The sequence below is a fragment of the Bombina bombina genome, chromosome 3, assembly GCF_027579735.1.
Source record: "Bombina bombina isolate aBomBom1 chromosome 3, aBomBom1.pri, whole genome shotgun sequence".
In the NCBI taxonomy this organism is placed as follows: Eukaryota; Metazoa; Chordata; class Amphibia; order Anura; family Bombinatoridae; genus Bombina; species Bombina bombina.
The window spans coordinates 1,198,669,173-1,198,957,530 of NC_069501.1; the positions used below are offsets into that span (position 1 = coordinate 1,198,669,173).

The following is a 288,358-nucleotide window of genomic DNA, read 5'->3' on the forward strand; positions in this document are numbered from 1 at the left end:
TGATATAATTTATTTGTAGTCCTCCAACAGATTCCATAGCGCTATGGACATAGATATAGTATGAAAAGATAAAATATATGAGAAGCAAATGGGTATGGGGCTCTAGCAAGAGCTACCAACAAGTGTAGATCACCTTATGCTAAGGGGATCACAAAAGAAGGGGAGGAACAGTAATGTCTTGAATCTTTGAAACCTAGGGAAGAGACTGGGGCTATTGTATGGAAGTCCTGTAGATGGAATGTGAGGAGGTCATGAGCAGAGCAAAAAGGGGACAAGAGAGAGATGAGGTCAGAGATATTTGGATGAGCTGTGTTATTGGGGGGTTTGAATGTCAGGATTTTGTGTTTTATTCTGAAGGCTAGAGGAAGCCAGTGAAGGGATTGGCAGATGAAGAGCGACGTGTAAGGAAGATCAGCCTGGTAGAGGCATGTACAGATCAAAGCTGAATAACTATAACTAAAGGCCCTTATTTATTTGAGAATAGCCCTTTCTTTTTAATATAGTTTAGAATAAGACAAAAAACACACTGGTTTATAACATTGTTTATAAAATGTTAATAACAATATGCAATTTGTTTACACATTTTTTGTAGTAGAGTTCTTGTGTCATAATATTTAAATAAAATAATGGAATAGTTTGAATTTGTTGGGTCTGCTGAATAAAATCCAGGATATAATATGTGGGTTTCTCACTGAAAATGAACTACAGTAGGGTTTAAATCTAAGCAGCATCTAAAACTGCTCCCCACAGGGGTGGAAATGGCTCAACAGTCAAGGGGTGAAGTACTATGACATATCCAAAAAAGAAAACCTGAAAACAGTTTAAAAAAATTAAATAAAATGAAAAATATGACCTATTTTGTTTTGAAATAGGGATGATCATGAGAAAAGATACTTCACAAGGGCAATAGTTTTTTTTTAAAATTCTGTATGCTGAGTCTAACTTTAGATGAAACATCTGGCCTGCACCTCGAGAGTGCCCCAGTACATCCCAGAACACTTATTGTCACCCCCCTGTGAGATAGCACAGAAAATGTGTTCTATCCAGCAAGACTACTTTACCATAACAAAATAAACACATGAATATTTAAAGGACCATTCAATTTGTCGACTCATAAAGGGCTAGATTACAAGTGGAGAGCTAATTTATTGCACGCCCACTAACAGGCAAATGTGCAAGCTCACGGTAGCAATTAGCGCGTATAAATTTAACCAGAGATCAGATCTCTGGTTAAATTTATAAATGAGCCCCAAATGCCCTGAAAATACAGTGTAGTATATTTTATTAAAAAATAAAAATGGTCGCTTTTTTATTTTTTTAATACAAAAACTGTACTAGGCAGTATTTTAGGGGTAAATTTGGCGGGTGTTGAAAAAAAATGGCACTGAAAAGTGCCTTTACATTGTGGTCTATGGGAACTGTGTGTTCCCAGTAAATATATTTGTATATGCTTTTATATATATATATATATATATATATGTATGTATGTGTTAATATGTGTATATACACATATTAACACATAAATATATATGTATATAATCATAAACATATATATTTAATATTGCTGTCATCGCTGTGCTACTTACCCCCTTTGCTGCGCTTAGGTTCTGTGCCATGTATGACGACATCAGAACGAGGCTTCTATTGGAGCCTATGGAAGCGTGCTCTCGTGAGCGCAATGCTTCCGTGCAATGCAAACGCAAGGTCGCATTTGCATTGCACCTAACTTGAAATACCAGCACACATTAGCGTATGCTGGTATTACAAAGTGGAGCTCAAATATTGCTTTTGCGAAATCGATATTTTGCGCTCCACTTATAATCTGGCCCAAAATGTTTCATTATTGAAAGTGAAACAGTATTGCAATATATATTCATTATTTATTTTGCTTCCTTTTGCTGTAAATTACTAGACATGTGCATTTATTTTTAGACAAATGTAAATTCATACTGAAAATCAATTTGTTTTCATAATCAAAAATTAATATCTAAATGAATGCACCAACAAAGGCCTCGCTTCCATTGAGTCGTAATTCAGTTTGCGTGCACTCGCAAACCGTTAAATATGCTGTCAAAAGCAATAGCGTTTAACGACTGTTTCCAATGGCGCGTTATACCTCAATATCGGCTGCCGGACTTCGGCTGCCGAAAAGATTTTCACGTCCCATAGAAAGTAATAGAAGCCGTTAATCGATAAATTATACCAGGTTTCCATTGAAAGCGCTAACCGTTAATACACTGTCGGAGGCTGTCGATACATTGAGAAATATTACCCCCAGCTCAACTAGGTGTAAAGGAGGAAAAAAGAGCTTTGTGTTTCAATGTACAAATAACATTATATATGCTACATTTATTGGTCCTATGTATAGGAATATTTGCACCCATGTTGTCATAGAAATTTCAATATGTATGTGCATATAAAAATATATGCAAGCACCACAATTATGGAACGACCTCCCGCACACTTTTAAACCTTCCCCATGCCTAATATCCTTTAAGAGATCCCTCTCTACATATCTCAAAACAGAATGCACCTGTCATTGTTGATTATATATTTCCTACCGGTTCTATGTTAAATTTTTGTGCATATATCGTGTATTATTATTGTTTTTTATTTTATTGTACCCATTGTATCAATGCAATGTTTTGTGGACCCAGGACATACTTGAAAACTATAGAAATCTCAATGTATCTTTCCTGGTAAAATATTATAAAAATAAATAAAATATCTACCTATTCAAAATGAAACCTTTGCCCAGGGATGCTATATATAATCTCAATACATATAGAAAAATAATTCAAAGGAAATAAGTTGTTTATCATGAAGATGAGTTTTATTATTACAGATTTACCCTCATTCAAATGTAATTTTCAATGTGAAAATCATATTTATTCAATACAAAACGATGACACATTAAAGTTATGTGTCATAGTACTAATATTTATAAAATATATGTAATGTCATGTCTGCTAAAGCAGATAATACATTTGCAATATTTAGACTATTAACCAAAATACATAAGTGCTTAATATTACATACTTCAAGAGATATGAAGTATTGTCTTTAACATGGAGTTATTGAAACATTTTAAAAGTGCATTGTGCATTGGTCCCAGGGAGAGTCTGTGTCTGTTCATATGATGTCAATTAATTATTATGTATTAATCACCTCTATATCATGGCAATCACATATATGTTGTGTATACATCAGTGCTTAAATATCATAAAGATACATTTATCTAATTATTCTAAATATTGAATAATAATCTTGACAAAAAGGAGTGCATTAGTCATGATAGGTATATATTTCAGATATTACATTCCACATAGGACTATAAGAATGAATGCAAGGTATTTGGCCATATCAACAGGAAGGAGTATTTACTTTTCAACTCTTCTATAACTGTATAACCCTTATTAGCTTCATCTGAAGGAGCAAACAACATATGCTTGTGGAATATAAATCATAACATTTACACATGTCACGTTGACTAATGTTAGAGAGCATATACTGTATAAATTTCAGACACGTATCCCCAAGTATTCTTAAACGGCATAATATCCTCAATAAAAGGACACATAAATTTATCAACAATGTACACCTGCATATTAATTGACATCATGTGAAATAAAAATGAATAAAGCTGTTCATTTTTAGCAGATAAACAGCTATTAGAATAATATTAAGATATATGTTCAAATTTGGATTAGAAAAATGGATGCATATTTATGAGATGAAAATCGCACTTAAAAAAGTGCTTTAGTGCAAAAATTAGATATGATATATCTTGGGTGGAAAAAAAAGAATATTAATTAATTCTTGCGGCGGGATTGACTTTGGAGGAGAGGTACTTAGGGGGGCAGTGTGGCGTCTTGTGCGACGCCCACCAGCTGAATGTGAGGCTAATAACCGGGATTCAGGGTCCTGCAGGGAGATGACAGAGGATGCAAGGGAGGATGGAGTTTGGGGCCTATCCGCGAGCCTCTCCACTGCCTCTGCCAGGCGGATGAGTGAGGCATTATGGATGTCCATTTGGCTCTGTATCCTTCTCAAATCCTGCTGCTGCTGGAGCCTGGACAGCCTAAGCTCTCTATGTATGAGCCTCAGTAGATCATCCTGCTGGGACTGTGCCGGACCCTGTTGTACAGTTGGTGTCTCAGGAACTAATAATTGGCTGGTTCCAGGGCTGTCTCTCCGTATTGGTGACTGTGAGGTTGTCTGTGATGGCACTGTTGGCAATACATTGGTGGGTACAGTGGGTGGTGGTGTGGATTCCTGTTGTGCCATAGGAGTGGGAGGCATATAGTACAGATGATGCAGATCTGTATGCTGTTGTGGTGGGTGCATCATCTGCTGCTGAGGATAATGATGTCGTGGTGGGTGCATCATCTGCTGCTGAGGAGGATGTTGTGGGGGGTGCATCATCTGCTGCTGAGGAGGATGGTGTGGGGGGTGCATCATCTGCTGCGGTGGGTGCAGCTGTCGGGGCTGTGCCATTTGTTGCTGCGAAGTATGCATGAACTGCCATTGTTGAGGAGGATGAGTCTGCTGGGGTTCAGAACCCAAAACATGAAATGTTGTCTCCGAGGTAGATGGAGAAGGGCATGATACATCCTCCACCTCATATGCCCTAGGCTGCTGCATATCATCTTCTAAGAGGCTGATATAGGAGGTAGTGTCACCATAGATATCCTCATCCTCCTCAGTGAATGTAGGAACATCCTGCTGTGGTGTTGGTGCAGCTTCATACTCCTCCTGTTCGTAACCTACAAATAAATATACGGTATGTTTACATTATCTATCTAATAGAATATATTACTTTGTAGCATAACAATACAGACTATTATATTCCATATTTATGTGTATATATGTACACACACACATACACACACACACACACATACACACATACACACACACACACACATACACACACACACACACATACACACACACACATACACACACACACATATACACACACACACATACACACACACACACATATAGTGTGTTTGGGATAAAATCCAAGCATATATGACCATAACTGAGGAATCTTTATAGACTGTGTCTTAAAGGAACATTGTTAAAGGGACACTGTACCCAAATATTTTCTTTTGTGCTTCAGATAGAGCATGCAATTTTAATCAACTTTCGGATTTACTCCTATTTTCAAATGTTCTTTATTCTCTTGGTATTTTTTTTTGAAATGCAAGAATGTAAGTTTAGATGGTGGCCCATTTTTGGTGAACAACCTAGGTTGATCTTGCTGATTGGTGGATAAATGCATCCACCAATCAAAAACTGCTGTCCAGAGTTCTGAACTTAGAAAAAAGCTTAGATGCCTTCTTTTTCATATAAAGATATCAAGAGAACAAAGAGAAATTGATTATAGTAGTAAATTAGAAAGTTGCTTAAAATTGCATGCTGCATCTGATTCACAAAATAATAAATTTGGGTACAGTGTCCCTTTAAGGACAATGACACATGATTTATATGAAATGCTTAATATTCTTGGATATTATATTATCAATATTCTTGCTTGTCGGAGCAGATATACAATACAGAGTGCTTGCTGAACATATTAAATACAACTATGTAAATTTAGATTCATAGCTAAACACAGATGGGTATTTATGATATACAACATATATACATCACATATATGGTTATATTTAATATTGAATATTCACCTTCATATACCTCTTCAGGTGGCACAGAGGTGTCCATTGTCCCCTTACATCCGTGAACAGATTCATCCGAGATGACATTGGACAGCATCTCCTCCCATGACCTTAGGTGTATTCTCTTGCTAGGACCACCACCTGTCCCACGTGCATATTTGGCCTGCTGTGCCAGCTTAGCTTTGGTTTCCCTCCTGCAGTCATGATAGCGGTGTTTAAAGCTGACAGTAGAACGATTACGTCCTAAGCAGCTGACTGCCACTCGAATCTCCTCCCACAGCTTATTCCGGACAGCTGGCCTCAGGTTAGGGTTCACCAGCTGAGCTGCCCTCTCCAAGTAGGCCTCAACAAGAGCCTCCTTCTCCTCCTCAGAGTACCTCTCCTCTCTTAGCCTGCCCTTCACACCTGAAGGGCCAGCAGACACAGACTCTCCCTCCTGTGACTGGGGACCAGCCCTCTCTACCTCCTCTGTCCCTGCAGGCTGTGACAGGCTACCACCAGCCCCACCCCCACTTGTCACAGTCTGCCCCACTTTCCCTTTTCTTTTTGTGCCTAGCTGAGGCTGACTCCTCCTCACTCCTCCCACCTCCACTCCTCTTCCACCCTCTCTCCTTCCCTCCTCTGCCAGGGTTTGAGGAAGGACAAATCCTCCACCCAAACCTCAGCCCCTATTCCTGCCCATACTACTCCCTACTTCCCCCCTCCCCCTCCCTCTATCCACCCTCTCCACTGCCCTCCCCCTAGCCACCCCCTTCCCAACTCCACTAGGCCTATCCATCCCTTACTCCTTCCTCCCTAACTCTAACCTAACACTAAAGTCCCTAGCTTACCTAACTACACTAATTCACCTAACTAAACCCTAAATTAAATAGCCCCAAAACTAACTACCTAACCTATCTAGACCCTAACTATCTCTATTCTATATCCCTCAAAATAAAAATAAAATGTGGGGGTGAAAATAAACAAAGGGATGTAAATGAAAAAGGAAAAACTAAGGAGGATTAGAACAAAATTATAGAAAAATAATAAGGGATTCAAATGAAGAAAGGGGTGGGCTATATAGTCAAATGAAACAAAAAATATGGGATGTAAAAAAAAAAAATAGGATGGGCAAAATGTATATATAAAAAAAAAAGTTATATAGTGAGGAAGGGAAGGGTAGTCAAAGGGGGGATGGGAAGTGGAATAAGGGGATTAATGAAAGGAGTAATAAAGGAAGATGGGGATATGGGGGTTAATGAAATAAAAAAAAATGTGAATGTGTTTGTATCAAATAAAAGTGTGTATGTGTGTATTTGTGTGTATAAACTAATGTGTGTTAATTAACTAATGTATGGATGTGTGTGTGTGTTCCTAATATTATATGAGGCCTACAATAAGAATATATGAAAATAAAATATCAAACTCTCCACTAACTCTCAAACAACTCTCAAAAACCCAAAACTCCTACCAACGCAACTAGCTCCCGTGTCTTTCTCTCTAGAGGCGATCACAGGTAAAGAGCGCATGCGCAAACCGTTATTCTTATAGACAGAGGTCGGGTTACCATGGCAATGCACTTGTTATGGCGCGCCCTTACCCCCCTCCACTGCCCAGGCTCTCTTTTGCGGCCTACTGCCTTCTGTCGCCCCTTTCCTAAATATATCAAATCTCGCTGGCTCACTATAACCCCCCTTCCATACCCTACCTCTCTGTTCCCCGTATGCTCTCTCCTGGGCCCTTGCCCTCCTACCAACCATGTGCTATCCCCCCACCCCCCTGACCCTCCCTGCCTATGATGCCATGCTCCACTCAGCCCACCGGGGCCGAAGCGCTCCCAATCCATCCATCTCCCCTCCCAGCCATATCGCCGCTGTTCTGCACCCAGCTGCGTGGGCTCCCTCTCCCACCCCCTGGCATTACACATTTGCTGTCTCCCATAGCCGTCATCCCTTTCCCAATATGGCCGCCCCCATGCTGGCACACCCTCGTTTGACTCATACATTGCGCGTGCATGCGCAGTGCTACCTGTGCCGCCTCTCCCCCTTAGGTCAACGGAGCGCCTTCGCACCACTGTGATGTCACGTGGGCCTACATTAATAGCCCTGGGCCCTCCACCAAGAAAACAGCCGTCCGCACTCCTAGAACCCAAATTGAGGCCAATTACAGGGGACTGTTGTGGCGCTAGTGCCCCCTGCCTGGGCGGGAATCCCCCCCCCCCCTGCTGGATGTGGGACTTAACGCAAAGATGTCGGGTACCCCTATGCTGCCCACTGGAGAAGGAATGGACCGCTCTTCCCCCCTCGCTATCTACGTTCAGGATCTTACCTGTCTGCCTGGCCCCTCGACCTGGGGGATCCCTTGGAGGAGAGCTTACCTGTTGCACCACCACCGGACCAACCTCTGCGGGAGCAGCGCCGGATACCACCACTTCCTGGAGCGCTTGCTGATCCTTCTTCGATTTCTCCAGCTGTTTGATCTTCCCCTGTGCCTGGATCACCCTCGTCCTCCAGACCGTCTCTCCGTTGTCAAGATATCGCCTTGGGATTATTCTGTTCCTGGACGTCATTCTTCCCGAAGCTGATCTTCTTACCTGAAACAAAGAAAACACTTCCTGTTGGTCCCTTCCCTATGTACCCTCTGCTCGGCCCCTCCCCGCACCCACTCCTGTCCAATAGCCTCTCGCTGGCCAAGCCCACCTTCCAGCTACCCCCACACAGCACACCTAACCCCCTATTGTCTTCCCAGAAGCACCTCCCTTAGTCCGCACCCCTCACATTCGTTCCCTCCACTTATTTTCTTTTACTTATCACAGAGTGCTGAGGTTTAAGGGCTCTCATCGCTTTCTTGATGTGGCAGTTTGAAGAGGCAAAACTATTTTTCACGGCACAGAGTGGTGCACTATTAGCCTCCATCCTTTTCCAGTACAGCGGCATTAGGAGTGTCGGATCGAGTTGCAGCTCCCTTTGCACTGTCAGGAGTGGGTGAGAAGAATACACCAGAGCAGAGAGGTGCATTAAATATTTAGATAAATATATACTATTCTTTATATTGGGCACATACTTCCTTTGTTATTACTTGTGCATACAATTTTTGAGACATTGTCACTTCACGTGACAGCACATTATTTTCTCTTCCTTGAAGGGGTTGATTTATTCTACAATGTAGTTTATCTTTCTCTTATTGTGGGGGATGGATCAAAGAGGGACTGAAAACATTGAGGAAAGGCCCTCTGAGGGTTGTTCCTCAGGTATAATTTTGCCAATGGATAATTGCTTGCTGTGTAAGTCAGTCATAGTATGCCCTCTGACACAATGTTGTGGCTCATGCTTGGCATCAGTTCTACAGAACCACTCTCAGGATCCAGGCTCATCCCCTAAGGCAGATCTGCCACCGGTATATATTACTCAAGGTGGTGTAACAGAATTTGCACAACAGTTTAAAGCTCAATTGCAGTCAGTGGTTACTGAGGCTATTGTGGCTATGCCGTCTGCATGTAAGCACAAGTGTAAACTAAAACATACTTCTGCCTAAACATCATGGGAAATGTAGTTTCATCTGGGGTGCCAAGGATAGCCATCACTGCTGTATATGAATCTATCTGGATCTTTTAGGGGGATATACAAATGTTAAAATGCTTCACTGCATGATTATTTACAGGATGCAATGTGCATCCTGGATTTAGTTTATGAAGAAGTAGTTATGGTGTCAGATGTAATATATTTTGTTATTCTTTATATTCATAACACTGAATGCTGGGTGGGCCATACATTGGGTAGGGCTTACAATGGGAGGGAAATAAAGGCACTGAGAGCCCCACAAACTTGTTTTGCCCAGGGCCGGTTCTCTTGCTTTTGACCCAATGACAAGAGACTTATGTGCAGCCACCTATCACCAGCTAGCTCCTAGTAATGCATTGCTGATCCTGAACCTACCTAGGTTCACTTTTCAACAAAGGATACCCGTAGCACAAAGTAAACCTTCTGGGTTCTATTTTGTTTAGCATATTTATCAGTGATATCAGCAAAGGGCTACAGGGGAAGGTATGCTTGTTTGTAGATGATACTAAAATTAGTTGATGTTCTATGGAGGTTGATCGAATAAGAAGTGATATAAAAAATGTAGAATTAGACAAATGACTGGGATCTAATAATCTACATTACAAAGTATAAAATCATGCATATAGGAAAGAAAAATGTAAAAATTTAGCTCTGTGAAATCTGTTGGTGCTCTACAAATAATAAGTTAATTACAGACTCAATGACACTTTACTGATTGTTACAAAAGAGGAACAGAACTTAAAATTATTGGTTATATTGGTAGAAGCATTTGAAGCGGAAATAGTATAGTTATTTTGCCACTTTGCACATAACTAGTTATTATGAATATTGTGTATATTTCTGGAGGTCATATCTCCAGAAGAAAATAAATAAACTAGAATCTTTTCAAAGGAGGCTTACTAAAATGATAACCTAAATATGTATACTAAAACGAGAGAAGGAAGAGAGGCAATATGATAGAAACTTACAAGTATATTAAGAGGCTTAATAAAGTTGAGTTTGTAAGTATTTTTCACAGACAGCAACAGTAGAACAAGGGATATGATCTCAAGATGAAGGGTAGTAGGTTAGGGAGTAATTTGCAGATGCACTTCTTCAAAGAAAGGGTCCATTTTGTGGAATAAACTTCCAATAGAGGTGGTATAGACAAGTGTTGTGGGGACTTTAAGAATGATGGGGGATAAACATAAGGCTACTTTACAAACTCCTTTAACTTATGGTTCTTATCTGCCGTCACAATCTATGTTTCTTTGTTTAATAGAAGAAAACGGAAAAGTCTCTTGAAATTGTATTCTCTTTCTGGTCCATGAGAGTTTAATTTTGATTTCTATGCCCTTTTTAATTAACATGAGAAGCAAATATCTTCTAATATGCAAGACTGGTAATTAAGCATGAATTATTTACTGATAAAAAAAATATGCTAAGTAAAAGCTGTTTTTTATTAAATTAAGCAAAAAATCCTTGTGAACATCTGATACTGCAGTATTAATGATCACCGATCAACCAATCAAGACAACTCCCACAACTGTATAAATGGACATGGACCTTAAAATTACATAGGAGTAATTATCATCCTTACAAAATGTCTGAATATGTATATATTATTCAAATATAGCATACAATTTTAATCTACTTTCTGATTTACTTCTATTATCTAATTTGCTTAGTTCCCTTGATATCTTTTACTCTAAAGCATACCTTAGTAGGCTTAGGAGCAGGGAGCTAGCTGCTTATTGGTCCCTGCACATATATGCCTCTTGTCATTGGCTTATCTATGTGTACTGCTAGCTCCCAGTAGAACGTTGCTCCTCCTTCAACAAAGGATACAAAGAGAATGAAGTAAATTGAAAAGTTGTTCAACCCCTTAATGACAGCGGTAACTATGCTAGTGATGCATGCATCACTTCTGGAGGTATGCAGATATAGCACGGTCTTGCCATCATCAGCAAGACCTGCGCGATTTCTGTCGCATGTTTCTGGGTATGTGTATGACAACTGACTACAAGGTACATGAGTAGTAAAACACGTATGCGCTATCTGAATAATGAAAGAAAAAATTGGGGTTTCTTGTCCCTTTAATAGATAAACAGATATTCATTGCTAAATGCCAATATATATATTTTTAAGGTAATTGCAAAATACCATTCATATATACAGGGATCCCTTTAAAAAGTCTGGATATATATTTCTATAGTAGAAGGGGAATTTAATAGTTTAGATCTGATTTTCTGCAAAACAAAAACCCCAAAAAAAAAAAATTTACAAAAATCAATGTATTATTTCTTGAATAAAACAAAATGAAAAGGAGAGTGTTTTAATCACAATATTTAGAAATCTGCCTTAAACATACTTAAGTCACATTTATGTAATCCCTTGGCATTCTCTAATTCATGTGACTTATCACACAGATGGGGGTCAAATGTTAAGTGTCACGTGAATCTTTTACGGCCAGAGAAACTAAAGCCCATTCAAAAGTGCATTTTTTTATAATAATAAAAAAAAGTCTAAATATTTTATTTTTTTAATATATTATATCTGGCTGAAAACAAATTGCTTCTATAGGGCATTAATGGAAGAAAAACATATAAATATAAACAGGTATCAGATGTCTGAATGTTTCTAGGAATATTTAAATAAATCAAAATATTTTGCATTGATAAATATATATGTAAGCAGAAAATTTATACCGGTTAAATTGTATTTTTATTTTAGGTCTGTATATATTTTCTGTGAAATAAAACAAATTGAAAACAAATGACATAATATAAATATCCTTCTACACATATTTAAAATAAAGCTAAGGAATATAATTTGCTGTGTAATAATTGCTTAATCCCATTATATTGACAAATGATCTATAACATTGTTGATAATAAAATAATCTGTTTAGATAATTTGCAGTGCACTATGGTATTCACCAGTAATACATAATAGATACATTCCTTAAAGGATTTCAAATTAGCTGATACTTCATACTAATTAAAGCTGACCAGCGTATGAAAAGGAACTGTTCAGGGGACTTGTGGTTGTGTAGAATATATCAGATAACAAGACTCTGATTTTAATGTAATTAAATCAATATAGTAGGCAAACATACTTCTTTTTAAACTATTTTATTGTTTGCAAGATGTCTTAAAATTGTACTATAAATATCATAAACACTTATTCTAACAAGCAGTATTCAACAACAAGATGTGCAGACTGTGTGAAACTAAATTCATGTCTATTTGCTGCTGTGCATACAATTATATGCTTATACCTTACAGTTTTAAAGTACTTTCTAAACACAAATATTGCTGAGAGGCAGTTTAACAGAGAACGATTCCTCAGAGGTGTTTATCTTTTAAAGGGACAGTAAACATAAAAAAGAATGTTAATATATGCAGAATTATGTAACATTATCTTAGCGAGATTTGAGAGATTTACAACCCCTAAGGTGTTCTTACCTTCCTTTTTTGCCAGTCTCTTATGATTTTTTTTTTCCTCAAAATCACGTCACAGTCCACTGTCTAATCACAGCAAGCCAGATCACGCCATTGGACTAAATGTAGAGCGCTCCTGCGCTGGGTAAAGCAGGTTTAAGCAGTGCAGGAGCTCTCAGGTGCACTGTGATTAGACTTTGTGGCCGTGATGCGATTTAAAAAAAATAAATCATAAGAGACTGGAGAGGAATGGAAGGTAAGTATACCTTTGGTGGGTACATCTCTCAAATCTCTTTTTGTTTTTGAAGGCGTTGCTAGGATAATGTTACATAATTCTGCATATAGTTATATTTTTTATGGTTTCTGACCCTTTAAGCAATTAGACAAAAACCTTAATGGGACATTAAATGGCTGGGTATAATTACAAAATCATGGTAAACTTTCTTGATTCAGATTGCTCATGCAGTTTTTAAATACTTTGTCATTTTCTTTCATTATGACATTGTGTACAATCTTTTAATATGCACACTTTGTGAGGCTATTACTGAGCATGTGCAAGCGTTCACAGTGTATATCTTTATGAGTCTGTGATTGGCTGATGGGCAAATTGAAGTAATCTTTGAAATGTGTCAAAAAAATTCTACTGCTTATTTAAAATGCAGAGTAAGTGCTATTGCATTGCCTTTTTTATTATGCAATTCTATGATATGTAATGGTCTTTTAATAGAGAAACATACAAACATTTTGTTTATTCATTTTTGTTTTCAGGTGGGCCATGAAACCAAAATGGCGTACCTAATCACCTAAATAGAAGTATCCTCACACAGTTTTAAAATACGATAAAATAGCACAGGACCTCATGAAAGGAACATAAATATAACATTTTTGGATACCCATGTAAAACCCAAAGCATAGGTTTGAGTACCATCTTCTATAACATATATCTCCATTTATGCAGCAAGACCTGAATAAAAGATAAAATGTGTTCTTCAGCAATTCATCCTTGTATTTTGCAGATATAAAACAAAAAATAAATATGGATTTTAAATAAAATCTTTTGTAACAGGCAATGTTATTAGATTAAAAGAAGCTTTCTACTGATCTCAAGCAATCCTGAACACAACTGAGGGAAGCTAAACTGATTTTGTTTATCTTCTTAAGCATTAAAGGGACATGGATGTCAAAATTAGTTTCCAGTTTAATTCAATCCTCAGATTTACCTTTTTCTTGGTATCTTTTGTTGAAACGTATCTCCTTTCTATGTTAAGGTAAGCTCAAGGCTTCCATTTATGAAGCTTCGATATCAGCGCACAAGTGAGCCTGCAGCTGAGAGTTTATAAGCAAAAATCATCAGATTAACCCATTGCACCAACTGTTTAATGGTGTATCTCAATCCCCCCCAGACTTTACTAACCAGGGAGATTGACAGCCCCTGCTTGCGGGTGATTGGCTGCGCTAGCAGGGGACGGCATTGCACACTTTGTGTAGTGTGCAATGCTAAATGTGGACAGCATATTGCTGCCTACTAGATGTGATGTCGGGCGGAAAGGGGCAAAGATATACTCCCCTGTCTGCCTGGTCTTTGATAAATCTGGGCCTAAAAGCATGCACGTACCTTGAGTACTATTATTATTATTATTATACTTTATTTATTAAGCGGCAACATATTCCGCAGCGCTGTCCATGGATACAATTCATTTAAATAAAACAATACAAGACTTATAAGCTACAGGACAAAATTTACAAACACATACAGGAGGGATTGAGGGCCTTATTCCCATGGGAACTTACAATCTAGAAGGGTAGGAGGTTGAGAAACAGGAGGTGAGGACTGCAAGATTGGGAAAGATGTTAATACAGAGTTAGATGAGGGAAATGTTAGGTAAGTGAAATTAATTTATTATTGAGTTGGGTGGTAGGCTTCCCTGAAAAGAAAAGTCTGCAGGGAACATTTAAAGGAAGACAGATTAGGGCAAAGCCTGACAGCACGAGGGAGAGTGTTCCAGAGGGTAGGTGCTGCACGACAGAAGTTCTGCAGTCTAGCATGAGAGGAGGTGATAGTTGCGGATGCAAGGAGCAGGTCATTGTTGGATCTTAGTGGACGGGCTGGAGTATACTTATGTAAACGTTGATACAAATAATATTGCAAACAATGCTAGCATATAGTACTCAAGACACGTGCACGCTTCTGAGCCTATCACAGTATGCTATCATTGAAAGGAGCTAGGTTTCAGACCAAGAAAAATAGGTAAATTTGAGAACAGAAATACATTAGAAAGTTGTATTTAATTATACCCTATTTGAAACATAGATGTTTAATGTTGGCCCCATGTGCTTTAATTCTACGTGTGGTGTTTTATACTGTACTGTATTATAGAATTATTCAAGACTGAAAAAACAGGCTATTGACAATACGAAAATGTACCTCACAAACGAATTATTTTTAATGGACATTAAAATCTCTGAGGTTGTTGCGTTATCAGTTTACAACTGTCCCTATTTGTAACCAGTACGTTTTTTATTTAAACCTAGCTGCACCCATTACTAAAATGAAACTAAAACTTTACACTTACTATATATATATATATATATTTTCTAACTATAAATTTTTACTACTCATATAATTAAAAGAACACATATGGATAGTATTCCTAAACTAATCTTTGCTTTGAATGAATCATTAATTTAGATTGTTTTAGGATTTAATTTCTCTTTAAGTAAAGCTGCACGTCTTCAATGCAATTACGATTTTGAACAGTTTTAAAGGTCATTCAGTCATTTGGAAAATATTCTTTTTAAGTCATGCATACATTCCTAAAGTTGACTTAAAGACTTAAAAACTTTACTGTGACATTGATTATATATTTGTTTTGTTAACAGATTAAGAATGATATGTTGAGGAGTCTAAATTCTTGTGTAATATATTGTCAAAATTTAGCTATAGACTTTTTTTTAATATTGAAATGTATTTAAAGGGACATTAAATGCTAAATAAATGCTAGGTAGAATGATGCATTCAAATACAAGATTAGTCTGAGAATAACGAAGATGTATTTTTTAAAGTTTCATTAGTTGTTTAACCCTTTGAGTGCTAATGATGGCTCTGAGCCGTCACAGAGTTTCCCACTCTGGTGCTAAAGACGGCTCAGAGCCATCACTAGCACTCTCCCACCTTGAGGGAGATCTGGGGGCTCCCACTTGCTCCTACCCCGGCGATCGTGCCTGTAGAGTGACAGGCATCGCCGGGGGCTTCCGTTTTGCGTGGTGACGTCACGCGCAGTAACGTGATGACGTCACCGCGCAACTTTATACTTAAAGGGACATTATACACTCATTTTTTCTTTGCATAAATGTTTTGTAGATGATCTATTTATATAGCCCATAAAGTTTTTTTTTTTACAAAAAATGTATAGTTTTGCTTATTTTTAAATAACATTGCTCTGATTTTCAGACTCCTAACCAAGCCCCAAAGTTTTATGTGAATACCGTCAGCTACCTTCTCCAGCTTGCTCCTGTTTGTGTAAAGGGTCTTTTCATATGCAAAAGAAGGGGGAGGGGGGAGTTTCTTATTTGCCACTTGCAGTGGGCTTTCCAGCTACCTTTTCAAAAGAGTTAAACTGGAAGCTTCTAAGTAAGTTTTTAAACAGTTTTATACTGGATTTTTATATCAGTATCTGTGCATCTTATTCTTTATAGTTGTGTCTATTACATGCAGTTATATGAAAATGAGTGTATACTGTCCCTTTAACAATGTTAAGTATAGGCACAGGGGGCATGCTGCTTAGAAGCCTGTATCTCAGGCATCTAAGCAGCTACAAACCCCCAAGACCCAACAGTGTAAGTCTTGAGGGTCTGAAAAAAATAAATATAAAAAGTTAGAAAATAAATTGTTCAAAAAATAAAAAAATAAAAAAACATTAAAAAATCTAAGCACCCAGGTGGTGGTAAAGTGCTTAGCACTCAAAGGGTTAAATATTGAAAAAAATAAGTGTAAAGTTTTAGTGTCTATAAAACAATGGGAACTTTCATGCTGTAACTTAGGTTACCTTCTCTGCTGTAGCCAATTAGGGACAGTTATAAATAGGTCACTAGAGTGTGCAGCCAATGGCTGTGTGGAATATAACAGTTTTCTGCACTTCCATCTCTAACAGGAACTGAAATGCTCACAATTTCAGAATGGAATTACAGGAAAAGGAGACAAAATAAATAATGAGTATATTGTAGAGTGTTTTTTATAGATATGATTTATCATTTTATATTACACTCTTTATGAGTTTAATGTCCCTTTAATGTTTATAAAGTACAAGTTGTTGTAAACAGAAATTATTAGAACATGGTTATACATATACAAATCCCCAAATTCAGAATTATTCTGAAATACAGACTTTCATTATTATTATTTTTTTAAATAAAATTATTAAAAAATACATTTCTCATTGCCAGTAAGTCAAAATCTTCCCGCATAGAGCTCTACAGAATATGATGTTTATTAACAATAACTTATATTATTATTGTTATTCTTAATAATAAAAATTTGACTTCCAATCGAAGTATGTGCATATTTGAAAGCATGTCTCATTATCATGCAGAAAGCACTCATCTAAAAATCATAAAACACAATTTATGCTTACCTGATAAATTTATTTCTCTTGTGGTGTATCCAGTCCACGGATCATCCATTACTTGTGGGATATTCTCATTCCCAACAGGAAGTTGCAAGAGGACACCCACAGCAGAGCTGTAATATAGCTCCTCCCCTAACTGTCATAGCCAGTCATTCGACCGAAAACAAGCCGAGAAAGGAGGAACCATAGGGTGCAGTGGTTACTGTAGTTTAAATTTAAAAATTACCTGCCTTAAAATGACAGGGCGGGCCGTGGACTGGATACACCACAAGAGAAATAAATTTATCAGGTAAGCATAAATTGTGTTTTCTCTTGTAAGGTGTATCCAGTCCACGGATCATCCATTACTTGTGGGATACCAATACCAAAGCTAAAGTACACGGATGAAGGGAGGGAGAAGGCAGGAACTTAAATGGAAGGAACCACTGCCCGTAAAACCATTCTCCCAAATATAGCCTCCGAAGAAGCAAAAGTATCAAATTTGTAAAATTTTGAAAAAATATGAAGCGAAGACCAAGTCGTCGCCTTGCAAATCTGATCAAAAGAAGCCTCATTTTTAATGGCCCAAGTGGAAGCCACAGCTCTAGTGGAATGAGCTGTAATCCTTTCAGGAGGTTGCTGTCCAGCAGTCTCATAGGCTAAGTGGATTAAGCTTCTTAGTCAAAAAGAAAAAGAGGTTGCCGAAGCCTTTTGACCTCTCCTCTGTCCAGAGTAGACAACAAACAAAGCAGATGTTTGACGAAAATCTTTAGTAGCTTGTAAGTAAAACTTTAAAGCACGGACTACGTCCAAATTGTGTAACACAAGGATGGAACAACAATCTCTTGATTGATATTCTTGTTAGATACCACCTTAGGTAAGAACCCAGGTTTGGTACGAAGGACTACCTTATCTGTATGAAAAATCAGATAAGGAGAATCACATTGTAAGGCAGATAGCTCAGAGACTCTACGAGCCGAGGAAATAGCTACCAAAAAACAAGAACTTTCCAAGCTAAAAGCTTGATATCTATGGAATGAAGTGGTTCAAACGGAACTCCTTGAAGAACCTTAAGAACCAAGTTTAAGCTCCATGGTGGAGCAGCAGGTTTAAACACAGGCTTGATTCTAACTAAAGCCTGACAAAATGCCTGAACGTCTGGAACATCTGCCAGACGCTTAACTAGCTGACAATCCTTTTTCCAAACCTTCTTGGAGAAAAGATAATATCCTAGCAATCCTGACCTTACTCCATGAGTAACCCTTGGATTCACACCAATAAAGATATCTACGCCATACCTTATGGTAAATTTTCCTGGTGACAGGCTTTCGTGCCTGTCTTAAGGTATCAATAACTGACTCGGAGAAGCCACGCTTTGATAAAATCAAGCGTTCAATCTCCAGGCAGTCAGCCTCAGAGAAATTAGATTTGGATGGTTGAAAGGACCCTGAAGTAGAAGGTCCTGTTTCAGAGGCAGAGACCATGGTGGAAAGGATGACATGTCCACTAGATCTGCATACCAGGTCCTGCGTGGCCACGCAGGTGCTATCAGAATCACCGATGCTCTCTCCAGCTTGATCTTGGCAATCAGTCGAGGGAGCAGAGGAAATGGTGGAAACACATAAGACAGGTTGAAAGACCAGGGCGCTGCTAGAGCATCTATCAGTGTCGCCTTGGGATCCCTGGACCTGGATCCGTAACACGGAAGCTTGGCGTTCTGGCGAGACGCCATGAGATCCAGTTCTGGTTTGCCCCAACGATGAATCAGTTGTGCAAATGCCTCCGGATGGAGTTCCCACTCTCCCGGATGAAAAGTCTGACGACTTAGAAATTCTGCTCTACACCTGGGATATGGATAGCTGATAGGTGACAAGAGTGAATCTCTGCCCAGCGAATTATTTTTGAAACTTCTAACATCTCTAGGGAACTTCTCGTTCCCCCTTGATGGTTGATGTAAGCTACAGTCGTGATGTTGTCCGACTGAAATCTGATGTACCTCAAGAGTTGCTAACTGAGGCCAAGCCTGAAGAGCCTTGAATTTCGCTCTTAGTTCCAGAATATTTAATGGAAGGAGAGACTCCTCCTGAGTCCACGATCCCTGAGCCTTCAGGGAGTTCCAGACTGCACCCCAACCTAGAAGGCTGGCATCTGTCGTAACAATTGTCCAATCTGGCCTGCGAAAGGTCATACCTTTGGACAGATGGACCCGAGATAGCCACCAGAGAAGAGAATCCCTGGTCTCTTGGTCCAGATTTAGTTGAGGGGACAAATCTGTGTAATCCCCGCTCCACTGACTGAGCATGCATAGTTGCAGCGGTCTGAGATGTAAGCGTGCAAACGGCACTATGTCCATTGCCGCTACCATTAAGCCGATTACTTCCATAAACTGAACCACCGAAGGGCGCGGAATGGAATGAAGAACCCGGCAGGATTTTAGAAGCTTTGATAACCTGGACTCCGTCAAGGTAAATTTTCATTTCTACAGAATCTATCAGAGTCCCTAGAAAGGAAACTCTTGTGAGTGGGGATAGAGAACTCTTTTCCTCGTTCACTTTCCACCCATGCGACCACAGAAATGCCAGTACTACGTCCGTATGAGACTTGGCAATTTGGAAGTTTGACGCCTGTATCAGGATGTCGTCTAAATAAGGGGCTACTGCTATGCCCCGCGGCCTTAGGACCGCCATAAGTGACCTTAGAACCTTTGTAAAGATTCTTGGGGCTGTAGCTAATCCCAAGGGAAGAGCTACAACTGGTAATGCCTGTCTTAAAAGGCAAACCTGAGAAACCGATGATGATCTTTGTGTATCGGAATGTGAAGATAAGCATCCTTTAGATCCACTGTAGTCATATATTGACCCTCCTGGATCAGTGCTAGGATGGTACGAATAGTTTCCATCTTGAACGACGGAACTTTGAGGAATTTGTTTAAGATCTTTAGATCCAAAATTGGTCTGAAGGTTCCCTCTTTTTTGGGAACCACAAACAGATTTGAGTAAAAACCCTGTCCCTGTTCCTCCTTTGGAACTGGATGGATCACTCCCATAACTAGGAGAACTCGTACACAGTGTAAGAATGCCTCTCTCTTTATCTGGTGTGCATATAATTGTGAAAGGTGAAATCTCCCTTTTGGGGGGGAAGCTTTGAAGTCCAGAAGATATCCCTGGGATATAATTTCCAACGCCCAGGGATCCTGAACATCTCTTGCCCACGCCTGGGCAAAGAGTGAAAGTCTGCCCCCTACTAGATCCGTTCCCGGATAGGGGACCGTTCCTTCATGCTGTCTTAGAGGCAGCAGCAGGCTTTTTTACCTGCTTACCTTTTTTCCATGTCAGGTTTGGTCTCCAGACCGTCTTGGATTGAGCAAAAGTTCCCTCTTGTTTATTATTAGAGGAAGTTGATGCCGCACCTGCCTTGAAGTTTTGAAAGGCACGAAAATTAGACTGTTTGGCCCTAGATTTGGACCTGTCCTGAGGAAGGGCATGACCTTTTCCTCCAGTGATATCAGCAATAATCTCCTTCAACCAGGCCCAATAGGGTCTGCCCCTTGAAGGGAATGTTAAGTAGCTTAGATTTTGAATTCACGTCAGCTGACGATGATCTAAGCCATAGCGCTCTGCGTGCCTGTATAGCAAAACCAGAATTCTTAGCCGTTAGTTTAGTCAAATGAACAATGGCATCAGAATAAAATAATTGGCTAGCTTAAGTGCTCTAAGTTTGTCAAGTATGTCATCCAATGGAGTCGCTACCTGTAAAGCCTCTTCCAGAGACTCAAACCAGTACGCCGCAGCAGCAGTGACAGGGGCAATGCATGCAAGGGGCTGTAGGATAAAACCTTGTTGAATAAATATTTTCTTAAGGTAACCTCTAATATTTTATCCATTGGATCTAAAAAAAAAAAGCACAACTGTCCTCGACAGGGATAGTAGTACGCTTTACTAGAGTAGAAACTGCTCCCTCCACCTTAGGGACTGTCTGCCATAAATCCCATGTCGTGGCGTCTATTGGAAACATTTTTCTAAAAATAGGAGGGGAAGAGAACGGCACACCTGGTCTATCCCATTCCTTATTAATAATTTCTGTAAACCTTTTAGGTATTTGGAAAAACATCAGTACACACCGGCACTGCAAAGTATTTATCCAGTCTACACAATTTCTCTGGCACTGCAATGGTATCACAGTCATTCAGAGCAGCTAAAACCTCCCTAAGCAACACGCGGAGGTGTTCAAGCTTAAATTTAAATGTAGAAATATTAGAATCAGGTATCTTTCCTGAGTCATTAACATCACCCACTGACTGAAGCTCTCTTTCCTCAGCTTCTGCATATTGTGAGGCAGTATCAGACATGGTTCTTAAAGCGTCAGTATGCTCTGCATTTTGTCTCACCTCAGAGCTATCTCGCTTACCTCTAAGTTAAGGTAGTCTGGCTAATACCGCTGACAGTGTATTATCCATGACTGCCGCCATGTCTTGTAAAGTAAACGCTATGGGCGCCCTATATGTACTTGGCGCCATTTGAGCGTCAGTCCCTTAAGCGGGAGTCAAAGGGTCTGACACGTGGGGAAAGTTAGTCGGCATAACTTCCCCCTTGTCAGATTCCTCTGGTTATACATTTTTTAAAGACAGAAAATGATCTTTATTGCATAAAATGAAATCAGTACATTTGGTACACATTCTAAGAGGGAGTTCCACCATGGCTTTTAAACATAATAAACAAGGAGTTTCTTCTATGTCAGACATGTTTATACAGAATAGCAATGAGACTAGCAAGCTTGGAAAACACTTTAAATCAAGTTAACAAGCAAATATAAAAAACGGTACTGTGCCTTTAAGAGAAACAAATTTTGTCAGAATTTGAAAAACAGTGAAAAAATGCAGTAAATCAAACGAAATTTTTACAGTGTGTATAATAGGCTAACAGAGCATTGCACCCACTTGCAAATGGATGATTAACCCCTTAGTTCAAAAAACGGATCAAAAAAATGAAATAGACGTTTTTTTAACAGTCACAACCAACTGCCACAGCAAGCTGTGGCCCTACCTTCCCCAATAAACAACTTTGGAAAGCCTTTGGGCCCTTTAGAGATGTCCTATAGCATTCAGAGGGCCTTTGAGGGAAGCTGGATGTCACAGTTTGTAATTTTAACTGCACCAACTGTAACTTTTATACTACAACAGTGGAAATTGTTTCTAGTCAAAATTTAAGCCAGCCATGTGGAAAAAACTAGGCCCCAATAAAGTTTTATCACCAAAGCATATATAAAAACGATTAAACATGCCAGCAAACGTTTTATATTGTAAATATTATAAGGGTATTACCCCTGGGAGTAAGCATGATACCAGTCGTTATTAAATCACTGTATTGAGGCTTAACTTACATTAATCCGGTATCAGCAGCATTTTCTAGTGTTTTCCATCCTAGAAAAAATTATAACTGCACATACCTGATAGCAGAATAAATTGCACGCCATTCTCTCGCTGAAGTTACCTCATCTGTGTAATCCCCTCAGACATATGTGAGAATAGCAATGGATCTTAGTTACAACCTGCTAAGATCATAGAAACCTCAGGCAGATTCTTCTTCTATTTACTGTCCTGAGATAAAATAGCACAACTCCGGTACTATTTAAAAATAACAAACTTTTGATTGAAGAAAATAAACTAGCTATATTTAACCACTCTCTCCTACAAAGTCCTAGCTTGTTGAGAGTTGCAAGAGAATGACTGGGTATGACAGTTAGGGGAGGAGCTATATTACAGCTCTGCTGTGGGTGTCCTCTTGCAACTTCCTGTTGGGAATGAGAATATCCCACAAGTAATGGATGATCCGTGGACTGGATACACCTTACAAGAGAAAAATAGTTATTTCTAATTTGCATTTATCTGTAATTATGATAATACAGTAAGCACCTAGATATTTAAAGCAAAACTTTAAAACTCAAAGCTGACAAGCAAAACAGGTTCTTATTTTCGGCACACACCATCTGTGTAAAGCAACTTAGCAAGTGAAAGATTCATTCAGACAAACTATGCTACTTTTATTAGCCAATTTTCAATTACTGGCTTTTCCATATTGATTCATGAAACTAATAAATTAATCACCTCAGCCATCTGTTTTCATCTGATAAATTTTCCCCAATGACTAAAGAGAAGAGAAGGAAATATGTTTATTAAAATTAAAGGGAAAATAATGAAGAAAATACACTTTATTCTTCTTTTAATTTATTTTTTATTTGTTCCATAATTAGAAAATATACAAAGAGACAGGACAAGAAAAAACACGCACAGCACCGCTCCAGACTCGGACCTGATCCTCCTTCTGTAGCCTAATCGCGAGTGAGTGCAGAGGTGAGATACTACGGATGGCTGAGGACTCCAAAAACCGTAAGGCCCGGTGCACGCTCAACGACTGAGCAAGCTGTAAATGCAAAAAGAAAAAAGCTGGTTGCACCCAGCTGGCTCAGTTATAAAAAGTACAAACTTTATTGGAAATAAATTAAAAATTGGCAAAGTGTGGAGGAATGGAGACCCAATCCTTAAAGTTGTCATTTTTCTGTGTGATAACTTCAAAGATTATAAAATCTGCACACAAAAGGATGCAATTATTCTTACTGTTTATGTGTTTATTTATGTTTTACATATTTTGTATAATAGCTTCCCATTATGATAACATAAACTGCTAATATAAAAAGTTTTACAGTTGTTGTTTGAAATAAATGGTAAACATATTGACAGGGGTAGATTTAACAAGCAGAGGATGCTACTTTCTACGCCCATCAGTTGTGGTTTCGCCAGAAACGTAAGTTAAGAAGCAACGGTCTTAAGACCACTGCTCCTTAACTTCTCCGCCACATAAAAGGTGGCGGACTGAAATAATCCTGATTTATTCTGATCGGAATGATTGACACCCTCTGCTAGCAGCCGATTGGCTGCCAGTGAGCAGAGGACAGCATTGCACAAGCATTTCGCCAGAAATGCTTGTGCAATGATAAATGCCGACAGCGTATGCATTTAGTGATGTCGAGTCGTTATAGCGAATCATGTCCGCTCGCCATTTAATAAATTTACCCCATAAAGTTACCAGTGAGACATCTTGCTTAAAGAGATATCAAAGTAAAGAAAAAGCTCTAATATGTTATAGAATTTTATTATTGCTTGAATATAATTATGTGTTTAACCCCTGCAAAAGGAATTTAAACACATAGTTAAAGTCAGCTCTAGAGCAGCAATGCATTACTAGGATCTAGCTGAACAGATTTGGTTAGTCAATGATAACAGATACATTTGTAAAGCTACCAATCACCACTCAACTTCTACTAGTACTTTGCTGCTGCTGAGCATAGGTACTGCACATATGTCTTTCAATAAAGTTATACCAGGGATACAAATTTAAAAATGGTTTACAATTACTTGCATACTTTTGGCTTTCACGTCCCTTTTAAAATTATATTTTGTTATTTAAAACATTAGTAGAGTAGTTGTATGTGAGCAAATAATATGTATGCTCTTTCCTCTTTGAAAGGACTTTCATAGTCCTACATAATTTTACTGCCGCAAAGTCCATAGAAATATTTTTCAGCATTCTTTTATACCATGGGTATTTAAAGGGACAGTTCGCTGTAAAATTGTTTTCCCTGAATGTGTTCCCCATGACTTAATCAAAAAAGTGAAAAAGTTCTGGCTTAATGCTGTGGCCATATACCGTGTGTATGAAGAAGCAGTCTGTGGCTCTGATAACGCAACTTGAATGTCGGGTCAAAGCAAATAAGCAAGCAGATAAGCAAGTCAGCAGTTGATACTGTATACGATACTCTGTGTTAAGTGAACACTCACCCTGTTAGCCTCGTTGCCACCTCGAACATCCACTGTGTGCGGAAACAGAGTAACTCACTCTGACTGCTCGATCAGTGGTGTATCACGAAACAGGATCTGTATTGTGGCCGCAGTCCAATTCCACTCACTCCTGTGAGGATATAGACTCTGCGGCACTCTTGATCCTTTGCTAGTTCTGGAACTCCTTTGAGGCAATAGCGTAGAGGGCTTCTCTCCAATCACATCGGAGACAGGTGAGTCACGTGAAAGCTTCAACCAATCCGGTGCAGAGTTTGACTTGCAACAAAATTCAACCCGAAAACTTGCACAGAGCTGTCAATATAAACAAACCACCGAGGGTACCTGTAATATTGCTGTTGGAATCGGGATACAAAAAAGAATTCCTTGTAATCCAAGTTAATGATAAAGCAAAAGAGAGAAGAATGTCCCGAACCTCAGAATTAGTAAATAAAAATTGGCTTTATTGTAACAAATTTAAAATGGACATGGTAAGCACACAGACAAGAAAGGATTTACGCGTTTCAGCCTGAGCCGTAGTCATAATCCTGATCAGACACAGGTGTGTGCCGTTTAAAAAGGGTTAGTATGTATTGGTTATTGGTTAGTGCTAAACACACCCCTATTAACCATTAGTATGTCAGAACCTGCACAACAAACAATATCTACAAATAGGCAAATATCACAGGAAATGGGGTTAGACCAAATTAAATTAAATTACAAGTGATGATAATTCATTGTTTTCACAAGAAATGGGTGGTTGTTCATAGAGCATATAAAAAAACAAGTAAAATATGCAGATTTACGTATACACATACAAATATGCTATTAATTCAGGGATCCAAGATGAGGTGTTTCAGTGGAACACAGCAAATATATACAAACAAAAGCACATATCATCACATTATGTGGTTGCACTTAGTAAGGAGCGGATGATAACAAGATAAAATAACAATTGAAAAACACATCCAAATAAAAATCATTACATATCTTAGAATCTGTTGTATGGCATAATTATGCATACTGAAAAGATAAGTTAAGAAAAGAATGTGTATTATGCTTGGTGATTTGAGCAACTAACAACCCATAAAGAGTGGATGAGTAATCAAGTGATCCTCCAAATATAATGAGATAGATGATATTATTATTGTTTCATCACCTATATTTATAGTAAAGACACAAGAATACTACATTTGTTGTCTAAACTAACCCCCTCTTGTGGCACTAGAATATGTGAAGCAAAGAAGAGTATATGGCTAGTGTAGTATATATATAATTTATTTGCTGTGATGCTGTGGGATACTGGACCATGAAGCTGCTCTTTCCAATGGTTAATAATATCAAACTCGGAATTGAAACCATATGGTACCTGAGTATGCAGCTTCATGATCCAGTAAATTTCTTGCCTGGCTAGGATTTGGTCTTTGTTGCCTCCTCTGGGGGGTAAGCGTATAGTTTCAATACCTCTCCACTTAAAAGATTTAACAAATTTTCTGTGTACCTCAATAAAGTGCCTTGAGAGGGCGGAGCAAGGTTTTTCATATTTGATGTATCCTAAATGTTCTCGTATTCGAGTCCTAACTTCTCTGCTCGTCATACCCACATATTGTTGGGAATGTTCAAGGCACTCAATGAGGTACACCACATAGTTACACATAATATGCAACCACATCATGTGATGATATGTGCTTTTGTTTGTATATATTTGCTGTGTTCCACTGAAACACCTCATCTTGGATCCCTGAATTAATAGCATATTTGTATGTGTATACATAAATCTGCATATTTTACTTGTTTTTTGATATGCTCTATGAACAACCACCCATTTCTTATGAAAACAATGAATTATCATCCCTTGTAATTTAATTTAATTTGGTCTAACCCCATTTCCTGTGATATTTGCCTATTTGTAGATATTGTTTGTTGTGCAGGTTCTGACATACTTATGGTTAATAGGGGTGTGTTTAGCACTAACCAATAACCAACACATGCTAACCCTTTTTAAACGGCACACACCTGTGTCTGATAAGGTTTATGACTACGGCTCAGGCCGAAACGCGTAAAACTTTTCTTGTCTGTGTGCTTACCATGTCCGTTTTAAATTTGTTACAATAAAGCCAATTTTTATTTACTAATTCGGAGGTTCGGGACATTCTTCTCTCTTTTGCTTCCCCATGACTTGTTATACCAGCTGCAGCATATAAAATTAATGAGAAATTGCTCATTTATGCTTCTTTTTGCAAAATAAATTGCTGGATTTGCTATTTGAATCCACAGCCTATCAAAATAGGCCTGACAGATCAGATCTCATTATCTTATCACTCAAATGCTTCCATTTCTTATCTCTGTCTCTGTACAATACTTAGGAAGAACAATTGAAAGTGAACATTTAAGAGCTTTATCTCTTCCACTGTGTGTGTAATTTCTTCTGCTGGCTGTGTTTGCATAGTTTCTCGATAGCATATACCAAGGTATATAAACTTTCAGTATAGGTAGGGATACTACAGGCTAAATCAGATTTTTCAAATGACAATATAAAGGCTAAGGAGCTATTTCTAAACAATTTAATACAATCCATCATGTAAAGTCGATCTTTGCAACAAATTAAAGGAGGGAAAGTTTTTGGGTAAACTGTCCATTTAATCTTTTCTTAGATTGTTTAGATATGCCTCTTAAAACAATTACAACTTTATAAGACTTCTTATTCAAACAGCTTTATATACTCTCAGATCCTTAATAATTATTTGGGGCATGTTGGCTAGAGATGTGCACCCGCAAAAAATGTGTCTCGTCCAAATCTTTTGTAACGAAAATTTGTGGAAATTGTTTGCCCGAATATTCGTTGACTGCACTATTCTGTATTCGTTTTGTTTAAAACTAAACAAATCCTGAATATTCGTTAAACTTTTACAAATGTAAATGCTTAAAAGATACAGATGAAGGGGCGGAGCCAGGCGTGCATCTGAGCAGACGTGTATCACCACAGCTCCGGTTCTAAGCTGACAAATTTAATAATTTTAGTTGCTCAGGGCTGTCTAAATTATGCTTTGGCTGCAGCTACGACTGTGAGAAGACAAAATGGAAAACCCTACTCCTAAGGAAACAGCCTTAATTGAGCAGATCGACATCTACTTCCACAGTGCAGGCAGCCTTGGGAATATTGAGCAGCGACCATTTTAACATCCAAGTAGCACCCCGACTGCTGTCTAGTGACCACCTGTAACGGACGGAATCAGACGAAGGCTTCTGATACACATGGAATCAGCTGATATCCTCCGAGCTATGGAGGGGCTTCTATGCGATCACTTTCGCAAAATGGAGAAGCACATGGCAGCGGCATTCAGCTCAAGCCTGGGACCCGTTTTGAAAGCCCACTTGGAGCCCGGTGCTGACGATGGGGATCCTTGTGTTGGTCTCTTATACCCCACCGGCCAGAAAAAAACCCGAGTCCATCCAGGGCACAGCAGCAGAAGATTCTCAGATAAACGCCCTGGCAATACTGTGCACTCACCTTAAGGGAGAAATTAGGGGACCACACTCAACTGAACAAGCTCACATTACTGATACACATGGGCTGACTAAGAGGGACTATACAGAAGCAACCAAGGATAGATTGGGGAGACGGAAATATATGAATACCCATTATGTTTTAGCTAGTTGGTGGCATGGACATGGTTGCATTCATACTGTACAATATTATCTGCCTGCCACGCATCTGGAAGTGACTTCTAATCTACCCATTGTTTCACCCAGAAGCATCGCCCAAGTAGAGGAAGAAGTGCAACTGCCACTGCCACCCGTTCAGCAACCCAGCTGCCACTGCCGCTATTTCCATTTTTTGGATTTGCAGTGGGACCCTGGAGGCATACTTTTCATGGATATCCCGAGGGGCTTTCAAGAATTTGGACTATAATTTTAGAGTAGCCACCTACTTGTAAGAGCCCCATTTAATGCACCGTTTTGGCTCTAGATCTCACCCAGTATATTCAGAAGGCATCTGTTGATGGATTATGCCCCAAGTGTGTGATAAAATTGTGGCAGACAAGCATCAGTTAGAGCACCTTACAGGGACAGACCTCACACTCCGTGTAACGGGTGAAGTTACATTTCTTTTCAAGGGCAAAATGACAGTCTTATTACACGGACTTGAAGTGGCTGGTAAAAGTTGTTTTACTCTCATTGCAGACTCATGCTGTTATTTATTTGGGACATTTGCTAACCTTCAATATTCTTAAGTAGTCAACTACATTAATGCTCTGTGTTACAAGTGCCAGATATTTTTTCATATGGCAGACCTAACCGCTACCCCAGCTGGGGAATATCTTCGTGTTTATTTCTAACTGATAAGCATGTTTCTAAAGTTGCAGTTTGCTGGAACCATTGATAGAGTAACCCTAGCACTGTCTTACTTTTATTGTTTTATGTCTAACATTGTCTGTTTAGTCACGCTGGTTTATTAAACAATTGTCGGTCATATACACATGATGAACACTGCCTACCAACTCCTCTTGGCACCGGGTAATGTGACAGTTGTTTATGCTATGAATTAATGGTTCATGCTTGTTTTACACTATGTTTCTGGTGACTTGGTTCATTTTTGTGTATCTTTCTCTATAGATCCTTTATACGTCATGGTTGGGAAAGCTTTATGTTACCTCCTTTAGTGATTTTGAATTTACTGTTTCCAGCATATATACCCCCTAAATGTAGAGCTGTTTAATTTTAGCGTTAGTGTTATCTGAGTTACTAATGATTCAGACTATCCATAGTCTTTTCATATAGTTTGTAACCCTTAATCTACTAGAGAAGTATATAAGTGTATTACATAAGTATCTAGGTCTATTGTTCATTAGGAAAGCCACTCCACATATGGATCTACGTAATTAGCATTATTCTTTTGTATATTATATCTGCTAGATGTCTCCACAAAAGTGTATTCTTCTGAATATTCTGCTACTTTTACATTTTAAAAGTTTCCTATGTCTCCATATACCTCTGTTGAAAGCTTGCTGCAAAAGTTTAATTTTTCATTTTATTCCTTTGGTACACCTTTAGGCTAGCACCAATAATCTTCTCTTAACAAATGGAGGTCGGGCTGCCGACGGCCGAGGCAGCAAGAATCTCTTCCTCATTACATTAGCAAGGTTCAAGTCCTAATTTACACTTAAGAGCTCTGAGAAAGGTTACTGCACATACATAAAGCTAGCTTTCAATCAGTGCTCTCATTGTAACCATCGAATATACAGATGCCATTATATGGAACATACTTGATATATTTTGCTTATCATACTCAAAATGCCACCTCCCCCCATAATAAACCTCCCAACTCAGGAGGGTTAACTATACAGTTTATCTTGCCTATACCGCACCCTAACTACTGTCTTTACAAGTAACCCTTGCAGTACAATATAATATTGACCTTATTTTCCCTTCCTAGCTTAGCAAGATTGCTTAGGAATCCAGCACAACATACCTACATATCTCACCATATTATTTATACATAGGAATGATACTTTCATTGTTGATATTATTTAAAATATCAATTGCTAACCTATTTTAAGTTTATAGGTCCACTCAAATTACTCATTTTCCTCTCCTAGAGTTTGTTGCAAGTTTCAAGAGCTACAAGAGTTGCTCCAGTGTCAAGTGAGGAAACACATTGTGTTCAGATTATGTAAAAAAGAAAAAGAGGTTCCAATCTTCTGCATAGTATTATCTATAATGTGAATTTTATTTATCTATATGGAAGCCGTCAAATTGAAATGTACCATTTATGTTTGTCTTATGATATGATATTTCATATAAGTTGTATTGTTTTCGCACAACCTCAATAAAAATCAATATGTAAAAAAAAAAAAAAAGCTACATGCGAAAAAGTTAAATTGTAGTTTTATACTTACCTTTTATTCATTAGTTCTCCTAAAGTGTCCTGGGAGCCTCTGCGCTAAGCCTTCTGTACCCATGTCTAGGGCTCTGTGAATAAGAGGAATGGCTTAGTGTGGCTCTCCAGGGCACAAAAGGTAAGTAGTAATTTTCATCAGTATTTTTTATTTCTTTAAATTTTGTTGGTGCATTCATTCAGATAATCCTTTTGTTAAAACAAAACGAATATCTGATTTTTGTTACGAATTTAGATTCGTAAGGAAACACCTGCACATCTCTAATATTGGCCTAGATTACAAGTGGAGCACAAAAATATTAGAACTATTGACACCTTTAATACTTTATTTTAATGTTTTACATGTGTTTTCTTATACTTTTCTTGTAGCCCTAACACACACTTTACTTCAGGTATCCAGTTGCACTCGTTTTTTAAGGGTTTATGTGTTGCATTTGAGTCATCCATTGAAACTATAAGACACAGCATGAGAACTAGCGCAGCAAAAGGGGTAAGTCGCACAGCAATAGGCTGCAAATTTAAATATATATGTATATAAATACTTACTGTATATATTTATGTGTAAGAATACCAAGAGAACAAAGCAAATTTGATGATAAAAGTAAATTAGAATGTTGTTTAAAATTACATGCCCTATTTTCATCATGAAAGTTTAATTTTTACTTGACTTTCCCTTGAAAGGGACAGTCTAGTCAAAATTAATCTTTCGTGATTCAGATAGGGCATGCAAATTTAAACAACTTTCCAATTTACTTTTATTATCAAATTTGCTTTGTTCCCTTGGTGGTATTTTTGAAAAGTTAAACCAAGACAGGCTCAAACTGATGTCTAAAACTGTTGAAAACTGCCTCTTAGCTCAGAGCATTTTGAAAGTTTTTCACAGTTAGACAGCGCTAGTTCATGTGTGTCATATAGATACCATTGTGCTCACTCCCGTGGAGTTATTTAGGTGTCTGCCCTGATTGGCTAACCTGCATGTCTGTCAAAAGCACTAAGATTAGGGGGCACTCTGCAGAGGTAATACAAGGTAATCACAGAGGTAATACGTGTATTAATATAACTGTGTTAGTTATGCAAAACTGGGGAATGGGTAATAAAGGTATTATATATCTTTTTAAACTATAAAAATTCTGTAATAGGCTGTCCCTTTAAGTACTATGTCCGTTTAACTCTCCGTTAACACAGTTGTTTAACACATATTTACAACCAACAGTTTGTGCAAAATCTGATCTGCAATCTAAACTGATTTACAAACTTGTTAAGTCTGTACGTCTACAAAGAGATGACAGATATTTTATTATGCATGAGAATAATTCACTGCATTATGGTTGTTTCTCTCAGTTTCCTGGAGGTGTCCCACTATTTTTTTTATTTTTCAATGTTAATTCTTGTGTGTCTATCTTTGGTATTCCCTTTCCCTCCTCCTTTTCCTCCTCCTGACCCTGGCAAGATTCCACCACTGAGCATGAGATTAGTTTGCAAGAAGTTCGGGAACCAAGATGCAGAACATTCAGACTGAACACCTTTACAAAATCTTAGTAATTGGGGACCTGGGAGTCGGAAAAACCAGTATCATCAAACGTTATGTTCACCAGAATTTCTCTCCGCACTACAGGGCAACAATTGGGGTCGATTTTGCATTAAAAGTGATAAATTGGGACACAGACACTGTGGTGCGATTACAGTTATGGGATATTGCTGGTAAGTGAGAAAAGCAAAAATATCAGCTAATTTTACTATCATATGTAAAAAAAAAGCACAGTTACCTTTTTTAAAATGATTTTCATGTGTGGCTGTGTCAGTAAAGTAGTAAGGATTCATATTGATGCCTACATATTTATATTTTTGCACAATTATTCCCTAAAATTACAAGCTTTTCTGAGTTTGTTCTCTTGCTTTAATTTTTTTACAATGTTAAATAATATATGTACTTATTGTAAATGTTTTGTTCAGACCATGTTTTATCATGTTGAACTTGTTAGAAATTGTCAGAATTATATAACTGTATTTTAAAGGATAAAAAAATAAAAAAAATCAATTAGACCTTTAGGAATCGAGAATATCATTTTTAATAACCCCAGCTGTTTTATGTACCTTTAAAAAAAAATAGAGAAATGTGTCAAATTGCTATGTTTATTTGTATAATAATTATATATATATATATATATATATATATATATATATTTATTTATTTACTTTTTATATATACTGTTATACTGACATGTTTCATGTTTGTTTGATTTGATACATAAGGGATAATTAGCAAGAGTCTGGACATGTAGTGGATAAATTAAATTATAAAGGAGCTGTTAAAAGTCACAGTTCAAAAGTAAATTCCTCTCTCTCTGCTTAACCACAATGTTAAAAATGTTGACAGTGTACTATCAGTGTAATTTGACTATATATTGTATTTCTTCTGTATTTACCAGTTATTCATCAGTTAATATAACTGTGCATTATTTTAATCTATCCATCCATCTATCAATCTATCTATCTATCTATCTATCTATCTATCTATCTATCTATCTATCTTATCTATCTTTCTACAATATATATAGATAAATAATATATAATTGAGAAAAGTATGTATTAAAGGGACATGAAACCCACATTTTTTCTTTCATGATTTAGAAAGAGAATGCAATTCTAAACATCTTTCTAATTTACTTCTATTATCTAATTTGTTTTATTTTCTTGATATTCTTTGCTGAAAAGCATATCTAGATATGCTCAGTAGCTGCTGATTGGTTGCTGCACATAGAAGCCTTGTGTGATTGGCTCACCATGTGCATTGCTTTTTCTTCAACTAAGGATATCTAAAAAATTAAGCAAAATAAATAATAGAAGTAAATTGTAATGTTGCTTAAATTTGTATTCTCTATCTGAATCATGAAAGAAAGATTTTGGGTTTAGTGGCCCTTTAAATTGTAGATTATACTAAATAGTTTTCTCAAAAGATTAATAATTCTTCCTTTTGCATTTGATTGGATATGCTTAATGCTGTTCTGTGCAGATGGATTCAAATGTATACAACTTAGAAAACCTTACATTCAATTATAGGTTAAACACAACAAAAGCTATTAAAATTCACAACTTTAAAAATGTAATTTTCTTTAATTTAAACTTAAAGATATATAAAGAAATAAAAAAGTTATATTTTACTAATCAAATAAAATACAGATACTTTATGGAAACTATTATTTAATACATCATAATTGTTTTAAATGACTTGTTCGTAGACAATATATTTACTGCAGTTATTTGGGAACAAATAATACATGTCTTTTAACTACATTTTTTATATTTATGACAGTCAATGTCAGATTATACTGGGGTAAAAAAAGACGATTTCCTTTCACACAATGCAGACTTGTTTGAGTTGGTTCAAGTCATGTGTTGTCAGATCAGATGATACAAATCTATGGTCAACTGTAGAGTTTAAAAAACAGCAAATGTCAAACTCAGCAGACAAATTAAATCCTTTCTGTATTTGCCATAAAGAACGCTACAAAAAACATGAAAAATATGTAATTTTATTTTTTTTAATAAAATTAGTTTAAGCTTGTGATGTATTAACATAGCTACAATTTTTTTAAAGTTTGATAATATAAGACATTGAATATATCTTTGCATACAATAAGTCACACAGCTTCTGTTTATATGGATAGTAAAGTCCAAATTAAACATTCATGATTCAGATAGGGCATGTCATTTTAAACAACTTTCTATACTTTTATCATCAAATTTGCTTTTATCTCTTTGGTATTCTTAGTTGAAAGCTAAACCTAAGTAGGCTCATATGCTAATTTCTAAGCCATTGAAGGCTGTCTCTTATCTGAATGCATTTGACAGTTTTTCACAGCTAGAGGGCATTAGTTCACGTGTTCCATATAAATAGCATTGTGCTCATGCACGTGGAGTTATAGTATTCAAGTCTGTCAAAAGATCTGAGATAAGGAGGCAGTCTGCAGAAGCTTAGATACAAGGTAATTACTGAGGTAAAAAGTATATTTTCTATAATAGTGCTGGTTATGCAAAACTAGGGAATAGTAAATAAAGGGATTATTTACTAACCCTTTAAATTGAAAATATCTTAGGTTGCAAATGATGTAGTTGTAAAATTTATGAATGAAAGTTAATGCCCACTGTCTTGATTAGCACATCACGTTCACAAGCTGTATGGAATTTTTTGTAGGATTATATTAGTTAAAGCAAATCATTTCAAGTATGTTACACATGTATTTTGCTAAAATGTGACACAGTTAATCCTCATTACTTATTGTAAATTAACTTTAGTTAATTCCAAGGTTTGTTCTCATACAAAGAAAGGAAATTCCCAGGTTGAATGGATCAATTTTTGGATTATATTAAACTTCCATAAACTTTATAATAACAAATTCTCTAGTTATTAAGTTAAAGCTCATAAATAACATTGTTTAGTATCATTACAATTGTACAGTGTTAGGTTACTTTTCCCAAAAGGATGCTGAATTTCATTCTAAAATTTGCATTTTAATAAAAAAAATAATACTGCTGAGTTTTTATTTTTATTGAAAGGGCCTCTCTGTAAAGGTGAGATCGGCGCTGCAGAATTTTGTGGAGCTATACAAATAAATAATAATAATATTATTATTATTATTATTATTATTATTAATAATAATAATAATAATAATAATAATAATAATGTTGGAAATTCATTGAGCATAGCTTCATACAAAACTTTTCCAGCTTAACCCTTTCACTTTTCAGAGAAAAACTTGACCAAAATACTGGATATATTTTTATTTTTTTTTCATTTTTGCTATCACTCTTTAAACAGAAATAGATCTTTTGTTTTTTGATTTACCTATGAAAACTGTATATATTTTTTTAAAAGACAACCCAATGTATTGATCTAGGCCCATTTTGATATATTTGATGCCACTATTTTTCCACCAAATACAATCATATATATATAAAAAAAATGTTAAATGTTTTTTTGCAAACTTTTGGTTTCTCACTGAAATTATTTACACACAGCTACTGCAGTCATAAGACAAATTGTTTTAAAAGCTTCTCTGTGGTCTTCTATGTTCAGAAACAGCAGGCATGCTTGGCTTTGCCATTGCTTTTTTGGCAATTAGAAGGCGCACCACACTTCTAAAATTCCCAGCAGTGAAGGGGTTAATCAGCTAGTAAGGTTAATATTTGCTCATGTGTAAGGATTACCCTTCCACCTGACACCTCCCAACCCACTGATCCCTCCCAAACAGCTTACTTTCCCCCCAATACACACACTGGTCACCATCATCTTAGGTACTGGCAGACTGTCTGCTAGTATGCAGTTTAGGGCTTATTTTTTAAATACATATTTAATTATTTATAATTTCTGTAGTGTAGGGATCCCTCCTTATCTTCCCTTCTCCCTGATACAACCAAACAGCTCTGTATACCCTCTCACTGTCCCGGCCATATTGGTCAATCTGGCAAACAGTCTGCCAGTATCAAATTATAATTTTATTAAAATGCTAATTTATTTGATATTTTTTCTGTAGTGTAGGTATCCCCCTCACCCTCCTGCCCTCCCCTCTGTTGTGTGTAGTCTTTGCCCACCCGCCTCCCTCTCATCACTCCCACTCTGCACTAACAGAGGATCATTACAGAAAGTAACACAGACAGTGTCAATCTCTAACAATCGGCGGCCTGGCTTCATATGGTAGCCAAACCAGGAGCACAATCTTTCCTCAGTTACCATATGAAGGCAGATGACTTCTGCCCCCTGGTTGCAGTTACCAGCTTTTTAAGTTGACAGCAGGGACCTCAACATGTGCCTCTGAGCCCCCTGAGAGAAACTTCACAAGAGAGATTGTCTTGAGAAAGGCTCACTGAAGTAGCCGAAATGTTGACTTTCAGATGATCTTATATGCTTAATAAAGATATTGTTTCAATGTTATAAAGACCTGTGAGTGCCCTCCTTTGTGTCTGTGAGATATATATATATATAGATATATATATATAGATATATATATATATATATATAAGCACAAGAAGCTTTTGTAATTATAAGACTGTTACCAAATTGTTGCATAAGAAAAGATTTACTTTGTGACATTAAATATAGAACCCATTAAAAAGCAAATGGTCTACACATTCAGCTTGGTAGTCCAAATAAAAATTGCTATAAAGAGAGAGAGCACAGATTATTTTATATCTAATTGCTGTTAAATAATTTGTTTTAGTTAAAACCTAAATAAATTTAAATGTTTAATACGTACTACATTGCAAGGAATTGCATAAACACCATATTATAAGTGGAGTGGTTTTTAATGCTCCTGCTCAAGTGCTAAATCCAATAGAAGTAAGCTTTTTGTGCGCATTGGGTAGCTATTACAAGTTGAAAGTAAACTGTTTTCGCTCGCCCGCTAACCTGATGCGCATAAAAAGCGAACTTAGAATAACATATTACCCCATATAAGTCAATGGAGCAAAATAGTGAAAAAAAAAACTTACTTACACCCTACTCGTGTGCAAACCCGAGCACATATTCTCAAGTGCGCTAACCTGACATGAAAATATTAATATTAAAAAAAAATTAACGAACTGCCCGCACAAAATATTAAAAAAAATAACCACCTACACAAAGTATTAAGAAAAAAAAAATAAACATAACCGCCCGTACTAAGTATTAACAAAAAGAAACTAAACATTAAAATCGCTAAACACCCACAACGTCAAGTACATAAATTATAATATTAACTCCTAAACCGCCAAACCCTACAACGCCAAGTAACTAATTATACTATTAACCTCTAAACCGACAAACCCCCACATCGCAATAAACCTAATTAACCTATTAACCCCTAAACCGCCAACCCCCCACATCGCAATAAACCTAATTAACCTATTAATACCTAAACCCGCCAACCCCACACAATGGAAATAACTAATTACTAAGCCCCCTAACCTAACACCCCCTAAATTAACCTCAATTACTACTAAATTACAATTAAAATAAAAAATCCTAACATTAAATTACAAAAAATAAAAAAGTCTAACATTACAGAAAAAAATAAAGAAAATTATCAAAAATAAAAAAAATTAAACCCCATCCCTATGAAAATAAAAAAGCCCCCCCAATAAAAACACCCCTAATCTAAACTAAACTACCAATAGCCCTTAAAAGGACCTTTTGTATGGCATTGCCCTAAGCTAAGTTAACCAAACCCCCAAAATAAAAAAAACTAAAACTAAAAAAAACTAAACTACCCATTTCCCCTAAAGGGGCATTTATATGGGTAATCAGTAGAAACAGAGCCTCACCTAGCAGGCTAGGAGTAAGGCAAATAGCCGATACCGGTCAGCCTTTGTTTCTACTGATTATCTCTGTTATTTTATCCACGGGGTCATTATAGCCTTTCAAATTTAAATAAAGCATATGATATTTGCCCACTTTCTTGGTGCTCCTGTAGTTTTTAGTAAATTGGAGTATATTTTTGGCTATCAGCGAGCACATTGATAGTGGGTGTAACTGTGGAGGGGAGGTGCTTTTTACTGCAGATGACGAGTCCTAACTAAGGGGATGGAGAGGACAGTACAGAGCATCTAGAAGTGTTGTCAGCAAAGAGGTGAGCATACCTGCAAAGGGATCATGCTGAACTTACTAATTTGCAAAAGGAAAGTCCTTGACATTTCGGGCACAGAATCCAGGAGTGGTGAGTCACTTTGACTTTGTTTCTAATATACATATCCACATATGTGTTTGAACTTTCCCTTGGAATTGAATAGAGAGGGGGAGAAGGGAAATACTCTTTCTATTGGACAGTCAGTCTGATGCAGTTTCCTAATGGGATTTTTCTGAATATTTATTTAAATAATACAAGTGCACACACCATACATTTTCCCAGAGCATCTCTTGATTGCATTTATATGGGCATTGCCCTTAAAAGGGCATTCAGCTATTTTAAAAGCCCATTAAATCCCTAATCTTAAAAATAAAACCCCAAAAAATAAAAATAAATCCTAAATCTAACCCCTAAATAGGTACTTACCATTCCTGAAGTCTGGCAGAGAAGGTCTTCTTCCAGGTGGCTCCATCATCTTCTATCTTTATCTGGAGCGAAGACAGAGTGGAGGTGCAGAGTTGGCTTCCTTGATGCACGGATCCTCAGTGGTGGTTCTCATCGGCAGTCCTCAACTGCAGTCTTCAGCGGCAGCGGTCCAAAGCGGCGTGGAGCTCCTCTTCATGCGATCTTTCGCCGCACACTGAAGGTTAAATGCAAGGTACCCCATATTTATTGGGGTATCTTGCATCCCTATTGGCTGAAATTTTGAAATCAGTCAATAGGATGAGAGCTACTGAAATCTTATTTGCTGATTTGAACAGCCAATAGGATTTCAGTAGCTCTTATCCTATTGTCTGATTTCAAAATTTCAGCCAATAGGAATGCAAGGTACCCCAAATCGAATGCGGTACTTTTCTGATTTCAATCTTCAGTGAACGATGGACATCGGATAAAGAGGAGCCTCTACTCCGCCGTTAAGGACCGCCGCTGAGGATTCACGCATCTGGGAAGACAGCTCCACACCTCCGCTCTGCGCCGACCTTTGTTCCGGATGAAAATAGAAGATGGAGCCACCTGGAAGAAGACCTTCTCTGCCGGACTTCAGGAACAGCGAGTACCTATTTGGGGCTTAGTCTTAGGCTTTTTTTTTTAGATTAGGGTTTTTTAGGCTGGAAAAGAGCTAAATGCGCTTTTAAGGGCAGTAAAAGAGCTGAATGCCATTTAAGGGCAATGCCCATACAAATGCCCCTTTAGGGGCAATGGGTAGTGTAGGTTTTTTGTGTTAGGTTTTTTATTTTGGGGGGCATGATGGGTGGAAGTTTTACTGTTAGGGGGTAATTGGTAATTTGATTAGGTAAAAGAGCTATTTAACTTAGGGCAATGCCCTACAAAAGCCCTTTTAAATGGCTATTGGTAGTTTAGTATTAGATTTGGGGGTATTTTTATTTTTAGGGGGGATTTTTTTTAGGAGTATTAGTTTAGGTTTAAATTATTAATTTTGGATAGTTTTGTTTATTTTTTTCTGTAATTTTACATTTTTTATTTTATTTTATGTAATTTTAGCTTTGGGGTTTGTAGTTTGTTTTAAAATAGACTGCCCTCTGGGCAGGCTTATTGACTAGTATATATATATATATATATATATATATATATATATATATATATATATATATATGTCTAAATATTTATAGTATGTATTTATGTGTTTATATGTATTTATATGTGTAAATACATAAATGCACATATAAATACTGCAAGGGGTTAGGGTGCGTAAAACTCAGAATGCAGGAACAGATACACAGAACAATGAAAGTCTTTTTGAAAGCTTTACTGATTGATAAACAAAGGAACAGTTCAAATTGAAGATCACAGAAACAGCACGTTTGAAAATAGGCCTTATGCAAAACACTAAAGTCCAAAATAAGGTTCATTCTGTTTGCAGTAACTAAGTCCAATAGACACTGGTGCTAATATTAAACATAAAAGGATGAGGTTGTCACAGAATACCTGGCAGGTACAGCAGACACAGCTAGTGAGAGGAAAGTAGACACAGGTTTCTCAGCAGGCACAGAATACCCAGTGGGTACTGTTGATGAGACTGTCACAGGATACCAGATAGGTGCAGCTGGTACAGCTGGTTTGAGGAATACTGTCACTGGTAAAGTAGACACATGTTTCTAAGCAGACACAGGATAATTACCCAGCAGGTATTGTTGGAGAGACTGTGATGAGATACCAGATGGCTACAGCATGCACAGCTGGTTTGAAGAAGGCTGTCACTGGTAAAGTAGACACAGAATACTCATCAGGCACAGGATCCCCTAGCCGGTACTGTTGGTGAGACAGTTACGGGATACCAGATAGGTACAGCAGGCACAGCTGGTTTGAAGAAGACTGTCACTGGTATGGTAGACACATGTTTCTCAGCAGGCTTAGGGGACCCAGCGGGCAGCGGGTACTGTTGGTGAGACTGACAGGATACCAGATAGGTACAGCTTCAGGACAAGGTGAGCATACACAGGTATCAGGTTAGTCTACTTGGGTTTCAGGAACCAGGTGAGCATACGCAGGTGCAAGGTAAGTATGCTTGGTCTCTGGAATAAGGTGAGCATAAGTAGATACCAGTTAAGTATGCTTGGTCTCAGGAGCAAGGTGAGCATAAGTTGATACAAGTTAAGTATGCTTGGTCTCAGGAGCAAGGTGAGCATAAGTAGATACAAGTTAAGTATGCTTGGTCTCTGAGCAAGGAGAGCATACACAGGTATTAGGTAAGTATGCTTGGTATCAGGAGCAAGGAGAGCATACACAGGTATTAGGTAAGTATGCTTGGGTCTTCCTGATTAACCTAAGATACTGTAGACACAAAATTTCACAGAAAAGATTCGTATTACAACAAAATTTCAGTACTTATCTTTTGCTAAAATGCTATAAGACTATTTTAAGTTGATAAAAATAAATGGGAAAATAAAATCGATATACATTTTTTATGATCTATTGAAAGGGTGGCCAACCCACACATTTATTATTTTTTGTGTTTAATATCTGTAGATTTATTGGTGGTATTTTAGATAACTTTTAATACATTTCTCAGATTATTTCTGTTTGTTACATATTAATTGACATTTTGAAATTTAAAAATATATAGAGAGATCTAGTTGTTCTTTATTATCTGTTATAAGATATTAGCTACACAGCACATCTTTAAAAAATAAATAAAAATCTGATTTTTTAGAATTATTTTGTCTGTCTTGTGGGGGAGACCATTATTTTTTAAAAGTAGCCAGCCTATCTCTTGGGGCATAGTGGCCCCATTCACTATATAAATATATATATATATATATATATATATATATATATATATATATATATATATATATATATATATATATGTATATATATATATACACACTGCCTTGCAAAAGTATTCACCCCCCTTGGCATTTTTCGTGTTTTGTTGCCTCACAACCTGGAATTAACATGGATTGTTTGAGGATTTGAATCATTTAATTTACAGAACATGCCCACAACTTTGAAGATTTTTTTATTTTTTTTATTGTGAAGCAAACAACAAATAGGACAAAATAACAGAAAAAGTCAATGTGCATAACTATTCACCCCCCTAAAGTCAATACTTTATAGAGCCACCTTTTGCGGCAATCATACCTCCAAGTCGCTTTGGATAAGTCTCTATGAGCTTGCCACATCTTACCACTGGGATTTTTGCCCATTCCTCCTTGCAAAACTGCTCCAGCTCTTTCAAGTTGGATGGTTTGCGCTTGTGAACAGCAATCTTTAAGTCTGACCACAGAATTTCTATTGGATTGAGGTCTGGGCTTTGACTAGGCCATTCCAACACATTTACATGTTTCTCCTTAAACCACTCAAGGTGTTGCTTTAGCAGTGTGTTTGGGGTCATTGTCCTGCTGGAAGGTGAACCTCCATCCTAGCCTCAAATCACGCACAGAGTGGTACAGGTTTTGCTCAAGAATATCCCTGTATTTAGCACCATCCATCTTACCCTCAACTCTGACCAGTTTCCCAATCCTGGCTGCTGAAAACCATCCCCACAGCATGATGCTGCCACCACCATGTTTCACTGTGGGGATGGTGTTCTTTGGGTGATTTGATGTGTTGGGTTTGTGCCAGACATAGCGTTTTCTTTGATGGCCGAAAAGTTAAATTTTAGTCTCATCAGACCAGAGCACCTTCCTCCATACATTTTGGGAGTCTCCCACATGCCTTTTCGCAAACTCAAAACGTGCCATTTAGTTTTTTTGCTAAAAGTAATGGCTTTTTTCTGGTCACTCTGCCATAAAGCCCAACTCTATGGAGCGTACGGCTTATTGTCGTCCTATGTACAGATACTCCAGTCTCTGCTGTGGAACTCTGCAGCTCCTCCAGAGTTACCCTAGGTCTCTGTGCCACCTCTCTGATTAATGCCCTCCTTGCCCGGTCCGTGAGTTTTGGTGGGCGGCCGTCTCTTGGCAGGTTTGCTGTTGTGCCATGTTCTTTCCATTTGGTTATGATAGATTTGATGGTGCTCCTGGGGATCATCAAAGATTTGGATATTTCTTTATAACCTAACCCTGACTTGTACTTCTCAACAACATTGTCCCTTACTTGTTTGAAGAGTTCCTTGGTCTTCATTGCAGTGTTTGGTTAGTGGTGCCTCTTGCTTAGGTGTTGCAGCCTCTGGGGCCTTTCAAAAAAGGTGTGTATATGTAACGACAGATCATGTGACACTTAGATTGCACACAGTTGGACATCATTTCACTAATTATGTGACTTCTGAAGGTAATTGGTTGCACCAGAGCTTTTTATGGGCTTCATAACAAAGGGGGTGAATACATACGCACATGCCAATTTTCTGTTTTCTACTTCTAAAAAATTATTTTATGTATATATTTTTCTCATTTCACTTCACCAACTTAGACTATTATGTTCTGATCCATCACATACAATTCAGATTAATAAAACATTGAATTTAAGACTGTAATGTAAAAAAATAGGTAAAAAGTCAAGGGGGGTGAATACGTTTGCAAGGCATTGTATATATATATATATATATATATATATATATATATATATATATATATATATATATATATATTCCCAGCTGGCCAGCACTCACAAATCAAAGCAGCAACAACCCATGGTGCTTCCAAGCACACAAATAATCAGTAAAGAAATGGATGCACTCTCCGGGATTTTGTAATATCATCACCTTTTAGTGTAATGTTTAAGGGTTTTACCCTCTTATCAGACACTTCAAAAAGACTAACAACCAGTAAGTCTTTTTGAAGTGTCTGAGGAATGGAGTTAAAACCCCCAAACGTTACATTTAAGGGTGACGATATTACAAAATCCCGGAGAGTGCATCAGTTTCTTTACTGATTATATATTTATATACTGTATATGTATCTATGTATTTATATATATATATATATATATATATATATATATATATATATAGTAAGGTATAAGTTCGTGGGTGCATGCACTCTCACCATCTATCCTCAGCTGCCAGGGTGCTGTAGAAATATCCAAAGATTCAATAGTAAATAAGCACTCACTGGACTTTGGTCATCTGTGCAAACAAAAAGTATTTATTTGTGACGTTTCGGGACACCAAACAGTCCCTTCCTCTGACAAGCAACAATACAAAAATGGCAAACTTTTAAAGGTGAAAAGAACCCTCCCCTGTTCATTAAACCAATCAGTGCAAGTGTTTGTGTAAAGACAGGAGAAACAAACCCCCTGATAGGATCATCTAAGGTAGAAACAGCCTGATAGGCTGAAGCCTATGTGTCTACTGTGTATAATGAGTGAAAATTAAGAAATGAAGAAATGAGTAAATGAAATTGATCCCCTTGGACCGCAGAGACTATTGACCAATAAAACACAAGGTCTGAATATATATAGCAAGATACCACGCTCAAACACAAATGCGTGTAGTGACAAGTAATGGCTATGGGTTTCCACCAATCAGATTGCCCTAACCAGCACACTCCCTCTAGTCAGCCTATCACATTAGAGAACCTGTCAGCCTATCGCAAACACCACTTCGCAATGTAAACACCGTGTCACCTATCGTTGGGATAAGTACATAAAACCGTGTGTGAAAAAACATGTGCAAGGAACTTATAAAAATTAATATAGTTACTAATATATGGAGTCCAGCCTTACTATAAAAAACAGACAACAGCCTTACTTGGAAACAGCGGAGCGGTATGTGATTATAAACCTTACCAATCAATCGCGCATAACAATTCACCTGTGTCAATAACATCACCCTTATTGAAGGGGTGACAACCGTAAGGAATAGTTCAAAAGCGCTCACGAACTAGCCGAAAGGAAAAAAACTAGCCGAAAGGGATAAAAAGAAATGAGAAACTGTAAGCCATACCCGTGGCGGTACTTGCGCCAATCATCAAAGGCTAATATCTGACACACCTCCGTGCTGTCAAGCCGCACCAATGGAGGGGAGAATCAGGTCCAAACTATCCGCCCATAATCGTGACGGCCCTCCTATTTGTTTACACTATTTATAATCAGCAGCCCCCAGTTGAGCTATGAAAAAACATCAAACCTGATGGAGGTGCGAATAGATAACTACTGCCCAAGACGTGCTTGACAAAGCAAAATAGCAAAATGGCACTAAGCCAAAACAATTGTGTAAGTAGGATCACGTTCAATATCGCATGCATACAATGCCTCTAAAAGACTCGCTGCTGGAAGCATCTGTACCCACCACACAACCGTATAAGTGTTTAAGTGGTGGCTGGCAGCTAAATCATATAACACTGTGTATGTTTAAATTGCATGTAGTCACCAGGAATATCTGTCACCGCAAGCTCCGCCCTAGAAGGCATACCGTACATATCATCAAACGCTCTATAAAAAAAGGTGTGAGCCGCCCCACCAAAAATTAATCTCTTGGGAAAATAATACAGAAATATAAAACAATCTATCTGATCATAAACACAAAACATGAGGGGGTAACAAAGTAAAGTACTTCCTCCAATCAACAAACTCAAACTAAAAATACAACCTGTGGATCTATCAAATAGAGATAGATTAACAAAACAATCCATCTAACCTAATCAAAAATCACCAAGTACAATATAGGAGTGTAGGTATCACTCAAACAGTATGTGTGGCTGGCAAATAAAACACAATAACACCATAATCTAGCACTCTCTGCAACGTCCCCAGCGGGCCAAGGGAAAGATATATATTAAAAACATGATAAAAACAAAGTATGGGTCAAACTGATGGAATGGTGTATAGAGGAACAATGAGTAAATATATATAGAGGAACATATATTATCCCCAAATAAGGGCAACTAAGATGTACATATAATCATTGGATCATTACAAAAAGACAGCTCCATCGTCATATGCCCCGCTGATATTGCGGGGGTATAGTCGTAATGGACACCTCCAAATATAAGGCAGAGATTTTGAAACAGCTGTCAGACAACAAGACCTATCTCCCTCTTCCAGGTGATCCTACTATACGACTCAAAAAGAAGATTGATGCCACCCTGAAACGTTGGCTGGATTATGGTCAAATCACTCTAAATCATTACAACTTCTTGAAAAGAGATTTTCCGGTGGTACCGATATTGTTCACACTACCCAAGGTACATAAGGATATACAAAACCCGCCTGGGAGGCTGATTGTATCCGCCAGAGGTTCACTACTCCAGCCGTTAGCAGAATTTGTTGATTTCTTCTTGCAACCATGGGTGAAGCAACAGAAGTCATACATACGTGACTCCACAGAGTTTATAACTCAGATTTTGCAACTCACAGATAGTAAACCATCGGACATTCTGGCCACACTTGACGTTTCAAGTTTGTACACCGTTATTCCACATACAACAGGCATAGCAGCAGTGGCCAAATGTCTAAGAAAGATACCATATATTGGTCCCTCTGAGGAGGTACTAATAGAGTTGTTGGACTTGTGTCTGTCTGAAAATTATTTCAGATTCGATAAAACTTACTATCTACAAGTTTCATGCACGGCGATGGGGTCAAATGTGGCCCCTTCGCTAGCCAATCTCTTTATGGCTGATTATGAAGTAAACTCTATCCGGATATTTGAGAAACCAGAAATTAAGTATTGCTGTCGTTATATCGACAATCTGTTTATAATATGGCAAGATGGTCCTGACACACTAGACACCTGGATTAGGAGTCTAAATGAAATGAATAGTACAATCAGATTCAGTGCCACCACGAGCCAGGATATGGTTGATTATCTTGATGTGAGAGTTTTTAAGAAAGACACCCTGCTGGGAACGACTCTCTATAGGAAGATGACTGACAGGAATTCCATTCTGCATGCTCGCAGCTGTCATCAACCGGATCTGGTCAGAAATATCCCAAAAGCCCAATATCAAAGGGTTATGAGAAACAACACGGATGAAGAGAAGTGCTTAATCCAAATGGAAGATATGACACAGCGATTCATTGAGAGAGGCTACAAACGTAAAACACTAACCAAAATGCGTATGCTGGCGAACACTCATGGAAATACAAAGACATCAGAAGATCCTACATCACGACAAATGACTTTTGTCACTTCCTATACACCAGATAAGAATTTGATTACTAGAACACTGAAGGATGTATGGAAGTTACTTGAGGCTGATCACACTCTACGCTTTAAAACTTGGAAGACGCCACGAGTTGGATACAGAAGGGGTCGGAATCTTAGAGATCTTCTGATGAAGACCGACCCAACGGATAGTGTACCAACTACCTGGCTTGGGAGAAAAGCCGGAAATTATCGGTGCCTTGGATGTGTTAATTGTAATGCAATGATCACTGGCACTTATTTCCAACAACCTGAACGCAGGAAGAAGTACAAGATCAAACATGCAGTGACTTGCACAACCACACACATAGTGTACCTCTTAAATTGCCCATGTGGTAAATATTATACCGGAAAGACCACGGATGACGCCAGGATGAGGATGGCTAATCACCGGAGCAGCATTAGATTCGCTATCAACAATGGGAAAACGGACCAACCAGTGGCCCGTCACTTCCTCGAGTCTGGACATTCAGTCACTGATATGAGATTCAGAATAACTGACCACGTTCCAAAATTGAGAAGAGGAGGAGACAGAGCTACTATCCTGTTACGTAAAGAAGCAAGATGGATCTATGAACTGGGAACGTTACAACCCAGAGGTCTCAATGTTCACACAGGGTGGCAGTGTTATCTGTAATTGAGAGTCCATTGATCTGTTATTGAGAGTCCATTGATTTATTGTGAGAGTCCATGGACCTTGCTGCTTGAGAGTCCTGAGACTTGAAGAGAGCCCATGATCCATTCGGGGAGGGATTACATTCTACTATTCTTACTATTTAATCTTGATTAAAGGACAAGTATGTCTTATGATTATATGTACATCTTAGTTGCCCTTATTTGGGGATAATATATGTTCCTCTATATATATTTACTCATTGTTGCTCTATACACCATTCCATCAGTTTGACCCATACTTTGTTTTTATCATGTTTTTAATATATTTCTTTCCCTTGGCCCGCTGGGGACGTTGCAGAGAGTGCTAGATTATGGTGTTATTGTGTTTTATTTGCCAGCCACACATACTGTTTGAGTGATACCTACACTCCTATATTGTACTTGGTGATTTTTGATTAGGTTAGAGGGATTGTTTTGTTAATCTATCTCTATTTGATAGATCCACAGGTTGTATTTTTAGTTTGAGTTTGTTGATTGGAGGAAATACTTTACTTTGTTACCCCCTCATGTTTTGTGTTTATGATCAGATAGATTGTTTTATATTTCTGTATTATTTTCCCAAGAGATTAATTTTTGGTGGGGCGGCTCACACCTTTTTTTATGGAGTGTTTGATGATATGTAAGGTATGCCTTCTAGGGCGGAGCTTGCGGTGACAGATATTCCTGGTGACTATATGCAATTTAAACATACACAGTGTTATATGATTTCGCGGCCAGCCACCACTTAAACACTTATACGGTTGCGTGGTGGGTACAGATGCTTCCAGCAGCGAGTCTTTTAGAGGCATTGTATGCATGCGATATTGAACGTGATCCCACTTACACAGTTGTTTTGGCTTAGTGCCATTTTGCTATTTTGCTTTGTCAAGCACGTCTTGGGCAGTAGTTATCTATTCGCACCTCCATCAGGTTTGATGTTTTTTCATAGCTCAACTGGGGGCTGCTGATTATAAATAGTGTAAACAAATAGGAGGGCCGTCACGATTATGGGCGGTTAGTTTGGACCTGATTCTCCCCTCCATTGGTGCGGCTTGACAGCACGGAGGTGTGTCAGACATTAGCCTTTGATGATTGGCGCAAGTACCGCCACGGGTATGGCTTACAGTTTCTCATTTCTTTTTATCCCTTTCGGCTAGTTTTTTTCCTTTCGGCTAGTTCGTGAGCGCTTTTGAGCTATTCCTTACGGTTGTCACCCCTTCAATAGGGGAGATGTTATTAACACCAGTGAATTGTTATGCGCGATTGATTGGTAAGGTTTATAATCACATACCGCTCCGCTGTTTCCAAGTAAGGCTGTTGTCTGTTTTTTATAGTAAGGCTGGACTCCATATATTAGTAACTATATTAATTTTTATAAGTTCCTTGCACATGTTTTTTCACACACGGTTTTGTGTACTTATCCCAACGATAGGTGACACGGTGTTTACATTGCGAAGTGGTGTTTGCGATAGGCTGACAGGTTCTCTAATGTGATAGGCTGACTAGAGGGAGTGTGCTGGTTAGGGCAATCTGATTGGTGGAAACCCATAGCCATTACTTGTCACTACACACATTTGTGTTTGTGTTTGAGCGTGGTATCTAGCTATATATATTCAGACCTTGTGTTTTATTTGTCATTAGTCTCTGCGGTCCAAGGGGATCAATTTCATTCACTCATTTCTTCATTTCTTAATTTTCACTCATTATACACAGTAGACACATAGGCTTCAGCCTATCAGGCTGTTTCTACCTTAGATGATCCTATCAGGGGGTTTGTTTCTCCTGTCTTTACACAAACACTTGCACTGATTGGTTTAATGAACAGGGGAGGGTTCTTTTCACCTTTAAAAGTTTGCCATTTTTGTATTGTTGCTTGTCAGAGGAAGGGACTGTTTGGTGTCCCGAAACGTCACAAATAAATACTTTTTGTTTGCACAGATGACCAAAGTCCAGTGAGTGCTTATTTACTATTGAATCTTTATATATATATAAAAATAAACTATTCTCTCTCTTTAAAGTGATTTGTAAATTAAATATGTTCACTGAATGTGTAATCTATTTGCTTTTTAAATGTGTTCAACATATTATGTTACAATACATTGCACAAAATCAGTCTTTTTTATGTAACAGTCTGGTAACAGTCTTATAATTACAAAAGCTTCTTGTGCAAACAATTATTTGTAAAAAATTTAGAGGCAGATTAGCCATTAATGTCAAATAGGAGAGGAATTAGCCAGTAATGCCACAAGAAGCTGGAAAAAGTTTCTATTTCAGAATATTTGTACATTTGCCTTTGTAAAGGGACCCAGCTTGGAGAGGGGAAGGGGCCAAGTGTAGACAGAAATATCTTATGTCATTTACATATTTACATGTCTTACTACAGCTCATACATGCAACCTAAAATAGTTTTTATGTCATTTTTGTATTTGTAGTATAATCAGAAAGGTAATAAATAGACAAGAATTTGCATCAGAAGCAAACCAAAGACTTGAAATATGTTTTAAAAAGCAAAACTCCATTGGAATGTTGTCTGTAAATGGAAGAAAAGTCATTTACATGTATGTATGTATGAATATACCACTAATTATTTGTTTTCCAATGACATCATGGGATGTACAATAAAGTGCTGGTTAAAATGCAGCACCTTGTTTTATTAACATCATGCTACCTTCCTACTGTTCCCAGCAATCCATTCTTGGTACATAACACAACCTAACATGCAATTGGAGTGTTACTTCTCCTACTGATTGGACAGTAAAGGCTGTCTTTGGATTGGCTGATCCGGCCTTTCTGTTTATTAGACAGTTATGCTTACCTCTCAGTTGTCTTAAACAACAGGCTGTCACTTTACTATAGAAAGGTATGTGTGATACATTTTTTTTATGCATAAAAAATAAACAAATTGTAACAGGCATCATACAGATTAATGTAATACCATATCATAAAAATACCTTAATATATTTTTCTTAAAGGAATGGTAAGGTCAGACATTTTCTATGGCCTAGATTTAGAGTTGGGCGGTAGCCGTGAAAACCAGCGTTAGAGGGTCCTAACGCTGGTTTTTACCGCCCTCTGGTATTTGGAGCAGGAAAGGGTCTAACGCTCACTTTCCAGCCGCGACTTTTCCATACCGCAGATCCCCTTACGTCAATTGCGTATCCTATCTTTTCAATGGGATCTTTCTAACGCCGGTATTTAGAGTCGTGGCTGAAGTGAGTGTTAGAAATCTAACGACAAAACTCCAGCCGCAGAAAAAAGTCAATAGCTAAGAGCTTTCTGGGCTAACGCCGGTTTATAAAGCTCTTAACTACTGTGCTCTAAAGTACACTAACACCCATAAACTACCTATGCCACTCGATTAAAAATTTTTAACCCCTAATCTGCCGTCCGCACGCCGCCGCAAGGTACGTTATACTTATGTACCCCTAATCTGCTGCCCCTAACACTGCCGACCCCTATATTTATTAATCCCTAATCTGCCCCCCTCAACGTCGCCTCCACCTGCCTACACTTATTAACCCCTAATCTGCCGACCGGACCGCGCCGCTATTATAATAAAGTTATTAACCCCTAATCCGCCTCACTCCCGCCTCAATAACCCTATAATAAATAGTATTAACCCCTAATCTGCCCTCCCTAACATCGGCGACACCTAACTTCAAGTATTAACCCCTTATCTGCCGACTGGAGCTCACCGCTATTATAATACATTTTTTAACCCCTAAAGCTAATTCTAACCCTAACCCTAACACCCCCCTAAGTTAAATATAATTTAAATCTAACGAAATAAATTAACTCTTATTAAATAAATTATTTAAATCTAAATACTTACCTGTAAAATAAACCCTAATATAGCTACAATATAAATTATAATTATATTGTAGCTATTTTAGGATTAATATTTATTTTACAGGCAACTTTGTATTTATTTTAACCAGGTACAAAAGCTATTAAATAGTTAAGAACTATTTAATAGCTATCTAGTTAAAATAATTACAAAATTACCTGTAAAATAAATCCTAACCTAAGTTACAATTAAACCTAACACTACACTATCAATAAATTAATTAAATAAACTACCTACAATTATCTTCAATTAAACCTAACACTACACTATCAATAAATTAATTAAATACAATACCTACAAATAAATACATTTAAATAAACTAACTAAAGTACAAAAAATAAAAAAGAACTGTTACAAAAAATAAAAAAATATTTACAAACATAAGAAAAATATTACAACAATTTTAAACTAATTACACCTACTCTAAGCCCCCTAATAAAATAACAAAGACCCCCAAAATAAAAAAATGCCCTACCCTATTCTAAATTACAAAAGTTCAAAGCTCTTTTACCTTACCAGCCCTTAAAAGAGCCATTTGCGGGGTATGCCCCAAAGAATTCAGCTCTTTTGCCTGTAAAAAAAAACATACAATACCCCCCCAACATTACAACCCACCACCCACATACCCCTAATCTAACCCAAACCCCCCTTAAATAAACCTAACACTAAGCCCCTGAAGATCTTCCTACCTTGTCTTCACCATGCCAGGTATCACCGATCGTTCCAGGCTCCAAAATCTTCATCCAAGCCCAAGCGGTGGCTGGCGATCCATAATCCGGCGGCTGAAGAGGTCCAGAAGAGGCTCCAAAGTCTTCATCCTATCCGGGAAGAAGATGCGATCCGGACCGGCAACCATCTTGATCCAAGCGGCATCTTCTATCTTCATCCGATGACGACCGGCTCCATCTTGAAGACCTCCACCGTGGACCCATCTTCTTCTTCCGACGACTTCCTGACGAATGACGGTTCCTTTAAGGGACGTCATCCAAGATGGCGTCCCTCGAATTCCGATTGGCTGATAGGATTCTATCAGCCAATCGGAATTAAGGTAGGAAAATTCTGATTGGCTGATGGAATCAGCCAATCAGAATCAAGTTCAATCCGATTGGCTGATCCGATCAGCCAATCAGATTGAGCTTGCATTCTATTGGCTGATTGGAAAAACAGCCAATAGAATGCGAGCTCAATCTGATTGGCTGATTGAATCAGCCAATCGGATTGAACTTGATTCTGATTGGCTGATTCCATCAGCCAATCAGAATTTTCCTACCTTAATTCCGATTGGCTGATAGAATCCTATCAGCCAATCGGAATTCGAGGGGACGCCATCTTGGATGACGTCCCTTAAAGGAACCGTCATTCATCGGGAAGTCGTCGGAAGAAGAAGATGGGTCCGCGGTAAAGGTCTTCAAGATGGAGCCGGTCGTCATCGGATGAAGATAGAAGATGCCGCTTGGATCAAGATAGTTGCCGGTCCGGATCGCCTCTTCTTCCCGGATAGGATGAAGACTTTGGAGCCTCTTCTGGACCTCTTCAGCCGCCGGATTATGGATCGCCAGCCCCCGCTTGGGCTTGGATGAAGATTTTGGAGCCTGGAATGATCGGTGATACCTGGCATGGTGAAGACAAGGTAGGAAGATCTTCAGGGGCTTAGTGTTAGGTTTATTTAAGGGGGGTTTGGGTTAGATTAGGGGTATGTGGGTAGTGGGTTGTAATGTTGGGGGGGGTATTGTATGTTTTTTTTTACAGGGAAAAGAGCTGAATTCTTTGGGGCATGCCCCGCAAATGGCCCTTTTAAGGGCTGGTAAGGTAAAAGAGCTTTGAACTTTTGTAATTTAGAATAGGGTAGGGCATTTTTTTATTTTGGGGGTCTTTGTTATTTTATTAGGGGGCTTAGAGTAGGTGTAATTAGTTTAACATTGTTGTAATATTTTTCTTATGTTTGTAAATATTTTTTTATTTTTTGTAACTCAGTTCTTTTTTATTTTTTGTACTTTAGTTAGTTTATTTAAATGTATTTATTTGTAGGTATTGTATTTAATTAATTTATTGATAGTGTAGTGTTAGGTTTAAGTGTAGGTAATTGGAGGTATTTTATTTAATTTATTTATTGATAGTGTAGTGTTAGGTGTAATGGTACCTTAGGTTAGGATTTATTTTACAGGTAATTTTGTAATTATTTTAACTAGGTAGCTATTAAATAGTTCTTAACTATTTAATAGCTATTGTACCTGGTTAAAATAAATACAAAGTTGCCTGTAAAATAAATATTAATCCTAAAATAGCTACAATATAATTATAATTTATATTGTAGCTATATTAGCGTTTATTTTACAGGTAAGTATTTAGCTTTAAATAGGAATAATTTATTTAATAAGAGTTAATTTATTTCGTTAGATTTAAATTATATTTAATTTAGGGGGGTGTTAGTGTTAGGGTTAGACTTAGCTTTAGGGGTTAATACATTTATTATAGTAGCGGTAAGCTCCAATAGGCAGATTAGGGGTTAATTATTGTAGGTAGCTGGCGGCGACGTTGTGGGGGGCAGATTAGGGGTTAATAAATATAATATAGGGGTCGGCGGTGTTAGGGGCAGCATATTAGGGGTACATAGGTATAATGTAGGTAGCGGCGGTGTAGGGAGCGGCAGATTAGGGGTTAATAATAATATGCAGGTGTCAGCGATAGCGGGAGCGGCAGATTAGGGGTTAATTAGTGTAAGGTTAGGGGTGTTTAGACTCGGGGTTCATGTTAGAGTGTTAGGTGCAGACGTAGGAAGTGTTTCCCCATAGGAAACAATGGGGCTGCGTTAGGAGCTGAACGCTGCTTTTTTGCAGGTGTTAGGTTTTTTTCAGCTCAAACAGCCCTATTGTTTTCTATGGGGGAATCGTGCACAAGCACGTTTTTGAAGCTGGCCGCGTCCGTAAGCACCGCTGGTATCGAGAGTTGCAGTGGCGTTAAATTATGCTCTACTCTCCCTTTTTGGAGCCTAACGCACTGAAAAGCCAGCCATTCTGTGAACTCTAAATACCAGCAGTATTTAAAAGGTGCGGGGGGGGGAAAAGCATGCGTAGCTAACGCACCCCTTTGGCTGCCAAACTCTAAATCTAGCCGTATGCTTTTTTAAACAGTATTAATAGATTTAAGAAGTTCACCAAATACCTTCTGCTGCATTTTTTCATCCGTTATTGTGCTATTGTGGTAAAAAAGAAAAATGTAGATTTCCAAACCCACCGTGAGGCTAATTTGCATTAGCCAATCACTGTGGGCAGAGTTCTAGTTTCACTGCAGTTCTGGGTACTTGGAAGAAGACAACGTATGCAATCTGTGCCAAATTTTAACGCATATGCATTGTATTTTGCAATTCCATCTCCGAAGTCAGTTGTCTAGCAGTAATTCCCGACTCGGAGCAGACAGAAAGAGATTGTAAATGCACAATTGTCGGTATATGCAAATCAAGCCAGATAATATATGCGTGTATTAGAGCTTTCAAGAAATGAAATATTTTAGAACATGATCAGAGCTTTGTTTTGAAAAAAAATATTAGTACAATTATAAATAAAATGTAAATGTTTGTATTTAAAAAAGTTATACTTTTATATTGACTTTACTTATCTTTTAATATTCTTCCCCACTAATAAGAAGACAGAATTGTTCAACCAATCATTAGCAGGCAGAGCAGATTGTGACTTACTGGTGGGAAAAACTGTAATTATTAATATTTTTTATAAATAAAATATTAATGAAAAAGTTTGGATTTCTAAATATTTCAAGATTTTGGAATTCCGGATTTCGGGATTTGTTCCTGTGTAGCCAGTACCACAGACTGGAAGAGTTAAAGGGGCCGAATTATCAATGTCTGGCGGACATGATACGCTGTAGCATATCATGTCTGCCAGACATCGCTGAATGCCGATAGCATACGCTATCGGCATTTAGCATTACACAAGCAGTTCTAGTGAACTGCTTGTGCAATGCCACCCCCTGCAGATTCGCGGCCAATCGTCCACTAGCAGGGGATGTCAATCAGCCCGATCGTATGAGGTCAGGTGGATTGATGTCCGCAGCCTCAGAGGCAGTGTACCAGTTAAGGAGCAATGGTCTTAAGACCGCTGCTTCTTAACTGCTGTTTCCAGTGAGCCTGAAGGCTCGCGCGGAAACAGCTGCATTGGGGCCGATTCACCGCTTGGTAATCGGCCCCATAGCCTCTAATCACACAAATCATAGGAGGTTTAGCCAAAGTAATTTTATTTATGCATTGCTATAATTTTATTTATTTCCCCTCCTTTCTTTCTATCCTTCTATTATATTATTATAAATGTCGAGGGCACAAACTTACCACCACAATGTACTATAACATCTATGCTGACCCTCAGGGAAATTGGTTTAAAAGGACACAGAGTTTATTAACAATTTATAGCATACAGAAACAGTTTATACCATGCAAATCATGGCTTGCTATATCCAAGTCTTTCCTAAGACTTAAAGGGAAAGGAAATCCCACATTTTTCTTTTGTGATTCAGATAGAACATACAGTTTTAAGAGAGACTCCCCGATCTTCTACCTAATGGTTGGCTCCTCTAACCGGCTCTGTCATTTTAGATCTGTCCAGGATGGACAGGACTAAATTCTTCTTCTCTTCCCTACTTTTTGGCTAGCTGGTGAGGTTGCTGTTTAAGGGCAATCTGGGGGCTCCCACCTACTCTCACCCCAGCGATCTGGCCTTAATAGTGAGAGGCATAGTTTCATGAGGTGACGTCATGCGCAATGACGTGATGACAGTACCGTGCAACTTTATTTAAAAATGTACAATGGACAATATAGAACATCTAAGCAGCTACAGACCCCCAAGACCATCAATCGCCAGTCTTGGGGATCTAGAGAAAAAAGTAAAAGTTTAAAAAATAAATATATTTAAAAAAGTAAAAAAAAAAAAAAAAGAAAATCAAAACCAGCTTAGCACCCAGGTGGGAAATGGCTTAGCAGCCAAATATAGCAGTGTTGGTTATGCAAAACTGGGAAATGGGTAATACATGGATTATCTATCTTTTTAATCAGTAAAAATTCTGGAGTAGACTGCCCCTTTCATTCCTGTCTGCTAAATGTTAAAAGTGTGCAACAGCTAGATTAGATTCCCAGCTACGAAAACTTAAACTTAATTCCAAGCAAAGAGGAAATACATAGAATTTGACGGTAGATAAAAACCAAAAAGGCAAATTAAGTCTCTCATATTAAATGTTAAAATTTCTTAGGATAGCCTTATGTATGTCCCAGGCATTTTTAAATTATGTTAGTCTTTGTGTTTACAACCTCAATTGGAAGTGTATTCCATGAATCCACCACCCTTCTTTCTGTAATAAAATGCTTCCTTAAATTTATCCTGAATCTGCTACACTCTAACTTAAAGGGATAGGAAAGTCAAAATTAAAGTTGCATGATTCCGATAGAGCATGTCATTTTAAGACACTTTTAAATTCACTTCTATTTTCAAATGTGCTTCATTCTCTTAGTATCCCTTGTTAAAAAAATGAATATGCACTACATTAGTGGGAGCTGCTGCTCATTGGTGCCTGCACACATTTGTTTCTTGTGATTGGCTAAATAGATATTTTCAGCTTCCTGTCAGTAGTGCAATACTGTCCCTTCAGCAGTGGATAACAAGAGAATGAAGACAATTTGATAATAGAATTAAATTGAAAAGTTGTTTAAATTTGTATGTTCTATCTGAATCATAAAAGAACATTTTGGGGTTTAATATCCCTTTAAGATTGTGACCCCTTGTTTTGGCATTTATTTTTTTGTGGAAAATGCTCTCAGCTTCTACCTTATCAAGTCCTTTCATATATTTAGAGGTTTCTATCATGTCACCTCTTTCCCTTTTTCTCCTCTAAACTATACATATTTGGATAATAAAGTCTTTGTACATTTTATATTTTAGACTGTGTACCTTTTTAGTAGCCCTTCTTTTGGACAGTTTCTTGACATCTATTATCTAACTGATCCCATATTCTTAAGTGCGCTAACCTGACATGAAAATATTAATATTTCACATTCCATTGGTCTTCACATAGAAGAATATGTTCTATTTATTCATAAGTACATATTTCTACATATCTGATGGTATTTTAGTACAATATATCTATACCAATGTATATACATGATTATAGATATAGATGTATACAGATATATATATATATATATATATATATATATATATATACAGAGTAATAGAATACTCCCAGCACTGTTTCTTTTTAGGAAAACATCCTTTATTAAAGTTTCAGAGAATAAAACAACAGCTACGTTTCGGGCCTACATAGCCCTTATTCATGCATGAATAAGTGATATGTAGGCCCGAAATGTAGCTGTTGTTTTATTCTCCGATACTTTAATAAAGGATGTTTTCCTAAAAAGAAACAGTGCTGGGAGTATTCTATTACTCTATCTATACCTTTGGGGACTGCAGGACCCTTTTTTCTCCCATGCACTTCACACAGTAGGATTGGATTTGGCGATATTGTCCTGTTCCTATACTCATTTGTGGTTATATATATACACACACATATACACACACACACACACTATATATATATATATATATATATGTGTGTGTGTGTGTGTGTGTGTGTGTGTGTGTGTGTGTGTGCATTGGAGCCCTTTGTAGTTAATTAGATGAAAACATTCTTTTTATTTATGCAATATTCATTTTTAATAATGGTTTTAACTACGTATTTACTGTAAATATTTCACATTCCAATGTTCTGCACATAGCAGCATGTTCTAAATATTTATAAATATAAATATATATATATATATATATATATAGATGTATATGTGTTTGTGTGTGTATATATATATATATATATATATATATATATTTACACATACACACATATACATATACACAGTGGCGTAGCGTGGGTTGTCAGTGCCCAGGGCAAGGCAAGTATTGCGCCCCCCCCCCCCCCAATCCCCATTTTAGATATGCTGCTTCTTCTTACATTTGGGACAAACCAAGCAAAGACCCAAGCCTGGTAGATCACATAAAGCAAGGGACACTGTCTCCTCTCCCACAAAATGCCCCCTTAACCATCTTTACTGGATAACTAACAGTTATTGCTGATACCCATATCCCCAAAATATGTCCCTTGTCATAAGCAGCTACTAATCAGTAGTGCCTTACAAACAAAGCCATGAAAATAATATATTGGCAATACAAGAGGCAGTGGGTGAAGCCTGCAAGCATTATGTGCTATCCCCCTGTGATCAAACCCTGTCTGCAGCTCTCCAGAGCTGGGCAAATATATACAATATTAAATGTTAAGATTTATTCTCGTTTTACACATGGGGGAAAGCCCCCCTTAACCCCCATCTGGTGGTGACATGTCCTGATCTGTAAAACTTCATGGTACAAATACTGCAGACCACAGGGTGCACCCACCCCCACATTGCAGCAACCCATATTGTATATGTGGTGCAATAGGTTTTTGGTAAGTCGTTAAAAAGAGGAAAAGGGGACACACAGGTTGGCAGCTGTTACATAAGGTTGTAAAAGTCCACACCTCAGGAGTCCAGCAAGAAATAGATTCAAGATGGTGAATTCATAGGACTTCTTTGATAGGAGACAAACACAGTGAAATGCCTGGTGAGCAGCACAATCCTGGTGCCAGACAGCACACAAATCCCTAAATCTACTTCTGCCCTAGGAAGATCATGGAGGGGAAAAATCAAATACAGGAAACAAGGTCTAATTTTTGTCAACTGTCACAAATATACTTTTTTGTGCAAGGACAAGATGGCGTAAGTTGTAATCAGAATCCGGTCAAACATGAAAGTATGGTCTCTGATCACCCCACCATCCCACTAACTAGGTAACTGGGGTTAATAGAAAGGCAGAGCCCAGCCATGCGGCCACCAGTGCCACGGGTTTGAAAGAGATTTATCGCACTTTTTAAGGATTCCTCCCCCCCCCACCTCTGCTTAGAGATCCTTAAAAAGTACCCCAGGAAATGCATGGCATTCTGGCTCTGGGTCCTTTGTTGGAAGGGAACTTACTTGTTGGGTAATAATAGAACCGTAATTAAGCTGCATTTTACGTGTTGCTAGTATCAGGCAAAAACAGGGCTATAATTAAGTCTGGTCCTGACACCTTACCTTAGTTGCGGCATCACCACATTCTTGACGGGTCGCAGAACAGAGCTGGGGGCCTGTCAGAATTTTTAGCCTCCCTTCTTCCCTTTGCTAAGTTGAGGCTGAAAGCGCCCCTCAGAATTATGCGCCCGGGGCAAGGGCCCCTGTTGCCCCCCCCACGCTACGCCACTGCATATACACACACATATATTTTCACTCACACAAACACACACTCACACAAACACGTACATATGCACATACTCACACATATACATATGCACACACGCAAACATATTTACAGACACACACATACTCACATATATACATATACACACACACACACTATGAGGCCTATTTATCAAGCTCCGAACGGAGCTTGAAGAGCCGTGTTTCTGACGAGTCTAAAGACCGCTGTTCCATAACCCTGTTCGCCTGCTCTGATGAGGTGGACAGGAATCATCGGAAATCAACCCGATCGAGTACGATCGGGTTGATTCAGCGAGGTCTTGCGGACCTGATCGGATCAGGTCCGCAAGACCTTTGAAAAATAAGCCCCTATGTCTTTTGAAATTGTGGTTTATAATAACAAATTAACACATTATTTAACCCATTCAGAGATGCTGCCAAGCTTTGTATATTCATCCTCGTAGCACAGAGAATATAAAATTAAATGTGATCCATTTTTGCCATTAAACTTCTGGACCACTGTAGAGTATTACTTCCCTGTACATACTACACTGTAGAGTATTACTTCCCTGTACACAACTACACTGTGGAGTGCAAGCTGTGCAGTTCAGGACAATACCTATAACAGCGTAGGCTGTGTAAATATACTGCTGGGTTATCGCTGCTTCTAATTCTAGGCATCAGGCCAAAAGTCTGCTCTGCCCCTGACACACTATGTTTAACGCTAGCACAGGCACTAATAATCAAGACGACCATCCCATGCTGCATGAAGCGCTATGAGGGATAAATCACAGCGTTACACTCAATCTTCCCTATTAGGGGCACACGTGGGAGCGGAGTGGGACACTGTGCAGCACCGTCACAACTCATACTGCCAAACACAGACTGAGGCTGCTAAAATATACCGTGCACAGTAAAGCCCCCCACCAGCAGGTAAAGCAATACCCTCCACTAGTGTAGCGTCCCACAGCGTAACACCACAACGGCCTCTTAAACTCACCTAAAGCTGAGAGCGTCTACCACAGCTCTGTGTTCGGTGTATATGGTGTGGGGACACAGCAACGGAATTGACTCTGTCTTTTAGCCAACCGGCTGTTGAATTACTTCAAGTAATATAAAGAACACAATACTCACATTAGAGATACAAAAAAAAGAAAAGAAACGGTGTCTAATGTTTTTTGTGGTGGTGACCGTGGTGTCACCCCTTGGAGGGTATCACCCGGGTGCAGTCCGCATCCCCCGCTCCCCCTAGTGAAGCCACTGGAAATAAAGATATTGAATTATCCCTAGCAAGGAATGAAGCTCCTTCCATTGCAGCCTAGAGACTGCTAGCATTTAAGCTTTCATAGCATAAAGATCAAGGATGTTGTCCATAATAATTATACAGTTTGTGATGATGGCAATTTTTCTAGGTAAGAACCCAGAGGCTGTATATTGAAATGTAAACACTACCCAACCCACTGGATAAAGCCTAGGACAAGACTAGTAAGGTAGACTCTCACTAGGTTCTTGAGTAGAAGGTACAAAAGAGAAGACTTCTCAGAGGAAGACAATGTTGGCATGCAGTACAGGCAGAGGAGATACAAACTAAGCAGACTGTAGAGTAACAGAAACAAGCCAAGGTGAGTACATAACTAGACTTGTGCAGCACTTTCTGACAAATCATTTAGAATGAATATTCTGAAAACAAATTTGTTTTTCAGAATAATTTGCACTATTCGGTATTTGATTAATTTAAAACAAACGGTATACTAAATATTCATTAACATTTACATTCCTTTTGGTTAAAAAAAGTAAATGTTTTCTACTCCTGTCACTTTTGATACTTGTCTGTAGCACATTAGGGATCAGTGCTAATCTCTTCCTTTTCAAGGGCCGCACTAATGCTCCTATTGCCATGGCTCCTCAGCTCGCCACAGGTACATTAGCATGGCGTTTCCCTTCTCCTTTAGCGCAGGCAGGGGGTGCACTAATCTGACCCTTTTTCACAGAGTCGAGGGACTATTTCTCCTTTTACAATAGTACATTAGCATAGTGGAGAGTCATGTTAATAGGACCATTAGCTCGGCTCTGGAGCTATGATGAACATGAGGATTAGCGCGGCTCCCCAGCATGCTAACTAAAGCACCATTACCTCAACATAGGAAAATATACTACCGACAAAAGCAGCGCCGAAACATAACGTGAAAGACACCAAAACCTAGAAATGTGGCATTAAAAAAATGACGCAACAACAAAAACAACCAATCTCTATGAGACGAGGACACAGACTCTAGGGAAACCGTGACACACTCTTTTTTTTCTAAAATGATACAACTTCTTTCTCTATGGTTAATTAAAGGGACATAAAACCAAAATTTTTCTTTCATCACTCAGAGTTTCTAATTTACTTCTATTAAAAATCTTAGTTCTATTGGTATACTTTGTTGAAAAGCCGGGACATAAGCCAATTTCTGGAGCACTATATGGCAGCAGTTTTACAAGAATGTTATCCATTTACAAGAGCACTAGAGGGAAGCACTTTTTCCTGCCATGTAGTGCTCCAGATGCCTACCTAGGTATCTCTTCAACACAGAATATCATGGGAACTAAGTAAATTTGATAATAGAAGTAAATTAGAAACTTTTTTAAAATATGGCACACTTGGTGTAATCATTATCCTGATAACCTAGAAACCTCACCTTTTCCCTGGACTTTCATTCTTCTTTTGTCTGCTGATTTCATACTGTGCCTTATTGTCTGAAAAAAAACTGGCCTTTGCTTGGGCTTAATTAGATTTCCTTAAATGACGCAACTTCATTTGTCTATGGTCAATTTAGTGAGATTTTAAATTGCCAACTTAAAGGGACACTGAACCTAATTTTTTTCTTTCATGATTCAGATAGAGCATGCACATTTAAGCAACTTTCTAATTTACTCCTATTATCAAAAAAATTTGAAAAAGAAGGCATCTAAGCTAATTTTTTTTGGTTCAGGACCATGGAAAGCACTTGTTTATTGGTGGGTGAATTTATCCACCAATAAGCAAGAACAACACAGTGTGTTCACCAAAAATGGGCCGGCATTTCAACTTACATTCTTGCATTTCAAATAAAGATACCAAGAGAATAAAGAAAGTTTGATAATAGGAGTAAATTAGAAAGTTGCATGCTCTATCTGAATCACGAAAGAAAAAAGTTTGGGTTCAGTGTCCCTTTAATGTAATTGTTATCCTAAAAACATCTTTTTCCTGGATTTCGATATTCTTTTGCTTGCTGATTTTGTGCCTCGTCTTATTGTCTGGAAAAACTGGCCTTTGCTTGGACTTGGAGTACTTTTGCTGGAAGCATGGAACCATATCCTTCTTAAACTCAGATTACTCCTTTCCCCATTGACATTGTATTTGCCTGAGACGCAGCTATCTGAGCCTTATTTGGATTTTGACCATTCTTCCGTATTGATTTGTAAATGCTTTAATGTTGCTGGCCTTGTGCTGCTTGCTATCTCTGCTTTCTCTGTGCTAATCATCTGTGTATGATTATACCACCTACCTGAGATTACTTCTCTTTAATATTATGACAGGTATCAATACTGGTTGTCATGTCCAAGGAATATCCAAGAAGTAAGGGTCAGCTGTAGTCAAATTCCACCTGAGCCCCTAGGTTCTATTTTGGACTAACATTACACACTACCTTTCTTCAGCTTTGATTTCACTGTTAGGAAAGGGCTGTTTTGTCACCAGACTCTCAGTTCTGTAATGTCTAATAAGAATGCCAAGCTCAATGGCTCTTTCCAAATGGCAGCCAACAAGCCTGCACAAACTGTTCACTTCAATAGGTCATTAAATGAAGTTCATTAATGTAGTGCATCACCAAGATGCCTTCAGTCTGTTCCAATACTGCTGATTCAACAAATAAACTAAACCAGTAAAAATAAATGTGAGATTCAACAAACCATGTTAAACAAAACAATATTATACAGGGGGTTGCTACTGATAGATGTAGATAATCCCAGAAAATAGTAGCTGAACTCCCAAAATTTAACAACAATTTCCACTCCAATAAATCCACCTTCAGCAGCACTCGCCGAAAAACTAGCTGAATAGAAAAATTTAATTCTGCAAAGAAAGAAAAGGTTCCTCATTGTGTAGTATTTAGGATAATATAAGTATAAGAAATATAGAGTTAGGAATTTTCTTAAAAAAAGTTGTAAATGCTCTAAAAAATTATTTTGAAACTAAGATGGCAAATTATTCACTATCTATATTATAAAAACAATGCCCAGTAATCTTGTGTTGGACAAGGATATATATATATATATATATATACATATACACATATACATATACACATATACATATACACATATACATATACACATATACATATACACATATACATATACACATATACATATACACATATACATATATACATATACATATACACATATACATATACATATACATATATACATATACATATACATATACATATACATATACATATATATATACAGTATATATATGTATATATATATATATATATATATATATATACACACACACACACAATAACACAAACTTTTGCTGCTTATCACATCACTAGTAATCACATATCCTTTTATATTTTAGCAATGATAGACTTAGCCCAATCTATATATATATATATATATATATATATATATATATAAACTATTAATATAAGTTTTCATGTCAGGTTAGCGCACTTAAGAATATGGGATCAGTTAGATAATAGATGTCAAGAAACTGTCCAAAAGAAGGGCTACTAAAAAGGTACACGGTCTAAAATATAAAATGTACAAAGACTTTATTATCCAAATATGTATAGTTTAGAGGAGAAAAAGGGAAAGAGGTGACATGATAGAAACCTCTAAATATATGAAAGGACTTGATAAGGTCGAAGCTGAGAGCATTTTCCACAAAAAAATAAATTTTCATACCAAAAATATTAGGGATATTAGAACAATAAATGTGCCAAAGTACCACCAATAGAAAAAAGAGCAGTTAAGCTCAGTTTTATTCTTTGTTAATGAATTAGGGTATGGTGCAGGGTGTGGGGTAGGGCTTTTTATTATTTTGGGGGGCTTTTTTATTTTATTAGGGGGATTAGATTAGGTGTAATTATTTTATTATTTTCTGTAATTTAGTGTTTTTTTTTCCGTACTTTAGAAAATTGTATTTAATTGTATTCAATTGTAGTTAATTTAGGGATTTAATTTAATTGTAGTGTAGTGTTAGGTGTAATTGTAGTGTAGTGTTAGGTGTAATTGTAGTGTATTGTTAGGTGTAATTAAAAGTTAATGTTATAGGAGGCTAATGATGGAAATTAATATTGTTATAAAATGATATGATATTTATTAAAAAACAAAAAATAGATTATATAAGGTTTAAAACTATACATAAAATGATTGGCTACAATGCAAAAATGAATACATCCGTTAATTCATAAGTTTACAAACATACAGAATTTCAGACAGACATTCACATATAAAATGCAATATAAATACAAATGTAAATGCAAATAGAAATACAAACGTTAATGTGTATCATACAAATACACAGAGCCAAGGATATGTAAGGGAGCTTCAGAGACAGTGTAGTACACGGGAGAAAAAAGTAACGCTCCTCAAACAATTGCTCTAGCTAGCTTAGGGTTTATTTTATAGGTAAGTATTTAGTTTTAAATAGGAATAATTTATTTAATGCTAGGAATATTTATTTAGATTTATTTAAATTATATTTAAGTTAGGGTGTGTTAGGGTTAGACTTAGGTTTAGGGGTTAATATGTTTAATATAGTGGCGGCGACGTTGGGGGCGGCAGATTAGGGGTTAATAAGTGTAGGTAGGTTGCGGCTACATTGAGGGCGGCAGATTAGGGGTTAATAAATATAATGTAGGTGGCGGCGATGTTGGGAGCAGCAGATTAGGGGTTCATAAATATAATGTAGGTGGCGGCGGTGTCCGGAGCGGCAGATTAGGGGTTAATAATATAATGTAGGTGTCGGCGATGTCGGGGGCGGCAGATTAGGGGTTAATAAGTGTAAGATTAGGGGTGTTTAGACTCGGGGTTCATGTTAGGGTGTTAGGTGTAGACATAAAATGTATTTCCCCATAGGAATCAATGGGGCTGTGTTAGGAGCTTTATGCTGCTTTTTTGCAGGTGTTAGGTTTTTTTCAGCCGGCTCTCCCCCATTGATTACTATGGGGAAATCGTGCACAAGCATGTTTAGCCAGCTCACCGCTAATGTAAGCAGCGCTGGTATTGAGGTGAGATGTGGAGCAAAATTTTGCTCTCTGCTCACTTTTCTGCGGCTAACGCCGGGTTTGTAAAACCTGTAATACCAGCGTTGTCTGTAGGTGAGCGGTGAGCATTAACTGCTCGTTAGCACCGCACACCATTACCGACAAAACTCTTAATCTAGCCGCATGTTTTGAGTGCTGAAATCCCTTGCTTAACTGATCTTTAAAATATAAGGCCAGGCTTCCTTTTGACAAATATAGTGTGTGTATATATATATATATATATATATATATATATATATATATATATATATATATATATATATATACACATAATATACAAGGCTATATTCTAATCTACCTATTTTAAACTAATGTCTGTGGGTGCATGTTTGAAAAGGATGCTGAAGTCTCTCTTTTACCTTTGTGTTATTTGTCCTTTCTTTTCCTTCTTCCATGTTGCTTCTCAAAATATATTTATAGCCAAACAGGCGCACCATAAAGACAGTCCCAGCCAATCAAATCCATTCATCATCTGGTTTATAACAATCCCTCTGTGAAGTTAACTGCCTGTAGATGTTGCTGTTGTCCAAGAAATTAATTTTTCCTAAGTCCATCTGATCTGACCTCTGTGGCCTAGCCCAGGACAGACCTTATCTGAATCTTTTATAAGATTTATGACTCCTTTTCCTTGTCCTGTGTCCTTTAAAGCTTTATGACATTTGGTTTTCTGTCCTCAGGAAGGAGAGCAGGTCTCACCTGGCTGATCTACATGGGATGGTAGCCTTTGATCTTTGTGTACAGGCCTTGTTATTACACACACACATATACAGGTATATATATATATATATATATATATATATACTGTATATATACTGTATATATACAGTGTATATATATATATATATATATATATATATGTATATATATATATATATATATATATATACTGTATATATATACTGTATATATATATATATTAATATATTAATAAAGTCTCTGCACCTTTAAGCCTTTGAGCTTTGTGTACAGGCCTTGGTGTTTGAGTTGCTTGATATCATCTCTTGGAAACTAATTTTATCAGAAGGGTTCAGCTTTCCTAACTATTGAAAAATTTGATGTACTACTTTTACAGCTGTCACTAGAAGTTCCCCAGAACTTTTAAAGGGCCATAATACCCAAATGTTTAAACACTTGAAAGTGATGCAGCATAGCTGTAAAAAGCTGACTAGAAAATATCTCCTGAACATCTCTATGTAAAAAAGAAAGATATTTTACCTCAAAAGTTCCTCAGTAGCCACCTCCCATTGTAAAGGATTTTTGAAGCAGCATTTTAGTGTGTCTGTCCTAGGACAGCTGAAAGGATGAGCATCGTGCACTCTCATATTATTTCATCAATCAGGTAAAGGAAGCTTACTATGAAATCTCATGAGAGTTAAGTCAAATCTCATGAGATCACAGTAAGAGTTCATGACCTCAGCACTGCTGATGCTGATTGGCTGCTGTTCATTTCTTCATTTTTTTTTATTTTTACCTGCAGCTGGGAGCAGGTGAAGTATAACTTTTTACACAGAACTAACTCTGCTGAGCTGAGGAGATTGTGAGGTAAAATATCTTCCTTTTTTACATAGAGATGCTCAGGTGATATTTTCCTGTCAGCTTTTTACAGTTATACTGCATTAGTTTCAAGTGATTTAGCATATGAGTATTATGTCCCTTTAAGTTAAAACTCAGAAAGATATGTCATATTTAACAGGAGAGCATATCCCAATTATGAACTTAGATATACCTTGGGATTATAAACAGAGATATATATATATACTGCAAAGCTTTTCTAAAGATGGTTCTCCTACTGAGGCGCATATTTAATAATTCCCTCGTATGTCTATGTTATAATTATTTAACTTGGCGTATACCATGTGCAATAGTTAATTCCTTACATTCTATACTAAAATAGAAAGAATATTATATATAATCTAGATATGTGGCTATTCAAGTAAAATCACATAACAATTTATGTCTTCTTTTAATCAATGCTTGTTTTTAATTAAATGCTACCTGTCACCTGTTTGTTCAGATATGAAGTGGTTAATAGGCATAAAATAGTACATCAGTTGTGTGTTTGCTTAGTCTATGAGTAAGCGCCACTAGGGGGCATGAAGCGCGTCAGGCTTGTCTGCCTCTGTATTTTGTACTATGTCCATGTTCTTGGCCGTATGATTTTTTTTAATTTTGGATTTATTAAAGTGTTTTTTTACTTTTTCATCACACTCTGAGTAGTGCCTGCTACTTTCTTTGATTTTTATGTAATATTTAACCTTATTTGTAATTCATTTATGATTGAGTTTAAATGTAAAAAATAATGTTACATATTTCTGCACATAGTGCAGAATTATGTAACATTAAGTTAGTGACAGTTTTAAAAAATCAAAAGATTTGATAGATTTTAACCATCAAAGTTGCACTTACCTGGTCTCTCTAGGCTCTTCTGATGATGACTTTTTTTCAAAAGCGGTTCATGCTATTGAACTGAATGTAGCTCACTCCCACTCTGGTCTGGTAGAGGGAGCAAGCTAGATTTAGTTCACAAAGTGATTGGGCGCTCTGTGGTAGCGCGCCCTCAAAGGCTTTTGAAAAAGAAGATATGATCAGAAGCGCCTGGAGAGGAGACCAGGTAAGTGCAACTTTGAGGGCTAAAATCTATCAAATCTTTTTATGTAATGTGCAGAATTATGTAACATTATGGGCTCCATGTACAAAGCAGTGAGAGCTACTCAGGAGCCCTTGCGGGGCAGGTTCGCATATGCAAGCATGCTTCCCGCAATGTAAAAATCAGCGGTCATTAGACCGCTGCTTCTTAAACTCTCCACCATCTCTGAGGTGGCAGAGAGAAATCACAGAGAGCTTGCTCGCTCTTGGTGATTGACAGTCCCTTCACTCGCACGATTGGTCACTCGAATGAAGGAGTGGGTATTACACACTCATTGGAGTGTGTAATAATACATACGGGCCAGCAGATCGAGAAGCTGTCCGCCCACCTTTTAAAACATTGGGCCCTATATTTTACATTTACTGTCCTTTTAAAGGGACAGTCTACAATAGAATTGCTATTGTTTTAAAAGATAGATAATCCCTTTATTACCCATTCCACAGTTTTGCACAACACAGTTATATTAATATACGTTTTACCTCTGTGATTACCTTGTATCTAAGCATCTTCTGACAGCCCCTGATCGCATGACTTTGTATTTATTATCTATTGACTTGCATTTAATATTGTGTTGTGCTAACTCTTAAAGGGACAGTATACACTCATTTTCATATAACTGCATGTAAAAGACACTACTATAAAGTATAAGATGCACAGATACTGATATAAAAATCCAGTATAAAATTGTTTAAAAACTTACTTAGAAGCTGTCAATTTAGCTCTGTTGAAAAGCCAGTTGGAAAGCCCACTGCAAGTGGGAAATAAGACACCCCCTCCCCTCCCCCTTCTTTTGCATATGAAAAGACCCTTTACACAAACAGGAGCAAGCTGGAGAAGGTAGCTGACGGTATTCACATAAAACTTTGGGGCTTGGTTAGGAGTCTGAAAATCAGAGCAATGTTATTTAAAAATAAGCAAAACTATACATTTATTTTTTTTTTAAAACTTTATGGGCTTTATAAATAGATCATTTACAAAACATTTATGCAAAGAAAAAATGAGTGTATAATGTCCCTTTAACTAACTCCCTGGGCATGAACACATTATCTATATGGCCCACATGAATTAGCAGTCTCCTGTTGTGAAAAGCAAATACAAAAACATGATTAAGAGACTGTCAATTAGAGCCTTTGAAACAGGCAGAAATTTATAGGTTTAAATGTTATAAAGTATATTAATATAACAATGTTGGTTTTGCAAAGCTGGGGAATGGGTAGTAAAGGCATTATCTATCTTTTAAATAATAATTTTCGTGTTTACTGTCTCTTTAAGTGTACTTCACATTACTTGCACTGGCATGAATAACTTTATTTATAGCAAATCTTAGCAGCAAAATGATGAAGCATTTATAATATTTTTACTAAACATAACAAACTGAAACACAACTAAATGAATGGCCCAGTATGAATACTACTGTATTTTAGAGAAATGCCTTATTTTTACAGCCTATTTTTAGGTCTCACAAATAACTTTCTCAGGTCATATCACTGAAGTATTTTAAGAGGGGTCAGTGTTCTTATGTTGTTATGAAACTTGAGAAAAAATCATTCCTTGGCATGGGACAAACTTTAAAACTATTTCATATGGGGGAAAAAATAATTTCTGTTATATGTAAATGTTAGTTTTCTTTGAAGTAATGTCACAGGAAATTAGAATGATAGCACTAATACTTATCCATTTTTATCAGACAGAGATCACAGATAAAGTGACTGTGCTGCTTTAACATGAAACAGAACAGTAAACATAGCCAAAACTAAATTCACACATTTAAATTTTGAAAGTAATATTTGTAAGAATTTTTTTTGCTATGATGATAAATGCCAAAGTAGGAAACAAACCTTGCAGAACCAGTAGTAGTGTAGTTCATATTTATCTACCATAATGTTTCATTTTTTGAACATGGTCATAGTTAATGTTTTGTTTAGAAGAACTTTGGGGAAAATTATATTATACTGGTATCATTATATTATATTCCTACAGTCAGTTGCAATTTGAGGAATTCATTTTTTGGGGGGTGAGTAATGTGGACTGTCTCGTCAGTGTGCCATAAATGGTCCAAAGTTGGAACTAGGAGATATTGGACATGACTAAGGGGCATGGTTAGGTGATTTATTTTTTTCTTTTGTGTACACTCACATAGAACTGCCACTGCCTATATTGTAAATTCAATGGACATTTTAGTATGGCAATAATATTCTCTAATTCAAAAGGACATGTTATTGTTAAATGAAAGTTAATTTCTAACTTTCTGTTTAATCTGCCTGCGTTGTTGCTTCTAGTAAGTACTCAGCTGATTAGCCAATCAGCAGTGGCATACTTACATATCTGCCAGTCACAGAATATGTTCTGTTCCAGGATGAAGCAAAAGGTTGTCTTGTGGGTGGCTTTTATATGTAGTGAGAAAAGAAAGACGATGAGTCTCAAAGTGTGTATCCATTCGTTTATTGGATCCGTAGTGCATTAAGGTGCTCCCTTTGGCTTTTACTAGGCATGGCATTCATCATTATTCATTAGAGAAACAAGTGCCAAATATGCTTGCGATCTGCAGCATTCAGATATTTATTCGTTTTAAAGTGCAATACACTAATATCTGTGCAAATCTAGATATTTGTGTGTGGCAATTTTGCACTAATAAATCCAGCACAAAAAATAGCCAAATGCTACAGTCTGCAGCTATATTCAATGCCTAGTTTTTACTATGTGTTTAACTCCTTTGCAGGGGTTAAGTTCATTAAGAAACAAACATTTATTATATAAAATAATGAAAATAACATTTTATTATGACACATGAATGTCCCTTTTACTGTGCAGTCTTACAAAATGAGTTAGGCTATTAGTCTGTATTTTACAAAGGTTACAAAAGCATTACGTTATTTAGGATCAGGAACAAATCATATGTGGCCTTTGATCAAAAAGGAGTCATTATCTCCTTTTAATGAAAGCCAACTATTTTCCACATTTCAACAAAATAGAGTACATTATATAGATATTGCTATTAGGCAAATTAAATATAATGTGGAAATAATGAACTAATCTGTTTGATAGAGATTGCAGTTATCCTGTCTCTTTACCATCTTTTCATTTTTGTTTTTCACTTCTTTTTCTCTCTCATATATGTGCAACCAGCAATCAGCAGCTAGCATTCAATAGTGCACTTCATCTCTTGTGCTCACCTTTCTATGCTTTTCAAAAAATGGTAACAAGAAAACAAATCAGATTTGATCATAAAAGTAAATTGGAAAGTTGCTTAGCATCATGCTCTGTTTGAATCAGGAAAGTTTAATTTTTACTTTACTGTCCTTTTTAAATTACAATTATATATATGTTTGTTTGAATATATATATATATATATATATATATATACATGTGTGTGTGTGGAGATATATATATATATATATTTATATTTATTTATTTACTGCTTTGAGCCCCTTCCACTCATATACCTTAAAATATGAAATATTTTTTTATTAATTTTTAATATTTGTATTGTGTTTTACTGTGTATTTAATGGTAAATATTTCACATTCCAATGTTCTTCTCATAGAATAAAATGTTCTTTTCATTTTAATTTTTATTTTATTTCTATCTCGACAGAGATACAGAGATATATAGATAGATACAGAGAGATATAGATAGATATAGAGGCCTATTTATCAATCATATGTCTGTCGGACCTGATCCGACAGTGCGGATCAGGTCCGACAGACATCGCTGAATGCGGAGAGCAATACGCTCTCCGTATTCAGCATTGCACCAGCAGCTCTTGTGAGCTGCTGGCGCAATGGCCGCCCCCTGCAGACTCGCGGCCAATTGGCCACCAGCAGGGGGGTGTCAATCAACCCGATTGTACTCGATCAGGTTGAATTGTGGCGATTCCTGTCCGCCTCATCAGAGCAGAGTCTTTAGACCGCTGCTTCATAACTGTTGTTTCTGGCGAGCCTGCAGGCTCGCCAGAAACACTGGGCGTCAAGCTCCATTCAGAGCTTTATAGATAGGCACCATAGATAGATACAGAGATATATTTGACAAAAGAAATAATCAGATATATTTAAAAATTAAAATTAAATTATCTTCTATGTGAAAAACATTGGAATGTGTCAGGTTAGCGCATGAACGATAAGTGTTAGTTTTCTTTTAATAACGCGCTCTATTGAAGTTCTGGTATCCGAATTCCTGAAGTTTGCTTGCATCGAGTTTCTCTCGCGCAAACATTTTACTTTCAATTTGTAATACACATCCTTACCCGCCTGAATTAAAAGTTTAGAAACTCGATGCAAAATTAATAAATTACGCTCCACTTGTAAACTAGTCCATAGAGTATACAGATGCATTAAAGTGTAATCATGTATACATGGATTTCTTTTATTTCTGTCTCTTTAACATCCTTTGAAATTTGTGGGACATTATGTACGAAGGATACTTGGATGTTTATTAACAGTTAATTTCTGTATTACCGATTTTAGTAATTTTATTGCACAAACACTTACACAATAAAACAAGAGAATTCCCAAATGGGCGACTAAACTGAGATAACTGTTTATTTTTCGCTGATATTCGCAATTGGGATGATATTATTAGTTTCTACTCTGCAATGTTTGCTTGTTTAATTATTAACATTATATAGCAGAATGGAATATGAACCAAAATAAATGTTAAAGATTTAGGCCTAGAATATGAGTGTAGCGCAAAATTGCGTATTAATGAGCGTGATATTTGTGATCCACTGAGTAATAACCACGCACGCAAATGTGCACTGGTATTACAAGTTAAGGGCAATGCAAACGCGACCTCGTGTTCACATTGCCTGGAAGCCTTGCGCTCACGAGAGCGAGCTTCAATAGGCTCCGATGGGAGCTTCGTTTTCATGCCATGAGATATGGCTAAGAACCTAGTGCAGTGCATGACGTAAGTCGTGCAACGTCTGGCAGCAAATTAAAAAAATATATGTATATGAATATATATAAGCATATACATACTGTATATACATAAAGTAAAAAAAACAGTCCCCATAGACTTCAATGTAAAGGCACTTTTCAGTGCCATTTTTTTTTTTTAACCCCAGATCTCCTCACTTTAACCTCTTATAACTGCTTTGTGCAGTTTTTATTTAAAAAAACTAAAGATGCTATTTTTTTTTTTTAATAAAAGGAACTGTCCACTTTATCTTGGGGGCAATTGTGGCACATTTTTTTAATTAACCAGAGGTCTGACCTCTGGTTAACTGCACTAAGTGCAAAGTGCTCCCGTTAGCTGACGGGAGCATTAATCATTCTGTTGTAATGGCTGGTTATTTTTATGTGCGCCCGTAAACGTGCATATTTGCCCCTTTACGAGCGCACATTAAAATATCGCTCCACTTGTAATCTAGCCCATAAAGGCATATTAAACACTAAGGGGCCGATTTATCATGGCCTGAATGGGGCCATATACCCATGTTTCCGCGCGAGCCTTCAGACTCGCCAGAAACAGGAGTTAAGAAGCAGCGGTCTGCCTCTGAGGTGGCGGACATCAATCGGCCCGATCGAATATAATCGGGTTGATTGACACCCACTGCTAGCGACCACGAATCTGCAGGGAGCGGCATTGAACAAGCATTTCACCAGAACTGCTTGTGCAATGATGAATGCCGACAGCATATGCTGTCGGCATTTATCGATGTCTGGCGGACATGATCGCTAGAGAGAAGGTAGGACAGATGTGCTGCCCCTCCCAAATCTGCTGCCCTAGGCACAGGCATTGTTGACCTAGGCTATAATACGCCCCTGAAATTAGGGTTCCCTTCTCTTCTGAGGCAGCTACAAATAAGTCACTAGTGTAACCAATGAGTGCATAGAAAATAGCAGTGTTATGTCTCAAGTCTGCACTCAAGGGGCCAGATTACAAGTGGTGCGTTAATGAAAGTGCAGGATACGATAAGCAATGTTACTGGACAGTGCTAACATTAGTCCGTAGCTTGATATTACATGTCCATGGCAATTCTTATTTACCAGAGCAGGATGAGCTTGGCCAACAACGCTCTAGCGCAACCTATACTTTCAATAGATATTGCGACTGCGCTAAATAGTCGTGCATATTATAAGTTAAAAGATATACTTTGCGTTCAATCAAAAGCAGGAATTGCACTAGAATATTTAGCTTCATTTAAAACCTGAAGTAAACTGTAAGGATTAAAAAAATTGTTCACAAAACACATCAAAAACATATTAAAATAAACTATTATACTCATATATACACTTTTTAATATATATATATATGTTTGTGTGTATTGTGTGTATACATGTGTATTAATGTGTTTATTTGGGCACATATACATATAAAGACATACAGTATATACACATGTATACACACACTTATTTATATATACTGTATATATATATATATATGTGCAAATCCAGCAGTGCTAAAATTTTGACTTGAATGCAGCTAGTGTGCAAATGGGGGGAAAAGTAGTGTGCCACTTGTTATCTGTCCCTATGTATTTAATGCCCATTTAACAAAGTAACATTCACTACTAAATACTTATGAACATGTTTTTAGCATTTGAAATATTACTTATGGTTCATTTTTAATCTAGGTATCTGTAATGTCATCTTTTCCTTTTACTCAGCTTGACTATTGCAATATTAGGTATTTTGAGAAACAATGACAGTTCACATACCCATAATATCAAGATATTAGGCCAAAAATCTATGGTGATGATTACTCTTATGTTATAGCAAAAAGTGCAAATTGAACATATTGAAAGGGTCTCAGTATATTTTATTTTTTTGCTACAGAAACTCAAGCTGGATAAAAGCAGATTTTGCTATATTCACCACAGATTTTTAGATCATGGACTTAAATAGTAATATGTGTCCTTGTATGACAAAATTAAAGGGACAGTCTAGTCAGAATTTAACTTTCATGATTCAGATAGGGCATGTCATTTTAAACAACTATCCAATTAACTTTTATTGTCAAATTTGCTTTGTTCTCTTGGTATTCTTAGTTCAAAGCTAAACCTAGGTAGGCTCATATGCTAATTATCTGAATGCATTTTAACAGATTTTCACAGCTAGAGGGCATTTATTCACATGTGCCATTTAGATAACATTGTGCTCACGCCCGTGGAGTTAGCTAGGAGTCAGTATTGATTGGCTAAAATGCAAGTCTGTCAAAAGAACTGAGATAAGGGGGCAATCTGCAGAAACTTAGATACAAGTTAATCACAGAGGTAAAAAGTATATTAATATAACAGTGTTGATTATACAGAACTGGGGAATGAGTAATAAAGGGATTATCTATCTTTTTAAACAATAACAATTCTGGAGTAGTCTGTCCCTTTAATAAGTTTACAGTAAACAGCCATATATTCAAAATGGTCTGTGGTAAAATAATCCTGTGTTTTCTGTATAAATAATGCCGACAGTCATCAAATATTTTGGTACTTCCTTGCTATAACTTTATTATTTATATGTTGGAGGTAAAAGAGACAGTCAAATTCAAAAATGACATATTTGCCTGAGCATGTTATTTTTTTTGTATTTCTGACCTTAGATAACCACGGAGTTGATCAAAATCTACAAGATTTACATAAAACATTTTTAAAAAAAGAACAAAAACAAAAAGAGAACCACTCTATGCAACACACCTGGGGGCTGATTTAACAAGGGCTGAATGGCCCGAGTTCCCCTTCAGGCTCACCGGAAACAGGAATTAAGAAGCAGCGGTCTTAAGACTGCTGCTCCTTAACTCGTCCGCCTGCTCTGAGCGGTGGACAGCAATCAACCCGATCAGATACGATCGGGTTGATTGACACCCCTGCTAGCAAATCTGCAGGGGTGGCATTGCACAAGCACTTCACCAGAACTGCTTGTACAATGTTAAATCACTGTCGGCATTCAGCGATGTCTGTCGGACATGAGCAGATGAGCGGATCATGTCAGACAGACATTTGTTAAATCGGCCCCATGGACTCCATTTACCCCGTTAACCCACAATAAAAGGAAACACTCAGTGATAAGGGACAGGGGACTTGTAAGTAGTGGATATGCAGAGAAAGAAAAATGATAGAAATGAATAAAATGCTGGACCAGCAGAATGAGAATGAGTGTTCTGGTTGGTTGGGGAGAGCAGTTGACCAGGGAAGAGTGCATCGGATGAGGACAGCTGGGCAGGTTGAAGACCATGGAAGGCAAGACCAGTTAATAAGAGTGGCTGGGCAACCTGGAGTGCAGGAGAGAATGGGAGCCCCCAGACACCAGAGGTAGACCCAGAGGGATCAGAGGGTTTTACTTCATGCATAAATAATTGAGAGGTATTGCTTAACAGTAACAAGTCTCCTTGATCTATTTCACCTGATCAAGGATGACTTGGAATCATTGTCTAAGGCTAATAGGGCAGTAACTAGGTTAGTATCCATGTTAAGTTGCATACATTCTTTGGCCTTTGGCATTTTTCTTAGGATGGAGGGCATTGTCAGTACAAAAGTGCAGTCCACCTTTTCAAAGGTGCTGTCACTTTTCCTGACTGTCACTGCACTCGCTGTCAGTGGTTTATTTCTTTCCCTTAACATCTGAGGCCTGGCATAGCATCAAGAGGGTTTCTATCTATGGACAGAATTGCCAAATGTCCTGGGTGACATAAATTCCACCCACAAGGAACTCAAGCAACCCCAATATCAAGACGAGCTATACAAGAACCACATACACTCCGACTCTCATAATGTTGCAAGTTGGACAAGTTTGTGTTTGTATGTGAAATTGATAAGCATATGATGTCATGTAAAAATGTGCAAATCCACCATGTTGGATTTTGATTTTTGTTGCACAAATAAAATAATTTTTTTGTTTATTCAATCAGTTTTCAGAGATTGACATTATTGTTCATTATCAGTGCAATAGAGGGAAATGGAAAATGCTTTTGCTGCGTTGAACTCAAAAAGATTGTGATTGTTTTGATAAAATAAAAAATTAAACTGATCCTGTTTTTGTAACATGAATATTGGAAAGAATGGCATTGACCACAACATAAGATAGAAGTAAATTTGATAAGTATTTTTTTTTTACGCTGTATTTTATGTCCGAATCATGTGCCCAAATTCTGTTTACTTGATATAGTAATGGGGCAATTTTTCACTAATCAAATTCTACAGCTAAAATGATTTTATGAACCACAGACAACACTTTTTGAGTAATTAACACATTGCTGAATGTATGATTGGTTTTGAACATAGGCAAAATACAATACCATCACCATATTGGATAACATAAGGAAGCAATGTCATCAGATATAAATTCTACATGTTCTCAGTCAATTAAGTTAAAAAAAATAGTAATTAACACTTTTACACTAATAAAACTTAGCCAAATCAATAACCCAACAAATACATGTATCCGCTTTACCAATAAGGCCCACAAAAGTTTTTCACATGTAGCAAAGGAACATTTATATAGTAAATGTTCCCTGAATATTCAGTATTCAGTTCGTTAAACTAAACATATACTGAACAGTGCAGCAAACTAATATATTGAGAAACTAATTTTTGAAAATGTATTTTACGAAAGATTTGTACGAAACAAAATTTTGGCAGCTGCACATGTCAAGTGATTGCACCACAGGTTGAATGTCCTCTGTATTGATTGATTCATCTAATAGCATGTAGTGATGTGAATAAGTGATGATCATGTTAGCCCTTAAACTGTTGTGTTCCCAAACCATACAGGCATGTGTGCATGTCTCACTAAATGATTTAATAGTGTCATTATTAGTATAGTGTGCATGTTTGTTCGTCAGATTATAGAACTGGCTATTTTTTTTTTTATATATATATAACTGATTAAGCAGGGAGTTTCTGTGTCTGTCACATTAGAAAAGTTTTTGGGTACTTGTAATTAAGTTGAAAAGTGTTATCTGGTTCTTTTAGTTGTATAATTTTGCTAAAAAAACAGGACTGGTACTTGTTAAATATAGAAACATTTTTCACCAAAATGATAATGAAAAAAGTACAGAAAATGAATGAAATCGGTTGATTGTGATCTAATTGACATTGAAAATAGCTCATCGGAAGCCATTCATTTTCCAATACCTATCAAATGATAGATTGTGATCAAACCCAATAGTTGTCTAACAATTTAGAAAATGTATTTTTTGAATTAGAATGTTTCTTTAAAGGGACATGGTACTCAAAAAATTATCCTATGTAAAAGAGAATGTTTCAAAATTTATTACATGGTTTTTTTTGTTTTTTTTTATTATTATAAATTTCCTATGTTGAATAAACCAACTTTTTTGTGAGTAAGTTGTCCTTCAGTGAGTGAGTAGCAGAATCCTGGGATTCAGTTCTACACAGTGATGCATTTCCTGTTAGTTTTAACTTCAAGTTTAAACAACTTTTATTCAACATTTTACTGCAAAAATAGCACTTTAAATATATTTAAACATGATAGAAAAAATATGAGTATTATATCTTTTTAAGTCCAAAATATTATGGAACTTTTTAAATATGATTACACCTTATTTTCTTGTTTAGTTGTTGTTCATTATTTTCTGATGATAAACTACTATCTTGGTTTATTTCTATTATAGTCACAAGCCCTTTTAAAACATTAAGGTCTAGATTATGAGTGGAGCGGAATATTGCGTTTACGCGAGTACAATATTTGTGCTTCACTCAGTAATACCAGTGCATGTATTGCCCGGAAGCCAAGCGTTTACAAGAGTGTGCTTCCATAGGCTTCAATCAGAGCCTCGTTCTGATGCCGATAGACATTGCAAACCACCTTGCACAGCAGGCAAATCTTGCAGTGTTGGGCAGAAATAAATAAATATATATGTATATGAATTTATACATATAGATGTATGTGTATATGCATATATTAACACATAAATATATATGTTTATAAGCATATACTGTATATTTATAGTCAAAACGCGGACCCCATTCACCTCCATGTAAAGGCATTTTCACATTAACCCCTTATAACTGCTTTGTGCGTATTTTGTTATTAAAAAATAAAGATGCTCATATGTTGATTTAATGATACTCTACTGTCCTCTTTTTTGAGGGCAATTGGGGCAACTTTTCTTCATTAACCAGAGATCGGATCCCACTATGTAATGAAGGTCAGTTATGAAACTGTGTAATTATTCTTCCTGAATTAACACAACATTTATATTGGTAGTCAGATCCTAATGTGTTGTCTGTACTTGCTAAGTGCTTGAGGTGTTAATTTATGAGCAGCAACATGTCTATATAATATCTTTTTATTTATTTTATAAAGACAAATTTACTCTTGTTTTATTATTCATTAGATATATGATGGCCAACTTTTTAACAGGGTCTGCTAAGCAAACTTTTAGAAGCTTTAAAGGGGCAGTTTACTAAAAAATTGTTTTTCCCTTATTGTATTTTCAATGACTTGTTATACCAGCTGCAGAGTATAAAATGTATATCAAGTATCGGGTTGATCACAATCTATCCTTTGATGGGTATTGCACTTAATTGCAGCCATCTTGTTTGCCTGGTCATCTTAGGTCACAAAGCATAAAGCCCTAGTTCTGCTTTTTTCAAGGAACCACAAAAATATACCTAGAGGCCACCAGTTGGCCAGTCCTGCATTTGTTAATAATAATATAAAAATAATATATTCAAGTAAAGGAAATAGTAAGAGACTGCCTTTTTGTGACACCAGCTGAAGTGCACACTGAAATATTAATTAAAACAGGCAGGTCTGAACAGATAATGCTGCATCTTAGGCCAATTATATAATTAAGGAGTTCTTCTGACATCACGGAGTCACTTTAAAAAAAACATTGAAATGTATTTTACAGACAGTGCAATATCTTTAAAATTGTGTTCTGTATCCTTTCTTGTCTCTTAGGTTTTGAGATTTCTGCCTGTCAAATACAAGGGTTGCCCAGTCTTAGACCTAGGTTGCAGTTCAGTTCTGTAGTATTACCAAACGGCATAATGTTTGTACTGTATTATCCAACAGGGGACAACGTCAATGCAACTTTATTTGTTAGCAGATTTATGTATTCAAAAAATACTCGTTTATATCACCATGTTTTGCAACACTGTCTTCCCTGCAGCTATTTCTTTCCTAAGATATGGTGAATCCACGGCTTGAGTAATTACTGTTGGGAATATCACTCCTGGCCAGCAGGAGGAGACAAAGAGCACCACAGGAAAACTGCTAAGCATCACTCCCTTACCCACAACCCCCAGTCATTCTCTTTGCCTTCATTGCATGGAGGAGGTGGAGTTTAGGTGCCTGAAGAAAAAAATTTGATTTTATCTACAAGCAAGTTTTGGGGTATAGCCGTATTCCACGTCATTCCTTGCAGTCGGGTAGTGGTGGCTTTAAAGCAGTTAAGAACTTGTAAAGAGGTACTTACTGTATTGTCCTAACAATTGCTGCCCTAGTTTAGAAAGCCAGAGTTGGCTACTTTGTTCTTTCTTTTTCAAAGGTGTCTGTGATGTTTACATGCCGGAGAGCAGAGCAGGTAAGTGCTTTTTCTTCCAGGTGGGGAGACCATGCACTTAACAAATTAAGACACTGTATTTTTATTGGGACATAGATAATCCTGTTGTATGGTTTACACTGGGGCACTGTAGCATGTGTGAGACTAGCATTTAAACTCTTTTTTTTAAAAAAAGAAAGGGTAAAATGTTTTTATTAGACTTTATTTTCTGACGCATATTTACTTGATAATTCAATACAAGTTTAAACTGAAAGTAAGGCTGAATTTTCTATTTCAGCAGCTAACTTATTTCCCATTTGCTTTAAAATAAAATGATGCAACATTTAAAAAAAAAAAAAAAAAAAGATGCAACATTTTAAACTGTCCGGTTTGAAAAAACTGATATTTTTGGTACTCAGTCTACCAGGAAGTAGTGCCTCTCTGTGTTGCAGCAGTAATTTGAGCTCGGCAGTTGCGGTCACATGACTGGCTTTACTTCATAACGTTTCTGATTAAAAAGTTATTTTTCCGGGGCGTGTCCAGGAGGTGGCCATGCTAAAAATAGAAGCTTCTTAATTTACTTGGATAGTTCGCTGATTAATCATAGCATTGTGAGCCTTCATATAATCTATAAGCTTCAGCAGTTCCTACCACACTGGTCAGTGCTTATATTGTATAAGTGAATTTATGTGGAGTCGTTTTCTGGACAGTTGAAGACATTGGCGGCAGCCTTCATCCAGTATCCTAACCCCCCTGATAACCGGGGTATAGCAGTCATAATAACACTGCTGTGTCAAGCTTATAAGCATGGAGGAGGATCATCAATCACTAATCCAGGCACTCCTTAGAGAACTGGACCTAAAGATGGATAGTAACTTTAAGGAACTTATAAACATAGCTAGGACTCAAGAAGAAACTTGGACACTTAAGATGGTGGAACGTGCAGAGGCTGCAATACAGTATGGGGAACCTCAAACAGATGAATATTCCTTGACCTATGGATCGGATAATAACTGGAGATGGTTGCTGGGGACCAGAATGACAAATGGTGTTCAGAAATTTACCTCTTCCACAGAAGGAACTGGAGCTATCTGTGTAACTGAGGGATTAGATACTGCTACGCAGCAGAATGGCTCTCGGGCAAAGTCCTCTATGATTGACATCTGAGATGGTGCGGCCGGCCTACCGGTAAGAGACAGTGTAGCAATCAATCCACAGAGTGATGAAGACCAGACACGAGCAGCACAGCGGGGGAGAAGAGATTTTCAACGTTGCATAGGAAATGGTGGGGAGAAACTAACCACACGATATGGGACTTTTATCAGTATGGACCCCTTGTTCCTTTATGGCCTTAGTTAGCTGAGCGTGTACAGCTTATGGTGGTTATTTACCTATTAGTCTCTCCTGAATTATTGGCCTGGACTTTTTATTATGCAGAGAAGAGGTGTGGGATAATCAATATGTGATCAGAGATTTTTACACAACAGGGTACTTAGTTGCCAAGCTCAGGTGAAAGTGTTTTAGTCTTTAACAATTGCTAAGCTGAAATACCCCTCAGTGACCTGAGAACATGAGCCCATTTGTTTTTGTTAGTAACTGTAGTTTTTAACATGTATATATCCCCAAAAATACCTATACCTGCCTAGAAAGTGCACAGATAGTAAGCATAAAATAGGTACACGTGTGTTTGCTAGCAGAGGCTTGATCGTTAATTAAACATTGATCACACATATCCAACCTGTCATACTTTGAATATTCATAAGGCAGGCTTCTATGTTCCTATATGTCCTATTGACAGATCAAACTATGATTCATGAGACTCTAACAAGGTCTGTTTATATCAAGTTATACAAATTATAAGAGTTAGAGCTAGTGGCATATTATTCCACCCCACATTCCTTGCATAACCATAGAGCACATGTACAAGTGGCAGATCGCAAATATATGTTGCCCACCAATATATCAATTCAGATCCTTTTGTCTAACTCAATTTTAGAATGTTGTAGCCATTATTGCTGCCTACCTTCCACTGTGACTTTTAACTCACATAGCTTCCAGCTACTCGCTACATGCTATGTATGAGCACCTAGTTCTATAGTCTCCTTGCTCCACATATAAATAAGTATGGTTATAGATCCTCCGTCAGGATTCACAAATTTGTATTGCACTTTGGTTTACGCCTGCAGATTAATGCCTCTAATCATATTACAGTAATGTACACTACAATCTCACACTATTGTTAAGTACTTACATGCTACCCAAGCAATATACTATCTGGGTCCAAAAGTGACTCTAGCAACTTTAACATTATTATATTTACTAAAGCTTGCTTGCTCTCCTTACACCATATATGAATATTGGGGCCATGGAGTGACCCTTACATCAGGGAGAGCTTTTATATTTGTATTTAACCTACCATTGAGGATATCTATAGCCTTAGCCTAAGGTGAGGGATCTCTACACTACCTGTCATCCTAGGTATAGGGCCTGTACCAGGGTGACAGGGTACAAATTCCCAAGCTTTCAGTGAATTACGTTTTTATACGGCGAGTTCACTAATTAATTGTCTGCCCTCCTATTCTATTCTACTTTATCTTACTATCCGTCTGTCTGATGATGAGCCCAAGAGTGACCTTCTTGATAGCGAGCCTCATGATAATAATAATACCACACCAATAATTCCCTGGACACGACCCCCCCGCCCAACATCCTAACATTTATATCCCTATAGAGCCAAATATGAAGGCGCTATAGAGGTGCCACATATACTGGCTTGCTTACTTCATTCTAATACGTGGAGAAGATATTCCTAGGCGCCAAACTGGAGGCTAAGGTATATGAGAATTTATTACAACATAGAGTACAGGGTATTAAAATCGATACAATGTGTAAAGTACGATAATAAAATACAATGTTTTAAAAAATAGGCATGGATCCACGCTATTACAATAGTAATAAAAAACGAATTCTAAAATATAAAATGTACTATAACAATATGACAATATACACAGTTCAATTCTGGAGAGACAGCAGTGTCAAGGTATGTTATAGAGTGAAATTGTGCAATACTCCGGTGTGCTAAAAATTGTGTTGGTAGCAATCAATAAAAATCAATAATCAATTTAACCCCTCTCTTGAAAAAACCCCTCACATAGGTCAAACAAATAAACAAAAATAAAAATACTCTAATTTTTTTTTTTAGATTATCTCACAGGAATGGGAGAAACCAGGGGTGTCATTTTCCCTGTCTCATTGGTTCGACACCTTGTTTGATTCTCTTCAAGTAGAGACTTCCTTGGATGAAATTCAAGATAGGATTAAAGCTCTTAAGTTGGTCAATTCCTTTATTGCAGATGCCATTTTACAGGTTGTTAGACTAGGAGCTAAAACATCTTGTTTTGCTGTCCTAGCTCGCAGGGCATTATGATGGAAATCCTGGTTTGCGGACGTTTTCTCTAAATCCAAGCTTCTGGCGATTCCTTACAAGGGCAAAACCTTGTTTGGACCCGGTTTGGCAGAAATTATCTCTGATATTACGGGTGAAAAAGGGTCTTTTTACCTCAAGATAAGAAGAATAGGCCTAAAGAATGTCAGAGTAATTTTTGTTCCTTTCGTAACTTGAGAGGAATCCCTTCCCCTTCTTCTTCCAAGCAGAAACAATCCAAGTCTTCTTGGAAACCCAATCATCCTTGGAGCAAGGGGAAACAATCAAAGAAACCCACAGCTGATACCAAATCAGCATGAAGGGTTTACCCCCGATCTGGGATCGGGTCTAGTGGGGGCAGATTTTCTCAGTTCTCTCAAGCCTGGATATGAGATATCCCTGGACTGTGTACATAGTATCCCAGAGTTACAAATTGGAATTCAAGACTTTTCCTCCCAGAGGCATATTCCATCTCTCAAGATTATCTGCACACCAGATAAAGAGAGAGGTGTTCTTGGAATGTATACAACATGTTTCCTCCCTGGGAGTGATAGTTTCAGTTCCAGTGCAGGACCAGGGTCTCGGGATCTACTCCAACCTATTTGTGGTTCTCAAGAAAGAGGGAACTTTCCGTCCCATTCTAGACTTGAAGTGTCTAAACAAGTTTCTCAAAGTTCCATCCTTCAAGATGGAGACTATAGGCTCAATTCTTCCTTGAGTACAAGAGGGTCAGTTTATGACAGCCATAGACCTAAAGGATGCATATCTTCATGTTCCTTTTCACAGGGACCATCACAGATTCCTGAGATTTGCCTTTCTGGACAAACATTTGCAGTTTGTGGCTCTTCCATTTGGTCTAGCCACAGCTCCCATAATTTTTAAAGGTTCTGGGGGCTCTTTTGGCAGTGATCTGTTCTTGTGGAATTGCTGTGGCACCCTACCTGGATGGCATATTGGTTCAGGTGCCGTCTTTTCAACAAGCAAAATCTCACACAGAGATATTGTTGTCTTTTCTTCGTTCCCACGGATGGAATGTGAATCAGGAAAAAAGCTCCCTTTCCCCTGCTACAAGAGTAGTGTTCTTAGGGACCATAAAAGATTCTCTATTGATGAAGAGTTTTCTGACAGAGGTCAGGAAAAAAAAAATGTTCCTCTTGCCTCTCTCTTCAGGCTACTGCTCATCCTTCAGTGGCTCAATGTATGGAGGTAATCGGTCTGATGGACCTCATTTCTTTTGCTCAATTCCATTTGAGAGCTCTCCAGATGTGCATGCTCAGACATTGAAATGGCGACCATGTGGATCTATCTCAGAGAATAGAGTTAGATCAGTCGTTAAGGGACTCTCTCCCATGGTGGATTTCGCAGGAACATCTGTCTCAGGGGCACATGCTTTCGGAGACCTTCCTGGGTGATTGTGCCCACGGACATCAGCCTGCTGGGCTGGGGAGCAGTCTGGAACTCGTTAAAAGTCTGCTCTTCCCATCAATATCTTGGAGTTTAGGGCAATTTATAATGCTCTATTGGCTTGGCCTCAGTTGTCCTCAGGCCAGTTTATCAGGTTCCAGTCAGACAACATAACATCTGTGGCTTACATCAATCACCAGGGAGGAACTTGGAGTTCCTTAGCCATGAAGGAAGTTACTTGGATTCTTCAGTGGGCAGAGACCCACAATTGCTGTCTATCTGCCATCCACATTCCAGGAGTAGACAACTGGGAAGCGGATTTTCTGAGCAGACAGACTTTTCATCCTGGAGAGTGGGAACTCCATCCGGAGGTGTTTTCCAGCTTAGCCGTCATATGGGGGTGCCAGAGTAAGATCTTATGTTATCCCGTCAGAACGCCAAGCTTCCAAGGTACGGTTCAAGGTCAAGAGATCCGCAGGCTGTTCTGATAGATGCTCTGGCGGTTCCTTGGGTTTTCAGGTTGGCATAGCTGTTTCCTCCATTTGCTCTCCTTCCATGAGTCATTGCTCGTATCAAACAGGAGAGGGCGTCAGTGATTCTAATTGCCCCTGCATGGCCTTGCTGGATCTGGTTTGCAGACCTAGTGGAGATGTCATCTCTCCCACCTTGGAGACTACCTCTGAGGAAGGACCTCCTGATTCAGGGTCCCTTCCTTCATCCAAATCTAGTTTCTCTGAAGCTGACTGCTTGGAGATTGAACGCTTAATTCTGTCTAAGCGTGGTTTTTCTAAGTCAGTCATTGAGACCATGATTTAGGCTTGCAAGCTTGTTACTAGAAAGATTTACCATAAGATATGGTAGGTAGAAGGGCTACTCTTGGAGGATAATTAGAATTCCTTGAATTTTATTTTTTTATCAGGAAGGCCTGGAGAAGGGATTGTCAGTCAGTACCCTGAAGGGTTAGATTTCTGCTTTATCAGTTTTACTACATAAACGTTTGGCGGATGTGCAATCTTTTTGTCAGGCCTTGGTCAAAATCAGCCCTGTTTTTAAGCCTGTTGCTCCTTCTTGGAGCCTTAACCTTGTTCTTAAAGTTTTACAGCTGGCTCCGTTTGAGCTGTTGCATTCCATAGACATTAAGTTGTTATCTTGGAAGGTATTGTTTCTTGTTGCTATCTCTTCTGCTATAAGAGTCTCGGAACTCTCAGCTCTGCAATGTGATTCCCCTTATCTTATGTTTCATGCCGATAAGGCGGTTCTTCGTACTATGTTAGGTTTCCTTCCTAAGGTTGTCTCTAATAGAAATATCAATCAGGAAGTTGTTGTTCCCTCTCTGTGTCCTAATCCTTCTTCTTTCAATCAATGTTTTGTTACACAATTTGGATGTTGTACGTGCTCTTAAATTCTACTTACAGGCGACTAAGGATTTTTGCCAGTCCTCTGCCCTTTTTGTCTGTTTCTCTGAGAAACGTAAAGGTCAGAAAGCTACTGCTACTACTCTTTCTTTTTGGTTACAAGGTATAATTCTTTTGGACAGCAGCCTCCTGAGAGAATTATGGCTCATTTCACAAGAGCTGTTTCCTCTTCTTGGGCTTTTAAAAATGAAGCTTCTGTGGAACAAATTTGCAAGGCTGCAACTTGGTCTTCTCTGCATACTTTTCCAAATTTATATTTTTGCCACGGCTGAGGCTTCTTTAGGAGAAAGGTTCTTCAAGCGGTGGTGCCTTCTGTTTAGGACTGTCTGCCTTGTCCCTCCCTATTTATCCATGTCCTCTAGCTTGGGTATTGGTTCCCAACAGTTATTACTTAAGCCATGGACTCACCATATCTTAGGAAAGAAAAAAAATGATATGCTTACCTGATAAATTTATTTCCAGATATGGTGAATCCACAGCCCCACCCTTTATTTTAAGACAGTTGTTCTTTTGACTATAACCTCAGGCACCTCTAAACCTTGTGTTACTCCTTTTTCTCCATCTCCCTTCAGTCGAATGACTGGGGGTTGTGGGTAAGGGAGTGATACTTAGCAGTTTAACTGTGATGCTCTTTGCCTCCTCCTGCTGGCCAGGAGTGATATTCCCAACAGTAATTACTCAAGCCGTGAACTCACTATATCCAGAAAGAAATACATTTATAAGGTAAGCATACATTTTGTTTTTTATTGGGGATTCTTTGTATTTGTTTCGGGGTGCTTTCTGTCTTTACATCTCAACATGTCTTGTCTTTCTCTCTCAGTATTTTTATTTGGCTTTCTCAATATCTGTTCTTGTATATATCTGCAAAATAGATTTTTGGTCTTTAGCATATGTTTGTCATTAACAGCAATTCATACAAAAGGTGATTAATAATATCCACAAAATGGTTCCGGCATTCCCATCTTAAAGGGACCTTGAACAACTCCTGCACTCCCTACAGAGGCAACAAAAGCAAATAACCTAGATTGTCAAAATGCTGCAGCTCAAATAGCTGGTTTAGGCAGTCTGGAGCATTTTAAAAAGAAAGTGAAACTGAAGAACACCACACTGCATTAGGGGTACCAGACCACACCCATGCCACACCCTATAAGCGCCAACCTACCATGTAACACCCTTAGTTAGACCAACCCATCCAGACTCCGCCCTGTTTGCTGCTATTAGTACATAGGCTGACATCTTTCCCACTCTCCAAGCTCTCAGTACTAGCCAAAACAAATTGCAAGTATGATATATAAATTCCTTAAAGGGACAGTAAATTAATCAAAATTAATATTTCATTATTTAGATAGACCATGTAATTTTAAACAACTTTGCAATTTACTTCTATTACCAAATTTGCTTTGATGTTTTGGTAATGTTTGTTAAAGACTAAACTTAGGTAGGCTGATAGGAGCTTAGGAGTGAGCATGTGTCTATAGCAGTCTATGGCAGTAGTGTGTGTAACTGTGTATAACATTGCTATAATATGTATAACATTTGCACTGCTGCCAGATGGCTTAAGACACGTGCAGACTCCTGAGTTAACCAAGGATTACTCTTTAGCAATGGATACCAAGAGAATGAAGCAAATTGTTAATAGAAGTAAATTGGAAAGCTGTTTAACTTTTCATGCTCTAGCCCAGTGTTTTTCAACCAGTGTGCCGTGAGAGATCCTCAGGTGTGCCACGGCAGACTGACAACAGTGCAGGGGTGTCCCTCTTTCAAATTTGAAATATTGGGATGTATGTGACAGGCTCATCAGGCATCATTTACAACCATGACATTGACATTCATTCACAGACAATCATTATGATTGTTTGTGAATGAATGTCAATATGCCATGTATAGTTTGTAGTAGGCATGGCATGACAGCACAGTACAGTGTGTATGTGTGTATATACAGTATGTGTGTGTGTATATATATATATATATATATATATATATATACACATACTGTATATATATATCCTGTATTAGGCTACAATGTGTCATTTTGTAAAATTTTGGGATTATGGTGTGCCGCAGGATTTTTTAATGTAAAAAAGTGTGCCACGGCAAAAAATGGTTGCAAATCACTGCTTTAGCCAATCCATTTAGGTTTAATTCTGACTTTACTGTCCCTTTAACTCAAATTAAACAAATGCTTTTGTCAGTTAGTTCAGGGTTTGATCTTAAAATTACCTATTTCCCTGACAATGCCTTAGTATGCTCCATACTTAGTTCCCAATATTCAAAACCTCATATTTTCTAAATATGTGGGCTGAACCTTGTTGTACTGACGAGTGGTGATGTGTCTGCCATAGAATTTAATAGGGATAGCAACTTCAGCAAAAGTCAGCTGACATCGCAACTGAGCTGTGATGTAGGCAGCGTGGGGGGGGGGAGGTTGTTTTTAAAGTGTAAATACACTAAATAAATGTGCGTTCGTGAAAATCTAATATATTTTCTGTATAGTAACACAATAGCGATCTCAAAATTCATATTTCACAATATTATGATTATGACGTTGCATTTATAATATTCATATTTCAAAATATTGCAATTGCACAATAGTATTTAACTTATAATATTGCGCACTGTAGCAAACGTGTTCTATATTAACCCTTTTTATGACATAGGCAATTGTCCAATTTCTGAACGTAAACAAAACCTAGATTTTAAGCTATATGTCTGTTCAACAATAATTTAACTGTTTCACATTAAGTGCACCCACACTAATTATATATTGTTTTTTAGAGGACAAATGGGGCTTTCTTTTAGAATCAAATATTTATTTCTAAATTATAATTTTATATAAAAAAAAAATTAAGTGTGAGAAATTAAGAAATGTTCTTCTGGGGGAAACCTGTGCAATTTTTTTTCTGCGTTGGGCCACAGGCCACGGTTTCAAAATAAAATAAAAATTTTAATAGCTCTGTAATGGTGTAAAATGTATCGAGCCACAAATGGTACCCTTTGTTTAGCAGGGGTTACAGGAGATCCCACACAATTTTCCCACTTGTGCCAACTGAATCTGGGCAGCCAAGTGGATCTAAGTGGCTATCTTTACCCTGGTAGATGCGAAATGCCCAAGTATACCCAGCACTGCATTCACAGTTTATAAAATTTCACACCATAGCGGGACCTCTTGGATGGTATATATTGCTTGAAAAGCAATCTCCGCCTTAAATTCCATGAGGGACTCATCTATACAAATGTCATGATCAGGGATGGAAACTTCTTAACATTTTTGGGACAGGTGGTTTATCAGGGGCCTTATTTTAAATAACCTCTCATGCAGGGGGTCATTTCTGGGGGGGCACTGGGCATTATCATTAAAATGGAGAAACCGCAGCAACTGTTCATATTTATCCCTCTTCATAATCCCTGGAAAAAAAGGGGTAGCCAGGATGGGGTTCTGGCTCCAGTATGAACGTATGCTGGGTTTCTTCACAATCACCATTACTAAAGTCAGGGCCCAAAACTTTTTAATCTCAGATATGTCAGTGGGGTGCCAGATATTTTTTCTGACATACTGAGATTGTGGATTCTCTGACAGATACTGGCTGGCATATATAAATTTGAGCAACTATATGCTCAAACATGGCATCTGTCAGAATCAGGGAAAGATCAGTTGTGATGCCAGAAGTCTCTGTAAATTCGGGCATTTCTGGGGCTGTTAAATTTGGGGGTAGCCAGTTTTGGTCATGGAGGGCAGGGAGCACCAGCATTAGATGCATCGCTCAGGGGCTCTTTATCTGATGCTGTAAGGGTTGCGCTGTCAGACAGAGCAGAGAGGATTTCACTCCCTGAAATAAGCCTCTTTTGCTGAATAGTGTGCCATAGGGGATTTTTTTCTACCAATTCCCACTTCCCCACCACCAATTCCCACTTCACCTCCCCCAAAATCCCACTAAACCACCCCAATTACCACCTCCCAATTACTACCCACCTATTCCCACCCACCCTATTCCCTCAGATTTTTTTTTTGTTTTTTTTTTATAAACTAAAAAAAAAAAAAATAGGAAAGCACTGGGAAGGAATGTGATTGGGAACAGCAGCAAAGGGGTTAATAGAAATAAACTTTTGGTCACTGATCAAAGCCCTAACAAGCTGATGATCACAGTGATATTAGGCTGATCACAGTAGCAGCTCAGTGTGGGATCAGCAGCAAAAAAATATTATATATATATATATATATATATATATATATATATATATATATATATATATATATTTATATTGGTAACCCCACAAATAATAATAAACCCCAATGTTTTTGATCACCACTGATCAAAGCCCTAAAAGGCTGATCACAGTGATATTAGGCTGATAACAGTAGCAGCTCTGTAATCAGCAGCAAATATAATAATAAAAATATATATTTATTTTTTTATTGTTATTTTTTTTCTCTTTTCACACACAGACAAACAAGCTAATCTGCCTTCCTCTCTCCCTCAGATAGCAGTGAGGGAAGAGAGGAAGCAGAAACACTTGTAACAGCCAATGATCCCACTCATTGGTTGTTACAGTGTTGCAGGGGACGATCGTTACACTTCCTGCATGCTAATTGGATCCTAAGAAACAAAAAATAGAGGGCACCACTTAGTGTAGATCAAACAATAGGGATCCAACAGAATATATATAGATAGCCAAATTGCTACTCACGTGGTGTAATGTACAGTCGTGCAGTATAAGCAGACCGGAACCAAAAGTCGTCCGGCAGACACTCAGGCAGTGTACAGGGAAATCCCAAAGGAGAAGATGGAGGTCCTTAAGCGTTCATAACGCACCTTGTCCCACCAGGGGGAGTCCAGGAGAATGCAGTCTTCAAGTGGTCACAATGCACCTTGACCCACCAGGGGGAATCCAGGGGTGGATGGATAGGAGAATGAGGTCCTTAGGTAGTCAGGACACACTTGATCCCACCAGGGGGAGTCCAAGAATAAAGATGTTACTTAGAAAATGACCGGATCTCCAAGAAGTAACAGTGTAGCAGCAGTAGAATTAATAAAAAGTTTTATTTAAAAACAATTTAAAAATAAACGCGTTTATCCGTGTCACAGCACGGTTTCATCAGGCTGTATGTATGTATGTATACAGCCTGATGAAACCGTGCTGTGACACGGAGAAACGCGTTGCTTTTTAAATTGTTTTTAAATAAAACTTTTTATTAATTCTACTGCTGCTACACTGTTACTTCTTGGAGATCCGGTCATTTTCTAAGTAACATCTTTATTCTTGGACTCCCCCTGGTGGGATCAAGTGTGTCCTGACTACCTAAGGACCTCATTCTCCTATCCATCCACCCCTGGATTCCGCCTGGTGGGTCAAGGTGAATTGTGACCACTTGAAGACTGCATTCTTCTGGACTCCCCCTGGTGGGACAAGTTGCATCGTGAACACTTAAGGACCTCCATCTTCTCCTTTGGGATTTCCCTGTACACTGCCTGAGTGTCTGCCAGACGACTTTTGGTTCCGGTCTGCTTATACTGCACGACTGTGCATTACACCACGTGAGTAGCAATTTGGCTATCTATATATATTCTGTTGGATCCCTATCGTTTGATCTGCACTATGTGGTGCCCTCTATTTTTTTTCTTAGGATATCGTATGTGTGTTACAGTGGCATAACACTGCAGAGGAGCTGCCTGACTTTTGGAACATTTCTGATACTGGACACGCTGCTATTTACAATATATTTTACTTTATTATTTATATGGACTATTATCACTTCTTATTCACTGGATTTTTACTTTAAAATATGATTGGTTCATTTTATACTACTTATTAATTTTTTATCTCACTTGAGGATTAGTGATGTCGCAAATAGTTCGCTGGCGAATAGTTCCCGCTGCGGGCGAACATATGCGATGTTCGATCCGCCCCCTTTTCGTCATCCTTGAGTAAACTTTGACCCTGTATCTCACAGTCTGCAGACACATTCCAGCCAATCAGCAGCAGACCCTCCCTCCCTTCCAGACCCTCCCAGCTCCTGAACAGCGGCCATTTTAGATTCATTCGGAAGCTGCATTGTTAGTGAGAGGAGGGACAGTGTAGCTGCTGGTGATTTAATAGGGAAATTGATAGCTAGGCTAGTGTATTCAGTGTCCACTACAGTCCTGAAGGACTCATCTGATCTCTGCTGTAAGCACAGCACCCCAAAAAGCTTTTTTTAGGGCTAGAACATCATTTTTTTTCCCTGTGTAATCTAATTGCAGTTGCCTGCCTGCCAAGCCACTTGCCCAGTGCCACCACTCATATCTGGTGTAACAGTAGTGTAAATTAAAAAAAACAACTTTTTGACTGTGAAATATCAGTCTGCTAGTGTAATCTAATTGCAGTTGCCTGCCAGCGTGTGTGCCAGGCCCACTTGCCCAGTGCCACACCACTCATATCTGGTGTAACAGTAGTGTAAATTAAAAAAAAATTTTTTTTAACTGTGAAACATCAGTCTGCTAGTGTAATCTAATTGCAGTTGCCTGCCTGCCAGCGTGTGTGCCAGACCCACTTGCCCAGTGCCACACCACTCATATCTGGTGTAACAGTAGTGTAAATTTAAAAAAAAATCTTTTTTGACTGTGAAACATCAGTCTGCTAGTGTAATCTAATTGCAGTTGCCTGCCAGCCAGTGTGTGTGCCAGACCCACTTGCCCAGTGCCACACCACTCATATCTGGTGTAACAGTAGTGTAAATTTAAAAAAAAAAAAATTTTTGACTGTGAAACATTAGTCTGCTAGTGTCATCTAATTGCAGTTGCCTGCCTGCCAGCGTCTGTGCCAGACCCACTTGCCCAGTGCCACACCACTCATATCTGGTGTAACAGTAGTGTAAATTTAAAAAAATAATAATTTTTTGACTGTGAAACATCAGTCTGCTTGTGTAATCTAATTGCAGTTGCCTTCCTGCCAGCGTGTGTGCCAGGCCCACTTGCCCAGTGCCACCACTCATATCTGGTGTAACAGTAGTGTAAATTAAAAAAAAAAAACTTTTTTGACTTTGAAACATCAGTCTGCTAGTGTAATCTAATTGCAGTTGCCTGCCTGCCAGCGTGTGTGCCAGGCCCACTTGCCCAGTGCCACCACTCATATCTGGTGTAACAGTAGTGTAAATTAAAAAAAAAAAACTTTTTTGACTTTGAAACATCAGTCTGCTTGTGTAATCTAATTGCAGTTGCCTTCCTGCCAGCGTGTGTGCCAGGCCCACTTGCCCAGTGCCACCACTCATATCTGGTGTAACAGTAGTGTAAATTAAAAAAAAAAAACTTTTTTGACTTTGAAACATCAGTCTGCTAGTGTAATCTAATTGCAGTTGCCTGCCTGCCAGCGTGTGTGCCAGGCCCACTTGCCCAGTGCCACCACTCATATCTGGTGTAACAGTAGTGTAAATTAAAAAAAAAAAACTTTTTTGACTTTGAAACATCAGTCTGCTTGTGTAATCTAATTGCAGTTGCCTTCCTGCCAGCGTGTGTGCCAGGCCCACTTGCCCAGTGCCACCACTCATATCTGGTGTAACAGTAATGTAAATTTAAAAAAAAAAACTTTTTTGACTTTGAAACATCAGTCTGCTAGTGTAATCTAATTGCAGTTGCCTGCCTGCCAGCGTGTGTGCCAGGCCCACTTGCCCAGTGCCCCCACTGATATCTGGTGTAACAGTAGTGTAAATTTAAAGAAAAAAAAACTTTTTTGACTGTGAAACATCAGTCTGCTTGTGTAATCTAATTGCAGTTGCCTTCCTGCCAGCGTGTGTGCCAGGCCCACTTGCCCAGTGCCACCACTCATATCTGGTGTAACAGTAGTGTAAATTAAAAAAAAAAAACTTTTTTGACTTTGAAACATCAGTCTGCTAGTGTAATCTAATTGCAGTTGCCTGCCTGCCAGTGTGTGTAACAGGCCCACTTGCCCAGTGCCACCACTCATATCTGGTGTAACAGTAGTGTAAATTTAAAAAAATAAAACTTTTTGGACTGTGAAACATCAGTCTTCTAGTGTAATCTTTTTGCAGTTGCCTGTCTGCCTGCCAGCGTGTGTGCCAGGCTCACAGCGTATACTGTACCCACTTGTCCAGTGCCCCCACTCATATCTGGTGTAACAGTAGTGTAAATTAGAAAAAAAACTTTTTTGACTGTGAAACATCAGTCTGCTTGTGTAATCTAATTGCAGTTGCCTGCCTGCCAGTGTGTGTGCCAGGCTCACAGCATATACTGTGCCCACTTGCCCAGTGCCCCCACTCATATCTGGTGTAACAGTAGTGTAAATTTAAAAAAAAAAAACTTTTTTGACTTTGAAACATCAGTCTGCTAGTGTAATCTAATTGCAGTAGCCTGCCTGCCAGCGTGTGTGCCAGGCCCACTTGCCCAGTGCCACCACTCATATCTGGTGTAACAGTAGTGTAAATTTTTAAAAAAAAACTTTTTTGACTGTGAAACATTAGTCTGCTAGTGTCATCTAATTGCAGTTGCCTGCCTGCCAGCGTCTGTGCCAGACCCACTTGCCCAGTGCCACCACTCATATCTGGTGTAACAGTAGTGTAAATTAAAAAAAAAAAAAAAAATTTTGACTTTGAAACATCAGTCTGCTAGTGTAATCTAATTGCAGTTGCCTGCCTGCCAGCGTGTGTCACAGGCCCACTTGCCCAGTGCCACCACTCATATCTGGTGTAACAGTAGTGTAAATTTAAAAAAATAAAACTTTTTGGACTGTGAAACATCAGTCTTCTAGTGTAATCTTTTTGCAGTTGCCTGTCTGTCTGCCAGCGTGTGTGCCAGGCTCACAGCATATACTGTGCCCACTTGCCCAGTGCCACCACTCATATCTGGTGTAACAGTAGTGTAAATTTAAAAACAAAAAACTTTTTGGACTGTGAAACATCAGTCTGCTTTTTTGTGTCAGGCTCACAGCGTATACTGTGCCCACTTGCCCAGTGCCACCACTCATATCTTGTTTAATAGTAGTGTAAGTGTACATTAAAAAAAAAAATGACAGGCAAAGGCAGGCTACCCCGCAGGTGCCGTCGTGGTCGTGGTGCTGTGATTCTCTTTGGCACTAGAATAATGCCCAGTGTTCAGAGTCCATGTCCCATGAACTTGAAAAGTTCTGAGGAGGACATAGTTGACTTTATAATACAGTAGACCCAATCTTCTATAGCTTCCGCTCCGAACCTTGACGCACCATCCTCCTCCAGCTTATCTTCGGGCACCTCTCAAGTTACCACTAGCCCGCCTGCTGCCACCACCAACACTAGCACCACATCCGCTTCACTTGATCTGTCAGAGGAGTTTTTTACACATCAGTTGGAAGAAATGAGTGATGCGCAACCATCATTGACAGAGGATGTAGATAACAGTGATATGTCTCAGTCAGGCAGCATTACAGACATGGACGTACGGTGTGATGATGATGTTGTACCCGCTGCTGCTTCCTTTGTTGATTTGTCAGATACAAGTGAAGCGGTTGATGATGACGATGCGTCCGTGGATGTCACGTGGGTGCCCGCTAGAAGAGAAGAAGAACAGGGGGAAAGTTCAGATGGGGAGACAGAGAGGAGGAGGAGGAGGAGACGAGTTGGAAGCAGGGGGAGGTCGTCGCAAGGAGCTAGTGGCACAGTCAGACAGCATGCATCGGCACCCGGGTCAGCCAGACAGCACGCCAATCAAGGCATGCTGTTGCCACCACCAGAATGCCGTCATTGCAGAGCTCAGCAGTGTGGCATTTTTTTTGTGTGTCTGCCTTTGACAACAGCGATGCCATTTGCAACCTGTGCCAAAAGAAACTGAGTCATGGGAAGTCCAACATCCACCTAGGTACAACTGCTTTGCGAAGGCACATGATCTCACATCACAAACGCCTATGGGATCAACACATGAGTAGAAGCAGCACACAAACTCAAAGCTGCCATCCTCCACCTGGTCCAGCATCTTCAGCCACGTCAACCACTGCTGTCCTCCTTGCCCCTTCTCAACCATCCGCCACGTCGTCTCTCTTCCGGAGCAGTTCCTGCTCATCTGCCCACAGTCAGGTGTCTGTCAAGGACATGTTTGAGCGTAAGAAGCCAATGCAACAAAGTCACCCCCTTGCCCGGCGTCTGACAGCTGGCTTGTCTGAACTCTTAGCCCGCCAGCTTTTACCATACAAGCTGGTGGAGTCTGAGGCTTTCAAAAAATTTGTAGCTATTGGGACACCGCAGTGGAAGGTAGCCGGCCGAAATTTCTTTGCACAAAAGGCAATCCCCAACGTGTACTCGATTGTGCGAAAGGAAGTAATGGCATGTCTGGCACACAGTGTTGGGGCAAGGGTCCATATGACCACTGATAGCTGGTCTTCAAAGCATGGTCAGGGAAGATATATCACCTACACTGCACATTGGGTAAACCTGCTGACGGCTGCCAAGCATGGAATGCGTGGCTCTGCAGAGGAGTTGGTGACACTGCCACAACTTGCAGGCAGGCCTGCTGCCACCTCCTCTACTCCTCCTACTCCATCCTCTTCCATAACCTCCTCAGCTGAGTCCTCTTCTGCTGCTGCGTCTTGCTCCACATCAACGGCACCCCCCCAGCTCTGCAGGTACTATTCCACATCCCGGATATGGCAGTGTCACGCCGTCTTCGGGTTGACTTGCCTGAAAGCAGAGAGTCACACCGGACCAGCACTCCTGTCCACCCTGAACACACAGGTGGATCAGTGGCTGACTCCGCACCAACTGGAGATCAGCAAAGTGGTTTCTGACAACGGAAGTAATTTGGTGGCGGCATTGAAATTGGGCAAGTTGACACATGTGCCGTGCATGGCACATGTGTGTAATCTGATCGTACAACGCTTTGTGCGTAAGTACCCAGGCTTACAGGACGTCCTTTTCTGATATCCAGCGGTGAAACAACATGCTAGTGAGGCGCTTGATTTGTGACAGCCCGACACGTTGGAATTCCACACTCCTAATGTTCGACCGCCTGCTCCAACAAGAAAAAGCCGTTAACGAGCATTTGTATGACCGGGGTGCTAGGACAGCCTCTGCGGAGCTGGGAATTTTTTTGCCACGTTACTGGGCGCTCATGCGCAATGCCTGTAGGCTCATGCGTCCTTTTGAGGAGGTGACAAACCTAGTCAGTCGCACCGAAGGCACCATCAGCGACATCATACCATTTGTTTTCTTCCTGGAGTGTGCCCTGCGAAGAGTGCTGGATCAGGCCGTAGATGAGCGTGAAGAGGAAGAGTTGTGGTCACCATCACCACCAGAAACAGCCTCATCAGCATTGCTTGCTGGACCAGCGGCAATGCTGGAAGAGGATTGTGAGGAAGAGGAGTCAGAGGAGGAATATGGCTTTGAGGAGGAGGAGAAATACCAACCACAACAGGCATCCCAGGGTGCTTGTTGTCACCTATCTGGTACCCGTGGTGTTGTACGTGGCTGGGGGGGAGAAGATACCTTCAGTGAGATCACTGAGGACGAGGAACGGGACATGAGTAGCTCGGCATCCAACCTTGTGCAAATGGGGTCTTTCATGCTGTCATGCCTGTTGAGTGACCCTCGTATAAAAAAGCTGAAGAAGAACGACCTGTACTGGGTGTCCAAGCTACTAGACCCCCGGTATAAGCATAAAGTGCCTAAAATGTTACCAAATTACCGCAAGTCGGAAAGTATGCTTTACACAGCGTATAAGGGTGATGTCACAGCACAACGGGAATCTAACAGGGGAAGAGGTGAAAGTAATCCTACGACTCCCACGACCACGCCGGCAAGGACAGGACGCTTTAAAGACGTGTTGTTGATGGAGGACATGCAGAGCTTTTTAACTCCTATGTATCGCCACAGCCCTTCGGGGTCCACCCTCAGAGAACGACTCGACCGGCAGGTAGCAGACTACCTCGCCTTAACTGCAGATCTTGACACTCAGAGTAGCAATGAACCCCTTGACTATTGGGTGTGCAGGCTTGACCTGTGGACTGAGCTATCCCAATTTGCGATAGAACTTCTGGCCTGCCCCGCTTCAAGTGTCCTGTCAGAAAGGACCTTCAGTGCAGCAGGAGGTATTGTCACTGAGAAGAGAAGTCGCCTAGGTCAAAAAAGTCTAGATTACCTCACCTTTATTAAGATGAATGAGGGATGGATCCCGAAGGGACTGACATTGGGCGATACATTCGAGTAAAAAAAGCCTGATGAGATGAGCTGCCTTGGGCTAAAAATGGTCCACACGCTGCTGGATTTTATCTTCGAATGCCGGATGACTTGCGTGACTTATCCGCCACCCACTAGGGTTCAAGCCGCAATGTTTTAGGGCACTTTCTGCCTGGGAAACAAACATCAATTTTTCTGGCCGCTGCTACAGCAGCGGCTGCAACAATACCTAATTTTTCAGGCATGTGTACATGCCTAATTTTTCTGGCCTCTGGTGCAGCACTGTGGCTTCAAAAACCAAACCAATAAAAAAGGCACATAACAGGGATTAAACTGATAGGAATAGTACTACTTAACACACCACTCCTATCTAATGGCACATTAGATTGCACGCGCAGTGCCCCAAATTTGAAGTAGGAGGACCGAACAAGCATCTTTTTCCATCTCCCGGTTCCTAAAATCCATGCCATATACACGTCCCCTGATAGGGGACGGAACAGGGATTAAACTGATAGGAATAGTACTACTTAACACACCTTATAATAACGCAGAGAGAGGCAACGCAGAGAGAGGAGTCTGAAGAAGAGGAGTCAGAGGAGGAAGGTGGCTTTGAGGAGGTGGAAGACCAAACACAGCAGGCGTCCCAGGGGGCTTGTTGTCACCTTTCGGGGACCCTTGGTGTTGTACGTGGCTGGGTGGAGGAAGAGACCTTCAATGACATCAGTTAGGACAAGGAACGGGACATGGCTAGCTTGGTATCCAACCTTGTGCAAATATGGGAGTTTGCGGTTGTGCCAACATAAACTTTCATGATTCAGATAGAGCATGTAATTTTAAACAATTTTCAAATTTACTTTTATCACCAATTTTGCTGTGTTCTCTTGGTATTCTTAGTTGAAAGCTTAACCTAGGAGGTTCATATGCTAATTTCTTAGACCTTGAAGCCCACCTCTTTCAGATTGCATTTTAACAGTTTTTCACCACTAGAGGGTGTTAGTTCACGTATTTCATATAGATAACACTGTGCTCATGCACGAGAAGTTATCTGGGAGCAGGCACTGATTGGCTAGACTGCAAGTCTGTGAAAAGAACTGAAAAAAGGGGCAGTTTGCAGAGGCTTAGATACAAGATAATCACAGAGGTTAAAAGTATATTATTATAAATGTGTTAGTTAGGCAAAACTGGGAAATGGGTAATAAAGGGATTATCTATCTTTTAAAACAATAAAAATTCTGGTGTAGACTGTCCCTTTAAACGGGGAGTTTGGTCTGTCACTGTGAAGCGGGCGTAACCCTTACACTACCTGATCGATACAACATCATACCTGATGTTTTAAAGCACGTTATTCCAAACAATTTAGGAATGTTAGGTGATTTATGCCCTTTATGGCTTAAAACTAGACTCTGCATCAACTATGTAATTTTCCATGGGAGTTTTGCCATGGATCCCCCTCCGGTATGCCACAGTCCAGGTGTTAGTCCCCTTGAAACAACTTTTCCATCACTATTGTGGCAAGAAAGAGTCCCTGTGGGTTTTAAAATTTGCCTGCCCATTGAAGTCAATTGCAGTTCGTCCGGTTCGCGAACTTTCGGGGAAGTTTGCGTCCGCTGTTCGCAAACCCAAATTTTTAGGTTTGCGACATCACTATTGAAGATACATTTATTCACTATATGAGGGAAGGAATCTTTTCTCGTGGTATTTTGACTTTATTCCATATGATATATATATATTTTTAGTAGTAAGAATTATCACCCCTCAGCACACTATATATTTTATCTAGGTCTAGTATTTTTTATATTATAGCTATATATCTCTCGCTATATGATTTGTTGATCACTCCACATACACATTATTCATTTATATATATCCTTGTATTGGCACCTCTTAACAACACCAGTTAGAACGTCCTACTGGTTGTGTTTTTGCTTGTTTGATCTAATTGGATCCTGGGGGAGTGCCTGAGGTGCTAGGAACTTCCCCCAACCGGATCCAACACGGAGGAGGCAACGGAGAGAATACCGTTAGGACATTCTATTCTTTCCTAACGGCACTAAAGACCAGTGCTATTAGGATGGAATAGAACGCTGTAACGGCGTTAAAAGATTAATATTAGTATATATCTATATTGATATATATATAGATATATATATATATAAATATAGAACACGTTTGCTACAGTGTGATCGCAATATTATAAGTAAAACACAATCCCTATCAAAATATTGTGAAATATGAATATTACAAACACAACATAGCAATCTCAGCCCATTCTCAAAGTAATGTATAATAAGATAAAAATACGCGCCTAAGGATACAATAGAAGATTAGTACAATCACGCTTACAGTTTACATAGATATCCTAACATTATACTATACAATACATATACATTAAACAATGTATATACATATTTCATATAAATGTAAAGAAAAGAAAGACATCCAATCGTGGTCCCGGTTAAAAGTTAGTAATTTATTGGAACATCTTTAAAAGCAACGGCATGCAAGCCATGAAAGTGCAAAGTTAGACAAAGGCTCCCAGTCTAACGCGTTTCAGCTCCTTGAAGCCGTACTCATAGACTGAACATATTTCATATACCCACAATCCCCCAGCTCTTATAGGTTGTATTATAGATATGCTTAATTCCCTATTGTATTGTGCCAACAGAGATTAAGTTTCTGCTGATACATGTAAATTGTATTGTCATACAGTACTGTGTAAAGAGATCATTTAAATTACACCTTCGTTAATGTAGATGGCAATGCTGATTTGAATATGTCAACAGTATCAAAGGAGCATCTCTACCCACAGAAATGTATGGTAAAAAATGCTTCTCTGCGATGCTGCCTTTAAACAATACTGTCAGACCTTTGGAATATATTTCTCGATATCAGATTCCTTTTGAATGTCTTGGCCCCTTGTGATCATCGGGGTCTTAGAGAGTATTGAAAATCATTACTGGTTAATTAACCATAATTAACCAACAATTACATTTTTTTAGTAAAATAACTGCCCTAGGCAGTATTTTGGGGTTAAAGTTGGTGTGAGTAGTACATTACGCTCTATGGATAGGCTTATATATATATATATATATATATATATATATATATATATATATATATATATAAATACTTCTATTTTCTGCCACCGCTGTGCGACTTACCCCCTTCGCTCTATAGTAAAGGGGATGTTATGGCTTGAGTTGTGACGTAAACTATCTATCACAAGGGTACTGTTGTTAAATGACACATGATTTTGCTTCTCTTTTGATAAGACTGCTCTCTCTGTGATCACAAGACTTGCATGAACTGCATAAAATGTTAACATTTTTTGAGTTTAAATTTTTTTTTTTCTCTTCAAAGCTGAAGTTCAGAATCAGTGACTTCACTGACATTTACATTAAAACTCTTACATTTCTCTCCTAAGATAAAGAAAAAGTATTCTTTCATAACATATTTAAGAAAAAATGATGTTGTAGGTATAAATTACATTTGACTCACTCAACATGACTAAAACAAAGATGAAATATGTAGGCAAATTTTCCTTTTTTTCTTAGTGATATGGTTTATGCTTATTTTTTTCAGTGGATTATGTTCAGTACATTTAATAAAAAAATACGCTTCAGATATAAATTTTTAATTCAAATGCATTGCATAGTTTTTCTAGATTTTAACACAGCATTTCCTATATGAAAAATATAGAAAATCAATTAAAAAACACAAATTAGTTACCTCTGAATATAACATCTATAAACCGACTTTCAAAATCGCTATTGATATTTTAAAGGAAATTTAGCAGAGGTTGTCAATCATTTTGGGCGATTCCTTAAAGGTGGCAGATCGGTTTGGAAGCTGAGATCTAAAGATCACTGCAGACTTGCATGAGTGAACCTGTCCCCCAAAGGCTCAAATGGAGCTATATGAATGACGATTCTAAAGTTAAATGCCATTAATTTAGTTGATTTTAATGAAGTGAGGCCTGACCTATCACTGACACTTAAGGAAGCAGTTCCAAGGTTAAGGTAATGGACATGAAATTCCATTTTATTTGTTCATGTTTCAGATAGATCATATGATTTTAAACAACTTTCCTATTTATTTCTATTGTCAAATTTGCTTCATTCTCATGGTACCTTATGTGTAAGGAGCAGTGATGCACTGGGAGCTAGCTAAACACATTGGATGAATCAGTGACAAGAAGGATATATGTACAACTCCCAATCAGCAGCTAGCTCCCAAGGCTACATAGGTATTCTTTTTTTAACAAGTAAACAAAGACAATTAAAAAATAGAAATAAATTGAAAAGTTTTTAAAACTGCCTGTTCTATCTGAATAATGAAAAAAAAAGTTGGGTTCCACGTCCCTTTAATAATTTATATAAATTGAACAATTTAGTTAAAAAACAGGTAGAACGAGTCCTTTTTAAGAAACAACTCACCTTTCCTTTATGTAATTGGCAAGAGTCCATGAGCTAGTGACGTATGGGATATACAATCCTACCAGTAGGGGCAAAGTTTCCCAAACCTCAAAATGCCTATAAATACACCCCTCACCACACCCACAATTCAGTTTTTACAAACTTTGCCTCCTATTGAGGTGGTGAAGTAAGTTTGTGCTAAGATTTCTACGTTGATATGCACTTCTCAGCATTTTGAAGCCCGATTCCTCTCAGAGTACAGTGAATGTCAGAGGGATTTGAAGGGAGTATCACCTATTGAATGCAATGGTTTTCCTCACAGGGGAGGTTGTCTGATATCGGTCGTAGAGATTCAACTCCTACCTCCCTTTTCAGATCGACGATATACTCTCATATTCCATTACCTCTACTGATAACCATTTCAGTACTGGTTTGGCTATCTGTGGATGGGTGTCTTTTGGTAAGTATATTTTCATTACTTAAGACACTCTCAGCTATGGTTTGGCACTTTTTGTATTTATATAAAGTTCTAAATATATGTTTTGTACTTATATTTGCCATGATTCAGGTTTTCAGTATATTTCCTTTTGCAGACTATCAGTTTCATATCTGGGAAATGCATTTTTATGAAAAATGTATTTCTTACCTGGGGTATAGTCTCTTTTTCAAATTGACTGTCTTTTAAATTTGCGGGCAAAATTAAGCTTGCAAGGGGCGCAAAATGCCAAAGTTTATTGCGTCATTCTTGGCACGAGATTCTTTTTTGGTGCGTAGTTACGTTCGTTGATGCAAATTCGTCATTTCGGGCATCTTAGTTGACGCCAAGTCCTTCACAAGGTTGCGTTATCTATGACGCGAGTGTTGTTTTCGGACATTTTTGGCGCCCAAAAAAATATTTTTCTGTTTGTTGTGCGTCATACTTGGCGCCTAATATTTTTATTATTTAAGACCCCATTTCTATTTGCCTCTTGCCTTTTTCTATGTCAGAGGGCTATGCGGTTTGCATTTTTTCCCTTTCCTGAAACTGCCATATAAGGAAATTGATCATTTTGCTTTATATGTGGTTTTTTTCTCTTACATTTGCAAGATGTCTCAATCTGATCCTGTCTCAGAATTCACTGTTGGAACCCTGCTGCCTGATAACAGTTCTACCAAAGGTAAGTGCATTTGTTGTAAACTTGTGGAGGTTATACCTCCAGCTGTGGTTTGTAATAATTGTCATGATAAACTTTTACATGCAGAGAATGCATCCATCAGTAGTAGTTCATTACCTGTTGCTGTTCCCTCAACATCTAATGCACAAGATATACCTGTAAATTTAAGAGAATTTATTTCTGATTCTATTCAGAAGGCTTTGGCCTCTAGTTATCAAAGTCTGGCGGACCTGATCCGACAGTGCGGATCAGGTCCGCCAGACTTCGCTGAATACGGCAAGCAATACGCTCGCCGTATTCAGCATTGCACCAGCAGCTCACAAGAGCTGCTTGTGCAACGCCGCCCCCTGCAGACTCAAGGCCAATAGGCCGCCAGCAGGGGGTGTCAATCAACCCGATCGTACTTGATCGGGTTGTATTGTGGCGCTGTCTGTCCGCCTCATCAGAGCAGGTGGACAGGTTATGGAGCAGCGGTCTTTGTGACCGCTGCTTCATAATTGCTGTTTCTGGCGAGCCTGCAGGCTCGCCGGAAACACGGGGCATCAAGCTCCATACGGAGCTTGATACATTTGCCCCAGTGTCTGCCATTCTGCCTTCTAATAAACGTAAAATGTCTTTTGAAACTTCTCATAAATATGATGAAATTTCAAATGACCGACAACATACTGAATTATCCTTCTCTGATGAGGATCTATCTCATTCAGAAGATTCTGCCTCAGATATTGACACTGACAAAACCTCTTATTTATTTAAAATGGAGTATTTTTGCTCTTTGTTAAAAGAAGTGTTGATTACATTAGATATGGAGGAAACTAGTCCTCTTGATATTAAAACTAGTAAACGTTTAAATTCTGTTTATAAACCTCCTGCGGCTATTCCAGAGGTTTTTCCAGTTCCTGATGCTATTTCTGATATGATTTCTAAAGAATGGAATAGGCCTGGTACTTCTTTTATTCCTTCTTCAAGGTTTAAAAAATTGTATCCTTTGCCAGCAGTTAGATTGGAGTTTTGGGAAAAGATCCCCAAAGTTGATGGGGCTATCTCTACTCTTGCTAAACGTACTACTATTCCTATGGAAGACAGTACTTATTTTTTTATTTAAATTTTTTTTTTTTTTTTTTAAACAGATTTTATTGAAGTTTCGCAGAAAAATAAAATACAAAATACAAAATTTGCCCATTAATAATATTGACATCAAGATATAACTCACAATATTGTTACATATAAGTTAATCATTCAGCAAGGAGAATGACTGTATATCTGAGGATCACATTGATATATTAATGTTGGGATTCAAAGATAATCATAGCACTAGCAATACTAAAAGGCCAACCGTAATAAATGGGAGCACATGTGATGTCTAATTAGATGTCCAATAAGGCTTTGGGCTAACTGAAATAAAACTTCATTTTATATTTTAATAATTGAAGCATGGTCTCCACACTTGTAGAGTAAATAAATTCTAGATTCCTGTTAAACCTGGTAAGATGTGGAGAGTTGGCTTTTATAATGACCACAGGCGGGTCCCAGAAAGTGGGGAAGGAAAGGTGATGCAGTGTAAAGAATTGTCTCACAAAATTATATGCAGTAATATTTTCTTACTGTGTTTAGGTTGCTAGCACATATAAAATGCAAAAGTGAATTTGTAACACTATTTCTTTTGAGTACACAACAATTTTAGTGCAATCATACAGATTAGTGTACAATAATATAAGATTGTAGGAAGCACATATATTTGCCACTTAAGAAAATATATGTCAGCAGAATGTATATATATTTAAGAACATAGGACTTAGTGGATAGAGTGGAACGTCACACATAAGATGCTACAGGTTATAAAGCAAAGCTTCCCCTAAAACAAACATTTTGTAGGATGAAAATTATATATGCTGCTAGGTAATCAAGAGACTGTTAGTGCTGGATTTTAAAGGATGCAACCTTAATAAAAAACGACAGCAAGATTGTACAAGCAGAAAGGCAAACAGTTTACCTTATCCGGAGTCAGAAAATCCCAAAGCGCTTGTAACAAGGAGTTCCGGTGTATGATTACACAGAAGAAGGAGGAGACTCTCTGAAGGCTGTGCACGCTAATGTTTGCTAAGCGTGTGATGTCATCGGAGCGGTGGTGAAGCCGTGAGATATAATATCCAGCCTTTACAAAAATACAGTAAGGTACAGTACCATGTACAAATAACTAAGTAAATGGTACCTTGTGAAAACACAGAGTGAGCTGAAGGCAATGGTAGATCCGGAACTGAACGGAATCCCAAATGATAGAAGCAGGTACACTTTATCAGTGAGAGGGTATTACTTGATGTAGCGAGAGATCCAGGAAGGTTACTGCAGAGCAGGATTAGTAAAGGATTCTCAATAAGCACACACACAATGTTCTGTAGGTTAGAAGTGGCAAAGCAGATATTAAACAGACAATCTGAGAATGCAATTGGGCTCAGTGTTACTCCAAGCTGAAATAACAAAATACTAAGCAATGAGTGCTTGATGAGCAGGTGTTTTAAGGGAGTTGCTAGAATGTCATTGGTAGATCAACAATTAAAGAAACAGTATGAACCTATTCCCTGACATGCAGTGGGCAAGAGCCACTCGAGTTATGGGGAAGAAGGGGGGGGGGGCGAGGGAGGGAGGGAGAGCAGAGCTGACCATGGTAGGGCTGTAGAGTGAGCTTAGAGATAGAACTGTGTAGGCTATAGATGCAAGCAGGGCGATAGTTAAACTAGGGAACCAATGAAAACTAATCTTCCCAGGACTGGTTCTTCAATGAGATCTATTTATGGAAAATTACTAATGATCTTGACTTGATCCTTTAATAGAAACAGAGGATAGGCATACTTTAATCCTAAATATTGGCCAGTACTGTTATTCTAAGTGCTCAAGTATTTAAAACTGACAAGTATGTCCTGTGTACATCCCTGACCAATGACATTTATAAATCAGGATGATTATGGCTCATACAGATTAGGCGGGTATGACATAAGGGGGTGCTCTGTTATAAAATTCTCAGTGTATCAGTTTGGAGATATAGCATAGGGCTAAATAAGATATACATAAGGGGATGAGGGAATACAGCGCTCAAAAACATAAAGCAAACATTCACAAACTTGAAAGGCAAAAGAGTTAACATTATAAACCATTATATAGGGGTATTGTTAAATGGCTTGCAAAGCTTGTATATAATATAAATAGGATATCATCAGTGCTGTAATGAGGGAGGCATATGGTGACATTAAGAGTATAGTAGGTACTAGTTTCCTGGGTAAACATTCAGTCTAGTCAACTATGTCTGAATAGGCACGATTAAATATGCGCTCATGTCTAGGGCCCTCCAGTTAATTTCAGATTCACCATCAAGTATCTCCGAAAATGTATAGCCTCTCACATATATAGACTTAAAGACATAAAATCTTAGTACCCTTTTTCTTGCGTTTGTGTTTAGCAACCTACCAAACTGATAAACATACTAGTCTCCGGGTTAAATAAAGCATTGTATAAAGTGCAGACTTAAGACCTAAGTGTCATACATTTTTAGAACAGATTCAGGCTTGCGCATAAACATAAGTCCCTGGAGATATCGTCCCATCAGTAAGTTTCAATTTTAAAATTACTGGTAAATACAGCATACGGTGTCAGCTTGTAAGCGTCATATATGTATATCTACACAGTACTAACAATGCTCAGAGAGATAACACTAATTTTGCTGAGAATAACAATAGAACAGTATAAACTCTTGTGTGAAGTAACCCTATTAATTTACAAACTTCAATTATGGGGATATTGAATGGGAACTATTCTCTTTGATGCCCTTTGTATCCACATGTCCTAACTCCTAGGCATGAGAGTCAGGCAGATGAAACAGCAGTGATGCTGATAAAGAATTATCCCACACCCCAGTACAGAGTGTTAGCCAATACCAGTTCTGTTCTCATGCTTGCCAGAAAGATCATTTATGAGCATACACAAGGACCAGCAAGTTGCAGGGCACGCAAGCAAGGGAGACCATGTTCCATCTGAGAGCATTAGTAGTAGTGACTTCATGCAGCTTATATGCACTTCCTCCAATGCGAGGTCTTTGCGTCCCTGAGAGGCTTCTGGATGAGTGAGTAGGGTTCGATGCTCTTTATTTCTTTCATGTAATTAGCAAGAGTCCATGACCTAGTGATGTATGGGATATACATTCCTACCAGGAGGAGCAAAGTTTCCCAAACCTTAAAATGCCTATAAATACACCCCTCACCACACCCACAATTCAATTTTACAAACTTTGCCTTCCATGGAGGTGGTGAAGTAAGTTTGTGCTAGATTCTACGTTGATATGCGCTTTGCAGCAGGCTGAAGCCCGGTTTTCCTCTCAGAGTGCAGTGAATGTCAGAGGGATGTGAAGAGAGTATTGCCTATTTGAATACAATGGTCTTCCTCTAGGGGATCTATTTCATAGGTTCTCTGTTATCGGTCGTAGAGATTTCTTCTCCTACCTCCCTTTTCAGATCGACAATATACTCTTATATACCATTACCTCTACTGATTCTCGTTTCAGTACTGGTTTGGCTATCTACTATATGTAGATGAGTGTCTTAGGGTAAGTAAGTCTTATTTTATTTATGACACTCTAAGCTATGGTTGGGCACTTTATATGTAAAGTTCTAAATATATGTTTTAAACTTATATTTGCCATGATTCAGGATAATCAGTATTCCTTCTTTCAGACTGTCAGTTTCATTATTTTTGGGAAAATGCATATGAATAAATATTTTTTTCTTACCTTCAAACATTTTCAAATTGACTTTTTTCCTTGTGGGCTGTTAGGCTCACAGGGGCAGAAAATGCTTCAATTTATTGCGTCATTCTTGGCGCGAACTTTTTTGGCGCAAAATTTCGTCATTTCCGGCGCCATAGTTGACGCCGGAAGTTTGCACATGGTTGCGTCATTTTTTGATGCATGTGTGTTACAGACGTTTTTTTGCGCCAAAAAATGTGGGCATCATTTTTGGCGCCAAAAAATATGGGCGTCATACTTGGCGCCAAAAAATGTGGGCGTCATACTTGGCGCCAAAAAAATGTGGGCGTCATACTTGGCGCCAGTTTTTTTCACATTATTTCAGTCTCACTTTTTTGTTGCTTCTGGTTGCTAGAGGCTTGTTTGTTTTGCATTTTTTCCCATTCCTGAAACTGTCATTTAAGGAATTTGATAATTTTGCTTTATATGTTGTTTTTTTCTATTACATATTGCAAGATATTTCAAAAGCTGTTCCTGTATCAGAAAATACTGAGGGATTCCTGATGACTGATATCAGTCCTACCAAAGCTAAGTTAATTTATTTTAATGTTATGAATGTTTATATTTAGCTATGGTTTGTAATAAGTTTTGATGATAAACTTTTACATGCAGAGTCCATTAGTATTTATGCATTATCTATTGCTATTCTTTTTACATCTTATGTACAAGATATACTTAGGAATTTATAAGAATATTTTTCTGATTCTAGTATAAAGGCTTTGTCTGCTATCCCGCCTTCTAATAAAAAATTTTAGGTCGTTTTTAAACATCTCATTTAGTTGATGACGTTTCAAATGACCAACAACATACTGAATTATCTTTCTCTGATGGTGTTTTTTCTCATTCAGAATATTCTTCATCAGATATTGACACTAACAAATCTACTTTTTTATTTTTAAATTGAGTACGTTTTTTGTTGAAAAGGTGTTGATTATTTTGGATATTGAAGTAACTAGTTCTTTTGATTTTAAGACTAGCTAACATTTAAATTCTGCTTATTAACCTTCTGTGGTTTATTCAGAAGTTTTTTTCCAGTTCCTGATACTAGGGAATGGAATAGGCCGGGAATTTCTTTTATTCCTTCTTTAAGGTTTTTAAATTGTATCCTTTGCCGGCAGTTAGTTTTAAGTTTTGAGGAAGATCCCCCAAGTTAATGGGACTATCTCTACTCTTGCTAAACATACTACTATTCCTATAGCAAATAGTATTTATTTTTTTCCTTGGGAAACTTGTATCTTATTTAAGGAAAATTATTTATTTTCAGGTACTTTTCTTAGACCTGTAATTTATTTGGCTGATGTTGCAACTGCTTCAACTTTCTGGTTGGATACTTTAGTGCAACAAGTATCGGATTATGATTTGTTTAGCATTGTTAAGTTGATCAACATGCTAATAATTTCATTTGTGTCGTCATTTTTTTGATATTTTCGCAAATGAGGTTTAATCTATGTCTTTAGCTATTTTAGCTAGAAGAACTTTGTGATTTCAATCTTGGAATGCTAATTTGTTTTCTAAATTTCATATTTCTTTTTTTTTCCAAGGTAATCAATTATTTGGTTCACAATTGGATTCAATTCTTCAACTGTTACGCTGGGCTTCAAGATTGAGTTCTAAACCTAAATTTTAAGCTTTTTTTCTTACTAAGGAACGGAATTCTAAATTCTTCCCCAAGTAACATGTTTATAATTGGAAGTTTTCTTCATTCAACTTAAGCCATTTAAAAAATCTAAGTCAGCTCCCCAAATTTGCATGTAGGTGCAGTTCTTATTCCAGCTTAGCTTGTAAGGGGCAGGTTAAGACTTTTTTTTTTTTTTTAAATAAATAAAAAAATTTGTTTGGTTCAGTTCGGTCCAAACTTCTTAGATTTGGATACAGAATATGATTCAGAGTAAAACCGTCTGTGAGAAGTATTTTTTTCTCTAACATTTTCCAGCTATTCCAGTAAGGCTCACACTTTCCTGAAGTGTGTTTTCAGTCCTATATGTATTGGGTACTTGTGAAGTGCGGCTGGTCACCCGTTGGGGCTCAAGGTGCTGCTCAGACCTGGAGTTTTCTGGGGTATTTATACCAGTTCCTTTTTAGGAACAGGGTTTGGGGGTTTTATTCAAAACTATTCATTAGCCCAAAGATAGAAAATCTTTTTGAATTATCATATAAGTATACCATCTTTTAGAATAGTGTTTATATGGTCTATTCTGCCTTTTTGGTCAGTAATGGCATTATTTGTTTACAATAGATACAATAGATGCATATCTTCATTTTCTGTTTTCATTCAGATTATTTTCATTTTCTGAAATTCTCTTTTTTTGACAAGCATTACCAATTTGTTGCTTTTCCTTCTGGTCTAGCGACAGCTCTAAGAATCTTTTCAAGGTTCTCAGTGTTTCCTTATTCGGACGGTCTTGTGGTACTGGCTCAGTCTTTTCGTTCTGCGGAATCTCATATGATTCAACTTTTGTTGTTTCTTCAAGACATGGTTAGAGGATCTTTTTATCAGAAGCTCCTTGATTCTTCAGACAAGGGTCACCTTTTTTTAGGTTTCCAGATAGATTGTGTCAATGTCTTTGTCTCTAGCAGACAAGTGACAATTTTATTCGGTTCCGTTTGTCGGAATCTTCAGTCTCTATTATTTTCTTCAGTTGCTATTTGTATGGAAGTTTTAGGTACTATGGCTGCAGCATTGGATTTGATTCCTTTTGCTCATTTTCATAAGAAACCTTTCCATTTTTGTATACTGAATTAATGGTGCAGGGATTCTAGGATATCATTTTTTATATCTTTGAATCCCAATGTTCAACTATCTTTGGTTTGGTGGTTAGATCACCATCATATAGTTCTACGGGTCTCTTCGGTTCATTCAACCTGGACCATGATCACTACAGATGGTCTTTTAGGTTGGGAGGCTGTCTGGGGATCTCTGTCAGCACAAGGGGTTTGGAAATCTCAGGAGGCAAGATTACCAATCGATATTTTGGAACTCCGTGCATTTTTCAGAGTTCTTCAGTTTTAGCTTCTTTTTGTAGAAAGAGACGTTATTGTTTTTAAGACAGACAATGTCACAACTGTGGCGTATGTCAATTATCAGGGTGGGACTCTCAGTCCTTAGGCTGTGAAAGAAGTATCTCGGATATAACCACAAGAAAATTTGCAGCACCTGTAAGCGTGTTACAGCGGTTGCTTTCTTTCACATGAATGCACCCCAATATACAGCACCTGCTCCAAAACACATTAACCCCTCAAAATGTTCCGTGTTCATGTATGAGCTGCAAACAGTGTGCTGATGTAGCGCTGATCCTGGGGACCCACCTTAAATTTTCATTGCTCTAGATCCCCTCTCTCCGAAATCTGTGCATCCACAGTAGTCTGGAGGTCGAGCAGCAGCGTGGATCCCTACAGCGTCTCAGCGTGTACGCAGTCAGTCCGGAACTGCGTGTCGTCACAGCAAGGGGCGGAAGGATCCGCAGGTAAGGAGAGTCCACGGCCGGAGTAGACCGATGTTCCAACGTAGTGCTATATCTTTCAGGGGTGGTGCATCGCTGCTCAGGAAATGTGAATGCCCGTGCCTTGAGACATATCCAGAAGGTAGCAGCAAAAAAGAACAAGTAGAGGCACCGGGTGATTTCACAAAACAAAACGTCCTTTATTCAGGTTTTAAAAAGACAACAGGAGACACTTTGGAAAAAGCTTTAAACCTCTGGGGCAAAGATGGAGTGGTGGTACCCCACGTACCCTGATGCTGACGCGTTTCGGCAAATGCCGTAATCGTAGCTGAAGGGTGTAAGCTTAATTATTTATTTAAAGAAACAGATCACCTGTGATAGGTTACAAAACTTATGCTACGTGGGTGACACCCACCTCCACCTGTGTGTTAAGCAATTGCCCTAATTTAGGATGTAAAACCATACTATCCACTTCATACAAATCTTTCTTAAACATATATATATAAACGAAATTAAATAGTGATATTAGTACTGACATTTACAGAACATTCCTTATCATATATATGTAAGTAAGAAAATAAAAATAAAAATAGAAAAATATATATACTACTGGAGGAACCAGAGAATTATTATCAACTTATACATATATACATGTATCTGCATTGCTCAAATATCATTTCACTTGGATACATTATTAGGATACGCTGTCATGTAAGACTGCCTGAGCTAATCATATGCTGAGAAACAGGACAAGGGTGGGTTTTGTATCTACCAGATGCCCCTGTGTGTATTTACATACCTATGTACAGAGTTACTTAGGGGGAGGGAGAAACACATCCATATATATGTATATATATATATATCATCGTGCAGTGTCTTTTTGGAGAAATACACAGGTTAACACCAGAAATTGATCAAGTCATATTCAGAATTAAGCCCATTGGGCACCCTGGTGTGCAACCTGTGTATCCAAAACACCTCCCTCTTAAGGAGCAAATTATCCCTATCACCTCCCCTATTATTTGTATTCACCACTTCAATAATCGTCCATGACAATGTCCCTGGATCTTTGTTATGTTTTATCTTGAAGTGGTTCACTAGGGGGGTAGTTAGTTTGCCTAACTTAATGTCATTTATATGTTCCCTTATCCTGGCTCTGACTTGTCGAGACGTTTGACCAGTATATTGGATGTCACATGAGTCACAATTAAGGAGATAGACTGCATATGTGGATCTACAATTGAAAAGCGCCCTGTGTGCAAATGTCTCTCCCGAGTATGCACTTCTAAATATATTGCCCAATTTTGCATGTCCACATGCTATGCAGCTACTATAACTACATTTGTAGACTCCTTTGTATCTTAACCAAGAGGATGTATTGGTTTCATCCTGTTTCAGTTGTGTGGGGGCTACATAGTTGCCTATGGTTTTGCCTCTTCTAAAGGCAAACCTCACCTTTTGTGTGGCAATATGTGCAAGTTCATCATCAGCCTTAAGCAATGTCATATGTTTACGTATAATATTACACACCTGGTAATATTGCCTGCTAAACTGAGTCACAAAGGTTAACTGTTCAGATTTAGCATCACATACTGATTGCTTCTCACTAAGTAGGGTAGCCCTTTCTATGGCCCTTACTTCCTCCCGGGCCCTGAGAATATCCTGTCTGGGGTACCCCCTCTCTTGAAATTTTGTAACAAGTTCGGTTTCGTGCTTGAGGTGTTCACTGTCCCGGGTACAGTTCCTTTTTACCCTGGTGAACTGACCCTTCAAGACTGACTTAAAAACCTGTTTGGGGTGGCTACTGTGAGCATGTAATAGAGTATTTCTAGTTATAGGTTTTCTATATAGCTCAACCTTTACATGTTCTGATCTCTCACCATGAAGGGTAACATCCAAGAAATTAATCCTAGAAGACCCAAATTCATGGGTAAACTGTAGACTAGCATTATTAACATTCAAATACCCTACGAATTCCTGTGCTTCCTCCAAACTCCCATCCCAAATAAAGAGCAAATCGTCTATATATCGACGGTAATAGACAATTTTGCCCCTTTGCCTGTTCTTATCCCCATAGATGTGGCACAGCTCCCACCAACCCATATAAAGGTCCAACCCATATAAAGGTCCACATATGCAGTCTATCTCCTTAATTGTGACTCATGTGACATCCAATATACTGGTCAAATGTCTCGACAAGTCAGAACCAGGATAAGGGAACATATAAATGACATTAAGTTAGGCAAACTAACTACCCCCCTAGTGAACCACTTCAAGATAAAACATAACAAAGATCCAGGGACATTGTCATGGACGATTATTGAAGTGGTGAATACAAATAATAGGGGAGGTGATAGGGATAATTTGCTCCTTAAGAGGGAGGTGTTTTGGATACACAGGTTGCACACCAGGGTGCCCAATGGGCTTAATTCTGAATATGACTTGATCAATTTCTGGTGTTAACCTGTGTATTTCTCCAAAAAGACACTGCACGATGATATATATATATACATATATATGGATGTGTTTCTCCCTCCCCCTAAGTAACTCTGTACATAGGTATGTAAATACACACAGGGGCATCTGGTAGATACAAAACCCACCCTTGTCCTGTTTCTCAGCATATGATTAGCTCAGGCAATCTTACATGACAGCGTATCCTAATAATGTATCCAAGTGAAATTATATTTGAGCAATGCAGATACATGTATGCATTTGCCGAAATGCGTCAGCATCAGGGTACGTGGGGTACCACCACTCCATCTTTGCCCCAGAGGTTTAAAGCTTTTTCCAAAGTGTCTCCTGTTGTCTTTTTAAAACCTGAATAAAGGACGTTTTGTTTTGTGAAATCACCCGGTGCCTCTACTTGTTCTTTTTTGCTGCTACCTTCTGGATATGTCTCAAGGCACGGGCATTCACATTTCCTGAGCAGCGATGCACCACCCCTGTAAGATATAGCACTACGTTGGAACATCGGTCTACTCCGGCCGTGGACTCTCCTTACCTGCGGATCCTTCCGCCCCTTGCTGTGACGACACGCAGTTCCGGACTGACTGCGTACACGCTGAGACGCTGTAGGGATCCACGCTGCTGCTCGACCTCCAGACTACTGTGGATGCACGGATTTCGGAGAGAGGGGATCTAGAGCAATGAAAATTTAAGGTGGGTCCCCAGGATCAGCGCTACATCAGCACACTGTTTGCAGCTCATACATGAACACGGAACATTTTGAGGGGTTAATGTGTTTTGGAGCAGGTGCTGTATATTGGGGTGCATTCATGTGAAAGAAAGCAACCGCGGTAACACGCTTACAGGTGCTGCAAATTTTCTTGTGGTTATATTTACTACACTGAATATCCCAGTGACTTATACGCTTGCACTGTTTCTATACTGTGGTTGCCACATATTACGGCTGCTTTATATATATAATTACTATGGAGGCTAATCAAAGCTTGGATGTATCCACACATTTTTATTCACTCTCTAAACTGGAGGACAGAGGGTTAGATGAACTTGAACTTGAGACTTTGTTTGTCACAGATCGGGCCCATCTTCCACTCAGTAAGCTTTTTGAGGAGGCTGAATTTCTCTTGATAAAAGAGTGTCGTCTTAAATGGGACATTTGGACTCTACAAAAATATCTTAGCCTGGGGATTATACCCAGGGGGATACGCATTACCAAGTTCCCTACTTTTCCTGTAGAGGATATGGAATTTATTGCTGCATGGAATGCTATATTAACAGACTGTTCGATACGCCTTATTAATATGCTTATAGATTATAAGAAAAAGCTATTACAAAGTATAACTGTTGATATTGAGTTACTGCAGTCAGAATTAAGCATACGCAGCACATGTATCAAATACGCACAATATGATAGCATTTTGAGAAGCTCTTTGAATGAGGCTAAAAGTAATATCATGGGTATTAAACATGAGAAATATCTCAGGGACCAAAGTGACTATGACAATAATAGAGTCTATATTTGGAATAAAAAACAAAGGTCACTTACATATAGATTCAAGAAAGATAACAAACACAAATCTCAGGGACAAGGGGGTAAGAAGGGTCAATCTACACCCAAAAAGGTTACTTTCTCTGATAGTGAGGTAGAATCTCAAGAGGATTATAATACTGGTGCCTCCTCAGGTGATGAAAACATACAAGCACCTTTAGTCATTACAAACAAAACTAGAGATATAATTCCCACCCCGGTACAGCCTAACACAGGTGGCAGAGGGAGAGGTAGGGGTAGACAGTCCAGATATCAGGATCTGGATAGAGCTAATGATGCCCCCACACCCAGTACTGCCACTTCTGTGGAACGGGAGAGGGGTGAAATTGAACAGGTTTTTTCCAGGCCCCCCGTAGGACAAGAAGGGGGGGGGGGAAAGGTGGAGAACATTTAAAAACAAGGTCCTCAACCAGGAGGAGATATCAGGGCAGGAAGTACAACTGACACCAGTTATTAATCTTTCTAGTTATACATTGAGCAAGGTTGAGGAGAAAGTCCTGGGTTTGGGACTCAATTTTGTACCGACTGATGACTTTGATCTATTCACCACATTAGTTGATGTGAATAAACTTATCAGAACATTAACATTAAAAAAGCATTTCAAAAATGACTTGGTTGAAAATGTCTTTGTAGGTGATTCAGCCAAGGAAATAAGGGTAAACTTAACTTTTGAAGAATGTTGCGATGTGGTGGATTTGGAGTCATTACAGAGGGAGAATTATTGTGTAGACACAGATCCCGCCCATACCAATACCATTGGCCCCAGATTCAGAGGTGTATCCAAATTTTACCCCATTCAGTCAAGGGGACCCATCCTGGAAAAATTCCAGAGGAGGGTGGAGGATGACTTAAACAAATTGGCATACACCTCTGGACTTGGAACGAAAGGTAACCTTAACACCAAAGAAAGAATAGCGCTTAAGGATTTAAGTGGAAATAAAAATCTGGTGGTGAGGGCAGCAGATAAGGGAGGGTCTGTTGTTCTAATGGACAGGGAGTTTTTTATTAAAGAAGCTCTCCGACAACTAAATGATCCTAAACAATATATCATATTAGATTTTGACCCCACCTCTAGGTTTCAAAAGGAACTCTCACACCTAATTGATGATGGGATGGAAGGGGGATTTTTTGATGATGACACTTGTGACTTTTTATATGCCAGAAACCCCAAAATTCCTACCTTCAACCTTCTCCCAAAGGTACACAAGACCTTGGAGAATGTTGAGGGCAGGCCCATCATCAGTGGGATTGGCTCAATGTTGGAACCTTTATCCAGGTGGTTAGACTCCCTTCTACAACCCCTAGTGGGGGAACTCCTTAGTCACCTGAGTGATACTAAACAGCTTCTTACAGAGATAGAAATGATATCTTGGAAGGAGGGCTATGGCTGGTTATCAGTGGATGTTAAGTCATTATATTCATCCATTCCACATAGATCTGGTCTGGAAGCCATAGCCTTCTTTCTAAGAAGATCTACTGAATATAGCGATGATTTCATCAGATTTGTTGTCAGGGTTACCGAATTCCTGCTTACACACAACTTTTTTGTGTTTGAACGTGTTTTTTATCTCCAGAGGTGTGGCACAGCCATGGGAGCAAAATTTGCTCCCTCTTACGCCAACCTTTATATGGGTTGGTGGGAGCTGTGCCACATCTATGGGGATAAGAACAGGCAAAGGGGCAAAATTGTCTATTACCGTCGATATATAGACGATTTGCTCTTTATTTGGGATGGGAGTTTGGAGGAAGCACAGGAATTCGTAGGGTATTTGAATGTTAATAATGCTAGTCTACAGTTTACCCATGAATTTGGGTCTTCTAGGATTAATTTCTTGGATGTTACCCTTCATGGTGAGAGATCAGAACATGTAAAGGTTGAGCTATATAGAAAACCTATAACTAGAAATACTCTATTACATGCTCACAGTAGCCACCCCAAACAGGTTTTTAAGTCAGTCTTGAAGGGTCAGTTCACCAGGGTAAAAAGGAACTGTACCCGGGACAGTGAACACCTCAAGCACGAAACCGAACTTGTTACAAAATTTCAAGAGAGGGGGTACCCCAGACAGGATATTCTCAGGGCCCGGGAGGAAGTAAGGGCCATAGAAAGGGCTACCCTACTTAGTGAGAAGCAATCAGTATGTGATGCTAAATCTGAACAGTTAACCTTTGTGACTCAGTTTAGCAGGCAATATTACCAGGTGTGTAATATTATACGTAAACATATGACATTGCTTAAGGCTGATGATGAACTTGCACATATTGCCACACAAAAGGTGAGGTTTGCCTTTAGAAGAGGCAAAACCATAGGCAACTATGTAGCCCCCACACAACTGAAACAGGATGAAACCAATACATCCTCTTGGTTAAGATACAAAGGAGTCTACAAATGTAGTTATAGTAGCTGCATAGCATGTGGACATGCAAAATTGGGCAATATATTTAGAAGTGCATACTCGGGAGAGACATTTGCACACAGGGCGCTTTTCAATTGTAGATCCACATATGCAGTCTATCTCCTTAATTGTGACTCATGTGACATCCAATATACTGGTCAAACGTCTCGACAAGTCAGAACCAGGATAAGGGAACATATAAATGACATTAAGTTAGGCAAACTAACTACCCCCCTAGTGAACCACTTCAAGATAAAACATAACAAAGATCCAGGGACATTGTCATGGACGATTATTGAAGTGGTGAATACAAATAATAGGGGAGGTGATAGGGATAATTTGCTCCATAAGAGGGAGGTGTTTTGGATACACAGGTTGCACACCAGAGTGCCCAATGGGCTTAATTCTGAATATGACTTGATCAATTTCTAGTGTTAACCTGTGTATTTCTCCAAAAAGACACTGCACGATGATATATATATATATATACATATATATGGATGTGTTTCTCCCTCCCCCTAAGTAACTCTGTACATAGGTATGTAAATACACACAGGGGCATCTGGTAGATACAAAACCCACCCTTGTCCTGTTTCTCAGCATATGATTAGCTCAGGCAGTCTTACATGACAGCGTATCCTAATAATGTATCCAAGTGAAATGATATTTGAGCAATGCAGATACATGTATATATGTATAAGTTGATAATAATTCTCTGGTTCCTCCAGTAGTATATATATTTTTCTATTTTTCTTTTTCTTTTCTTACTTACATATATATGATAAGGAATGTTCTGTAAATGTCAGTACTAATATCACTATTTAATTTCGTTTATATATATGTTTAAGAAAGATTTGTATGAAGTGGATAGTATGGTTTTACATCCTAAATTAGGGCAATTGCTTAACACACAGGTGGAGGTGGGTGTCACCCACGTAGCATAAGTTTTTTAACCTATCACAGGTGATCTGTTTCTTTAAATAAATAATTAAGCTTACACCCTTCAGCTACGATTACGGCATTTGCCGAAACGCTTCAGAATCAGGGTACGTGGGGTACCACCACTCCATCTTTGCCCCAGAGGTTTAAAGCTTTTTCCAAAGTGTCTCCTGTTGTCTTTTTAAAACCTGAATAAAGGACGTTTTGTTTTGTGAAATCACCCGGCGCCTCTACTTGTTCTTTTTTGCTGCTAAGTATCTCGGATACTTGCTTGGGCTAAATCCAGCTCCTGTCTAATTTTCTGCGGTCCATTTCCCAGGTATAGACAATTGGGAAGCGGATTATCTCTGTCAATCAAGCTTTACATCCGGGAGAATGGTCTCTTTACCCAGATGTGTTTTTTTCAAATTGTTCAGATGTGAGGGCTTCCAGAAATAGATTTGATGGCATCTCATCTAAACAAGGAACTTCCCAGGGGCCTATTCAGGTCCGTGGATCCTTTGGCGGAAGCAGTGTATGCATTGACACTTCCTTGGAGTTATCAATCTGCCTATATTTTTTCGCCTCTGGTTCTTCTTTTTAGAGTGATTTTCAAAATCATCAGGGACCAATCTTTTGTGTTGCTGGTGGCTCCAGCATGGCTGCACAGGTTTTGGTATATGGTTCTTGTTCGGATGTCCAGTTGCCAATCTTGGTCACTTCCATTAAGGCCAGACCTTATATCTTAACATTTATTTTTTCCATCAGGAACTCAAATTATTAATTTGATGGTATGGAGATTTAACGCTTAGTACTTAGTCTAAGAAGTTTCTCGGACTCAGTGATTAATACTATGTTGCAGGCTTGTAAATCTGTGTCTATTAAGATTTATTATCGAGTTTGAAAGATTTACATCTCTTGATGCTCTTCTCATAAATTCTCTTGGTATTCTTTTAGAATTCCTAGGATTTTATAGTTTCTGCAGGTTGGTTTAGATAAGGGTTTTTGTCTGCAAGTTCCTTGCAAGGATAAATCTCTGCTTTTTCTGTGCTGTTTTCACAGAAAAAAATTGCTAATCTTTCTGTTATTCATTGTTTTGTTCAGGCTTTGGTTCATTTCAAGTCTGTCATTTAAGCCAATTTCTCCTCCTTGGAGTCTTAATTTGGTTCTGAGGGCTTTACAGGCTCTTCCGTTTGAGCATATGCTTTCTTTGGACATTTAAATTACTTTCATGGAAAGTATTGTTCCTTTTCGACATCTCTTCAGCTAGAACAGTTTTTGAATTATCTGCTCTTTCTTGTGAGTCTTCTTTTTTCTGATTTTTCATCAGGATAAGGTGGTTTTGCTGTCTTCTTTTCAATTTTTACCTAAAGTTGTGAATTTTAACAACATTAGTAGAGGAATTATTGTCCCTTCCTTGTGTCCTAATACTAAGAATTCTTTGAAGAGATTCTTACATTCTTTGGATGTGGTAAGAGTTTTGAAATTATGTTGAAGCTACTCAGATTTCAGAAAGACTTCTAGTCTATTTGTTATCTTTTCTGGTTTTAGGAAAGGTCAGAAGGCTTCTGCCATTTCTTTGGCATCTTGGTTAAAGCTTTTTGATTCATCTTGCTTATTTGGAGTCGGGTTAATCCCCGCCTCAGAGGATTACGGCTCATTCTACTAGGTCAGTTTCTACTTCCTGGGCTTTTAAGAATGAAGCTTCTGTTGATCAGATTTGCAAAGCAACGACTTGGTCTTCTTTGCATACTTTTACTAAATTCTACCATTTTGATGTTTTTTCTTCCTCAGAAGCAGTTTTTGGTAGAATAGTACTTCAGGCAGCTGTTTCAGTTTGATTCTTCTGCCTATAATTTCAGTTTTTTTCATTATAAAAATTGAAACTTTTGATTTGGGTAGTGGATTAATTTTTCAGCGGAATTGGCTGTCTTTATTTTATCCCTCCCTCTCTAGTGACTCTTGCGTGGAAATTCCACATCTTGGGTATCTGCTATCCCATAGGTCACTAGCTCATGGACTCTTGCTAATTACATGAAATAAAACATAATTTATGTAAGAACTTACCTGATAAATTCATTTCTTTCATATTAGCAAGAGTCCATGAGGCCCACCCTTTTTGTGGTGGTTATGATTTTTTTGTATAAAGCACAATTATTCCAATTCCTTATTTTTTATGCTTTTGCTCCTTTCTTATCACCCCACTTCTTGGCTATTCATTAAACTGAATTGTGGGTGTGGTGAGGGGTGTATTAATAGGCATTTTAAGGTTTGGGAAACTTTGGCCCTCCTGGTAGGAATGTATATCCCATACGTGGACTCTTGCTAATATGAAAGAAATGAATTTATCAGGTAAGTTCTTACATAAATTATGTTTTCTCGTCGTGATGAACGGAATTCTCTCCCTAACAGGCAGAGGAATCTGTGGTAGGCTCATTGTACAATCGGCAAGTGGAGGATCCAGAGGTCTCAGTACTGTGTCATTTCCAATATTCACATTACCCCTTTCCACCGGAACTCTGGGGGTCTGTATGGTGGGTTTAATAGATTCCGGTGTTGGAGCTTCTGGTGGTGCATTAGAGGTAACGGTGGCCATGTGGATACATTCAATATTCTCGCAGTTACTGTGGGTGAGTTTAAGGTAATTGAATCCATAGTCCATTTTAAGCTCAAGCTCTTTCAAGGCTCTTTGGGCAACCACATAGAAGGGCTCCATTTGTTCAGGCATAGTTATGCGTGTGAGAACTGCTCCACCCGATCTATGTTCAAGCTGGAGCAGGAGTTGTCAGAGTGTTGTAGAACACCAACATGAGGCTAAGTGAGTTAGATCTCTGAGTGAATGGGTCTGGGAGACTCCAGATCCTTCCCTTACTAAGCACGCGAGGCTTGGAAGTAAATAGTTGCGCCCAATAGGGGAAAATTAAGTCTTTGTGAGTCCTCTGCTTTAAGGGGAGATTGAAAGGTGGAACCCATGCTGTTTAAATTAGGGGACCTTTTGTGGCATTAATGTTGTGTCTATGAGACTGCTGCATGAACTTAGCATACGGTATTTGTGCTAATGTATACCCGTCTCTGTCTCTGTAACCGTGCTGTGACGCATGTGTTTTTCCACCTTACCGGGTTACATCCTGTTCTAACATTGTATGCCTCCTTGAGCATTCACTGCTCCCTACAGCAGGGTTATCTCTCTGCTAAGCTTGCTAGGTGTTAGCTGTCGGTAGTTCACTATAGCCTTTGTTGCGATGGCTCCCGTGCAGACTCCATCACTACCATCTAGGCCCCAACGGCTGTGGAACTGGGGGAACTTTATCCACAAAGTTTTACACGCTTTCCATTAGATTTTGTTCTCCCAGCTCCTTGGTTAATTATTGCTCCTATGGGTGGCAATTTCTTGCTCTGGTTGCTGCGGGAATGACTACTTTAAACTTTGGATTGCGCGGAGCTCCTAGCACAAGCATCCATCTTCCGACAGTACTTATTTTAAAGATCCTTTAGATAGGAAACTTGAATCTTATCTAAGGAAAGCTTATTTATATTCAGGTCATCTTCTTAGGCCTGCAATTTCTTTGGCTGATGTTGCAGCTGCTTCAACTTATTGGTTGGATACTTTAGCACAACAAGTATCGGATCATGATTTATCCAGCATTGTTAAGTTGATTCAACATGCTAATAATTTCATTTGTGATGCCATTTTTGATATCATCAAAATTGTTGTTAAATCTATGTCTTTAGCTATTTTAGCTAGAAGAGCTTTATGGCTCAAATCTTTGAATGCTGATATGACTTCTAAGTCCAGATTGCTATCTCCTTCTTTCCAAGGTAATAAATTATTTGGTTCTCAGTTGGATGCAATAATTTCAACTGTCACTGGGGTGTAGCCATATTCCTTGTCAGCCTCTAGAGTAGAGCTACAGGTGGCTTTAAAGCATTGGGAACTGGTGGGACTAAACTTTCACTGGGCCTCCCATATTGATTGCTGCCCTTCTGATGATGGTCTTAGCAAATGTTAACTAAGGCCTTACATGTTTTCACAGGATGACTAACAGTGTGTAAGAGTCTTGTTCCTGTGAGAGATCATGCTGTCACTCAGCTTTAAGGTATGTGCAGCCTTTTGGGAGATGTATTAACTCAGAATGGGCTGGACGCTTTCTTACCTGTTATATGGGGATATTTTTACTTTATTAGTTTAAAGTTTTTCTCCCTTTGCTGTTAACTTTGTCTTTTTGTCATGAAATGGTTATTTGTTTTTCTCCCTTCTCTGTTTGACATAGTAGGGATATGGGCAGGACGCTGGGGACATTCATTCCGGGACGTTCCGGTATAGGGCATGTATGGATTACTTGTGTACTATGTGCTTATGGGCTGAACAGGTTATATGGGCTGATGATAGCATATGCAACTGTTTTTTAGTATGACCGGCTTTATTTTTATTACATTATTTAGTCGGATTCGGATATGTTGTTTTCACGCTCACGTAGGCGAGCTTAGTTTCGTGCGCTTTAGACATGCATTAGTTGTTCCCACGTGGTAGCTGCATCGGAACTTCCGGGTTCTTCGGATGTGCCGCAAGTTAAATGTAGCTAGATCAGAGAGTGCTGGCTACGACTGCATGGTTTTAACGATTAAACCTGGAGGTTCTAAATACTTGGACAGAGTGATCAGTGTTCTGTGGGGGCAAGGTAGGCGCCTCAGCAGAGTTGTTGAGGCGGAGGTGACTTTCATTTGATAAACAGTTAGTTTTTTTGCTATGTTCAGTAAAATTGTTAATGTTTTAACATTTCAAAACGCACAGTACACAGTTCTTGTGTTAAGGGATTGGTAAAAAGCACTAATTTTAGGCTGTTTTATTCCTTATTTTGAAACAAATTTATTCTATTACTTGAAGAAGACACAACTCAATTTTGTTTGCTTTATTCTTAACATGGAAGACCTGTCTACAGCGGATGTTTCTCAGGGTTCTACTGATGAGATACAGAGTATGCCGCATCTTTCTCCCCAAGTGTCACAGCCCTTAACGCCGGCTCAAGCGGAGCCAAATACCTCTGCAGCCTCTTCTACAATTACTTTAAAGGACATTGCGTCTGTTATGTTCTGAAGCGTTGTCTGCTTTTCCCGTATTTCAAGGCAAACGCAAAAGAAAGGAGGCCCATGGGGTTAATACAGCTTCTGATGCTCTGTTGGCGATCTCAGGTATACCCTCAAAGAGCTCTGAATTGGAGGGTATAGAGGTTCTATCTTAGGGGGAACTTTCTGACTCAGGTAGTGTCTTGCCCGTAACAGATTCAGAAGTAGTTTCTTTCAGGTTTAAGCTTGAACACCTCCGTCTGTTACTGAGGGAGGTTTTGGTGACTGCGATTCAATTGTGGTTCCTCCAGAAAAATTGAGTAAGCTGGACAGATACCTAGAAGTTCCTGCTTATTCTGATGTTTTTCCAGTTCCTAAAAGAACTTCAGAGATTATTGCTAAGGAATGGGAGAGACCAGGTATTCCCTTTTCTCCTTCTCCCGTTTTCAAGAAAATGTATCCTATAGCTAACGTTATTAGGGAGTCTTGGCAGACGGTCCCTAAGGTGGAAGGAGCTATTTCCACCTTGGCTAAACAAACTACCATTCCTATCGAGGATAGTTGTGCTTTTAAGGACCCTATGGATAAGAAATTAGAGGGTCTCCTTAAGAAGATCTATGTTCATCAAGGGTTATTGCAGCCGGCAGCTTGCATTGTTACAGTTAGAAGTGCAGCTGCTTATTGGTTTGATGCTCTGGAAGAATCTCTTAAGACTGAGACTTCTTTGGAAGAGATACAGGATAGGATTAAAGCTCTTAAATTAGCTAATTCATTTATTACTGATGCTTCCTTGCAGATTACCAAATTGGCGGCTAAGAGTTCAGGGTTTTCCATCTTAGCACGCAGAGCCTTATGGTTGAAATCTTGGTCTGCAGATGTATCTTCTAAGTCTAAAATTTTGGCTATTCCTTGCAAGGGGAAGACCTTGTTCGGACCTGACTTGAAGGAAATTATTTCTAACATCACGGGGGGCATGGGTCATCTCCTCCCTCAAGATAAGAGATCCAAACAGAGGGGTCGACAGAGTAATTTTCATTCCTTTCGGAATTTCAAAGGAACTCCCTCTTCCTCTTTCTCTAAGCAGGAAGGGAACTATCCTCAATCTAAGTCTACCTGGAGACCCAACCAGTCTTGGAACAAGGGTAAACAATCCAAGAAACCTGCTGCTGCTCCCAATTCAGCATGAAGGTTTGGCCCCCAATCCGGGCCCGGATCTAGTAGGGGGCAGACTGTCTTTCTTCATTCAGGCTTGGATGAGAAATGTTCAGGATCCCTGGGCAATAGATATAGGGATACAAACTGGAATTCAAAACTTTTTTCCCCAGAGGAAGGTTCCTTCTTTTACGGTTATCTGTAGACCAGATAAAAAGAGAGGCCTTCTTACGATGTATAAGAGACCTCTCCTCCATGGGAGTAATCTGTCCCATTCCAATTCAGGAGCAGGGACAGGGGTTTTACTCAAATCTGTTTGTAGTTCCCAAAAAAGAGGGAACTTTCAGACCTATCTTAGATCTCAAGAGTCTAAACAAGTTTCTCAGAGTTCCATCTTTCAAGATGGAAACCATTCGTACCATTCTTCCATTGGTCCAGGAGGATAAATTTATGTGACAGTGGATCTAAAGGATGCATACCTTCATGTTCCCATCCACAGAGATCATTACAAGTTCCTAAGATTTGCATTTCTGGACAAACACTTTCAGTTTGTGTGTCTTCCTTTTGGTCTAGCCACAGCACCCAGAATCTTCAGAAAAGTTCTAGGGTCTTTACTGGTGGTTCTAAGGCCGCGGGGCATTGCAGTGGCGCCTTATTTGGACGATATTCTGATCCAGGCGTTAACATTTCAACTGGCAAGGTCCCATACCAACATTGTGCTTTCCTTCCTAAGAACCCATGGGCGGAGGGTAAACCTGGAAAAGAGTTTGTTAGTTCCTCAGACAAGGGTGTCCTTTCTGGGAACTGTAATTGACTCTATTTCAATGAAGATTTTTCTGATGGAGGTCAGAAAGTTAAAAATTCTGAGTACATGTCGAGCCATTCAGTCCAATCCTCGTCCGTCAGTGGCTCAGTGCATGGAGGTAATCGGATTGATGGTGGCGGCAATGGACATTGTACCGTTTGCACGGTTTCATCTCAGACCTCTGCAATTGAGCATGCTCAGGCAGTGGAATGGAGATTACACAGATCTGTCTCCTCTAATATTTCTAAATCAAGAGACAAGGGATTCTCTTCTATGGTGGTTGTCACTCGATCATCTGTCTCAGGTAACATGCTTCCGCAGACCCTCATGGGTGATAGTGACAACGGATGCCAGTCTGGAGAAGTTTGGAATTCCCTAAGGGCTCAGGTTGTATGGACTCCGATGGAGTCTCTACTTCCCATCAATATCCTGGAGTTGAGAGCAATATTCAATGCTCTTCGGGCTTGGCTTCAGTTGGCTTCAGTTGGCTTCGGCCCAATTCATCAGATTTCAGTCGGACAACATAACGACGGTAGCTTACATCAATCATCAGGGAGGAACAAGGAGTTACTTAGTGATGACAGAAGTAGCCAAAATAATACAGTGGGCGGAGTCTCACTAGAATCAGGCCTGTATATAGACCAATTACTCCTCCTTGGAGTTTAAATTTAGTTCTTAGAGTTCTTCAAGGGGTTCCGTTTGAACCTATGCATTCTATTGATATTAAGTTATTATCTTGGAAAGTCTTATTTCTGGTTGCTATTTCTGCTGCTCAAAGAGTAGCCAAGCTTTCAGTATTACAGTTTGATTCTCCTTATCTTATTTTTCATTCGGATAAGGTGGTGTTACGTACTAATCCTGGTTTTCTTCCTAAAGTTGTTTCAAAGAAGATTAATCAGGAGATTGTTGTTCCTTCCTTGTGTCCTAATCCTTCTTCTAAGAAGGACGTCTGTTACATAATTTGGACGTAGTCCGTGCTTTAAAGTTTTACTTACAAGCAACTAAGGATTTTCGACAATCGTCTTCTTTGTTTATCGTTTTTTCAGGGAAACGTAGGGGTCAGAAAGCTACGGCTACCTCTCTTTTTGGCTGAAGAGTATCATCCGTTTGGCATATGAGACTACTGGACAGCAGCCTCCTGAATGAATTACGGCTCATTCCACTAGGGCTGTGGCTTCCTTATGGGCATTCAAAAATGATGCTTCTGTTGAACAGATTTACAAAGCTGCAACTTGGTCGTCTCTTCACACATTTTCCACATTTTACAAATTTGATACTTTTGCCTCAGCTAAGGCTGGGTTTAGGAGGAAGGTTCTTCAAGCAGTGGTGCCTTCAGTTTAGGTTCCCTGTCTTGTCCCTCCCTTTTCATCCGTGTACTATAGCTTTGGTATTGTATCCCACAAGTAAGGATGAAATCCGTGGACTCATCGTATCTTAAAAAAGAAAAGAAAATTTATGCTTACCTGATAAATTTATTTCTTTTTGGATACGATGAGTCCACGGCCTGCCCTGTTTTTAGAGACAGGTCTTTATTTTTGTTAAACTTCAGTCACCTCTGCACCTTGGCTTTTCCTTTCTCTTCCTAACTTCGGTCGAATGACTGTAGTGGAAGGGAAGGGAGGAGCTATTTATACAGCTCTGCTGTGGTGCTCTTTGCCTCCTCCTGCTGGCCAGGAGGCGATATCCCACAAGTAAGGATGAAATCCGTGGACTCATCGTATCCAAAAAAGAAATAAATTTATCAGGTAAGCATAAATTTTCTTTTTTCTCATAAGGGGGGCTTAAAACTGATCTGTTTTTCCCCACAATGTTTCTTGTTCCTCAGTTCCTGTGCAGGATCAAGAAGGAACAAGCACAATTAATTGCCAGCCCTCCAATCTGGCTAAAAATGCTGTGGTGCCCACCATTCAGCAACTGGCATTGGAAACTCATTGGATAATTAGAGTATCTACCAGGGTTTCTACAGCATGTACTCATTGTTCATCCCAGTCTACAAAAACTGAAGGTAATAGCCTAGTTTGTGAATAGTCATGTCTACAAAAGCTAGATATTACATGTCCAGCAATTTAAACTTTACTGCATACAAGAAGAAAATGCTGCTCTTCAGACTATTACACAGCCAGTAAAAACATTTCCATTTTTACTATGCAGGTTTTTCAAGCACTGGCTATGCAATTCAAAGAAATCAATTAAAAAAAAACATAGGATTTTTCACTTCTTTTAAACTTACTTCTGCAAAAAGAGTCTCTTTGACCTTCAAACACTGTACAACTATATTTGTGCTTTAAATGGATAAAGTAGTATTGTACACAGTAACAGACTTTTTACCAAACCTTCATGGCTTCAAATAAATAAATGTAACTTATGTACGGACAGATGACCATGAATGGTAAACCTTTTATAGAATAGATGTCAGCAGAGCAAAAGACTTGAGGAACATTACTAATCTGTTTGTTATTCTGCAGAGACACTGTTATGGTCTTTCTCCTGTATTTTACCTAAATAATAATCCAAACTATTGCTAAATCATATCAGGAGTTACATTAGGGCTTATTCTAAAAGAACAGTTGATTCTATTGGACAATGGAGGCATATGCATCACTATATGAGTACTGTCAAGCAGCATTATGGAAAACCTTTTTTCTCACTACAAGTTAAATGTCCAAAAATTAGTATCTGCAAAATCTGGAAGAAAAATATTATCTTCTGTAATGTCTCAATAAATATGCCTATATTTTGCAGCATATTCCCACTATGAGAATTGCTTCTCATCTCACCTAAGTAATAACCAGCTGAGTTAAAGGGACACTCAAGTCAAAATTAAACTTTCTTTCCTAATATATAGTGAGTCCACGGCTTGAGTAATTACTGTTGTGAATATCACTCCTGGATAGCAGGAGGAGGCAAAGAGCACCACAGCCAAACTGCTAAGTATCACTCCCTTACCCACAACCCCAGTCATTCTCTTTGCCTTCGGTGTATGGAGGAGGTGAAGTTTAGGTGTCTGAAGAAAAATTTTGATTTTATCTATAAGCAAGTTTTGGGTATAGCCGTATTCCACATCATTCCTTGCAGTCAGGTTGTGGTTGCTTTAAAGTTAAGAGGTACTTACTGCGTTTTCATAACAATTGCTGGCTGCCCTAGTTTAGAAAGCCAGAGTTTATTACTCTGTTCTTTCTTTTTCAAAGGTGTCTGTGAGGAACTGTGTCCTCTCATACCTTGTAACTGTCTACATGCCGGGCAGCGGAGCAGGTAAGTGCTTTTTCTTCCAGTTGGGGAGACCTTCCCCTAACAAATTAAAAGACACTGCTTTTTTATTGGGACATAGATAATCCTGTTGTATGGGTTACACTGGGGCATGAAGCAGGCACTGTAGCATGTGTGAGACTAAGATTTAGGGGTCTATTTATCAAGCTCCGAACAGAGCTTGATGCCCCGTGTTTCCTGCGAGCCTTCAGGCTCGTCAGAAACACAAGTTATGAAGCAGTGGTCTAAAGACCGCTGCTCCATAACCTGTCCACTTGCTCTGAGGCGGCGGACAGAAATCAGCCCTATCGGGTTGATTGACACCCCCTGCTAGCAGCCAATTGGCCGCGAATCTGCAGGGGGCGGTATTGCACCAGCAGTTCACAAGAACTGCTGGTGCAATGATAAATGCCGACAGCGTATGCTGTCGGCATTTATCGATGTGTGGCAGACATGGTTCAGTGTAGCGGATCATGTCCGTCCGCACAATGATAAATGAACCCCTTAAACTCTTTTAAAAAGAAAGGGTAAAATGTTTATTAGGCTTTATTTTCTGACACATATTTAATTGATAAAACAATTCAAGTTTAAACTGAAAGTAAGGCTGAATTTTCTACTTCAGCAGCTAATTCATTTCCCCATTTCTTTAAAATAAAACAATGCAACATTTTAAACTGTCAGGTTTGAAAAAACGGTTATTTCTTATACTCAGTGTATCAGGAAAATATTTTTAGTGCCTCTCTGTGTCGCAGCAGTAATTTGAGCTCAGCAGTTGCGGTCACATGACCGGCTTTACTTCATAATGTTTCTGAGGGAATAGTTGTTTTTCTCCATTTCTGGGTGATACGGTCTTAATTGGTATCTGTAAGGCACCTCAGTAACACCTAGATTACAAGTTTTGCATTTGGGTTTTAACGCTGAAAAAATGGTAATTTCAGCGTTAAAACAGCACCACAGCCATTACAAGTCTTGTCGGTATAGCTGTACCACAAGCCTTTAAGCCTGTAACGCAATGTCAGTCCCGCACTCGTAAAAATTACGTTTTTGCATGGGACTTCCATAGCGCAGCCATTACAAGTTTTGTGGTGATGCTAAAAAGCTTGCGTTACACCCTATACCGACAAGATCCGTTTCGCAATCTGAGAGCAGTAGTTATGAGTTTTACGCAACAAAACTGTTACATAAAACTCATAACTAAAGTGTTACAAAGTACACTAACACCCATAAACTACCTATTAACCCCTAAACTGAGGACCTCCCGCATCGCAATCACTATATTAAACTTATTAACCCCTAATCTCCCGCTCCCGACATGGCCGCCACTAATAAAATGTATTAACCACTATTCCGCCGCTCCCCGACATTGCAGCCACTATAATATAGTTATTAACCCCTATTCCCCCGCACCCCAACATCGCCCACACTATACTAAAGATATTAACCCCTATTTCGCTGCTCCCCTGCACCGCCGCCACTATAATAAACCTAATAACCCCTAAACCGAAAGCCCCCACATCGCAATAAACTAATTTAAACTAGTAACCCCTTAACGCCCCCCTAACTTTATATTAAAATTACAATTTCCCTATCTTAAATTAAATTAAAACTTACCTGTCAAATTAAAAAAACTAAGTTTAAACTAACAATTAAACTAATATAAATATTAAACTAAAATTAAACTAACTACCAATTAAAGAAAACTAAAATACATATTAACAAAATTCTAACACTACAATAAAAATTACAAAATATCTAATTACAAAAAATAAAAAATACTAAATTGCAAAAAATAACAAACACTAAATTACGAAATATAACAAACGAAATTATCAAAAATAAAAAAGAATTAAACCTAATCTAAAAGCCCTTTACAATAAAAAAGCCCACCCAAAATAAAAAAACCTTAGCCTAAAATAAACTACCAATAGCCCTTAAAAGGGCCTTTTGTAGGGCATTGCCCTAAGTTAAACACCCCCAACAGTAAAACCCAACACCCAACCACCCCCCCCAAAATAAAAAACCTAACTCTAACAAAAACCTAAGCTACCTATTGCCCTAAAAAGGGCATTTGTATGGACATTGCCCTTAAAAGGGCATTTAGCTCTTTTAAGAAAAGCCCAAACCCTAAACTAAAAAAAAAAACTGCCCAAAAAAGTTTAAAAAATCCTAACACTAACCCCCGAAGATCCATTTACAGTTCCTGAAGTCCGGACATCCAGGCGGCAAGATGTCTTCATACAGGCTGCTCCATTTTCATCCATCGCAGGACCGGCATCTCATCCCTGCGGAGGTGGAGCGGTCGATGAGTTCAAATCAGTTGATGCTGTTCAAATCAGCCAATAGGATTTAAGCAGCTCTCATTCTATTGGATGATGCGAAACAGCCAATAGAATGAGAGCTGCTTAAATCCTATTGGCTGATTTGAACAGCCAATAGGATTTTAGCAGCCCTAATTCCTATTGGCTGATTCAAATTTGTATCCAATAGGAATGCAATGGTACTCCCAGTATAAAAGGGGTACCTTGCATTTCAATCCTCAGTGTGCGGCGGGCGATAACATGAAGAGGATCTTCACCTTAGACCTCCACCTGGACCTCCGCCTGGACCTCCGCCTGGACCTCTGCTTCCACACATTGCCGCTCAGCCTCCGCAGGAATGAAGATGATGCCGGTCCCGCGATGGATGAAGATGGAGCTGCCGAGATGAAGATCGTTCAAGCGGGACATAAACAACTGTAAGTACCTAAAGAGGGGTTAGTGTTTGGTTTTTTTAAGGTTTTTTTTGGGGTGGTTTTTTTTTAGATTAGGGTGGGCACTCTTAAAAGAGCTGAATGCCCTTTTAAGGGCAGCAAAAGATCTGAATACCCTTTTCAGGGCAATGCCCATACAAATGCCCTTTTCAGGGCAATGGGTAGATTAGGTTTTTTAGATAGTTTTTTTTATTTTGTGGGTTGAGAGGGGTCGGGTTTGTAATGTTAGTGGGTCTTTGTATTTTTTTTTTCAGAAAAAGAGATGATATCTTAAGGCCAATGCCCTACAAAAGGCCCTTTTAAGGGTTATTGGTAGTTTATTCTAGATTAGGTTTCTTTTATTTTGGGGTGTTTTTTTCAAAATGGGTATTAGAATTGGAATAATTTTAATTATTTTGGATAATTCATTTGTTATTTTGTTTGTTGAGCTCAATGCCCTTTTAAGGGCAATGCTAATACTTCAGGGCAATGGGTAGATTAGGTTTTACTTTATTTTTTTTTTTGTGTGTTTGGGGGGTGGGTTTTTTTTTAGGGCTCACAAAAAGGCCCTTTTAAGGGCCCTTGGTAGTTTATTCTAGATTAGGGATTTTTATTTTGGGGTGGGTTTTTTATTTTTTTAAAAAAGGTATTAGAATAGGAATATTTTTTTATTATTTTGGATCATTTTGTTTGTTATTTTTTGTAATGGTAGTTTTTTTTTATCTTTTTGTAATTTAATTTGGCCAAATTACGAGATTTGCATTATGAGTGGCTCGCTGCTAATTTGCAAGTTATTTCCACCGCTCATCTCCCTATAGCGCTGCTATTACAGGTTTGCAAAAACCCGGCGCTAGCAGGCAATATGGCAGCGTTGATCTTGACACCGCACCCAAATACCAGCGCTGTTTTGAGCTGGCTTTACGTGCTCGTGCACGATTTCCCCATAGACATCAATGGGGAGAGCCGGCTAAAAAAAAGCCTAACACCTGCAATAAAGGAGCGTAAAGCTCCATAACGCAGCCCCATTGATTCCTATGGGGAAAGAAAATTTATGTTTACACCTAACACCCTAACATAAACCCTGAGTCTAAACACCACTAATCTGCCACCCCTGACATCGCTGACACCTACATTACACTTATTAACCCCTAATCTGCCGCCCACATCGCACCCACCTACCTACACTTATTAACCCCTAATCTGCCGCCCCCAATGTTGTCGCTACCTATTTACACTTAGTAACCCCTAATCTGCCACCCCCAACGTCGCTGCCACTATACTAAAGTTATTATCCCCTAACCCTAAGTCTAACCCTAACGTAACCCTAACCCTAACACCCACTAACTTTAATATAATTAAAATAAATCTAAATAAAAATTACAATTAATACCTAAATAATTCCTATTTAAAACTAAATACTTGCCTGTAAAACAAAGCCTAATCTAGCTACAATATAACTAATAGTTATATTGTAGCTATCTTAGGTTTTATTTTTATTTCACAGCTAAGTTTGTATTTATTTTAACTAGGTAGACTAGTTAGTAAATAGTTATTAACTATTTACTAGCTACCTAGTTAAAATAAATACAAATTTACCTGTAAAATAAAACCTAACCTGCTTCACACGAACACCTAACATTACACTAAAATTAAATAAATGACATTAATTAAATACAATGAACTAAATTACAAAAAAAAAATACTAAACTACACAAAATAAAAAATAAATTATCAAATATTTAAACTAATTACACCTAATCTAATAGCCCTAACAAAATAAAAAAAGCCCCCCCCCCCCAAAATAAAAAAACCCTAGCTTAAACTAAACTGCCAATAGCCCTTAAAAGGGCCTTTTGCGGGGCATTGCCCCATAGAAATCAGCTCTTTTACCTGTAAAAAAAATACAAACATCCTCCCAACAGTAAAACCCACCACCCACACAACCAAATCCCCCAAATAAAACCCTATCTAAATAAACCTAAGCTCCCCATTGCCCTGAAAAGGGCATTTGGAAGGGCATTTAGCTCTTTTTTCTTGCCCAAACCCCTAATCTAAAAATGCCCCCCCCCCCCAATAAACCCTTAAAAAAACCTAACACTAACCCCCAAAGATCCACTTACAGTTTTTGAAGACCGGACATCCATCCTCAATGAAGCCGGGAGAAGTCTTCATCCAAGCGGACAGAAGTTCACAACGAAGCCGGGAGAAGTCTTCATCCAAGCGGCAGCAAGTCGTCCTCCAGACGGGCAGAAGTCTTCATCCAGACGGCATCTTCTATCATCATCCTTCCGACGCGGAACAGCTCCATCTTCAATACATCTGGCACAGAGCATCCTCTTCTTTCGACGGCTACTGAAGAATGAATGTTCCTTTAAGGGACGTCATCCAAGATGGCATCCCTTGAATTCCGATTGGCTGATAGAATTCTATTGGCTGATGCAATCAGCCAATAGGATTGAGCTTGCCTTCTATTGGGTGATTGGAAAAGCCAATAGGAATAGGAATAAAGGTTCCTTTAAGGGACATCATCCAAGATGGTGTCCCTTGAATTCCAAATGGCTGATAGAATTCTATCAACCAATTGGAATTAAAGTTGAAAAAATCCTATCAGCCATTTGGAATTCAAGGGACACCATCTTGGATGATGTCCCTTAAAGGAACCTTTATTCTTCAGTAGACGTCGAAAGAAGAGGATGCTCTGTGCCCGATGTCTTGAAGTTGGAGCCGCTCCATGTCGGATGGATGAAGATAGAAGATGCCGTGTGGATGAAGACTCCTGCCCATCTGGAGGACCACTTCTTGCGGCTTGGATGACGACTTTTCCCGGCTTCACTGAGGACTTCTGCCCGCTTGGATGAAGACTTCTCCCGGCTTTGTTGAGGATGGATGTCCGGTCTTCAAAAACTGTATGTAGATCTTCGGGGGTTAGTGTTTTTTTAATGGTTTATTGGGTGGGTTTTATTTTTAGATTAGGGGTTTGGGCAAGCAAAAAGAGCTAAATTTTTATTTTGATAGGACAATTAGATTAGGTGTAATTAGTTTAAATATTTGATAATTTCTTTTTTATTTTGTGTAATTTAGTGTTTATTTTTTTTTGTAATTTAGTTAATTGTATTTAATTAATTAAATTGATTTAATCGTAGTGTAATGTTAGGTGTTAGTGTAAGACAGGTTAGGTTTTATTTTACAGGTAAATTTGTATTTATTTTAACTAGATAGTTAGTAAATAGTTAATAACTATTTACTAACCAGTCTACCTAGTTAAAATAAATACAAACTTGTCTGTGAAATAAAAATAAAACCTAAGATAGCTACAATGTAACTATTAGTTATATTGTAGCTAGCTTAGGGTTTATTTTACAGGTAAGTATTTAGTTTTAAATAGGAATTATTTAGCTAATTATAGTAATTTTTATTTAGATTTATTTTAATTATATTAAAGTTAGGGGCGTTAGGTTAGACTTAGGGTTAGGTTTAGGGGTTAATAACTTTAGTATAGTGGCGGCGGTGACATTGGGGATGGCAGATTAGGGGTTAATAATATTTAACTAGTGTTTGCGATGCAAAAGTGCAGAGGTTTAGGGGTTAATATGTTTATTATAGTGGCGGTGATGTCCGGAGCGGCAGATTAGGGGTTAATACATTTATTATAGTGTTTGCGATGCGGGAGGGTTTAGGGGTTAATAGGTAGTTTATGGGTGTTAGTGTACTTTGTAACACTTTAGTTAGTTAGTTAGTTAGTTAGTTAGTTAGTTAGTTAGTTTTATGCTACAGATTTGTAACTTAAAACCCATAACTACTGACTTTAGATGGCGGAACGAATCTTGTCAGTATAAGGTGTACCGCTCACTTTTTGGCCTCCCAGGCAAAACTTGTAATACCGGCGCTATGGAAGTCCCATTGGAAAAGGACTTTTTGAAAGGTGCGGTAGTTACGTTGTGTAACGGCCAAAAAGGTGTGCGGTACAGCTATACCTGCAAGACTCGTAATAGCAGCGGTAGTGAAAAAGCAGCGTTATAAGGCTTTTTCACTCATAACACAAAACTCTTAATCTAGCCGATTGTTCTTTATTTTTTGTAATGGTAGGTTTTAGTGTAAGGCAGCTTAGGTTTTATTTCACAGGTAAGTTTGTATTTATTTTAACTAGGTAGTTAGTAAATAGTTAATAACCATTTACTAACTAGTCTACCTAGTTAAAATAAATACAAACTTACCTGTGAAATAAAAATAAAACCTAAGCTAGCTACAATTTAACTATTAGTTATATTGTAGTTAGCTAAGGTTTTATTTTACAGGTAAGTATTTAGTTTTAAATAGGTATTATTTAGTTAATAATTGTAACTTTAATTTTAATTTATTTTAATTATGTTAAAGTTAGGGGGGTGTTAGGGTTAGGTTTAGGGTTAGGGTTACAGTTAGGTTTAGGGGTTAATATTTTAATTTAGGTTGTTGCGATGCGGGGGGCTGGTGGTTTAGGGGTTAATAGCTTTGTTTAGTGGTGGCGATGTGGGGGAGAGGCGGAATAGGGGTTAATAGATTTATTATAGTGTGGGCGATGTTTGGGTGCGGGGAATAGGGGTTAATAACTTTAGTATAGTGGTGTCGATATCGGGAGCGGCGGATTAGGGGTTAATAGATTTATTTTGGTGGCGGCGATATTGGGAGCGGCAGATTAGGGGTTAACCACATTATGTAGGTGTCGGCGATGTCGGGGGCAGCAGATTAGGGGTGTTAAACGTTACTTTTTTTTCCCCATAAACGGAGCTTTTCATTCTGCGATCGCAGTTGTTAGTTTTTTTTTCTAACCTGCTCTCCCCATTGATGTCTATGGGGAAAGCGTGCATGAGCACGTAAAATCAGCGTTTGTATTTTGTGTGGTATGGAGCTCAACGCAACCATATCGCACGTACAAGCCGACTTTCAAAACTTGTAATGGCTGCTATAGAGGGTGAAATGATGCAACTTTTGTTTGTGTACGTTAAATTCTCTATAGCGCGCATAACTCGTAATCTACCTGTAATTGAGGTGTGGGGTTGCCTGATGGGTATTTTAGAAGTTTATTTGAGGCTTATTAAATGTTTTTTCTTAACTTTTCACACATAATTTTAGCTGGGGCTCGATCCTAATTTGGGATAACATTTAAAGTGTATTTATTCCTTTGCCTATTTTAATTGAATGTTAAAATCTTTTAAACTTATCTGTACAAGTTCATTTACTGTTTCACAACATGTCTGATATGGAGCAAGAGCCTGCTCTCATGAATTAATGCTTATTATGTTTAGATGCACAAATTTCAGCTCCTATGCAATTTTGTTCTTCATGTGTCAAGAAAACCTTGCAAAATAAAGGTAACATTTTTGAGCCTAATGTCTCTCAGGATGATGCTGTTAAACTAATACCTCAGCTTTCTCCTGCTACGTCCCATGCCTCAATGGCGTCACATGCAGTGTTGTACACAATCCAAAAGATTTCCAGCCTCCAAAAAATAGTTTAAAAGACCTTTATTGTTTCATGCAGGGTCCATAATACAAACAAACAAACTTTAGGCGCACGGAAATAGGGGTAAGCCAAGTCCCAATGTCATATTCCACAATCCAAACTGCAGTGCCCTGCAGTTCCTCTATAACTTCATCTATAACTGCTATAGTGGAGTTTATTTAAAAGTAGAAATTGCTGTCCAGGTATCTTCAGCGGTATCTGCGGCATTAGCTGCCATTCCCAGATTACAGGGAAAACACAAGAGGAAATCTAGAAATTCAGAAAGTAAGGTGCCTGTCCTCAGTTCTGCTTCTCAAGTTGCCCTTTCTCATAGGGCTGATGAAAAATATACATCGGGACTTTCTGAGAGTGAAATCTCAGATTCTGACAGTATAATTCTTTCTTCGGAGACTGAGGTGGTATCCTTCAGATTTAAGCTTGAACACCTTTGTGTATTGTTAAAGGAGGTTTTAGCTACTTTAGATTACTCTGATACCCCTGTCATTCTCACTTCTAAGTAATCTAGTAAACTTAATAGTTTCTTTGATGAACCTTCCACTTAGGAGGTTTTTCCTGTGCTGGACCGTGCTAGGGAGATTATCTCACAGGTATGGGAGAAACCAAGGGTGTCTTTTTCCCCGTTTCCCATTTTTAAGAAAATGTTTCCTGTCGAGGACTCCATTAAAGACCCTTGGTATACTGTACCCAAAGTTGAAGGGGCCATTTCCTATTGAGGATAGCTGCTCTTTTAAGGATCCGATGGTCAAGAAGCTGGAGGCTTATTTGAAAACGATTTATGTTCATCAAGATCTCCATTGGCAACCTGCAGTGTGTATTGCCACCGTGACTATTGCGGCAACTTATTGGTTCGACACCTTGTCTGATTCTCTTCATGTAGAGAATTCCTTTAATGAAATTCAGGATAGGATTAAAGCTCTTAAGTTGACCAATTCCTTTATTGCAGTTGCCATTTTACAAGTTTTTAGACTAGGAGCTAAAACTTCTAGTTTCACTGTCCTAGCCCACAGGGCATTATGGTTGAAATCCTGGTCTGCGGACGTTTCCTCTAAAGTCAAGCTTCTGGCGATTCCTTACAAGGGCAAAATCTTGTTTGGACCCGGTTTGGCAGAAATTATCTCTGATATTACGGGTGGAAAAGGGTCTTTTCTACCTCAAGATAAGAAGAATAGGCCTAAAGGACATCAGAGTAATTTACGTTCCTTTCATACTTTCAAAGGAAAGCCTTCCCCTTCTTCTTCTAAGCAGGAACAATCCAAGACTTCTTAGAAACCCAATCAGTCTTGGAACAAGGTGAAACAATCCAATAAACCCACAGCTGATTCCAAATCAGCATGAAGGGTTTGCCCCCGATCCGTAATCGGATTAGATGAGGGGCAGAGTTTCCAAGTTCTCTCAAGCCTGGATATGAGATGTCCCAGATCCCTGGACTGTGGACATAGTATCCCAGGGTTACATATTGGAATCAAAGACTTTTCCTCCCAGAGGCAGATTCCTTCTCTCAAGATTATCTGCAGACCAGATAAAGAGAGAGGCGTTCTTAAAATGTATACAACATCTTTCCTCCATGGGAGTGATAGTTCCAGTTCCAGTGTAGAAACAGGGTCTCGGGTTCTACTCCAACCTATTTGTGGTTCCTAAAAAATTGGAAACTTTCCATCCCATTCTAGACTTGAAGTGTCTAAACAAGTTTCTCAAAGTTCTATCCTCCAAGATGGAGACTATACGCTCCATTCTTCCTTTAGTACAAGAGGGTCAGTTCATGACAACTATACACTTAAAGGATGCATATCTTCATGTTCCTATTCACAGGGACCATCACAGATTCCTGAGATTTGCGTTTCTGTACAGACATTTCCAGTTTGTAGCCCTTCCATTTGGTCTAGCCACGGCTCCCAGGATTTTTTCAAAGGTTCTGGGGGCTCTTTTGGCAGTGATCCATTCTCGTGGAATTGCTGTGGCACCTTACCTGGATGACATATAAGTTCAGGCGCCATCTTTTCAACAAGCAAAATTTCACACAGAGATAGTGTTGTCTTTTCTTCGTTCCCACGGATGGAATGTGAATCTGGAAAAAAGCTCCCTTTCCCCTGCTACAAGAGGGACCATAATAGATTCTTTATTGATGAAGATTTTTCTGACAGAAGTCAGGAAAAACAAAATCATTTTCTCTTGCCTCTCTGTTCAGGCTACTGCTCATCCTTCAGTGGCTCAATTTATGGAGGTAATCGGTCTGATGGTGGCTTCCATGGACAGCATTCCTTTTGCTCGATTCAATTTGAGTGCTCTCCAGTTGTGCATGCTTAGACAATGAAATGGTGACCATGCAGATCTATTTTAGAAAACAGAGTTAGATCAGTCATCAAGGGATTCTCTCCCGTGGTGGATTTCTCAGGAACATCTGTCTCATGGCACATGCTTTCAGAGACCTTCCTGGGTGATCGTGACCACGGACCCCAGCCTGCTGGGCTGGGAGCAGTCTGGAACTCGTTAAAAGCTCAGGGCCTTTGGACTTGAGAGAAGTCTGCTTTTTCCATCAACATCTTGGAGTTGAGGGCAATTTTCAATGCTCTTTTGGCTTGGCCTCAGTTGTCGGCAGCCCAGTTTATCAGGTTCCAGTCAGACAACATAACCTCTGTGACTTACATCAATCACCAGGGAGGAACCTCGGAGTTCCTTAGCCATGAAGGAGGTTACTCAGATTCTTCAGTGGGCAGAGACCCACAATTGCTGTCTATCTGCATTCCAGGAGTAGACAACTGGGAAGCAAATTTTCTGAGCAGGCAAACGTTTCATCCCGGGTAGTGGGAACTCCATCCGGAGGTGTTCTCCAGCTTAGTCCTCAAATGGGGGGTGCTGGAGTTAGATCTGATGGCGTCCTGTCAGAACGCCAATCTTCCAAGGTACGGTTCAAGGTCAAGAGATCTGCAGGCCGTTCTGATAGATGCTCTGGCAGTTCCTTGGGTTTTCAGGTTGACATACCTGTTTCCTCCGTTTGCTCTCCTTCCATGAGTCATTGTGCGTATCAAACAGGAGAGGGCGTCAGTGATTCTAATAGCTCCTGCGTGGCCTCACTGGATCTGGTTTGGAGACCTAGTGGAGATGTCATCTCTCCCACCTTGGAGACTACCTCTGAGGAAGGACCTCCTGATTCAGGGTCCCTTCCTTCATCCAAATCTTGTTTCTCTGAAGCTGACTGCTTGGAGATTGAAAGCTTAATTCTGTCTAAGCATGGTTTTTCAGAGTTGGTCATTGAGACCATTATTCAGGCTTGCAAGCCAGTTACTAGAAAGATTTACCATAAGATATGGTGTCAATATCTTTATTGGTGTGAATCCAAGGGCTACTCTTGGAGTAGAATTAGAATTCCTAAAATTTGATCTTTTCTTCAAGAAGGCCTGGAGAATGGATTGTCAGTCAGTACCCTGAAGGGTCAGATTTCTGCCTTATCAGTTTTACTACATAAACGTTTGGCAGATGTGCCAGATGTGCAATCTTTTTGTCAGGCCTTGGTCAAAATCAGGCCTGTCTTTAAGTCTGTTGCTCCTCCTTGGATCCTTAACCTTGTTCTTAAAGTTTTACAGCTGGCTCCGTTTCAGCTGTTGCATTCCATAGATATTAAGTTGTTATCTTGGAAGGTTTTGTTTCTTGTTGCTCTCTCTTCTGCTTGAAGTGTCTCTGAACTCTCAGCTCTGCAGTGTGATTCCCCTTATCTTATTTTTCATGCCGATAAGGTGATTCTTTGTACAAAGTTAGGTTTCCTTCCAAAGGTTGATTCTAATAGAAATATCAGTCAGGAAATTGTTGTTCCCTCTCTGTGTCCTAATCCTTCTTCTTCCAAAGAACGTTTGTTACACAATTTGGATGTTGTACATGCTCTTAAATTCTACTTACAGGCCACTAAGGATTTTCGCCAGTTTTCTGCCCTCTTTGTCTGTTAATCTGGGAAACGTAAAGGTCAGAAAGCTACTGCTACTACTCTTTCTTTTTGGTTACGAAGTATAATTCGTTTGGCTTATGAGACTGCTGGACAGCAGCCTCCTGAGAGAATTATAGCTCATTCCACAAGAGCTGTTTCCTCTTCTTGGGCTTTCAAAAATAAATCTTCTGTGGAACAAATTTGCAAGGCTGCAACATGGTCTTCTCTGCATACTTTTTCCAAATTTTCCAAATTTGATACTTTTGCCTCGGCTGAGGCTTCTTTTGGGATAAAGGTTCTTCAAGCGGTGGTGCCTTCTATTTAGGATTAACTGTCTTGTCCCTCCCTATTTATTCCTGTCCTCTAGCTTAGGTATTGGTTCCCAACAGTAATTACTCAAGCCGTGGACTCACCATATCCGGAAATAAATAAATTTATCAGGTAAGCATAAATTTTGTTTTTCATTATTCAGATAGAGCAGCAATTTTAAACAACTTTCCAATTTACTTAATTAACCAAATGTGCACATTCTTTTTATATTTACACTTTTTGAGTCACCAGCTCCTACTGAGCATGTGCAAGAATTCACAGAAAATACATATATGCATTTGTGATTGGCTGATGGCTGTCACATGATGCAGTGGGAGTGGAAATAGACATATCTTTGAAATTTGTCAGTAAAAAAATCTACTAGTCACTTCAAGTTCAGGCTTAGGGCAATTGCATTGTCTTGTTATCATGCATTTGTTGATTATGCAATCCTACTGTATTTACTGGTCCTTTAAGATAAATAAAAATGAAATACAAAATGTAGAAATATCTATACATTGACTCATATCCTAGTTATTGATTACCTGGTTAATTTCCCTAAGCCTCGCTTCCTGTGATGGACACTCACTAAGAATGAGTGAAACTATAAGTTGAACCACCTTTAAAGAGGAATGATCAGATACCAGGAGGATGGAGAGTCTAACTAGGATATGAGCAAACAAATTTCTTTTTTTTGGATTTAATTTATAGCTGTTATTTATTTATTTATTTCATTGTTTGTTTGTCTGTTCATAAAACAATTTTCAATTATAGCTTTATATTGAAGAACAATGCAGACATTTTAAAGTGATAGTGCAGAATGAATATCACAAATCAGTGCATTGCATAAATATTTTATGTAATGATGTTCTTTTTTTAATTAATAATGTTTTGTGTCCACCCTTTTGCATTTTTAAAACTACCTATTAGAGTCATGCCAAACAATTAACTTACCATAAACTAAAATACACACAATAAATAGCAGAGAAATAAGACACATATGGTTGCATTTTTTAACAAATAACAGCATGAGTAACTCTAAACTCTTATAAAGAGATATTAGGGAGGTGGCACAAGAGGTCAGGGCCCAAAAATATTACATAAATCACAGAGCACACGGTAAGCTTCCCTCTTCAAAAATTCAGTAGACCAGACACCCTCTGAAGCCTCATGTCAGGACAGCCCACAAAGAGGGGCACACCAGGCTCCAACCTGAAATATCCTGTCCCCCCTCCTTTAGTTTGAACCTCATTTCAGTTCAGATTCTGGCCACAAACAAGGTCCTGACACTGTCTGCTATGATGTAAGGAGAACATTCAGACCCTGTAGCGAGCCATTCCACATGTGACCACCTGGTGAAGAAAAACAAGAAGCTGTGAAATTACTACTGAGCTAGAACAATAGAACATGGTCCAGCCACAGAAAATTATAGCAATCCTAAAGAAGCCAGTTAACTCAGGTCCACATACCACTTCACCTCCAAATGAGAGATCAAAAATAAAGGGAGTGACAAGGAAAAGCTGAACAGGACAACCAGGAAAGAGGAAGAATTAACATTCCACTTAAATATAAACGTAAGGAACTTTATCCCTCCCCTAAAACTGCAACAATGTTGCCCACTCAGGTAAGGCCTTGCCTTACAGGTAGGGATGGGTGAATGTTTAGCAACATTCGAAAAATGAAACAAATTTTAACACATTAATTCGTTCAAATCAAATTTTGAATGTTTACATAACATTCTAACATTTGATTTTCGAATGTTCGGTTTCGAATTTTACGATTACATTAGAAAATATTCATTTTGAAAAATTTGAATTTATATGTTTGTAATATTATTTCTATAATGCTTTATTTGAATGTAATATTCGAATTATGCAATATTCGAATTATGCAATTTTCGATCAATATAGAAACATACGAGTTTATGTATTTGTATCTATTATGTATCAATTTACTAGATAGATTAAATAGAATGTTAAATTCGAAATTTTGAATGTGGACATTCGATCTAATTATAAACATTTGAATTTGAAAACTGTAAATAGCATTCATTTATAGAATTTTTAAGAATATTCATTTGTATCAACATTCGGATTTGTAATTTGAATTTCGTTAATAACATTCGTTATAACATTCAAATTCGGAAATTTACACATTCGCCCATCCCTACTTACAGGGTGTCTTAAACCTTAAGTCGTTCTAGTTTAAGGCCTTACAATTACATTAGTGGCGTATAGAGCAATATTTTTTTTCATAGCCTCAACTAAACACTAGGAACTGCATTTTGTTAGCACAGGAGTTCTGTATAACTTCTATCTAAACTGTGACTCACAATAACATTGCCAATTCGATGTTTACATACACGTTGCACACAGTTCCTTTTGTGACATACTGTGCATACTCAGTTTGTCATGCTTTTTTGCAGAACCATGGGAATACGCTTTTTTTGCGAAAAAAGAGCGCTTGATATATGACTTCACACTGGCTGTAATGGCAGTTTTTTTAGTAAAGAAAAAATGCATTTATAAGGGGGTCAGATAGAAAACAGGTTGGACTTTTTATTAAATTAAAAAAACACATATATATACTTGGCTAGATTACGAGTGGAGCGCTATCGTTTGCGTACAAGCTATATCGGGTTTTCAAAGGCTGTTTGCATGCAAGTTAAATTCCGTATTAAAAGTTAAAAGTAAATGCAAACGCGTGAATGCAATCACAATTTATGCTACAATGATTATTGTAACCTCAGAGCTCTGGGTAACTGTTACACTCAAAAAAAAAAATGGCACAAAACACATAAAAATGCATTTGACAGTACATTCACACTCATAAGAACACTGTCTGATATAAGTATTTTTAAAAAAAGCATAAAAAATATATAAGGGCTCAAAGATATGAGGTCTCAGGTGTTAGAAAAAAAAAGTCTGCAAAGGGCTTTAACATAGAGATGCATACATATACATGTCTAAAAATGTATATTTATATATATATATATATATATATATATATATATATATATATATATATATATATATATATATGGAAATCAGGAGACAGCACTCACTGGTCTTGACAATACTGGATTTATTCAGTGACGTTTCGGGGAATACACCCCTTCATCAGACCCTGGGAATAAATCCAGTATTGTCAAGACCAGTGAGTGCTGTCTCCTGATTTCCATATTCTACACCATATTCTAGCACCCTGGCATTTGGAACTAAAGTGTTAGTGAGAGTGCACCTGCCAATACCTGCTATACATATATATATATGTGTGTGTGTGTGTATATATATATATATATTTATATTAGTGTGTACTGTATTTACAGACATACAGTATATACACATATAAACACATATATACATATGTATTCAAATACAGACACATATAAAAGTGCGAGAAAAAGAGGTGTACTAAGGCACTACTATTATAGTGATACAGGAATTTTATTTTCTCTGAATAAGCCAGCTAAATATTGTCGCTGGGTTATATAGTAAAGAGAGAGGTGGGGTGCTATGTACTTTAATTTTAAACTAGGACAAATCAGTATTATACTGACAAAAACTGTACATCTGATTAGCACTCACATTCCTGAGATAGAATTTTTGTGGATATTGACTTAGATGAGACTCCTAGGTGGAGTTCAGAGCTAGAATATTAAAATTTAACTTTTATTCGAAATTATTAAAATATATTACAAACACACAAAGACAAAAACTTTTAAAATTATCATCTGCTGTTGAGATTGTTTTATTAGGTGAATTCTCAATAGGACTAAGCTTGTAACATATGAGTTATGAACTATAGTGATAAACTTATCTATAGTTTAATGTTTCATTACATAGCATGATCACTGGTTTATCTTGAGATCTGAGTAGATAGTTTACTTGTGGAGGTTCTTGGGTTGCTCAGATGTCAATCGTCTAATGTAATGTTAGAGTTAGAGCAAAGTGAGTATTGCTACCCTTCACCCTATATTCCCATTAAAGTGGAGCACTATATCTGAGAGGATATCACCAACCTTAATATGACCTACAAATCCTATTTTTCCAGGTAACTGCAATTTATCAGTTAATAGACAGTGACTGATTTTAGCTCCTTTATTTGTTATAGTAAGAAGGCATTGCCTGGTATTGCAGAGGATTGGATTAATTTGTTAAATATTTTGAACTTATTGTTACAAGCTCCAAACACTATTTAATAGGGGAAGGTGTTGTTTTGTAAATTTTAGCTCGTCTGCTGTCTGAGATCAATGGTGGTGTAGGGGTTATTTTACAATTTGATACTATTGAGGCACACTGCCATCCCCTTAACCTCAGTATCTATATGCATGTTATTAAGGCAACAAGCAGTAACATTTAGAGAATTATTTTTCACAGGTATTAATAGGTAACCGGTATTTAACGGTAACATTTTACTGGTATTAAAAGGTAACCTGCAAAATCAGTAATGGTGCTACTTTAGTTATTTTTCACCTGGTATAGGCCGGTAACCACCTTAGAAAATTAGTTAGCACTATTTATAATTTGCAAGTACAAAGTTGTATCTCCTAAGAAAAATATAAAGTATTACTCGTGAGTCCAAACTTAGATGCGATACCCTTATAAAGATAAAAAACTAGCCTTGTTTATTTTATGAGAATTACCCAAGGTATAGACCGGTAAACCCCTATACAAAACCATCTATATTATTTCTAAGATACAAACCTGCGAGAGCAACAGGTCAGCCCTACTCACTTTGCTCTAACTCTAACATTACATTAGACGATTGACATCTGAGCAACCCAAGAACCTCCACAAGTAAACTATCTACTCAGATCTCAAGATAAACCAGTGATCATGCTATGTAATGAAACATTAAACTATAGATAAGTTTATCACTATAGTTCATAACTCATATGTTACAAGCTTAGTCCTATTGAGAATTCACCTAATAAAGAAAACAATCTCAACAGCAGATGATAATTTTAAAAGTTTTTGTCTTTGTGTGTTTGTAATATATTTTAATAATTTCGAATAAAAGTTAAATTTTAATATTCTAGCTCTGAACTCCACCTAGGAGTCTCATCTAAGTCAATATCCACAAAAATTCTATCTCAGGAATGTGAGTGCTAATCAGATGTACAGTTTTTGTCAGTATAATACATATAAAAGTGCATTGACACCCTTTGCAGTCAAGTAGATGAAAACAGTCATATTTATGCAATATTCATATTTAATAATGTGTTATGCTGTGTATGTACTGCAAATATTATACATTCTAATGTTCTGCACATAGTAAAATATGTACTATGTATTTTTAAATAGATATTTCTATATATATCTGTGTGTATATATATATATATATATATATATATATTTCTTTATATAATCATGAATATATATATATATATATATATATATATATATAGAGAGATAGATAGATAGATAGATAGATAGATAGATAGAGAGAGATAGAGATATAAATATATGCTTGAGCAAAACTCCATCAGATATATATTTAAATATCTCTTTAGAATAAATAGAGCATATTCCGCTTTTAAATAACCGCAATTGTGTTTGTGCGACTTGTGGGTGCTATTTTTTTTTCCAGCTCCATTGAAGTCTATGGGGGAATGAGGTTTTGCGCTCAAGACTACTCATTGGGGTCAATTTACTAATGTGCGATCGGACATGATACAATGTAGCATATCATGTCCGCTGCACATCGATAAATGCCGACAGCATACGCTGTCTGCATTTATCATTGCACCAGCAGTTCTTGTGAATTGCTGGTGCAATACCACCCACTGCAGATTTGCGGCCAATCAGCCGCTAGCATGGGGTGTCAATCAACCAGATCGTATTCGATCGGGTTGATTTCTGTCCGCCACCTCAGAGCAGGTGGACAGGTTATGGAGCAGCGGAGCTTGATAAATTGACCCCATTGTCTATTTGTTACAGCGACTTTGCGAACGCAAGAGCGCAAACATTTTACTTTAAGTGTGTGTGAGTGCGAATCTCTGAGCTCAAAAAAATACTTCTAGCAGCTATAACGCTCGAACGAAAGAGCAAACTACCGCTCCACTCATAATCTAGCCCACTGAAGGAAATGTGCAAAACTCACAAATCTAAATACTAAATCAATAAATGTGATACAACTACATGTACAGCTATTAATAATACACTTTTAAAAACACGTTTTCCTCCAATTCTTTTCGATGTGGCACAAAGTGTATACACCACTCATGTGATTTCCATAATATCATTCATAACATAGAAGAAGAAAAATACACAGAATATAATGTCAATCAGTCTCTTATGCTTCTCTGTAAAACTATATGGCCAAATAGTTGCTCACAAATATTTAATTAGCTCTAATGTAAAAAATAATAAAACCAAATAAAAGTCACTATGGGTTTTTCAGTTCACAAATTGGGAAAGTCTTTTAAGATGGAACCAGTAGCAGCAACCACTTTGCTCTCAAGTTGGGGCTCCAGGGCACATTCCAGCCTTTCTGGGGGCAATGGAAACCTACAACTTAAATTACAGACAGAGCTTGATATGCTTTTTTTCTAAACATAATTAAATATTTAATGGGAAAATTAATTACTGACTAATGATTAATTACTAAGTCAAATGCTTTTAATAGAAATGACCTTAATATTAAACTGGCAAGAATCTCTCATGCAATGAAATGTGTCCTTGAAATATATTTTTATTGGGGATTATTCAAGAAATGGGTAAAAAGTACTGGAATTCCTAAATGAAATGTGTTGGCCTCTACTCAGATCATTGCTTTGAGGCACTCAACATCATGGGGTCGATTTATGAAGCAGCGGATGCTACTTCCGTCCCACTCCACTTCAGGTCCGCCTGATGCGGAAGTCAAGAAGCAGCGGTCGTAAGACATTAGCAAATCGGCCCCCATACCTTCTATATAGTATGTTCAATAAAGTCATGTAATAGGAGGGGATAGGAAGACATATGGGCATTTAATAAGTACCCAAATCAAATCCCTATTACAGGATGCTGACTTGCTTATGTTTTAAGTAAAAGGGAAAGTTTCTCATAATCCCATATCTCACATCCCCCCTTTTACTTAAAGGCACATGAAACTCAAAATTAAAGTTTTATAGTTCAGATAGAGCATGCAATTTTAAGAGACTTCAATTTTCATATCAAATTTACTTTGTTCTTTTGGTATCCTTTGTGTAAAAGCATACCTCGACTGATTTAGGAGCAGCAATACAGTACTGAGAGCTAGCTGCTGATTGGTGTCTACACACTATTCTTCCGGCCATTGGCTGGCCAAATGTATTCAGCTAGCTCCCAGTACTACATATGCTGCTGAAGTTGAGCAATGTATGCAAGCGATAGTGCTATAATAAAATGCGCATATTAGTGCATTTTGTTTTTGTACTTTTATGTTCCTTTAAAGCATTTTCTTTTGCTTAAAGAAGAAAACTGCAAAATTATAATAAAACCATGAACACAGTTTTGACTATTATGGATTATTCAAATGGATCATACTCTCTTAAAACATCTTTCCAATTTACTTAAATTATACAAAATACCTCTTTCTTTTGGTTTCCTTTGTTGAAACTTTCCAAAGGAGCGTACTGAGGTAGGCTTAGAACACTATGGCCTCTATTTATTAAAGGTCGTGCAGACCTGATCCGACAGTGCGCATTTAACATTGCACCAGCAGCTCACAAGAGCTGCTGGTGCAACGCCGCCCCCTGCTGACTTGCGGCCAATCAGCCGCCAGCAGGGAGGTGTCATTCAACCCGATCGTACTCGATCGGGTTGATTTTTCGGCGATTTCTGTCCGCCTGCTCAGAGCAGGCAGACAGGGTTATGGAGCAGCAGTCTTTACACCGCTGCTTCATAACTTGTGTTTCTGGCGAGTCTGAAGACTCGCCAGAAACACGGCCCTTTAAGCTCCGTACGGAGCTTGATAAATATGGGCCTATGTGTAATGTGTAACATTGTTGCTGCCATATCGTGCTCAAACATGAACATGCTCCTAAACCTACTTAAGTATGCTGTATAAGAGATTAATGGTTACTTCAATGTCCCAGTTTAAACAAACTGATATTACTTATTATTCTAGAATTTAGAGCAATTTATTTAGCTACAACCTTTTACTACTGATTGATTTAATACCCATTTTTTAATGTGTTTGTGGATTTGTTCACATGCAGGGAACCTGTTTGTACACCTTTGAAGCCTCCAAAGCAGCAGTTTATGGATTTTATGATTGAATGAGCATATGCTTGTGCACCCCCACTCTCTGCTCTTGTGCAATCAGTTGTGCAAGAGTAAGGCTTGTCAGTTATACTGAATGAATGAGTCCGGATTCTCCGATATCTGCAACCTGTGAGGTTGTCGACAGTTTGAAAAGCAGGGGACATAAGGAATAATTTGCTTTTTCAACAGACAAGCAAGCGGGCACTGCAAAGTGTGAATGAGTAAATAAAATCAACACTTTATTGAGCTTCTTAAAAATAAAATCTACAACCAGACATGGAGGCAGACCAGAGGGTTACAGTCTGATGCATTTTGTGGTGCTTATCCATAGACTGAATCAATGCTGGATGTAAAGCCCTATTTATAGGGTACATTAACCATTTCACAACATAATTATTAAATACACCATTTAAAAAACAACAAATTAAAACTTAAAAAAAAACCTTGGATAGCTCATTACAAGTTATCACTACCAACAAGTAGATATATCTCACTTTATATATCCAAACATATAGGGGCCGAATTATCAGGCTCGCCAGAAACAGCAGTTATGAAGCTTGTCCGCCTGCTCTGAGACTGTGGACATCAATCTGACACACCCTGCTAGCAGCCGATTGGTCGTGAATCTGCAGGGGGCGGCATTGCACAAGCAGTTCACAAGAATCGTAGATCGTATCATGTCCACACTCGCACTTTCAGAAATCGGCCTCATAAACTTTAGTCTGTCTCTCTTAGTAGATAAATCACAAGTGCATATAAATGAAATTGTGTGGATGAAAAACTAACACTTATACTGTATATATATATACTCCAAAAGAGTTCTTTCCTATCCAAATCTATCTTTTGGATTTTAAATATTACTCACACTTCACCCAGGGAGAATGAACAGGAAATGTTACATTGATTATTGTATTGATGACTGAAATGGTTACCCATGTATTTATAGATGTTAAAAAATATGCATTAAAACAATAGTTAGCATTATTTAAATATTACTGGGTGCCATATAAAAGTAAAGGACTTGAATATAGGTAAAGTTTAAAAATTAGATATACACTGTGTGCAGAATTATTAGGCAAATGAGTATTTTGACCACATCATCCTCTTTATGCATGTTGTCTTACTCCAAGCTGTATAGGCTCGAAAGCCTACTACCAATTAAGCATATTAGGTGATGTACATCTCTGTAATGAGAAGGGGTGTGGTCTAATGACATCAACACCCTATATCAGGTCTGCATAATTATTAGGCAACTTCCTTTCCTTTGGCAAAATGGGTCAAAAGAAGGACTTGACAGGCTCAGAAAAGTCAAAAATAGTGAGATATCTTGCAGAGGGATGCAGCACTCTTAAAATTTCAAAGCTTCTGAAGCGTGATCATCGAACAATCAAGCGTTTCATTCAAAATAGTCAACAGGGTCGCAAGAAGCGTGTGGAAAAACCAAGGAGCAAAATAACTGCCCATGAACTGAGAAAAGTCAAGCGTGCAGCTGCCAAGATGCCACTTGCCACCAGTTTGGCCATATTTCAGAGCTGCAACATCACTGGAGTGCCCAAAAGCACAAGGTGTGCAATACTCAGAGACATGGCCAAGGTAAGAAAGGCTGAAAGACGACCACCACTGAACAAGACACACAAGCTGAAACGTCAAGACTGGGCCAAGAAATATCTCAAGACTGATTTTTCTAAGGTTTTATGGACTGATGAAATGAGAGTGAGTCTTGATGGGCCAGATGGATGGGCCCGTGGCTGGATTGGTAAAGGGCAGAGAGCTCCAGTCTGACTCAGACGCCAGCAAGGTGGAGGTGGAGTACTGGTTTGGGCTGGTATCATCAAAGATGAGCTTGTGGGGCCTTTTCGGGTTGAGGATGGAGTCAAGCTCAACTCCCAGTCCTACTGCCAGTTTCTGGAAGACACCTTCTTCAAGCAGTGGTACAGGAAGAAGTCTGCATCCTTCAAGAAAAACATGATTTTCATGCAGGACAATGCTCCATCACACGCGTCCAAGTACTCCACAGCGTGGCTGGCAAGAAAGGGTATAAAAGAAGAAAATCTAATGACATGGCCTCCTTGTTCACCTGATCTGAACCCCATTGAGAACCTGTGGTCCATCATCAAATGTAAGATTTACAAGGAGGGAAAACAGTACACCTCTCTGAACAGTGTCTGGGAGGCTGTGGTTGCTGCTGCACGCAATGTTGATGGTGAACAGATCAAAACACTGACAGAATCCATGGATGGCAGGCTTTTGAGTGTCCTTGCAAAGAAAGGTGGCTATATTGGTCACTGATTTGTTTTTGTTTTGTTTTTGAATGTCAGAAATGTATATTTGTGAATGTTGAGATGTTATATTGGTTTCACTGGTAAAAATAAATAATTGAAATGGGTATATATTTGTTTTTTGTTAAGTTGCCTAATAATTATGCACAGTAATAGTCACCTGCACACACAGATATCCCCCTAAAATAGCTATAACTAAAAACAAACTAAAAACTACTTCCAAAACTATTCAGCTTTGATATTAATGAGTTTTTTGGGTTCATTGAGAACATGGTTGTTGTTCAATAATAAAATTAATCCTCAAAAATACAACTTGCCTAATAATTCTGCACTCCCCGTATATGTGTTTTCCATCCACACAATTTAATTTAAATGCACTTGTGATTTATCTACTGAGAAAGACAGACTAAGGTCTATATGTTTGGATATAGGGGCCGATTTATCAAGCTCCGTATTAAAGGGACAGTTCACCCAAAAATGTTCTCCCCTTTAAATTATTCCCAATGATCCTTTTAACCTGCTAGAGTGTATTAAATTGGTTACAAGTAGCTCCTTTACTCCTATTTCAGCCTTTGAAATAGCTGATTTAGCCTGTGGTATCGCCACCTACACTGAACAAATTAATACTGGAGTATAGGCTATTGAATAGCCTAAGTAAGCACAGCCAGCAGAAGAGATTACACTCTCAGTGGGATGCAGGATAGTTAAGTAATAAAATTATCATTTCTCTTGTTAAGTGTATCCAGTCCACAGATCATCCATTACTTATGGAATATATTCTCCTTCCCAACAGGAAGCTGCAAGAGTCCACCCACAGCAAAGCTGCTATATAGCTCCTCCCCTAACTGCCATATTCAGTCATTCTCTTGCAAGCCTCAACATAGATAGGAGGTCGTGAGAGTCTGTGGTGCTTTCTACTTAGTTTATTCTTCAATCAAAAGTTTGTTATTTTTAAATGGCACCGGAGTGTGCTGTTTATCTCAGGCAGTATTTGAAAGAAGAATCTGCCTGCGTTTTTCTATGATCTTAGCAGACGTAACTAAGATCCATTTGCTGTTCTCACACATTCTGAGGAGTGAGGTACTTCAGAGGGGGAATGGCGTGCAGGTTTTCCTGCAGATAAGGTATGTGCAGTAAAATATTTTTCTAGGAATGGAATTGACTAAGAAAATACTGCTGATACCGAAGTAATGTAAGTAAAGCCTTAAATGCAGCGATAGCGACTGGTATCAGGCTTATTAATAGAGATACATACTCTTATAAAAATGTGTTTTAAAACATTTGCTGGCATGTTTAATCGTTTTTTAACATATGTTTGGTGATAAAACTTATTGGGGCCTAAGTTTTTTCCACATGGCTGGCTTAAATTTTGCATAGAAACAGTTAACTGAAGCTTCCCACTGTTGGCTGTGGCAGTTTGTTGTGTCTGTTTTTAAAAACGTCTATGTCGTTTTTTTTTTTTATCTGTTTTTTGCATTAAGGGGTTAATCATCCATTTGCAAGTGGGTGCAATGCTCTGTTACCTAATTACATGTACTATAAAAATTTCGTTTGTTTTACTGCCTTTTTTTCACTGTTTTTCAAATTTTGACAAAATTTGTTTCTCTTAAAGGCACAGTAACGTTTTATATATTTGCTTGTTAACTTGATTTAAAGTGTTTTCCAAGCTTACTAGTCTCATTATTAGTCTGTTCTAACATGTCTGACATAGAGGAAGCTCTGTGTTCATTATGTTTTAAAGCCATGGTGGAACCCCATCTTAGAATGTGTACCAGATGTACTGATTTCATGTTAAACAATAAAGATCATTTTTTGTCTTTAAAAACATTATCACCAGAGGATTCTGTCGTGGGGGTAGTTATGCCGACTAACTCTCCCCACGTGTCAGACCTTTTGACTCCCGCTTTAGGGACTCACGCTCAAATGGCGCCAAGTACATCAAGGGCACCCATAGCGTTTCTTTTACCAGGGGATTCTGTCGAGGGGAAAGTTATGCCGACTAACTCTCCCCACGTGTCAGACCCTTCGACTCCCGCTTCAGGGACTCACGCTCAAATGGCGCCAAGTACATCAAGGGCGCCCATAGCGTTTATTTTACAAGACATGGCAAAGGTGGTGAATAATATTCTGGCAGCAGTATTAGTCAGACTACCTGAAATTAAAGGAAAGCAGTTAGCTCTGGGGGTAGATACAGAGCATACAGACGCTTTAAGAACCATGTATGATACTACCTCACAATATGCTTAGTCTGTGGGTGATTTTTTTTGACTCAGGGAAGATGATTTAACCTGATTCTGATATTTCTACATTTAAAATTTATGCTTGAGAACCTCCACTTGTTGCTCAGGGAGGCTTTGGCTGCTCTGAATGAATGTGTACAATCGCAGGGCCAGAGAAATTGTGTAGACTGGATAAATAATATGCAGTGCCGGTGTGTACTGATGTTTTTCCAATACCTAAAGAGGTTTACTAAAAATTTTTTTAATAAGGAATGGGATAGACCAGGTGTGCCGTTCTCTTCCCCTCCTATTTTTTAGAAGAATGTTTTCTAATAGTTACCACCACACGGGACTTCTGGCAGACAGTTCCTAAGGTGGAGAGAAGAGTTTCTACTCTAGCTAAGCGTACCACTACCTCTGACGAGGACAGTTGTGCTTTTTAGATCCAATGGATAAAAAATGTTTATTCAACAGGGTTTTATCCTGCAGCCCCTTGCATACATTGCTTCTGTCACTGCTGCTGCGGCGTTCTGGGTTGAGTCTCTTGATGAGGCTTTACAGTTAAGGGACTCCATTGGATGAATATATTTGACAAGCTTATGCTAGCCAATTCCTTTGTTTTCTGATGCCTTGTTCATTTGACTAGACTAACGGCTAAGAATTCTGTTTTTTACTATACTGGCGCGCAGAGCGCTATGGCTTATATCATGGTCAGCTGTCGTGACTTTAATAAATAAGCTACTTAACTTCCCTTCAAGGGGCAGACCCTATTCGGGCCTGGTTTGAAGGAGATTATTGCTTATATCACTGGAGGAAAAGGTCATGCCCTTCCTCAGGATAGGTCTAAATCAAGGGCAAAAAAAAAAAAAAAAAGTCTAATTTTCGTACCTTTTAAAAACTTCAGGGCAGGTGTGGCATCCTCTTCCTCTAAGGCAAAACAAGAGGGAATTTTTGCTCAGTCCAAGGCGGTCTGGAGACAATCGGACCTGGAACAAAGATAAGCAGGCCAAGGAGCCTGCTGCTGCCTCTAAGGCAGCATGAAGGAACGGACCCCTATCCGGTAACGGATCCTATAGGGGGCAGACTTTCATTCTTCGCCCAGGCGTGGGCAAGAGATGCCCAGGATCCCTAGGCATTGGAATTTATATCCCAGAGATATCTTCTGGATTTCAAAGATTCCCCCCCAAAAAAAGGGGAGATTTCGCCTTTCACAATTATCTGCAAACCAGATAAAGAAGGAGGCATTCTTACATTGTGTACGAGATCCATCCAGTTCCAAGTTTTACTCAAATCTGTTTGTGGTTCCCAAGGAGAGGGAACCTTCAGACCTATTTTGGATCTAAAGATCTTAAACAAATTCCTCAGAATTCCGTCATTTAAGATGGAAACTATTCGTACCATCTTAACTATGATCCAGGAGAGTCAATAGAGGACTACAATGGATTTGAAGGATGCTTATCCTCACATTGTGATGCATAAAGATCACCATCGTTTTTCAGGTTTGCCTTTCTAGACAGGCATTACCAGTTTGTAGCTCTTTCCTTTGGGATATCTACAGCCCCAAGAATCTTTATGGAGGTTCTGGGGTCGCTTTGGCGGTCCTTAGACCGCGGGGCATAGAAGTGGCCCCTTATTTAGACGACATCCTGATACAGGCGTCAAACATCCAAATTGCCCAGTCTCATACGGACGTAGTACTGGCATTTCTGAGATCACATGGGTGGAAAGTGAACAAGGAAAGAGTTCTCTATGCCCAATCTCAAGGGTTTCCCTCCTAGGGACTCTGATAGATTCTGTAGAAATGAAAATTTACCTGACGGAGTCCAGGTTGTCAAAGTTTCTAAATTTCTGCCGTGTTTTTTCATCCCATCCGCGCCCTTCGGTGGCTCAGTACATGAATGAAATCGGCTTAATGGTAGCGGCAAGGGACATAGTACCGTTTGCACGTCTACATTTCAGACCGCTGCAACTATGCATGCTCAGTCAGAGGAACGGGGATTACACAGATTTGTCCCCCTGTTAAACCTGGACCAAGAGACCAGAGATTCTCTTCTCTGGTGACTATGTCGGGTCCATCTGTCCAAGGGTATGACCTTCTGCAGGTCAGATGGGACAATTGTTACAATAGATGCCAGCCTTTTAGGTTGGGATGCAGTCTGGAACTCCCTGAAGGCTCAGGGATAGTGGACTTAGGAGGAGACCCTCCTTCTAATAAATATTCTGGAACTGGGAGTGATATTCCATGCTCTTCAGACTTGGCCTCAGTTAGCAACTCTGAGGTACATCATACTCAGTCTGACAATATACACGACTGTGGCTTACATCAGCCATCAAGGGGGAACAGAAGTTCCCTAGCGATGTTAGAAGTCTTACAATAATTCACTGGACAGAGACTCACTCTTGTCTATCAGCTATCCATATCCCAGGTGTTGAGAACTGGGAGGTAGATTTTCTAAGTCGTCAGACTTTTCTTCCGGGGGAGTGGGATTTCCTCCGGAGGTCAAGACCAAGCAGGAGAGGGCTTTGGTGTTTTTGACAGCGCCTGCGTAGCCACGCAGGACCTGGTATGCAGATCTGGTGGACATGTCATCCTTTCCATCACGGTCTCTGCTTCTGAGACAGGTCCCTCTACCTCAGGGTCCTTTAAACCATCTAAATAGAATCAATCTGAGATGGACTGCCTGGAGACTGAACGCTTGATGTTATCAAAGCATGGCTTCTCCGAGTCAGTCATTGATACCTTAATACAGACATGAAAGCCTGTCTCTAGGAAAATTGAACATAGATATGGTGTAAATATCTGATTGTTATGAATCCAAGGGTTACTCATGGAGTAAAGTCTGGATTCCCAGGATATTATCTTTTCTCCAAGATGTTTTTGAGAAAAGGGTTGTCAGCTAATTCCTTAAAAGGGGACAGATTTTTACTCTGTCTATTTTTTTGCACAAGCGTCTGGCAGGTATTCTAGACATTCAGGCATTTGGTCAGGCTTTGGTTAGATCCAAGCCTGTGTTTAAAACTGTTGCTCCGCCATGGAGCTTAAACCTGATTCTTAAGGTTCTTCAAGAAGTTCCGTTTGAACCTTTTTTGTTCCATAGATATCAATCTTTATCTTGGAAAGTTCCTTTTGGGTAGCTAATTCCTCGACTCGTAGAGTCTCCAAGTTATCTGTGTTACAATGTGATTCTCCTTATCTGGTCCTTCGTACGGATAAGGTAGTCCTGCGTACCAACCTGGTTTTTTTTCCTAAGGTGGTATCTAACAAGTACATCACTCAAGAGATAGTTGTTCCATGCTTGTATCCTAATCCTTCCTCAAAGAAGGAACGTCTATTACACAATATTGGACGTGGTTTGTGCTTTAAAGTTTTACTTACAAGCTACTACAGTTTTCATCAAACGTTCACCTTGTTTGTTGTCTATTCTGGACAGAGGAGAGGTCAAAAGACTTCAGCAGCCTCTCTGTCTTTTTGGTTAAAAAGCATAATTCATTTAGCTTATGAGACTGCTGGACAGCAGCCTCCTGAAGGGATTACAGCTCATTCTACTAGAGCTGTGGTTTTCACTTGGGCCTTTTTTAAATGTGGCTTCTGTTGAACAGATTTACAAGACGGAGTCTTGGTCTGCGCTTCATACTTTTCAAATTTAACAAATTTGATACCTTGCTTCTTCGGAGGCTATTTTTGGGAGAAAGGGTTTTTTACAGGCAGTGGTAACTTCCGTTTAAGTACCTGCTTTGTCCCTCCCATCATCCGTGTACTTTAGCTTTGGTATTGGTATTCCATAAGTAATGGATGATCCGTGGACTGGATACACTTAACAAGAGAAAACATAATTTATGCTTACCTGATAAATTTATTTCTCTTGTAGTGTATCCAGTCCACGGCCCGCCCTGTCACTTTAAGGCAGGTAATTTTTTCATTTGAACTACAGTCACCACTGCACCCTATGGTTTTTCCTTTCTCTGCATGTTTTCGGTCGAATGACTGAATATGGCAGTTAGGGGAGGAGCTATATAGCAGCTTTGCTGTGGGTGGACTCTTGCAGCTTCCTGTTGGGAAGGAGAATATATTCCATAAGTAATGGATGATCCGTGGACTGGATACACTACAAGAGAAATAAATTTATCAGGTAAGCATAAATTATGTTTTTCCATTGTTCTCTCTATTTATTGAGTTTTGTTGTTGCAGCCAAATAAAAGATAAAGAATCAAGTATGTTTACACAAACTTAGAACATAATGAGATCTGATATCACCTTTAAGTTCAACCCATTGTAATAGGCTGTGGCTTCAAAACACAAAATCAGCTACTTCATAAACACAAATAAGCATGAAAATGCAATTTCTCAAAAATGTTATACTCTGCAGTTGGTATAACAAGTCATTTAAAATACATTAATGGAAAAACAATTTTACAGTGTACTGTCCCTTTAATAATGACAGACTAACCTTGTCTTCTCCTTTATGTTTAGATTTAATTCTTGAAATAAGGCTTGATGCCCCTGTTTCAACACGAGTGTTCAGGCTCGCCGGAAACAGAAGTTATGAAGCACCGATCTAAAGACCGCTGCTCCATAACTTGTCAGCCTGCTCTGAGGCCTGCAGACACAAATCAACCCAATCGAATATGATCGGGTTGATTGACACCCCCTGCTAGCAGCCGATTGGCCGCAAATCTGCAGGGGGCGGCATTGCACAAACAGTTCACAAGAACTGCTGGTGCAATAATAAATGCAGACAGCGTATGTTGTCGGCATTTATCGATGTGCAGCGGACATGATACGCTACATTGTATCATGTCTGCTCGCACTATGATAAATCTACCAATATCTATCAATTGGTAGTGATAACTTGCAATAAGCTGTCCAAGGATGTTTTCAATCTTTTTTTTTTTTTTTTTTTAATAGTGATTTTAATCCTGAATAGGTAATATCCACTCTCTTGTAGTCCCTTAAACCAATCAAAATTAAGGCTCATTCCCAGGTTTGGTTTGAAGAAAAGAATTTTTATTCAGCTTTTCTTTTAGTTCTCTGAAACTTCAGGTTTACTGCTCTTAATGTATTTTTTTGTCCGGAACACAGCTCACTGTGATCTCCTATTTTATCCCTTGAGGGATTTTCTCCTGCTTTTCAAGCATGCTACTCCTTCATAGGACTTGAATTTGATTCTAAATTTTCATCAGTCTTTTGTGACAATGCAGTCTTTCTGCCTTTCTTATAACTCTACCTATAGCCATTATTAAAAATACATTATTAAATATTATTATAGAATTCTATTTTAGACACACACAAACACACACACACAAAAAAAAAAAAAAAAAAAAAAAAATATATATATATATATATATATATATATATATATAATAGCCCTTTGCTAATTAATATTTATAGGACTCAATTTTATCAGATTGTGTTTATATGAATGTAAAAGTTTATTTTAATGTATTTATGTAGTGTTTGGTGCACATTTTATTACATCCCTAACTCTTTACGCGAGGTCTTCAGTTGCAATAACCTGACGTGTGCTAAAATATGGCACAATGATGCTGGCGTTAGCATGCCACTTGTAATCCAGCCTTATATGGGGAGCAGGATATGTTACTTAAATCTTAAGTAGTATTAATATATAGCCCACCATAATATGAATCATATTTTATAACTCTGGATATGATAGTAATGTTAGGACTAAAAAGAAATAGGCAGCTAAGGGGTTACTATAGCACTCACTCTCACTCAAAAAAGTCAAAAAAATGTAATAAAATACATACTTTATTATTTATGTTTAAAATCTGGGATCAAAATCCCTAGGAACATTTAAATTACCCACAACCATGTATTAAACTAAAATTAAAATTAAGATATGGCCGCCAAACACTCTTCTGTTTCCTGGCCGAGAACTGGATACATCGGCGTCAGGTGACTGGAGTGAATGGTCGACCTATAGTCAAAAGTGCGGAACAAACGCGTTTCGGCTCTAATATCGCCTTTCTCAATGTTACACTTTCTTTAGAAAAATGAGTAAGCAGAGGCTTCGGGGTGCAGGACTTAAATATCCATAGAACAATTGCTCTCTACCAATCCGGTACACTTCCGGGACCTCCGCCTCCATAACAGCCAATCAGCTTGTATTTCGGCACACGCCTATCGATAGTAGTGTTGTGATTGGAGGAATATCGAGTGGTATTGAGCTTAGCTATGAAATGCCTGCACTTTGAATTGAATGATATAATGTAAGCTATTAAAATCATAAGAGATTCTAAACTGATGTGATAACATATATCTATGCTCTAATACTGTACACGTAGTAAGTGCAAATATCGTGTGAAATAATTGTTGTAAGACTTACACACGCTGTAGTAAATATACAATTAGATTATTATGGAGCACAAAGTAACTATAAGGTACTTTTAAAATACTCACGACCAGGTTTCCACTGGTTTAGTGGTATATGGTTATATCCTCATTATGTTCGTGCACGTACTAATGATTCCAAATCTAAAAATGTACATATTTTCAATTTACAGAGCAGGACTTTCCACCAATTTTTGCCGTTAAATAAAACATCAGGGAATAATCTACCTATCTACCTAAGGCAGTGATCAATCTCCCTGATGTCAAGTCACGGGTACACGGTGGGCTATATATGTTTGTTCAGTTCGTGGATTATGTTTCAATGCTCACAATTTTTTTTAGATATACACCCAATAATTGTTAAATTCATTCATGCCATTGGGTATAACCGAGTTCAGATTGAAAATCCATTTGGTTTCCATTTTTAACAATCTTTGCTCGGTGTCCCCACCTCTTATCCCAGGTTTAAGTTTTTCTAGCCCCCAACATTTCATTGCATTAGTGTTCCCCTTATGAGACATTAGAAAATGTTTGGCTACACTAGTGATTTGTTTCTTCTTTTCTATATCTCTCTGGGCTGTCCTGATATTGCTAAGATGTTCAGTCATACGTGTGCCCAGGCATCGTGTGGTCATGCCAACGTAGAGTAAATCACAGCTGCAGGATATGCAATAAATCACATTAGTGCTTTGACAATTAATATGTTCTTTTATTGCCCATTTTTTACCAAACCTATCCATTGTATATTCTTTTTTAACCATATGTTGGCACACTTTACAGTGTCCACATGCGACTGAACCTTTGTGTATAGGATCCCTTTTAGCATTCCTATCGTAATGACTAGTTACTAACTAGCACATACTTGCAAGAAGAACTTGTCGTCAAAAACAAAAAAGTTAAAAACAACTGAACACCTCTTGACTGAATTCATCAACAGTCTCAACAATAATCCCTTTGGATTATATCTTACATCTACTGTAGAAAAGTCTAAGGTTGAATTTTTAGACCTCTATATTGAGAAGGTTGATAACTCCATTGCAACAAATGCATATAGGAAACCTACATCTACCAACAATATCCTACATGCAAGTAGCTACCACCACCCCAATACTATTAGAGGGTTACCAATGGGGGAATACATTCGCCTAAGACGAAACTGCAGCACTATTGAGAAGTATAAAGAATCAGCTAGGGATCTGAGACAAAGACTACTAGAACGAGGCTATTCAAGAAAGATACTAGCCAAGGCATATAATAATGCATTGCTGAAAGATAGAAAGGAGTTACTCACTCCAAGATCAAGAGAAAGTAATAACCCTATCAGGTTTATAACGACATACTCACCTCAGAGTGATAAGATCACCAACATTCTTAAAACACACTGGCATGTTCTGACCCAGGATACATTATTGAAACCATTGTTAACAGATAGGTCACTGGTGACTTATAGGAGAGCTAGCAACCTTAATGACAAGTTAGTAACTAGTCATTACGATAGGAATGCTAAAAGGGATCCTATACACAAAGGTTCAGTCGCATGTGGACACTGTAAAGTGTGCCAACATATGGTTAAAAAAGAATATACAATGGATAGGTTTGGTAAAAAATGGGCAATAAAAGAACATATTAATTGTCAAAGCACTAATGTGATTTATTGCATATCCTGCAGCTGTGATTTACTCTACGTTGGCATGACCACACGATGCCTGGGCACACGTATGACTGAACATCTTAGCAATATCAGGACAGCCCAGAGAGATATAGAAAAGAAGAAACAAATCACTAGTGTAGCCAAACATTTTCTAATGTCTCATAAGGGGAACACTAATGCAATGAAATGTTGGGGGCTAGAAAAACTTAAACCTGGGATAAGAGGTGGGGACACCGAGCAAAGATTGTTAAAAATGGAAACCAAATGGATTTTCAATCTGAACTCGGTTATACCCAATGGCATGAATGAATTTAACAATTATTGGGTGTATATCTAAAAAAATTTGTGAGCATTGAAACATAATCCACGAACTGAATAAACATATATAGCCCACCGTGTACCCGTGACTTGACATCAGGGAGATTGATCACTGCCTTAGGTAGATAGGTAGATTATTCCCTGATGTTTTATTTAACGGCAAAAATTGGTGGAAAGTCCTGCTCTGTAAATTGAAAATATGTACATTTTTAGATTTGGAATCATTAGTACGTGCACGAACATAATGAGGATATAACCATATACCACTAAACCAGTGGAAACCTGGTCGTGAGTATTTTAAAAGTACCTTATAGTTACTTTGTGCTCCATAATAATCTAATTGTATATTTACTACAGCGTGTGTAAGTCTTACAACAATTATTTCACACGATATTTGCACTTACTACGTGTACAGTATTAGAGCATAGATATATGTTATCACATCAGTTTAGAATCTCTTATGTTTTTAATAGCTTACATTATATCATTCAATTCAAAGTGCAGGCATTTCATAGCTAAGCTCAATACCACTCGATATTCCTCCAATCACAACACTACTATCGATAGGCGTGTGCCGAAATACAAGCTGATTGGCTGTTATGGAGGCGGAGGTCCCGGAAGTGTACCGGATTGGTAGAGAGCAATTGTTCTATGGATATTTAAGTCCTGCACCCCGAAGCCTCTGCTTACTCATTTTTCTAAAGAAAGTGTAACATTGAGAAAGGCGATATTAGAGCCGAAACGCGTTTGTTCCGCACTTTTGACTATAGGTCGACCATTCACTCCAGCCACCTGACGCCGATGTATCCAGTTCTCGGCCAGGAAACAGAAGAGTGTTTGGCGGCCATATCTTAATTTTAATTTTAGTTTAATACATGGTTGTGGGTAATTTAAAGGTTCCTAGGGATTTTGATCCCAGATTTTAAACATAAATAATAAAGTATGTATTTTATTACATTTTTTTGACTTTTTTGAGTGAGAGTGAGTGCTATAGTAACCCCTTAGCTGCCTATTTCTTTTTAGTCCTATAGTTATTTTACAAGGGGTAGCACCGGAATTTATTCTACATTCCAGTCTCACCTAGTTTATGGTGTAGTGCCAGTTTTTCTTTTTTTGTTCTAATATGATAGTAATGTATCATAAGTATAAATATCATTTGAAACAACTACTCAGTTTCTAGAAGTATGCTTTAGCTTTGCTTCACATCATGCTTATCTAATACCTAGGTACTTAAATATAGATTATTGCAATTGTGTTTATTTGGACGGATTTGTTTATTTAAATAATTTGCACATTTGTTTTACATTCTATTTCTTATAAAAAGTTTGATGTGAACTGGTGATACCCCTAGCTGCTGTCTGACATTTTCAACCATATCTATCCTGAGATATCACTGCTAACATGCACAATTATTGGCCAGCCACATACAGTACATATTTATTTAAGACAATCCCCTAGTACAGTGTCTGATTGGCTATACTGGGAAACAGTCATTCTTACTCAGAAGTAAAATGTTAGTTGTTATATGTAAGGTTTTATCACCTGATCAACCAGGAAGATAACTCTCTGAAATAAGGTACCCCTAGCCAGTTGCCTGCATATCCTAATGGGAAATTCCATCTTATATTTCGTCTGTCTTTCTCAAGGTTATTTTACAAAATGCTCATAGATTCTGTTACTCATTTTTATTATTGAAATTGTGTATAAGCACAATATCTTAAACTGCATTTTGACAACTATTTTTTGTTCTATGCTCTCTCCAGTTTGCACAATTCCCCTTCCCGCTATTACTACATTTTTCACGTTTGTGTTATTTACCAGCCCTTTAAACCACATCTCATTGGCTGCTGCCCAAAGACTATGAGTTTGTCAAGATTAAATGTAATTTATGACAAGGCCGGGGTATATTGCTTGCAAGCAAAACACTTATCCAACTTTTATTTTTATTTATTTATTTTTAATTTTATTACAGGTCAAGAACGATTTGGAAATATGACACGGGTCTATTACCGAGAAGCTGTGGGAGCATTTATTGTATTTGATGTCACAAGGCCTGCAACCTTTGAGGCTGTCACAAAATGGAAAGAGGATTTGGACTCAAAATTGACTCTCTCTAATGGTTCACCAGTATCAGCAGTGCTTCTAGCAAACAAATGTGACCAGGGGAAGGATGGTCTCCAGAACAATGGTACAAAAATGGACCAGTTCTGCAAGGAGCATGGCTTTGTGGGCTGGTATGAAACATCAGCAAAGGTATGACTGTAATTATTCATATTATTGTTATTATTATCTTTTTTTTATAACGCACCAACAGATTACGCAGCACTATGCAAAGTTCGAAAACATTAATTGGACACATTACATTTTTAAGGGTGCAGAGCAAAAAGTGCAATAATTGAGTTAACAAAGTTATTCAAAAGGAGAGCAATGCCCTGCCCTTGAACACAATCAATAGTAGTTTGCTTACATAGAAAGTGGCTCTCAAGCTTTCAACTTAAAGGAGATGGAATGGACACAGAAGATAAGGCAGAAGGAAAATAAGGACGTCATGAAAGAAGCAGCGTCAGCTGCTCCAGGGCCCTTGCCGGGCAGGTTTGCACATAAAACCCTGCTTCCTGCAATGCTGTCCGCTGTTTCTTACACTCTTCACCCCCTCTGAGGTGATTAACAGACCTTACTCTCATGCGATTGGTCGCGCAAGAAAAGGGTCAGGCTTTACACACTCACTTGAACGTGCAATTATACATATGGGCAGCTGACAAACAGAATCTGCTACCCATATGCGAAAAAGGCAAGCGGACAACTTCTCAAGTTGAGGCACTTGTTCGCTCGCTTAGTACTAAATGTGGGCCTAAGTCTGATATGAGGCAGGGTGATCTGAGAATGAGTGATGACATAGGGAAAGAGTAAGGCAAGAAAATGTTTGGTGAATAAGCAAATGAGGTTTGGAAAAGTGTAGCAAAATGTTGAAGAGTGTCAGTACAGAGGCTTCGGATGTGACGTTGTTTCAAAATCCTGGATCATTAGTGACAGCTGCACCTGATTACTGCTAACCCGATCCTCTTCTTGCCAGAGCACATTAAGGTAAGTATTAAAGAAAAGGAAACAAATTAATATTAATGAATTTCGTCAGTATTTTTCACTTTCTTTCTGTCAGCAACACAATAAAATGTATACAGGTTGGTATTATTTGGATCTCAGCTGCAGATTTTACAATAGTATAGAATGTATCACTAACAAACCATATAAACACTATAAGTGTAGTAGAGTTATCATCATGGTTGGTAGTGGATTAGTATAAATATGATTTTACAAGTTTTGTCACAGAAGGAGTTTATGCAACCACTCTGAACAAACGTTGATAGGAGGAGTTCAGGAGATTGAAGTTAGTTTTAGATGCTATGTAACTTTCCTTGACATAAACAAATAGCACAAAACTTTCAATACAACTTACAATCTTAGAGTAATGTATGTACCTCGTAATTACTGAGTAGAGTAAGGAATTAGCTCTGACTTGCAATCCGCAAAACTTAAAGTACAGAGAGGGCGGAGTTTTCCTTTACTCGCAGCTGATCTGTTTCTCCCGGTGGTGAGTGCCGAGCGGCTTTAACAAAAATTATATTTCTTCCAAAAGGTAACCAACAAGTAATATATATTCATTTCATTAGCAGTACATATATAGGGTACCTTGTATTCAGGAGGTGGTATGTTGCAGTAAGTCCCAGAGCTGTGAGAGGTGCAGCCTGAGCCACTAGGAGAGTTGAATTTTGCAAGATGTTATTTTGTTTGCAATACAAAGATGGATACAATTGTAGAGGAACTTTGAGAGGTAAACTGTGAAGGAGAGTACAAAATTAAACAAGTTATATTTTATACCAGAAGGTAAGTTTTGTAATCCAAAGGAGCTTAGGTAGAGGAGACTGCTGCTTCCTAGAAGAGCAACAAAATATTAAGCACAGGTTTGTGAATCAGTAGAGGATTTAAAGGAGAAGGAGGCTGGCCTAATCACAGAGAGGAAATTAAAGGCACAGAGATGAAGTTTTGAAAGAGATCTGACATGACCCCCTCCTCAAACAAGCTGATCCACAGCTTGAGGTCTGGGGCGATCCGGATTACGCCTGTGAAACTGTGAGATAAATCTTGGAGCATTGATGTTAGCAGCTGGCTCCCAGCTATCCTCCTCAGCAGTGTAATTCTTCCAACGCACTAAATACTGTAACTCATGTTTGAGATATCTCCAGAAGGGAGTGAACCTCATAGATATTGGCATCCAAAACAGGGATAGGAGGTGGTAGGACTGAATGATCTGATCTAGTAGAACTGTATGGTTTCATTAAGGAAACATGGAAAGTAGGATGAATTGACAGAGAGGAAGGCAATGTTAAAGTGACCGCATTTCATTGATAACCCGTGATATTGGAAAAAGGTCCAATGAACCGGCGTGCAAGTTTTTTACTTGGTACATGTAATTTCAGGTTCTTAGTTGACAACCAAACCAGGTCTCCGACAGAATAAGTGGGGCCATTTCTGCTTCTTAAATCAAAAAAATGTTTTTGAGACACTTTAGCTTTTTGAATGTTTTCCTTGATAAACCTGAAGTTATCCAACAATTAATTATTCAATTTGTCAACCAAGGGTGAATTAGATGGGAAGGTTGAGATTGAGGTAAAGGAGGGATGGTAACCATAATTCGCAAAAAACTGTGACATCTTGGTAGATTAATTGGTTAGACTGTTGTAGGCGTATTCTGCCATTGGTAAGAATTTCACCCACTCATCCTGTTGGTAGGAGCAGAAGCATCTGAGGTACTCATCTAACCATTGTTGGTGAAGTTCCAATATGTTATCTCTGAGGTCATCTGGTATGAAGATCCTGTTGTTGTAGTAGTATATACCTGCATGATTCGTTAGGTGTGTCGAGGGAAGTTGGTTATTCTGCTTTAAGGAATTTTTTATGTCTAGGAGTAGGTCTGATCCTATGCTGATAAACCTTTCTGTAGGAATGATAGAAGTAATGGAAGATAGTGCGTCTGCTTTACCATTTTTACTGGCAGGACGATAAATAATTTGGAAGTCAAATCTGGCGAAATACAAGCTCCAGTGAACCTGTTTAGAAGATAAGGTTTTATTGCTTTGAAGGTACTGAAGATTTTTATGGTCTGTATAGATGATAATCGGGTGTTTTGCACCTTCCAACAGGTGTCTTCAGAATTCCAAGGATCTTCGTATGGCCAAAGTTCCTTGTAACCAATACCGAAATTCAATTCAGCCGAGGTCATAACTTTGGAGAAATACGAGACTGGATGTAATGGGGTAGACAAAGACCTTTGGGGTAGACAAAGACCAGTGCCGATCGCATGGTCTGATGAGTCGACTTCTAGTACGTATTGTAGATTGGCGTCTGGATATTTTAATATAGGAGCGGTTGTAAAGCACGTTTTTAGTGGTTAAAAGCGTTATCAGCTTCCGAAGACCAAATGAACGGCTTGGTAACACTTGTTGTCTGTGAGAGAGGTTTGGCAATTCTAGAGAAGTTTCTGATGAATTTGCGGTAGTAATTTGCGAAACCCATAAACCGTTGAAGTTCTTTTTTATTCTTTGGTGTAGGCCAGTCCCTTACTGTCTCAACCTTTTCATTTTGCATTTGGATACCTGCAGGTGACATGGAATAACCAAGGAAGGAGATATTAATTGTGTGAAACAAACATTTTTCAGGTTTGGCATATAATTTGTGTACCCTTAGTCTTGACAACACCCAGCGAACATGTTTTATGTGTTCTTCCAATGTCTTAGAATAGATTAGGGTATCATCAAGGTACACAACCATGCAGACATCAAGGAGATCCCTAAAAATGTCATTGATGAAATGTTGAAACGTGGCTGGGGCATTGCATAAGCCAAATGGCATCACTAGATATTCAAAAAGGCCGTATCTGGTTCTGAAGGCTGTTAGCCACTCGTCGCCCTCTTTTATGCGGATGAGATTGTATGCACCCCTTAAGTCTAGCTTTGTGAAGATAGTTGCCTCTGATAATCTTTCAATTAATTCTGGTATTAGAGGTAGTGGGTATCGGTTCTTTACTGTTCGTTTATTTAACTCCCTATAATCTATTATGGGACGCAAGGTTGAATCTTTGTTGGTGACAAAGAACATTCCTGCCGCTGTGGGGGAAGTTGTGGCTCAGATGAAGCCTTTCCGTAAATTTTCCTGGAGATAAGTTTTTAAATGCTCGAGCTCTGGTTGACTTAAAGGATATAAGTGCCCAACAGGTATTGTAGCACCGGGAACCAGCTCAATGGGACAATCATAGGTACGGTGGGGAGGTAAACTTTTTGCCTCTGTTTTACTAAAGAAGTCTCTGAAATCATTATACAGGGAGTGCAGAATTATTAGGCAAGTTGTATTTTTGAGGATTAATTTTATTATTGAACAACAACCATGTTCTCAATGAACCCAAAAAACTCATTAATATCAAAGCTGAATAGTTTTGGAAGTAGTTTTTAGTTTGTTTTTAGTTATAGCTATTTTAGGGGGATATCTGTGTGTGCAGGTGACTATTACTGTGCATAATTATTAGGCAACTTAACAAAAAACAAATATATACCCATTTCAATTATTTATTTTTACCAGTGAAACCAATATAACATCTCAACATTCACAAATATACATTTCTGACATTCAAAAACAAAACAAAAACAAATCAGTGTCCAATATAGCCACCTTTCTTTGCAAGGACACTCAAAAGCCTGCCATCCATGGATTCTGTCAGTGTTTTGATCTTTTCACCATCAACATTGCGTGCAGCAGCAACCACAGCCTCCCAGACACTGTTCAGAGAGGTGTACTGTTTTCCCTCCTTGTAAATCTCACATTTGATGATGGACCACAGGTTCTCAATGGGGTTCAGATCAGGTGAACAAGGAGGCCATGTCATTAGATTTTCTTCTTTTATACCCTTTCTTGCCAGCCATGCTGTGGAGTACTTGGACGCGTGTGATGGAGCATTGTCCTGCATGAAAATCATGTTTTTCTTGAAGGATGCAGACTTCTTCCTGTACCACTGCTTGAAGAAGGTGTCTTCCAGAAACTGGCAGTAGGACTGGGAGTTGAGCTTGACTCCATCCTCAACCCGAAAAGGCCCCACAAGCTCATCTTTGATGATACCAGCCCAAACCAGTACTCCACCTCCACCTTGCTGGCATCTGAGTCGGACTGGAGCTCTCTGCCCTTTACCAATCCAGCCACGGGCCCATCCATCTGGCCCATCAAGACTCACTCTCATTTCATCAGTCCATAAAACCTTAGAAAAATCAGTCTTGAGATATTTCTTGGCCCAGTCTTGACGTTTCAGCTTGTGTGTCTTGTTCAGTGGTGGTCGTCTTTCAGCCTTTCTTACCTTGGCCATGTCTCTGAGTATTGCACACCTTGTGCTTTTGGGCACTCCAGTGATGTTGTCGCTCTGAAATATGGCCAAACTGGTGGCAAGTGGCATATTGGCAGCTGCACGCTTGACTTTTCTCAGTTCATGGGCAGTTATTTTGCGCCTTGGTTTTTCCACATGCTTCTTGCGACCCTGTTGACTATTTTGAATGAAACGCTTGATTGTTCGATGATCACGCTGATATAGGGTGTTGATGTCATTAGACCACACCCCTTCTCATTACAGAGATGCACATCACCTAATATGCTTAATTGGTAGTAGGCTTTCGAGCCTATACAGCTTGGAGTAAGACAACATGCATAAAGAGGATGATGTGGTCAAAATACTCATTTGCCTAATAATTCTGCACTCCCTGTATGGAGTAGGTAGAAACTCCTCGTTAGGAGAAGAATGGAGTAGTAAGTGTTGGGGATAGCAAGTATTCTTACAATAAGTAGATTTGAAACATACCTGAGCTGTTGACCAATCGAAGTTTGGATTGTGTAAATGTAACCAATTTATGCCTAGGACAACAGAAAAGTGAGGAGATGGCAGTACATCGAAAGTAAGATATTCAGTGTGTCCTTTTTCTGTTGTTACAAGTAAGGGTATGGTGTGGTGTGTGATTGGCCCATTACGAATAGTGGACCCGTCAATTACACGAATAGACACTGGTACATTTTTTAACACTATAGGAATTTTATTAATTTAGACAGTTGTAATATTGATGAAGTTCCCTCCTGCACCTGAATCGATTATAGCATCAGGTTTCAGTCTTTTATGGTCCCACTGTAAAAAGAGAGATAGTCTACAGTAAGATGCTATTATCAGGTTGAGAGGAATGAATGTATATGGACTTACTCTTCTTGTTCTTCTGTAGTACGGGGCATTCTGTAACGGCATGAGTAGGGTTGGCACATTACATGCAGAGATTCTTATTCCTTCTGCGAGATCTCTCTTCAGGAGTGAGGGGCCCCTGAGAATGCCAATGTCCATAGGCACTGCCTGTTCAGTTTTGGGTGAGGACTGTGTGGGGTATGTGGTTAGTTGAGACTTGCTCTGACTGTCAGAATTGTATCGTTCTGCCCTTGTTTCCCGTAGTCTCCGGTCAATTTGGGTGGAAACTTTCATTAAGGTCTCAAGGCTTCTTGGTAGTTCGATCCGAGCAAGTTCATCCTTAACACCCTCTGCCAAACCCAGACGAAACTGGTTACGTAGGGAAACGGAACTCCATGAGGAGTCAGAAGCATATAACTTGAATTTGGTTATATACTCCTCTACAGGCCTCTTTCCCTGTCTTAAACTCCTCATTTTTGATTCTGCAGAGAGTTGTATGTCACTATCCATATACAGTTCATCCATGAGTGCAAGAAAGTCATCTAACGATCCTAGAATGGGGTTATCAGACTCACAGAAACGATCAGCCCAAATTCTAGGTTCAGATCTGAGGAATGAGATAGTCGTGAGTACTTTCACTGTTTCAGTGGGATTCGTTTTGGGCTTTAGGGAAAACCGTAGTCGGCAAGCATTCTTAAATTGCCTATACGTTTGTCTGTTTCCAGAAAAAAACTCAGGCAATGAAACCTGGGGTTCAGGGGTATTTTCTGGTTGAGAGACTTTGACTGAAATGGAATCTTTGATGATGTCCCTCAAGGCCTGATTTTCAATTTGAAGATCCCTAATAGCCTGTCCCATCTGATTAACCTTCTGTGAGAGATTGTATACTATTTGGGGCAAATCTGCTGGGTCCATAATTGGCTTAGTATTATGTCAGCAACACAATAAAATGTATACAGGTTGGTATTATTTGGATCTCAGCTGTAGATTTTACAATAGTATAGAATGTATCACTAACAAACCAGATAAACACTATAAGTGTAGTAGAGTTATCAAGGTTGGTAGTGGATTAGTATAAATATGATTTTACAAGTTTTGACACAGAAGGAGTTTATGCAACCACTCTGAACAAACGTTGATAGGAGGAGTTCAGGAGATTGAAGTTAGTTTTAGATGCTATGTAACTTTCGTTGATATAAACAAATAGCACAAAACTTTCAATGCAACTTACAATCTTAGAGTAATGCATGTACCTCGTAATTACTGAGTAGAGTAAGGAATTAGCTCTGACTTGCAATCCGCAAAACTTAAAGTACAGAGAGGGCGGAGTTTTCCTTTACTCACGGCTGATCTGTTTCTCCCGGTGGCGTGTGACATCACAGAGTGCTGAGCGGCTTTAACAAAAATATTTCTTCCAAAAGGTAACCAACAAGTAATATATATTCAGTTCATTAGCAGTACATATATAGAGTACCTTGTATTCAGGAGGTGGTATGTTGCAGTAAGTCCCAGAGCTTTGATTCCGTTTGGCAGAGAGGTACAGCGTGAGCCACTAGGAGAGTTGAATTTTGCAAGATGTTATTTTGTTTGCAATACGAAGATGGATACAATTGTAGAGGAACTTCGAGAGGTAAACTGTGAAGGAGAGTACAAAATGAAACCAGTTATATTTTATACCAGAAGGTAAGTTTTGTAATCCAAAGGAGCTTAGGTAGAGGAGACTGCTGCTTCCTAGCAGAGCAACAAAATACTAAGCACAGGTTTGTGAATCAGTAGAGGATTTAAAGGAGAAGTAGGCTGGCCTAATCACAGAGAGGAAATTAAAGGCACAGAGACAAAGTTTTGAAAGAGATCTGACACTTTCATTTTCATTGGTGCATTTATACAGATTTTCATTTTCGTTTGCGAAAACAAAAATTAAATTTTCGTGAGGAATGTGCAATCGTCCGAAAACAAATGCACATCTCTAATATTTCATATCTATAGTCTTAATATTTTAATATAGTATTTTAAAGGGGGTTCAATTTATTTTATTTTTTCAGCCAGGACATTGTAGTTCCCTTTCTTTGTCCTATTTAAAATTTTATAGAGCATTTAAAATTTGTTCTTAGCCTACATAAGATTTCAAAAAAAAATTTTGTCCATGTATAAGTCAGAGTACTACTGTTGTTATTTTATCTTCTTGGTTTCAATCGCTTTTTGAAAGAAGATTTTACAGTTTATTCTCCTAGATTGTTCCAGTTTGAGGGCCTTTTAAAATGAGGCTTCTGTTATGTAGATCGCACAACTGCAACTTGGTCTTTTTTTATGTACTTTTCTTTTGGGATACTTTGTGACAGGAAAGTCCTATAGTCTTCAGTGGGGTTCCTCCATAGGGGAAGTAGGGCAACGCCCCACAATTTTTTTGGCGAAAAGGAAAGAAATGCCTCCCATTGGCTGAAAACCTATGAGGGGAGGTCTACACAGGCTGCTATGTAACCTGGTAGTGAGTGGCTGCAATTCTGCAGTTATGTCTAGAGCAATTTGTATTGTGCTATAGTTTCACCAAGTTTTTTGCCTGCTCTCTTATCTGTTGGAGATGTGCAGGCAGCACTGCAGCCACAGCCAGGTTTCTCCCAGTGGAGAGGAGCAGCAGTCTCGACAAACACCACTCTCTCCCTTCAATGAACCATTGAAGGACCCCGACTGCAGAGGGATCATAATAATTGTCAGGGTTTGCAGACCCTGTCCACGGATCTCTATGTTATTGTGCACCTGGTCTGTACATTGATGCACCGTCGTGTGAGAAAGGGGGTGTATTAACCAAAGGCACGGGACTGCTGGTTGGCACCAGGTCTTCTGCAGTGGCAACTACAAGTCCTGTGCCTTGTGCAGTCAGTTGCACCCCTTTTCTCACACAGTGGCACTGCATTGTACAGGCCAGGTGCACAGTATAGGATGCTGTATATTTTGTAGAGGCCTTCCTGGAAGCTGCAATGGTTATTATGATGGAAATTCACATATTCTGTAGAATATTGTGTAGAGTATTTTACTGCTGTTTTATATATTGTTGTGACCATTTGCCCTAACCTCTTGAGGCTATTCTCTCCCTCACAGACTAAGTCATTATTATGATCTCATCAATATGAAGTATGCTAAAGACGTTTTTCAATAATCCCTGCAGTAAGGATGGCAGTTTATAGTGGTAGTCACATACAGGCTTTGTCACTATGCAGGCTGCTATAAAATAATCTTTTATTTTTGTTTCTAAAACTGGTGACACACACCTATTAATAAGCCCCACACTTGCCTGAAGATCATGATGCTGTTCCATAGATATATATGCCCACCTAGTTATTCTTATATGTTCTCCAAGGTCCATGATAGCGCCTGTTGACAGACTGTTATGACTGTATTTTTTTACTTCCTGTCTAGGATATTATCCAGTATGAGGAAGATTCATAAAATTGTGGCTCTTTGATATAAACACAGAGTTTATATTTATGCTTGATCATAATATCTTATTTTACTGATACAACTGAGCATTGCACTCCTTTTACATGTAGTTAATGTAGTGCCTTATCTGAATATGTAATATCAATTATGTTGTGAGTTTAGTTTTTTTTTTTTTTTTTTAACAAGAGACCCAAAAGTGGTCTCCTTTTTTCAATGCACCTTTGTACAATGTAATTTTTATGGTGAATGAGGAGTCAAACAGTGGCCTTGTGCATTTTTCAAAAGGTATCTATACCATTTGGCATTTCCAAGCTTATGTTCTTATCTAAATGTTTACTAATGTCATTGTCATTTACATATGAAAAAATAAGGCTTCTTTGACTCCATTGGATTGCAAATAAGGTGACTTGTTTAATTAAATGTTAAAAGTGAATTGTAAAACAAATGCCATTTTGTCACGTCAAAGGTTTTCTGTTGTTTAAGAAATAACAGAATGAAACACTTTTTTTAGTTAGCACAAGACAGTTAAACAGCCTTCATTTTATATTATGTGTACTTTACATAATGTTAAAAAATTACATTTGGTGCATGATGACTTGAAGATGTCATGCTAGTAAGGAAGCTTGATGTTCTGTATGATGGAATGTACTTCCAGTTTATATGATACTTTGCATGCCTGACATGTTAAGTAGAGCTAGTATTCATTGATGATATTTCACAGGAAATGCATTACAAAAAAGTATGTAGTCTGTGTGTGTAGGCCACTGGTCCCAACAGTCCAGGTTTTCTGTATTACCTTGGATGAGAGCAGGTAAAATAACCAAGTTTACTAATCAGCTGATTGTTTCACCAGTGCTCTAATTCAATTATCCACAAAATGTGGCTTGTTAAGGAGACCTGAGGACAGGTTTGAAAACCAGTGGTGTAGAGTATGTCATAGTACGTATTCTGTGTATTTATGTATGTTTGTGTAATGTGTACTTACATGCACACTACATACATACTCATTATGTGTATGTATGTAGTGTGTGTTTGTATGTATATATGTATGTATGCATGCAGTGTGTCTGTGTGGGACGTGCTTATCTATCATATATACATAGTTTCCCGTTTAAAGGGCGGGGCTTTATTTCAAGGGGTGGGGTCTAGTGCACCACCATCTTGAAAATGAACCAGCCGCCATCGATAGTCTTAATGGCTGGTAAATAGGTAACTGTCTAAATTTTTGTCACAGCCTTTTACTTGTGGACTCCACATCTTGGTTATTACATCCCAGGAGTAATGGCTCGTGGCCTCTCACCATCTTATAAAGTAAAACTAAATTTATGCTTACCTAATAAATTAATTTCTTTCATGGCAGAGAGAAAAGGAGACCCGTTATCTTTTTTTCCTATTGTAGCAGTTTTAGTATGCACCTCATTTATCCTGTTTTGTCATTTCCTACATTTCTCATTTTCCCATCTATACATTAGACTGGGATATCAGAGAGGTAAGAGGGATGAAAAGCTTGTGAAGTGTTAGGTATCTTAGCCTCCACCTTGTGGCCAGGAGTTTAATTCCAAGGAGTAATGTCATGTGGACATGAAACAAATTAATTTAATCAGGTATGCATAAATCTTGTTTTTAAAAGGAAAGCTAAATTAAAAAGAAAAAAGTTTGAATACCTTTTATATAAGACTAGGTGATAAGCTTGCCCAGAGGGCAGTCTATGTTTAAAAACTACAAACCCCAAGCTAAAGTTACAAAAAATAAAAAAAATAAAATTACAGAAAAAAATAAACAAAGCTATCCAAAATAAAAAATGTAAACCTAAACTAATACCTCTATAAAAATAAAAAATCCCACCCAAAATAAAAACACCATCTAATCTAATACTAAACTACCAATAGCCCTTAAAAGGGCCTTTTGTAGGGCATTGCCCTAAGTTAAACAGCTCTTTTACCAAATACCAATTACCCCCTAACAGTAAAACCCCCCATCCAAGCAACCCCCCCAAAAATAAAAAAAACCTAACACTCAAAAACCTAAGCTATCCATTGCCCCTAAAGGGGCATTTGTATGGGCATTGCCGCTTCATCCGATCTCTGGCTTACACTGAAAATTGAATGCAAGGTATCACATTCAATTTGGGGTAACTTGCATTCCTATTGGCTCAAATTTTGAAATCAGCCAATAGGATTTCAGTAGCACTCATCCAATTGGCTGATTTCAAAAGGTACCCCAATAAATATGGGGTACCTTGCATTCAATCTTCAGTGTGCGACAGACGATCACATGAAGGGGAGCCTCCAAGCCGCTTTGGACCACCGCCGCTGAGGACCACCACTGAGAACCGCCACTAAGGATCCGTGCATCAGGAAAGCCAGCTCTGCATCTCCGCTCCACGCCGCCTTCACTCCGGATGAAGATAGAAGATGATGGCGCCGCCTGGAAGAAGACCTCCGCCGTACTTCAGGAACGTTACCTATTTGGGGCTTAGTGTTAGGATTTTTTTTATTTTTAAGATTATGGATTTTATTGGGCTGTAAAAGAGCTGAATGCCCTTTTAAGGGCAGTAAAAGAGATGGATGCCCTTTTAAGGGCAATGCCCATACAAATGCCCCTTTAGGGGCAATAAGTAGTTTAGTTTTTTTTAAGTGTAATATTAGACTTTTTTATTTTTTGTAATGTTAGATTAATTTTTTGTAATTTAATATTAGGAGTTTTTATTTTAGGTGTAATTTAGTAGTAATTGGGGTTAATTTTGAGTGTGTTAAGTTAGGGGGCTTATTCATTAATTTAGTTATTTGCATTGTGGGGGGTTGGTGGTTTAGGAGTTAATAGGCTAATTAGGTTTTTTGCTATGTGGGGAGTTGGTGGTTTAGGGGTTAATAGGTTAATTAGGTTTATTGGGATGTAAGGGTTTGTCAGTTTAGGGGTTAATAGTATAATTAGTTGGTGTTGTAGGGTTTGGCGGTTCAGAGGTTAATATTGTAATTAATTTAGTTGGTGTTGTGGAAGTTTAGCGATTTAAGGGTTATTTTTTTTGTTATGTTTATTTTTTTTCCTAATACTTTGTGTGGGTGTTTAGTTTTTTTTAATACTTTGTGTGGGCGGTAAGTTATTTTTTGTTAATACTTCGTGTGGGTGGTTCGCTTTTTTTTTAATTTCTTGCGGGAAGATGCGTGTTTTTTTTACTTATTTCATGTGGGCAGTAGCATGTTTTTTACTTATTTCATGCGGGGGTTTACGTGTTTTTTTACTTATTTCTTGCATGCAGTTGCATATTTTTTTTTAACCCCTTAGTGACCAGAGCACTTTTCCATTTTCTGTCCGTTTGGGACCAAGGCTATTTTTACATTTTTGCGGTGTTTGTGTTTAGCTGTAATTTTCTTCTTACTCATTTACTGTACCCACACATATTATATACCGTTTTTCTCGCCATTAAATGGACTTTCTAAAGATACCATTATTTTCATCATATCTTATAATTTACTATAAAAAAAATGATAAAATATGAGGAAAAATGGAAAAAAACACACTTTTTCTAACTTTGACCCCCAAAATCTGTTACATATCTAAAACCACCAAAAAACACCCATGCTAAATAGTTTCTAAATTTTGTCCTGAGTTTAGAAATACCCAATGTTTACATGTTCTTTGCTTTTTTTGCAAGTTATAGGGCCATAAATACAAGTAGCACTTTGCTATTTCCAAACCATTTTTTTCCAAAATTAGCGCTAGTCACATTAGAACACTGATATCTTTCAGGAATACCTGAATATCCCTTGACATTTATATATTTTTTTTTAGTAGACATCCCAAAGTATTGATCTAGGCCAATTTTGGTATATTTCATGCCACCATTTCACCGCCAAATGCGATCAAATACAAAAAATTGTTCACTTTTTCACAAATTTTTTCACAAACTTTAGGTTTCTCACTGAAATTATTTACAAACAACTTGTGCAATTATGGCATAAATGGTTGTAAATTCTTCTCTGGGATCCCCTTTGTTCAGAAATAGCACACATATATGGCTTTGGCGTTGCTTTTTGGTAATTAGAAGGCCGCTAAATGCCACTGCGCACCACAAGTGTATCATGCCCAGCAGTTAAGGGGTTAATTAGGGAGCTTTTAGGGAGCTTGTAGGGTTAATTTTAGCTTTAGTGTAGTGTAGTAGACAACCCCAAGTATTGATCTAGGCACATTTTGGTATATTTCATGCCACCATTTCACCGCCAAATGCGATCAAATTAAAAAAAACGTAACATTTTTCACAATTTTAGGTTTCTCACTGAAATCATTTACAAACAGCTTGTACAATTATGGCACAAATGGTTGTAAATGCTTGTCTGGGATCCCCTTTGTTCAGAAATAGCAGACATATATGACTTTGGCGTTGCTTTCTGGTAATTAGAAGGCCACTAAATCCTGTTGCGCCTCACACGTGTATTATGGCTAGCAGTGAAAGGGTTAATTAGGGAGTTTGTAGTGAGCTTGCAGGGTTAATTTTAGCTTTAGTGTAGAGATCAGCCTCCCATCTGACACATCCCACCCCCTGATCCCTCCCAAACAGCTCCCTTCCCTCCCCCACCCCACAATTGTCCCCGCCATCTTAAGTACTGGCAGAAAGTCTGCCAGTACTAAAATAAAAGGGTTTTAAAAAAAAAATGAATTTTTTTTTTAGCATATTTACATATGCTACTGTGTAGGATCCCCCCCTTAGCCCCCAACCTCCCTGATCCCCCCCAAAACTGCTCTCTAACCCTCCCCTCTGCCTTATTGGGGGCCATCTTGGGTACTGGCAGCTGTCTGCCAGTACCCAGTTTACAATAAAAAGTGTTTTTTTTTCTCTTTGTTTTTTTTTTTCTGTAGTGTAGCTTCCCCCCCCCCCACCCCCCACAGACAAACCCCCACCACTTTGCTGATTATTTTATTTTTCGATTTACTTAATCTTTTTTATTTGCACATTTTCTGCAGTGTAGCGGTTCCCACCCGCTCCCTCCCCGTGCACGCGCCCGCCCCCACCCTCCCGTGCACGCGCGCGCGCGCCCGTGCGCGCCCCCAGCCACCCCCGCCCACGATCCCGCCCCCCTTCACTTCCACAGGGCCATCGATGGCCGCCACCCGCCTCCCGGTCCGGCTCCCACCCACCAACTCAGGTAGCCACCGATCTCCGGTGCAGAGAGGGCCACAGAGTGGCTCTCTCTGCACCGGATTACTTAAAAAGGTTATTGCAGGATGCCTCCATATCGAGGCATCACTGCAATAACCGGAAAGCAGCTGGAAGCGAGCAGGATCGCTTCCAGCTGCTTTCCACACTGAGGACGTGCAGGGTACGTTCTCAGGCATTAACTGCCTTTTTTCTGAGGACGTACCCTGCACGTCCTCAGTCGTTAAGGGGTTAAGGCTTTATTTGCCTACGCTGCATCCATGTGGTTTCCGAAAATGGCAGGGTGGATTCTTTCACCAACCTGCCATTTTCGTAATCCACTGGAATGCAGCTTTGCTGCACGCACAGCCAACATTCTTTCGGCTGCCTCACGCAGCCAACATTCCTTTGAGGATGCGTGCGCAACTGGCAACGGCGACGGACGCGTTACAAACGTGATTATAGTATACCTGTAGATGACTTCATTACATTTCAAAGCAGAATATATCAGTTCTTTCAGGCTGCTAAATAATTAAATAATAGCTCAGCATTTTTCATGTGACAGTTGAGTTAACATATCTTCAAAGGTTACTTTTAATATGTGAACAGGAAAGGAAGTCTATTAATGACCTGAAGTAAAATTGCATCATCAATATATATTTTATATAAGCAGTACATTTTTTTTCTGACATATTTCAAAATGTACTTCAATTTGCCAGCCCCTGTATCATGTGACAGCCTCAGAAAGTGTGTAAATAACAGTCAGAAGAACTTTGAATCTTATACATTTCCATTGCAGATGTCCACCAAATTTAATGTATGTTTTGATTTATTAGGAATTATTTTCCATAAAAAAAAAATTGCTGCCTACAATTTTCTTTTGTTCTGTCAAGATAATTGTTTACAGGAGGGGAGGAGAGTCAACTTTGCCAAATTCAGCTGAGATGTCCAAGAGGAATTGAAAAGTGACTCAAACTTTTGGCATTAAACATTTGTAGCCATTTTAAGTCTATGGCCTCTAGTTATCAAGATCTGGTGGACCTGATCCAACACTGCGGATAAGGTCTGCCAGACCTCGCTGAATACGGCGAGCAGTAAGCTCGCCGTATTCAGCATTGCACCAGCAGCTCACAAGAGCTGCTGGTGCAACACCGCCCCCTGCAGACTCGCAGCAAATGGGCCGCCAGCAGGGGGTGTCAATCAACCCGATCCTACTCGATCGGGTTGTATTGTGGCGATGTTTGTCTGCCTGCTCAGAGCAGGCGGACAGGTTAGGGAGCAGCGGTCTTTGTGACCGCTGCTTCATAACTGCTGTTTCTGGCGAGCCTGCAGGCTCGCCAGAAACACGGGGCATCAAGCTCCATTCGGAGCTTGATACATATGCCCCCATATATTTAGTGGCAATCAAAAGATGGAATCCAAATAACAAAATAATAAAGTAAAGAAACAGAGCAAGGTTCTTCAAACTTTTTTTCTCCAAATCCCAGTGCAATGGTACCACATACCTTCTTGACCCTATTGGCTTGGTCTGAAGATTCTGCAATTTTTGGCAAAATAACCAAATTGTAGTCAAACTTGAAAGTGTTGTAAAAGATAATAACACACACACCACACACACTTTCATGCAACACACACACAACACATACTCTCATACAACACACATACCACACACACTCTCATTCATCACACACACTACACACACTTTCATACAACACACATGACACATACTCATATACAACACTCATACCACACACACTGTCATACAACACACACCACACATACTTTCATACATCACACATACAACACATACTCTCATACAACACACATACCACACACACTCTCATTCATCACACACACAACACACACTTTCATACAACACACAACACATACTCATATACAACACACATACCACACACACTGTCATACAACACACCACACACACTTTCATACATCACACACACAACACATACTCTCATACAACACACATTCCACACACACTTTCATACAACACACACACACCACATACTCTCATACAACACACACCACACACGCTTTCATACAACACACACACACAACACATACTCTCATACAACACACACACCACACATGCTTTCATACAACACACACACACAACACATACTCTCATACAACACATTCACTCTCATGCAACATACACGCACACACCACACACACTTTCATACAACACACACACACCACATACTCTCATACAACACACACCACACACGCTTTCATACAACACACACACACAACACATACTCTCATACAACACACACACCACACACGCTTTCATACAACACACACACACAACACATACTCTCATACAACACATTCACTCTCATACAACATACACACACCACACGCATTTTCATACAACACACACACATACACCACACACCAAGTCACCACCCAGTAAACATGGTGTAATGGGCCCCGACCCGTGGTTTGCAGAACCCTGAGCTAGAGGAAAGAAAGGTGATTAAGTGGTTGTATATTAGAAATTTTGTAATTTGGATACCACTGTAATAATGTAGATGACACCGAAATTGGTGTTTTCATTAAAACGTTTATAGCACATTTTTTTAAACTCTGCTATCAATGTATGTAGAGAATGTATGACTGGCACATGAGGATTCTGGGATGTGTTGCGAGTTTCCATCTGGGTGGTGGTTTTCCCTAAAGCTTTAGGAACACCTGGCATGAATTCTGCAGTTGGCTTATTACCTAACTTACAGGTAGATTACGAGTTATGCGCACTATAGGGTTTTTAACGAATGCAACAAAAGTTGCTTTATTTCACCCTCTATAGCGCAGCCAAGTTTTGAAACAGCCGGCTTGTGCGTGCGATATGGTTGCGTTGCGCTCCATACCGCACAAAATACAAGCGCTGCTTTGACGTGCTCGTGCACGCTTTCCCCATAGACATCAATGGGGAGAGCGGGTTAGAAAAAAGGCAATAGAATGAGAGCTGCTTAAATCCTATTGGCTGATTTGAACAGCCAATAGGATTTTAGCAGGCCTAATTTCTATTGGCTGATTTAAAATTTTCAGCCAATAGGAATGCAATGGTACCAATATAAAAGGGGTACCTTGCATTTCAATCCTCAGTGTGCGGCGGACGATCGCATGAAGAGGTCCTCCACATCGGATCGATGGACCTCCGCCTTGGACCTCCGCCTGGGCTTTCTTTAAAGAGCAAAATGCCCTTTTCAGGGCAATGCAAAAGATCTAAATGCCCCTTTAAGGGCAAAGCCCATACAAATGCCCTTTTCAGTGCAATGGGTAGCTTAGGTTTTTGCTAGAGTTAGGTTTTTTTTATTTTGGGGGGTTGGTTGGGTGGTGGGTTTTACTTTGTGGGTTTTTTTTACAGGTAAAAGAGCTGTTTAAAGTGTCCGTAAACCTAAAAAATAATGTTATATAATCCTGCACATAGTGCAGAATTCTATAACATTATATTAGTGGTATCGTTATAAAACTTAATATTGCCATTTTCTCCAACATTGGTGTGTCCGGTCCACGGTGTCATCCATTACTTGTGGGATATTCTCCTCCCCCACAGGGAAAGGCAAGGAGAGCACACAGCAAGAGCTGTCCATATAGTCCCTCCCAGGCTCCGCCCCCCCAGTCATTCTCCTTGCCGCTCTGAACAAGTAGCATCTCCTCGGGGATGGTGAGGAGTTTGTGGTGTTTAGTTGTAGTTTTTTATTCTTCTATCAAGAGTTTGTTATTTTAAAATAGTGCTGGTATGTACTATTTACTCTGAAACAGAAAAAGATGAAGATTTCTGTTTGTGAGAGGAAGATGATTTTAGCAGACAGTAACTAAAATCGTTTGCTGTTTCCACATAGGACTGTTGAGATGAGATAACTTCAGTTGGGGGAAACAGTTAGCAGGCTCTTCTGCTCAAGGTATGACTAGACATATTTCTAACAAGACTGTGTAATGCTGGAAGGCTGTCATTTTCCCCTCATGGGGATCGGTAAGCCATTTTCTTAGTCTCAAACAGAATAAAGGGCTTATTATGGGCTATAAACTGGTAGACACTTTTAGGGGCTAAATCGATTGCTTTATTTAAGTATTATATGCAGTTTGAAGTTGTATTTCACACTTTTATAACATTGGGGAACGTTTTTAGCACCAGGCACTTGTTAAGACACCTTCCCAGTCAGGAAGGGCCTTTCTCTGTAGTAGGCAGAGCCTCATTTTCGCGCCATTACTGTGCAGTTAATTTTGAGTTCAGTACATGCAGCTGCATGTGTGAGGGTCTGGAATCCACTAAAAACGTTCCTAGAAGGCTTCATTTGGGATCTTATACCCCCCTGGGATTGGTGAAGTTGCAGCAAAGGCTGTGGCTGGGACTGTAAGGGGGTTAAAATTAAAAACGGCTCCGGTTTCCACATTTTAAGGGTTAACAGCTTGAAAATTGCGGTGCAATACTTTTTGAATTAAGACACTGTGGTGAAAATTTGGTAAAGATTGGATAATTCCTTCATAGTTTTTCACATATTCAGTAATAAAGTGTGCCCTGTTTAACATTTAAAGAGACAGTAACGGTTTTGTTTTAAAACGGTTTTTGTGCTTTATTAACCAGTTTAAGCCTGTTTAACATGTCTGTACCTTCAGATAGATCATGTTCTGTATGTATGGTAGCCAATGTGGTTCCCCCTTCAAATATAGTGTGATAATTGTGCCATTGCGTCCAAACAAAGTAAGGACAGAACTGTCACAAATTGTAAAGTTGCCCAGGATGATTCCTCAGATGAAGGAAGTAGACATAGTTCTACATCATCTCCTTCTGTGTCTATACCAGTTATGCCCGCGCAGGCGACCCCTAGTACTTCTAGCGCGCCAATGCTTGTTACTATGCAGTAATTGACGGCAGTAATGGATAACTCCATAGCTAATATTTTATCCAAAATGCCAGCATTTCAGAGAAAGCGCGATTGCTCTGTTTTAAACACTGTAGAGCAGGAGGGCACTGATGATAATTTTTCTGTCATACCCTCACACCAATCTGAAGTGGCAGTGAGGGAGGGTTTGTCAGATGGGGAAATTTCTGATACAGGAAGAATTTCTCAGCAGGCAGAACCTGATGTTGTGACATTTAAATGTAAATTAGAGCATCTCCGCGCATTACTTAAGGAGGTGCTATCTACTCTGGATGATTGTGACAATCTGGTCAACCCAGAAAAATTGTGCAAGATGGACAGTTCCTTGAGGTCCCGGTGCACCCTGATGCTTTTCTGATACCTAAACGGGTGGCGGACATAGTGAATAAGGAGTGGGAGAAGCCAGGCATACCTTTTGTCCCTCCTCCTATATTTAAGAAATTGTTCCCTATGGTCGACCCCAGGAAGGACACATGGCAAACAGTCCCTAAGGTCGAGGGGGAGTTTTCTACTCTAGCCAAGTGCACGACCATTCCTATTGAGGACAATTTTGCTTTCAAAGATCCTATGGATAAAAAATTGGAGGGTTTGCTTAAAAAGATTTTTGTACAGCAAGGTTACCTCCTTCAAACTATTTTGTGCATTATTCCTGTCACTACAGCGGCGTGGTTCTGGTTCGAGGAACTGGAAAAGTCGCTCAGTAGGGAGACTCCGTATGAGGAAGTCATGGACAGAATTTACGCACTTAAGTTAGCTAATTCCTTTATTTTAGACGCCGCTTTGCAGTTAGCGAGGTTAGCGGCAAAAAATTCAGGGTTTACAATTGTGGCGCACAGAGCGCTCTGGCTAAAGTCTTGGTCGGCGGATGTATCTTCCAAGACAAAATTGCTTAATACCCCTTTCAAAGGTAAGACCCCTTTTGGGCCAGAATTGAAAGAGATTATTTCAGTCATCAGTGGGGGAAAGGGCCATGCCCTCCCACAAGATAAACCTTTCAAGGCTAAGAATAAGTCCAATTTTCGTTCCTTTCGCAATTTCAGGAACGGACCGGCTTCCAACTCGGCAGCCTCTAGACAAGAGGGTAACGCTTCCCAGACTAAACCAGCTTAGAAATCAATGCAAGGCTGGAACAAGGGTAAACAGGCCAAGAAACCTGCTGCTGCTACCAAGAGAGCATGAAGAGGTAGCCCCCGATCCGGAACCGGATCTAGTAGGGGGCAGACTCTCTCTCTTTGCTCAGGCTTGGGCAAGAGATGTTCAGGATCCCTGGGCACTAGAAATAGTCTCTCAGGGTTATCTTCTAGAATTCAAGGAACTACCCCCAAGGGGAAGGTTCCACATGTCTCACTTATCTTCAAACCAAGTAAAGAGACAGGCATTCTTACATTGTGTAGAAGACCTGTTAAAGATGGGAGTGATACTCCCAGTTCCAACTGTGGAACAAGGTCAGGGGTTTTACTCAAATCTGTTTGTAGTTCCCAAAAAAAGAGGGAACTTTCAGAACAATTCTGGATTTAAAAATTCTAAACAAATTTCTCAGAGTGCCATCGTTCAAAATGGAAACTATTCGAACGATTTTACCTACAATCCAGGAGGGTCAATTTATGACTACCGTGGATCTAAAGGATGCGTATCTGCATATTCCTATCCACAAAGATCATCATCAGTTCCTAAGGTTCGCCTTTCTGGACAAACATTACCTATTGTGGCTCTCCCATTCGGACTAGCCACTGCTCCAAGGATTTTCACAAAGGTGCTCGGGTCCCTTCTAGGGGTTCTAAGACCCAGGGGCATTGCAGTGGCACCTTACTTGGACGACATCCTAATTCAAGCGTTGTCTCTTTCAAAGACAAAGGCTCACACATTGTTCTAGCCTTTCTCAGATCTCACGGGTGGTAGGTGAACATAGAAAAAAGTTCCCCGTCTCCGTCAACAAGAGTCCCTTTCTTGGGAACAATAATAGATTCTTTAGAAATGAAGATTTTCCAGACAGATGTCAGAGAGTCAAAGCTTCTAAACGCTTGTCAAGTTCTTCACTCTGTTCTACGGCCTTCCATAGCTCAGTGCATGGAAGTAGTAGGGTTGATGGTTGCAGCAATGGACATAGTTCCTTTTGCGCGAATTCATCTAAGACCATTACAACTGTGAATGCTCAAACAGTGGAATGGGGACTATACAGACTTGTCTCCAGTGATTCAAGTAGATCAGAAGACCAGAGACTCACTCCGTTGGTGGCTGACTCAGCATCACCTGTCCCAGGGAATGAGCTTCCGCAGACCAGAGTGGGTCATTGTCACGAACGACGCCAGTCTATTAGGCTGGGGCGCGGTCTGGGATTCCCTGAAAGCTCAGGGTCTATGGTCTCGGGAAGAGTCTCTTCTCCCGATAAACATCCTGGAACTGAGAGCGATATTCAATGCTCTCCGGGCTTGGCCTCAACTAGCAAAGGCCAGATTCATAAGATTCCAATCAGACAACATGACGACTGTTGCTTACTTCAACCATCAGGGGGGAACAAGGAGTTCCCTGGCGATGAGAGAGGTGACCAAGATCATCAAATGGGCGGAGGATCACTCCTACCACCTGTCTGCGATCCACATCCCAGGAGTGGAAAACTGGGAGGCGGATTATCTGAGTCGTCAGACCTTTCATCCGGGGGAGTGGGAACTCCACCCGGAGGTGTTTGCCCAGTTGACCCAATTATGGGGCATTCCAGACATGGATCTGATGGCGTCTCGTCAGAACTTCAAGGTTCCTTGCTACGGGTCCAGATCCAGGGATCCCAAGGCGACTCTAGTGGATGCATTAGTGGCGCCTTGGACTTTCAACCTAGCTTATGCGTTTCCACCGTTCCTTCTCATTCCCAGGCTGGTAGCCAGGATCAAACAGGAGAAGGCCTCTGTGATTTTGATAGCTCCTGCGTGGCCACGCAGGACTTGGTATGCAGACCTGGTGAATATGTCATCGGCTCCACCATGGAAGCTACCTTTGAGACAGGATCTTCTAGTACAAGGTCCATTCGAACATCCAAATCTAGTTTCTCTCCAGCTGACTGCTTGGAAATTGAACGCTTGATTTTGTCTAAGTGTGGGTTTTCGGATTCTGTGATAGATACTCTGGTACAAGCCAGAAAACCTGTGACTAGAAAGATTACCATAAAATATGGAAAAGATATATCTGTTGGTGTGAATCCAAGGGATTCTCATGGAGTAAGATTAAAATTCCTAGGATCCTTTCCTTTCTCCAAGAAGGTTTGGATAAGGGATTATCAGCGAGTTCTCTAAAAGGACAGATTTCTGCTTTATCTGTCTTGTTACACAAACGACTGGCAGCTGTGCCAGATGTTCAAGCTTTTGTTCAGGCTTTGGTCAGGATCAAGCCCTTGACTCCTCCCTGGAGTCTAAATTTGGTTCTTTCAGTTCTTCAAGGGGTTCCGTTTGAACCCTTACATTCCATAGATATCAAGTTGTTATCTTGGAAAGTTCTGTTTTTGGTTGCTATTCTTCTGCTAGAAGAGTTTCTGCATTATCTGCTCTGCAGTGTAATCCGCCCTATCTGGTGTTCCATTCAGATAAGGTTGTTTTGCGTACTAAACCTGGTTTCCTTCCAAAGGTTGTTTCCGACAAGAATATTAACCAGGAAATAGTTGTTCCTTCTTTGTGTCCGAATCCAGTTTTCAAAGAAGGAACGCTTGTTACACAATTTAGATGTAGTCCGTGCTTTAAAGTTCTATTTAGAAGCAACAAAGGATTTCAGACAAACGTCTTCTCTGTTTGTAGTTTATTCTGGCAAGAGGAGAGGTCAAAAAAGCTACTGCTACCTCTCTTTCCTTTTGGCTGAAAAGCATCATACGATTGGCTTACGAGACTGCCGGACGGCAGCCTCCTGAACGAATCACAGCTCACTCTACTAGGGCTGTGGCTTCCACATGGGCCCTCAAGAATGAGGCTTCTGTTGATCAGATATGTAAGGCAGCGACCTGGTCTTCTCTGCACACTTTGTCCAAATTCTACAAATTTGATACTTTTGCTTCTTTGGAGGCTATTTTTGGGAGAAAAGTTTTGCAAGCCGTGGTGCCTTCTGTTTAGGTAACCTGATTTGCTCCCTCCCTTCATCCGTGTCCTAAAGCTTTGGTATTAGTTCCCACAAGTAATGGATGACACCGTGGACCGGACACACCAATATTGGAGAAAACAGAATTTATGCTTACCTGATAAATTACTTTCTCCAACGGTGTGTCCGGTCCACGGCCCGCCCTGGTTTTTTAATCAGGTTTGAAGAATTTCTTTCTCTATACACTACAGTCACCACGGCACACTATAGTTTCTCCTTTTTTTCTCCTAACCGTCGGTCGAATGACTAGGGGGCGGAGCCTGGGAGGGACTATATGGACAGCTCTTGCTGTGTGCTCTCCTTGCCTTTCCCTGTGGGGGAGGAGAATATCCCACAAGTAATGGATGACACTGTGGACCGGACACACCGCTGGAGAAAGTAATTTATCAGGTAAGCATAAATTCTGTTTTTTTATAAATATGACAGTTTCTCAGACCCACTCTCTGTATTCTGCTGAGCGGGTCTGTTTTTATTCCACAGCGCATCGGGCCAGCTGTATAGTCACAGCCCAGCCCGACCGCGCCATAACACTAAGTGCAGCTCTCTCCTGCTCTGTCTGACAGCAGATGACTGAAAATGGTCTAGATTAATTAAATCTGCTTTTTCAACCACATCATTGCACATTATAGATAAAAAATACTGGTATCCTTACTTACCAACTTTCTTATATTATCAAATTTTCTGGAAAGATAAAAACACAAAGCGCATCCCAGATTCAAGGTAAAAGGTCTTGACAAAGTTTGCTGAGGACAAACGAAACACATAGACAGGGTGGTCTATCTTTTAACTACTAGACTTTTAATTGGGTTAATACCCTTTTAATACGGTTTTACAGATTAAACCAGCTGGTATACAGAGACACAAGAGGAGCAGAGGTCGCTACCTGCTGATTCGTGTGGAGCTGAATTGAGGATAAGAAGTATACAAAGACTGTTTATAAGGCATCTTACAATGTTTTCTATTCAAGGCCGGACTGAGAAATCAGACCGGCCCTGAAAATTTGTATAGACCGGCCCAGCCCAGCCTCCTACAGTCCAGAAACACACCCTCCAGTCCAGCCACGCCCCCTCCAAGCCAGCCAACTATGCTCTAGCTGGTTTTCCCTTCAACTTATATAGATATATAAATATAATATATTATATAAATATATTATATAAATATAATATATATATATATATATATATATATATATATATATATAATAGAAAATAAAAAAATTGTTACAACCACACTTTTTTTTTTGGTTCAAAGTAGACAGTAAAGTAACACTACTAGCCTAGGCCCTTGTTATCAAGCACAGTGCAATTAAAGTTGATATTATTTATTATATTGTTAATATACATATGATTTCTGGTAAATAATTTTACCTTTGAGGAGCACTCACAGACTGAAATAGGTTGTTGTGGATCCCACGGCCTAGGCAGCCCTTTCTTTGCTGTTTGAGTCTGACTGAGCGCGCAAATCTCCTCCTTTCCTCGACCGGCCTCTCCCCCCCCCCCCCCTGCCACACACACTGAGTCCAGCTCCATCTCTCATCCCGGGCTAAGAGCTCCCCTGTCCCCTGGGCGGGCCTATCTATGCTGTCAGCTGAGCACTGTCTGTGACTACTGACTGCGGCGACTGAGGGTCAGCTGTGAATGAGTCAGTCTGAGTCTGTCAGTCTGTGTGAAGTGCAGTGCTGCTGGTGGCTCTGACTGCCGCATGCTCCCTCACACAACTCAACTGTGCTAAGTTGCTTGCTGCGCTGTCTCTCCACTGCAGCTGTCTGAGCAGCCTCTGCTGGCCGGCAGCCCACCGGGATTTTTCCCGGTATCCCGGCGGCCAAATCCAGCCCTGTATTTCTTGTAAGTGCAATAGATTGTGTGCACTAATAAAGTTATTAACGTTTTTACCTTGAATCTGCGATGCGCTTTGTGTTCTTATCTTTTCAGTGTATCTAAAGTCTGAGCACTCCTTTGTGCTCAGTGAATGTGGAAGCTGCACCAAAAATTCGTCACCAAGGGAGAAAATAATCTGTACAGAGGAGCTGTGGCTTCATTTTAAAGTATCTACCAATACTCCCAGAGTCATGAATGTGAGTTAATTAAGTGGTTTAATTTATCTTATTTAACAGTATTTATCAGTATTATTATTTCGGGAAAATTGATATTTTTATACATTTTTATTTAGCTGTTATAACAATTATTAACCGATTGGTAATGTTTTGGTGTTAATATTGCTAGTTTGGTGGTAATATTGCTATATCGGTATTATCTCCTAATTTTATTAATAATATAGCCAACACTGAAGTTAATATTAATATTGATATTCTAAACATAATTTAGTAATGTATATATCCAAAACAGTGTAATAGAGCATACTGTAATCATTTGGAAAAAGTATATATATTCTGTGTACGTGTGCGTGCGCAGCTCAATTGTTTTTGTTATATTATCAAATTTGCTTATTTCCTGTGGTATTCTTTATTGAAGAGATACCTATAGGTGAACCACCACATGGCATGAACTAGCGCTGTCATCTACTGCTTTTGAAAATGGATAACATTTTTGCTGCTATATAGTGCTCTAAACGTGCACACTCCTGAGCTTTTTCCGAAAATAGGTACCATGTAAACAAAGAAAATTTAATAATAGAAGTAAATAAAAATATTATTTAAAATTGCATGCTCTATTTGAATCATGAAATAAAAAAATGTGGGTTTCACGTCCCTTTAAGTTGTGTACAAGTAACATAAGGTTTTTTTTTTTAGTCTATTGTTTGTTAAAGGAACAGGTAATGTAATTTTGTCTCCCCTTTTAATAGGCTCCTTATGATTAAAGGGACACTATTCAGATAGAGCATGCACAGTATTTAGTATATGAGTCTGTAATTGGCTGATGGCTGCCGCATTATACAGTGGGCAGGAAAACAGATGCAATCTTTGAAATGTCTCAGAAAAAAAAAAATACTGGTAATTTGAAATTCAGAGTAAGTGCTATTGCATTGTCTTTTTATTGTGCATGTGTGGATTATGCAATTCTAGTGTATTTAATGGTCCTTTTATTTTACCTACTGGAGTGTATTAAATTGTTTACAAAAAGCTCATTTACGTTTATTTTGTCATATGTATACATTGAACTCCTATCAGCTGCATTGTTCCTTTAAAGGGACAGTCTACTATAGAATTGTTATTGTTGTAAAAGATAGATAATCGCTTTATTACCCATTCCTCAGTTTTGCAACACTTACATTATTATACTTTTTACCTCTGTGATTACTTTGTATCTAAGCCTCTGCAGACTGCCCCCTGATCACATGACTTTTTATTTATTATCTATCGACTTGAATTTAATAATGTGTTGGGCTAACTCTTAAATAACTCCACGTCCGTGAACACAATGTTATCTATATGGTCCACATGAACTAGCCGTCTCCTGTTGTGAAAAGCAAATAAAAAAAGCATTTGATAAGAGGCTGTCATTAGAAACAGGCAGAAATGTAGAGGTTTAAATGTTATAAAGTATATTAATATATCAATGTTGGTTGTGCAAAGCTGGGGAATGGGTAGAAAAGATATTATCTATCTTTTTAAACAATAACTATTTTAGTGTAGACTGTCCCTTTAAGTATTATCAGTTCACATAAATAGTTTGCTTTTCATATCTTTTTATTTTTCTTTAAACAACAAAAACACAGATAGCGATAGAGTTAGATTGGCCTTTGTACAACACAATTAAAATCCAACACACAAAATTAATCTGTTTAGGATACAATTCCTATCTCCCATCTTCATTTCCCTTTAACACAAAGCATACAAAAACAATCTAGTATAAATGTATAATAGTAGGAAAAAAGGGAGAATTAATAATAATTACTGTATCTTATCTAAATAATTTGCATTATAATAACACTAGTTTATAAGCCTGCCCAGAGGGCAGTCTGTGTTAATAATGTAACCCCCAAGCTAAAAAAAATAAAAAGTAAATATACAGAAAAAAATAAACAAAGCTATCCAAAATAATAAAATTAAACCTAAACTCATACCCCTATAAAAATAAAAAATCCCCCCCAAAAAAACACCCCCTAATCTAATACTAAATTACCAATTGCCCAACAGCTCTTTTACATTAAAAATAAACAAAGTCCCCCCTAACAGTAAAACCCTCCACCCACCAAACCCCCCACAAAAAAAAACTTACCACTAATAAACCTAAACTACCAATTGCCCCTCTTTTTGAAATTGCCCAATGAACCCTAATCTAAAAAAAAAACAAAAGAAACTAACATTAAAGCCCCAAATAGGTACTCACGGTTTCAGAAGTCCTGTGGAGAAGGTCTTCTTTCAGGCGGATCGATCATCTTCCTCCACAGCAAAGGCGGCGCAGAGCAAGATGTGGCGATCCTCGGCGGTGGTCATCTGTGTCGGCATCGGTGGTCCTCGCAGCGGCAGCAGTCCTCGCAGCGGCGGTGGCATGAAGGCTTCTCTTCATCCGATGTCCATCGTATACTGAATATTGAATGCAAGGTACCGCAATCGATTCGGGGTTCCTTGCATTCCTATCGGCTGAATTTTTCAAAAGAGCCTATAGGATTAGAGCTACTGAAATCCTATTGGCTGTTCAAATCAGCCAATAAGATTTCAGTAGCTCTGATCCTATTGGCTGATTTTTGACAATTTCAGCCAATAGGAATGCAAGGTACCCCAATAAATATGGGGTACCTGGAATTCAATCTTCAGTGTGCAGCAGATGATTGCATGAAGAGGAACCTCCACGCCTTCGCCAAGGACCACCGCCCTCGCCAAGGAGTGCCACATCTGGGAAGACCGCTCTGGAACGTCAGCACGCCTTTGCTCTGAATGAAGATGATGGACCCGCCTGGAAGAAGACCTTCTACGCCGGACTTCTGAAACCATGAGTGCCTATTTGTTTTTTGTTTTTATTTTTTGGGGGTTTTGTTTTTTTAGATTAGGGTTTATTGGGCAATTTGCAAAAGAGCTGAATGCCCTTTTAAGGGCAATGCCCATACAAATGCCCCTTTAGGGGCAATTGGTAGTTTAGATTAGGAGGTGTTTTTATTTTGGGGGGGCTTTTTTATTTTCATAGGGATTAGGTTTAATTTTTTATTTTGGATAGTGTTATTTATTATTTTTTGTAATTTTAGCTTTTTTATTTTCTGTAATTTTAGATTAATGTAAATTAAGCCCAAATTTTTATTTTAATTGTAATGTAGTATTTTTTTAAATGTCATTAAGGGGTTAATTTAGTGGTGTTAGGTTAGGGGGCTTAGTCATTAAATTCATTTTTTGCATTGTGGGGGTTGGCGGTTTAGGAGTTAATAGGTAAATTAGGTTTAATGTGTTGTGGGGGGTTGGCGGATTAGGGCTTAATAGCTGTATTAGATAGTTTGCGGTGTTGTGGTTGGGGGATTTAAAGGTTAATCATTTTTTCTTTGTACTTCGTGTAGGCGGTTAGTTTATTTTTTTTCTTAATAGTTCGCACGGGTGGTTCGTTGTTTTTTTTTAAAATACTTATTGCTGGAAGTTTTTTTTTTATTACTTATTGCGTATGGTTAGGTTTTTTTTTTTTTTAATACTTATTGCGGCGGTTATTTATTTTTTTGTAATGCTCCACTTGCTTTCGCTGCATCCCGGTGGATTCAGAAAATAACAGGGTGGTGAAAGAATCCACAGGATGCAGCTTTGCTGCATCCAGGTGAGTTTTTTTGACTGCACGTGCAGCCAACATTCTGTTGGCTTCCTTGCGCTGCCAACATTCCTTTGAGGATGCGTGCGCAACTGCCAACAGCGACGGACGCGTTACAAACACAATTATAGTATAGATATTTTTGGGTTTTCCAATCTTAATTTTTGGATAGGTTCCCCCCCCCAAAAAAACAAACAAAAAAAAACAAAGAATTCCTAAGCTTCATCCTCCTCACAGGTAGAAATCCAATGTCCTCTAATTCTGAGATCTAACATAATTCTAGAATTGGATAAAGGCGTCAGAACTTGTTTCTGAAATCCATTCTCTTGAGACAGAATACATTTTCCCCACTTTTTCAGAAAGCTAGCAATACAGGTATCAGCCAATAGGAATGCATCCATTTGTTCTATCATAATTTGGTTGCGTAAATTATTGATCAAATTGCTCAAAGATGGGCCCTTTCTGGACTTCCATAGTTTTAAAATCTCCTTTCTACCAGTCAATATTGATAGATTTATAAATGTAGTCATCTCTTTATATTTCCACCCATCTAATAAGAAAATGATGTCCTGAATATCCAGAATTATTTCTACCTGACAAATTTTACTTAACCAAGAAGATATTTTAAACCAAAATGTTCTCATCTTGTGGCAAGACCAAAAACAATGTATTAGATTTGCGTTACTATAGCCACATTTTGTACAAAGTTTTTCTTTTCCCTTAGCAAACTTAGCTAAACGATTTGGGGTTATGAATTATTTTAATCTGAGATTCCTGAAAATAAGATGCTAAAGAAGAGTTGCCAGCTCTTTTATTGCTCTTGGCCGAGTTAGTAATGTGCGAGCAGACATGATATGATGTAGCGTATCATGTCTGCCGCACATCGATAAATGCCAAAAGCATACACTGTGGGCATTTATCATTACACAGGCAGTTCTTGTTAACTGCTTGTGCAATGCCGCCCCCTGCAGATTCGCGGCCAATCTTCTGCTAGCAGGGGGTGTCAATCAGCCTGATTGTATAGGATTGGGCGGATTGATATCCGCGGCCTCGAAGCAGGTGGACAAGTTATGGAGCAGCTGAGCCTGATAATTCAGCCCCTCTTAGTCAATTACATTTTGGAAAGATTAGCATTTTGAAGAGTATTCAATTTTTGTATACAGTAAGTTAAAATTTAAGCACTTTTTCTAATCATTATATTTTTATATAAAAAAGAAATGGAGAAATGACTTTCTTTGAATAGGAAGATGATCTTATCCATTTCACATAGTTTGAACAGTTTCAGCATTTCCCCAAAAAACTTTGTATGCAGCCAATTAATGGGGTTTACTGCCAGAAATGTATTCCATGAGATCAAGGCTGTTGAATTGCCAAAAACACATTTCAAGAATCAAAGTTCAAAAATCATGTACATTATAATGACGGATGTAATTTTGAGGATTTGAAAAATTGCTGGCCAATTCTCTAAATTAAAAAAATTGCTGAATGCTGGAATTTCTAATGTGTTTTCTAAGTAAATGGATTAGCTTTAAATTTGACACCCAACTAAAAAAAGCAATGTGAGGTATTTTGCATTGAAATTTTGAAAATTTTTAATGGGTGATTAACGTTTACAGCTAAAATGAGGGCTTTGGCTTCTAGTTATGAAGGTCTGTCGGACCTGATCTGACAGTGCAGATCAGGTCCGACAGACCTCGCTGAATACGGCGAGCAATACGCTCGCCGTATTCAGCATTGCACCAGCAGCTCACAAGAGCTGCTGGTGCAATGCCGCCCCCTGCAGACTCGCGGCCACTTGGCCGCCAGCAGGGGGTGTCAATCAACCCGATCGTACTCGATCGGGTTGATTTCCGGCAATGCGTGTCCGCCTGCTCAGGTTATGGAGCAGCGGTCTTTGTGACCGCTGCTTCATAACTGCTGTTTCTGGCGAGCCTGCAGAAACAAGGGGCATTAAGCTCCATACGGAGCTTGATACATATGCCCCTTTATGTCTTGAGGTAGGTTTGTCTAATGTATTATTCCATTTTGTAATTTGAGCTTCACAAAGATAGATTTACTGAATTATGAAAGAATTATGAAAGAAGAAAAACCAGAGCTTGATTTATTTCTGTCACTATGGGCATAACTACAGTGGTCTTAGAAGCGTTAGTTGAGGCTGAGCCCACACTTCTGGGGGGGGGGCCTTCTGGCCTTGTAATCAGCATTGTTTTTGCTACAGGGGGTTGGTGGAGCCCAGGTTCCACTTGCCTCATGCCTGGACCTTTTGTGTGCCCCCATGCAAAACAAGACTTAGGGACATATTTATCAAGCTCTGTATGGAGCTTGATGCCCCGTGTTTCTGGCGAGCCTTTTAAAGAACACTACTCCATAACCTTCCACCTGCTCTGAGGCGGCGGACAGACATCGCCAGAAATCAACCCAATTGAATACAATCAGGTTGATTGACACCCCCTGCTAGCGGTTGATTTCTGAGAATCTGCAGGGGGCGGCATTGCACCAGCAGTTCTTGTGCAATGATAAATGGCGACAGCGTATGCTGCCGGCATTTATCGATGTGCAGCAGACATGATCCACAATATCGGATCATGTCCGCTCGCACATTAATAAATAGGCCCCTTACAGTGTAAGGAAAATGTATGTATTTGTCTTTACAAATATGGTGGCACAATTTCCAAGATGGCCGTCACAGTTTGGCCGTACATAAAAACTTGTCACCTGTGGGGTGGACTAACCAAGGGGAAGGATGACTCCTAATCACAGAGAAGCAGCTCCTGTGAGACTGCTTCCTCAGCTTTTACTGATTTCAGACAGCCAGAAAGGGCACAGTTGAAATGGGGGTGCTTTGTCAAAATCTTTGCCCAGGGGTCAGTGTGATTTAATTACGTCAGGTTTATATCTTGTCTACTTAGGTTTTTTTCTCTGTTTCCTATATGTTGCCAAATGATTTCAGATACTTTGCAAGTCTGATTTTTAAGTATGCTAATCATAGAAAGCAACCTTTAACCCACATAACTGATGTAGATTTGAGTTTTTAGATAGATAGATAGATAGATAGATATTTTATTAGTATTATTTTTTTAATAACACACTCTATCCAAATCATTAAAGTTTAATTATTTTTCCATGTCTCTGTAACCAAACTGTTTGTCTTTGCTGTTCAATATTAATAAGAACAAAGATGACTAGCTTGTTGCCTACAGAAAGCTGAATGCCAGTCAGCCGTGTCAAGCTGTACAAGGCAAGCTGGGCATATCATAAATACCAGCCACTGACTCCACCAAGTTGGTATGTAAGATTATTGCCAGAGCTTATCAGGTTTGTGTGACCATCTGCTCTAAACCCCTTTGGAGTTCAAATGTAAATGTAATTCCTATCAACTCCGCTGCCATAATTGTCTATCACTATACAGCCGCAATCCAACTAGAGAAATTCACCTTTTATTTAAAAAAAAAATCTGCTCTTGTGTCCAGCATCTAAAATAATGTAATTGGGCTTTTTTTGTTTATTTTGAAATAAACATAATTTTGGATTTTAACAAGCTATACAAAACAGTTTTCGTTACTAAAAGGGATGTGAAATAAAAAATGTTTAATTATGCATAGGAAAAAAACTTTACACAATATGTTTTTATGATTTATTTATCACCATTTCTGTTAATTTAACTCTGAGAATGTGGAATTTTTGGTATTTTGAAAATTGAAAGTGTACTCTGTAGATTTCACAAGTATATCCCTGCCACATATCTGTCCCTAATTAACCTCAGAAGAGGTTATCTGATAAGGAACTGCAAACAATCGGCTAAATTACAAGTTTTGCGTCATGGTGCGGTACGGCTATACAGCTGAAAAATTGGCAATTGTGCGTGGAATGGCAGGTCTCCTGTATTACAAGTCGCGTCAGTATAGCTATACCGCAAGCGTTTTAGCCTGTAATGCAACAATCCATTCCGCACTCAAAAAATTATGTTTGAGTGCGGGATTTTACATAGTGTCGTATTACAAGTTGTTTGGGCAGGCTGTAACGCATCTTCTTTCTTCATTCCGGTGGCGCAGAGCATCTTTGCCTGCTTCACGGACATTCAGCGTGGAGGATCCTCTTCATACGGTCACTGCCGTACACTGAAGCTTGAATGCAAGGTACCCGTAAATATGGGGTACCTTGCATTCCTATTGGCTGACATTTCCAAATGTTCAAATCAGCCAATAGGATTTCAGTAGCTCTCATCCTATTTGAAAATGCCAGCCAATAGGAATGCAAGGTACCCCATTTTTAAATGGGTACATTGCATTCAAGCTTCAGTGTACAGCGGTGAAAGTATGAAGAGGATCCTCTACGCTGGCTGTCTGCTCCACCGGCAAAGATGATCCGCACCTCCACGGCTCCATGCCACCAGGATGAAGAAAGAAGATGCCCCCACGATGGATCAAGATGTCACCGCCTGGATGAATACTTTTTGCCGCCTGGATGAAGATGGATGTCCGGACTTTGGGAACCATGAGTAGATTTTCTGGGGTTAGTGTTAGGTTTTTTTTGGGGTGTTTTTTTTTAAGATTAGGGATGGGCAGTGAAAGAGCTGAGTGCCCATTCAAATGCCCCTTTAGGGCCAATGGGTAGCTTAGGTTTTTTTAGACTTAGTTTGGGGGGATTGGTTGGGTGGGGGGCTTACTGTTAGGGGGACTTTGTAATTTTTAGGTAAAAGAGCTGTTTAACTTAGGGCAATGCCCAACAAAAGGCACTTTTAAGGGCTATTGGTAGTTTATTGTTAGGTTGGGGTATTTTTATTTTGGGGGGGCTTTTTTGTTTTTATACGGCTTTTAGATAAGGTGTAATATTTATTATTTTGGAAAATTTCGTTTATTATTTTTTGTAATCCTAGTTTTTTTTATTTTTTGTATTGTTAGTGTTTATTATTTTTTGTAATGTTAGTTTTTTAATTTTTATTCGTAGTGTTAGGATTTTATAATATTGTAATGTTAGGTTTTTTTTTTTTTCGTTTTCATTTATTTAAAATAGTAATGTTAGTTTAATTTATAGTTTAAACTTAGGGTTTTTTAATTTCACAGGAAAGTTTTTATTTATTTAAAGATAGTTATATTGTAAGTTTAATTTAAAATTAGGGGTGTAATAGGTTTAGGGGTTAATAGTTTAATTTAGTGTGTTGCGATGTGGGGGGCTGGTGTTTTGGGGTTAATAGGTTTATTTTATTAGTACTGATGTGGGGGGCTGGCATTTTAGGGGTTAATAAGTTTAGTTTATTAGTACCGATGTGGGGGTGGTGGTGGTTTAGGGGTTAATAGGTTTAGTTTATTAGTACCGATGTGGGGGCCAGCGGTTTAGGGGTTAATCATTTTATTTAGTGTCGGCGATGTCGGGGGTGACGGGTTAGGGGTGTTTAGACTAGGGGTTTATGTTAGGGTGTTAGGTTTAAATCAAACTTTATTTTCCCCATAGACATCAATGGGGTTGCGTTACAGTGATCTCCATTTCACGATCGCAGGTGTTAGTTTTTTTATAACACTTTCTCCCCATTGATGTCTATGGGGGAAAGCATGCATGAGCACGTAAACTCAGCCCTTGGCTTTTGTGCGGTATGTAGCTTATCGCAACATAATGCACAGCACAAGGATGTTTTTCAGTAACTTATAATGGCAGCGCTATGGAAAGTGCGATAACGCTCATTTTTTTGCGTTCTTTATGTACCCGGTTTAGCACACAACTTGTAATCTAGGTGAATGCAAGTTTTCCTAACAAGATATTTGCCAGCCTTGTATAGTCCAGCCTTATATACTCCAAACAAGGCAACTAGTGTGGGTAGTCAGACAATTGAAAAACTATTGCAGCAAACAATGTGTTAATGAATTCAGATACATTTTTCACACTTGGTTGGTTAATTTCATTGGAAGACCAGAAAAGTTTTGTGATTGCAGGGCCAGATTACAAGTGGAGTGCAAAATAAATATTTGCGCTCCTATTTGTGCACTGGTATTGCAAGTTAGGTGCAATGGGAATGTGATCTCCAGAGAGCGCGCTTTTATAGACTCCAATTGGAGCCTCGTTCTTATGCCTTCAGACATGGCATGAGAACCTATTACACATATTAACACATAAATATATATGTATTTAAGCATATACATTTATATATTTACAGGGAACACACAGTTCACATAGACCGCAATGTAAGGGCACTTTTCAGTGCCGTTTTTTTTATTTAATACCCAACAACCGCCACTTTTAAATGCTACATTTTTCTAATAAAAAAACTAAAAGACTCTTAATTTTGGGGCAAATTTTGGGACATTTAGAAATTTATCCAGAGATCTGATCTCTGGTTCATTTTCTGAGAGCTAATTGTTACCGTGAGCTTGTGCTAGCAATAACCAGAAACTTGGCTGGTTATTTTTCATGCCTGGAAACAGGCGAATTTGCCTCTTTACGGGCACACACAATAAATTAACGCTCCATTGTAATCTGGCCCACAGTATTTTATGCCCCTTTAAATGTTAACCATGCCTACAACTAGGTAAATCAAATATATGTGGGTTAAAGGGACTTTTTGAGGTTATAATAACATATTTAGTTAGATAATTAAATATTTGCATTGTTGACTCTTGGTTACTATAGGGTTGATCACAATATTGCAGTTATGCTGCAGTTCTCAAAGTCATCACTTCTGTTTGGAGTTTCAATATACAGAACTTTCCATATTATCTAAACTGTGGCACTGCTGAATGATGTATTTTGCAGTATTCTAGAATGTTAAAGGAAAGAAGGTTTATCCAACAATGTCTGAGAACCAAGAAGCTGTTATATTTTATGTTCTGCCCAAATAGATAAAAAAAAAAAAACTATTTTTCTACTATTTAACAATGTTCCACCTGCTGTTGAATTGTATCCTCAGTGTGAATAGCTGATTGCTTTCTTCGCATGGTAATGTAGAATGTTATCATTAAAAAATAAAAACATAAACAATGGATCTTTAGGCAATTTGTACATCTTGTCTAGACCTGATAAAACATTACATTGCATGCTGGGACTTATGACAGCATATAAGCATATAGTAGTATGTCTGCATTCAGTGACAGTAAAATACATCTTGTTAAAGAATTTTGCAAAGTGTTGATATCTGGGTAAACAAAAAGGTATTTGATATAAACTGAACTGAAAAGCATTTGTTGATAATATTAAAGAACAATATATAGAAAATGTAACATATACCAGCGGTGAAAAGCTTGCGCACATCAACAATTATGTAAGAAGAGTTAGAATGTATGATAACATTAGGGGCATAGGCTATATAGATGCACAAGATAAAAGAGACATGCTATAATCTATACATTCTTAAAGGAACACAAGTCAAAATTAAACTTTCATGATTCTGATAGAGCATGCAATTTTAAACAACTTTCCAATTTACTTCACAGGGGGGAGTGGAAATAGACATAATCTATAGAGAATCATGTCTGCTTGACATCACTAAAATGATTGCAAATGATTAGAAATGATTTTTCTAGCGCTTTCTTAGCATTATTCCTGACATTAACATATACAGTTGTATTAGGTGCCCCAATACATTTTATCCCACACATTAAAAAATAACTGCTAGTGTATGTAAAAAAAAATGACACCTGCAATACTTAAGGGGCACGCTTGCAAAATAGGTTTTATAAATGTTCGTAATTGTAAAATATTTGAGTGTCTGTTTTATTAGGGTAAATTAGTCTCACTTTATAGAAAAAGAACCATTTCAAAAACATCACAGAAGCTATCAAGGGGCTGGCCGTGGGCATTCCTGGACATTTTAGGAGCGTGGCTCTGTTTTTTCATAAAGGCTCTATTGTCCCTGGCAAGTTCCTCAACTCACAGTCGTGACTGTTTTATAGAAGGTTTTTTTTATCTTTGTTTTTTGAAGGTGTCTTTTTGATGCCAATGTTATTCACAGTGGAACTCATTCTATGGGGCATATGTATCAAGCAACGAATGGCCTGCAGGCTCGCGAGAAATAGCAGTTATGAAGCAGCGGTCACAAAGACCGCTGCTCCATAACCTGTCCGCCTGCTCTGATCAGGCGGACAGACATCACTGGAAATCAACCCGATCGAGTACGATCGGGTTGATTGACACCCCCCTGCTGGTGGCCCATTGGCCGCAAGTTTGCAGGGGGCGGTGTTGCACCAGCAGCTCTTGTGAGCTGCTGGTGCAATGCTGAATATGGCGAGCGTATTGCTCGCCGTATTTGTAAAGATCTCCTGTTATAGAATGCACATAACTCATTAAGGCACCATTTTTCAACTTCAAGAACTTTTTATTAACTGAAGATAACACACCCATTTCACTGTTATACCTCATGCTTGTCCCTAGTGTTAGAATATATGAACTGCAACAAATATAAACAGCAACAACTGGAACAAACCATTATGATATATTCATTACATCTCCCTTCTTAAAAATAAATAAAAAATAAAACAATATATATTAGATATAAAGGAATATACATTTTAAAAAAAAACCCAAAAAAAACCACAAGCACAAAAACAAACAAACAAACAAAGCACACAGTTATGTAGTGTCATAATCTTCCCAATACTTTGGCTTGATTCTCCGTCTATATCTTGAGAATCTACTGGGTGGCTCAACTTGTGCTGTTTCTGTTGTGCTAGGAAGAATCACATTGGAGCTGTGATCAGAGAGTTGTGTGGTTGGTGTTGTACTCAGTAATTGTCCCTCCTGTATGTCCACATGTGAAGCATAAGTTGAGCTTAGAGTCTCATTTATATCACTATGTAACATCCTTGGTGGTACATGAAGCACTGCATCTGGAATATTTGTAACTCCTGTATTTGTACCTCTGTTATGACGCAGATGTACTCTGTTGCGCCGGTAATATTTGCCATTCTCGGTGTGGACAATGTATGAGCGTGGTGCACTTGTTACTTTGGTTACCACTGCAGGTTTCCACCTTCCTTCTAAATTTTGCATCGTTACCCTATCGCCAAGCTCACAAGGTTTTAGAAATTTAGACCCACGATCATAGTACTATTTCTGCCTGTTTTTTAATGTTTCCACTCGCTGTTTAACCATTTCAGGATTCTGTACTTTGGAGGCAAGTTGTGTAGGTGTTGAAGGCAAAACTGATTTCAAACGTCTACTCATTAGTAATTGTGATGGTGATGCAATTCCATCTATTGGGGTGTTACGGTAGTTTAGAATACACAGGTATGGATCTTGATTAATTTGGGCTGCTTTTTCCAAAATGTTCTTTGCAATTTGTACATATTTTTCAGCTAAGCCATTTGACTGTGGGTAATGTGGGCTGGACAATGTGTGTTTGAAACCCCATTCTTTTGCAAAGTTTGCGAATTCCATTGAGGAGTACTGAGGACCATTATCTGATATTAACTCATCACATATGCCATGTCTTGCCAAGACAGATTTAATGACATTTATCACTGCACTAGACTTAGTGTCTCTTAGTTGAACTATTTCAAAGTAACAACTGTAGTAGTCTACCATTATAAGATAGTTGTTATGGTTCCATGTAAATAGGTCTGATGCAATTCTTTGCCAAGCTCTCTCTGGCTGTACTCTTGTTACCATTGGCTCCTTTTGGTTTGCTCTTTGATTTTCTTGACATCTTGCACAATTATTGACCATGTCTTCAATCTGTGAATTCATTCCAGGCCAATATAAGAGATCCCTAGCACGTCTTTTACACAAGGCTATTCCAAAATGCCCTATATGCAGTTTTCTTATTATTTCTTTCCTGAGCTCCGGGGGAACCACAATTCTCTCCCCTTTTAAAACAATCCCATCAATTATTGACAGTTCTTTTCTTACATTCCAGTATGGTTTTAAGTCAACATTCACTTTGGCTTTTGAGTTTGGCCATCCTTGCCTTTCTATTGTAGCCAAATTGGCCATAGTTGCATCCCTTTCTGTTGCTAGTTGTATTTCTTTAAGTTTCTCATCAGTAGCAGGTAATTGTGAAAGTACAGAGTGCACATGCTCTTCCAAGTCCCTTTCCTCTCTTTCATCTTGTCCAGGCTTAAATGTCCTTGAAAGCATATCAGCTACTGGAATTCTATTGCCAGGTACATATACTACATGCATATCATATTTTTGTATTCTTAGGATCATTCTTTGCAGCCTTGGTGGAGCGGACACAAGTGGTTTTTCCATGATGCTCATAAGTGGTTTATGATCAGTCTCAACTGTGACTTTCTGCCCATAGATGTATTGATGAAACTTTTCACAACCAATTACAATGGCCAACATTTCTTTTTCTATTTGGGCATAGTTGCGTTGCGTAGGAGTCATTGATCTGGAAGCATATGCAACAGGCTTGCCTTCCTGCATTAGGACTGCTCCTAAACCGAACTGAGAGGCATCAACCTGTATTGTTACCTCCTTCTTGGGGTCAAAATATTGTAATCCAGTTTCCGATGAACGCACAATAAGACCTTTGACATCTTCAAAAACATTATTTATTGAGTCATTCCAGCTCCATAGTGCATCCTTTTGGAGTAGTTCTCTTAGTGGAGCTGTAGCTTCTGCTAGTCCTGAAACAAACCTTGACAGATAATTAAACATACCCAAAATGGTTTCTAATTCATTCTTAGAGGTAGGAGGATCCAGATGTTGTATTCCTGCTATTTTCTCTGGGTCTGCTTTTAGCCCATCCTGTGACAGAATGTGACCAAAATATTTAACTTGGGTAACACCGATTTGCATTTTACCTGGGTTTAACTTCATGTTTCTCTCTCGACACCATTTCAATAGTGCACACAGATTTTGATCATGTTCTTTCCGTGTAGATCCATATACCAGAAGATAATCTATGATTACATCTACACCATGAAGGCCTGCAATTGTTTCATGTGCTTTTTTTCTGAAATATTTCTTGTGCTGAGGCAATACCAAAGGGAACTCTAGTAAAGCGCCATCTTCCAAATGGTGAATTAAAAGTGGTGAGCCTGCTGCTCTGTTCATCTAATTTGAGCTGCCAATATCCTGACTGAGTATCTAATACACTGAAGAATTTTGCATGTGCTAACTTGTGTGTGATGTCATCTAGAGTTGGTAAAACTGTAGTGTTCTCGCATGATTTCTCTGTTTAAATCTCTTGGATCAATGCATATTCTTGATGGGCTCATCTACTTTTTTCAGCACTCCTAAATTTACCATGCGATCCAGTTCCTCTTTGAGTTTGTCTTTTATGGCAATTGGAATCCTTCTTGGTGAATGAATTACTGGATGTGCATCTGGTTTTAGTTTAATGCTGCATTCACCAGGCAAACAACCTAGCCCTTGAAACACATCTGAAAATAGTTCCTCAACTTGTTGCTTAGATAAACCTTTGTTATACTGATCAACAGTCATGGTTATTTTTATAAGATTTAGCTGTTTGCAGGCACTTAACCCTAAAACAGGCTTTGCTGGGGTGTCTATAACATAAAATTCAAAATTAAGTTTTTTGTTTTGTAACATGCATTGATATGAGCACTTTCCCAGTACATGTAGCCGGTGTCCTCCATAACCAACAAGTTTTGACAGACCAGACTTTTCAAGCTCACATATGTTTGCCAGTTTTTCATAATATGTGCTAGCAGGAATGCAATTTACTTGTGCTCCTGTATCAATCTTGAATTTAATTGGTATGTTTAGTGTGCTCACAAGAATCTCAACATATACTTCATCTTGTTCTACATTTGTTTTATCCACCATATCTAGAAATATTGTACTTTGATCAATGTCACTATCAGTTTCATTTTCATCTTGCTCCACTTGATTCACTGACTTCCTATACTTTATAGTGTTGTTTCTGCACACCCTGGCAAAATGGTTGTTTTTCTGACATTTGTAGCATATTTTTCCCTGTGCTGGACACTGTGTATTCTTAGTGTGTTTTGTACCACATTTAGTACAGCTTCTGTAAAGAGCAATCCTGCATGTTATTATTTGCTTTTCTGCTATGAATCAGATTAATACTTTCACTTTTCCTTTGCACCATGTGTAAGACTTCTGTGTCACTATGAATTAACTGCATGTGAGCTCTGGATGTTTCATATGCTCTAGCTATTTTTATTGCAGAGTTTATGGTTAGATCCTCTTCTAGCAGTAATTTTTCCAGTACTTCTTTAGAATTTGATGCCCTCACAATTCTATCTTTTATCATATCCTCACAGTCCTGAAAGGCACAGTCTTTAGCTATGAGATGTAGCTGTGTGACCCACTCATCTATAGATTCTGTTTTACCCTGATGTCTTTCATAAAACACTTTTCTCTGTACAGTTATGTTTTACTTAGGATTACAGTATGCCTCAAACTTCTCAAATAACACATTGGGATCCTTTTTACCTTCAGCAGATACAGTTCCACTTGCACTCCATGATCTGCAAATATCTCTGCCTTTCTCTCCAATGCAAATGAGAAACTGTGCAGCCTTCTGCTCCTGTGTCCACTTGTCAGCATCAGGGCCAGCAAATAATAATTCCATGAGCTCTCTCCATCTTGTCCAGTGCTCACATACATTGCCTTTATCAAAGTCCATAGGAGGCACTTGCTGTCTGCTTGCAGCCATGACAATCAAACTTAAATAAATCTGTTTACTTCTGACACCATGTAAAGATCTCCTGTTATAGAATGCACAGAACTCATTAAAGCACCATTGTTCAACTTCAAGAACTTTTTATTAACTGAAGATAACACACCCATTTCACTGTTATACCTCATGCTTGTCCCTAGTGTTAGAATATATGAACTGCAACAAATATAATCAGCAACAACTGGAACAAACCATTATGATATATTCATTACAGTATTCAGCGAGGTCTGTCGGACCTGATCCACACTGTTGGATCAGGTCCGACAGACCTTAATAACTAGAGGCCGATGTCATCAAAAGTTTCTAGACAGAGGCAGCTCCATTGATTGTAAAGGTGCCGATCTCCCAACTCATAGTTGTGAGGAGTGAAAGTCAAAAATCTCTTTTAATGCCTCAATTTTCCAGTTGCCATGTCGTTGCAAGTTTTTTCAGAGAGATTTTAGTTTTATGAATGAGCTTTATTAAATCTAAGCCTAATCACATTTATTTCTCCTTTTTTTTTTCTCAACATACACAAAGGAAGACGATAGCTTTGGACTTTCTACATATTTATCCCCCTTATGAAGATGTAATCTGGAATAAATATTACCTACTAAAATCATAAATCTGAGTAAAATATTATTTTAGTATTTAATATTAATTTGTACCCAGTATAGTTCTGAACTTTCACTGTGTACTATTTATCCATTATCTTTAAAGGGACATTAACCACCTTGTAATTACATATCTGTTGTGTTGCTTTGAAATAATATATTAGCCAAGTCTAAAGGCTTTTTAATAAAAAAAAGTATTGCTATTATTTTTCAGTAGTTAAACTCCACCATTTTCCTTATTTTGGAGGAGTCAATCTGGGCTTTAGTTTGAAGGCAACAAGGCTAACCACTGTTATACAGTTAGTCTAAATGCATTTATTTGCAGTTGTTATCAGTTAAATCCAAATAGGAAAATATGTGTAGCAGGTTTAGCCTTGAGTAGTCTTCTGTGTGCATTTCAAGTTTTGAGAATTAGATAATCCTCAAATTTCAGACCTAACGTACATGAAATGGCACAACATAAATAATGAAATTATATTGTATACAACGTTCCTTTATTATGCATAGCTAAACCTTTTATATAAATATCTCAAGGTGTACAGCAGTATAAATGACAAATACGTTTTTCATAACTTAAAGGGACAGTCAAGTCCAAAAAAAGTTTATGATTTAAATAGGGCATGTCATTTTTTACAACTTACTTTTATCACCAAATTTGCTTTTCTCTTGGTATTCTTAGTTAAAAGCTAAACCTAAGAGGTTTGTATGCTAATTTCTTAGACCTTGAAGGCCACCTCTAATCTGAAAGCATATTGACAGTTTTTCACCACTAGAGGGCATTAGTTCATGTGTTTTAAATAGATAGCATTGAGCTCACGCACGTGAAGTTACCTAGGAGTGAGCACTGATTGGCTAAAATGCAAGTCTGTCAAAAGAACTGAAATAAGGGGGCAGTTTACAGAGTCTTAGGTACAAGGTAATCACAGAGGTAAAAAGTGTATTATTATAACTGTGTTGGTTATGCAAAAATTCTGGTGTTGACTGTCCCATTAATGCAAGTATGAAACAATGATCAAACCTTTTATTTCACATCCACTATGGGACTGATGCTTTTATCACAGACTAAAAACAAACAAAACAAAAAATCCTGGCCTCAATTGCACCTAGGCCTGAAACAGATTTTTAGCTGAATAAACGTGTGCATTTTTTGAGTCGTGATGTTGCGGAAGTTCGAAATGATTTGTACCTGACTTTCATCAAAGACACAAGTTCAGCTCTGCTATAATTAATTTTATATCAGTCAATTAGATAAAATTAATAGGATTACATCTATCTTGCAACCACTAATTTCTCTCCGCAAACAGGAAAAAAAAATACTTGCACTGTAACATGCAGAAAAGAAAAACATGCACGAGATAACTTTGTCAGCTTTGATATTGCAAGACATGATGGCAAGAAGTTATACTTCACTGGTGTAGGAGTCTATGAATTCTGCCTGCTTAGCTGATGTTTAGCTGAAAAAAAAACAGATCATGCCCCGAGAGTGGATCGCTATCATTTGCACACAAGCAATATTGTTTTTTTCGTGGCCGTTTGCGTCCAAGTAAAATTTTGCTTCTATTACAAGTTGAAAGTAAATGCGAATGTGTGAGCACAATTACGATTTATGCTAGAATGATTACCGTTACTTCAGAGCAATAGTTAACTGTTCCAAATCAAGAAAGTGTCACAAAACACATACAAAAATACATTTAACCCCTTAACAACCAAGCACTTTCCAGACACGTGCTCCAAAATGTGTCAGTTAATGACGAAGGAAGTGCCTGGCACGTCCTCTGGGGTTTCAAGTGCTGAGGCATCCTGCAATACCCTTTTTTAGCCACCAATGCAGAGAGAGCCACTCTGTGACCCTCTCTGCTTTGGCCAGCGATGGTGCCGATCGTTGGTGGGTGGGAGCCTTAGCAGGGAGGCGGGAGGGTGGCCTGTCATGAGATGCAGGACATATGCAGGACACAGCAATGATGGTACAACTCTATTTTATTGCAGAGCATAGCAATACACATCTAGTCAGGTTGATTGTACTAAACTAACTGCGACACAGACACCGGACCTAAGCCCGCCCCCAAACTAGTGACATCACATCCTGCTCTCATCACATCTTCCCCTTTTTCAAAGGCGAAGCATACATTTACATATAACAAATAACAAGGTATTCGAACAGAGTATACAACAACATTTTTTTTTTTTAGAACATTATATGAACAAATAGGTTAGAAAACATAAACAAATAAATTACATCCTGACTTGGACATCGGGGTAGACTACCCTAGTCCACAGTGACCATGGGATTATTCTGCCCATACGTCCGGTCACTGTTCTAGCTAAAGACAGTCCCTATATCGGGCCGGAAGTTTCACCACTCTTCCGCTTCATGTAACTTTGCATGAACTGTCCTCTGATACAGAAGGTGGTGAATTAGAGTCTACTGGAGGCAAAGACATATCCCCACTGTGATCTTGCTGAGGGGAAGGCACCTCTCTTAGAACAGGGGATCCCACAGGCGGTGGTACTGAGGCATCCAGTTCCAGACTCTCAGGTACAGGCTGAAGATGTCTTCGGTTACGGCGTGTAACCGTCCCTCCCTCAGTAAGGACTGTATAAGACCTTGGTTCTGGAGAGCGGCCAACTACCGTAGCAGGCGTCTTCCATTTCTTCTCATTGTCCAGTTTAATTCTGACACTTTGGCCCGCTTTCAGTTCCTGTAAGAATGTCGTAGAAGAAACGATAACCCTTTTTGGCCTCTTCATCCCTCCTAAGGACTTCGTCCCGAGGAACAGGGCCAGGCGGCTTGAAGACACCCACTGAGGGTAAAGTGGTGCGAATCTGGCGTCCTAGCATCAGCTGTGCCGGGCTAAACCCGGTGGCTTGAATGGGCGTCGCCCTGTATGACAAGAGGGCTAGGTACGGCTCAGATTGCTTTAGAATGAATTTTGTTGTTTGAACTGCCCTTTCAGCCATTCCGTTGGCCTGCGGATAATGTGGACTTGATGTGGAATGTACAAAATCATATTCCCTGCTGAAAGCACTGAACTCTGTAGAAGCGAACTGCATACCATTATCACTCACCAGCTCCATTGGAATGCCCCAGCGGGCGAACAAGCTCTTCAGGCGAATGATAACCACCTGACTTGTGATATCATTTAGGTGTTCAATTTCCAAATACCTGGAATAGTAGTCGATCACAACAAGAAACTTTTTCCCGTGCAGTTCACACAAATCAGCAGCTATTTTCTGCCATGGCCCCGCAGGCAGCGGAGTAGACATCAAGGGCTCCCTTCTCTGAGTAGGCCGGCGTTCCCGGCAAAAGGCACATTTAGAAACGTGATTTGCAATGTCGGAGCTGATCCCAGGCCACCACACAGCTGTAGCTGCCCTTTCTCTGCACTTTGTAATGCCTAAGTGGCCATCATGAATCCTGTTTAACATCTCCTTCCTCATGCTGACAGGAATTACAATGCGATCTTGGAACAGCACCAACCCCTCCAGCTCCGTGAGCTGTGACCTCTCTGGCTGGTAAGCATTTAAAGACATCCAGGCTGCCCGGCTCTCGGGCCAGCCTTCTTTTATGTACCTTATAACTTCTTGCAGATCTGTGTCCAAATATGTCTCTTTCTTTATCTCTTCCAGTTTCCTTGAAGAAATGGACTTAGAGGCCAGAACTGAATCAACATACACTTTCCGATTCTGTGGAGGATTCTTCAGCAGCAGCCAGCGGGAGCCTGGATAGTGTATCCGCCACAACCAGTTGTTTCCCCGGCACATGCACTGCCTGAACATTGAACCTGAGCAGTCTCATTAAAAGTCTCTGGCATCTCAAGGGTGTTTTGTCAATGTCATAAGAGTTGATTAGAGGGACTAGCGGTTTGTGGTCAGTTTCCAGACTAAATTTCTCCAAACCCACTAGATAGCGCTGGAAGCGCTCACAGGCCCAAACTGCAGCCAGGCACTCTTTCTCAATTTGAGCGTATTTTGACTCTGCAGCCGTCAGTGTGCGGGAACAGTAGGCGATGGGCTGTAGTTTATTTTCGTTCAGCTGCAGGAGTGCAGCCCCCAACCCATAACTGCTAGCATCGGCATTAACCACAGTCTTTTTTGAAGGGTCATAGAACCCCAGCACTGGGGCAGATCCCAGCAGGGACTTGGCATGCAGGAAAGCTTTTTCTTGTGAAGGTCCCCAGACCCAGGCAACATCTTTCTTAAGCAACTCTGTGATAGGGTGTAAAACTGTTGATAAATCTGGAAGAAACTTGCCCACGTAATTTACAAGGCTCAATATCTGTCTCAGCTCATGTACATCAGAGGGGCTTTTCATCTGTTCAATAGCACGAATTTTCTTGGGGTCTGGCTTGATGCCATCGCCGTTGATGATATGCCCAAAGTAGCATAATTCAGTTTTCCTAAAATGACATTTTTCTTTATTCAGCTTCAGCCCAGACTCTTTGATAGCCTGTAGCACACAACTCAAACGCTGATCATGCTCCTCCACTGTAGACCCATACACTAGAATGTCGTCCATGACGACCGATGTGCCCACATGGTCACTCAGGAGAGAACTCATTTCCCTTTGAAAGATTTCAGGAGCGGAGGATATCCCAAAGGGGAGTCTGCAGAAGCAGAACCGACCTACCGGTGTGATAAAGGTAGTCAGTTTGCGGCACTTTGGATCCAGGGGGATCTGCCAAAAGCTGCTAGAAGCATCTAATGTGGAAAAGAACTTTGCACCAGCCAACTTTGGAGCTATATCTTCTAATGTCGGCAGCACAAATCTCTCTCTCTTCACTGCCTCATTCAACCTTTTCAGGTCCACACAGATGCGCACCTTTCCGTTTTTCTTTGCAACTGGAACAATGGGGGCACATCAATCAGTCGCTTCAACAACCTCTTCAATAACCCCCATAGACTTCATACGCATAAGCTCCTTCTCCACTTGAGGCATGAGTGGGAACGGAATTCTACGAGGAGTAGAAATACTGTATGGGACTGCGTCACCTTTAAGTGCTATACGAACTGGTTTGCAATTCAGTAGGCCCAACTCGCCAAACATATCTTCGGAAATTTCATTCACTCTGGCCACGAGGCCCAAGTCACAGGCTGCTTTTCTGCTCAATAAATTGTTAACACACTGACCTCGAATCACATGCACCCACATGGTGAACTTTCTTTGCTTGTACTCACAGCTGGCAAGAAATTTCCCCGCACAATCAATGCGGCCACCAGGACTATGGACATTTGTAGTAACCTTCGCCAGCTGGGGCTGTCGAGGCAGTTTCATAAATTCAGCAAAAGACATTACAGTGATATCTGCTCCTGTGTCAATCTTAAAATCAACTTTGTCTCCCATTACAGTAAAAGTAACTTTCCAATCTTCCTCTGAGCTTGGCCGTTCTACAACGGACCCCACAAAAGACACTTCCTGACCCTCCTGGTCACCGTCCACCTGCATCTCCTTAATGTATTCAGTTCTACACACCACTTCAAAATGGCCCATTCTGTTACATTTTCTGCATCTTTTATCCCTGGCCGGGCATATAACACTCTGATCATGAGCACGGTAGCACCCCGTGCATCGGGCATATTGCGCCCATCCACTTCTAGGCTTTTCCAGTACTTTAGATCTACCGCTCACACTGTGCCTTTCACTAGCAGTTTTCCTAGACTGTTGCACTTCATCCACAATACTCTCAGACCTCAAATCAGCACTTTGCTTTTTCACTAGTTCACTCTGGCGGGCCATCCTAATAGCCCCATCTAATGTTAAATCAGGCTCTAACTGCAGCTTCAGTGAAACTTCAGCATCTGCAATCCCAATAACTATTCTGTCTCTGATTTACTCTTCTTTAGCAACACCAAACTCACAGAATTCAGCTAGTTCATACAGGCTGCACACAAATGACTCCACAGATTCTCCCACACGCTGATTACGTTTGTGAAAACAAGCTCTCTCATGAATCACATTTCTTTTGGGCACAAAGTGGGCACTGAGTTTATCCATAACTATATCAAAGTCAAATTCTTCCCCCTCTTGGAAAGTAAAAGCATTGAACACTGGCTCCACATCTTTCCCCATAGAGTATAAAAGAGAATTAACTTGTACTTCACCACTCTCCTTGTTCCGTTTGGAAGCAATCCTGAAGCGCTGAAACCGCTGATGCCATGTTGGCCAAGCTGCAGGCTGAGAGAAGTCAAAAGGCTCAGGTGGGGTAAACTTTGACATTGCAATCGATCAGGAACAGAAGCGCAGTCCAGAACTTCTGACACCATGTCATGAGATGCAGGACATATGCAGGACACAGCAATGATGGCACAACTCTATTTTATTGCAGAGCATAGCAATACACATCAAGTCAGGTTGATTGTACTAAACTAACTGCGACACAGACACCGGACCTAAGCCCTGCCCCCAAACTAGTGACATCACATCCTGCTCTCATCACATGGCCCATCACTGATCCACTTCCTGTCAGGCCAGATGATTGTGCCAGTAGCAGGTGGCAGGAGCATGCCTGGGTGCATGGGAGTGAGTGGGACTGGAACTGCTACACTACAGAAAAGTTTAAGGGATGGAGGAAGAGGGGGGAATAAATGAAGGGGTAGGGTTAGAGAGCTGTTTGGGGGGATCAGGGAGGTTGGGGCTAAGGGGGGGGGTTCCAACACTGCAGAATAACTATATAAAAAATGCTTTTTATTTTAGTACTGGCAGACTTTCTGCCAGTACTTAAGTTGGCGGTGACAATTGTGAGGTGGGGGAGGGAAGAGAGCTGTTGGAGAGGGGTCAGGGAGGGATCAGGGTGTGGGATCTGTCATGTGGGAGGCTGATCTCTACACTAAAGCTAAAATTAACCCTACATGCTACCTAAATAACCCCTTAACTGCTGGGCATAATACAAGTGTGGTGCGCAGCAGCATTTAGTGGCCTTCTAATTACCAAAAAGCAATGACAAAGCCATATATGTCTGCTATTTCTGAACAAAGGTGGTACCAGAGAAGCAGTTACAACCATTTGTGCCATGATTGCACTAAAATTGTGAAACAGTTAACAATTTTTTTTTATTTGATCACATTTGGCGGTGAAATGGTGGCATGAAATATACCATTAATGGGCCTAGATCAATACTTTGGGTTGTCTACTAAAAAATAATATATATGTTAAGGGTTATTCAGGGATCCCTGACAGATGTCAGTGTTACAATGTAACTATCGCTCATTTTGAAAAAAAAAAATGGTTTGGAAATAGCAAAGTGCTACTTGTACTTATTCCCCTATAACTTGCAAAAAAGCAAAGAACATGTAAACATTGGGTTGTCTACTACACTACACTAAAGCTAAAATTAACTCTACAAGCTACCTAATTAACGCCTTCACTGCTGGGTATAACACAAGTGTGGTACACAGCGGCATTAGCGGTCTTCTAGTTACCAAAAAGCAATGCCAAAGCCATATATGTCTGCTATTTTTTAACAAAGGGGATCCCAGAGAAGCATTTGCAACCAATTGTGCCATAATTGCACAAGCTGTTTGTAAATAATTTCAATGAGAAACCTAAAGTTTGTGAAAAAGTTAACGATTTGTTTTAATTGATCGCATTTGGTGGTGAAATGGTGGCATGAAATATACCAAAATGGCCTAGATCAATACTTTGGATTGTTTACTAAAAAAATATATACATGTAAAGGGTTATTCAGGGATCCCTGACAGATATCAGTGTTACAATGTAACTATTGCTAATTTTGAAGAAAAAAAATGGTTTGGAAATAGCAAAGTGCTACTTGTACTTATTGCCCTATAACTTGCAAAAAAAGCAAAGAAAATGTAAACATTGGGTATTTCTAAACTCAGGACAAAATTTAGAAACTATTTAGCATGGGTATTTTTTGGTGGTTGATGTGTAACAGATTGTGAGAGTCAAAGTTAGAAAAAGTGTGTTTTTTCCATTTTATCAATTTTTTATAGTAAATTATAAGATATGATAAAAAATAATGATATCTTTAGAACTTCCATTTAATGGCGAGAAAAACTGTATATAATATGTGTGGGTACAGTAAATGAGTAAGAGGAAAATTACAGCTAAACACAAACACAGCAGAAATGTAAAAAATAGCCCTGGTCAGAGAATTTAAAATCGATCTGGTCACTAAGTAGAGTTACACTCATAATAACACCATCTAATAAAAATTATTTAAAAAAATGAGGTCTCAGGTGTTAGAAAAAAAAGTACTGCAAATGGCTTTAACATAGAGATGCATACATACACGTCTAAATATCTATATGTATGTGTATACGGTATATATGTATATGTATGTATACAGGTGGCCCTCGTTTTACAACAGTTCAATTTACACCGTTTCAGAATAACAACCTTTTTTCACAGTCATGTGACTGCTATTGAAAAGCATTGAGAAGCAGTGCATTTATTAAAATAGCCAGTAGGTGGAGCTGTCCGCTTGTGTTGCAGCAAAGCCAAGCAAGCTGAAATTAATCATTTTAACCAGACCTGAGCTATCAAGCAGATTTCAAAGGAACAAGCTCTTCCTGTCTATAAATCAGTCCAGATTGGAATGCATAGAAAGAACTGTTTGCAGAAAAATGCAAGTTAAGTCTGTGTAGTGTGATTATTTTATTAGGTTTATAATGCTGTTTAGCAAATGTTTTTGTTCATTTAACTTAGTTTAATTATATATTCTGTGTTGTGTGATTATTTTAGTAGGTTTATAATGCTGTTTAGCATTTAAAGTCTTCATTTCAAAGCTTTAAAAATAATGTATTAGATGTTACTTATGACAATTTTGAGAGGGGCCTGGAACCAATCTCCCTCACTTCCCATTGACTTACATTGTAAACTGGGTTTCAATTTACAACGGTTTCGATTTACAACCATTCCTTCTGGAACCTAACCCCAGCGTAAACTGAGGGCTACCTGTATATATTTATATATATATATATATATATATATATATATATTTACAGACTTATGTACAAATATAAATACATATTTACACACGTATATATATATATATTGGAGCTGTCTGCAGTCAAGCAGATGAAAACGTAAAAGATCATGTTTATGCAATATTCATATTTAATAGTGTTATACTGAGTATTTACTGTAAATATTTCCCATCCCAGCACATAGGGGAATATGTTCCATGTATTTTTAAATATATATTCCTATATATATCTGTATATATCTATACCTATATATAGTCATGTGTGTGTGTGTGTGTGTATATATATATATATATATATATATATATATATATATATATATATATATATATATAGGTATAAATATATATTTGTGCAAAAAACATCATAGATATATTTAAAATTCTCTTAAAAAATAAATAGAACATATTATGCTACGTGCATAACATTGGATTATGAAATATGCAATATATTTTTCTTACGTTGTGGTTTTAAATAACTGCGATCACGTTTGCACGACTTGTAGGTGTTTGTTTTTTTCTCAACTTTTTCTCAACTTATTTGGGGAATGAGATTTTGCGTTCGCGAGCGGGGAAAAGTTTTACTTTTGTAATACTGGTGCAAATCTCAAAGTGCAAAAAAAAAAAAATCTAAAGGTTTTACCGCTCGCAAGTGAGCTCAAAATACCGTTCCACTCATAATCTAGCCCACTGTCTGCAAGCTTTGTGAGCTAACTCTCGTTCTATTCAACAAGACTACTTTTCTATAACAAAACAGACGGCAATATTCTTCACTTACCAACATTTACATGTTCTAAGCATGTTTCTGAAGTTGTCACAGTTTTGAAAACACAATAACTTCTCATTTCATGTATGAAAATAAATGTATTGGGCCCTTGATGCAACTATAAATATTAATGGCAAGAATAGTCACTAATGATGTTCTCAGAAAAATAGAAGGATTCATGCTCAATGAATTTAGAACATGATTCTGCCTTTAAAACAAGATACCTTGATAACGTTGTTAGCATTTATGAATCTAGCCCACTGACAAATATTTTAATTGTGTTTCAGTTGTAGCAGTTGTAAATATTTTATCCTCTTAGCCATAAGTTCTCATTTGATGTGTGAGATTTAATGTGTTTGGCTCTTAATGCAACTATATATGTCAATGGCTAGGTCACCCCGTAATAATATGCTCAGAAAGATGGGTACAGTGATGGTCAATGAACTTTACAATAAGGTTCAGCAGATACCTCATGATTGTCCAACCCACTGGCTGATGAAGATCTAAAACATTTTTAAATTACAGCAAATGGAAAAAGAAGAGCAAGAACTGTAAGGAAATCAGGATTGCCTGGGATTTGTATAAGGTTTTAATAAGAATTCATTATTTTTTTTAGGAACTTCAATTATGCCATTAAAGAAGGGATAGGGAACCTTGAATCTCCTGATGTTTCAGAACTACATTACCCATGATGCTTAGGCACTCTGAAGTCCAGTTGACCATCATGGGAAATGTAGTTCTGAAACATCTGGAGGGTTAAGGTTCCCTATCCCTGCATTAAAGGGACATTGAAGTAAAAACTGAACTGCACATAGATTAATTAAATCTTTGAAAACAAATACATTTGCAATATAAATGTATTGGCAAAATTGCTTCTAATAAAAGTTATCACTGTTTTAGTGTTAATATTTTCTCTACACGTGCATGAGAAGCATAGCTAAATATTCTCAGTGCACAAGCATTTTAAATACTGCTGCTGCTCAGACTACAAGTGTGGCTTGTATCATTTCAGCAATTAACAAACTAAATCATAACAAGATGGTACAAGCACCTTAGGCTCTCCTATCAAGTGCTGTTTGGAAAATGCTGGTGCACGATGCATACTTAAATACACATTTGAAACAGCTATAACTTTTATTAGAAGCATTTTTACTAATACATGTATATTACAAAAATGCTTCTATTCAAACTGAAATGCATCCATGTGGGTCCCAATTTTGGCTGGAATGTCCCTTTAATGTTAATTTATATAGATATTCTTAAAGGATAAATATACAAAAGGCTCTTAACCCCATGTTACACAATACAACATAAATAAACAAACCCAAACCCTCTCTTCTTCAGCCCTTGTTTTGAATCCTCTTTTTACAATTAAATGAATCTTTGAATACTCTATAACATGCCCAGATGTGGTTGCATTAATGAAAGTGTTAGTACCTTGTGCTGTTAGGGTTCATGGATCAAATCTGAGTTTTGTTTATATACCATATAAATAAGTTGAAAAGGCATGAATGTTAAATGTCAGAATAAAAACTATTCACATTCCAGTAAATTTTAAATGCCGTTATATGTCTCACTAACTAAGGAAATTCTGGATTGGGAATGAGATGTCTGTTCCATTAATTGGTGCTTGTTTTTTAATTTATTTATTTTTTATTGTAAAGAAATTAAATAGATATTTATTGATATATTAGTAACTAATTGCTGTCATTTACTGCTTTGCAGAAAAGCTATATTCAAAAGTACATTTTTCTTCATGATATTTATAAACCTTCATATTATTATTATTTTTCTTAATTTTAAAACTCTGTTTTTTATTTTCTTGCAGGAAAATATAAATATTGATGAAGCTTCCAGATGCCTGGTGAAACACATAATCGCTAGCGAGAGTGATTTAATGCAGCCTTCGGAGTCGGATGTTGTAAAACCGCAAATTAATTCTTCAAAAATACCTAGTTGTTCTGCTTGCTTTAAGTCATAGGGGTTATTCCATGGCATATTTCTTCATTAAATAAATGGCATTTTGTTGGCAAATAAAACTTTTTTTGATGACTTTCTCTGGCTAGAGTGAGTGTGAAATCTAAATTTGTAACAAGGCACTACACATTCAAAATACAGGATAATCTTTATTTCAGAAATTAATTTGGAACAATGTAAGCATCAGTTCTTCCATAAATAATGACATACAAATATACCATTAAATACATTGTTATGAATTCATTAGAATTTGTTTAAACTGTGAGCTATAGCTACCAGATCGAACAAGTCTGTGAGACTTCTCACTAGATTCAATATGGAAATCTTTACATTAACAATTCTGTATCTTATTTAATGACAATTTCTTTATTTTTTTATGAAAAGTACTGGATAGTGCTCAACACTTTAGTTTAAAGGACAGTAAACAATTTCAGTTGAGAAATAATAATGCACATGATTGGCCTGAAAAAATAAAAATAAAAAAAAATATATTTACATTCAGGCATCTACTTATCAAGCCGTCAACCACAAATACGCTGGAATTCTGCAGCGTAATTGTGGCGAGCTTGATTCGCCTTAGTTATCAAAGCCTACAGACTGGCAAAAGTAGAATTTTGTGACGTAACATACGATCCACCTGTCTCAGTCCGACACAGATTGATGGTTACATCATTACAGATGTTCTGAATGCAAATTTGGCACTATCTGACTACTTTTGCTAGTTAACAAATGTCTACCAGGTACGCTCGGCACTATTCCGGCCCAGCGTACCTGGTTTTCAATCCCTGGAGGCGGCGGATGCCATAGGAATCAATGGGAGTCTGAAAGCAGCGAAAGCTCATGTTTGTTGCTGTCAGATATCCCATTGATTCCTATGTTAGAATGAAAGTTATGTTTACACCTAACACCCTAACATGTACCCCGAGTCTAAACACCCCTAATCTGCCGCCCCCTACACCGCCGCCACCTACATTATATTTATTATCCCCTAATCTGCTGCCCCTACACCGCCGCCACCTACATTATACTTATTATCCCCTAATCTGCTGCCCCGACACCGCCGCCACCTGCATAAGTATTAACCCCTATCCCGCCGCTCCCGGAGCCCACCGCAACTAAATAAACGTATTAACCCCTAAACCGCCAGCCCCCCACATCGCCATAAACTAAATTAACCTATTAATACCTAAACCTAACAACCCGCTAACTATACATTAAATATTAACTCATCCTTATCTTATAATAAATTTAAACTTACCTTTAGATTTAAATTAAACTATATTAAACTAACTATTATAATAAAATTACATTAAACTATAATAAATTAATAATTAATCTAACCTTACTGTTATACTAAAATTACATTAAACTACAAATTAAAATAACTTTATTGTATATTTAAACACCTAACCCTACTCAAATTATTTAATTCTACACTTAAAAATTACAAAGTTACAAAAAACTAAGTTACAAAAAATAACAAACACTAAGTTACGCAAAAAAGTAAACATTGTTACAAAAAATAAAAAAGAAATTATCAAAGCTTTAAACTAATTACACCTCATTTAAGGGCCCTATGAAAATTAAAAAGCCCCCCAAAATAAAAAACCTAGCCTACAATAAACTACAAATGGCCCTTAAAAGGGCCTTTTGCGGGGCATTGCCCCAAAGTAATCAGCTCTTTTACCTGTAAAAAAAAATACAAACAACCCCCCAACAGTAAAACCCACCACCCACACAACCAACCCCCCAAATAAAACCCTAACTAAAAAAACATAAGCTTCCCATTGCCCTGAAAAGGGCATTTGGATGGACATTGCCCTTAAAAGGGCATTTAGCTCTATTGCAGCCCAAGTCCTAATCTAAAACTAAAACCCACCCAATAAACCCTTAAATAAATCCTAACACTAACCCCAGAAGATTTACTTACAGTTTTGAAGATCCGACATCCATCCTCCAAGAAGCCAGGAGAAGTCCTCAACGAAGAGGCCGAAGTCTTCATCCAAGCCCGCAGAAGTCTTCATCCAGACGGCATCTTCTATCTTCATCCATCCGGCGTGGAGCGGCTCCATTTTCAAGACATCCAACGCAGAGCATCCTCTTCCTTCCGACGACTACCGGCGAATGAAGGTTCCTTTAAGTGACGTCATCCAAGATGGCGTCCTTTAGATTCCGATTGGCTGATAGAATTCTATCAGCCAATCGGAATTAAGGTAGAAAAATCCTATTGGCTGTTGCAATCAGCCAATAGGATTGAGCTTTCATCCTATTGACTGATCCAATCAGCCAATAGAATGTGAGCTCAGTCCTATTGGCTGATTGCAACAGCCAATAGGATTTTTAAACCTCTATCAGCCAATCAGAATCTAAGGGACGTCATCTTGGATGACGTCCCTTAAAGGAACCTTCATTCGTCGGTAGTTGTCAGAAGGAAGAGGATGCCCCGCGTCTGATGTCTTGAAGATGGAGCCGCTCCGCGCCGGATGGATGAAGATAGAAGATGCCGTCTGGATGAAGACTTCTGCCCGTCTGGAGGAACACTTCGCCCGGCTTGGATGAAGACTTCTCCCGGCTTCATTGAGGACTTTGGCCCGGTTGTCCGGTCTTCAGAACAGTAAGTTGATCTTCAGGGGGTTAGTGTTAGGGTTTTTTAAGGGTGTATTGGGTGGATTTTTTTTTTTTTAGGTTAGGGCTTTGGGCCGCAAAAGAGCTAACTGCCCTTTTAAGGGCAATGCCCATCCAAATGCCCTTTTCAGGGCAATAGGGAGCTTAGGTTTTTTTAGTTAGTATTTTATTTGGGGGGTTGTTTGTGTGGGTGGTGGGTTTTTCTGTTGGGGGGGTTGTTTGTATTTTTTTTTTACAGGTAAAAGAGCTGATTACTTTGGGACAATGCCCCGCAAAAGGCCCTTTTAAGGGCTATTGGTAGTTTAGTTTAGGCTAGGGTTTTTATTATTTTGGGGGGGCTTATTTTTATTTTGCTAGGGCTATTAGATTAGGTGTAATTAGTTTAAATTTCTGTAATTTGTTTATTATTTTCTGTAATTTAGTGGGGGGGGTTTGTACTTTAGCTAATTTAATTTAATTTAATTTAGGTAATTGTTGTTAATTTAGTTAATTTATTTAATTATAGTGTAGTGTTAGGTGTTATTATAACTTAGGTTAGGTTTTATTTTACAGGTACTTTTGTATTTATTTTAGCTAGGTAGTTATTAAATAGTTAATAACGATTTAGTAACTATTCTACCCAGCTAAAATAAATACAAACTTGTCTGTAAAATAAAAATAAATCCTAAGCTAGCTACAATGTAACTATTAGTTATATTGTAGCTATCTTAGGGTTTATTTCACAGGGAAGTATTTCGTTGTAAATAGGAATTATTTAGTTATTAATAGTAGGTTTTATTTAGATTTATTTAAATTATATTTAAGTTAGGGGTGTTAGGGTTACACTTAGGTTTAGGGGTTAATAAATTTAATATAGTGGTGGCGACGTTATGGACGGCAGATTAGGGCTTAATAAGTATAATGTCGGTGGCGGCGGGGTAGGGGTTAATAACATTATGTAGGTGGTGGTGGGCTCCGAAAGCGACAGGATAGGGGTTAATACGTTTATTAGAGTGGCGGTGGGCTACGGGAGCGGCAAGATAGTGGTTAATACGTTTATTAGAGTGGTGGTGGGCTCCAGGAGTGGCAGGATAGGGGTTAATACATTTATTAGAGTGGCGATGGGCTCCAGGAGAGGCGGTTTAGGGGTTGATAACTTTATTTAGTTGTGGCGGGGTCCGTGAGCAGCGGGATAGGAGTAAAACAGTGTAGTACAGTGTGGGTGTTTGGTGACAGTATACCAATAAAGCTGGGAAACTGACTGTCAGTTAACAACAGTCCGCTGCTCATCACGCTGTACTTGGTGCGCGGCTTTTTGACAGTTTTTTTGGTAACTTTGGAGAACGTTTTCAGGTCCGCGGCAGCGAAGTTAGGCGATCTTAGGCAAGCGTATTGGTGCCGTCGAATGCAAGTAAGTTGACGGCTTGATAAGTAGATGCCTCAGTGTTTATTTTGCCTCCTTTTTCCTGTAATTTATCTCTGAAAATTGTTTTCGAATTCCATTCTACTTAGTTATTGATTAGTAGCTCCTTAAAGGACCATTAAATAAGAACTGCATAATCAGCAAATGCATAATACCAAGATAATGCAATAGCCCTTCATTTCAAATGAGCAGTAAATGTTTTATTCTGTCAAATTTCTTCCCATTTCCCTGCCCCCTGTATCATGTGACAGTTGCCAACAAATCACAGCTCAATATTGTTATACACTGTGTCCTCTGGCACACACTCAGTAGGAGCTGGTGCCTCAGAAAATGTGTAAAAAAAAAAAGGATATAAAAAATGCACAATTTGATAATGGAAGTAAAATAGATTTAAAAAAATGCATTTTCTAAATGAATCATGAAAGCTTAATTTTAACTTTAGTGTCCCTTTAATCTCACCCCCTAATTGGCTTCAGTATAGGTGATAACATACCAGGCATTTAAAAGGGTAAGTTCCTTAACTGCAAAACCAATGAAGATTAAAGTATACCCCTTTTAAAGCTTGTAAATACATACTGCTAAAGTTTTTTTGATCACAACTTTAAGGGATAGTAAACACCAAATTGCTATTGCTTAAAAGTTAGATAATCCTTTTATTTACCATTCCCCAGTTTTGCATAACCAGCACTGTTATAGAAATATACTTTCTACCTCTGTAATTATCTTGTATCTAATCCTTTGCAGACTGCGTCCTTATCTCAGATCTTTTGACAGACTTGCATTTCAGGCAATTAGTGCTGACTCTTAAATGACTCCACGTGTGTGAGCACAATGTTATCTATATGAAACACATGAGCTAACACCCTCTAGCTGCGAAAAACTGTCAAATGCATTCAGATAAGAGGCGGCCTTAGAAATTAGCATATGAGAATACCTAGCTTTCAACTGAGAATACCAAGAGAACAAAGCAAATTTGATGGTAAAAGTAAATTAGAAAATTGTTTAAAATGACATGCCCTATCTGAATCATGAAAGTTTTATTTGGACTTTATTATCCCTTTAAATGCTGATTTTTTAAAAACTTCAAATGGATGGATTAATAATTTTGGTAACATTTTAGAAGTGTTATTTGTCATTTGCTTTACCACAAATTTTAAAGAGTTTAATAAATTGATTAAGCAAAAAAAAAACAAAAAAGAGGTAGACAAGGTAACTGCAAAACTACTGCACTAACCACATGTAATGATTCAGATAGAACATACAATTTTAAACAGCTTTGACATGTACTTCTGTTATGTACAGGGAGTACAGAATTATTAGGCAAATGAGTATTTTGACCACATCATCCTCTTTATGCATGTTGTCTTACTCCAAGCTGTATAGGCTCGAAAGCCAACTACTAATTAAGCATATTAGGTGATGTGCATCTCTGTAATGAGAAGGGGTGTGGTCTAATGACATCAACACCCTATATCAGGTGTGCATAATTATTAGGCAACTTCCTTTCCTTTGGCAAAATGGGTCAAAAGAAGGACTTGACAGGCTCAGAAAAGTCAAAAATAGTGAGATATCTTGCAGAGGGATGCAGCACTCTTAAAATTGCAAAGCTTCTGAAGCGTGATCATCGAACAATCAAGCGTTTCATTCAAAATAGTCAACAGGGTCGCAAGAAGCGTGTGGAAAAACCAAGGCACAAAATAACTGCCCATGAACTGAGAAAAGTCAAGCGTGCAGCTGCCAAGATGCCACTTGCCACCAGTTTGGCCATATTTCAGAGCTGCAACATCACTGGAGTGCCCAAAAGCACAAGGTGTGCAATACTCAGAGACATGGCCAAGGTAAGAAAGGCTGAAAGACGACCACCACTGAACAAGACACACAAGCTGAAACGTCAGGACTGGGCCAAGAAATATCTCAAGACTGATTTTTCTAAGGTTTTATGGACTAATGAAATGAGAGTGAGTCTTGATGGGCCAAATGGATGGGCCCGTGGCTGGATTGGTAAAGGGCAGAGAGCTCCAGTCCGACTCAGACGCCAGCAAGGTGGAGGTGGAGTACTGGTTTGGGCTGGTATCATCAAAGATGAGCTTGTGGGGCCTTTTCGGGTTGAGGATGGAGTCAAGCTCAACTCCCAGTCCTACTGCCAGTTTCTGGAAGACACCGTCTTCAAGCAGTGGTACAGGAAGAAGTCTGCATCCTTCAAGAAAAACATGATTTTCATGCAGGACAATGCTCCATCACACGCGTCCAAGTACTCCACAGCGTGGCTGGCAAGAAAGGGTATAAAAGAAGAAAATCTAATGACATGGCCTCCTTGTTCACCTGATCTGAACCCCATTGAGAACCTGTGATCCATCATCAAATGTGAGATTTACAAGGAGGGAAAACAGTACACCTCTCTGAACAGTGTCTGGGAGGCTGTGGTTGCTGCTGCATGCAATGTTGATGGTGAACAGATAAAAACACTGACAGAATCCATGGATGGCAGGCTTTTGAGTGTCCTTGCAAAGAAAGGTGGCTATATTGGTCACTGATTTGTTTTTGTTTTGTTTTTGAATGTCAGAAATGCATATTTGTGAATGTTGATATGTTTTATTGGTTTCACTGGTAAAAATAAATAATTGAAATGGGTATATATTTGTTTTTTGTTAAGTTGCCTAATAATTATGCACAGTAATAGTCACCTGCACACACAGATATCCCCCTAAAATAGCCATAACTAAAAACAAACTAAAAACTACTTCCAAAACTATTCAGCTTTGATATTAATGAGTTTTTTGGGTTCATTGAGAACATGGTTGTTGTTCAATAATAAAATTAATCCTCAAAAATACAACTTGCCTAATAATTCTGCACTCCCTGTAATTTGCTTAGTTCTTTTGGTATCCTTGGTTGAAAAGCTTACATAGGTAGGCTCAGGAGCCGGGAGCTAGCTGCTGATTGGTGGCTGCACATATATGCCTCGTTATTAGCTTACCAATGTGTTCAGCTAGCTCCCAGTAGTGCATTGCTGCTCATTCTACAAATGATACCAAGATAATGAAGCAAATTTGATGATACAAGTAAATTGGACAGTTGTTTAAAAATGTGTGTTCCATCTGAATGATAAAAGAAAAAACTTGAGTTTCGTGTCCCTTAAATGTATAAGGTTTGTGGACTGTTGTACAGTATTCCTAGTGTGGTTTAAAATACAAAAATGTATTGGTTATAGATATATAAAGTTGGGAGGTCTTGTTAGTTTGGAATTTTTTCCTTAGCAAAAAAAAAAAAAAATACTGAATTAATGCTCAGGTCATATTTTCAATGCTAGATCATCGGGGTTTTTTTTTATCAGTTTTGAAATTTCATGTAGATCTGAACTTATTTTACATTCACTAGGCGTTATGATCTTGAATATTTAATTTAGACATATTTGAATTTCATATTGGACCCTTAGATACGCATTGAAACAAAACCTGAGTGTTCTTTTTCAATACAAGAGGTGTATCGCTCAGTAATCACTCAAGTAGAGATACATAGCCCTTTATCCAAATTGCCTGGGACTGGAAAAGTTTTGGATTTCATAATATTTGTATATTATCTTTGCATCTGTAAAATGGGACAGCTTGGAAAGTAAATGGGACCAAGTGTACACAACAATATCTTATGCCATGTAGGCAATATTTACATGTCATAATACAGCTTATACACAACCTAAATGTAGTTTTATATAAATGTATTAGAGTGTTTACCTCCTTATAGTTTAATAAATATATCTAAGTGTAAAAATGCAGAGGGTATGTCAGTAGGATATTTATAAGATTTTTTTTTAAGCTATTCTAAAGTGTTGAATAGAGAATATCAATACAAACATATATCTATGCATACATTTGTGTATGGACATTTGTGTATTAGTGAGTTTATAGAGCTCTATATGTAAGTGAGATACTTGGGACTAGTACTACATACATGTCTACCATAAATTCCAGAATACATATGTTTGCTCTAATACACTTTCTCAAGTTTGAATGATTACTATTCACAAATGTAGTAGATGTGAGAGATATTCTTTATTGTTTAGACCTCTTGGGTATAGGCAGTCTAGATAAAAGATCCACTTTGACTCTGCAGTCAGTAGATCTCTTTTGTGATTGCCTCCTCTCCAATGTTTCTTTATTTTACAGATTCCCATAAATCTGAAGTTTTTACTGCTTCCTGAGTGGTGCTGTTTAAAATGTCTATATAAAGGTTTCTCTGTATTTTCGTTGTGTTCAATTATATTCAGTTATTCCTTTATCCTATCTCTCAAAGGTCTAGAGGTTTGTCCTACATAATGTAGGCCACATTTGCATTGTATCACATATATGACGCACCTATCCTGGCATCTAATCATTTCTTGTACTTGAAATTTTGTACCCATAGTATTAGATGCAAAAGAGTTTATTTTCAGACTAAATTTACATACTTTGCATGTGGGGCATGGAAAAAACCTCTCAGGTTTTTGCCATATATGTTTTTAACTGTGTGTTATTTGAGTTATGTATGCTTGGTGCTAGTATACTCTTCAGAGTTTTTGTTTTCCTATAGATGAATGTAGGTGTTTTTTCCGCAATTATATTGTCATTTTTTAGGAGTGCCCAGTGTTTTTTAAAAAGCCCTTTAATAATATGTCTATTTTCGCTGTATTATGTTATGAGTGGGACGTTTACTTTATCGTGTTTCTGTAAATCTCTGCTTTTGTCTTTATATTTCAGCAGATCTTTTCTTTTGATTTTCTTGATTTCGATAATATTTTTATTAATGGTAGCTTCTTCGTATCCTCTCTCTAGGAATCTTTGTTTAAGGATTTAGGCCTGTTCAGCCCATTTGTTAGGGTTTGTGCAATTCTTTTTAATATTTAATAGTTGTCCCTTGGGTATATTAGACTTCCAAGTTCTAAGGTAACAACTTTGTTCATGAATGTAGTTATTGCAATCTACCTCCTTAAAGAAAGTGGATATTTCAAGTTTCCACTCTATTATCTCAATTTTTAAGTCTAGAAAATAAATTTTCTTTCCTAAGATATGGTGAGTCCAAGGCTTGAGTAATTACTGTTGGGAATATCACTCCAGGCCAGCAAGAGGAGGCAAAGAGCACCACAGTTAAACTGTTAAGTATCACTCCCTTACCCACAACCCCCAGTCATTCTCTTTACCTTCGGTGAATGGAGGAGGTAAAGTTAAGGTGTCTGAAGAAAAATTTTGATTTCATCTACAAGCAAGTTTTGGGGTATAGCCTTATTCCACATCATTCCTTGCAGTCGGGTAGTGGTGGCTTTAAAGCAGTTAGGAACTTATAAAGAGTTACTTACTGCGTTTTCCTTACAATTGCTGCCCTAGTTTAGAAAGCCAGAGTTGGCTACTCTGTTCTTTCTTTTTCAAAGGTCTCTGTGTCTTCTCATACCTTGTATCTGTCTACATGCCAGACAGCGGAGCAGGTAAGTGCTTTTTCTTACAGTTGGGGAGACCATGCACTTAACAAATTAAAAGACACTGCGTTTTTATTGGGACATAGATATTCCTATTGTATGGGTTACACTGGGGCATGAAGCAGGCACTGTAGCATGTGTGAGACTAACATTTAAACTCTTTTAAAAAGAAAGGGTACAATGTTTTTATTAGGCTTTATTTTCTGACACATATTTACTTGATAAAACAATTCAAGTTTAAATTCAAAGTAAGGCTGAATTTTCAATGTCAGCAGCTTATTCATTTCCCCTTTGCTTCAAAATAAAATGATGCACCATTTTAAACTGTCCGGTTTGAAAAAACGGTTATTTCTGATACTCAGTGTACCAGGAAGCTATTTTTAGTGCCTCTCTGTGTCGCAGCAGTAATTTGAGCTTGGCAATTGCGGTCACATGACCGGCTTTACTTCATAACGTTTCTGAGGACGAAGTTGCTTTTCTCCATTTCTGGGTGATCCGGTCTTAATTGGTAGTGGTAAGGCACCTCAGTAATTGAGGTATGGGGTTGCCTGAGGGGTATTTTAGAAGTGTATTTGATGTTTATTAAATGTTTTTTTTTAAAATTTTACTCATATAATTTTAGCTGGGGATCGATCCTAATTTGGGATAACATTTAAAGTGTATTTATTCCTTAGCTTATTTTAATTGAATATTAAAATCTTTGAAATTTATCTGTACAAGTTTATTTACTGTTTCACAACATGTCTGATATGGAGCAAGAGCCTGCTCTCATGAATTCATGCTTAATATGTATAGATGCACAAATTGCTGCTCCTATGCAATTTTGTTCTTCATGTGTCAAGAAAACCTTGCAAAATAAAGGTAATTTTTTCAGCCTAATGTCTCTCAGGATGATGCAGTTAAAATAATACCTCAGCTTTCTCTTGCTACGTCCCAAGCCTCAATGGCATCACATGCAGTGCCCTGCGGTTCCTCTATAACTCCTAGTGGAGTATAACTCCTAGTGGAGCAGAAATTGCTGCCCAGGAATCTTCAGCGGTATCTGCGGCATTAGCTGCCACTTCTAGATTGGAAATCTAGAAATTCAGAAAGTAAGGTGCCTGTCCTCAGTTCTGCTTCCCAAGTTGCCCTTTTTCATAAGTCTTATGAGGAAGACACATCAGGACTTTCTTTAGGGTGCAATCTCAGATTCAGACAGTATAATCGCTTCTGCTGAGATTGAGGTGGTATCCTTCAGATTTAAGCTTGAACACCTTCGTGTATTGTTAAAAGAGGTTTTAGCTACTTTAGATGACTCTGATACCCCTGTCGTCACTCCTAAGAAATCTAGTAAACTTAATAGTTTCTTTGATGAACCTTCCACTTTGGAGGTTTTTCCTGTGCCAGACCGTGCTAGGGAGATTATCTCACAGGAATGGGAGAAACCAGGGGTGTCTTTTTCCCGTCTCCCATTTTTAAGAAATGTTTTCCTGTTGAGGACTCCATTAAAGACCCTTGGTATACTGTACCAGTTGAAGGGGCCATTTCCACTCTGGCTAAGAGAACCACTGTTCCTATTAAGGATAGCTGCTGTTTTAATGATCCAATGGACAAGAAGCTGGAGGCTTATTTGAAAAAGATTTATGTTCATTTATATACACGCCTGCGGTGTGTATTGCCACCGTGACTAGTGCGGCATCTTATTGTTTCGACGCCTTGTCTGATTCTCTTCAAGTAGAGACTTCCTTGGATGAAATTCAGGATAGGATTAATGCTCTTAAATTGGCCAATTTCTTTATTGCAGATGCCATTTTACAGGTTGTTAGACTAGGAGCTAAAACTTATAGCTTTGCTGCCCTAGCCCACAGGGCGTTATGGTTGAAATTCTGGTCTGCGGAAGTTTCCTCTAAAGTCAAGCTTCTGGCCATTCCTTACAAGGGTAAAACCTTGTTTGGACCCGGTTTGGCAGAAATTATCTCTGATATTACGGGTGGAAAAGGGTCTTTTCTATCTCAAGATAAGAAGAATAGGCCTAAAGGACGTCAGAGTAATTTTCGTTCCTTTCGTAACTTCAGCCTTCCCCTTCTTCTTCCAAGCAGGTGCAATCCAAGTCTTCTTGGTAACCCAATCAGTTTTGGAACAAAGGGAAACGATCAAAGAAACCTGCAGCTGATTCCAAATCAGCATGAAGGGTTTTCCCCCAATCCGGGATCAATACGAGATGTCCCAGATCCCTGAACAGTGGACATAGTATTCCAGGGTCACAAATTGGACTTTTCCTCCCAGAGGCAGATTCCTTCTCTCAAGATTATCTGCAGACCAGATAAAGAGAGAGGCGTTCTTGAAATGTATACAACTTCTTTCCTCCCTGGGAGTGATAGTTCCAGTGCAGGAACAGGGTCACGTGTTCTACTCCAACCTATTTGTGGTTCCAAAAAAGAGGGAACTTTCCGTTCCATTCTAGACTTTGAAGTGTCTAAACAAGTTTCTCAAAGTTCCATCCTTCAAGATGGAGGCTATATGCTCCATTCTTCCTTTAGTACAAGAGGGTCAGTTCATGACAACCATAGACCTAAAGGATGCGTATCTTTATGTTCCTATTCACAGGGACCATCACAGAATCCTGAGATTTGACTTTCTGGATAAACATTTCCAGTTTGTGACCCTTCCATTTGCTCTAGCCACGGCTCCCAGAAGTTTTTCAAAGGTTCTGAGGGCTCTTTTGGCAGTGATCAGTTCTCATAGAATTACTGTGGCACCCTACTTGGACGACATATTGGTTCAGGTGCCATCTTTTCAACAAGCAAAATTTCACACAGAAATATTGTTGTCTTTTCTTCGTTCCACGGATGGAATGTGAATCTGGAAAAATGCTCCCTTTCCCCTGCTACAAGAGTAGTGTTCTTAGGGACCATAATTGATTCTCTATTGATGAAGATTTTTCTGACAGAGGTCAGGAAAAACTAAATTATTTCCTTGTGCCTCTCTCCTCAGGCTACTGCTTATCCTTCAGTGGCTCTATGTATGGAGGTAATCGGTCTGATGGCGGCTTCCATGGACATCATTCCTTTTGCTCAATTCCATTTGAGAGTGAGAGCTCTCCAGTTGTGCATGCTCAGACAATGGAATGGCGACCATGCAGATCTATCTCAGAGAATAGAGTTAGATCAGTTGTCAAGGGATTTTCTCCCGTGGTGGATTTCTCAGGAACATCTGTCTCAGGGCACATGCTTTCGGAGCACAGTCTCTCGTTTAAAGCTCAGGGCATTTGGACTCAGGAGGAGTCTGCTCTTCCCATCAACATCTTGAAGTTGAGGGCAATTTACAATGCTCTATTGGCTTGGCCTCAGTTGTCCTCAGCCCAGTTTATCAGGTTCCAGTGAGACAACATAACCTCTGTGGCTTACATCAATCACTAGGGAGGAACTCAGAGTTCCTTAGCCATGAAGGAGGTTTCTCAGATTTTTCAGTGGGCAGAGACCCACAATTGCTGTCCATCTGCCATACACATTCCAGGAGTAGACAACTGGGAAGCAGATTTTCTAAGCAGACAGACTTTTCATCCCGGGGAGTGGGAACTCCATCTGGAGGTGTTTTCCAGCTTAGTCCTCAAATGGGGTGTGCCGGAGTTAGATAGATGCTCTGGCGGTTCCTTGGGTTTTTAGGTTGGCATACCTGTTTCATCTGTTTGCTCTCCTTCCGGAGAGGGCGTCAGTGATTCTAATAGCCCTTGCGTGGCCTCGCAGGATCTGGTTTGCAGACCTAGTGGAGATATCATCTCTCCCACCTTTGAGACTACCTCTGAGAAAGGACTTCCTGATTTAGTGTCTTATCTTATTTTTCATGCTGAAAAGGTGGTTCTTCGTACTAAGTTAGGTTTCCTTCCTAAGTTTGTTTCTAATAGAAATATCAATCAGGAGATTGTTGTTCCCTCTCTGTGTCCTAATCCTTCTTCTTCCAAAGAACGTTTGTTACACAATTTGGATGTTGTACATGCTCTTAAATTCTTACAGGGAACTAAAGATTTTTGCCTGTCCTGTGCCCTCTTCTTCTGTTTCTCTGGGAAATGTAAAGGTCAGAAAGCTACTGCTACTACTCTTTCTTTTTGGTTACGAAGTATAATTCGTTTGGCTTGTGAGACTGCTGGACAGCAGCCTCCAAAGACAATTACGGCTCATTCCACAAGAGCTGTTTCCTCTTCTTGGGCTTTCAAAAATGAAGCTTCTGTGGAACAAATTTGCAAGGCTGCAACTTCGTCTTATCTACATACTTTTCTAAATTTTACAAATTTTATACTTTTGCCTCGGCTGAGGCTTCTTTTGGGGGAAAGGTTCTTCAAGCGGTGGTACCTTCTGTTTATACAAAAAAAGTGATAAGTATTGAAGGCGCCTGAGAACAGTGAGGACCAAAAGTCATCAACAAAAACCCCAATATAAAATAAAATGGGGTACAAACTATATATAATATATATTACAGGCTATCCATAAATAATATATTTAGCAAATTCAAAATATCATTCCATGTCAGTATACATGTGCCAGAAAAATCTAAATAATATATCCGTGTCAGAAATACGTGTGTCAGATAAATCTGGGAATTACCTAGTAAAAAAGTACCATTCACATACAGACAAATATTGCAATATACTCACAATTGTATATATGTATATGTATGTTGCACCGTGTGTGCACAAAACTAATAAGAAAGTGGCATAAAATTATTATGTGATGAACAAATGTACCACAATGATGTCAAATGTAGACACAAAGTATCTGATGACTAAGAGGAGCAAATCCTAAATGCTAAATAAAGTCATATAGTAATGTTCAAATCGAACCCAAAGTTCTCCAGGGTCTCATTAGGCTGTGTATCCACAGGTGATGTGATATGCGGCTGCTAGACTTCTCCCAAAACTGATAGACCACCAGAATGATGAGTGAATACTAAAAGACAATAAAAGAAGGCGCCACAATAGTGTGAAATCCGTGTTATAGTGTACCCACGCAAACAATGAATATCACTTACTAGATATAAAGCACTTGAGAAGTGCCACAGGTACAGGCTGGACTATTAATAGATGCCCAGCGAGCTATCTTCACGAACTGCGGATCGACATGCAGGTACCAGCGTCTCAGTCTCATATATATCAGTCACGATCTTAGTGTCTTGATCAGCAGCTGCTCTGAAAACACCCGCTTACATATATCCAGCAGACTTGCAGTGGAAAAGATAGTGTAGTAAAAACTTTGCGATGACAAATGGTTTTAAAAAACACAGTAAAAGTTTATTAAAAATCAAATACACAACGTGTTTCCTGGTTAAACAACCGTTTCATCAGGTGACAAATGCCATCACGAAAAACAAATTTGGCGTCTCTGGCCAATTAGTGCGCATGCGCACTAGGAATATGAACCAATAGAATCCCTGCAATGAGCCTGGCTTGATGGTGATAGGTTAGCTGAATGTGGGTGTGTTCCCTATCCCCCCAACAGCTGATATATCATACTGACAGCCGCTACAAAGACAGCTGATCGCTAGAATACGTGTTACCAGCAAGATACAAGTCCGTATGTGGACCAATGATTATATAGAGATTTCTTTATTTCTTTCTTAATTAATTCTTCGTATTTACGCTAGCCACCACTCAATCGTAAACAAGATACTAACCAACAGGGAATAAACCAAAGTTATAAAACAACCTATGTTGTAACTCATAAGTCAGGATTATAAATACACATATTTATTATATAGAGACATATATTGTGGTGATATTCGATTGATATATTAAGATCATATAATGGGACTACTACAGGGAGTGCAGAATTATTAGGCAAGTTGTATTTTTGAGGATTAATTTTATTATTGAACAACAACCATGTTCTCAATGAACCCAAAAAACTCATTAATATCAAAGCTGAATAGTTTTGGAAGTAGTTTATAGTTTGTTTTTAGTTATAGCTATTTTAGGGGGATATCTGTGTGTGCAGGTGACTATTACTGTGCATAATTATTAGGCAACTTAACAAAAAACAAATATATACCCATTTCAATTATTTATTTTTACCAGTGAAACCAATATAACATCTCAACATTCACAAATATACATTTCTGACATTCAAAAACAAAACAAAAACAAATCAGTGACCAATATAGCCACCTTTCTTTGCAAGGACACTCAAAAGCCTGCCATCCATGGATTCTGTCAGTGTTTTGATCTGTTCACCATCAACATTGCATGCAGCAGCAACCACAGCCTCCCAGACACTGTTCAGAGAGGTGTACTGTTTTCCCTCCTTGTAAATCTCACATTTGATGAGGGACCACAGGTTCTCAATGGGGTTCAGATCAGGTGAACAAGGAGGCCATGTCATAAGATTTTCTTCTTTTATACCCTTTCTTGCCAGCCACGCTGTGGAGTACTTGGACGCGTGTGATGGAGCATTGCCCTGCATGAAAATCATGTTTTTCTTGAAGGATGCAGACTTCTTCCTGTACCACTGCTTGAAGAAGGTGTCTTCCAGAAACTGGCAGTAGGACTGGGAGTTGAGCTTGACTCCATCCTCAACCCGAAAAGGCCCCACAAGCTCATCTTTGATGATACCAGCCCAAACCAGTACTCCACCTCCACCTTGCTGGCGTCTGAGTTGGACTGGAGCTCTCTGCCCTTTACCAATCCAGCCACGGGCCCATCCATCTGGCCCATCAAGACTCACTCTCATTTCATCAGTCCATAAAACCTTAGAAAAATCAGTCTTGAGATATTTCTTGGTCCAGTCTTGACGTTTCAGCTTGTGTGTCTTGTTCAGTGGTGGTCGTCTTTCAGCCTTTCTTACCTTGGCCATGTCTCTGAGTATTGCACACCTTGTGCTTTTGGGCACTCCAGTGATGTTGCAGCTCTGAAATATGGCCAAACTGGTGGCAAGTGGCATCTTGGCAGCTGCACGCTTGACTTTTCTCAGTTCATGGGCAGTTATTTTGCACCTTGGTTTTTCCACACGCTTCTTGCGACCCTGTTGACTATTTTGAATGAAACGCTTGATTGTTCGATGATCACGCTTCAGAAGCTTTGCAATTTTAAGAGTGCTGCATCCCTCTGCAAGATATCTCACTATTTTTGACTTTTCTGAGCCTGTCAAGTCCTTCTTTTGACCCATTTTGCCAAAGTAAAGGAAGTTGCCTAATAATTATGCACACCTGATATAGGGTGTTGATGTCATTAGACCACACCCCTTCTCATTACAGAGATGCACATAACCTAATATGCTTAATTGGTAGTAGGCTTTCGAGCCTATACAGCTTGGAGTAAGACAACATGCATAAAGAGGATGATGTGGTCAAAATACTAATTTGCCTAATAATTCTGCACACAGTGTATGTCTTACAGTCCACCATATATGTTAAGTAAAATATATAAAATAAATATATATATATATATGTGCTGACTACGAAATGGACATTTATAAATCCTACAAAAACAAAAAGTATATCAATTCAAGATTATAATAGATTGATATACTAATGCAATACATCCAACAACAACAACATTTTTTTTTTTTAAATAATCTTGTACATATAGTATAGAGTATTATAGCCACTTAAGACTACTGCCAATAATAACTAGCCTCACAGATTATGTAAAGTAATAGTAAGGCATATGCTCAAAATGATGAGCTCCCAATCAGGATAATAGCTATCCACTTAAGGAGTGCTCACTATATGATAAAGAATTATTATTATAAAATAAATGAATATGTCAAATTATTACAAAATATTATCAATTGCCAAGGTGTACCCAATGTAAGTGGGGGCTGATTACAATGTCCCAATAATTCTAATGACTATAACCGGCTCAGAGGTAGACTGTTGTTTCTTGAACCTTTACATATCTGATTGGAACAATAAAAAAACCTCAATTGAATGCAGCCATATCAATATTTTCATTGAGACCATGTGGTTTAAGAGTTTTCAACTTCCATATCCAGTATGTCTCTCGTTGTCGTAAATAAATATACCTATTTCTACCCCATTTGGGTGCTACATACTCGATTGGGAAAATCTTAAAGGTATCTGTTTCTCCTGTATGGAATCTCTCCTTATGACGAGGCACACTATGATTTACAAGTGATTTCTTCAGATTCCTTAAATGTTCCCCCCACCTCTTTTTTAAGGGTCTCGAAGTTCTCCCAATGTATTGAACCCCACATTTACATTGTAATAAATATACAACAATTTCTTTATTAGATCTGGTGTATCTTTGATGTTAAACATTTCACTTCTTTTTTTCAAAAATAGATCTATATATTCAGATAGGTTACATGTAAGGTTACCGATTCCCAAAATAATCAGGCGACCGGGGGGATTTATTTTACATTTATGAATTTTAGGGAGGTGGTAATAGTATGCAAGACTGGGGGTACTTGGACTAAGATATTCTTTTTCTTTCTTAGTAAGGATACCTTTGTAGTATCCATCATCTATTAGTTTAATGAGGCTAATCATATATTCTTTTGTAGGATTAAATGTAAGTCTCCTATAGTAATCAGTGTCAAGCAAAATACGATTTTCATTTATATAGTCACCCCAGTCTTGCAATACTATCCCACCTCCCTTGTCCGCCTGTCTGATGATCAAATAATCATTTTTAGCCAGATTTGATAAAGCCTTAAGTTTTTTTTATAGTTATCAGTTTTCTCCAAGATCTCTTTACTTTTATTCTCATAATCAGAGTGTTGTTCATAATTCACAAGAGCTAATTGAAGCTCCTCTATTATTAATTCAGTATAAAATACTATGGAAATATCTACATTGGTGGACAATAGTAATTTATCTATGACACAATTGTTTTTTAAACTTGAAGATGCACTTAAACAAGAGCACCGTCACTGGTGGGACATTGACACTTTAAACAAATATAAACTAAAAGGACATATACCTAGAGGACTTAGATTATCTAAGTTATGTTCATTCACAAATGATATGGATTTAACATCTAAATGGCAAAATTTATTATCTGAGTGTTCTTTTAAACTAATTGATTTATTAATTGAACACAGAGAAATGTTGTTAAAAAATACTGAATTAATAATAGAGGAGCATCAATTAACTCTTGTGAAATATGAACAACACTCTGATTATGAGAATAAAAGTAAAGAGATCTTGGAGAAAACTGATAACTATCAAAAGAAATTAATTAAAATAAAGGCTAAGAAATTAGCCAGGGATGAAAAGGATTATCTAGAAGGATGTATATATACAGATAAAGTTGTTTCTGATAGGGAAGAGAATCCTAAATCAGAAGAGACAATTATTAGTAAAAATGTGGTAAAACAGGATAAATGGGTGAAAGTGGAATACAAAAAACCCAAAGATAAGAGAAAAAATGTAGTATTTAAAGATGATGAGTATATATATCCTAATAAGAGTAATCAGGGATATAATTCATATCAACAACAATACTCCTCTTGGAGACAAAAAGATAAAACCAATCCTCAGATACATTATAGAGAGAGGATTAATTCTGTAAATTCTAAGGTTGATGAAAATGATTGGTACAGAAGGGAACAATATAGAGATTATAATAATGATGGATAGCAATATAATCAATCAGAACCGGCTTATTCTAATAGGAGGGTATAACATAGGGAAGATAAATCGCAGATTTTTCAAGGGGACAAGAAACAAGGTTATTACTAACAACAACAAAGACATGTACCCATCAGATTAAAACAAATGGAAACAGGTTATTCAAAAGGAGAGTTTTATACTCCTCCAAAAAAGAGAACATACGCCAACGTGGCAGCAGAGGGAGAGCAAAATCTACCAAAAAGGAGAAACTTAAGAGAATGAAAGATGGTATTTTTAATCTTTGTTTTGACAAATGAAGAGATCTGTGTACTTAACAGAGGGTTATCTTTCTGTCCTTCAAATGAACATAATATCTTTGAATTATTTGTAGACCTTAATAGGTTTATTAGGAAACTGTCATTACAACGTTACTTTTGTGATAAAAAACTTTAACAAGATAAACAAATATCAATAGTAACAGATGGCATGACAGAGAGACCCTATACAGATATCATCTATTATGAACCTGAAGAATTATGTGATACCTTATTTGATGATTTTGTGCATTCCAATTTAATGCTGAAATCAAACTTTAATCCTCCTACTACTAGTCAGAGTATCCAACTCTTTCAAGATTTAGTCTTGGAGGAATTTGGATCAATGAAGAATAAGAGCAAGGCCTCTAATCTGAATGTTTTTGAACTTAAGGCTTTATCAAATCTGGCTAAAAATGATTCTTTGATCATCAGACAGGCATACAAGGGAGGTGGGATAGTATTGCAAGACTGGGGTGACTATATAATTGAGGCAAATCGTATTTTGCTTGACACTGATTACTATAGGAGACTTACATTTAATCCTACAAAAGAATATATGATTAGCCTTATTAAACTAATAGATGATGGATACTACAAAGGTATCCTTACTAAGAAAGAAAAAGAATATCTTAGTCCAAGTACCCCCAGTCTTGCATACTATTACCACCTCCCTAAAATTCATAAATGTAAAATAAATCCCCCGGTCACCCGATTATTTCGGTAATCGGTAACCTTACATGTAACCTATCTGAATATATAGATCTATTTTTGAAAAAAGAAGTGAAATGTTTACCATCTTACATCAAAGATACACCAGATCTAATAAAGAAATTATCGAAACTAAAAATTTTAGATAATAAAAATGTGCTATGGCTGACGTGTGACGTATCAGCATTATATTCTAACATAGCACATGATTTAGGGGTTAAGGCGGTTGATACATTTCTAAGTAGAGACATTTATTTACCAGAACAGCAGAAAGCATTTTTACTGGATGCTATTTCTTTTGTGTTGAGGCACAATTATTTTGTGTTTCAAGAACAGTTTTTTCTACAGATCAAAGGAATGGACATGTCGACCAGGTTCGCCACTAGTTTCGCAAATCTTTTTAGGGGATTTTTGAAGAAAGATATATTTATAGTTCCCCACTGGGGGCGAACCTGGTCTTCTATGGCCATTTTATAGATGATCTGGTATTTTTATGGAGTGGAACGGAATCCTCAGCTGTAGAGTTTGTAGAATCACTTAATAAGAATGATATGGGTTTGACCTTTACTTCCAATATGTCAAGAGAACAGATTGAATTTTTGGATTTGATTTTGTATTGGGATACAAAGGGTTCTGAGGTTTGGGAAACTTTTCCCCTCCTGGTAGGAATGTATATCCCATACGTCACTAGCTCATGGACTCTTGCTAATATGAAAGAAATGAATTTATCAGGTAAGTTCTTACATAAATTATGTTTTTCCATAAACTATCGAAACTCAAAGATGAAATTAAGACAGCTTTGCTATATATTATGGTTAATAGTGCTAAAATACTAATACCACAAAGATGGAAATCACAAGAAACACCTACACTAGCTCTGTGGAAGGCACAGGTAGAAAGCATGCTAGCGCTAGAGAGGTATCACTTTTACAAAACAGGCAGGATTGGCACTCATGAATTGATGCTCATGAGATGGAATGCTGCCAAGATTTGAGGGCAGTGGGCATAGCTAAGTACCTTTGTGGTAGTCAAGACGTTCGAGATGTTCACCTTCCCCCTCTACCCCTCCTCTTCACCTCCCCTCCTGCTCCTTTCTTCATCACACCCCCTCCTCGCTAATGGCGATGCTGGTCACTGGTTTGCATCTTACATTTCTTTTCATACTCTATTTAAAAGTTCAATTAAATGTTCAATTACTGGTTTTATTTTTATATCACATTTGTTTACAATGTATCGTTATCTTATGTATTCTCTATAAAAAACACCAGCTGGCTCTTTATCATAACACTAAGGGGATGCACTCTCCCCAAAGAAAAAGACTTATAAGAGATGCATGGACTGTATAGATTGTATGCAATTCCTAAATTGTAACTGCTATATTTGGGCAGATCTCTGTGTTGCTACACAGAACAAGCTGTCGTTTTGAATCTTGTATTTTCTTTACATGATTTTCAATAAAGCATTTTGAAAAAGAACACAAAACTTCCGCTGGGTCATAGTAGTCTACTTTAGTTTGGGCACATACCGTTGTTCTGTTGAGAACTCCAATACATCGAAAACTCCAATCTGACGTCACTTCCGGTATTTCCATACATCTGATTGGTCCGTGTCCAGTGAGTGACAGGATTCACAACCAATCAGATAGGCGCTGTAATCGCCTATCTTCACAATCTATTTTGCCTCCACCTGGGGGGTTTAAGGGGGGCAAAGCCCCCCCTGTAAACCTCATTCCACAAAGTTCACTTGGGGTGTATGCCAAAGGGTCTGCAGTGGCCCCCCAGACAGAGACAAAACAGACATATTAAAATAAAAGAATCACCGGAAGTGACGTCAGATTGGAGTTTTTTGACGAATTGGAGTTCTCAACAGAACACCGTTCCAATTACGGATATACTGCAACCGGAAGTGACGACGCCTACAACATGTAACTTCCGGTTCATGTCAACAGACACACACACAGTTTGCATGTCAACTGCGAGTCAATCCAATGGAAAAGAATAAGCACGCTTTCTGCATTTGATGCCAAAATAGATCTCCCCTTTGACCAATAAGATTTTAACTCAATAGCCTATATATACGTAACCTAAACTAGCTGTTTATAGTCTTGAAAAAGGCCTGAGTACAGGCCAAAACGCGTTGGCAACAAACGACATTTGAGGGTATGCCTCCTATTCAGGAGCTTTATACTTTTGTATTAGCTTTATTGTACCATATTGTTCTTTTTTCCCACAGGTTTACATGGATTACTTTTGAGGATACATTTTTATTTTTTACTATTTTTTTTTTTATCTTACTATTTTTTTTACTATTTTTATTTTTTTTTCATCATCATCACTTCATTCATCTTTCTTTTTCCTCTTTTTTCATCATCCACCTTCTCCCATCATCAACTTTTTTCACCATCACGTATTCAGTTCTTCAACCAGACGTATAACACCTTTTAACCATTTGACTTTTGGATTTTACCTTCACAAATTTGGACAATAACTATTATTCGCCAGGGTAAATAATTTCTTTCACCATTTTGATACAATTGAGTACTCCTAGGAGGTTCTAAGGACCCCATTTTTTTCTGTAGACTCACTCAGTCAGACTACTTATTGTGAACTAAATCTATAATTTTTTAGTTCTTTTTGTTTCACTTTGTCATATGTCAGCATTTTTTAGATAAGATAAATGTATCGTAATGTCTCGATTTTAAATTGTACTTTTCTTTTCTTTCATGTAATTAGCAAGAGTCCATGAGCTAGTGACGTATGGGATATACATTCCTACCAGGAGGGGCAAAGTTTCCCAAACCTCAAAATGCCTATAAATACACCCCTCACCACACCCACAAATCAGTTTTACAAACTTTGCCTCCCATGGAGGTGGTGAAGTAAGTTTGTGCTAGATTCTTCGTTGATATGCGCTTCGCAGCAGGCTGGAGCCCGGTTTTCCTCTCAGTGTGCAGTGAATGTCAGAGGGATGTGAAGAGAGTATTGCCTATTTGAATTCAATGATCTCCTTCTACGGGGTCTATTTCATAGGTTCTCTGTTATCGGTCGTAGAGATTCATCTCTTACCTCCCTTTTCAGATCGACGATATACTCTTATATATACCATTACCTCTACTGATTCTCGTTTCAGTACTGGTTTGGCTTTCTACTACATGTAGATGAGTGTCCTGGGGTAAGTAAGTCTTATTTTTGTGACACTCTAAGCTATGGTTGGGCACTTTTATATAAAGTTCTAAATATTTGTGTTTAAACATTTATTTGCCTTGATTCAGGATGTTCAACATTCCTTATTTCAGACAGTCAGTTTCATTATTTGGGATAATGCATTTGAATAATCAATTTTTTTCTTACCTTAAAATTTGACTTTTTCTCCTGTGGGCTGTTAGGCTCGCGGGGGCTGAAAATGCTTCATTTTATTGTGTCATTCTTGGCGCGGACTTTTTTGGCGCAAAATTTTTCTTTGTTATTTCCGGCGTCATACTTGTCGCCGGAAGTTGCGTCATTTTTTTGACGTTTTTGCGCCAAAAGTGTCGGCGTTACCGGATGTGGCGTCATTTTTGGCGCTAAAAGCATTTAGGCGCCAAATAATGTGGGCGTCTTTTTTGCCGCTAAAAAATATGGGCGTCATTATTGTCTCCACATTATTTAAGTCTCATTGTTTATTTGCTTCTGGTTGCTAGAAGCTTGTTCACTGGCATTTTTTCCCATTCCTGAAACTGTCATTTAAGGAATTTGATCAATTTTGCTTTATATGTTGTTTTTTCTATTACATATTGCAAGATGTCTCAGATTGACCCTGAATCAGAAGATACTTCTGGAAAATTGCTGCCTGATGCTGGATCTACCAAAGTTAAGTGTATTTGTTGTAAACTTGTGGTATCTGTTCCTCCGGCTGCTGTTTGTAATGAATGTCATGACAAACTTGTTAATGCAGATAATATTTCCTTTAGTAATGTTCCATTACCTGTTGCTGTTCCATCAACATCTAATATTCAGGGTGTTCCTGTTAACATAAGAGATTTTGTTTCTAAATCTATTAAGAAGGCTATGTCAGTTATTCCTCCTTCTAGTAAACGTAAAAGGTCTTTTAAAACTTCTCATTTTTCAGATGAATTTTTAAATGAACATCATCATTCTGATTCTGATAATTATTCCTCTGGTTCAGAGGTTTCTGTTTCAGAGGTTGATACTGATAAATCTTCATATTTATTTAAAATGGAATTTATTCATTCTTTGCTTAAAGAAGTCTTAATTGCATTAGAAATAGAGGATTCTGGTCCTCCTAATACTAAATCTAAATGTTTGAATACGGTTTTTAAATCTCCTGTAGTTATTCCAGAGGTTTTTCCTGTCCCTGATGCTATTTCTGAAGTAATTTCCAGAGAATGGAATAATTTGGGTAATTCATTTACTCCTTCAAAACGGTTTAAGCAATTATATCCTGTGCCATCTGACAGATTAGAGTTTTGGGACAAAATCCCTAAGGTTGATGGGGCTATCTCTACTCTTGCTAAACATACTACTATTCCTACGGCAGATAATACTTCATTTAAGGATCCTTTAGATAGGAAAATTTAATCCTTTCTAAGAAAAGCTTACTTATGTTCAGGTAATCTTCTTAGACCTGCTATATCTTTAGCGGATGTTGCTGCAGCTTCAACTTTCTGGTTGGAAGCTTTAGCGCAACAAGTAACAGATCATAATTCCCATAGCATTGTTAATCTTCTTCAACATGCTAATAATTTTATTTGTGATGCCATCTTTGATATCATTAGGGTTGATGTCAGGTATATGTCTTTAGCTATTTTAGCTAGAAGAGCTTTATGGCTTAAAACTTGGAATGCTGATATGTCTTCTAAGTCAACTTTGCTTTCCCTTTCTTTCCAGGGTAATAAATTATTTGGTTCACAGTTGGATTCTATTATTTCAACTGTTACTGGGGGGAAAGGAACTTTTTTACCACAGGATAAAAAATCTAAAGGTAAATTTAGATCTACTAATCGTTTTCTTTCCTTTCGTCACAATAAGGAACAAAAGCCTGATCCTTCCCCTACAGGAGCGGTATCAGTTTGGAAACCATCTCCAGTCTGGAATAAATCCAAGCCTTTTAGAAAGCCAAAGCCAGCTCCCAAGTCAACATGAAGGTGCGGTCCTCATTCCAGCCCAGCTGGTAGGGGGCAGATTACGATTTTTCAAAGAAATTAGGATCAATTCGATTCACAATCTTTGGATTCAGAACATTGTTTCACAAGGGTACAGAATAGGCTTCAAGATAAGGCCTCCTGCAAGAAGATTTTTTCTTTCCCGTGTCCCAGTAAATCCAGTGAAGGCTCAAGCATTTCTGAAATGTGTTTCAGATCTAGAGTTGGCTGGAGTAATTATGCCAGTTCCAGTTCTGGAACAGGGGCTGGGGTTTTACTCAAATCTCTTCATTGTACCAAAGAAGGAGAATTCCTTCAGACCAGTTCTGGATTTAAAAATATTGAATCGTTATGTAAGGATACCAACATTCAAAATGGTAACTATAAGGACTATTCTGCCTTTTGTTCAGCAAGGGCATTATATGTCCACAATAGATTTACAAGATGCATATCTGCATATTCCGATTCATCCAGATCACTGAGTTTCTGATATTCTCTTTCCTAGACAAGCATTACCAGTTTGTGGCTCTGCCGTTTGGCCTAGCAACAGGTCCAAGGATTTTTACAAAGGTTCTCTGTGCCCTTCTATCTGTAATCAGAGAACAGGGTATTGTGGTATTTCCTTATTTGGACGATATCTTGGTACTTGCTCAGTCTTCACATTTAGCAGAATCTCATACGAATCGACTTGTATTGTTTCTTCGAGAACATGGTTGGAGGATCAATTTACCAAAGAGTTCATTGATTCCTCAGACAAGGGTAACCTTTTTAGGTTTCCAGATAGATTCAGTGTCCATGACTCTGTCTCTGACGGACAAGAGACGTCTGAAATTGGTTTCAGCTTGTCGAAACCTTCAGTCTCAATCATTCCCTTCGGTAGCCTTATGCATGGAAATTCTAGGTCTTATGACTGCTGCATCGGACGCGATCCCCTTTGTTCGTTTTCACATGCAACCTCTTCAGCTCTGTATGCTGAACCAGTGGTGCAGGGATTATACAAAGATATCTCAATTAATATCTTTAAAACCGATTGTACGACACTCTCTGACGTGGTGGACAGACCACCATCATTTAGTTCAGGGGGCTTCTTTTGTTCTTCCAACCTGGACTGTGATTTCAACAGATGCAAGTCTGACAGGTTGGGGAGCTGTTTGGGGGTCTCTGACAGCACAAGGGGTTTGGGAATCTCAGGAGGCGAGATTACCAATCAACATTTTGGAACTCCGTGCAATTTTCAGAGCTCTTCAGTCGTGGCCTCTTCTAAAGAGAGAGTCATTCATTTGTTTTCAGACGGACAATGTCACAATCGTGGCATATGTCAATCATCAAGGAGGGACTCACAGTCCTCTGGCTATGAAAGAAGTATCTCGAATACTGGTATGGGCGGAATCCAGCTCCTGTCTAATTTCTGCGGTTCATACCCCAGGTATAGACAATTGGGAAGCGGATTATCTCAGTCGCCAAACGTTACATCCGGGCGAATGGTCTCTTCACCCAGAGGTATTTCTTCAGATTGTTCAAATGTGGGGACTTCCAGAAATAGATCTGATGGCTTCTCATCTAAACAAGAAACTTCCCAGGTATCTGTCCAGATCCAGGGATCCTCAGGCGGAAGCAGTGGATGCATTGTCACTTCCTTGGAAGTATCATCCTGCCTATATCTTTCCGCCTCTAGTTCTTCTTTCAAGAGTGATTTCCAAGATTCTAAAGGAGCGTTCGTTTGTTCTGCTGGTGGCTCCAGCATGGCCTCACAGGTTTTGGTATGCGGATCTTGTCCGGATGGCTACTTGCCAACCGTGGACTCTTCCGTTAAGACCAGACCTTCTATCGCAAGGTCCTTTTTTCCATCAGGATCTCAAATCCTTAAATATGAAGGTATGGAGATTGAATGCTTGATTCTCAGTCATAGAGGTTTCTCTGACTCCGTGATTAATACTATGTTACAGGCTCGTAAATCTGTATCTAGGAAGATATATTATCGAGTCTGGAAAATTTACATTTCTTGGTGTTTTTCTCATCATTTTTCTTGGCATTCTTTTAGAATTCCTAGAATTTTACAGTTTCTTCAGGATGGTTTGGATAAAGGTTTGTCTGCAAGTTCCTTGAAAGGACAAATCTCTGCTCTTTCTGTTCTTTTTCACAGAAAGATTGCTAGTCTTCCTGATATTCATTGTTTTGTACAGGCTTTGGTTCGTATAAAACCTGTTATTAAGTCAATTTCTCCTCCTTGGAGTTTGAATTTGGTTCTGGGGGCTCTTCAAGCTCCTCCGTTTGAACCTATGCATTCGCTGGATATTAAATTACTTTCTTGGAAAGTTTTGTTTCTTTTGGCCATCTCTTCTGCTAGAAGAGTTTCTGAATTATCTGCTCTTTCTTGTGAGTCTCCTTTTCTGATGTTGCGAACTTCATTTAAATTTTTACCTAAGGTTGTGAATTCTAACAACATTAGTAGAGAAATTGTGGTTCCTTCATTGTGTCCTAATCCTAAGAATTCTAAGGAAAGATCGTTGCATTCTTTGGATGTAGTTAGAGCCTTGAAATATTATGTTGAAGCTACTAAAGATTTCCGAAAGACTTCTAGTCTATTTGTTATCTTTTCTGGTTCTAGGAAAGGTCAGAAGGCTTCTGCCATTTCCTTGGCATCTTGGTTAAAGCCTTTGATTTATCATGCTTATGTTGAGTCGGGTAGAACTCCGCCTCAAAGGATTACAGCTCATTCGACTAGGTCAGTCTCTACTTCCTGGGCATTTAAGAATGAAGCTTCGGTTGATCAGATTTGCAAAGCAGCAATTTGGTCTTCTTTGCATACTTTTACTAAATTCTACCATTTTGATGTGTTTTCTTCTTCTGAAGCAGTTTTTGGTAGAAAAGTACTTCAGGCAGCTGTTTTAGTTTGATTCTTCTGCTTATAATTTCAGTTTTTTTTCGTTATAAGATTTAAACTTTGTTTTGGGTGTGGATTATTTTCAGCGGAATTGGCTGTCTTTATTTTATCCCTCCCTCTCTAGTGACTCTTGCGTGGAAGATCCACATCTTGGGTATTCATTATCCCATACGTCACTAGCTCATGGACTCTTGCTAATTACATGAAAGAAAACATAATTTATGTAAGAACTTACCTGATAAATTCATTTCTTTCATATTAGCAAGAGTCCATGAGGCCCACCCTTTTTGTGGTGGTTATGATTTTTTTGTATAAAGCACAATTATTCCAATTCCTTATTTTTTATGCTTTCGCACTTTTTTCTTATCACCCCACTTCTTGGCTATTCGTTAAACTGATTTGTGGGTGTGGTGAGGGGTGTATTTATAGGCATTTTGAGGTTTGGGAAACTTTGGCCCTCCTGGTAGGAATGTATATCCCATACGTCACTAGCTCATGGACTCTTGCTAATATGAAAGAAATGAATTTATCAGGTAAGTTCTTACATAAATTATGTTTTTTCTTTTTATTGTGTCAAATTTTATGCTGTAATAAATTACTGGTATATTTAGATTTAACCCCATTAACCACTCATCTGTGAGTTTTATTAACCACTGCCTTTTTTTGGCGCTCCTTTAACTATTCCATATATAACACTAAGATGCCATCCCAATTTACACATTCAGCTTGTTTGGTGTCAATGTATTGAGTATGTAAATATATAGGGCTTGTTTTTGGAGTTAAAGTTTTGCCGAGTCAACAACCTACCCCTTTTTGCTTTTTATGTGTAATATGTCACTTCAATTAAAAGAGTTTCTTTCAAGAAGTTATAGTGTTGTTGCAATGAGTTTGGAAGTATTACAATTTATACAAACAAAAATGTAACTCACTTAAAGGGACACTAAACCCAACATTTTTCTATCATGACTCAGACAGAAAATACAATTTTAAACAACATTTCAATTTACATCTATTATCTAATTTGCATCATTCTTTAGATATCCTTAGTTGAAGAAATAGCTATGCACATGGGTGAGCCAATAACATGAGCTCAGCAGCTAGATATGCTTTTCAGCAAAGGATATCAGGAAAATGAAGCAAATTAGATAATATAAGTAAATTTGAAAGTTCTAAGTTTTATACTAGGGAATCAGATAGCAGCATGCTATACATATCCAAAAAATCTAAAAGATAAATTAGCAAACAGACCTTTTATAAGGTGAATATCTTAAATAATGGATAACACAGCTTCTTACATTTGCTGTTCATGTGCATTATGTAGATATAGGCCTCTAGTTATCAAGGTCTGGCGGACCTGATCCGACACTGCGGATCAGGTCTGCCAGACCTCGCTGAATACGGCGAGCAATACGCTCGCCATATTCAGCATTGCACCAGCAGCTCACAAGAGCTGCTGGTGCAACACCGCCCCCTGCAGACTCGCGGCCAATGGGCCGCCAGCAGGGGGGTGTCAATCAACCCGATCGTACTTGATCGGGTTGATTTCCGGCGATGTCTATCCGCCTGCTCAGAGCAGGCGGACAGATTATGGAGCAGCGGTCTTTGTGACCGCTGCTTCATAACTGCTGTTTCTGGCGAGCCTGCAGGCTCGCCAGAGACACGGGGCATCCAGCTCCATTCAGAGCTTGATACATATGCCCCATAATGTGAAAACAATATTTATGGTACATTGATCTGGACAACATCAGAAGATCAGAGATTAAATTAGTACCACTTACACACCACTTATATATGCCTTAAAATGTTCTTGCACTTTACATATTTGTATAATCTTACATCAATTTAAAAGTAGAGTGGAACATCTTAGTAACATAAATAATACAACTAAAGGTATGTCAGATGGTTAAACATAAAGTACACTGCCTACAAAACATCATGACTCTCTTCAAGCAAATTTACAACGATGGAGTTTCCAAACGATCTCTGATCTGGAGAAACAAAAATGTTACAAGCTGAATTTATTGGTTAAATTCAGTAATCTCTAACAATTCATAAATAATAGTGGTTTTCATTGTAGCTTTTTACAACAATCCTTATATGACCATGTTGAAAAATGGAATCAATTTACGTCACATGGTCAGAGTTTGTAGTAACAGCAAATCCATATAAAAGTGTCAAACTGCAGCCAAATTTGTACATTTATTCTGAAATTATAAGCACTTGAATATCTGTTTTTTAAGATTGATAGATCTTTTAAACTTAAACTATCATGCTACTCAATATAAATTCTTTGTCTTTTTTTTACCCAAGATGTACAAAGTGACCTATGAGCAGTAATGACATCACAGCAGACTAGGTAATTTCTACATTTCTGCAGAGATTTCCTTGTTAGTGAGACTGCAGCTGGAGGAGGGCTATACAAGCCCATATCTCTTTCCCCCAGATCACTTACAGGGACAACTGGCCCCTCATTTGATAGGAGTCTGCCCCTGTATGATTCAGGTCTTATAATGACATAAAACTGGTAATAATCTGCCCTATTAGAAACCAGGTAATCTCAAGTCATGGGGGATGGCTACTTTTATAGGTTATTCTACAGTACTACAAACAGGTATGTCTTGTAATTACAAGGTGCTTTGTGTCCCTTTAAACAAAGAGGGGTTTAAGATCCCAGTATGGAAAGAGGGGAGCCCTATTTTTCCAATGTGAGTCCCTTACCCCTGCCTACCTACTGTATTTACTGTACCAAAAGCAAAGGATCCCCTATCCCCTAAAGACAGCAACATCGGGTGGTGGGGTATCACCTATGTTCAAAAGTCCAAAACAGCTGCATGAAACGGAAGTGCAATTAAAAATTAAAGCACATGCAGATGGTCCATAAAACAAGCATTGCACACATCGTGCTGCACACAGGAACTTAAAGGGATATGGAACCCCAAAAAATGATTTTCTGATTCAGACAGAGCATACTATTTTAAATAAAATCCAATTTACTTCTCTTATCAAATTTGCTTAGTTCCCATGTTATTGTTTTGATGAAGAGATACCTAGGTAGGTGTTTGTAGTACTGCAAGGCAGGAAATAGTGCTGCCATCTATTGCTCCTGCATATGGATAAAACTATTGCAAATCTACTATCATATGTCCTCCAGACATGTGCACGATCCTGAGCTTTTGCCCTGCTTTTCAACAAAAGATACCAAGAGATGAAAACATTTGATAATAAAAGTAAATTACAAAGTTATTTAAAATTGTATGTTCTATCTTAATCATGAAAGAAAAATGTAGGGTTTCATGTCCCTTTAATCTTAGGCTATCCACCTTGATTTTCTTTACTGATATAAAGGGACAAGGACCAATTTATGTTTTAATATCACATTTATTAACCCTTTGAGTGCTACGCACTTTCCCACCTGGGTTTTTTAAGGTTTTTTTTATTTTTTTAATTTTTTAAACACATTTTTTTTTTTCAGATCCCCAAGACTTACACTATTGGAAAGGTTAGGCGATTACCTTTCCAATGGTCTTGGGGGTCTGTAGCTGCTTAGATGCCTGAGATACAGGCTTCTAAGCAGCATGCCCCCTGCTCCTATACTTAACATTGTTAAGTATAAATAAAGTTGTGCGGTGACGTCATCACGTTATTGTGCGGTAGGAGCGGGTGGGAGCTCCCAGATCTCCGTCAAGGTGGGAGAGTGCTAGTGAAGGCTCTGAGCCGTCATTAGCACCAGAGTGGGAACCTCTGTGATGGCTCAGAGCCGTCATTAGCACTCAAGGGGTTAATACATACTTAAAACTAATCACCATGACTCCTAGATCAACATTGATAATTAATAAAATGACAATAAATAAACACAAAGCTTCAAACAGAAAAATTGATGATTCATTCATGCTCATCTGTGTTTGCTTTAATTTTAAAAATCCCAAATAATTCCTTCATTCACAATGTAGTACTTTTGTGATGTTAGGAATTGGGTGGTTGTAGATGTGTTTTAGATACCACCTAAATTTATACAGAGAGGGAGGAGCCACCATGAACGTCTATGATCAGACCCCTGTGATGTCTACGACCAAATGTTTATGGATGTTTCAGACATTAGATTTTGCCTTGTAAATAATGTGGCCATTTTAGGTGTTAGTGGTGTTTTGAGGTAATGGCTGTTACCTTAGAATTTAGCTTCTTTTTTTAATTAGATTTATAACTCATGGGATTCATGGTATTTGTTAATTGCTCTTCATAAAGGGGAGTTTTATGCAACTTTAATTCCTAATATTTGTTGATGGGCCAGGAACGGCTTTTGACCCCTGTAACTTTGGATTTGATGCCTGCAATTTATCGCCTGGTAAATGTTTTGCTTAATTTATATTCATTGTGTTTTTGGGGAATGGATTTTTCGTAAATCTTGGACCCTATAGCGACTCGGACTCCAGAGAAGGGAACATTTGGGTTGTGGTTTTACAAAGGTGTCTGGATACAGATAATTGTGGGGGAGGTTTTTTTTACCTTATATGTAGAAAGTGTGTATTTTTATAAGCCTGAAAAAACAGGCAGTTAAGGCTGAGAAATGCGTCACTGCTTTTATTGATTTGATAAATGCTTTTTTTACAAATGGCACTAGCTGTACTGCTAAGCAGAAAAGGATTGGATATTTTCATCAGTTCCTGCTATCCTGGGCAACTAAGAGGTCCCGGCCTTTGCTTATAGCAACTGGAAGTGAGCTCAATATGTGAGTGTATCCATGTTTGTCTCTTTCTCACCTTTATAGACTGCACTAGGCCATATTGGTGCCCTTGTTTTTCTCTATATTTCTACAGACTTCACTACAGGACGTGAGCCAATCATCTCTCACAGGGAGCTGCCTTGGCTAGAGTATTGCATTTACACTGAGATGTCCTTGATGTGGAGAATACTATTGGAACTCGATTAATGGTATATCACATTTTTGGGACATTGATAGTAAGACATTATAATTACCCATTTAACTCCATAGAGGACTATATAGAGGAACCTCTATGATATGCTGCAGGGCATATATCTGGAACTATCTATATTTGTAATTGTACTATATATTATAGTAGTCACCCATACTATTTCAACGCTGCTCCCAGATCTCCAATAGCTTCTCTACATTAGCAACAGAAGTGGAAAACAAAAAATGACACCGCACTGAAGTGATGTGTGCACTGGAGCATGGAACTAAACTACTCATAAATGCACAAAAATCCAAAACAGTTGCACTCACAACTAGTGTTGCTCCCACAATATGTATATCGACTTGAAACCTCTTATTTCCTTATCAGACAAGTAGCTCTGCAACTGCCCAAATGCCAGCTGTCATATCATTGGTAAACTTGTTCTATTTTGGGATAAAACCCAAATTTTTCTTCCATGATTCAAATATAGAATACAATTTTTTAAAAAGTTTCCAAGTTACTTATATTATCAAATTGTTGATATCTAGATAGATAGTATACACATGTCTTGAGCACTTCATGACAGGAAATTGTGCTGCCATCTAGTGTCCTTGCTAATATATAACAATGTTGCTAAATTGCTCAGACATGTGCACCCTCCTGAACTTACCTTCCTCCTTTTTAACAAAGGATAACAAGAAAACTAACAAATTTGATATTAGACATAATTAGAAAGTTGTTTAAAATTGTATGTTCTATTCAGAATCATAAAGAAAACATTTGGGTTTTACATCCCTTTAAAATTCCTCTTACAGAAATATGTCATAAGACCCTTTTAAAAGAGAGAGGTCACAATTCAAATATAGGGTTTCATGTCAGTATTCTTGTCAAGTGATACAATCTTAAATTGTGGTGTTTGGAGCAAGGGAATTGATGCTCAGGGGTCTATTCATATGTGTGGACAGACATGATTATTTATTTATTTATTTATTTATTTATTTTTAAAAAAAAGGTTATAGCAAAATGGTTTCTTGGAAAGAAGAAAAATGATAAAATAAATGTCAGATAATAATTTTACAAAAGCATTATTGATGCACATGTAATACTAAGTTGAATAGTCTTAAACCTCAAATATGACATACCACATGATGAATTAAACAGTTTTAAAACAAAGGAAAAAGGAATAAGTGGATAAGCGGAAAAATAGATAAGGGGATTACAGTAACAGCAAAAAAAATGAAAACTTATATTATCCAGTAGATTGTAAGCTCTTCAGAGTAGGACCCCTGTGCTACTTTATTAAAAGACCAGTAAATACAGTAGATTTGCATGTCTGCATTTATCATTGGACCAGCAGTTCTTGTGAATTACTGGTGCAATACCGCCCACTAGCAGGGGGTGTCAATCAGCCCGCCGCTGCTTCTTAACTCCTGTTTCCAGCGAGCCTGAAGGCTTGCGAGGAAACAAGGGGAACAGAGGCCATTCGGCCCTTGCTATATAGACCCCTATATGTGGGACCAAAAAATGTGTGTTTGAAATATTTAGAAAATAATGACTCCCATGGTGCTATTTACCATTTATGCCATAGAAAAGGTCACAAAAAAAGTCATCTTATTTGCATTTGTTATGGTGTTTTCTCATACTTTGATGTTTCTGATAACTACAGTTATTTCTTAACAATACTTATAGCCTGCTGAAAAAAATAAAATAAATATAACTATAATTTATGTGGGTATTTAACAGAAACAAATTTGAACTTGTGTAAATGAAACAAATGCCAAGCACATTAAAACAACATTAACACAGGGTTATTATTTGGTTCAACACTAAAAGGGATAAACTATTGCTGCACTACAGTGAAGCCATAATAAATATTTAAAGGTTTTAATTGTCCATTAAATGGTTAATTTGTTGTTTCTTACTTTGGAAACCCAGATATTCTTTATTATTATTACATATGACAGTAAGATTTCACGGTGTGGCAATTCCCTCTCATTAAAATAGTTAACAATTTCAAACTGAGTTAAAAACTTATTCTTGGCTTCTGTTACAACAAAACAGATTTATTGCCAGACCACGATAAGGACTCATGCACAGAATTCGTGACTGCTTCAGAATAAAACAGCATGCCACAGTTACTTAAAAAAATCATTCCCAAAGTAGGAAGCCCACTGTGTGATTGGGCTAAATTCAATATTCTGTCACTAGATTTTAATGACATTTTGAAGCATGAGAATTTGCTAAAGGACCAGAGAATCTCTTTGTTGTTGCATGAATGATAATCTCTTTTGAAAATGTTTGGATAAAGGGGAATAGACAGTTTGATAATGCAGAGAGTCAAGTGTATTTTGTGCAATGTTTTTAAGGTTCAACATACAGCACATTAAAAGCTTTTAGAGTTTTAGGGGGGGAATTTTTCTGAAACTGTTTAATCATGTATAGTTTAAACAAAAACTTTGTAATGTACTTATTTTGCCTGTTTCTTGCAATTTTTCCACTCCCGCCAGAGAGGCTGTAGTGCGACCTAGCAATAGTCTGCTCAGTGATTGCCTCATCAGTGTAGAATTCTGTTTATATCTGCTGTCACTAATTGTTGACAACAAAAGAAATACAAAGAAACTCAAGAGACTGGCTAATAAAGAAAAAAATGGTTAAATCCTTTTTAAAACATGAATAAAAATAATAATATTGTTGTTGTTGTTTTTTATTATTATTATTTATAAAACCTTTTTAATGCAAAAAACATATTTTTACGCTTTAACCCAGACTTATGGCTAAATTACAAGTGGAGCGCTAAATTATCCGGGGGCCACAAACAGGCAAATTTGCCTTTTGCTGCCAAACCACCCATTATGAGCTTGCGGTAGCAATTTGTGCTACGAAAATGAACCAAAGATTAGATCTCTGGTTAATTTTCTAAAAGTGCCCCAAATGAGGGCATTACAGTTTTTTATTTTTTTTTAAAAAAATAGCATTTTTTTAAAAATAAAAAGTAACTGCACTTAGCAGTTTTGGCCTTTAAAGTTGGTGGAAGAGGGGTGTTCGAAAAAAAACGCCACTGAAAAGTGCCTTTACATTGAGGTCTATGGGAACTGTGTGTTCCCATAGACCGCAATGTAAATTTATATGTATATGCTTATAAACATATATATTTATGTGTTAATATGTGTATATACACATATTAACACATAAATATATATGTATATAATCATATACAAATATATTTTAAAATGCTGCGCTACTTACCCCCTTTGCTGCGTGAGGTGAGCGCAATGCTTCCTAGTGATCACATCACTAATATCCCTTGTAATCTAGCCCTTTATATTTTGTCTATGCTTAAAGTGATGGTAAACCCTAGCGTTTGGTAAATGCTAGGATTTACAATCGTAACAAATAAAGGGGACTTTCATTCATGAAGTATAAAATACTTCATTCTGAAAGCCCCTTTATTTGTTAGCAGCGTTTGCTGCGCTGAGCTGCTAAAGGCAGCCCACGGCAGAACGCTATTTGGCTGAGAGGTGACGTTTCCACCTCTTAGCCAATAGCCGTGCGGGAAATACAGCTTGGCAAACGCTGCTAACAAATAAAGGGGCTTTCAGAATGAAGTATTTTATACTTCATAAATAAAAGTCCCCTTTATTTGTTACGATTGTAAATCCTAGCGTTTCCCAAATGCTAGGGTTTACCATCACTTTAAGGAGCCTTGACATGATATTAGATCATTTTAGAGCAGATTTTTTTATATACATTTTTTTAATTAGAAGGTAAATTGCCAATTATCTTTTAACAGAACAAGCAGCTGGAAAGTCCCCTTTTAGCACAATTCAATGTTAGTGTATTTCAGACAAAGAGGGGTAGATATCAACGTGTCAACTTTCCTGCCTTCGCCGGCCCAATACGCCCGCCTAAGCTCGCCTACCATCGCCGCCGCGGACCTGCAAAATTTCGCCTAAGTTATCAAAAAAGCTGTCAAAAAGCCGCGCACCAAGTACGGGGCGATGAGTAGCGGATTGTGAGAGTTATCACTCATCCGATCTCGCTGCTCTTCGGCTTTTTGACAGCTTTCTTGCTAGCCTGTCACTAAGCACCCACACTAAACTACACTGTTCTACCCCCTATACCGGCGCCCCCGGAGCCCCCCGCAACTCAATAAAGTTATTAACCCCTAAACCGCCGCTCCTAGACCCCGCCGCAACTATAATAAATGTATTAACCCCTAAACCGCCGCTCCCGGACATCGCTGCCACCTACATTATACCTAGTAACCCCTATCCTGCCCCCCCTATACCGCCGCCACCTAGAATAAATTTATTAACCCCTATCCTGCCGATCACGGACCCGCCGCAACTAAATAGTTTAACCCCTAAACCGCCGCTCCCGGACCCCGCCGCAACCTATATTAAACTTATTAACCCCTAATCTGCCCCCCTACACCGTCGCCACCTATAATAAATTTATTAACCCCTATCCTGCCCCCCCCTACACCGCCGCCACTGTAATAAAATTATTGACCCCTATCCTGCCCCCTCTACACCGCCGCAACTCTAATAAAATTATTAACCCCTAAACCTAAGTCTAACACTAACCCTAACCCCCCCCTAACTTAAATATTAATTAAATACATCTAAATAATCTTTCTCTTATTAACTAAATGAATCCTATTTAAAACTAAATACTTACCTTTAAAATAAACCCTAATATAGCTACAATATAAATAATAATTATATTGTAGCTATCTTAGGATTTATTTTTATTTTACAGGCAACTTTCAATTTATTTTAACCAGGTACAATAGCTATTAAATAGTTATTAACTATTTAATAGCTACCTAGTTAAAATAAAGAGAAATTAACCTGTAAAATAAAAACTAACCTAAGTTACAATTACACCTAACACTACACTATACTTTAATAAATTATTCTTATTTAAAACTAAATACTTACCTGTAAAATAAACCCTAAGATAGCTACAATGTAATTAATAATTACATTGTAGCTATTGTAGGATTTATATCTATTTTACAGGTAACTTTGTATTTATTTTAGCTAGTTAGAATAGTTATTAAATAGTTATTAACTATTTAATAACTACCTAGCTAAAAGAAATACAAAATTACCTGTAAAATAAATCCTAACCTAAGTTACAATTAAACCTAACACTACACTATCATTAAATTAATTAAATAAATTAGCTACAAATAACTACAATTAAATACAATTAAATAAACTAACTAAAGTACAAAAAATAAAAAAGCTAAGTTACCAAAAATAAAAAAAATAAGTTACAAACATTTAAAAAATATTACAACAATTTTAAGCTACTTACACCTAATCTAAGCCCCCTAATAAAATAACAATGCCCCCCAAAATAAAAAAAATCCCTACTCTATTCTATATTAAAAAGTAAACAGCTCTTTTGCCTTACCAGCCCTTAAAAGGGCTTTTTGCGGGGCATGCCCCAAATAAAACAGCTCTTTTGCCTGTAAAAGAAAAATACAACCCCCCCAACATTAAAACCCACCACCCACATACCCCTAATCTAACCCAAACCCCCCTTAAATAAACCTAACACTACCCCCCTGAAGATCATCCTACCTTGAGTCGTCTTCACTCAGCCGAGCACCGATGGAACTGAAGAGGAGATCCGGAGCGGCAGAAGTCATCATCCAAGGGGCGCAGAAGAAATCTTCCATCAGATTAAGTCATGATCCAGGCGGCGCTGAAGAGGTCTTCGATCCAATAGAAGTCATCATCCAGGCGGCGTCTTCAATCTTCATCCATCCGGAGCGGAGCGGAGCCATCTTCAGAAGAGCCTACGCGGATCCATCCTCTTCTTCCCGACGACTAACGACGAATGACGGTACCTTTAAGTGACGTCATCCAAGATGGCGTCCCTCGAATTCCGATTGGCTGATAGGATTCTATCAGCCAATCGCAATTAAGGTAGAAAAATCTGATTGGCTGATTGAATCAGCCAATCAGATTCAAGTTCAATCCGATTGGCTGATTGGTTCAGCCAATCAGAATTCGAGGGACGCCATCTTGGATGACGTCACTTAAAGGTACCGTCATTCGTCGTTAGTCGTCGGGAAGAAGAGGATGGATCCACGTAGGCTCTTCTGAAGATGGCTCCGCTCCGCTCCAGTTGGATGAAGATTGAAGATGCCGCCTGGATGATGACTTCTATCGGATCGAAGACCTCTTCAGCACCGCCTGGATGATGACTTCATCGGATGGAAGATTTCTTCTGCGCCCCTTGGATGATGACTTCTGCCGCTCCGGATCTCCTCTTCAGTTCCATCGGTGCTCGGCTGAGTGAAGATGACTCAAGGTAGGATGATCTTCAGGGGGGTAGTGTTAGGTTTATTTAAGGGGGGTTTGGGTTAGATTAGGGGTATGTGGGTGGTGGGTTTTAATGTTGGGGGGGTTGTATTTTTCTTTTACAGGCAAAAGAGCTGTTTTATTTGGGGCATGCCCCGCAAAAAGCCCTTTTAAGGGCTGGTAAGGCAAAAGAGCTGTTTACTTTTTAATGTAGAATAGGGTAGGGATTTTTTTTATTTTGGGGGGCATTGTTATTTTATTAGGGGGCTTAGATTAGGTGTAAGTAGCTTAAAATTGTTGTAATATTTTTTAAATGTTTGTAACTTATTTTTTTAATTTTTTGTAACAGCTTTTTTTATTTTTTGTACTTTAGTTAGTTTATTTAATTGTATTTAATTGTAGTTATTTGTAGCTAATTTATTTAATTAATTTAATGATAGTGTAGTGTTAGGTTTAATTGTAACTTAGGTTAGGATTTATTTTACAGGTAATTTTGTATTTCTTTTAGCTAGGTAGTTATTAAATAGTTAATTTAATAACTATTCTAACTAGCTAAAATAAATACAAAGTTACCTGTAAAATAAATATAAATCCTACAATAGCTACAATGTAATTATTAATTACATTGTAGATATCTTAGGGTTTATTTTACAGGTAAGTATTTAGTTTTAAATAGGAATAATTTATTAAAGTATAGTGTAGTGTTAGGTGTAATTGTAACTTAGGTTAGTTTTTATTTTACAGGTAAATTTCTCTTTATTTTAACTAGGTAGCTATTAAATAGTTAATAACTATTTAATAGCTATTGTACCTAGTTAAAATAAATTGAAAGTTGCCTGTAAAATAAAAATAAATCCTAAGATAGCTACAATATAATTATTATTTATATTGTAGCTATATTAGGGTTTATTGTAAAGGTAAGTATTTAGTTTTACATAGGATTCATTTAGTTAATAAGAAAAAGATTATTTAAATGTATTTAATTAATATTTAAGTTAGGGGGGTGTTAGGGTTAGTGTTAGACTTAGGTTTAGGGGTTAATAATTTTATTAGAGTTGCGGCGGTGTACGGGGGGCAGGATAGGGGTTAATAATTTTATTACAGTGGCGGCGGTATAGGGGGGGCAGGATAGGGGTTAATAAATTTATTATAGGTGGCGGCGGTGTAGGGGGGCAGATTAGGGGTTAATAAGTTTAAGATAGGTTGCGGCGGGGTCCGGGAGCGGCGGTTTAGGGGTTAAACTATTTATTTCGTTGCGGCGGGGTCCGGGATTGGCAGGATAGGGGTTAATAAATTTATTCTAGGTGGCGGCGGTATAGGGGGGGCAGGATAAGGGTTACTAGGTATAATGTAGGTGGTGGCGGTGTCCGGGAGCGGCGGTTTAGGGGTTAATACATTTATTATAGTTGCGGCGGGGTCTAGGAGCGGCGGTTTAGGGGTTAATAACTTTATTTAGTTGCGGGGGGCTCCGGGGGCACCGGTATAGGGGGTTAACATGTTTAATATAGTTGCAGTGGGCTCCGGGAGCGGCGGTTTAGGTGGTAATAAGTTTATTTAGTTGCGGCGGTGTAGGGGGGTAGATTAGGGGTGTTTAGACTCGGGGTACATGTTAGGGTGTTAGGTGTACACATTTCCCATAGGAATCAATGGGATGTCTGGCAGCAGCGAACATGAACTTTCGCTATGGTCAGACTCCCATTGATTCCTATGGGATCCGCAGCCTCCAGGGCAGCGGTTTGAAAAACAGGTACGCTGGGCCGGAAAAGTGCCAAGCGTACCTGCTAGTTTTTTGATAACTAGCAAAAGTAGTCAGATTGTGCCGCACTTGTGTGCGGAACATCTGGAGTGACGTAAGAATCGATCTGTGTCGGACTGAGTCCGGCGGATCGAAGCTTACGTCACTAAATTCTACTTTTGCCGGTATCTAGGGCTTGATAACTAAGGCGAATCAGCCTCGCCACAAATACGCTGCGGAATTCCAGCGTATTTGAGGTTGACGGCTTGATAACTACCCCTCAAAGTCTAAGGCCAAGTTTCCATTGTTGTTGTAAACTGTGTAAAATGGTGGTTATGACAAATATCTCCATTAAAGTCTATGGAGATTGTTAGAGCATTTTACACAGTTTACTACAACAATCAAGCTAGGCCTGAGTGAAGTTTTTAACTTAACACATTGAAGCACTAAAGACAATCCTCTTTGGTTGATAATCCAATATAGATACCAGTCAGCACCTATTCTTTCCTGTGTGATGTGTGATAATGTTTATTACATACAAGCATTGTTAATTCCTGTCAGAACGATGTGATAAAATAGATCTATTAATAAATGGGAATTAGCAAATTCAAAGTAGAAATAATTAATTTCAAACATGAAAGAACGCAAGCTAAAAGAATGTTGTGTTTAGTGTATGGACAGTAGATATATGATTGAAGGTTACCTTTTTCAAAACCATATAAAAGTAATAACTTGCATTTCATATAACTCTCCATGGAGGCCCTGCATTGTTTTGAATATTCACGGAAATTTGTGTCCCCCGAATACTTGTTGCCTGCACTATTCGGTTTTTGTTTTGTTTAAAACTAAACGAAAATTGAATTTTCATTTAAAACATTTACATTCATTTTCATAAAAAAAAAATGTAAATGTTTCAAAGCTGTAGGTGAAAAGTTCACATGTAGCTACAGTACTTACCTTACTGTGCTCTCCAGAGCACGAAGAACATGTTAAGGTAAGTATTAAGTGCTTAAAAAGATTTTCATTAGTATTTATTCATTTTTTTTTATTTTCGTTGGCGCATTGATTCATATAACTGTTGACAAAACATCAAAACCTATGGGATTATTCAGATAGTGACAAGGGAGGCAATAAGGGGTAAGTTAGCTAGTAAATAAACTTGCTTCCTCCCTGACAAAAAAACAGTCACAATTAACCCTATCCACATTAACAACTAATTAGCCCAAAATTTAAATTAATCCTATCTACATTGTTCCTTTAGCTCTAGACTGTAAACACCTCTTACTGCAGGGTCTTAAATACCTACTAGACATACTTCCCCCTTAGTAATATGTCCCCTGAGATCCCCAATGCATTAAGCCCTTAACCAATACCCTATAAAAAATCAAGCTTCCCTTATACAAAATTTCCTCTTTCCAAGCTACCCCCACCCTCCTTAAATACTTAATTAAACCAGTCTCTCTTACTTTTAAACCCCTAAGGACAATGTTCCTGCTTGCATGCTAACTTTGCTAGAAGTAAGCTTCTTGCACGCATCGGGTAGTGCTCGTATTACAAGTTGAAAGTAAAAAGTTTTCGCTTGCACGCTAACCCGATACGTGAAAAAAGTTGAAGTTAGGATATTGCGTGCATATTACCACATTCTCCCATAGAAGTCAATGGAGCAAAAAAGTGGAAAAAAAACTTGCTTGTAAACCCGATCGCATGTTTTCAAGTGCGCTAACCCAATATGAAAGTATGAATATTTCACATTCCAATGTTCTTCACATCGCAGAATATGTTCTATTTATCATAAATACATATATATATATATATATATATATATATATATATATATATAGTGGTATTTTGGTACAATATATATCAATACTTATATATACAAAAAACAAATTATTGCACTCACAGGACTTTCACAACTCATCAAAGAAATTTATTGGAACGTTTTCGAGTATATACTCCCATTCATCAGCATAACACAACAAGGGAAAAGCACACCTTTATAGTGATTACAAAAAGCAAAAGTCAAACCTCTCTCTCATCCTAGTGGCGCCAAACTAATGTGTTGGACCGCAAGCCTACGTTCCACTGTCTCGTGTTACCGGAAGTGTTCATCTGTCACTTCCGCCAGTGTATCACAAATCTATGTGTAATACATCTTAATTGCAACGTTGTACAGATTATATTACAAGAACAGAGACTCCTATTTTGCATTACCTTTCACTTTACTACTCAGACAGCATTTAAAAGAAAAACATTTGAATATAAACTGAAAAAATATGATAGCAATGAATACATGGTTGAGACCAATGAGAACAGTCCTTTAGTGGTCAGAGATAGCAAGGAACAATCAGATGACTCATAGTAGCCAAATAGAGACCAGAAAGTAGCAAAACCTCCTCTTTTCTCTTTGCTGCTCAGGAGTTAAGTTCAAATTGTTATTGCATAAAGAATTTGCCTTATTTAAATATTATTTGTTTTTATTTATTGTATTATTATTTACTTTATTATTTTATTCTATTTGTTCTTTCTTTATTTATTTATATATTATTTATGTATATATTTATTTAATTATTTGTTTTCTCTATACATGATTTGTTCCTATTAATTGTTTTATATTTATTATTTATTTATTCCTCTTAAGTCTTTTGTTTTATTTATTTATTTCAACTTCCATTTTTTCCCCATTTTTTCAGTCCGTTTTTTGGCTTTATTTATTATTTTCCTTATTCACTCCTATGTTCGTTATTCCTTTTATCCCTAATATCCGTTTTCATTTTCCTTCCTTACCTGTCACCTACACTTATTTCATTTTCATTTTTCGCTTTGTTTTTTCTTTATGTCCTGGAGCATCTAAGCTCCGTGTTGTTGCGTCCTCCATCTTGTCTGTTATGACCCACTCTGACCACGCCTCCATTTTACGTCTTCTTACACAGTTGTTTCTGTCTTCCCGCCCTCTCACTCGATACTTAGTCTGCTGTGCCTGTCAGACAAGTATCGTTTTCGCTGCACAAAAAAATCTATTTTGCAACACAGTATATACATTTATTTATATATATTTATTTATATTCAGTTTGTTAGATTGTTATCATATTCTTAAATCGTTTAGCTTGTTATTAAGAATATTGTTATAGCACAGTGGTTAGCTTGTCATTCTCTGTACTTTAGAATCTACAGTTCATTTCCCCATACAGAAGGATTAATATATATTTTCACCAAGTTTTTTTAAATATATATTTATATGTTATACATTTAATGAAAGAACTCTGATATATTTACATTTTTTCTTATAAATTTATCTAAACTAGTTTATTATTAGATGTTTTGGGTTTTTTACCTTATATTTTATTAAAAAATGTCTGAAGATCCTAAACAACTTTCAGAGAAGTTTGTGCAAAATCTAATTAATAATTCTTTTAAACCTTTAAAGCAACAGATGGACCAGCTCCAATCTGTTATCAGTAACTTTAATGAAATCCAAGGTCATATTTATAAAAAGGCTTCAAGCAAGTCTAAACATATAAATTCTGAGGGAAAACTTTCATCAGAAAGGAAAAGTAATAAAGATATGTCACGTCAGCTTTGCGCTGACATTTCCATACCTGCTCATAAATGCAGAAGTGAAAGTGCATCTGTTTCTGAAGCTGAATCAGATGTTATTATACCTAAAAGAAGTAAAATTTCTCACAAAAGGAAATTTTGAGTTGACTCTGATTCTTCAGAGAATAATAATGATGAAAACTTTAAAATGGATATTAAAAATATTGATTCTAATAATGAATCTTTTGAATCATATAAATTCAATACTACTTTATTAAATGTATTTCTACTTCCTCTGATGATTCCCCCAAACCCAAGAAAAGGAAAAAAGTTTTAAAAAATAAAAAACCTTTTCTTGTTGATAATTTAGGTCTTCCCTATACAGACCCAAATGACTTACACCATCCTAGATCTTCACAATGGAGTCCTTCAAAAAGAGTCTCTAAATTCATAGATTTCTACATTAGGAGACCTTTATCTAAAAAGACAAAAAATACCCTAAAAGCTGAGTGTCCCAGACCTGAATTACCTCATAACACTCACTTGACTCCAGAAATAGATCAAAATCTATTAAAGATTATTGGAACAAAAAGTCTAATATTAGATCAGGTCCTGACTCCTGACAGATTCCTAAAATCCTGTCAGGATAAATTGTTAGATACTTTAGGACCTGTTACAAAGTTATTTGAATTATCTGATAATGCCATTTCAGAAAATTATTTATTGGATCCTATTACTGTAAGGGAATGGCTACAGAGAACTGTTTACTTTTTAGGAGACGCTAACACTTCTTTAGCTTCTCAGGGTAGAAGGTTAGTATTACGCTGCATTGACCCTAAGATCATTGACTTTGCCTCCACAGAGCTGGGTCCTAAGGCTGATGGCCTGTTGTTTGGTGACTCTGGTCTTAAGCAACTGAGTCATTACGTTAACACTTTTAATTCTTTAAATAAGATTAAAAATAATACACAAAAGATATTTTACCAAAACCAACCTCAGAGAGTTTTTTCAAGGGTTGGAAAAGGCAGAGACTGCTTTTCCAGCCGCTATTCTGCCATATCAAGGTCTCAGTTCCACAACACTGTTACACCCCAAACCTCACACCAAAATTTCTTTCCGTCATGTTCAAGACAAAGATTTTTCAGGGGTTTCAGATCCAAGTTCAACAGAAGACCCTTCCAAGGTAAGTTCAATCACCTCTTTTTCCATTCCTTTTTTTCCAACAAAAAATAGGAGGCATATTAGCCTTTTTCCTTTCAGAATGGCAAAAAATATCTACAGATCAATGGATTCTACAGACTGTCTCATGTCTTCATTTAGAATTCATAGATCCCCTCTTCAAAATTCCTTACCCAATCCAATAAAATTTTGTCAAAAAGACCAATTACTTCTAGACAAAGAAATTTCAGATCTAATATCCAAAAATGCAGTAGAGCCTGCTCACAATTCAAGAAATTATTCATAAGCAATATATTTCTAGTTCAAAAGAAAGAAGGCAGTTATTGTCCAGTTATAAATCTAAAAGATCAAATTATTTTCTAATTTACAATCATTTAAAGATGGAAGGAATTCATCTTCTCAGAGATTGTCTTTACAACAAAGACTGGCTTGTAAGATTGGATCTGAAGGATGCTTATCTTACAATTCCCATTCATTTGAATTTCAGAAATTATCTCAGATTCCTTTGGAAAGACACTTTATGGCAATTTACATGCCCTCCTTTTGGTCTCTCTTCTGCTCCTTGGGTTTTTACAAAAATTTTAAAACCTGTGATAGCCTGGCTTCGGAAAAGAGGAATTCGTCTGATTATTTACTTAGACGATATTCTTCTTATTCATCAGTCTCCTTCAGTTCTTCAAGATCATCTTTCTCTTACAATTTCCTTACTTCAAAGTTTGGGCTTTATTATCAATTTCAAGAAATCAGCCTTTATTCCTTCCCAAAACCTAATTTTCTTAGGTTTCAACATAGATACTATTTCTGCCTCTCTAAGTCTTCCTTTAGACAAGATAAAAAGGATAAAGAATGAAATTTTTTATGCTCTAATCAAGAAATGTTTTCCTCTTCGTCTTTTAGCCAGAATTATCTGCCTTTTTTCTTCTTCCATCCAAGCAATCTTTCCGGCACCTCTACATTACAGTGCTTTGCAGAGATTAAAGATTTTTATCTCAGGAAAGGTTTTTCTTATCAACATCTGATTTGCTTATCAGAAGAAGCTATCGAAGAATTGAATTGGTGGCTTATCAACATGGAAGCATGGAATGGCAAAGCCATTTTTGGGAGCTCACCAGACATAATTATAGAATCAGATGCAAGCAACTCTGGCTGGGGAGCAAGGTGTGGTTCTCAAATTTCAGGAGGAAAATGGTCTGCTTTGGAGAAGAATCTTCATATAAATTGTCGGGAACTTTTAACAGGAGCATTTGCCATCAAAAGCTTTATCAAACATTCTCATCCTATTACGGTTCTTCTTCGTATGGACAATATATCAGCTGTTCAATATATAAATCGTTTAAGTGGAACAACTTCAAAAATGTTATCTGTTTTAACCAAAGACTTTATTCATTATTGTCTTTCCCAAAACATATCTATTCAAGCAGAATATCTTCCTGGTCTCAACAATCAAATGGCAAACTGTGGTTCGAGATATCTTACGGATTTCAGCGATTGGATGTTGAATCCTTCTCTTTTTCAAAAAATTCATCAGTTGAGAGGTCCTTTTGTAATAGATCTATTTGCCTCTTGGTTGAATCATCAAATGTATCCCTTTTACAGTTGGAAACCGGATCCGGAAGCTCTAGCAATAGATGCTTTTCTCCAACAATGGCCTCCTCAGGGAGCATATGCATTTCCTCCCTTTTCAATGATCCTTCGGACTCTTTTATTTGTCAAGAGACATCAGATTTCCCTTCTGATCATGACTCCACTTTGGCCGAATCAAGTTTGGTACCCATATCTTCTGGAAATGTCCTTCCTTCCTCCAATTCTTCTTCCCAATATTCCAGACCTTCTTACAGATCCAGGCAGAGAATTTCACACCTTAGTGCTTCAAGGCAATCTCCAGCTTGTAGCTTGGATGATTTCAGGGGATCTTGGTCTTGCAATGGACTTTCGGAGCAAGCTAAACTCCTCCTTCAAGACTCTTGGGCCCCTGGAACCAAAAAGTGTTATATTTCTGCTTGGTCTGGCTGGTGCAGTAACAAACACTTGGATCCCATTTAAGCACCTTTAAATGAAATAATCAATTATTTATCTTCTCTTTTTACTGAAGGTCTAGCTTATAGATCCATCAATGTGACTAGATCAGCTATTTCAGCTAGTCATGAATTTCTTGATAATCTTCCCATTGGTCAAAATCCTATTATTTGTAGATTATTAAAATCAATTCGTCTCAAGAGACCTCCTACTCCTAAATATTCTTCCTTTTTGGATGTAGAGTTAGTAATCTCTCTTTTCCAAAAATGGCCAGAGAATGATAAATTATCATTAAAACAACTTTCTGTCAAACTTGCAACTCTTTTATGTTTATTATCCTGTAAAAGAGTTTCAGATGTTCGTGCTATTGATTATAACTCAAAAATATTTTCTCCTCAAAGAGTAATTTTTACTTTATCTCGTAGAAATAAAACTCTCTCTTCCTCTATTTTTTTATCCCTACTTTTTTGAACAACCAAAACTCTGTATAGTTCTTTGTCTTAAAGAGTACGAATCCAGAACGGCTCATCTTAGATCTTCTTCTTCTAAACAACTCTTAATTTCTTTTGTGTCCCCTCACTTACCAGTTTCTTCACCCACTAGTAGTAGATGGGTCAAATATGTTATGTTAGAAGCTGGTGTAGATGATATTTTTTCTTCACATTCTATGCGAGGAGCTTCTGCTTCTAAAGCTTTTTCTAAATCTGTTTCTTTACAGGATATTTTAAAAGCTGCAGATTGGTCTGATGACAAAACTTTCAGACAATTTTATTTTAAACCTATTAACTCTATTCCTCAACAGCTTGTATTATAATTTAATTGTTATTTAATTCTTTATTTTGCTTTAAACTTGCAAAATATGAGTCTCTGTTCTTGTAATAAAATTCTGATTATCCTATTTTCATGACGGAATAATCTAGATTTTATTAAAGAGACAGAAACAAGTATTTTCCCTCCACTGTTTAATGTGTTCCCTTCCCTAGGTATATATAAATAAAGTATTTTATGTTATTCTAATGACTCTTTATTTGTCTTTCAGTGCCAAATTCTTTCTTCTACAGGATTCTAAGAGTTCTTATAGAATTTTAGATGCTTTCAACTGTTTTCTTCAATCAAGTTCTACAGCTTCGTCTGGCAAGTTTTCTTCATTTGTATCCTGTAAGAGTATGCTGATTTTCTTCAATCAACTTTTTGTTTCATCAAAGTTTTTAATATTTCTTTGGATTGTTATTTCTGGACTGTTCCTGTTTTTATTCTTTGGAAATGATTTTTGTTTTCTATGCATGAATGAGAAAAGAGGAGGTTTTGCTACTTTCTGGTCTCTATATGGCTACTATGACTCATCTGATTGGTCCTTGGTATCTTTGACCACTAAAGGACTGTTCTCATTGGTCTCAACCATGTATTCATTGTTATCATATTTTTTCTGTTAATATTCAAATGTTTTTCTTTTAAATGCTCTCTGAGTAGTAAAGTGAAAGGTAATGCAAAATACTTGTCTCTGTCTCTTTAATAAAATCTAGATTATTCTGTCATGAAAATAGGATAATCGGAATTATACCCATATGCGTGTTTACCAGTTTCTAAATAATTCTAATGTAACATTTACCCATCCTGTGTCCAGCTGCCGGTGATGGACTGAAGTGCAACTTGCTATGCGTGCCCCCTTCTGATTATAGTGTAACCATGGTTACCACCCACAATTGGAGATTTCTCCTGCCCCTAAGCTGTGCAACAAAGGGGTATACCTTAAATATGTGTCACTGATTTACAGCGATTGGAAAAAAATTCTAAGTGTTTGTGTGCAATAACTGTGTCTGCCCCCGTATAGCAATTTGCACAAACACTGTGTATAGTGACTTTTCGAACAGCATATGCCAGAAATCTAATACCAGACACCATATCCGGATGAACCGGATTACAAGGTGACTCGCATATCTTGGATGAAATACTGGTGCTATGCCAAGTGTAAGTCACTATCACAGTCCCATCTCTAATATATGTGCCAGTGCTATGTATCCTAAATTGTTGTGCTAAATCTTATGTCATCAAATGACGCAGTGTGACATCATATTCCTGCGGTATAACCGCATCCTAACATAGCACACCATTCTAAAGTATACAATAAATGCAATAAATATAAAATCTCGGTACAATGTTGCTTGTACAAAAAACACAACAAAAAAATGTACACAAAAACCCTATTGCCTTTTGTCATCTATTTGCCAATTTTGGCATACCAATATCTATGTGTTTGTTTCCCTGAACCTAATAGGAGTATCACTTAATAGAGGTACAGGTGTATGTGAGGGACCTATGCAAGATTTTTGTGTGACCCAAAAGATTTGGCTTATTATGACATCTTGTCTATCGTATAACAACCAACAAAACTAATTACATGTATCATCTTATCCTGACTTTGTGTCTTGTAACACAGCCCTACAGGCAATTCTAGACACACATAGATAGTTACTTGTCTAAAGATACATTTGTACTGCCAAATATATGATGCTGATAGAGACTTAAGTCCAATCAATATTAGTAATATCCTGGGTACAAATTAGAGTAACCCTTCCTGCTATCCACCTCCAACCAATATGTGCATGCGGAGCCGACACTACTGCCAAAAGGGGACATCCACCCTACATGGCCCATGTATCATGCCTATTGGTTAGGCGTTTCTGGCTCAAGAAATAGCACCCACGTTTTTTGGTACCCATCCCATTAGTTAAAGTCCACTATCACGGTAACCATTTTGGTGACAATCCAGCACCAGATGTGATCAGGAAAGTGAGTGACTAGCTAAACATTTATGATCCACCTGCAGTGTCTGGAGCTTAGTCAGGCTCCAAACACATACACATTGTAGGTACTCGGAGGACCCAGCAGCCCCACACCATAGGTCTGTCTTTCCTCATTCCCAACTCAGATCACCTCTGTAAGGAATCACACTCCTGGTATGTAACATACGCTAATCCGAATTCAAAAGTCCGGTGCAGAATTGAGTCCTCATGGGTATACTGTTCCCAGCCTATATATCCACTGGGCCTCGCTGATCAAAAGTGCCTTATTCCTGTCTCCACCTTCAGGCTCGGTACGTGGTTGATCAGTATGTATTGTATGGATGATACTGGATGCGCCATCAACACAGAGTGACTCGCCACCGGTTGATCTGATTCACCCTTTTCAAGGGCTTGGTGGATAGCCCATCTGTGGTTTGCTATGCGCTCCCATAGTGTTCCAATCATCTTTCCAATGTTGAAACTAGAGCAGGGACAGAACAATAGATAAACCACATGTGTTGTGTTACAGTAAAGGGAATGTCTGATGGTAAAAATGAGGTTGGTATGGGGATGATGGAATGTCTTCATGTTGATTAAATCATTGCACATAGTGCATCCCAAACATGTATGATTCCTTCACATTCAATTTGGGTTTGGTAGTATAGCTGAATTTTGGGTCTGTTCTGACTAGCATGTCTCGCAGGTTGGTCCCTCTTTTGTACCCCACCAAAGCATTAAGACCTCTTGTGAAGTGTAATTTTGGGTCTGATGATACCACCGGCCAGTGTGTTCTTCTTGCCTGCATATTTACACATATAAATAAATACATATAGAATAAGCAAGAGGAAATCAATATAGCTCAGCGCACAGATAGGGTATTAGTACAACAATCAATATATAGTCCAATAAAATGAAATATTTCTAGTCCAATTAAGAAGCACACACTGTGGTTGATAAATGGTTTTCTTCTTACCAGAGATTATCTCAATCCTATGAGGTAATGTTTGTGCCTGAAAGTCAATCCTGAGCTGCTTTTCCGGTCTTCTATTTTTCTCTTTGACTGTTTTCAAGCTTTGTGCCGATGGATGGGAAGTGTCTTCCTGGTAGAAACTGTCAGCTCTTTGTATCCCCCAGGAGTATGGTTGTATGGTAGTGATTCTCGATGTGATGTTATGAAAACACAGAGAGAACCAATATGGGTGGAGAAACTCTAACCCTAGACCGAGTCAACAGTCCAATTATAGACACAACCAACAGAAAGAATTTAAATCTAACAAACAGAATTTTTTAGAGAGAGGATGGGCAGGGAACCACCACCCCAGAGAATCAGCAAACTCTATAGAGACACCATCGCACATACACGAAGAAAAAATAAATCACACAATAAACCTATGGCCCCAATGGTCTCTGGACAACACCAGAAAAAGAAAAGGACCAGAAGAGGAAGAAGAGGAAGAGGAATTGTGGGAATTAGAAAGAGACAGCGAAACATTAGTACCCCAAAAAGGGGGAAAGGAGAGAACCACTATTAAAAATCTTCAATTTGTCCTCTACTTCCTTCTCCAACATTCAATTGGAGGTCCTCTCCAGAGGCCTTAGTTTTGCACCCACTAAGGGTCCCAATCCGTTTAATTTGTATATAGATTTTAATAAATTTATTAGAAAGTTAACTTTATGTCGACACTTTGAAAAAAATCGAAAAAAGCAGAATTTGGACAATATGGGAAACCTCTCAGATCCTGATTTAGAAACAATTAACATACTGGAAGAACTACATAGGGAAAGTGAAGAGTATAAAAATCAAAAGGAAATTTCATACCAACATTTAATGAATTAGTGTCCAAAGAACTACAAGATTTATGTGAAAAATTTTAAATAAAAAAGGCAATCTTAGTAGAAAAGAGAAAGATGCTTTGAAAACCATTATAGATATGGAAAACATAGTACTCAGAGAGGCAGATAAGGGAAGGGGCTTAGTCATCCAAAATAAATTGGATTACATTTCAGAAGCACACAGATTACTAAACGATAAAGACACCTATAAAATACTAAGTGGAGATCCTACATTAATCTTCCAAAAGGAATATATTTCCTTAATAGATACAGCAAATTTTCACAAATTACTGAATAAAAATGAGCTTAAGTATCTGACACATGAATATCCAACAAAAGCGATTTTGTTACCACCTCCCTAACATCCATAAGGATAAAAAAAAATCCTCCTGGACGTCCAATCATCTCAGGAATAGACTCTCTCACAGCTAGACTATCAGAATATGTAGACTTTTTTCTGAAGCCTCTAGTTCCAGAACTAAAATCATACATTAGAAATTCAACACACATCATTATGAAATTAAATGATCTCAAATGGAAAGATACATATAGATGGATGACACTAGACGTTTCATCCCTCTATACCAGCATCCCACATGAATTGGGACTACAAGCTGTGTCTTATTTTCTTAAAAATATGGATCTAACAGACATACATCAGGAATTTATCCTTGATAGTATTAGATTCGTTTTGGGAAAAAATTACTTTGAGTTTGAGAAACAATTCTTTCTTCAAATTAGCGGGACATCCATGGGGACAACCATAGCTCCAAGTTATGCTAATTTGTATATGGGAAGGTGGGAACAAGAATTAATTTACAATAATAACCCCTTTGCCGACAAAGTCATATGGTGGGGGAGATATATTGATGACGTGGTTATATGGAATGGAGAGGAATCTATATGTACCAACTTTATTAATTATGTAAATACTAATTTGATTAATTTACAATTCGCTTCAAAAATATCAGACACAAACATAGAGTTTTTAGACCTAATTCTATTTCATGAAAAAGACCATGGATTAATAATATCCCTTATGTGCAATTTCAACGTCTTAGAAGGAATTGCACCAAACTAAGTGATTATAACAAGGAAGCAGATATTCTTAAAAACAAACTGATCCAAAAGAAATATTCCAAAATAATTAATAGAAAAATCTTTATATAAAGCAAAAAAATTAGAAAGACAAGACTTACTGAAAAATATTAAAAAGTATCAGAAAAATACAGGAGAAGAAAGAAATCAAAATAACAGCAACAGAAATCTAAATATGATAACAACATATAACGAAGCTGCACCAGAAATTAAAAAAATCTTAAAAAAATATTGGCCTATCCTACAACGGGATAAATTCCTAAAAAATTGTATTGGAAATGCACCCAACGTGATTTTCAGAAAAAATAGGAATTTCAAACAAATGCTGGCACCTAGCCAACTAAAACAGAAATCAAATGCTCAGAATTGGTTAACCAACACAAGTAAAGGGTTTTTCAAATGTAATAGACTCAATTGCAAAGGTTGTGAACATGCCTATGACCAAAAAAAAACCCACAAAAACAATTGTATCCAATGCCTTCACAAAGAAAATATGTACAGTAAATAGGTTGACCAATTGTAAGACAACATTTGTAGTCTACCTATTAGAATGTTCCTGTAATTTACAGTACATTAGGCATACTAAACAGCCATATAAAAAATGTCTCTTAGAACATATTAAAAATATTGAGACAGGATTTAAAGGCCACAGTCTATCCCGACATTTTTTTAAATTTCATCAATACAATCCTAAATTTCTAAAAGGGACTAGTCTAGAACATGTCTCTGTACCACAATGGGGAGGAGATAGATTCCAGAGACTACGACAAAGAGAGACCTTCTGGATTCACTTTATGGGCACAGTGACCCCTACAGGCTTAAATGAAGATATGGATCTTGCAGCTTTTCTATAGATAAGGAAATAATAATAATAAAAAAATATAAAAAAATAACATAAAAAATATATTATATAAAATAAAGAATAGAATGGATCCAGATAGAGAACATTTTGTATAGACACATTCATGTAGTTACAGAATGGGTCAACAAGAAACTAACATCAATACCATCAATTTATTCATATAGAGATGAGGCTCCAATATTTATAAAAAGAAGGGGTTAACACAAACAATCAATGTATTAAGAAACAATTTTGAGAAATAAATAATAATTATTCACTCATATTGCTCAGTAAGTTACCCACTATTTCACATCTATTTCTTATCCAGATTTCCCCATACAACTGGAAGAAAAAAGGAGACAAGTGAGAAGTCATTTGTTAGAACGTCTATTAGAAATATAATTTATGTTAAAAAAGCCCGTACATCTAGAGATGCTATCATTTTCTACACAATATAGCCGAGATGGTATGGAATATATTTCAGGCCAGACTATGATCATAATCATAGTCTGGCAAGAGGTTAACACAAATAATCAATGTATTAAGAAATGATTTTGAGAAATAAATAATAATTATTCACTCATATTGCTCAGTAGGTTACACACTAGTTCACCTCTATTCCTTATCCAGATTCCCCCATACAATTGAAAGTAAAAAGGAGACCAGTGATAAGTTATTTGCTAGGTGTGTTGAAAAAACGTCTATTAGAAATATAATTTGTGCTAAAAAAGTCCGTACATCTAGATCCTATCATTTTCTACACAATATAGCCTAAATGTCACAGAATATATTTCAGGTCAGACTGTGATCACAATTGGGTTCTCATAGTAACCGGTATACAAAATTTACGATTGGTGCAAGAGTTAGCTGACAAAACGTACTAGCCAGTATCACCATGGGAACTTATGTCACAACAACCACTATAGGCTGCCGGAGTCACGTAACGTAGTGACATCACACATAATGGAAGAAAATTACACCCACTTCATCTTTCTTTAAATTTTAAGCCGGTCTTGCTGTACACAATCTTCACCTCTAACGAAGAAGTATATCTACACTTTGAAACGTGTAAGGATTATTGAAGTGGGTGTACAGTACGTGCACCACGTGACCAGCGACCTATAGTGGGTTTTTTTATCAACTTTTTGAATCATCAATTTTTTTTATTCACCAATTATTTATTCCTCAATTTTGTTTTATCAATTTTTTATTCCTTTAACCATCAATTCTTGATTCATTTATTTTTTAAACAACTTGTATCTGCTTGTTATTAATTGTTATTAATTGCTAGCAACTGTGAAGTATTGCACCACTGGGGCTATACAGTATCAATATACGGTTGACACAAGATATATATAGACCCCTAGGAGACTATTTCTTCTAAATATATGCGGGTATCACACAAAGCCAATCTTTTTATACAAGAAAAGGGGTCAGAATACGGTTTACCACACGGTGTGCTTTTCAAAGACTCCCAAATAGAGGGATCTCTGTGGGGATTCATTTACATCTAGACCTCAGCAAATAGAGGCGAATACAATAAATTTACATATTCGTATGGAAACAAATGTTTTATGTGCCTGAATGCTTACCTCATTAAGGATTGAGGGCACTAAATGTGAATGCAAATTGTTTTATTTTTAAATAATAAATTACTTTTCTGACAGAATTACACTATGCAAGTCTCTTTTGTCTTTTCATAACATCACACTGAGAATCACTACCATACAACCATACTCCTGGGGGATACAAAGAGCTGACAGTTTCTACCAGGAAGACACTTCCCATCCATCGGCACAAAGCTTGAAAAACAGTCAAAGAGAAAAATAGGGGACCGGAAAAGCGGCTCAGGATTGACTTTCAGGCACAAACATTACCTCATAGGATTGAGGTAATCTCTGGTAAGAAGAAAACCATTTATCAACCACAGTGTGTGCTTCTTAATTGGACTAGAAATATTGCATTTTAATTGGACTATATATTGATTGATGTACTAATACCCTATCTGTGCGCTGAGCTATATTGATTTCCTCTAGCTTATTCTGTATTTCTAACAGTGCCACAGGTACACTGTATCATTTTCAAGCAGCACGATCAGAAAGATTCATATTGAAACATTTGTTTTTTTCTGGTACATGGGTTTTGTTATAACTATTTACTGGGATTGAAGTTTTCTGGTGCTGGTATTTCCTCTTTATTTATAACAAATAAATATATATGTGTACATATATAGATATAGATGTACTTACATACAGGGTCGGCTCCAAGGGAGGGCATTGGGGGACAATGCCCACCCAAACGGAATGCTATGCCCCCTCAAAAAATATTGATATGATCATACGCTTTAAAAATAATAAATAAAATAATGAATTGTTATGTAATGATGCATGCTGGGGGCGGAGTTAGCTGCCGAACTGTGAGGTCACATCATGCATCTGCAAGGAGCTCCGTATCTTAACCTCTTATTTGGAATTGGAAGTTATAGACTTTTTGGACTTGTCTTTAACCCTATTAATTTTACCTAACTATCGTGAGTTACTCATTTTCTTAAACAATAGACCATGATAAGAATATGATTGTATCATATAAATATAAGTCTATCAATTGCTATAGGCTTCTATTGACGCCTCAAAAGTGCACTGTGATCTTAGGCTGGGCTTTTGAGGCGTCGATATTAGTCGGTAGCCATTTATAGACTTATATTTATATGATACAATCTTATTCTTATAGGTTCACAGTACATAGGTTGTATTAAGTAGCCTGATATCCGTTAGTTATTGCGAAACTGGTATAGCTAAATCTAATCTACAAAATTACCAGTACCTGAAAACCTAGTATCCTCGCTGCTATTGCAAACAAAGGGGTTAATTGCATGGGGGGGGGGGGGGGTTGGGGTGCATGGCTGTTTACGGGGCATGATTGAGATTTGAGAATGAGTTTAAGGGTTTTGGATTATGGTGATTAAGGAGATATTGCACTGGGGACCTCAAGTTTAATGGCTCTGTTTAAGTGCACTGCATAGGATTTAGACTTCATTCTTTTACCTAGTGATTTAGCACATATTCTCCAAATGTTAATATTGGGGGATAAGCCAGCCAGAAGCTACACTTTCCTGCAGAATATGTAGGTCTGCCCCCTCATGAAAAAAAAATGCCCCCCCCATTTGATTCATTCTGGAGCCGACCCTGCATACATATACACCTTTAGATATATTTGCATGTATGTCTATGCTATGGGCCTTAGCTTGCTTTTTTTTTCTAACACATGAGACCTAATAACTTTGAGCCCTTTTGTGTGCAATATTATTTTGCTCCAATGCACTTCTATACATGTCTATATATGTGTACATATGTATTGTGTTTTATATATATATATATATATATATATATATATATATATACACACATATAAATACATTCATACATATGTACACACACATATATATATATATATATATATATATATATATATATACATCTTTAGACATGTATATGTAAGTATCTCTATGTTAAAGGGACACTGAACCCAAATAGTTTCTTTCGTTATTCAGATAGAGCATGCAATTTTAAACAACTTTCTAATTTACTCCTATTATCAATTTTTCTTCGTTCTCTTGCTTTCTTTATTTGAAAAATAAGGCATCTAAGCAATTTTTTTTGGTTCAGACCATGGAAAGCACTTGTTTATTGGTAAGTGAATTAACCCACCAATCAGCAAGAACAACACAGTGTGTTCACCAAAAATGGGCCGGCATCTAAACTTACATTCTTGCATTTCAAATAAAGATACCAAGAGAATGAAAAGAATTTGATAATAGGAGTAAATTAGAAAGTTGCTTAAAATTGCATGCTCTATCTGACTCATGATAGAAAAAATTTGAGTTCAGTGTCCCTTTAAAGCCCTTTGTGTGCCTTTTTTTCTAACTGAGACCTCATATATTTGAGCACTTATACATTTTTTGTGCAATTTTTTTAAGAATAATTTTCATTAGATAATGTTATTATGAGTGTAACTGTACTTTGTAATGCATTTTCCATGTGTTTTTTGACACTTTTTCTTTGTCCTTGAGGCAGCCAGAGCTCTAAGGATGCGGTAATCCTTCTAGCACTGTTATAGAAATACAAGAAGTAATCTTTATTCTAACAAGAGAAACAGGGTCCATCTTCACTGAAATCAATCAATATGAATTATGAGCAGGTTAAACATTGTGAGCACATGTGGTCAATCCTCTGTCAGAATGAGGAGCTGGCGAAGAACATCTTTTTTTTAAGATAAATAATACAATGTATTTTATTAATTAAGAAACTAAACCATATCTCTTGTTAGGCATTACAGGTGTGCACGGGCAAAAAATTAAATTCAGACGAATCTTTCAGATCCAATATTTTTTTTAATTAGATTTCCGAATATTCAGCTGTCATCCTATTTGATATTTCTTTAGTTTAATACTGAATATTCAGGTGTTTTTATAAATCAATGTAAATGTTCCTTTGCTAAAGGTAAAAACGTTCACCTGTAGCATTACATTCTTGCCTATAGCGCGCTGGAGAGCTTCGCTAATTCCGACCCTATTTCACAGGCTTAGGAGGCTTAGCGCGGCAGATCCCAGGGCGTGCACTAAAGGATCTTAGGACATTTAGGTCAGGCCCTAGGATCCGCTACACTAGTGCGCCCTGGGCTCTGTGAAGAAGGGTCGGGATTAATGCGGCTCTCCAGCGTGCTAGAAGTAAGTATTTTTAACCCTTAAGGTCATTTAAAGGAAACAAATAAATACTGATGAATTTTGTTAAAACAAAATGAATATCTGTGTTCCATGAATTAATTGGCTTTCGAACCAAAACAAATGCACATGTCTGTTAGGTATTTAAATCACAACTGCTGCACCATAATGAATCATTTTGAATGCAGGTATATTATTTTTTCTTTTTACCATATTGTTGTGTAATTCAATTTTTCAAACACATTAAAGGGACATAAACCCACATTTTCTTTCATGGTTTACTTTGATTATTTAATTTATTTAATTGTTTTGATATCCTTTGTTGGAATGCATACCTAGGTTGAATTCCGCAGCGTAATTGTGGCGAGCTTGATTCCCCTTATTTATCAAAACCTACAGAGTGGCAAAAGTTGAAATTTGTTACGTAACATACCATCCGCCGGTCTCAGTCCGACACAGATCAATGCTTACGTCATTACAGATGTTCCAAATGCAAATTCAGCACTTTCTGACTACTTCTAACAGGTACGCTCGCGGCTATTCCGGCCCAGCGTACCTCTTTTTCAATCTGCCGCCCTCGAGGCCGCGGATGCCATAGGAATCAATGGCAGTCTGAAAGCAGCGAAAGCTTATGTTAGCTGCTGCCCGATATCCCATTGATTCCTATGGGAGAAAACCAATAAAGTTTACACCTAACACCCTAACATAAGACCTGAGTCTAAACACCCCTAATCTGCCACCTCCGACATCGCCGCAACCTACATAATGTTATTAGCCCCTATTTTGCCGCTCCCGGACCCAGCCGCCACCTACATTATACTTATTAACCCCTATCCCGCCGCTCCCAGAGCCCACCACAACTAAATAAAGTTATTAACCCCTAAACCCCTGGCCTCCCACATCAGTACCACTTACTAAACCTATTAACCCCTAAACCGCCAGCCCCCCACATCCCCATAAACTAAATTAACCTATTAACCCCTAAACCTAACAACCAGCTAACTGTACATTAAATATTAACTCATCCCTATCTTATAATAAATTAAAACTTACCCTTAGATTTAAATTAAACTATATTAAACTAATAATTAATCTACCCTAACTATTAGACAAAAATTACATTAAACTATATTAAACTAATAATTAATCTACCCTAACTGTTATACTAAAATTGCATTAAATTACAAATTAAATTAACTATATTACATATTTAAAAACCTAACCCTACTCAAACAATTTAAATCTACTATTAAAAATTACAAAGTTACAATAAATAACAAACACTAAGTTACAAAAAATAAAAAACACTAAGAGACACAAAATAAAAAATAAATTATCAAATATTTAAACTAATTACACCTAATCTAAGAGCCCTTTGAAAATAAAAAAGCCCCTCCAAAATAAAAAAAAACCCTAGCCTACAATAAACTACCAATGGCCCTTAAAAGGGCCTTTTGCGGGGCATTGCCCCAAAGAAATCATCTCTTTTACCTATAAAAAAAATACAAATACCCCCCAACAGTAAAACCCACCACCCACACAACAAACCCCCCAAATAAAAACCTAAACTAAAAAACCTAAGCTCCCAATTTTCCTGAAAAGGGCATTTGTATGGGCATTGCCCTTAAAAGGGCATTTAGCTCTTTTTCAAAAGCCCAAACCCTAATCAAATATTAAAACCCACCCAATAAACCCTTAAAAAAGCCTAACACTAACCCCCGAAAATCCACTTACAGTTTCTGAAGAGCCGACATCCATCCTCAACGAAGCCAGGAGAAGTCCTCAACAAAGTCGGCAGAAGTCTTCATCCAACCGGGCCGGTCTTCATCCAAGCCGGCAGAAGTCTACATCCAGATGGCATCTTCTATCTTCATCCTTCCGGCGCGGAGCAGCTCCATCTTCCAGACATACGGCGCGGAGCATCCTCTTCTGATGACGTCTTCTTCCGAATGAAGGTTCCTTTAAATTACATCATCCAAGATGGCGTCCTTTAGATTCCGAAGAAGAGGATGCTCCGCTTTTTTAAGGGTTTATTAAGTGGGTTTTAATTTTAGATTAGGGTTTGGGCTTTTGAAAAAGAGCTAAATGCCCTTTTAAGGGCAATGCCCATACAAATGCCCTTTTCAGGGCAATGGGGAGCTTAGGTATTTTAGATTAGGTTTTTATTTGGGGGGTTGGTTGTGTGGGTGGAGTTCATGACCTCAGCACTGCTGATGCTGATTGGCTGCTGTTCATTTCTTCATTTATTTTTATTTTTTTTACCTGCAGCTGTGCTGCAGCTGAGTATAACTTTTTACACAGAACGTACTCTGCTGAGCTGAGGAAATTGTGAGGTAAAATATTTTCCTGTCAGCTTTTTACAGTTATACTGCATCAGTTTCAAGTGATTTAGCATATGAGTATTATGTCTCTTTAATTTAATTTGTAGTTTAATGTAATTTTAGTATAACAGTTAGGGTAGATTAATTATTAGTTTAATATAGTTTAATGCAATTTTAGTATAACAGTTAGGGTAGATTAATTATTAGTTTAATATAGTTTAATGCAATTTTAGTATAACAGTTAGGGTAGGTTAAGTACTAGTTTAATATAGTTTAATTTAATTCTACAGGTAAGTTTTAATTTATTATAAGATAGGGATGAGTTAATATTTAATGGACAGTTAGCGGGTTGTTAGGTTTAGGGGTTAATAGGTTAATTTAGTTTATGGCGATGTGGGGGCTGGCGGTTTAGGGGTTAATAGGTTTAGTAAGTGGTAGTGATGTGGGAGGCCAGAGGTTTAGGGGTTAATACATTTAGTTAGTTGTGGCGGGGTCCGGGAGCGGCGGGATAGGGGGTTAATAAATTTATTTAGTTGCAGAGGGGTCCGGGAGCAGCGGGATAGGGGTTAAACATTTTAGGATAGTGGCGGTGTTTAGTGACAGTATATAAATCATGCTGGGAAAAAGCAGAATAGCAGCGAGATTGATGACTGTCAGTTAACAACAGTCTGTTGCTCATCGTACCCTACTTGGGGCGCGGCTTTTTGACAGCTTTTTATATAAATATGGAGAGCATATTCAAGTCCGCAGCCGCGATGTTAGGCAATTTCAGGCGAGCGTATTGGTGCCGTCGAATGCAAGTAAGTTGACGGCTTGATAAATAGGCCTCTATGTGTTCAGATATCTCCAAGTACTGCCATGCTGCTCCGTTAAAAAGGATACCAAAAGAATGAAGCAAATTTGATAATACAATTATAAAGGAAAGTTGTTTAAAAGTGTGTGTTCTGAATCATGAAAGAAACATTTTGGCTTTTATGTCCTATTAAGATTTCCCAATTTAAGTAAGGAATCAATGTGAATGCACATTTTCCCACAGGCTAATTGTTAACATTTTTCTCTTTCCTTTTTTTCTTCTTTCTCCATTAAACTTTTCCTCCTCTCCTTTTTATTTGGTTCTCTTAAACTATACTAAATATTTTGTATGTTTCCAGCAGTCTCTAATGTATACTCTTTTAGTCACTAGTTATGTATTAATATATTATGAAGTACTGAATTTGTATTTTTAAAAAGACCTTTACTTGGATTGCATGATCTGGTAAAATATTTATGTGTCTTTTGATATTGTGGTTTAAATGGATAGATAAGACAGATATTTCATTTTTTGATCATGTAATGTTTAAAATTGATAGGATATAAATGAGAATATTTAAAATATATATATATATTTTTTTTTAAATGGAATAGTTTGATGTGTTTTTCTATTTTTTATTTTTTTACTGCCTTGATGATTATATCTTTATTCTCCTAAAATGTTTACAATCACAACGAGCAGCAGTCAGAATTCATAACTTTTTTCAGTGACAATCATTATATCCTCTGCTACGATTAATATAAAATATAATAAAAAAAACAATCATGGGAAATTGACACTGTTATTCATTACATCAATGAACAGTGGAATATATGCGGCACAATTTAAATCAGAACGTTAGCATTAGATACCAATCAATTATTTATTCCTTTTATGTCCTCTTTCATAACATCTACCATAGCATTAAAAGGACATTAAACACTTTTAGATTGCAATATAAAATGATAAATCGCATATTTAAAAAGTAGTCTGTAGTTTACTTTCATTCGCCTAGATTTAGAGTTCTGCGTTAGCCGTCAAAACAAGCGTTAAAGGGGTCCTAACGCTGCTTTTTACCGCCCGCTGGTATTTAGAGTCAGCCAGGAAAGGGTCTAACGCTCACTTTCCAGCCGCGACTTTTCCATACCGCAGATCCCCTTACGCCAATTGCGTATCCTATCTTTTCAATGGGATCTTCCTAACGCCGGTATTTAGAGTCTTGGCTGAAGTGAGCAGTAGACCCTCTACCGACAAGACTCCAGCCGCAGAAAAAAGTCAGGAGTTAAGAGCTTTATGGGCTAACGCCGGTTTATAAAGCTCTTAACTACTGTGCTCTAAAGTACACTAACACCCATAAACTACCTATGTACCCCTAATCTGCTGTCCCTAACATCGCCAACACCTACATAATATTTATTAACCCCTAATCTGCCCCCCCAACGTCGCTGCTACCTACCTACACTTATTAACCCCTAATCTGCCGACCGGACCTCGCCGCCACAATAATAAATTAATTAACCCCTAAACCGCCTCACTCCCACCTCGCAAACCCTATAATAAATTTTATTAACCCCTAATCTGCCCTCCCTAACATCTGCGACACCTAACTTCAAGTATTAACCCCTAATCTGCCGACCGGACCTCGCCGCTACTCTAATAAATGTATTAACCCCTAAAGCTATGTCTAACCCTAACCCTAACACCCCCCTAAATTAAATATAATTTTATTCTAACGAAATAAATTAAATCTTATTAAAAAAATGTATCCTATTTAAAGCTAAATACTTACCTGTAAAATAAACCCTAATATAGCTACAATATAACTAATAATTACATTGTACCTATTTTAGGATTTATATTTATTTTACAGGCAACTTTGTATTTATTTTAACTAGGTACAGCCGGCGCGGATCCATCCTCTTCTAATGACGTCCTAACACCGAATGAAGGTTCCTTTAAGGGACGTCATCCAAGATGGCCCTTTTAAGGGCTGGTAAAAGAGCTGGTTACTTTTTAATTTAGAATAGGGTAGGGACCTTTATTATTTTGGGGGGCTTTGTTATTTTATTAGGGGGCTTAGAGTAGGTGTAATTAGCTTAAAATTCTTGTAATCTTTTTTTATTTTTTGTAATTTAGTGTTTGTTTGTTTTTTGTAATTTAGTTTAGTTTATTTAATTGTAGGTAATTGTAGGTACTTGTAGTTAATTGATTTAATTTATTTATTGATAGTGTAGTGTTAGGTTTAATTGTAACTTAGGTTAGGATTTATTTTACAGGTAATTTTGTAATTATTTTAACTAGGTAGCTATTAAATAGTAAATAACTATTTAATAGCTATTGTACCTAGTTAAAATAAATACAAAGTTGCCTGTAAAATAAATATAAATCCTAAAATAGGTACAATGTAATTATTAGTTATATTGTAGCTATATTAGGGTTTATTTTACAGGTGAGTATTTAGCTTTAAATAGGATAATTTTTTTTAATAAGATTTAATTTATTTCGTTAGAATAAAATTATATTTAATTTAGGGGGGGTGTTAGGGTTAGACTTAGCTTTAGGGGTTAATACATTTATTAGAGTAGCGGCAAGGTCCGGTCGGCAGATTAGGGGTCAATACTTGAAGTTAGGTGTCGCAGATGTTAGGGAGGGCAGATTAGGGGTTAATAAAATTTATTATAGGGTTTGCGAGGCGGGAGTGCGGCGGTTTAGGGGTTAATACATTTATTATAGTGGCTGCGAGGTCCGGTCGGCAGATTAGGGGTTAATAATAATATGCAGGGGTCAGCGATAGCGGGGGGGCAGATTAGGGGTTAATAAGTGTAATGTTAGGGGTGTTTAGACTCGGGGTACATGTTAGGGTGTTAGGTGCAGACTTAGAAAGTGTTTCCCCATAGGAAACAATGGGGCTGCGTTAGGAGCTGAACGCTGCTTTTTTTGCAGGTGTAAAGTTTTTTTTCAGCCCAAACTGCTGTATTGTTTCCTATGGGGGAATCGTGCACGAGCACGTTTTTCAAGCTAGCCGCTACCGTAAGCAACGCTGGTATTGAAAGTTGAAGTGGCGGTAAATATGCCTTTTCGCTCCCTTTTTGGAGCCTAACGCAGCCCTTCAGAGAACTCTCAATACCAGCGTTATTTAAAAGGTGCGGGGGGGAAAAAACACGCGTAGCTAACGCACCCCTTTGGCCGCAAAACTCTAAATCTAGGCCATTATTTATTTTGTCCCCTTTTCTTGTAACTCCATTCTGAAATTTTTAGCTTTTCAGTTCCTGTTAGAAATGGAAGTGCAGAACCCACACAGCCATTGGCTGCACAATCTAGTGACCTGTTTATAACTCCCCCTAATTGGCCACAGCAGAGAAGGAAACCTCAGTTACAACATGGCAGCTCCCATTGTTTTATAGACACTAAAACTTTACACTTATTTTGTCACTATTTAACCAACAAATGAAACTTTAAAAAAATACATCTACATGTTATTCTCAGACTAATCTTTTCTTTGATTGCATCATTCTATCTCGCATTTATTTAGTGTTTAATGTCCCTTTAAGCGGTATGTTTTATGACAGATTTTACATATACTAACATAATCGTAACAAGAAAAGTTCATAAAGAGTCAATCCATCTAAAGTGGTCCAGCACAGGTTGTTTGACCATTTTTAATTTTCCTAATTTTTTTTTTGAGTGATTACCTCTATGTGTTAGTACTGCTATACCACCAGTTTTTAATTTTTATTTTACTTGGTTTAACTACTGCAGCCATCTTTGTGTCATGGTGCACAACAAATTTTGGTTATAAATACTGTATGTTTACGGAAACCTCAATATCTCAACTAAAGATGGTCCTAGCTACTTGGAACAAAAACTGATCTATAGATCAAATTACAAGGTACATCTTCATATACATTTATGATTTTTAGACTTAGAACTTATGTTCTATGGTAATTATGAAAATTGCTGAAAGTTCTAATTTTAGGATCAATTTATAATGGGAAGAGTTTGAGTCTCAGTCCAAAATTTTTTTTAGGAGGTACCTAGGTAAATATAGTGTGCATGCATAACTTTTCAGCTTTGAGGCTTCTCTAAAACAAATTATGGGGCGAGAAATGGCAGTTTTTAACATGTCTCCTCACTTTTTCAGAATCATCACTGTCCCTTTAAAATATTAATCATCCTATCACTCATCTGTATAAATCCCTTCCTCCTAGGCCAGTCATTGCTGGATAATTGAAGTACTTGCATGCAGTATTCCTGTGTGCATACATCTCTAGCCTATTCTTGTGACTCTACTTTGCTAGCTGCCGTTAGCCAACAAGTCATTTCTGAACTTACTTGTTCCTAAGCAAAGTTACAATCCAAACCTGGATTGCCTCCAAGTCTGCATCAACTCGTCTGGAAGTGTTTCGCATCTAAAAGCAAGCGGTTACAGAGGGAGACACGTTTTGTTAGTTCCTTGTGAAGTCATCAGCTATTGTCGACCAGGTAAGAACCGGTAAGATTGCTGGCTTGCTCTGCTATCTATCGGAAAAAGCTCCATAATTCCAGTCTGCATCGAATATCCAGGTACTACCTTATACATCTATATCTACTTGTTGTGTGCAACACCAGTATATCAAGCTTTCTGTAAATCTCCTAGTTACATGCATAAGAACTACAGTAGAGTTTCACCATATATATCTGAGTTAGGATACAAGGTATTACATAATTATCCAGCCACGTCATGGATCCAGCTGAAGTAGCTAATCAGCTTGTTAACCTTACTCAGCGCTTTGATACTCTCACACAGGCATTTTGGGAATTACAAATTGAAAATCAAAATGTAAAAGCTTGTCTCAGAGAAGTGTTAGCTGCCAAAAGTAATACTACTGAACATGTTGCTGAACCACAGGTTTCTCTACAGGATAAATTCTCTGGTAACCGTACCCTTTTCAGGGAATTAAAACATGTTTGCCTTTTACTTTTTAAACTGAAGCCAAAAACCTACTCCACTGATAGACTTAAGGTCCTCACCATTATATCCTACCTCAGGGGTGAACCCTGTGCTTGGGCAGATAGCTACTATGAAACACAGGATCCCATTATGAATTCCTTGGATTCCTTTCTAAAAGCCATGTCGACTTTATATGATGACCCATTTAAACAAATAACGACTGAAACGACACTTAGATCTCTGAAGCAATCCAAACATTC

At 38.2% G+C, this 288,358-nt stretch overlaps 1 protein-coding gene across 1 annotated transcript; it reads left to right on the forward strand.

The window, feature by feature from the left end:
• The first annotated feature begins 32,400 nt into the window (after window positions 1-32,400).
• RAB38 (RAB38, member RAS oncogene family) lies at window positions 32,401-221,079 on the forward strand. Its single transcript, XM_053705073.1, has 3 exons — window positions 32,401-32,680; window positions 166,581-166,861; window positions 220,869-221,079. Exons 1-3 carry the CDS (start codon window positions 32,479-32,481, stop codon window positions 221,019-221,021), a joined length of 636 nt encoding a protein of 211 aa, XP_053561048.1. The 5' UTR covers window positions 32,401-32,478; the 3' UTR covers window positions 221,022-221,079.
• Window positions 221,080-288,358: the final 67,279 nt, after the last annotated feature.

What these genes read in the sequence shown, in the direction of transcription:
- RAB38 (XM_053705073.1), top strand. Translation starts at nt 32,479, where the DNA reads ATGCAGAACATTCAGACTGAACACCTTTACAAAATCTTAGTAATTGGG. An exon ending in ACAGTTATGGGATATTGCTG is followed by an intron (nt 32,681 to 166,580) that starts GTAAGTGAGAAA and finishes ATTTTATTACAG; the next exon opens with GTCAAGAACGATTTGGAAAT. An exon ending in GGTATGAAACATCAGCAAAG is followed by an intron (nt 166,862 to 220,868) that starts GTATGACTGTAA and finishes ATTTTCTTGCAG; the next exon opens with GAAAATATAAATATTGATGA.